General features: G+C 49.9%; 1 protein-coding gene across 1 annotated transcript; it reads right to left on the bottom strand.

Annotated features, from left to right (window-relative positions):
- Positions 1-79,281: 79,281 nt before the first annotated feature.
- LOC140428786 (complement C3-like) lies at positions 79,282-242,760 on the bottom strand. The gene is made up of 16 exons (XM_072515475.1): positions 242,705-242,760; positions 225,885-226,077; positions 199,079-199,256; positions 189,958-190,028; positions 183,502-183,590; positions 156,286-156,368; positions 135,513-135,613; positions 125,892-126,062; positions 122,350-122,547; positions 114,466-114,660; positions 111,892-112,038; positions 106,113-106,239; positions 103,604-103,654; positions 81,639-81,735; positions 80,700-80,767; positions 79,282-79,638 (listed from the first exon to the last, which is right to left on the bottom strand). Exons 1-16 carry the CDS (start codon positions 242,752-242,754, stop codon positions 79,574-79,576), a joined length of 1,884 nt encoding a protein of 627 aa, XP_072371576.1. The 5' UTR covers positions 242,755-242,760; the 3' UTR covers positions 79,282-79,573.
- Positions 242,761-288,358: the final 45,598 nt, after the last annotated feature.

Raw genomic sequence — 288,358 nt, 5'->3', positions numbered from 1 at the left:
GATCACACCACTGGATAGAAAAAAATGTTTCCACATGTCATATTTGGCGCTTTTGGCAATTTAAATTTTGAATCTGTTCCTCTGGTTGTTGTGTTCTTTGTTTTAGTTCTTTCAGGATGGTGAAGGTTGGAGTACTAACAAAGAACAGCAAACTGTGTTTAATAAACAAAGCTAATTTATGACATTGCACTGAATTAGATTTGAACCTATTACGAAGGAATTAATTAAGTATAGAATACACTATCCATCTACACTATTAACTATAGTATTAGTTCAACTAACTCACAACTACTCTGTCTTGCTCTCTTCCATTCTCCATCTATCTCCCAGATTTCAAGAGGCATGTGATATTTATATGGTTGCTCTATAGCACCATCTAGTGACTGGAGTAGTAACATTACATTAACCCTTTGTGTGCTTTACAATATCCACATATTGTGACACTGGTTACTGACCCTTCTGCCACTGGAAAGTTTCTTGTTATTTACTCGATCAAGGTCTTTCAATGTTTTGAACATCTACATCAGGGGCGGGATTCTCCGCAATCGGCGCGATGTCCGCCGACCGGCGCCAAAAATGGCGCGAATCAGTCCGGCATCACGCTGCCACAAAGGTGCTGAATCCTCCGCACCTTATGGGGCCGAGCCCTAACCTTGAGGGGCTAGGCCCGCGCCGGATTGATTTCCGCCCCGCCAGCTGGCGGGAAAGGCCTTCGGTGCCCCGCCAGCTGCGCGAAACTGACTTTGCCGTGCAGCGCATGCGCAGGAGCGTCAGCGGCCGCTCACGGCATCCCCGCGCATGCGCAGTGGAGGGGGTCTCTTCCGCCTCCGCCATAGTGGAGACCATGGCGAAGGCGGAAAGAAAAGAATGCACCCACGGCACAGGCCCGCCCGCGGATCGGTGGGCCCCGATCGCGGGCCAGGCCACCGTGGGGGCACTCTCCAGGGCCATATCGCCCCGCGTCCCCCCCAGGACCCCGGAGCCCACCCGCGCCACCTTGTCCCGCCGGTAAGAGAGGTGGTTTGATTCTCACTGGCGGAACAGGCATTCCAGCAGTGGGACTTCGGCCCATCGCGGGCCGGAGAATCGCCGGGGGGGCGGGCCGCCAACCGGCGCGGCGCGATTCCCACCCCCGCCGGAGAATTCGGCAACCGGCGGGGGCGGGATTCAAGCCGGCCCCCGGCGATTCTCCGACCCGGCGGGGGGTCGGAGAATCCCGCCCCAGATCTTTAATGTTCTCTGCTTTGTGAAGAACAATACCAGTTCCTCTCATCGCTCCATGGAACTGAAGCTTTTCATCCCTGGTACCATTTGGGGTAAATCTCCTTGGCAGGGTTGAGCAGGATAGCAAAATTTATTGTTAAAATTTGTGTAAAATGTATTATTATCATTCTGATGAGTAAAATATGAAGTTCATAAAAACTGAATGTTTAAATGTTCTGAATATATTAGAATGAGTAAAGTGTGATTGTGAAAGGATGGACACTGGAGAGTGTCTGACGGCACAAGGAAGGGTTGGGAATCAGTGGGGAGTCCTAGGGTTGGAAGTAGTGTGAGAGGGTTCTACATTCTAACAGGGATTTATTTCAGGAATATCCTGGGCACCGGATCTCTGTGCTGAACATCTCAGGAAAATCCATCAGATCAAAGATTTTATACATTTATTCTAGACGTTAAAGGCCTTGAAATTGTGCTGCCATCCACTGAGGTTACACACATCATCCACAATCTCACACACCAGTCCTGTTATCTTAGACACAATACTTTCCCTTGACAGGGGTGAAGGTAAATCAGCTTAAGATTGTTTGGAGTGTATATATGTAAATACATTGAGTATGGTAAGAAAACCTGATGAGGTGATGGCACACAGCGTCACATGGGATTATGATCGATTGGCAATAACAGGGAGGGACTTGGTTCAAAGCAGGAGAGAATTCGGAAGTTAATATTCCCAGCTACAAGATACAAATATTTCCAACTACAAGGTGCTCAGGAAAGGTATGGCAGCATAGTGGTCAGGACTGGAGACCAAATATATCTGCTTACAACATCTACTGGAAAGATAGGGAAAATGGTGGGGAGGCAGGAGAAAAGGTTATTGCTCAAATAGTGATCGATGTTTGGAACGATCCACTAGGTGAGGTTGGAGGAGTTTACCATACACTCGATAGATAGACAGGGGGAGCTGGTTTTCTAGAGATGGTCAATAGCTGAAGTGACATTTTTTTCTGTCCTTATTTCCTGTCTATAATGAGAATTGCAAGAGCTGAAGAAGCCATCGAGAGCACAAAAATGTTCCTGACACTAAGTGAAAAGATGATGACTTTCTTGATGGCTCTATTCAAGGAGACTGATGGCGATGATGACAGCACTTGATACAAAATATCCCTGACCATATATAGACTGGGCCATCAGTGACCAGAATATCTCCTCCTCACTTGCTCTTACTACCTCCAGCAACATGTCAGGCTCCCTGATGATCAGCTGACTATTGTTCTAAACACCAAGGGAGATGCTCGTCAAAGACAATCTCAGTCTCATTGGGCCGTCTGTGGAGGAGTCAGTCATCGTTTCAGCTTCCCTCAGAATGACCAAATTGATGGAACATCAACAAAGCAAGGAAGCTGCTTGTAACCTCATGGTGACCATTGTATTAAAGTTGTTTCAAAGAATTGATGGCAGTAAAGATATGAAGAAAGGATTTCTATCCTCCATTTATATGGTAAAAACATTAAGGATGCTGTCAGCAGCCAATGGCCATGGCATGGTACCTTTCATGAAGAACACCTTTAGCCGTATGATTCCTGTACTAATGGAAGTAACATCAGATAACATTAAATCTGAGTCTCCCAGAGCACTAGGGACATTTAGCAAGAACATCCGACTCTATATCGATAATGTGGAGAGCCACAGACAGCCAGTGACAAAAGAATCCTTCACCACTGAGATGAACACACCCCATGAGCTGCTCGTCAACATGTGAGGAAGAGGAGTCCCCATTAAATACCAAAGCAGTAGAAGTTCTTGGCGACACCATCGCCCTGATGACCAAAGAGGAAGATTAATTCCTGGAATGCTGCCTCTGTATAAAGTTTAATCTGAACACCTTGCTCTCACCCAGCGTCTGTGTCTTACACTTGTTACTGCCATCAATACGGGAAGTCAAAGTTTGAGAACGCAGGTGGAAGGTCTACTCAGGAACTTGCATGAACAGCTCTGTGTTCCAGTGAATTGTGACAAATGGCTTGTGGCAGGGAATCAAAATCAGATCCTTGGCTGTTTCATCGTTCCAGCCCAAGGCCATGGCAACTCCCTCATGGAATTCCTCCTTCCCCAGCTGGAGATCAATAATTCACAAACCAGACTGGGAACACTAAGTGTCCTCAAACATCTTATCAGGGTTGTCCCTCCGCAGCTGGAGAGGATCAAGGTCCAGATTGTGGCTGGTTAGAAATCATCGCTTCAGGACAACGACAATGTCAATGTCAAGAAGCTGATTATAAAGGCAAACAGTGTCATGGTCAAAGGGAGAGATCTCGATCAAGGAGGAAGATTAATGGTGGAGTTTATCATCGACCTGCGGGTTCTCTGCACAGACTCAGTGACCTCAATGTCACTGGATAACAACGTGGATCAGGTCACCATGGCGAGTTGGGAGTGCAGTATGTGACACCATGCGTGTGGAACTTGTGTTATCAACAGATGTGAATGGTGAGATACATTGATCGATTTATGGCTGCTCCTATCAGATGTGGAGTCAGTTCAGGAGTGCTGCCCTTTAACTTGGCAGGGATGTCAAAACACTAAGAGTAAATTGAGGGGTCAATGGTCAGCAGACCCGGGGGTGGCAAATGTTGGTTTAGTGTGCAGAACCAGGGGTGCCAGGCAATTGGTTTGGTGAGCAGTCCGATGTCCCAGGGTGCGGTTTGGTGAGCAGGGATGGAGGGGCTGCCGGGGTGGGGTTTGGTGAGCAGAACCAGGGGTTAACGGGATGAGGTATGGTGAGCACAGCAGGGGTTACTGGGGGGGTATGGTGAGCGGAGCAGGGGTTTCTGGGGGGGGGTATGGTGAGCGGAGCAGGGGTTACCGGGGTGAGGTATGGTGAGCACAGCAGGGGTTACTGGGGGGGGGTATGGTGAGCGGAGTAGGGGTTACTGGGGGGGTATGGTGAGCGGAGCAGGGGTTACCGGGGTGAGGTATGGTGAGCAGAACCAGGGGTTACCAGGGTGTGGTATGGTGAGCACAGCAGGGGTTACTGGGGGTGGGTATGGTGAGCAGAGCAGGGGTTACTGGGGGGGGTATGGTGAGTGGAGCAGGGGTTACTGGGGGGGGTATGGTGAGCAGAGCAGGGGTTACTGGGGGGGTATGGTGAGCAGAGCAGGGGTTACTGGGGGGGTATGGTGAGTGGAGCAGGGGTTACTGGGGGGGGTATGGTGAGCAGAGCAGGGGTTACTGGGGGGGTATGGTGAGCAGAGCAGGGGTTACTGGGGGTGGGTATGGTGAGCAGAGCAGGGGTTACTGGGGGGGTATGGTGAGCAGAGCAGGGGTTACTGGGGGGGTATGGTGAGTGGAGCAGGGGTTACTGGGGGGGGGGTATGGTGAGCGGAGAAGGGGTTACTGGGGGGGGGGGTATGGTGAGCAGAGCAAGGGTTACTGTGGTGGGGTATGGTGAGTGGAGCAGGGGTTACTGGGGGGGGGGGTATGGTGAGCGGAGAAGGGGTTACTGGGGGGGGGGGTATGGTGAGCAGAGCAGGGGTTACTGGGGGGAGGGGGGTATGGTGAACGGAGCAAGGGTTACTGGGGGGGGCTATAGTGAGCAGAGCCGGGGCTGCCGGGGTGGGATTTGGTGAGCGGAGCAGGGGGGTGCTGACTATGATGTTTTGCCCCTGAGGGGAAATACTCTGGCTATTGCTGCAATTCCTGGCCTTGTCTCAATGCACCAAATGACTAACAATCCCCTCCCAAACTCTAACCCAATTTGTAAAGAAGAAGCTGTAAGCTGGAGATGAGAATCATTTCCTCATTTATAAAAAGAATGGAAATCTTACCCACACCTCATGCATTGCTGGCACAGCTTCTGTTTGTAGCTTGTTGTCCAACTGAGGGAGAAGTACACGGTCCTGCTCGACTGAGTTTATTTCAGGTTATGAATAGAAATATCCGTACAGCAACAATAATATGCGAAGAGAAGGATGAGCCTGACCTCAATTTAAACCAGGCAAAGAGATCTGCCCTGCCTCCCCACCCCAGGCACCTCTGATTCTGCTCACAGCCCAGTCTCTGACCCTCACCTGGCACCCATGGAGCTGTTCACACACACACTGCGATGTGGGGGCACCCTTGGCTCTGTAAACTCCCCATCTGGCGCTCCCAGTCCAGTGATCCCGTGGCTCTCATGACAACTCCTCTGGTTCTGCCACCTGGTGCACGCCTGATTCTGCTCACCCACTCCGGCACTGCCACCTCAGCACCCCTGGCTCTGATCATACCCGCTCTGACTCTGCCACCCCTGGGGTCCCGCGTCTCTGCACACAGCCAGTCGGACACTGCCACCTTGGGGCACCCCTGGCTCTGCTCCCAACCAGGCCTGTGGCTCTGCCCCACCCCAGCACCTCTGAATCCACCCTCTTCCGCACGCACTGCTTGCTCTGCTCCCAAATGAACAACAGGAATTGAAATTAGACAGAACAATAGAAGCCACAGGGGTGTAGCGGTGGAAGGGGAGGAAGTGATACAACATGGAGGAAAAAAGTGATGAGGGAATGAGCATGCAGAGGAAGGTGTGACGAGGTGAGGCTTGGTGAGCAGAGCCGGGTTTGCCGGGTTGGAGTTTGTGAGCAGAGCTGAGTTTGCCGGGGTGGGGTTTGTGAGCAGAGCCGTGTTACCGGGGTGGGGTTTGTGAGCAGAGCCGGGTTACCGGGATGGGGTTTGTGAGCAGAGCCGGGTTTGCCGGGGTGGGGTTTGTGAGCAGAGCCGGGTTTGCCGGGGTGGGGTTTGTGAGCAGAGCCGGGTTACCGGGGTGGGGTTTGTGAGCAGAGCCGTGTTACCGGGGTGGGGTTTGTGAGCAGAGCCGGGTTACCGGGGTGGGGTTTGTGAGCAGAGCCGGGTTTGCGGGGTTAGAGTTTGTGAGCAGAGCCGGGTTACCGGGATGAGGTTTGTGAGCAGAGCTGAGTTTGCCGCGGTGGGGTTTGTGAGCAGAGCTGGGGTAACCGGGGTGGGGTTTGTGAGCAGAGCCGGGTTTACCGGGGTGGGGTTTGTGAGCAGAGCCGGGTTACCGGGATGAGGTTTGTGAGCAGAGCCGGGTTTGCCAGGGTGGGGTTTGTGAGCAGAGCCGGGTTACCGGGGTGGGGTTTGTGAGCAGAGCCGGGTTTGCCGGGGTGGGGTTTGGGAGCAGAGCCGGGGTTACCGGGGTGGGGTTTGTGAGCAGAGCCGGGGTTACCGGGGTGGGGTTTGTGAGCAGAGCCGGGTTTGCCGGGGTGGGGTTTGTGAGCAGAGCCGGGTTAGCGGGGTGGGGTTTGTGAGCAGAGCCGGGTTTGCCGGGGTGGGGTTTGTGAGCAGAGCCGGGTTTGCCGGGGTGGGGTTTGTGAGCAGAGCCGGGTTACCGGGGTGGGGTTTGTGAGCAGAGCCGGGTTTGCCGGGGTGGGGTTTGTGAGCAGAGCCGGGTTTGCCGGGGTGGGGTTTGTGAGCAGAGCCGGGTTTGCCGGGGTGGGGTTTGTGAGCAGAGCCGGGGTTACCGGGGTGGGGTTTGTGAGCAGAGCCGGGTTACCGGGGTGGGGTTTGTGAGCAGAGCCGGGTTTGCCGGGGTGGGGTTTGTGAGCAGAGCCGGGTTTGCCGGGGTGGGGTTTGTGAGCAGAGCCGGGGTTACCGGGGTGGGGTTTGTGAGCAGAGCCGGGTTTGCCGGGGTGGGGTTTGTGAGCAGAGCCGGGTTACCGGGGTGGGGTTTGTGAGCAGAGCCGGGTTTGCCGGGGTGGGGTTTGTGAGCAGAGCCGGGTTTGCCAGGGTGGGGTTTGTGAGCAGAGCTGGGGTAACCGGGGTGGGGTTTGTGAGCAGAGCCGGGTTTACCGGGGTGGGGTTTGTGAGCAGAGCCGGGTTTGCCGGGGTGGGGTTTGTGAGCAGAGCCGGGTTTGCCGGGGTGGGGTTTGTGAGCAGAGCCGGGTTACCGGGGTGGGGTTTGTGAGCAGAGCCGGGTTTGCCGGGGTGGGGTTTGTGAGCAGAGCCGGGTTTGCCGGGGTGGGGTTTGTGAGCAGAGCCGGGTTTGCCGGGGTGGGGTTTGTGAGCAGAGCCGGGTTTGCCGGGGTGGGGTTTGTGAGCAGAGCCGGGGTTATCGGGGTGGGGTTTCTGCGCAGAGCCGGGTTTGCCGGGGTGGGGTTTGTGAGCAGAGCCGTGTTACCGGGATGGGGTTTGTGAGCAGAGCCGGGTTTGCCGGGGTGGGGTTTGTGAGCAGAGCCGTGTTACCGGGATGGGGTTTGTGAGCAGAGCCGTGTTACCGGGGTGGGGTTTCTGCGCAGAGCCTGGGTTGCCGGGGTGGGGTTTGTGAGCAGAGCTGGGTTTGCCGGGGCGGGGTTTGTGAGCAGAGCCGTGTTACCGGGATGGGGTTTGTGAGCAGAGCCGGGTTTGCCGGGGCGGGGTTTGTGAGCAGAGCCTGGGTTGCCGGGGTGGGGTTTGTGAGCAGAGCAGGGTTTGCCGGGGCGGGGTTTGTGAGCAGAGCCGTGTTACCGGGGTGGGGTTTCTGCGCAGAGCCGGGTTTGCCGGGGTGGGGTTTGTGAGCAGAGCCGTGTTACCGGGATGGGGTTTGTGGGCAGAGCCGTGTTACCGGGGTGGGGTTTCTGCGCAGACCCGGGGTTACCGGGTTAGGTTTGTGAGCAGAGCCGGGAGGTGCTGACCGTAGTGTTTCACTCCAGACAATATGGGGGAAATACTCTGGCTATTGCTGCAATTCCTGGCCTTGTCTCAATGCACCAAATGACTAACAATCCCCTCCCAAACTCTTACCCAATTTGTAAAGAAGAAGCTGTAAGCTGGAGATGAGAATCATTTCCTCATTTATAAAAAGAATGGAAATCTTACCCACACCTCATGCATTGCTGGCACAGCTTCTGTTTGTAGCTTGTTGTCCTTATGAGGGAGAAGACCACGGTCCTGCTCCTGCTTAACTGAGGTTATTTCAGGTCATATATAGAAGACCAGAAGTTTCCTCCGTCGTCAGAAGCATGACCCTGTCCTTCCTGTAAACCAGGCAATGAGATCTGCCCTGCCTCCCCACCCCAGGCACCTCTGATTCTGCTCACAGCCCAGTCTCTGACCCCCACCATCTGGAACCTGTGGAGTTGCTCACACACACACTGCGATACTGGGGCACCCCTTCCGCTGTTAACTCCCCATCTGGCACGCGCAGTCCCTTGATCCGCTGGATCTGCTCACACTTCTCCGTCACTGCCACCCCCAGGATCCTCTGACCCTGTTCTTTATTTAAAAATATTTTTATTGGGGCATTTATGTAGACAGTTAATACAACCAAGAGGAAGAATAAACAGGAGCATCATAATAAATAACAAGCTAACCATCCCCAAACCTCCCTGCCATTCCTCTTTTCCATGCTCCCTTCCCCATTTGAACACCTTTATCTCCCCCCTCCCATGCTGACACCTCAATTCTCCTTGAAGAAGTCGATGAACGGTTTCCACCTCCAGGCAAACACATCAACTGACCTTGATGCACTATCAATTACGACGAAATGGCTGTAGCTTGGAGAGCCCACACATTTATACTCCGCCTACTGGACGGAGCCAGCAGGCAGGGATCTACCCCCGTACCTGTAGTACAGGGGCCTTACCGTAATACCCCCATATGTGGTATATACAATACAACAGTGATGACTACCACATTCACCCCCTGTTAGAAAAGAGTCCAGCGGGGCTGGTGGAAAACTATTTACATTCAGGTGTTTAACATTTTAAGCAAAAGTTTACAAATTCAGACGATCGGGCGCCTTGATCCGTCATTGCGAGCGTCGCAGTTCTGGTGGCAATTTCGGCGTCAGTGACTCCGGGAGCATGTCGACCTCATCTTCATCCCCGGGTGGGATCAAGGGGAGGACGGATTGTCCTGGAGCGGGGGCTGCGTTGGGGTGCGCTGGGGGGAAGGAGGGTGGCCCCGGGGCAGGGGGGGGGGGGACGACCCAGCTGGTGCCATGTCCCTGAGGGAGACGGTGTCTTTGCGGCCGTCGGGGTACGCTACGTAGGCGTACTGCAGGTTTGCGTGAAGTAGCTGTACCCTCTCAACCAACGGGTCCGCCTTGTGTAGCCGCACATGTTTGCGGAGGAGGACGGGCCCTGGAGCTGCCAGCCACGTTGGGAGCGAAACCCCGGAGGTGGACTTCCTGGGGAAGGCAAAGAGACGTTCATGGGGAGTTTCGTTAGTCGCAGTGCACAGGAGCGACCGAATGGAGTGAAGGGCGTCGGGGAGGACCTCCTGCCAGCGGGAGGCCGGGAGATTTCTGGACCGTAGGGCCTTCCAGACCGTCCCATTCTCCCGCTCCAGCTGCCCGTTTCCCTGGGGGTTGTAGTTGGTCGTCCTGCTCGAGGCAATGCCCCTGTTGAGCAGGTACTGGCGCAGCTCATCGCTCATAAATGAGGATCCCCGGTCGCTGTGGACGTAGGCGGGGAAACCGAACAGAGCGAAGATGGTGTTGAGGGCTTTGATGACGGTGGCAGATGTCATATCGGGGCATGGGGCGGCAAAGAGGAATCTGGAATATCCGTCTACCACATTAAGAAAGCACGTGTTTCGGTCGGTGGAGGGGAGGTCCACGCTGAGGCGTTCAAAGGGGCGGGAGGCCTTCACCAGGCGCGCACGGTCTGGCACTCCGGTAGAAGTGCGGTTTACACTCCGCGCAGACCTGGCAGTCTCTGGTGATAGCCCTGACGTCCTCGATGGAGTAGGGCAGATTGCGGGCCCTTATGAAGTGATAAAAGCGGGTGACCCCTGGGTGACAGAGATCGTCGTGCAGGGTCCAGAGTCGGTCCACTTGTGCGCTAGCGCAAGTACCTCGGGATAGGGCATCGGGGGACTCGTTGAGCTTACTGGGGCGATACAGAATCTCGTAATTGTAGGTGGAGAGCTCGATCCTCCACCTTAAGATCTTATCATTTTTGATCTTACCCGCTGTGTGTTGTTGAACATGAAGGCAACCGACCGTTGGTCAGTGAGGAGAGTGAATCTCCTGCCGGCCAGGTAATGCCTACAATGCCGCACAGCTTCAACAATGGCTTGGGCCTCCTTTTCGACGGAGGAGTGCCGAATTTCGGAGGTGTGGAGGGTGCGGGAAAAGAATGCCACGGGCCTGCCTGCCTGGTTGAGGGTGGTGGCTAGAACGACGTCTGATGCATCGCTCTCGACTTGGCGATGTCGGCCTTGATACGGTTGAAGGCCTGGTGAGCCTCGGCCGCCAGGGGGGAAACGGTGGAGTGAATGACTGGCGGGCCTTGTCCGCATAGTTAGGGACCCACTGGGCATAGTATGAGAAGAAACCCAGGCATCGTTTGAGGGCCTTGGGGCACTGGGGAAGGGCGAGTTCCATGAGGGGGCGCTTGCGATCGGGGTCGGGCCCTAGCACTCCGTTCTGGACCACATAGAGGATGGTCCCTGTTGTAGGTTAGGTTGAGGAGTTTAGCGGTGTGGAAGAATTTGGAAAGGTTAGTGCCGTGGTCCTGCTGGTCGTGGCCGCAGATGGTGACGTTATACAGGTACTGGAAGGTGGCCTGCAGTCCGTACCGGTCAACCATTCGGTCCATCTCCCGCGGGAGACCGAGACCCCGTTAGCGACGCCAAAGGGAACCCTAAGGAAGTGGTAAAGGCGGCCGTCTGCTTCAAACGCGGTGTACGGGCGGTCCGCCTTGCGAATGGGGAGCTGGTCGTCAGCAGATTTCAGGTCCACTGTCGAGAAGACCCGGTACTATCCAATCTAATTGACCATTTCAGATATGCGTGGGAGGGGGTACGCGTCGAGCTGCTTGTACCGATTGATGGTCTGACTGTAGTCAACGCCCATCCTGTTTTTCTGCCCAGTTTTCACAACTACCACTTGAGCTCTCCAGGGGCTGTTGCTGGCCTCGATAATACCTTCCCATAGCAGCAGCTGGACCTCAGACCTGATGAAGGTTCTGTCCTGGGTGCTGTACCATCTGCTCCTGGTGGGGACGGGTTTGCAATCCGGGGTGAGGTTTGCAAACAGAGAAGGCGGGTCGACCTTAAGGGTCGTGAGACCACAGACAGTAAGGGGTGGTAGGGGCCCGCCAAATTTCAGGGTTAGGTTCTGGAGGTTGCACTGGAAGTCCAGGCAGCGCAGAGGTCGTGGAGGACGTAAAGCCGGAAGCCGCTGAACTCTACGCCCTGGATGGTGAGGGGGGCGGTGCAGTACCCCCGGATCGCCACGGAGTGGGATCCGGAGGCCAGGGAGATTTTCTGGTTAATGGGGTGTACCGTGAGGGAGCAGCGCCTTACCGTATTGGGGTGGATGAAGCTCTCAATGCTCCCGGAGTCCAGAAGGCAGGATATCTCGTGTCCGTCGACCTTCACTGTCGTCGACGCGGTCGTGAGGTTGTGTGGTCGGGACTGGTCGATCGTGACGGAGGCGAGACGCGGCTGTTCGACGGCGGTTGCAGGCGATGAGCGGCCCGATGAGGTGGCCGACGAGCAGGGCTCCTGAGGCGAGCAAGATGGTGGCGCCCACGGGCCGCATGAGTTGTGAGGCGAGCAAGATGGCGGCGCCCATGGGCCTCACGTGGGGGGTGCAGGGACAATAGCGGTGATCGAACGGGCCTGGCACACAGCAGCGAAATGCCCTTTCTTCCTGCAGGCCTTGCAGAGCGCGCTCCGCGCCGGGCAGCGCTGCCGGGGTGTTTTGTCTGTCTGCAGAAGTAGCACTTGGGTCCCCCGGGGTTGGTTGGCTGCCGCGTGGCGCAGGCTTGGGGTTGGCTGGGGGCGGTCGCTGATGGGGTCCACGATGTGGTGTTTGCTGGCGGGGTCCACGATGCCCAGGAGGGGTGGGCGGTGTAGTCGGGGGCATACGCCTGTACGTTGCGTGAGGCGACTGTGAGCGAGATCGCTAGTTTCGTGGTCGCCACGAGGTCGAATGTAGCCCCTTCTAAGAGGCGCTGGCGGATGTAGGCCGACCCTATGCCCATAACGAACGTGTCTCTAACTAGCAGGTCAGAATGTTCAATGGCCGAAACGGCCTGTCAATCGCAGTCTCTCACCAGGGCGTGCAGGGCACGCCAGAAATCTTCCACAGACTCACCGGGGAGTTGATGCCGCGTGGACAGGAGCTGCCTGGCGTAGATTTTGTTGGTCTGCTGAGTGTAGTTCTCCTTCAGTAGCGCCACGGCCTCAGCGTAGGTCGGCGCATCCCAGATGAGTGGAAAGATATCGGAGCTCAACCGCGTGTAATGGATCTGGAGCTTCTGTGTCTCTGTGGGTGGTTCTGTCGCAGATCCGATGTATGCTTCAAAGCAAGCTAGTCAATGTGCAAAGGCCGACTAGGCGTTGTCTGCTTGAGGGTGCAGCTGCAGGCGATCAGGCTTGATGCGGAGATCCATCGTTGTAAAATCTCTGCGTAATAAATTGATGCACTATCAGTTATGACGAGACGAGAGTAGAGAGTAATCGAGGCTTTATTACACAGAGATGGGGAGCCTCCCGCAGCTGCTGCCGTAATGGCTGCAGCTCGGAGAGCCCACACATTTATACTCCGCCTACTGGGCGGAGCCAGCGGGCAGGGATCTACCCCCATACCTGTAGTACAGGGGCCTTACCGTAATACCCCTCATTTGCGGTATATATAATACAACAGTGGTGACTACCACAACCCTCTTAAGACGAACTTGATTTTCTCCAACCTCAGGAATTCTGCCAGATCGCTCACCCACATCTTTGGTTTTGGTGCTTTCGGGTCCTTCCACCCAAGTAAAATCTGTCTGCGGGCTATTGGAGGCGAAGGCAAGGAGATCGGCCTCTCTCGTCCCCTGGACCCACGGGTCTTCCGACACTCTGAATATCGCCACTTCTGGACTCGGGACCACCTTCACCCTCAGCACCTCCGACATTATATCCGTGAACTCCTGCCAGAACCCCTTCAGTTTCGGACATGCCCAGAACATGTGAACATGGCAACGGGCCTCCCCGAGCACCGCCCACACCTATCCTCTAATCCCTCAAAGAAACTGCTCATCCTGGCCACCATCATGTGTGCCCTATGAACTACCTTGAACTGGATAAGGCTGAGGCTTGCACACAACGAGGACACATTCACCCTCCTCAGTGCCTCCTCCCACATCCCAGCCTCCATTTCCCCCCTCCCCCCAGTTCCTCCTCCCATTTCCATTTGACTTCCCCTATTGGGGCTCCCTCTGAGGCCATTAGCTCCTTATAAATCTCAAACATCCTACCCTCACCCACTCCTTCCCTCGATAGCACCTTATCCTGCAACCCCAAGGGCGGCAAACCAGGAAAGGATGGTACCTGCTTCCCCACAAAATCTTGAATCTGTAAGTATCTGAATCCGTTCCTGTTGGGCAGCTCATATTCCTCCTCCAGGTCCTCCAAGCTCGCAAAGCTGCCTCCCACAAACAGGTCCCTAACCCGCTCGAGCCCTGCCTGTCGCCACACCCGAAACCTCGCGTCCACTCCCCCCACCCCGACAATCCTGTGATTGTCGCAAATTTGTACCGACACCGAAGCACCTTCCAACCTCAGATGCTGCCGCCACTCCCCCCATCCCCTCAGGGCTGCCACCACCACTGGGCTTGTGCAGTACCTGGCTGGCAAGAATGGCAGAAGCGCCATTAACAATGACCCGAAACCCATTCCCCTGCACCAGGACGGCTCCATCCGCCACCATGTCGACCCCACCACCCACTTCCTCACCATGTATTAGCTGCCCAGTAATGAGTCATTATATTTGGCAAGGCCAGCAACCGCACCCCCCCCCCCCCCCCCACCACCACCACCTCGCCCCACTCCAACAACGCCTTCTTAACCCATGGGGTTTCCCCCGTCCATACAAACCCCCAAATCAAAGCACCGACTTTCTTAAAAAATGATTTTGGGACCAAGATTGGGGGGGGGGGTTCTGAAAGACAAATAATAGCTTTGGCAGCACCGTCATTTACAGTCTGAACCCTCCCCGCCAATGACAGTGTGAGCACAGCCCATAATCGTTGCTGGTGCACACTAATTTTCAATGCTCCGGGGCCTCGACAGTGGCGTCAATGCGTTCTACTCTGCACATACCGTGAACACTGTATGGATATCATTAACGGGCTTGGACCCGGTATTTTCCGGTGTTTCCGCAATTCTCCGCCACTGCTGGGAAGAATTCCCGACGACGAGTGTCACTTGTGCTTTTAGAAATTGGGAAACAAGATTGTGGCTGGCGAGGCAGGGTGAGGAGGTAGGACACGCAGAGGCTGTCAGTCCTGCTGCTGCCAGGGCAGGCGGGGGGGAGTGCCTCCGGCAAGCCTGGGGGGGGAGGGGGGGCAGCGGGGTTGATGGGGGTTGCCAGAGGATGGGCTGTGGGGTCAAGGTGACCACCATGGGACCGGGTACCCCCCTACCCCCACCAGCCACTCTCCCCTCCCCCAACCGGCCGCCACCTACCAGCGGGAGAGCATGTGGCCACCCATGGGCAATGCCCACAGTAGCCGCACAGGAGAGCGCCGGACAGGTGCCACGGAGCGTACCACTGGCATGAATGTAATGCCAGCCACGGGTATCCCTGGCAGCAGTGACAGGTGCCAGGCCCAGAGGCCACCATGGTTTGGGACGCCGACTGGGCCAGGGATGCGGTGGGCACAGTGTCGGGGGGAACGGCAAGGTGAATGTGGGGATGGAGCGGGCCGGTACGGGCATATGCAAGGGCAAGGGCTTCAGTGCAAACTGGGTTCACCGTGTAGCCCGGTGGACCAGGATGGGCACGGGGATAAGCACCATGCTAACATGTCTGTCGTTCACCCACTGCAGACAATTGACTTCGAAATTCAGCCAGGAATGCTGGCCTACATCCTAGTCACCGCAGCCCTAGGGGATGCACTATGGTTGTGCGAGCTGGAGCTGCTGAGAGAGGACCCTTTAATAGAGGAGCCTTCCCCAGGGGAACAGGAGCCAGCCGGTGAAGATTGAGAGCGGCCATACAAACGGCCGAGGAGGAGGAGGTACAAAGGAGGTGCCACATGAGGCCTCGTGTGAACCAGCAGCGACTGTCATTCGTGGACCTACTGGACCGGGCATATCGTCTCAGACTCTGGCTGAGCAGATGGACAGTGCGACATATTGCTAGGTCATGGCACACCTGGCACTGCGGGGGAATGGGGACGGACACCTGCTCCCAGTGGCCGTCAAGGTGACGGTCACCCTGAGTGTTCACGCAACGGGGTCCTTCCAGGCGCCGAGTGGAGACCTGACCGGAATCTCAGAGCTCGGCGAACAGCTGCATCTGTGCCATCACGGATGCCCTATAGGCCTGGTCAGTACAATATATCAAATTCAATTTGAACCGAATTCGTCAGGATGGCCCAGGGTTCGCCGTAAACATTGAGATGCCCCAGGACCAGGGGGTTAGCGACGGGATGCATGTTGCCCCACAAGAAACGACCCATGACAGGCCGCTCTACACAAACCGAAAGGGGTTCCACTTGATGAACGTGTATTTGGTGCGTGACCGTCAGGTGCGCATCATACACGTCTGCAACCGATACCCGGGCAGTGTGCATGATGCATTCATCCTGGCACACGATGGTTCCTAGCTTATTCGAGGTGACCTACCCCGGCTTGAGTGACATGCGTTATCCACTGCGGTCGTGGCTGATGACACCTATCTGGAGGTCACAGACCGAGGCGGTGATATGCTCCAAAGACGCCCATGCAGCGACCAGGGCTGGGATTGAGCGATACTTCGGCATCCTGAAGATGCGGTTCAGGTGCTTGGAACGCTCTGGAGGGACCCTCCAGTATAACGCGAGGAGAGTCTTTCACATCGTGGTGGCCTGCTGCGTCCTCCACAACATCACACGACGTGCTGGTGGAGGGAGATGAACGTCAGTCCTCGTCATACAAGAAGGATGCGCGGGAGGGTGAGAATCGGCAGGACAGGAGGCTGCTTTTCCAGTGTCCCAGGTGGAATGGTTCTGCCTTGTTCTGCCCGCTGCCCATCAGATGTGCCAGGGACAGACATGCAGCAACATCTATAGGACAGTCAGTAGCACCTAGAGGAGAGTGTGAGAGGAGGACATAAATTTAGAGTACCCAATTCTTTTTTCCTTTCGGGAGAAACATACCGCAGCACCTAGAGGAGAGTGCGAGAGGTGGACACCAGGATAGACAGTCAGAAGCACCCAGAGGAGAGTGCGAGAGGTGGACCCCGGGAGAGACAGTCAGCAGCACCTTGAGGAGAGTGCGAGAGGTGGACATCAGGATAGACAGTCAGAAGCACCCAGAGGAGAGTGCGAGAGGTGGACCCCGGGAGAGACAGTCAGCAGCACCTAGAGGAGAGTGTGAGAGGAGGACATAAATTTAGAGTACCCAATTCTTTTTTCCAATTAAGGACAATTTAGCATTACCAATTAACCAACTCTGCACATTATTTTGGGTTGTGGGCTGAGGCCCACACAGATACGGAGAGAATGTGCAATCTCCACATGGACAGTCACCCGAGGTCCGCATGGAAGCTGGGTTGTCGGCACTGTGAAGCAGCAATGCTAACCACTGCGCCACCATGCAGGATACTGAGTGAGACAGTCAGCAGCACTTAAAGGAAAAGGTGAGAGGAGGACACAGGGACAGATAAAAGCACCAAGGGAGAGGAGAGTGTGAGATGAGGTCACCAGGGTAGACAGTCAACAGCACTTAGAAGAGAGAGTGAGAGGAGGACAGCAGGACAGACAGTCAGCAGCACCGAGAGGAGAGTGCGAGAGGAGGTCACCAGGGCGGACAGTCAGCAGCAGCTTAAGGAGAGTACGAGAGGAGGACATTGGAGCAGACAGTCAGCACCTAGAGTAGAGTGTCAGAGGTGGACATCGGGAGAGTCAGCAACAGCTAGAGGAGAGTGCAAGAGGAGGACACTGGGTTAGTCAGGAGCACCTAGAGGAGAGTGCGGGAGGAGATCATCGGGGCAGACTGTCAGCAACACCGACAGGAGAGCCCGAGGAGAGGACACTGAGACAAGCAGTCACCAGCACCAAGATGAGAGGGTGAGAGGCGGACACTGGGACCAGCAGCCACCAGCACCTATCAGCACCTAGAGTAGACTGCGAGAGGAGGATACTGGGACAAGCAGTCAACAGCACCTATCAGCACCTAGAAGAAACTGCGAGAGGAGGATATTGGGACAAACAGCCACCAGCACCTATCAGCACATGGAGGAGAATGCGAGAGGAGGAGACTGGGACAGTCAGCAGCAATTATAAGCACCTAGAGGAGACTACGAGAGGAGGAGACTGGGACAGTAAGCATCACCTAGAGGAGAGTGCGAGAGGAGGACCCCAGGACTGACAGTCAGCAGCACCTAGAGGGGAGTGTGAGACGAGGAATCCAGGATAGACAGTCAGTAGCAGCTAGAGGAAGTGCGAGAAGAGGACATAAATTTAGAGTACCCAATTTTTTTTTTCCAATTAAGGAAAATTTAGCATTACCAATTAACCTACTCTGCACATTTTTTGGGGTTGTGGGCTGAGACCCACACAGAAACGGAGAGAATGTGCAATCTCCACACGGACAGTCACCCGGGGTCAGCATCAAAGCTGGGTCCTTTGCACTGTGAGGCAGCAATGTTAACCACTGCGTCACCGTGCTGCCCTGCGAGAGGAGGACATTGAGTGAGACATGCAGCAGCACCTAAAGGAGAGGGTGAGAGGAGGACACCAGGACAGATAAAAGCACCAAGAGAGAGGAGAGCGTGAGAGAAGGTAAGCAGTAACAGTCAGCAGCACCTAGAGGAGAGCACGAGAGGAGGACAGCAGGACAGACAGTCTGCAGCAGCTTGAGGAGAGTGCGAGAGGAGGACAGCAGGACAGACAGTCAGCAGCACCTAGTGGTGAGTGCGAGAGGATGACACCGGGGTAGACAGTCAGCAGCACCTAGAGGAGAGAGTGAGAGGAGGACAGTGTAGCGCACAAAGACTCCATGAGACGAAAAGAGTGAAGTCGATGAGGCTTTATTAAGCGTGTCTGTTCCCCAGCAGCCCGATAGTAAACTGGCATGCGGGGGAAGGCACCGGCTTCTTATACTTCGCCTTCAGGGCGGAGTATGAGGTCAACGGCCAACCAGGACCCGGGATCTGTCAGCCAATGACATTAGGGCTTCCAGTCCCACATGACCCCCAATACATACTACCACATTCACCCCTTGTCAAAAATGAACCCGGCGGGGTGATGCTTCGTATGGTGGTAAGGGTTTACAGGGCTGGTCCTGGGAGGATAGAACAGTTACATGGTAGTACAGTATTGGACAGTATCGTCCTGTTACAACTATTTACAGAGGGTATAGGAAAAACAAAATGTTCATTGAACAGTCCATCTTTGTTTTACATCGACGCCACGAGTCGGTCGGGCGGTCTGGTCGTCCGTGTCGATCGCCTCGGCCCCGGCGGTGGTGGTGGTGCTTGTACCAGCGTTGTCGCCTCCGGGAGCCGCACGGTTTCAGCTGTCGGTGCAAAGGGGAGGGGGACTGATCCTCCTGGGAAGGGGGCGGTCGCGGGGTGCGGCGGCGGCAGGAAGGGGGGCGGTTGGGTTGATGGTGTCGGGGGGGTGTGCGTGGTGCCGGCGGGCGCCAGATCCCGCAGGGAGACCGTGTCCTGTCGGCCGTCGGGGTACTCCACGTAGGCGTACTGGGGGTTTGCGTGGAGGAGGTGAACCCTTTCGACCAACGGGTCCGCCTTATGTGCCCGCACATGCTTTCGGAGCAGGATGGGTCCTGGGGCCGCCAGCCAGGTTGGCAGCGACGTTCCAGAGGAGGACCTCCTAGGGAAGACAAGGAGACGCTCGTGCGGCGTTTGATTAGTGCTTGTACATAATAACGACCGGATGGAATGGAGAGCGTCCGGGAGGACCTCCTGCCACCGTGAAACTGGGAGATCCCTGGACCGTAGGGCCAGTAGGACGGCCTTCCAGACCGTGCCGTTCTCCCTTTCTACTTGCCCGTTCCCCCGGGGGTTGTAGCTGGTCGTCCTGCTTGAGGCTATGCCCTTGCTGAGCAGGAACTGGCGCAGCTCGTCACTCATGAAAGAGGACCCCCTGTCGCTGTGGACGTATGCGGGGTAACCGAACAGCGTGAAGATGCTGTTCAGGGCTTTAATGACTGTGGCCGCGGTCATGTCGGAGCAGGGAATGGCAAAAGGGAAGCGGGAGTATTCGTCCACTACATTAAGGAAATATGCGTTGCGGTCGGTGGAGGGGAGGGGCCCTTTGAAATCGAGACTGAGGCGTTCAAAGGGGCAGGAAGCCTTAATCAGGTGCGCTCCATCTGGCCTGAAAAAATGCGGCTTGCATTCCGCGCAGATGTGGCAGTCCCTTGTGACTGTACGGACCTCTTCTAAAGAGTATGGGAGATTGCGGGACTTGATGAAGTGGTAAAACCGAGTGACCCCCGGGTGGCAGAGGTCCTCGTGGAGGGTTTGGAGGCGGTTAATTTGTGCGTTGGCACATGTGCCGCGGGATAGGGCATCGGACGGCTCGTTCAGCTTTCCGGGCCGGTACAAGATCTCATAGTTAAAGGTGGAGAGCTCGATCCTCCACCTTAAGATCTTGTCAGTTTTAATCTTGCCCCGCTGTGCATTATCGAACATGAAGGCTACCGACCGTTGGTCAGTGAGGAGAGTGAATCTCCTGCCGGCCAGGTAATGCCTCCAATGTCGCACAGCTTCCACTATGGCTTGGGCTTCCTTTTCCACTGAGGAGTGGCGGATTTCTGAGGCGTGGAGGGTTCGGGAGAAAAAGGCCACGGGTCTGCCCGCTTGGTTAAGGGTAGCCGCTAGAGCTACGTCGGAGGCGTCGCTCTCGACCTGGAAGGGGAGGGACTCGTCGATGGCGCGCATCGTGGCCTTTGCGATGTCCGCTTTGATGCGGCTGAATGCCTGGCAAGCCTCTGTCGACAGAGGGAAGGTCGTGGTCTGTATTAGGGGGCGGGCCTTGTCTGCGTACTGGGGGACCCACTGGGCGTAGTACGAAAAGAACCCCAGGCAGCGTTTCAGGGCTTTTGGGCAGTGCGGGAGGGGAAATTCCATGAGTGCGCGCATACGTTCGGGGTCGGGGCCTATTATCCCATTGCGCACTATGTAGCCCAGAATGGCTAGCCGATCGGTGCTAAAAACGCACTTGTCCTCGTTGTACGTGAGGTTCAAGGCTTTGGCGGTCTGGAGGAATTTTTGGAGGTTGGCGTCGTGGTCCTGCTGATCGTGGCCGCAGATGGTTACATTGTCGAGGTACGGGAACGTGGCCCGTAACCCATGTTGATCAACCATTCGGTCCATCTCCCGTTGGAAGACCGAGACCCCGTTTGTGACGCCAAAAGGGACCCGTAGGAAATGGTATAATCGCCCGTCTGCCTCGAAGGCTGTGTACTTGCGGTCACTTGGGCGGATGGGGAGCTGATGGTAGGCGGACTTGAGGTCCACGGTGGAGAAGACTTTATACTGGGCAATCCGATTGACCATGTCGGATATGCGGGGGAGAGGGTACGCGTCTAGTTGTGTGTACCTGTTGATGGTCTGGCTATAGTCAATGACCATCCTTTGTTTCTCCCCTGTCTTCACTACTACCACCTGCACTCTCCAGGGACTATTGCTGGCCTGGATTATGCCCTCCTTTAGTAGCCGCTGGACTTCGGACCGAATGAAGGTCCGGTCCTGGACGCTGTACCGTCTGCTCCTAGTGGCGACGGGTTTGCAATCCGGGGTGAGGTTCGCAAACAAGGACGGGGGTTGCACCTTGAGGGTAGCGAGGCCGCAGATAGTGAGTGGGGGTATGAGGCCGCCGAATTTAAACGTAAGGCTCTGTAGGTTACATTGGAAGTCTAAGCCCAGCAAGGTGGGGGCACAGAGTTGGGGAAGGACGTTAAGTTTGTAGTTTTTGAATTCCCTCCCCTGTACCGTTAGGGTGACTATGCAGAATCCCTGGATCTGTACGGAGTGGGATCCTGCAGCTAGGCAAATCTTTTGTGCGCTGGGGTAGGTAGTTAAGGAACAGCGTCTTACCGTGTCGGGGTGTATAAAACTTTCCGTGCTCCCGGAGTCGACTAGGCATGGCGTCTCGTGGCCGTTAATTAGGACCGTTGTCGTCGTCGTCTGGAGAGTCCGGGGCCGAGCCTGATCGAGCGTAACCGAAGCGAGCCGTGGTTGTAGTAGTGGGGTGTGGTCCGTTGTTGCCGTCCAAGATGGCGTCGGGGATGGACAAAATGGCTGCCCCCATACATCGTACGTGGCTGAGGGGTCACAAGATGGCGTCGGGGGTGGACAAAATGGCCGCCCCATGCGTCGTACAGGTCGGGGGCGGTCCAAGATGGCGGCGCCCCTCCCCCCCTCGTGGTGGTCGGGACCCAAAATGGCGGCGTCTGCGGGTCGCACATGGTGTGCTGGGGGGTCTGGGGAGCGCTAGGACCGCGCGGAGTTCCTTCACTGCGAGCGTCAGGGCCGTGGGCGCTAGGACCGCGCGGAGCTCCCTCTCTGCGAGCGCCAGAGCCGCGGGCGCTAGGACCGCGCGGAGCTCCCTCTCTGCGAGCGCCAGGGCCGCGGGCGCTAGGACCGCGCGGAGCTCCCTCGCCGGGGACAGCGGTGGTCGGGGCCCAGGTAAGTTGCGCCGGCGGGTCAGTCGTGGGGCCGCGAGCGCAAGGAGCGCAAGGAGCGCGAGGAGCTCCCTCACCGGGGACAGCGGCGGTCGGGGCCCAGGTAAGTTGCGCCGGCGGGTCAGGCGTGGGGCGCGGGACGGGGGTGAGGGCCCAGGTCGGCGACGCCGGCGGGACAGGCGTGGGGCGCGGGGTGAGGGCCCAGGTCGGCGGCGCCGGCGGGACAGGCGTGGGGCGTGGGACGGGGGTGAGGGCCAAGGTCGGCGGGTCAGGCGTGGGGCGCGGGACGGGGGTGAGGGCCCAGGTCGGCGGCGCCGGCAGGACAGGCGTGGGGCGGCGAGCGCTAGGACCGCGCGGGGCTCCCTCACCGGGGACAGCGGTGGTCGGGGCCCAAGTCGGCGGAGGGGGCGGGTCAGGCGTGGGGCGCGGGACGGGGGTGAGGGTGGCGTTCGGGACGCGAAAGACCCATTCCTCTCCGTGGAGAGTGTTGGCCGGCACCCAAATCGGGAGCGCCGGCGGCGGGTCGTACATGGACTGCGGGGAGGGGGGTTGGGGAGCGTAGGCGGCGTGCAGGGCTCCCAGTTCTCCCGGGACCGCAGTGGTCGGGACCCAAAATGGCGGCATCTGCGGGTCGCACATGGCGTGCTGGGGGGGTTGGGAGGCATAGGCTGCCTGTAGGGCTCCCTGTGGCCCCGGGACGGCGGCGACCTCGCGGGATCGGCACACCACCGCATAGTGGCCCTTTTTCCCGCAGCTTTTGCAGATGGCTGCGCGGGCCGGACAGCGTTGTCGGGGGTGGTTCGCCTGGCCGCAGAAATAACAGCGGGCGCCCCCGGTGCGACTCGGCGTTTGGGCCGCGCAAGCCTGTGGGGTGTCCGGGGGGGGGGGTTGCCGCGACGGGTACGTACGGGGCCCAATGGCCTGCCGCGCGGTCGGGGCCGTAGGCGCGGGTAGCGCGGCGTAGAACTCGTCCATCGATTCTTCGGGAGCTTGCCGTCTCGTCGCGAGCTGGTAGCGAGCGTAGATTTGGTTAACTGGGCGGACATAGAGACTTTTCAGTGCTGTGAACGCCGTCTGGAAATCGTCAGTGTCTTCAATGAGGGTGAAAATCTCCGTGCTCACCCTCGAGTGCAGGACCTGCAGTTTTTATTCGTCTGAGACCCGGCCAGTGGTCGTTCTGAGGTAGGCCTCGAAGCAAGTCTGCCAGTGTTTGAAGGCTGCTGCCGCATTCACTGCGTGGGGGCTGATCCTCAGGCATTCTGGAATGATCCTGAGCTCCATAGTCCTTTTTAGGCACGCTTAATAAATTGTAGCGCACAAAGACTCCATGAGACGAAAAGAGTGAAGTCGATGAGGCTTTATTAAGCGTGTCTGTTCCCCAGCAGCCCGATAGTAAACTGGCCTGCGGGGGAAGGCACCGGCTTCTTATACTTCGCCTTCAGGGCGGAGTATGAGGTCAACGGCCAACCAGGACCCGGGATCTGTCAGCCAATGACATTAGGGCTTCCAGTCCCACATGACCCCCAATACATACTACCACAGACAGCAGTACAGTCAGTCAGCAGCACCTAGTGCTGAGTGTGAGAGGATGACACTGGGATAGACAGTCAGCAGCACCTAGAGGAGAGAATGAGAGGAGAACAGCAGTACAGTCAGTCAGCAGCACCTACTGCTGAGTGCGAGAGGAGGACAGCAGGTCAGACAGTCAGCAGCACCTAGTGCTGAGTGCGAGAGGATGACACCGGGTAGACAGTCAGCAGCACCTAGAGGAGAGAGTGAGAGGAGGACAGCAGTACAGACTGTCAGCAGCACCTAGAGGAGAGTGCGAGAGGAGGGCATCAGAGCAGACAGTCATCACCCAGAGGAGAGTGTCAGAGGTGTACACTGGGTCAGTCAGCAACAGCTGGAGGAGAGTGCGAGATGAGGACACCGGGGGATATAGTCAGCAGTACCTAGAGGAGAGTGTCAGAGGTGGACACCGGGATATATAGTCAGCAGCACCTAGAGGAGAGTGCGAGATGAGGACACCGGGAGATATAGTCAGCAGCACCCAGAGGAGAGTGCCGGAGGAGGAATCAGGACAGACTGTCAGCAACACCTACAGGAGAGCGCGAGAGGAGGGCACTGGGACCAGCAGTCACCAGCACCTATCAGCACCTAGAGGAGTCTGCGAGAGTAGGACACTGGGACAAGCAGTCAACAGCACCTAGAGGAGACTGCGAGAGTAGGACACTGGGACAGGCAGTAACCAGCATCTAGAGGAGACTGCGAGAGGAAGACACTGGGCCAGGCAATAACCTTCACCTAGAGGAGAGTGCGAGAGGAGGACACTGGGACAAGTAGTCATCAGCACCTATCAGCATCTAGAGGAGACTGTGAGAGGAGGACACTGGGACAAGCAGTCACCAGCACCTACAGGAGACTGCGAGAGGAGGATATTGGGATAGTCACCAGCACCTATCAGCACATGGAGGAGACTGTGAGAGGAGGATACTGGGACAAGGAGTCACCAACACCTATTAGCACCTTGAGGAGACTGCAAGAGGAGGAGACTGGGACAGTCAGCAGCAACTATCAGCACCTAGAGGAGACTACGAGAGGAGGAGACTGGAACAGACAGTCTGCAGCACCTAGAGTAGAGTGCGTGAGGAGGACAGCAGGACAGACAGTCAGCAGCATCTAGAGGAGAGTGTGAGAGGTGATGTGTTATGTACTCTGGGATAACACAGGCTGCAACTGGATGCAGCTTTAACCAAAAGATACTCCAGACCTTGAAGTTAGTTCAATCTGAATTATTGAACCAGTAACACAGTTTGCACAGTTCTCTCTGAGTTCGACTCTCTGCTAACCTAAGTGCGGTTACTCTGTCTGACTGAACCGGACTAGCTCTCAGCCACATTCTGGAGGTGTGATACTGTACATACACCCACTCTGTAGATGTTCATCAATGGAAAGAGGCGGAGTGTGAGTGCCTCATGCCTTTAGTGAGATACCACCCCTGAGTGTCCTGCCTGCTCATTGGTCATGTCCTGTTCTCTGTGTTCATTAGCTGCCTGTCTGTATATCATTATCTTCATGTCTACATATCATGACATCTCTCCTTTCTTTCATGTTTTGTTGGCATATGGGAACGTACTTACATGTGATGGAATATATTAACATATTTACAAGCGGTGGCATATGTGAACGTATTTACATGTGAAGACAGCTGTCTAATGTGAGAAAACAGAACATAGCAAACAAAACAAATGTTCGTAAGTCCAGTCTCTGGGGCTTACGTCTGATCCTTGTCGACCGCCGGAGAGGTGGGGTGGGGGACGACGACGCCTTGACAGGCGGGATGGAAGCCTGACTGGTGGCCTCGTAGTTCGAGGTATCAGGAGGTGGCAAAACAATGGACGGAAACGGAGAAGAAAGCGGTTGCGGGCAGGCAATCTTGCATAGTGCCCGTCTGTTTCGTCACACAACAGAACCATCAGCCATACATACAACATACGAGCGGGGCGCAGCCTGTCGAACAACGACAGCTGGAGCAGACCAGCGACCATCCGGTATCTTGATCCTGACAGTGTCTGCCGGGGATAACGCGGGAAAATCGGTGGCATGAGCATCATAGCCCAGCTTTTGCTGGTTTCGGAGCTGCTGCACCTTCTGCAGCACCGGGAGGTGATCCAGGTTGGGCAAGTGTATGGCTGGAAGTGTCGTCCGCAGGTCCCTGTTCATCAGGAGTTGAGCCGGCGACATGCCAGTGGACAGTGGGGTCGCCCTGTACGCAAGCAGCGCGAGGTAGATGTCAGAAGCAGAATCCGCAGCCTTGCAGATGAGCTGCATCACTATGTGCACCCTTTTTTCAACCTTCCCATTGGACTGCGGATAGTGTGGTCTGGAAGTGACATGTTTGAAATGGTATGACTTGGCAAACATAGACCACTCGTGGCTGTTGAAGCACGGGCCATTGTCACTCATGACAGTGAGTGGGATACCATGCCTGGAGAACGTCTCCTTACAGGCATTGATGACGGTCCGAGATGTGAGGTCTGAGAGCTTCACGACTTCAGGGTATTTGGAGAAATAGTCAATAATCAACACGTGGTCACGACCATTCGCACGAAAGAGGTTGATGCCAAGCTTGGACCACGGGGAGGTATGGATTTCATGGTGCTGGAGCGTCTCCTTGCTCTGCGCTGGCTGGAAGCGTTGACAGGTCACACAGTTGAGAACCATGTTCATGATGTCCTGGCTAATGCCGGGCCAGTAGACAGCCTGCTTGGCTCTGCATCTGCACTTCTCGACGCCCAGGTGTCCCTCATGGATTTGACGAGCACCAAGCTCTGGAGACTGAGTGGAATTACAATCCGGTCCAGCTTGAGGAGGATACCATCAATCACCATCAGGTCGTCCTTTACATTGTAAAATTGGGGGCACTGCCCTTTCTGCCAGCCATTGGTGAGGTGGTGCATGACACGCTGCAAGAGGGGGGCTTTGGCTGTCTCCTCACGGATACGAACCATCTTCTCATCAGACGCCGGGAGGGTGCTAGCACACAGCTGCACCTGTGATTCAATCTGCCGGATGATTTCCAGCGGTTCACTAGGCAATGTGATGGAGCAGGACAGTGCATCAGTGATGATGATGAGTTCCTTGCCAGGCGTGTACACTAAGCCATAGTCGTACCTCCTAAGTTTAAGTAGGATTCTCTGCAACCGAGGCGTCGTGTCGTTCAGGTCCTTGTGGATAATGTGGACCAGAGGCCTATGATCCGTCTCGACAGTGAATGTCGGCAGGCCGTAGACATAGTCGTGAAACTTGAGAATGCCAGTGAGAAGGCCCAGGCATTCCTTCTCTATTTGCGCATACCTTGTTTCAGTGGGCGTCAAGGCCCTCGATGCATAGGCTACCGGTGCCCAGGATGAAGTGTCATCGCGTTGAAGCAGCACCGCACCGATGCCATCCTGGCTCGCATCTGTCGATATCTTCGTCTCCCTGTCTGGGTCGAAAAATGCCAAGACGGGTGCAGTGGTGAGCTTGGCTTTCAGCTCCAACCACTCTGTCTGATGTGCTGCCTTCCACTCAAAGGCAGTGGCCTTTTTCACCAGGTTTCGTAGGGCTGTGGTGTGTGAGGCCAAGTTTGGGATGAACTTGCCCAGAAAACTGCCCATGCCCAGGAAGCGCAACACCGCCTTCTTGTCTTTAGGGACCTTCATGGCTTCGATGGCCTTGACCTTGTCTGTGTCCGGGCGCACGCCCTGCTGAGAGATCTGGTCACCCAGGAACTTTAGTGTCGACATGCCAAAGAAACATTTGGACCTGTTCAGCTTCAGGACATTGGTATGGACACGGCGGAATACCTGCTGGAGACGGGAAACATGCCCTTTAGGAGTCATGGACCATATGATGATGTCGTCCACGTGCACACGAACCCCTTCAATGCCCCCCATCATCTGCTCAATGATGCGATGGAAGATCTCCGACGCTGAGACAGTGCCAAACGGCACGCGATTCTCGCAGTATCTGCCAAACGGTGTGTTGAAGGTGCAGAGCCTTCTGCTGGACTCATCCAGCTGGATTTGCCAAAATCCATGTGACGCATCTAACTTGGTGAAAAAACGTGCGTGTGCCATCTCACTGGTGAGTTCCTCCCGCTTCAGGATGGGGTAGTGTTCACGAATTATATCCTTATTGAGATCCTTGGGATCAATGCAGATGCGCAGGTCTCCCGATGGCAGCTGACCCAGTCAGTCGGTTCGGTTACCTTGGAAATGATGCCCTGTTGCTGAAGATCCTTGAGCTGTGCCTTCAGGCGCTGCCTCAGCGGAGCCGGGACCCGGCGTGGTGCGTGGACCACTGGCTTGGCATCAGGTCGTAGCAGAATCTTGTATCGATATGGCAGCGTGCCCATCCCGTCGAACACTTCCGGATACTGAGCGAGGATGTTGTCAATGCCGGCCTAAAGATCCACATTGGAGGATGTCGTTGTGTAACCTGCTGCACGAGGTTCAGCTGCTTGCAGGCATGTGCTCCAAGTAGGGATGCCCTGTCTGGCTTGACAATTTCAAAACGTAACCGTGCATGGGTGCTGATGTACCGTCAATTACCACGAGGCGAGAATGGTGAAACAATCGAGGCTTTATTGCACAAGATGATGTGCCTCCTGCAGCTGGAACCAGAATGGGAGCAGCGCAGGAGAGCAGACACTTTTATACGCCGCCTGCTGGGAGGAGCCAGCAGGCAGGGATTTACCGTAATACCTTTAATACACAGGCAGTGCCGTAATACATACGATATGTCACCCCCTGTTTAAAAATGAGTTCGGCGGGGGTGAAAATCAAAATTACAGATTGAGTCTGTCGGGGGCTCTGACCACCCGCTGCGATCGCCTCAGTCCTGGTGGTGGTGTGGGCGCCGACGTGGTCACCTGCGACTCCGGGAGCGTGTTGTCCTCTCCTTCGTCACCCCTTACTGGATCCAGTGAGGAGACAGATCCTGCTGGGGTGGGGGCTGCGGTGAGGTTCGCTGGAGGGAGGGTGGGCGGCGCAGGGGTGAATGAGGCAACCGGGGGGTGGAGGAGCGGTGTCAGGTCAGGGGTCGTGGGTGGGGACCCAGTGGGTGCCAGGTGCCGGAGGGAGACTGTGTCCTGGCGCCCGTTGGGGTGTGTCACGTAGGCGTACTGCGGGTTGGCATGGAGGAGGTGGACTTTCTCAACCAAGGGATCCGATTTATGGCTCCGCACATGCTTCCGGAGGAGGACGGGCCCAGGAACTGTCAGCCATGTTGGGAGCGAGACCCCGGCGGTGGACCTCCTGGGAAGGCAAACACATGTTCGTGAGGGGTCTCATTAGTGGCGGTGCACAGGAGCGACCGGATGGGGTGGAGCGCGTCGGGGAGGACCTCCTGCCAGCGGGAGACCGGGAGATTTTTAGACTGTAGGGTCAGCAGGACGGCCTGGAAGACCGTCCAGTTCTCCCTCTTCACCTGCCCGTTTCCCCGGGGGTTGTAGCTGGTCGTCCTGCTCGAGGCGATGTCCTTGCTGAGCAGGAACTGACGCAGCTCATCGCTCATGAAAGAGGATCCCCGGTCGCTGTGGATGTAGGTGGGGAAACTGACCAGAGTGAAGATGCTGTGCAGGGCTTTAATGACCGTGGCAGAAGTCATGTCGGGGCATCGGATGGCGAAGGGGAACCGGGAGTACTCATCAATTACATTGAGGAAGTACACATTGCGGTCAGTGGAGTGGAGGGGCCCTTTGAAGTCCATGCTGAGGCGGGAGGCCTTCACCAGGTGCGCTCTGTCTGGCCGGTAGAAGTGCGGCTTGCACTCTGCGCAGACTTGGCAGTCTCTGGTTACGGTCCTGACCTCCCCAATGGAGTAGGGGAGGTTGCGGGCCTTGACAAAATGGAAGAACCGGGTGACCCCCGGGTGGCAGAGGTCATAGTGGAGAGCCCGGAGTCGGTCCACTTGTGCGCTGGCACATGTACCGTGGGATAGGGCATCAGGGGGCTCATAGAGCTGCCCCAGGCGAGACAAGATTTCATAGTTATAGGTGGAGAGCTCGATCCTCGACCTCAAGATCTTGTCATTTGTGATCTTGCCCCACTGCGTATTATTAAACATAAAGGCACCCGACTGTTGGTCAGTGAGGAGAGTGAACCTCCTGCCTCCAATGTCGCACAGCTTCCACACTGGCTTGGGCCTCCTTTTCGACAGAGGTGTGCTGAATTTCGGAGGCATGGAGGTGTCATAATATACATCAGTACATTATGGTGCAATCACATACACACACTGATGGACATGCAGTGGGACCAACCAGCATACATAACACCGCAGCCAATCACCAGGGAGAGCACAAGCACTATAAAGACAGGGGACAGGAGAGTTCCCGCTCATTCTAGCAGCAGCCAGCTCAGAGCACAGAGCTCACAGCCTGCAACACAGACATTCACCATGTGCTGAGTGCATCACCATAGCTAGTGATAGGAAAGGGTCCACAGTTAAGCTGGTATTGCTTATACCCACGTTTACAGTATGTTAGCATAGTTGAACAGTTAATAAAATAGCGTTACACCACTTCCAGCATTGTTGGCTTGTTTGTGAACCAGAACACCCAACACGACAGGAGGGTGCGGGAGAAGAAATCTACGGGTCTGCCCGCCTGGTTGAGGGTGGCGGCCAGAGCTACGTCTGATGCATCGCTCTCCACCTGAAAGGGGAGGGTCTTGTTGACCGCGTGCATTGTGGGCTTGGCGATGTCTGCCTTGATGTGGTTGCAGGCCTGGCGGGCCTCAGCCGTCAGGGGAAAAACTGTGGACTTGATAAGTGGACGACCTTGTTCGCATAATTTGGGACCCACTGGGCGTGAAAAATACGAGAAAAACCCCAGGCATCGTTTCAGGGCCTTAGGGCAGTGGGGGAGAGGGAGTTCGAGGAGGGGGCGCATACGGTCGGGGTCGGGCCCCAGGACTCCATTTTCCACTACGTAGCCAAGGATAGCTAAGCGGTTGGTGCGGAACAGGCATTTCTCCTTATTGTAGGTGAGGTTAAGGAGTTTAGCGGTATGGAGGAATATTTGGAGGTTGGCGTCGTGGTCCTGCTGATCGTGACCGCAGATGGTGACGTTATCCAGGTACGGGAAGGTGGCCCGCAGCCCATACTCGTCAACCATTCGGTCCATCTCACGCTGGAAGACCGAGACCCGATTGGTGACGCCAAAGGGAACTCTAAGGAAATGATAGAGGCGGCCATCTGCTTCGAACGCAATGTATTGGCGGACTTCCGGGCGGATGGGGAGCAGGTGGTAGGCGGACTTCAAGTCTACTGTGGAGAAGACTCGATACTGCGCAATCTGATTGACCATGTCAGATATGTGTGGAAGGAGGTACGCGTCGAGCTGCGTGTACCGGTTGATGGTCTGACTGTAGTCAATGACCATCCTGTGCTCCTCCCCAGTCTTCACTACTACCACGTGGGCTCTCCAGGGGCTGTTGCTGGCCTCAATGATCCCCTCCCGCAGAAGCTGTTGAACCTCTGACTTGATAAAGGTCCTGTCCTGCTCACTGTACCGCCTGCTCCTAGTGGCGACGGGCTTGCAGTCTGGGGTGAGGTTTGCAAACAGCGATGGTGGATCGACCTTAAGGGTTGTGAGGCCGCAGACGGTGAGGGTGGTGCAGGGGTCCGCCGTATTTCAAAGTAAGGCTTTGGAGGTGGCATTGGAAATCAAGGCCTAGTAACAGGGTAGTGCAGAGATGGGGGAGGACGTAGAGCCTGAAGTTGCTGAACTGTACGCCCTGAACAGTGAGGGTCGCGACGCAGTAGCCCCGGATTTCAACCGAATGGGATCTGGAGGCCAGGGAGGTTTTCTGGGTGACAGGGTGTACCGGGAGGGAGCAGCGCCTTACCGTAATAGAGTGGATGAAGCTCTCTGTGCTCCCGGAGTCAAAGAGGCAGGTCGTCTCGTGCCCATCGATCTTCACTGTCGTCGTAGCGGTTGCGAGGTTGCGGGGCCGAGACTGATCCAGGGTGATGGAGGCGAGTTGCGGAAGATGCTGGGAGGTCCCGGGCTGGTCAGCGGTGGCGGAGGTAGCAGTAGGCAGTGAATGGCCAAACGAGCAGGGGTCCTGAGGCGCACATGGCGGGCGGCATCAAAGATGGCGGCGCCCACAGGCTGCACGTGGCTTGCGGTGGAGAAGATGCCGGCGCCCCTGGATCGCACGTGGGGGGTGTACTAATGCCGGGCCTGGAAACAGCGGTGACCGACCGGGCCTGGCAAACGGAAACAAAGTGTCCCTTCTTCCCACACCCATTGCAGGTCGCACTCCGTGCTGGGCAGCGCTGCCTGGGGTGTTTACTCTGTCTACAAAAATAACACTTGGGCCCCCCGGAGTTGGCTGGCTGCCGCGCGGCGCAAGCTTGCGGTGAGCTGGAGTCGGCAGCTGGTGGGGCCCACGATGCCCACGAGGGTGCCGCGCGGTCGGGGTTGTAGGACTCAAGGTTACGGGAGGCCACTTCTCGTGAATTGGCAAGCTGCCTAGCCTCTGCAAGTTTTAGTTTACCCCCTTCCAATAGTCGCTGGCGAACGTACGTAGACTTCATGCCCATGGCATAAGCATCGCTCATTAATAGTTCGGTGTGTTGGACTGCCGAAACTGCCTGGCAGTCACAGTTCCTACCGAGAATCTGTCGGGCCCACAAGAAATCGTCCAGAGTCTCTCCCGGGAGTTGCCGTCTCGTGGCCAGGAGGTGCCTGGCGTCCACTTGATTCACCGACTTAACGTAATGTCCCTTTAGGAGCGTCATCGCTTCTGTGTAGGTGGGCGCACCCCAGATGAGGGGAAACATTCCAGGGCTCACCCGCGAGTAGAGGACTTGGAGCTTCTGTGGGTCCGAGAGTTCTTCAGTGACTGCTCTGAGGTAACCTTCAAAGCAGGCTAGCCAGTGCTCGAATGTGGACGTGGCGCTGGCTGCGTGAGGGCTCAGCTGCAGGCGATCAGGCTTGATTAAGATGTTCATCTTTTAAAATCATGTGCAATAAATTGATGTACCGTCAATTACCACAAGACGGGAATGGTGAAACAATCGAGGCTTTATTGCTGTGCCTCCTGCAGCTGGAACCAGAATGGGAGCAGCGCAGGAGAGCAGACACTTTTATACGCTGCCTACTGGGAGGAGCCAGCAGGCAGGGGTTTACTGTAATACCTTTAATACACAGGCAGTGCCGTAATACATACAATATATCACTAGTGGTGTTTACCACAGGTGCTCCGGTTGGAGATGAGTAGGTGGCAGGATCCAGTGCCATGATGGCATTTCCGTTGTAGTCCAGGAGCCTGCAGGATGCTAGAAGGACCTTAGGGGGTTTCTTGATGCGTTTGAAAACTGCCTGTGAGAGGAGGTTGGCAGAAGCACCTGTGTCCAGCTTAAACTGGATGGAGCAGTAGTTGACCTGCATCACCGCATGCCATTCGTCCGCAGAATCCACAGCGAGGATGGATTGAACTTGTGATGAGTTGGAATGTGGCATATTCACATTTAGTAATGATGCCCACAGAGTAGGCGGAGTCCAGGCATTCTTCCTCTGGGTCCGTTGTGCTGCCAGGATCAGAATCCTGTAATCGTTGTTGCACACTCTGAACGCGCCGTCGTCGGAATTGGGAGCGTTGGCCTCTGACTGGTGGTGCAGACCTGCACAAGGCTGCATAGTGTCCAGGCTTCCCGCAGTTTAAATATCGCCTGCCTCTTGCAGGGCAGTGTTTCTTTAAGTGGGCGTTGTCGCAGTTCGAGCACGTCATGACGTCGGCGTCCTGACGCTCCGCGCGTCGTCACACATGCGCAGTGCGGTCGACAGACGTCTGCACCTGCGCATGCATGGGGTCCCGGGAAAAGTGCGTGAAATGGCCGCTTTCATCAATGCTGAGGCGCTGCATCCCAGAGATGGCCTGCACACCCTCTGCCTCGTGGGAGGCAAGTTTCTAATTTTCAGCCGATTTGTACTGGGCATAGCGACTTTTGGCGTGCTCATGCACTGTGCATGTTTCAATCGCGACTGGCAGGGTCATATGCTTGATTTTCAGTAGCTGCTCTCTCAGAGGATCAGAGTGAACTCCAAAAATGATTTGGTCTCTGATCATGGAGTCAGCAATATCACCAAAGTTGCAGGACAGCGCTAGCAGGCGGAGGTTAGGTAAGAAAGAGTTGAAAGATTAATCTTTACCTTGTAGACGCTGTTTGAATATGTAGCGCTCGAAGATTTCATTGGTGTCCACTTCACAGTGACTGTCAAACTTGTCCAGGATGGTCTGAAACTTTGTCTTGTCCTGGCCTTCGATGAAGTGAAAAGAGTTGAAGAGTTCGATGGCTTGATCACCCGCTGTTGAGAGGAGAAGCGCAATCTTCCTTGCATCAGACACAGCCATGAGGTCTGAAGCTTCGATGTACAGCAGAAACTTTTGCTTGAATGTCCGCCAGTTGGCACTGAGATTGCTGGAGGTCCTGAGCTGGTGAGGAGCCTGAATCTTCTCCATGGTGCCGGGATACATTCGCTGATCATCACGGAATGGACTGAGGTAAACCACCTAGATTAAGCAGTCTCCTGGTAGCATGTTGTGTTATGTACTCTGGGATAACACAGGCTGCAACTGGATGCAGCTTTAACCAAAAGATACTCCAGACCTTGAAGTTAGTTCAATCTGATTTATTGAACCAGTAGCACAGTTAGCTCAGTTCTCTCTGAGTTCGACTCTCTGCTAACCTAAGTGCGGTTACTCTGTCTGACTGAACCAGACTAGCTCTTAGCCACGTGCTGGAGGTGTGATACTGTACATACACCCTGACTCACTCTGTAGATATTCATCAGTGGAAAGAGGCAGAGTGTGAGTGCCTCGTGCCTTTTATAGTGAGATACCAACCCTGAGTGTCCTGCCTGCCCATTGGTCATGTCCTGTTCTCTGTGATCATTAGCTGCCTGTCTGTGCCTGTCTGTATATCATTATCTGCATGTCTGCATATCGTGACAAGAGGAGGACCCCAGGACTGACAGTCAGCAACACCTGGAGGGGAGTGTGAGAGGAGGACCCCAGGATAGACAGTCAGCAGCACTTAAAGGACAGTGCGAGATGAGTACACTGGGCCAGACAGTCAGCAGCACCTAGAGGAGAGTGCGAGAGGAGGACCCCAGGATAGACAGTCAGTAGTATTAGACGAGAGTGCGAGAGGTGGACACTGGGACAGATAGTCAGCAGCACTTAGAGAGAGGAGAGTGTGAGAGGAGGACACCGGGACAGTCAGCAGCACCTAGAGCAGAGTGCAAGAGGATGACCCCGGGACGGACATATAGAAGCGCCTAAAGGACAGTGCGAGAGGAGGATACTGGGCCAGACAGTCAGTAACACCTAGAGGACAGTGCGAGAGGAGGACCCCAGGATAGACATTTTGTTTCAATTCATTTATGGGATGTAGGCGTTGCTGGTTAGGTCAACATTTATTGCCCATCCCTATTTGCCCTTCAGAAGGTGGTGGTAAGTTGCCTTCTTGAACCGCTGCAGTCCTTGAGGTGTAGGTACAATTACTGTGCTATTTGGGAGGGAGTTCCAGGATGTCGCCCCAGCGAGAATGAAGGAACGGCGATATATTTCCAAGTCAGAATGGTGAGTGACTTGTAGGGGAACCTCCAGGGACAAAAAGGGACGGCCAATCGAGAATTAAAGGTGCTATATTTAAATGCGCGCAGTGTACGGAACAAGGTAGATGAGCTTGTGGCCCAGATTGTGACTGGCAGGTATGATGTGGTAGGCATCACAGAGACGTGGTTGCAGGGGGTTCAGGACTGGCATTTAAACATCCAGGGATTCACAATCTATCGAAAAGACAGAGAGGTGGGCAGAGGGGGCGGAGTTGCCTTGTTAATTAGAAATGAAATTAAATCAATAGCACTAAATAGGGTCAGATGATGTGGAGTCTGTGTGGGTAGAGTTGAGGAACCACAAAGGCAAACAAACCATAATGGGAGTTATGTACAGGCCTCCTAACAGTGGTCATGACCAGGGGCACAAAATGCACCACGAAATAGAAAGTGCATGTCAGAAAGGCAAGGTCACAGTGATCATGGGGGACTGGGTAAATATGCAGGTGGACTGGGTAAATAATGCTGCCAGTGGACCTAAGGAAAGGGAATTCATTGAATGTTTACAGGAGGGCTTTTAGGAACAGCTTGTGATGGAGCCCACGAGGGAACAGGCCATTCTGGACTTAGTGTTATGTAATGAGCCAGACTTGATTAAAGATCTTAAAGTAAGGGAACACTTAGGAGGCAGTGATCATAATATGGTAGAATATTAAGAGTTCTTTGAAGAGATAACAAATAGGTTAGACCAAGGAGAGCCAATGGATGTTATCTATCTTGACTTCCAAAAGGCCTTTGATAAGGTGCCTCACGGGAGACTGCTGAGTAAAATAAGGGCCCATGGTATTCGAGGCAAGGTACTAACATGGATTGACGATTGGCTGTCAGGCAGAAGGCAGAGAGTTGGGATAAAAGGTTCTTTTTTGGAATGGCAACCGGTGACGAGTGGTGTCCCGCAGGGTTCAGTGTTGGGCCACATCTGTTCTCTTTATATATTAACGATCTAGATGACGGGACTGAGGGCATTCTGGCTAAGTTTGCCGATGATACAAAGATAGGTGGAGAGGCAGGTAGTATTGAGGAGGTGGAGAGGCTGCAGAAAAATTTAGACAGTTTAGGAGAGTGGTCCAAGAAATGGCTGATGAAATTCAACGTGGGCAAGTGCGAGGTCTTGCACTTTGGAAAAAAGAATAGAGGCATGGACTATTTTCTAAACGGTGACAAAACTCATAATGCTGAAGTGCAAAGGGACTTGGGAGTCCTAGTCCAGGATTCTCTAAAGGTAAACTTGCAGGTTGAGTTTGTAATTAAGAAAGCTAATGCAATGTTGTCATTTATCTCAAGAGGCTTGGAATATAAAAGCAGGAATGTACTTCTGAAGCTTTATAAAGCATTAGTTAGGCCCCATTTAGAATACTGTGAGCAATTTTGGGCCCCACACCTCAGGAAGGACATACTGGCACTGGAGCGGGTCCAGCGGAGATTCACACGGATGATCCCAGGAATGGTAGGCCTAACATACGATGAACGTCTGAGGATCCTGGGATTATATTCATTTGAGTTTAGGAGGTTGAGGGGAGATCTAATAGAAACTTACAAGATAATGAATGGCTTAGATAGGGTGGACGTAGAGAAGTTGTTTCCATTAGCAGGGGAGACTAGGACCCAGGGGCACAGCCTTAGAATAAAAGGGAGTCACTTTAGAACAGAGATGAGGAGAAATTTCTTCAGCCAGAGAGTGGTGGGTCTGTGGAATTCATTGCCACAGAGGGCGGTGGAGGCCGGGACGTTGAGTGTCTTTAAAACAGAAGTTGATAAATTTTTGATTTCTCGAGGAATTAAGGGCTATGGAGAGAGAGCGGGTAAATGGAGTTGAAATCAGCCATGATTGAATGGTGGAGTGGACTCGATGGGCCGAATGGCCTTACTTCCGCTCCTATGTCTTATGGTCTTATGGTCTTATGATGGGGTTCCCAGGTATCTGCTGCTCTTGTCCTTCTAGATGGTAGTGATTGTGGGTTGGAAGGTGTTGTCTGAGGAACCTTGGTGAGTTACTGCAATGCATCTTGTAGATGGTACACACGGCTGCCACTGTTCATCGGTGGAGGAGGTTTGAATGTTTGTGGAAGGGGGAGCAATCAAGTGGGCTGCTTTGTCCTGGATGGTGTCAAGCTTCTTGAGTGTTGTTGGGCTGCACTCATCCAAGCAAGTGGAAAGTATTCCATTTCACTCCTGATTTGTGCCTTGATGATGGTGGACAGGTTTTGGGGGTTCAGGAGGTGAGTTACTTGCCGTAGGATTCCTTGCCTTTGATCTGCCCTGATAGCCACAGTAATAATGTGGCTAGTCCAGTTCAGTTTCTGATCAATGGCAACCCCCAGGATGTTGATTGTAGTGGATTCAGCGATGGTAATGCCATTGCATGTCAAGGGGAGATGGTTAGAACTTCTCTTGCAGGAGACGGACATTGCCTGGCACTTATGTGCCATGAATGTAACTTGCCACTTGTCAGCCAAAACCTGGATATTGTCCAGGTCTTGGTGCATTTGGACTTGGACTGCTTCATTATCTGAGGAGTCGTGAATGGTGCTGAACATTGTGCAGTCATCCACAAACATCCACACTTCTGACCTTATAATAGAAGGGAGGTCATTGATGAAGCAGCTGGAGATGGTTGGGCCTAGGATACTAACCTGAGGAACTCCTGCAGTGATGTCCTGGAGTTGAGATGATTGACCTCCAATCACTACAACCATCTTCCTTTATGCCAGGTCTGACTCCAACCAGCGGTGAGTTTCCCCCCTGATTCCCATTGACTCCAGTTTAGCTAGGGCTCCTTGATGCCATACTCAATCAAATACTGCCTTCATGTCACTCTCACCTCACTTCTGACATTCAGCTCTTTTGTCCATGTTTGAACCAAGGCTGTAATGAGGTGTGGAGCTGAGTGACCCTGGCGGAACCCAAACTGAGCGCCTGTGAGCAGGTTATCGCTGAGTAAGTGCCGCTTGAAGGCTCCTTCCACCACTTTGCTGATGATGAAGAGTAGACTGTGAGGGTGGTAATTGGCTGCATTGGATTTGTCCTATTTCTTGTGTTCAGTTTACACTTGGTCAATTTTCCACATTGCCGGGTAGATGCCAGTGTTGTAGCTGTACTGGGGGTACTGTGGCTGGGGGTGCAGCAAGTTCTGGAGCACGAGTCTTCAGTACTATTGGCCAGAATATTTTCAGGCTCCATTGCCTTTGCAGTATCCAGTGCCTTCAGCCATTTCTTGATATCATGTGGAGTAAATCGTATTGGCTGAAGATTGACATCTGTGATGCTGAGGACCTCTGGAGGAGACCGAGATGGATCATCCACTCGGCACTTCTGGCTGAATATTGTTGCGACTGCCTCAGCCTTATCTTTTGCACATATGTGCTGGTCTCCTCCATTATTGAGGATGGGGATATTTGTGGAGCCTCCTCCTCCAGTAAGTTGTTTAATTGTCCACCACCATTCACGTCCGGATGTTGCAGGACCATAGAATTTAGATCTGATGTATTCATTGTGGAATCGCTTAGCTCTGTTTATTACTCTGTCTATTATTTTTCGGTATGCCTAATGTTGTTCCTGGCATGTTCTCCTGCACTCTTCATTGAACCAGGGTTGATCCCCTGGCTTGCTGGTAAGGTAGAGTGGAGGATATGCCGGGCCATGAGATAACAGATTGTGGTTGAATACAATTCTGCTGCTGCTGATGGCCCACAGTGCGGGTTTGTTAAAGTGGTAAAGGAAAGCACAAGTGAAGCGAAGAAGGTGCAAAAGATTGTACAGCCTGATCAAAAGGTGATTGATAAGAAGGTGCCAGATCTCTTTAAAGAATTTACTTGTGTGTACTGGGCTTTACTTGCAGGTGGGAGTGATGCTGACTGTGGTTGATAAGCCAGTAGAAAATCAGACAACTGAAGTATTGAATCCTGGGATTTTTCCAGGTTGTGTAATAACAAGTTTGCAAATCACAGGTTAAGACAAGAGGAGAAACCAAAGAAAGAAGATAAAGTTGAAGTTCAATTATCAGAAATGATTTTTGATCAGGCGGTTGGAAAAGAACAAGAACAGGTGGAGGATGAGGCGGATATTTTTAGTTCATGAAAATTGGCGGAGTTACAACAAAAAGATATAGAAATAAAACGGATGTATCAGAAAGCATACATGGAAGAGGAATCTGAGTGTATACCAGAATGTTATTACCATAAAAATAATGTCTTGGTGAGAAAACGGAGACTTTACATATGCAGTCGGATGAAAAGTGGCAGAAGTTCATCAAGTGGTATTGCCGGTAGGGTATAGAAAGGAGGTGTTGCGAGTAGCACATGAGGTACCAGTGGGAGGTCATTTGGGAGTAAGGAAAACTCAAGCTAAAATCCAAAAACATTTTTATTGGTCTGGACTACATAAAGATGTAGTTAAATTTTGTCGATCATGTCATACATGTCAAGTGATAGGGAAAACTCAAGCAGTGATAAAACCAGCGCCCTTAATACCCATTATAGCATTTGAGGAACCTTTTACAAGGCTCTTAGTTGATTGCATAGGACGGCTTCCTAAAATGAAAAGTGGGAATCAATATCTTTTGACCATAATGGATGTGTCTACTAGGTTTCCAGAGGCCATTCCAGTATGCAATATTACAGCTAGAAAGATTGTGGAGGAGTTACTTAAAATTCTTTAATAGATATGGACTACCCACAGAAATACAGTCTGATCAAGGATCAAATTTTACCTCAAGGTTATTCAAAGAAGTTATGGATAGTTTTGGAATAAAACAATTTAAATCAGCTGCGTACCATCCAGAATCGCAGGGAGCGTTAGAAAAGTAGCATCAGACATTAAAGACAATGTTGAGGGCTTATTGTCAAGATTATCCAGAGGATTGGGATAAAGGAATTACATTCGTACTGTTTGCAATTAGGGATACACCTAATGAGTCAATCAAATTCAGTCCTTTTGAACAAATTTTTGGTCAAGAGGTAAGAGGACCACTTAAATTGATTGAAAAATTGGTGAGTGAGCAGTCGGAACTTACACTGTTGGATTACGTGTCAAACTTTAGGGAACGATTAAATAGAGCAGGGGAATTGGCGAAACAACATTTTAAGGTTGCACTACATGTGATGTAACGGGTAGCGGACAAGAAAGCAAATATTCGTAGTTGTGCTAATGGAGATAAAGTTTTAGTATTGTTACCAGTGGTAGGTGAACCTTTCAAAGCAAGGTTTTGTGGACCTTATCAGATTGAAAGGAAATTAAGTGAGGTGAATTATGTGGTAAGAACGCCACGTAGAAGGAAAACTCATCAAGTGCGTCATGTGAATATGCTTAAAAGGTACTTTGAAAGGGAAGGAGAGCAAAAGGAGGAGGTTTTAATGATTCTAACTCAAAGTGAAGAACTGAATCCAGATGACTTTGAATTTGACATCCCTCAAATTAAATTGGAAAATGACGATGTTCTTAAAAATTGGGATAAATTGTTGAGTTACCTTCCAGAGGAAGGTAAGTTGGGAAATACTAAAATGGCTATACATGATGTAGATGTGGGAAATGCTGTTCCAATTAACCAACATCCATATCGATTAACCCTTTAAAATTGGCACAGGTTATCAAGGGAATTGAAAGTATGCTTAAAAATGGCATAATTGAAGTGGATTGCAGCCAATGGAGCTCACCCATAGTGATGGTACTGAAACCGGACAGTACCCAATGGTTGTGTATGGACTATAGAAAGGTTAATGGAGTTACAAGAATGGACTCTTATCCTATCCCACGTTTGGAGGATTGCATTGAGATGGTAGGACAATCAGCTTTTATTTCCAAACTGGATTTACTTAAAGGTTACCGCAGGTACCTTTATCCAAAAGGGAGAAGGAGATTTCAGCTTTTGTGACTCCAGATGGTATATACCAATTCAAAGTTATGCCATTTGGCATGAAAAATGCTCCAGCTACATTTCAATGGTTAATAAAATCGTTTCAGGATTACCCAATTGTGCTGTATACATCGACGATCAGGTAATTTTTAGTCAAACATGGAAAGAACAATTGAAGCATCTGATGGAGTTATTCGATCGACTTCAATAGGCGGGTTTGGTGGTAAACCTAGCCAGAAGTGAATTTGGAAAAGCCTAAGTCACTTTCCTTGGCCATACAATCGGACAGGGCGAATGATCCCATGGGATGTGAAACCAACAGTTATTGAGGAGTTTCCGATGCCCTCGACATGAAGGGAAATAATGTGATTTCTTGTCATAAGTGGATTTCACCGGAAATTTGTGCCGAATTGTAGCAGTGTGGTTGCTCCACTGACGAACTTGCTAAAGAAGCGTAGCAAATTTCAGTGGACAGCGGACTGTCAACAGGCATTTGACAGCCTGAAGGTTGTGCTAACCAATGCTCCTGTGTTGGAGAATTACAAGGCGCTCTGTGATCGGACTGAATTAAAGTATCTGACCTTAAAGAGAAATGCCGAGGTGTAGAGAAATGGATGGATTGTGCAAATACCTTCTTGTCCAAAGAGACTGTCAATCAAGAGGGATTCCAGTTGCAGGAAGAAGAACTAAAATGGACTATGTTATTATAAATGTTTCCATGTTTTGTTTGTGTCTACAAAAAGGTCTATTTATTGCCAATTTTGCTTCAAAGAAAGTGAAAAGGTGAAAAAGTGCTTAGTTTACAGGTTGAGTGGCAGTTGGAGACTTCACCTCCTGGAGCAGGCGGATTGGCTCATTGGAAATCAGGCAGGGTACAAAAGGTGTGGCAGGAGTGCCTTTAGACACGGAATGCTGATTGGAACAGAATGTATCTGAGTTTAGGTGAGTGACTTAGTGCTGATTGGAACAGAGTGCATCTGAGTTTAGGTGAGTGACTGAGTGCTGATTGGAACAGAGTGCATCTGAGTTTAGGTGAGTGACTGAGTTCGGGTGAGTGGCGAGAGAGGGCTGTGTTTTTGTTGGTGTTCGGGTTTATCCTGAGGTTCTATAAAAAAAAAATTATTTAAATTAATTAACTAGTTGAATATGGCTGGACAGGTGATGTGCTGTTGCTGTATGATGATGGAACTGGTGGATCCCATTGAGACCGTCAGTGACCACATCTGCAGCAAGTGTTGGCTGCTCGAGGAACCTCGGCTCAGAATTGATGAGCTGGAGACCGAGCTGCACACACTGCGGCACATCAGGGAGGGGGAACATTACCTGGACGCTTTGTTTCAGGAGGCAGTCACACCCAGTAGAATAAGTACTGTTAATTTGGTCAGTGGTCAGGGGCAGAGTGGTGTGACTGCAAGGGAGGCAGGTAGGGGGATCCTGAGTTTAGGAGTTGAGGAGCCTCAGCCCTTGACCTTGCCCAACAGGTATGAGGTACTTGCTCCCTGTGTGGATGAGGAAGAGGGCTGTAGGGAGGATGCGTTGACTGACCACTGCCCCGTGGTACAGGAAGCCATTCAAGAGGGGGGAGCAAAAAGACAAGTGGTAGTTGTAGGGGATTCTATAATTAGGAGGATTGATGGCATCCTTTGTAAGCCAGGTCGTGAGTCCCGCATGGTATGTTGCCTGCCCGGTGCCAGGGTGAGGGACATCTCTGATCGGCTTGAAAGGATTTTGGAGAGGGAGGGGGAGGATCCAGTTGTTGTGGTCCACGTTGGGACTAACAACATAGGTAAGACTAGGAAAGAGGACCTGTTTGGGGATTATCAAACACTAGGGACTAAATTAAAGAACAGGTCCTCCAGGGTTATAATCTCTGGATTACTACCCGAGCCACGTGCCCATTGGCATAGCGTTGAGAAAATTAGGGAAGTTAACACGTGGCTAAAGGAGTGGTGCGGGAAAGAGGGATTCCATTTCATGGGGCATTGGCATCAGTACTGGGGCAGGAGGGACCTGTACCGTTGGGACGGTCTTCACCGGAACCATTCTGGGACCAGTGTTCTAGCGAATAGGATAAATAGGTTGGTCACAAGGACTTTAAACTAGCAAGTTGGGGGGAAGGGAAGGGTAAAGCTATGGACAGTATAATGGTTAATGGAGAGCAAGGCAGCAGGTTAGGTGACAGGTTATTATGTAGAGATATGGGTTCAAAGACAAGGAAAATTAGGAGAAAGGGTAAGAGGAAAAATAATTTGCGAAAAGTTACTGATCAAGGTGTTAGGATTCACAACAAAGACATAAAAAACAGCATAAGTGTACTTTACCTGAATGCTCGTAGTATACGGAATAAGGTGAATGAGTTGATGGCGCAAATCATGGTGAATGACTATGATTTAGTGGCCATTACTGAAACATGGTTAAAAGATGGTCACGACTGGGAGTTAAATATCCAAGGGTATCAGACTATACGAAAGGATAGAATGGACGGTAAGGGCGGTGGTGTAGCTTTGTTGTTTAAGGATGGCATCCGGGCAATAGTAAGGGATGATATTGGTGCTAGGGAGGACAAGGTTGAATCAATTTGGGTGGAAATCAGGAACAGTAAGGCAAAAAGGTCACTGATAGGAGTAGTCTATAGGCCACCAAATAGTAACAGGATGGTAGGGCAGGCAATAAGCAAAGAAATAACAGATGCATGTAGAAATGGTACAGCGGTTATCATGGGAGATTTTAATCTGCATGTCGATTGGTTTAACCAGGTTGGTAAAGGCAGCCTTGAGGAGGAGATTATAGAATGTGTCCGGGATAATTTCCTGGAACAGTATGTAATGGAACCTACAAGGGAACAAGCGGTCCTAGATCTGGTCCTGTGTAATGAGGCAGGATTGATTAATGATCTCATAGTTCGGGATCCTCTTGGAAGGAGCGACCACAATATGGTGGAATTTAAAATACAGTTGGAGGATGACAAGGTAAAACCAAACACTCGTGTTTTGTGCTTAAACAAAGGCGATTACAATGGGATGAGAGAAGAACCAGCTAAGGTAGACTGGGAGCAAAGACTTCATGGTGAAGCAGTTGAGGAACAGAGGAGAACCTTCCGAGCGATCTTTCACAGTGTTCAGAAAAGGTTCATACCGACAAAAAAGAAAGACGGAAGAAAGGGGAAAAATCGACCGTGTATATCTAAGGAGGTGAGGGAGAGTATCAAATTGAAGGAAAAAACATACAAAGTGGCAAAAATTAGTGGGAGACTAGAGGACTGGGAAGTCTTTAGGGGACAACAGAAAGCTACTAAAAAAGCTATAAAGAAGAGTAAGGTAGACTATGAAAGTAAACTTGCTCAGAACATAAAAGCAGATAGTAAAAGCTTCTACAAATATATAAGACAAAAAAGAGTGGCTAAGGTAAATATTGGTCCTTTGGAAGATGAGAAGGGAGATTTAATAATAGGAGACGGGGAAATGGCTGAGGAGCTGAACAGGTTTTTTGGGTCAGTCTTCACAGTGGAAGACACAAATAACATGCCAGTGACTGATGGAAATAAAGATATGATAGGTGAGGACCTTGAGATGATTGTAATCACGAAGGAGGCAGTATTGGGCAAGCTAATGGGGCCAAAGTAGACAAGACTCCTGGCCCTGATGGGATGCATCCCAGAGTGTTAAAAGAGATGGCTAGGGAAATTGTAAACGCACTAGTGATAATTTATCAAAATTCATTAGACTCTGGGGTGGTCCCAGAGGATTGGAAAGTAGCAAACGTGACACCACTGTTTAAAAAAGGAGGTCGGCAGAAAGCGGGTAATTATAGGCCGGTAAGCTTAACTTCGGTTTTGGGAAAATGCTGGAATCTATCATTAAGGAGGAATTAACGGGGCACCTGGAAGGAAATTGTCTCATTGGGCAGACGCAGCATGGGTTCATAAAGGGTAGGTCGTGTCTGACTAATTTGGTAGAATTTTTTGAGGATGTTACCAGTGCAGTAGATAACGGGGAGCCAATGGATGTGGTATATCTGGATTTCCAGAAAGCTTTTGACAAGGTGCCACACAAAAGGTTGCTGCATAAACTAAAGATGCATGGCATTGAGGGTAAAGTGGTAGCATGGGGAGAGGATTGGTTAACTAACAGAAAGCAGTGAGTGGAGATAAATGGGTATTTCTCTGGTTGGCAACCTGTAACTAGTGGGGTCCCTCAAGGATCAGTGTTGGGCCCGCAGTTGTTCACAATTTACATAGATGATTTGGAGTTGGGGACCAAGTGCAATGTGGCAAAGTTTGCAGACGACACTAAGATGAGTGGTAAAGCAAAAAGTTCAGAGGATACCGGGGGCAAAATTCTCCCCAAACGGCACGATGTCCGCCGACTGGCGCCCAAAACGGCGCCAATCAGACAGGCATTGCGCCGCCCCAAAGGTGCGGAATGCTCCGCATCTTTGGGGGCCAAGCCCCAACATTAAGGGGCTAGCCCGGCGCCGGAGGGATTTCCGCCCCGCCAGCTGGCGGAAACGGCCTTTGTTGCCCGCAAACTGGCGCGGAAATGACATGTCGGGGCGGCGCATGCGCGGGAGCGTCAGCGGCCGCTGACAGTTTCCCTTGCATGCATAGTGGGGAGAGTCTCTTCCGTCTCCGCCATGGTGGAGACCGTTGCGGAGGCGGAAGGAAAAGAGTGCCCCCACGGCACAGGCCTGCCCGCGGATCGGTGGGCCCCGATCGCGGGCCAGGCCACCGTGGGGGCACCCCCCGGGGTCAGATCGCCCCGCGCCCCCCCCTCCAGGACCCCGGAGCCCGCCCACGCCGCCTTGTCCTGCCGGTAAATAGGTACTCTAATTTACGCCGGCGGGACAGGCAATTTATCGGCGGGACTTCGGCCCATCCGGGCCGGAGAATCGAGCGGGGGGGCCCGCCAACCGGAGCGATTCCCACCCCCACCCAATCTCCGGTGCCGGAGACTTCGGCAACCGGCGGGGGCGGCATTCACGGCAGCCCCCGGCGATTCTCCGACCCGGCGGGGGGTCGGAGAATGATGCCCCGGAAGTCTGCAGAAGGATTTGGATAGGTTAGATGAATGGGCTAGGGTCTGGCAGATGGAATTCAATGTTGCCAAGTGTGAGGCTATCCATTTTGGGAGGAATAACAGCAGAATGGATTATTATTTAAACGGTAAGATGTTAAAACATGCTGCTGTGCAGAGGGACCTGGGTGTGCTGGTGCACGAGTCGCAAAAAGTTGGTGTGCAGGTGCAACAGGTGATTAAGAAGGCTAATTGAGTTTTGTCTTTCATTGCTAGAGGGATGGAGTTCAAGACTAGGGAGGTTATGCTGCAATTGTATAAGGTGTTGGTGAGGCCACATCTGGAGTATTGTGTTGAGTTTTGGTCTTCTTACCTGAGAAAGGACATATTGGCACTGGAGGGAGTGCAGAGGAGATTCACTAGGTTGATCCCAGAGTTGAGGGGATTAGATTATGACGAGATGTTGAGTAGACTGGGACTGTACTCATTGGAGTTTAGAAGGATGCGGGGGGATCTTATTGAAACATATAAAATTATGAAGGGAATAGATAGGATAGATGCGGGCAGGTTGTTTCCACTGGTCGGGGAAAGCAGAACTAGGGGGCATAACCTCAAAATAAGGGGAAGTAGATTTAGGACCGAGTTTAGGAGGAACTTCTTCACCCAAAGGGTTGTGAATCTCTGGAATTCCTTGCCCAGTGAAGCAGTTGAGGCTCCTTCTTTAAACGTTTTTAAGAAAAAGATAGATACCTTTCTAAAGAATAAAGGGATTCAGGGATATGGTGTACGGGCCGGAGAGTGGAGCTGAGTCCACAAAGATCAGCCATGATCTCATTGAATGGCGGAGCAGGCTCGAGGGGCCAGATGGCCTACACCTGTTCCTAGTTCTTATGTTCTTATGTAAAATGAAATCATCTTAAAGTTGATGGTTTATTTTTTTTCTTGGGGGGAGGTGTCATGAAAATGTCACTTTAAGAAATGTTTGTCTTCTCAAGTGGCTGCAGTGATGTCATTATGTGGGTGGAGCTGGGCTCTGGCTCTGCTTTTTACTTTTGTTTTGAGCTGGAAGCTGTTTTTGGCTCTGAGTTTTAGTTTCGTTTTCAGTTGGAGAGCTACATTCAAACCAAGGAGGTGTATTTGGCCTCTCTCTCTGCATGCTAAGGAATGTTCTCAGATAACTTGATGATTTCAAAGTAATACCTGTTTCTGTAAGGAATGCAAATCTACTGTCTTTGTTAAAAAGGATCTTTGACTTTTGGATGTTGTTAGGAAAGTTACTAAGGGACACCTATAGAGTAATGTATTTTTTTGGGGGGGCATATCAGTATTGGTAGTTGATAAGATGTTTACTGTATGTTTATAACATGTTAACTGGATTCATAGAATAAACATTGTTTTGTTTCAAAATACTTTAGATCTCTGTTGCATCACACCTGTGAAGTGAGCCCTTGTGCTCCCCATAACCAAAATCTATTAAAAGTTGTGGGCCAGGTGAACGCCATGATATACTTTGGTGTTCTAAACCCTGGCCTACAATAATGCTAAAATTTTGACTGGGTAGCTCAGTCTCGTGCGTTGCAAGGCCTGCAGTATGTGGGAATTCCTAGATACTCCATACATGCTGGAAGTGCCACCGGTTCGACCAGATTGAGAATCGGATTTCAGAGATTGAACATTGGCTGGAGGCACCGCAATGTTTCCGTAGATATGAGGGGTTTGTGGACAGCACGTTTTTAGACGTGGCCACCCCACAGCTTAAGGAAGCACAGTCAGAGAGGGAATGCGTGACCACCAGTCAGAAGTGGGGAGGGAGACAGGTATTGAGGAAAGCCCCAGAGTGCATCTCACTCAAGAACCGTTTTTCTGTGTCGGAAAACAGTGAGAGTGATGGTTCCTCTGGGGAGCGCAGCCAGAGCAAAGTTCACAGCACTGTGGGTATCTCAGCAGCACAAGAGGGAGGAGTAAGTGTGGAAGAGCAATAGTGGTCGAAGGCTCAATAGACAGGCCTTTCTGTGGCCGCAGACGTGACTCCAGGATGATGTGTTTCCTCCCGGTGCCAGGGTCAATTATGTCACTGAATGGCAGCAGGGCATTTTGAAGGGGGAGGGTGAACAGTTAGAGGTCATGGTTCATATTGGTACCATCGACATAGGTAGAAAGAGGAATGAGGTCCTGCAGCAAGAATTTAGGGAACAGATTGAAAAGCAGGACCTCAAAGGTTGTAATTTCTGAATGTGTGGCTGAAAGGATGGTGTAGGAAAGAGGACATTAGATTCCTGAATCACTGGGTCTGTTTCTGGGGAAGGTCGGACCTCTACAATTCAGATGGGTTGCACTGAACTGGAATCGGACGAACATCCTTTTGGGGAGGTTTGCCGGTGCTGTTTGTATGTGTGTGTGTGTGTGTATGTGTGTGGGGGGGTGGGGGGGGGGGGTTAAACTAATTTGGTAGGGGGTTAGGTCACATTGTGGAGGCACAGTAGGAGGTGATGCAAAGCCAAATATAGGAGAAAAACTAAATCAGTTTGGAAGACAGTGCACAGAGAGACATGTTAAAGTACAAGGGAATATGGCAAGGATGGATGGCATTTATTTTAATGCAATGGGTCTTATAGGTAAGGCTGATGAACTGAGGGCATGGCAGTATGATACTGCTATCTCAAAGACATGGTTGAGGGAGGGGCAGGACTGGCAGCTCAATATTCTGAGGTATAGAATCTTCAGGTGAGACAGGGAGATGTGTAAAAGAAGAGGCAGTGTTGCATTATTGATCAAGGAGTCAATTACTGCAATGAGGAGGGATGATATCTCAGCAGGCTTCTCAATCGAGGACAAAACAAAAAGAGGGCAATCACGTTGCTGGGAGTGTACTATAGGTCCCCAAACAGTTAGGGAAAGATAGAAGACAGATACGCAGACAAATCTCAGAGAAGTGTAAAAACACGAGGGTAATAATAGTAGGGGAAGTTGGGTGTGAAAGGTTTAGAGGGGGTGGAATTCTTAAAGTGCATCCAGGAGAGCTTTTTGAGCCAGCACATAGTCCTACAAGAGAGAGCACGGAACTAATTTTAAGGAATGAAGCCGGGCAAATCGTAGAGTTGTCAATGGGGTAATATTTCGGTGAGAGTGACCATAACTCATTAAGATTTAAGGTAGTGACTTCCGGGTGCGGCTATGCAGAGCTAGGTCGCATATTCAGTAGCTCCCGCATGGAACGGACTTTTGGCCTCTTTTACAGGGCCCCCACGGCATTTGTTTGACATTTCCCGGTGTGGGAAGGAGACTGCAACATTCCCCTGACAGTGTCCCCCAGGAATGTTATGTCTTTTGGCTACCAGACCCGGCAGAAACAGTAAAAGATTTGGCTGCAACAGGATAAACAGGGCCTCTTCCAGCATGCAGGCGGGGGAAGGGCAAGCTTAAAGCTGCAAACTGACCTGATGGCCTTTATCAAAAGTGAATTCTAACAGCAGAGGGAACAACTGTGAAAAGATCTCACCAAGGCCACTGAAGAAGCGGGGACGAGGCTTCCGGTGGCGGCCATGGAGGAGTAGGTCGCGCATTCGACAGCTCCCATCTGGAACGGACTCTTAGACCTTTTTCAGGAGTTTCCACAGACATTTTGGGGCAGATTGGTGAAGCGAACACTGCCAAAAGGATTCCCTCTCGAGACTTTTGGACTCTTTTCAGGGTCCCCAAGGGTACTTTTTCGACGTTTCCCGGTGTGGGAAGGAGTTGATAATAGCTCCCTGTCAGTATATGGCTTTAACTAGGAGCGGGGTGACAAAAAAGGTGGTGGTGGACCAGAAGAAGGAGGGAAGAAGGACAAAATGGCGGCGGGCGGAGACCAGGCAGCGTGGTGACAGTGGGCGGAGGAGCAACAGGAGGGTATCCAGCGCTGCCTCAGAGAGATTAAAACGGACCTGCTAGAGCCGATGAAGGCTTCTATTGATCAGCTGCTGGAGACACAGACGGCCCATGGGGGTGGCGATCCGAGAGGCTCAACAAAAGATCTCTGACAATGAGGACGAGATCTTAGTCCTGGCGGTATAGGTGGAGGCGCACGAGGCGCTCCACAAGAAATGGCAGGAGCGGTTCGAGGAGATGGAGAATCGGTCGAGGCGGAAGAATCTGCGGATTCTGGGCCTCCCGGAGGGGCTGGAGGGGCCGGATGTGGGGGCCTATGTGGTCACCATGTTGAACTCGCAGATGGGAGCGGGGTCCTTCCAGGGGCCCCTGGAGCTGGAAGGGGCCCATAGAGTGTTGGCGAGGAGGCCCAAGGCTAACGAGCCTCCGCGGGCGGTGCTGGTGAGGTTCCATCGGTTCGTCGATCGGGAGTGTGTGCTCAGGTGGGCCAAGAAGGAGAGGAGCAGCAGGTGGGAGAACGCGGAGGTTCGGATATACCAGGACTGGAGTGCGGAGGTGGCGAAGAGGAGGGCCGGGTACAACCGGGCGAAGGCGGTGCTGCACAGGAAGGGGGTGAAGTTTGGCATGTTGCAGCCGGCGCGATTGTGGGTTACCTACAAGGACCGGCACCATTATTTTGAGTCTCCGGAGGAGGCGTGGGCCTTTGTTCAGGCCGAGAAGCTGGACACAGACTGAGGGTCGGGATGGGCGATTGGGGACTGCGGTGGAAATGTTATGCCTATTTTTGGTTCGGTGGGGGGGGGGCCTTTGCATTGTTTTGGGTTTCTTTCTTTCTGTGTTTTTCTCTTTCAGGTTGGGTAGGGTGGATGGGCGGGTTGGGCACTGTTTTGGTTGGTGGCGGGGCCTGGTAGGTGGAGAGCGCGGGATTTTTTCCCGCACCGAAGACTGGGGGGGCGGGGAAGTGAGGATTGTTTCCCGCGCTTAGAATGGAGGGGGGAGGGGGAGAGCCTGTGAATGTGGAGCGGGAGAGGAGGGTGTGCCACACAATGGGAGGAGTCAAAGGGGAGGCGGGAGTGGCTGGGGTCAGCAGGAGTCAGCTGACTTGCGGAAGTGCAATGGGGGGAGTCAACCAGCTAGGATGGGTCCTAGCCGTGGTGGGGGGGTGGGTGGGGGGGGGGGGGGGAAAATCGAGTTGCTGCTGCTAAGATCAAGGAGGAGCTGGAGCGAGTGGGGTGGGTCAAGACGGGGGTATGCCGCTGTGGGGAACGGGCCGGGTGTGGGGTGCGAGCGCGTGGCTGGCCGAGGAGGGGTTATGGCTAGTCGGCGGGGGAGGGGGGCGGGTAGCCCCCTGATCCGGCTGATAACCTGGAATGTAAGGGGACTGAATGGGCCGGTTAAGCGGGCCCATGTGTTCGCGCACCTGAAGGGGCTCGAGGCGGATGTGGTTATGCTCCAGGAGACACACCTGAAGGTGGCAGACCAGCTAAGACTGAGGAAAGGGTGGGTAGGTCAGGTGTTTCACTCGGGGCTAGATGCCAAAAATCGAGGGGTGGCGATCTTGGTGGGAAAGAAAGTGTTATTCGAGGCGTCGAGCATTGTGGCAGATAATGGCGGTAGGTACATAATGGTAAGTGGTAAGTTGCAGGGAGAGAGGGTGGTACTGGTCAATGTGTATGCTCCGAACTGGGACGATGCGGGTTTTATGCGGCGTATGTTGGGTCGGATCCCAGACTTGGAAGTGGGGGGTCTGATAATGGGGGGAGACTTTAACACGGTATTGGATCCTGCACTGGATCGCTCCAGGTCTAGGACGGGTAGGAAGCCGGCGGCGGCTAGAGTGTTGAGGGGATTTATGGACCAAATGGTGGACCCTTGGAGATTTGCAAGGCCGGGGCTAGGAAATTTTCATTCTTCTCACATGTCCATAAGGCTTATTCTCGAATCGACTTTTTCATTTTGAGTAGGGCGCTGATAGCGAGAATAGAGGATACCGAGGGTAGACAGGAGGTGCGGAAGAACCTGAGGAAGGATTGTTGAGGAAGAGGCGCAGCCTCCAGGCCGAATACGACCTGGTGACCACCAGGAAGGCGGAGGTGCAGTGGGGAAGGCCCAGGGGGCGGTCTACGAGTATGGGGAAAAGGCAAGCCGGATGCTGGCGCATCAGCTTCGGAAGCGGGACGCAGCTAGGGAGATCGGGGGAGTTAAGGACAGGGGCGGGAGCGTGGTGCGGAGTGGGGTTGGCATCAATGGGGTCTTCAGGGACTTCTATGAGGAATTGTACCGATCCGAGCCCCCACGGGAGGAGGGAGGGATGGGCCGTTTCCTGGACCAATTGAGATTTCCAAAGGTGGAAGAGGGACTGGTGGCGGGACTGGGGGCCCCGATTGGACTGGAGGAGCTGATCAAAGGGATAGGAAGCATGCAGGCGGGGAAGGCACCGGGGCCGGACGGTTTCCCGGTCGAGTTCTATAAAAAATATATGGACCTGTTGGGCCCGCTGTTAGTTAGGACCTTCAATGAGGCAAGGGAGGGGAGGCTTTACCCCCGACGATGTCCCGGGCACTGATCTCCTTGATCCTGAAGCGGGACAAGGATCCCCTGCAATGTGGGTCTCACAGACCGATTTCCTTGCTAAATGTAGATGCCAAGGTGCTGGCGAAGGTCTGAGCCACGAGGATTGAGGATTGTGTGCCGCAGATCATCCATGAAGACCAGACGGGGTTTGTGAAGGGGAGGCAGTTGAACGCGAATGTGCGGAGGCTTTTGAACGTTATCATGATGCAGCCGAGGGAGGGGGAGGCGGAGATAGTGGTGGCGATGGACGCTGAGAAAGCCTTCGATAGGGTAGAGTGGGGGTACCTGTGGGAGGTGCTGAAGAGGTTCGGGTTTGGGGAGGGGTTTGTCAGGTGGGTTAGGCTGTTGTATGAGGTCCCGATGGCGAGTGTGGCCACAAATAGGAGGAGGTCCGAGTACTTTTGGTTGCACCGAGGGACGAGACAGGGGTGTCCCCTGTCCCCCCTGCTCTTCACACTGGCGATTGAACCCCTGGCTATGGCACTGAGAGAGTCGAGGAACTGGAGGGGGTTGGTGCGGGGTGGGGAGGAGCATAGGGTGTCGCTTTATGCGGACGACCTGCTGCTGTATGTGGCGGACCCGGTGGGAGGAATGCCAGAGGTAATGAGGATGCTTAGGGAATTCGGGGACTTTTCGGGGTACAAGCTGAATATGGGGAAGAGCGAGCTGTTTGTAGTTCAGCTAGGGGACCAGGAGAGGGGGATTGGCGCGCTCCCACTAAAAAGGGCGGAGAGGAGTTTCAGATATTTGGGGGTCCAGGTGGCCAGGAGCTGGGGGGGCCCTGCGTAGGCTTAACTTTACAAGGCTGGTGGAGCAAATGGAGGAGGAGTTCAAGAGGTGGGACGCGTTGCCGCTCTCCCTGGCGGGTAGGGTGCAGTCAATCAAAATGACGGTGCTCCCAAGGTTTTTGTTCCTGTTGCAGTGCCTCCCTGTGTTTATCCCGAAGGCTTTTTTCAGGCGGGTTAACAGGAGTATAATGGGGTTTGTGTGGGCGCGAGGGACTCCGAGGATGAGAAGGGTGTTCCTGGAGCAGAGTAGAGATAGGGGGGGGGGGGGGCTGGCGCTGCCCAACCTCTGTGGGTACTACTGGGCCGCCAATGCGACAATGGTGCGCAAGTGGGTGATGGAGGGGGAAGGGGCTGCATGGAAGAGGCTGGAGACGGCATCCTGTGTGGGTACGAGTCTGGGGGCGCTGGCAATGGCGCCGCTGCCGCTCCCTCCAAGGAGGTATACCACGAGCCTGGTGGTGGTGGCGGCCCTCAAAATGTGGGGGCAGTGGAGGCGGCATAGGGGGGGAAGCTGGGGCCTCGGCGTGGACCCCATTACGGGGGAACCACCGGTTCGCCCCAGGGAGAACAGGTGGAGGGTTTTCGGGGTGGCACAGGGCAGGCATACGAAAGTTGGGGGACCTGTTTGTGGATGGGAAGTTCGCGAGCTTGGGTGAGCTGGAGGAGAAGTACGGGCTCCCCCCGGGGAACACCTTCAGGTACTTACAGGTAAGGGCGTTTGCCAGACGGCAGGTGGTGGAAATCCCACGGCTCCTACCACACACAGTACAGGACGGGTGCTCTCGGGGGGGTGGGTGGGAGTGGGGAAGATCTCGGAAACTTACCAGGTGATGCAGGAGGAGGAGGAGGCCTCGGTGGTGGAGTTGAAAGGTAAGTGGGAGGAGGAGTTGGGAGAGGAGATCGAAGAGGGGACGTGAGCAGATGCCCTAGGGAGGGTGAACTCTTCCTCTTCATGCGCGAGGCTCAGCCTCATACAGTTTAAGGTGCTGCACAGGGCACACATGACCAGGACAAGGATGAGCAGGTTCTTTGGGGGTGAGGACAGGTGTGTTAGGTGCTCAGGGAGCCCAGCAAATCACACCCATATGTTCTGGGAATGCCCAGCGCTGGAGGAATTTTGGAAGGGCGTAGCGAGGACAGTGTTGAGGGTGGTAGGATCCAGGGTCAAACCGGGCATGGGGCTCGCAATATTTGGGGTGGCAGAGGAGCCGGGAGTGCAGGAGGCGAAAGAGGCCGGAATTCTGGCCTTTGCGTCCCTGGTAGCCCGGCGAAGGATTCTCCTTCAGTGGAAAGATACGAGGCCCCCAAGCGTGGAATCCTGGATCAGCGATATGGCGGGGTTCATTAAATTGGAGAGGGTGAAATTTGCCTTGAGAGGGTCGGTACAAGGGTTCTTTAGGCGGTGGCAACCGTTCTTCGACTTTCTGGCAGAACGATAGACATTGGTCAATGGCAGCAGCAGCTCGGCGGGGGGGGGGGGTTACTTTATTTTTGTTTATGTTATTTACACTGGAAGGGTCTGAGGGGGTGTATACACCTGTTGTCTTCAGTCGGGGTGTTAATGTAAATTTATTATTTAGGTACAGGGGGGGAGGGGTTTGGGGGTTGCTTTTTTAGATTGTGTTTTGTACTTAACCCTGTTGGGTTCTTTTTTCTTTCTCATTTTGTTATTGATATTTTATGAAAACCTTTAATAAAAATTATTTTAAAAAAAAAAGATTTAAGGTAGTTATGGAAAAGGACAAAGGTGGACTGGACATAAAAGTTCTCAATTGAAGGAAGGCTGATTTTAATAGGATATGACAGGATCAGGCCAAAGTGGATTAGGAGCAACGACTTATAGTAAAATACACATCAGCGCAGAGGGAGTCATTCAAAAAGGAACTAGAGTACAATGCCAACATGTTGTCGTAAAGGCAAAGGGTAAGACCAACAATCCCAGAGAACCTGGATGTCAAGGGATATGTTATGTTACCCTTGGTGGTAATATGTCTGTTCTTTGTCTTTTGTTCCAGAATGGTCCGTTGAGTTGATGACAAAGAATCCACCAATCATTAGATTGAAATAGAACTAATTTATTGTATAGCGATTAATTAAATGAAGTTCGCACATGCTACTGACCTATAGTCAATAATAAAATAATACTGAATCTGTCCAACAGCAATCAATAATCTAATAGTCACTAATAATATCCTTGTGTTAACTCTCGAATCTAATCTTCTCCTTGTGCAATTCTCAGGTTTTTCCTTCACAACACTACTCAGCATTCCCTGAGGTCTGGTTTATATACAGAGAAATGGTGGTGCCCTCTAGTGTTTAAATTACACAGAGATGTAATAATTAACCCTTCACTAGCTTGCCTATATACATATCATTACATGCCCCCGTTTTTTACACATTTCTTTTCTATTTACAAAGGGAAAAATGTATAATATTAGTGCAATACCTTGGACGGGATTCTCCGACCCCACGCCGGGTCGGAAAATCGCCGGGGGCTGGCGTGAATCCCGCCCCCGCTTGTCCTGAATTCTCCGCCACCAGAGATTCGGTGGGGTCGGGAATCACGCCGCGCCGGTCGGCGGGCCCACCCCCAGCGATTCTCTGGCGCGTGACGGGCAGAAGTCCCACCGCTGTCAACCCTCTCCCGCCGGTGTGGATTAAACCACCTACCTTACCGGCGGGAGCAGGCGGCGCGGGCGGGCTCCGGGGTCCTGGGGGTGGCGCGGGGCGGTCTGGGCCCAGGGGGTGCCCCCACGGTGGCCTGGCCCGCGATCAGGGCCCACCGATCCGCGGGCGGGCCTGTGCCGTGGGGGCACTCTTTTTCTTCCGCCTCCGCCATGGCGAAGGCGGAAGAGACACCCTCCCCTGCGCATGCGCGGGGATGACGTCAGCAGCCGCTGACGCTCCCGCGCATGCGTGGACTTACGAAGACCGGCAAAGTCCTTTCGGCCCTGTCTGGCATGGCGCTGAAGGCCTTCCACGCCAGCCGGTGGAGCGGAAACCACTCCGGCGCGGGCCTAGCCCCTCAAGGTGAGGGCTTGGCCCCTAAAGGTGCGGAGACTTCCGCACCTTTGGGGCGGCCCGACGCCGGAGTGGTTCCCGCCACTCCATCACGCCGAGACCCCCTGCCCCGCTGGGTAGGGGAGAATCCCGCCCATGATATGTATATGACTTTGATGTCGTGAAAAATCAATAATGAAAAAGTTCAACAGGTACGATTCACAAATTGAGTCTGTCCGGCTCCCTTCTTTTTCTGGTTGACCTTCTTAAACCACAAAGCGTAGACTTAGAAGTTTTTACTGTCCTCTGTGAATCTTCACGAACTTTGAAAGTTGTCATCGTATCATTGAAAATACTTTCACGGAGTTGTAGATCTGGAAAGATGTTTTTGTGTTGTTTGAGTTTCAATAGTGCTCGTCGATTCCATTGAACAATTGATCCTTCATCTGATTGAATGACATAGGAGTGTGATGCAGCTTGTCTAATAACCTTTGCAGGAGCAGACCAACCTCCATCAGGCATTTTGATCCTGACTGTGTTACCTGGAAGCAGTGTGTCCGGTGTAGTAGCATGTTGATCATAATACAGTCGTTGTTTATCTCGTTGATGTTGCATCTTTTGTATTTCGGGTAGATGATCTGGATCAGGTAGTGTAATGGACGGTAGAGCAATTCTTAACTCCCTGTTTATCAACAGTTGCGCTGGTGATAAACCCATGGCAAGCGGAGATGCTCTATAGTTGAATAACGCAAGATTCATGTCTGCATGAGAATCAAAAGCTTTGCAAAGAAGTTGTTTCATGATATGAACTCCTTTCTCCACTTTACCATTTGAGTGAGGGTAGTGTGGACTTGAAGTGATGTGAACGACATTGTATTCAAGAGAATTCAGCCCATTCACGACTATCAAAGCACGGGCCGTTGTCAGACATGACAGTGTTTGGAATACCATGTCTGGCAAAAGTTTCCTTAGTCACTTTTATAACAGATCTGGATGTGAGATCTGACAACTTGATGACTTCCGGATAATTCGAAAAGTAGTCTATGATTAACACATAATCACAACCATTGCAATGAAACAAATCAATTCCTACATTCAACCATGGAGATGTTGCCAATGCATGCTGTTGAAGATTTTTCTTGCATTGTGCAGGTTGAAATTTCAGACATGTTTCACATCCAAGTATCTATCCACAACTGTTAAGTCTGCTTGTATATTCCTGATGTGGAGATACCGGCGTTGGACTGGGGTGAGCACAGTAAGAAGTCTTACAACATCAGGTTAAAGTCCAACAGGTTTGTTTCAAATCACTAGCTTTCGGAGCACTGCTCCTTCCTCAGGTGACTGAAGAGGTAGGTTCCAGAAACATATATATAAAGACAAAGTCAAAGATGCAAGACGATACTTTGAATGCGAGCATTTGCAGGTAATTAAATCTTTACAGATCCAGCGAGACGGTTAATCCCAAGTTAGAGAGGTGTGAATTGTCTCAAGCCAGGACAGTTGGTAGGATTTTGCAAGCCCAGGCCAGATGGTGGGTTGTGAATGTAATGCGACATGAATCCAAGGTCCCGGTTGAGGCCGTACTCATGTGTGCGGAACCTGGCTATAAGTTTCTGCTCGGCGATTCTGCGTTGTCGCGCATCCTGAAGGCTGCCTTACTTCGGGTAAGCGTTCTCCAAAGCAGCTTTCAGGACGCGCGACAACGTGAAAACTCAACACTTGGCTCCTCCCATTAACCACATCATCTTATTAAGCTGAACATGAGTATCCGCGGGAAGCCATGGCCTGCCGATACTGTGAGAGAAAAGTGAGCACTTACCTGAATTCAAAAATCATGGCAAACTTTCCGACTCCAGCGGCAACCTTGGGTCTCCAGTGGGACATGCTATGCAGGTCCCAGCATGGCGCAGTTTGAATGTAGCCATGCGCCCTTGTGACACAGCAGCTACGGGAATGTCCATTGAGGTCGGGCATTTAAACTGCAGGTTTATATTGAAGGCAACACACATGTTTTACAAATGGTTTAAAGGTATGTTGAAGTTTTTGAATATATTTTTTTCCTCTTTCTTTTATCTAGCATTGTTATTGGTTCTTTTAGAGTATTATTTTATGATTAAAGGTGATTATTATTTAATATTTATAAGTGAACATAGGTTTTGTTATTTGTTTTAAATCTGTAAAACTTGAAATCTGCACTATATTATTACATAACTTTACATGTGGCATGCTGAAAAGTGTTTGTATGTTTCAATTAAATTATGGCTGAAAATTTAATTGGGGAGAAGAGAAGTCAGAACTTCCCGAACCACAAACAATGGAGATCCTTGAAGCAGGGCAAAATGTAAATAACACTGCCTCATTACAGTCCTGCAGAAGGGATCATAAAATGCTGTTACAAGTGGGCCAAGTGCTGGCAAGTGGGATTAGGTGGGCAGGTCAGGGCCTTTCATGCGTTGGTGCAGACTCGATGGGCTGAAGGGCCCCTTCTGCACTGTAGTATTCGGTGATTCTGTGAACTTAATGTTTAATATTAGCAGCTGCTGTATGAAATTTTGTTTAATAACAACCTCAACTTTTCCAAATTCTTTGCAAGAAAATATAGCTTTCCACTTTAACACAACGATCAATTAAATATATTTTTTTACCTGAACACAACAGTTCTGTTGTCTTTCTGTAAATAGGGGAGGTTGGGGAGGAGGGGCGAGTGGGGAAGAAGGGAGGGTTCAATGTACAAATGAATCAGCTGCCAGGTGAACTCGAACTGCTGTAGGGGTCTGAAATCCAACTTAACTGTAATTGTAAGATTCAGAGTCCGGCTAAGTATGAGACCACACTGTGATGTTGTGTTGAAACAAGATTCACCGATTTATTGAGTTATCAAAATGACACTTCACCAGATAGTAGGCATTGCGCTTCACAGTGTGAATCTCAAGTCAGCTGGTGTGCTCTCTCTGTCAGAAATTCTTCTTTCTTCTAACTTCTATCTTCTTTCTGCTTCCGGTATTACTGAAAAGCAAGCCTCATTAATCACAGCCATAGCGGGACCAGTGGTACCCCGGAACTATGATTGGTCCATGTAGTACATGACTTGTTTCTGATTTGCTCTGTGAGGCATGTACAGTGCATGGTCATCTCCTGATGACAATTGTTCCAGGATGGGAAGCTCATTGTTACAGACTTTGCGTATTTAATGTGATTTCCAAATTAAATCAGACACTTATATTGTCTTTATGTGTTGTGGATTGGATCAGTTTTTAAGTGTCTGTTGGCTTTTTGGACGATCTCCTGCTGGGTGGTATACTTTATTGTGGCTGCTGTATTTAGAGGAGCTATTTTACTTTAGGACAGATTGCAAAATTATTTATAATTTTAAACAAAGCAATATCAACGTGATGCAGAGGATTACGCAGTGGGTAACACTTAAAAATCGACATAATGTGTGTAACGTAAGTGGAGTACATCATGGACATTTAAAAGGTGAGCTGGGTAAAATATTCGTACACTCTGTTATAGTTGTACAGTCACATTGATTAAAGTAAAATGGATTGGATATTCCAAAACTAATGATCCACGAACAGAAGTTAAACCTCATGCAAAAGTACACACAGATCCTTTGATTCTGTATTATAACTCAGTCAAACTGCTAACTCCTACATTGTCTGTGTGTCACCTGGAGCCTGGGCTTGCTCATCTGCACCAGCAGATATATCTGCATCAGGCTCCATGTTTCCCTCCTCCACTTCTGGTGGCAAGTCATCTTCCAGATGAACGCTCAGTCCATGTTGAAGGGAAAAGTTGTGCAATGCACAACTGTTGTGAGTTTCATCTTCACTGTCGGCTTTACGTCTTCCATCAACATTTCATAAAGGCGTCCCATTGCAGAAGTGCAGTCTCCGGGCACACATCTCCTCTGATATAGAATCATAGAATCCCTACAGTGCAGAGTGAGGCCATTCAGCCCATTGAGTCTGCACCAACACTTTGAAAGAGCACCCATGCCCACTCCCCCTACCTATCCCCCCTAACCTTTAGACACGAAGGGACAATTTTATCATGGCCAATCCACTCAACCTGCACATCTTTGAATTGTGGGAGAAAACTGGAGCACCCAGAGGACACTCACACAGACACGGGGAGAATGTGCAAACTCCACACAGATAGTTACCCGAGGTCAGAATTGAACCCGGGTCCCTGGCGCTGTGAGGCAGCAGTGTTAAAAATTGTGCCACCGTGCTGCCCCAGAGGGCTTTATTTTATATGATATCCTTTCCCTGTACAATCTCCGGGGTGGGTAATTGATTTGCTTCCTCACTAGTCAAACATATAGCCTGACTTCAGATTTTGAATCTGCACTGGATTTTGCAATTCCTGTCAGAGAGCTTGCATGAGGCTTGCATACGTCAACTAGAACATAGAACATAGAACAATACAGCGCAGTACAGGCCCTTTGGCCCACGATGTTGCACCGAAACAAAAGCCATCTAACCTACACTATGCCATTATCATCCATATGTTTATCCAATAAACTTTTAAATGCCCTCAATGTTGGCGAGTTCACTACTGTAGCAGGTAGGGCATTCCACGGCCTCACTACTCTTTGCGTAAAGAACCTACCTCTGACCTCTGTCCCATATCTATTACCCCTCAGTTTAAAGTTATGTCCCCTCGTGCCAGCCATTTCCATCCGCGGGAGAAGGCTCTCACTGTCCACCCTATCTAACCCCCTGATCATTTTGTATGCCTCTATTAAGTCTCCTCTTAACCTTCTTCTCTCCAACGAAAACAACCTCAAGTCCATCAGCCTTTCCTCATACGATCTTCCCTCCATACCAGGCAACATCCTGGTAAATCTCCTCTGCACCCGCTCCAAAGCCTCCACGCCCTTCCTATAATGCGGTGACCAGAACTGTACGCAATACTCCAAATGCGGCCGTACCAGAGTTCTGTACAGCTGCAACATGACCTCCCGACTCCGGAACTCAATCCCTCTACCTGTCGATTCCCAAATTTCTTTCTCTGTCAGTCTGGCCTCAATAAAAGTTGAGATGGATTCGCACGTAAAAAGAAGTTATTTATTTAGCTTGCAAGCTTGATTCATTTCATAGAAACATAAGAGACATCCAGTTTCCTATATCCCAGAAAGCGAATGAACAAAGAAACAAAGGGATCTCTGCAAATCAATTCAAATGGTATCAAGTTTCACATACTCGACGCCCATAGGTCAGCCTATATCCCTCCTGACCTGTTTGATCTATTCTGATTGGCTCACTTCCAATCCCTTTCTCTGGCCCCTATCAATGCAGCATCACTCTCATAGACACACCTCTTCCTGCTTTTTCCATGCGGTCTCAAATCCCTTTGTCCCTAACTGCCAGAATCAAAGTGGCTTATTTCTACATTACATTAACTAGTATCTCTAAAGTAACTATTTTATATCACATTCGTCATACCAATAAAGGCCAACACTCCATAGGCCTTCTTCACAACCCTAGCAACCTGGGTGGCAACTTTCAGGGATCTATGTACATGGACACCTAGATCCCTCTGCTCATCCACACTTTCAAGAACTTTACCATTAGCCAAATATTCCGCATTCCTGTTATTCCTTCCAAAGTGAACCACCTCACACTTCTCTACATTAAACTCCATTTGCCACCTCTCAGCCCAGCTCTGCAGCTTATTTATATCCCTCTGTAACCTGCTACATCCTTCCACACTATCGACAACACCACCGACTTTAGTATCGTCTGCAAATTTACTCACCCACCCTTCTGCGCCTTCCTCTAGGTCATTGATAAAAATGACAAACAGCAACGGCCCCAGAACAGATCCTTGTGGTACTCCACTTGTGACTGTACTCCATTCTGAACATTTCCCATCAACCACCACCCTCTGTCTTCTTTCAGCTAGCCAATTTCTGATCCACATCTCTAAATCACCCTCAATCCCCAGCCTCCGTATTTTCTGCAATAGCCTACCGTGGGGAACCTTATCAAACGCTTTGCTGAAATCCATATACACCACATCAACTGCTCTACCCTCATCTACCTGTTCAGTCACCTTCTCAAAGAACTCAATAATTTTTGTGAGGCATGACCTACCCTTCACAAAGCCATGCTGACTATCCCTGATCATATTATTCCTATCTAGATGATTATAAATCTTGTCTCTTATAATCCCCTCCAAGACTTTACCCACTACAGACGTGAGGCTCACCGGTCTATAGTTGCCGGGGTTGTCTCTGCTCCCCTTTTTGAACAAAGGGACCACATTTGCTGTCCTCCAGTCCTCTGGCACTATTCCTGTAGCCAATGATGACATAAAAATCAAAGCCAAAGGTCCAGCAATCTCTTCCCTGGCCTCCCAGAGAATCCTAGGATAAATCCCATCAGGTCCCGGGGACTTATCTATTTTAAGCCTGTCCAGAATTGCCAACGCCTCTTCCCGACGTACCTCAATGCCATCTATTCTATTAGCCTGGGGCTCAGCATTCTCCTCCACAACATTATCTTTTTCCTGAGTGAATACTGACGAAAAATATTCATTTAGTATCTTGCCTATCTCTTCAGACTCCACACACAATTTCCCATCCCTGTCCTTGACTGGTCCTACTCTTTCCCTAGTCATTCGCTTATTCCTGACATACCTATAGAAAGCTTTTGGGTTTTCCTTGATCCTTCCTGCCAAATACTTCTCATGTCCCCTCCTTGCTCGTCTTAGCTCTCTCTTTAGATCCTTCCTCGCTACCTTGTAACTATCCATCGCCCCAACTAAAACTTCACACCTCATCTTCACATAGGCCTCCTTCTTCCTCTTAACAAGAGATTCCACTTCCTTGGTAAACCACGGTTCCCTCGCTCGACGCCTCCCTCCCAACTAAGGCATTAAACTTTGCTAAAGCATTTGAAGTAATCACTGAGGCTTGTAAGGATCAACATTACATCAAGGAGACTCTTAACCAACAGTTTAAAATACATTGTAAAATCAAAATGTACTTCAGCTTTGCATCAGTTAGGAGGACATGCGTAGTAACATTACTGTCCTTGAAGGAGCCAGGAGCACCAGTAATGAGGCTATGATCATCCAAAACCAACTCCACTGGGCCGGCCATGGGTATCATCAGAGTTCCAACTGCCAAGCAAATGTTCTTCGCCCAGCTCAAGGAAGGAATCAGAGCAAGAGGACAAAGACACCTTGTAGGCTTACCTCAAGAAATGAAACATAGACTTAAATGCCTGGGAGATCTTTGCTCAGAAGAGACCTACTTGGAGGAACTCCCTGATTGAAGGGACACAATTCTTCAAGAACCCCAAAGGCAAGAGGAGGTCTGGAAAAGGAGCTTGAGAAAGCAATACCAGTGATTCAGAGTCCAAGGAAACATCTGTCAAGTGTGCGGTCGAAGGTACTGCTCTAGGATCAGGCTCATCAGCCGCCCAAGAACCCACAGAACCCCTGGCCAGTAACATGGAGTATCTCAGGTGGACAAGCACACTAGTCAATGAGTGGTTGCGGAACATAACATACACTCCAAACCCACTATATCGATTATAGTTCCTTTAATGGAATTAACATTCTCAGGACAAACTAAAGTTTGAAAAATATCTTTCTGTGACTCCAAACTCACTTTATACATTAAAGTACTTTTTAATGGAATTAACAGCCTCATGACAAACCAAAGCAAAGAAAAATTAAAATATATCTTTCTTTCAATTTATGTACATTTTAAACAGATTTATAAACAATAAACATTAATATTATAAATATTTAACCCATCAAGACACCTTCAATGTCTCCAATCTTTGCTCGATGATTCTGGACCAGACAAAAGTGCAAATAAAAAAGCATAAAATCTCACATAACATCAGGGCAAGCCAGCCACGATGGTAAAAAAAACTGGATCAGTCGTTTAAGAGTGGCGTGCTTTTAATGCACATGCCCGTGCTTCAGCACTTCTGCATCATCCCGCTACACATGTGCAACGGAGAATCTCCATAAACCCAAAAAATGATCAAGAGTTACCGACAAATGTCTCTAATTATCTACTCCCCAGGCCCCCAAATAGTCAGCGGGAAATTGAGGAGCAAATATGCAGGGAGATTACAGATAGCTGCAAGAAAAATAGGGTGGTCAAGTTGGGGATTTAACTTTCCCAACATTGACAGGGACAGCCATAACATTAGGGGCTTGGATAGAGTGAAATTTGATGAGTGTATTTTGGAGGAATTTCTCATTCAGTATGTGGATAGCCCAACTAGACAGAGGGCAAAACCTGACCTCCTCTTGGTAAACAAGGAAGGGCAGGTGACAGAAGTGTTAGTGAGGGATCACATTGGGACCAGTGACTATAATTCAATTAGTTTTAAGATAGCTATGGAGAATGATAGGCCTAGCCCAAAAGTTAAAGTTCTAAATTGGGGCAAGGCCAATTTTGATGGTGTTAGACAGGAACTTTCAAAAGTTGATTGGGGGGGTCTGTTGGCAGGGAAAGGGGTGGCTGGTAAGTGGGAGACTTTCCAAATGTGTTAACCAGGGTTCAGGGTAAGCACATTCCTTTTAGAGTGAAGGGCAAGGCTGGTAGAAGTAGGGAACCCTGGATGACTCGGGATATTGAGGCCCTGGTCAAAAAGAAGAAGGAGGCATATGACATACATCGGCAGCTGTGATCAGTGAATCCCTTGAAGAGTAGAGAGGTTGTCAGAGTAGAGTAGAGAGAAATCAGGAGGGCAAAAAGGGGACATGAGATTGCTTTGGCAGATAAGACAAAGGAGAATCCAATAAGCTTCCACAAAAACATAAAGGGCAAAAGAGTAACAAGGGCAAGAGTTGGGCCTCTTAAGGATCTACAAGGTCATCTGTGTACAGATCCACAAGAGATAGGTGAGATCCTAAATTAATATTTCTTATCGGTATTTACTATTGAGAAAGACATGGATGTTAGAGAACTTGGGAAATAAATAGTGATACCTTTAGGAGTGTACATATCACAGAGAAGGAGGTGCTGGAAGTCTTAAAGTGCATAGAACGTAGAACATAGAACGATACAGCGCAGTACAGGCCCTTCGGCCCACGATGTTGCACCGAAACAAAAGCCATCTAACCTACACTATGCCATTATTATCCATATGTTTATCCAATAAACTTTTAAATTCCCTCAATGTTGGCGAGTTCACTACTGTTGCAGGTAGGGCATTCCACGGCCTCACTACTCTTTGCGTAAAGAACCTGTGGTGTTGGGTGCTCTGGTGCACAGATGAGCCAACACAGTTGTATGTGGTACAACTCTATTTTATTTTAACTCTTATAATACAGTTCGTTCTGGATACTCTGCACGTGCTGTCTCCCTGAGTGTGTTTGGTAGCAGATGTGTCCTGGTCCTCCTCTGCAGCTAATACTGACCACCGGGGGTCGTGTCTGTGCTTTTATATCTTTCTGTCATTGGTTGTGGTGTTGTGTGTTCTGATTTGTCCGTTGGTGTGTCTATCATGATGTGTGTGTTTGAATATCATGACATCCCCCCTTTTTACAAAGATATGTGCCTACGTGGTTATAAATATAATTGTGTCGTGAGTGCATCTAAGAGTGTGTGTGTGTGTTGTGTACAGCGTGTGTATATGACGTAACTATTTACATGGGGCGATGTCGGGTGCGTCACACTAACAAGGTTGTACCATAACAAAACTTGGATGCGAGAGAAAAAAAAAAACTTGAACATTGGTCCGGTCAGACGATATCTGGAACAATAAACAACAACAGGTTATAATACAGAAGTGTTTGACTTTTTGAACGTATGAACAGCGTTATAAGTCCAGTCTAATGGGTGACCGCCTCAAGAATGGGCTGGTCCTCAAGCCGGTTCAGCTGTGGAGATTTGGGGTCACACTGGTTCACCTTGGACTGTTGGAGGTGATGCTGTTGCCGAAGTCTCTACTTTACCATTTGTTGTACTTCGTGCAGTGCTTGGTTTTTTCATTCGTGCAAATATAACATTCAACATCTTTGTTAGTGGTGCCTTGGCTGTGGTTTGGCTCTGGTGGCGATGGAAGGGGCATGATCCGTGGCATCTCCACGAAGTCATCCTTGGGAACCAGTGGAGGATCCGGCGTGTGCGTACGGTTCAGTTGCGAGCGTGGAAGGCGGCGCAAAGCTCGCTGATTGCGCCTACGCACCAATCCATCCGCCCTGCATGCCAGGAACAAGGTGGAGTCTTTTTTCTTTTTATGTTTGTGGTGGACGGCATCTTGTAGCCGATGGGTCGTTGCCATCGAAGTAGCACCATCACTAATATCATGCAAGGCGATGACTGTGCCAGATGTGGAAGTTGGCCGAGACCGTGCACGCTGGTTCCAGCCACCTGCTGTGCCGGAAGGGCGACTCCGCAGAGAAATGTCGAAGCATGTCGCCTTGGAGAGAGAATTGTTGCTCGCATCAACGTCTGGCGATGGCGCGAATTGGTGTGTCCATCTTGGACCGCCGGTGCTGGTTGCCACTGCCGACCCAGTGGGACTGCCACGCGATCCATTCCCTGTCGCCGTGGCATCCGCCGTCACCCTAAGCGTGCCATCACCGAGGCCGCGACACCGCCCGTCCGGAGCAAGGTCTGGCGTGCGCAAATCAGAGTCGGCGCTTGGCTGCTCCCCATTTGGAGTCCGGTCTGCCTTCCGTCGATGCCCCCCGTCTGGAGTCCCAACAGGTTCACTGGAGGCAGCCGAGATTCCCTGAAACTGCACTTCTGGAGTCGGAACATGCAGGAATGCACCAACCAGTGGAGAGGCTCGAGCCATCGAGGGTGGAAGCGGTGCGCCGCCACCGCAGTCGTCAGTGGTCCCACCGTGATCGTCGAGTGCCTCGGTACGCACTAGGCGAGGTCTGTCACCTTGCACCTTTTGCATGGGAAGTGGGATGCTGTCGTCACTCGTCTCACATCCCGTGGATAGATCCTCATTAGCAGCTTGCTGTTCACTAGGGTTGGATAAATTGTCAGAGTTTTCATCTGGTGGTGCACACCATGTCGGTGGACTGTCATTGTCTTGCCGTTGTCCTTCATTTGGGCTTTTCTTCTTTGGAATTTTAAATCTTCCCCCAGACATTGCAGAACCTTGTTTATTACCCCCAAATTCTCCCATATGTATGGTCTCGAATATAGGATCCAATGTTTCTATCGACATTGTACTATTTTCCAAAGAACATTCCATTTCACTTTTCTTCTCAGGTACCTCATATGTATCTTTGTCTAATGTACATGCCTTCATGGTCTCTGGGTCTGATTTTGCTGGGACTGGCATGGTCACAGTCTCTCTTTTACTGTTCTCAATTGCCCACATTATACTCCCCATACATAACTGCTTAATCACTGGGGTTAGTGTGGTACAATGGATAATCGGGTCGACCTTATCTGCATCTTCACCATTAGTGGAAAGCACACTTGGTTCACTTGAAACTGCTGTGGGTTTTAAATTCGTTATCTGGCTACTCGATGTCGGTGTCCTCAGGATTCTTGCTCCAATGTTCTGCTCATTTATCAGTGGAGTGTGTATAGGTTCAATGCAATTAATGTTCCCCTCAAGGTTTGAAGAGTCATTACTGACTAACTGCTGGTCTCCGAAGTTGGGATTTTGCGGCGTTGTGTTGAAGGGAGACATTTGTCCCTGCTGTAGATATGATTCAGGTTGTGTTATTTCCATTACCTGAGGATCAATGTCTTGTCCATTTTTTCGATCCGTACTAAAACACTGGCAATTCTCAGTCTGCTCCTTGCAAGTTAAACATTCAATAAATTTCTTTAGCAAATCCTCAGCATCCTTCTGTGGCCGTGCAGCATTATTAATCTCTGTTCGGCTATAATGATCCTGAAGGTCAGCGCATAAACCTTTTTTCTTCGGGCTTGGACGAGGCGATTCCTTTGGCTTGTCTTCAGTTGGGCTTGAACAGTCATCAGCGCTGTGCCCTTCATTGTAGCATGAGAGACCTTCATGGTCATGCTGCTGTGTAGTGGAGCATGGTAGGCTGTTATAGCCTTCTTGCTGTTCACGTGAGCATGGCAGACTTGCATCATCTGCCGCTGGTTGGTCAGGAGAGGTTGCTAGACCCTCATGGTCTTGTTCCTGCAAGGACTGCACATTGGAGTCTTGCGTTGCTTCTATCGTGGAGGCTGTCCACGAGCACTCTGTGGAGGCTTGTGACACTGGAGTCACTTCTTGTTCGTGCAAGGACTGCGCTCTGGAGTCTTGCGTTGCTTCTATCGTGGAGGCTGTCCACGAGCTCTCTGTGGAGGCTTGTGACACTGGAGTCACTTCTTGTTCGTGCAAGGACTGCGTTCTGGAGTCTTGCGTTGCTTCTATCGTGGAGGCTGTCCACGAGCTCTCTGTGGAGGCTTGTGACACTGGAGTCACTTCTTGTCCGTGCAAGGACTGCGCTCTGGAGTCTTGCATTTCTGCAATTGTGGAGTCTGTCCACGAGCTTGCTGTGGAGGCTTGTGACACTGGAGTCACTTCTGGTTCATGCGAGGACTGCGCTCTGGAGTCTTGCATGTCTTCTTTCATAGAGTCGGGAACGTTGAGCGGGACGTGGACCACGCTCTGTGTGGCAGCAGGGCGCTCTCCGTGTGCTTGCACCGCTCCCTGTCTGTTAATGTCAGGCTGCAGCATCATCCGGTACTGATAAGTTGGAACGTCATATCTGCTGGATTGAAGATCCTCAAATCCGAAAAATGAATCCGCATCTGCGTCGGATTCAATGTGGGGGCCGCCAATGTGCAACACGAAAGGTTCGTCCGAGTCATAGTCGTATAGGACCACGGAGCTATCATTGGGCTCGCAAGGTCCGGAAACACTGTAAAGATCGTCATCGAAGTATTCGAGGTCGGAATCATCGGCTTGTGCGTAGGTAACTGCTTGTCGGAGGGTTCTTCGGAGGTCAAATTCATCTCCTGGGTCAATTTGCGGCACTGTGCTGTCATTCCAGGTGAGGGAAGGTTGTTTTACAGCTTTAACAGATTTTTTTTTTTTTGATTTGGGACGTTTCCCTTTTAAACTGGATTTGGGACGTTTCCCCTTTAAATTGGAGCAGTCTGGGGCCTCTGACATCCTGACGCTCGGTATGTAGCACGTAGGAAGCGACTGCGCATGCTCAAATCGCTGTTCCTTTACCGATGGCCGTTTTCTTGACTGCGCATGCGCAGCATCTCGCGCATGCGCAAACGATACTTCCGGTTCTGCGCACTGCTCGCGCAACTGTGCTAGCGTGATACCTTTAGCAAGATGGCCGCCGACCTCGACCCAGCCCTCTCTCAGGCCCGGGATTTCGGCCTCTGGGAATTCGGGCTCCGGGATCCCAGCCACGAGGTGAGTACTGCAGCTTTTCTTACCTTTACTTGCCGATTGGATTGCGTTTTCTTCACAGCACTTGGAGAATTTGTCCAGGACTGCCTTGTAATCGTACCTTTGCTGCCTCCTGAAGAACCTGAACCTTGTGAATATTTCTCTTGCCCTTGCACCGGCGATGGTGAGGAGAAATTCAATTTTTTCGCTATCATCCAGGTCTTGGAGTTCAGCTGCCACCAGGAACAATTCGAACCATTGCCGGAATCGCCGCCAGTTTTCGCGGAGGTCGCCGTGGCACTGGAGCGGCTGCGGAACCGGGAGCTCTATCATTTTGCCTGGGCACTGCTGATTGTCTGTGTACACTGAGGTATGCCGGCAGGTATCGATCCACTCCTGTACCATGTGGTGTTGGGTGCTCTGGTGCACAGATGAGCCAACACAGTTGTATGTGGTACAACTCTATTTTATTTTAACTCTTATAATACAGTTCGTTCTGGATACTCTGCACGTGCTGTCTCCCTGAGTGTGTTTGGTAGCAGATGTGTCCTGGTCCTCCTCTGCAGCTAATACTGACCACCGGGGGTCGTGTCTGTGCTTTTATATCTTTCTGTCATTGGTTGTGGTGTTCTGATTTATCCGTTGGTGTGTCTATCATGATGTGTGTGTTTGAATATCATGACAGAACCTACCTCTGACCTCTGTCCTATATCTATTACCCCTCAGTTTAAAGCTATGTCCCCTCGTGCCAGCCATTTCCATCCGCGGGAGAAGGCTCTCACTGTCCACCCTATCTAACCCCCTGATCATTTTGTATGCCTCTATTAAGTCTCCTCTTAACCTTCTTCTCTCCAACGAAAACAACCTCAAGTCCATCAGCCTCATAAGATTTTCCCTCCATACCAGGCAACATCCTGGTAAATCTCCTCTGCACCCGCTCCAAAGCCTCCACGTCCTTCCTATAATGTGGTGACCAGAACTGTACGCAATACTCCAAATGCGGCCCTACCAGAGTTTTGTACAGCTGCAACATGACCTCCTGACTCCGGAACTCAATCCCTCTACCAATAAAGGCCAACACTCCATAGGCCTTCTTCACAACCCTATCAACCTGGGTGGCAACTTTCAGGGATCTATGTACATGGACACCTAGATCCCTCTGCTCATCCACACTTCCAAGAACGTTACCATTAGCCAAATATTCCGCATTCCTGTTATTCCTTCCAAAGTGAATCACCTCACACTTCTCTACATTAAACTCCATTTGACACCTCTCAGCCCAGCTCTGCAGCTTATCTATATCCCTCTGTAACCTGCTACATCCTTCCACACTGTCGACAACACCACCGACTTTAGTATCGTCTGCAAATTTACTCACCCACCCTTCTGCGCCTTCCTCTAGGTCATTGATAAAAATGACAAACAGCAACGGCCCCAGAACAGATCCTTGTGGTACTCCACTTGTAACTGAACTCCATTCTGAATATTTCCCATCAACCACCACCCTCTGTCTTCTTTCAGCTAGCCAATTTCTGATCCACATCTCTAAATCTCCCTCAATCCCCAGCCTCCGTATTTTCTGCAATAGCCTACCGTGGGGAACCTTATCAAACGCTTTACTGAAATCCATATACACCACATCAACTGCTCTACCCTCGTCTACCTGTTCAGTCACCTTATCAAAGAACTCGATAAGGTTTGTGAGGCATGACCTACCCTTCACAAAGCCATGCTGACTATCCCTGATCATATCATTCCTATCTAGATGATTATAAATCTTGTCTCTTATAATCCCCTCCAAGACTTTACCCACTACAGACGTGAGGCTCACCGGTCTATAGTTGCCGGGGTTGTCTCTGCTCCCCTTTTTGAACAAAGGGACCACATTTGCTATCCTCCAGTCCTCTGGCACTATTCCTGTAGCCAATGATGACATAAAAATCAAAGCCAAAGGTCCAGCAATCTCTTCCCTGGCCTCCCAGAGAATCCTAGGATAAATCCCATCAGGCCCCGGGGACTTATCTATTTTCAGCCTGTCCAGAATTGCCAACACCTCTTCCCTACGTACCTCAATGCCATCTATTCTAATAGCCTGGGTCTCAGCATTCTCCTCCACAACATTATCTTTTTCCTGAGTGAATACTGACGAAAAATATTCATTTAGTTTCTCTCCTATCTCTTCAGACTCCACACACAACTTCCCATCCCTGTCCTTGACTGGTCCTAGTCTTTCCCTAGTCATTCGTTTATTCCTGACATACCGATAGAAAGCTTTTGGGTTTTCCTTGATCCTACCTGCCAAATACTTCTCATGTCCCCTCCTTGCTCGTCTTAGCTCTCTCTTTAGATCCTTCCTCGCTACCTTGTAACTATCCATCACCCTAACTGAAACTTCACACCTCATCTTCACATAGGCCTCCTTCTTCCTCTTAACAAGAGATTCCACTTCTTTGGTAAACCACGGTTCCCTCGCTCTACGCCTTCCTCCCTGCCTGACCGGTACATACTGATCAAGTACACGCAGTAGCTGATCCTTGAACAAGCTCCACTTATCCAGTGTGCCCAACACTTGCAGCCTACCTCTCCACCTTATCCCCCCAAGTCACGTCTAATGGCATCATAATTACCCTTCCCCCAGCTATAACTCTTGCCCTGCGGTGTATACTCATCCCTTTCCATCATTAACGTAAACGTCACCGAATTGTGGTCACTGTCCCCAAAGTGCTCTCCTACCTCCAAATCCAACACCTGGCCTGGTTCATTACCCAAAACCAAATCCAACGTGGCCTCGCCTCTTGTTGGCCTGTCAACATATTGTGTCAGGAAACCCTCCTGCACACACTGTACAAAAAACGACCCATCTAATGTACTCGAACTATATCTTTTCCAGTCAATATTTGGAAAGTTAAAGTCTCCCATAATAACTACCCTGTTACTTTCGCTCTTATCCAGAATCATCTTCGCCATCCTTTCCTCTACATCCCTAGAACTATTAGGAGGCCTATAAAAAACTCCCAACAGGGTGACCTCTCCTTTCCTGTTTCTAACTTCAGCCCATACTACCTCGGAAGAAGAGTCCCCATCGAGCATCCTCTCCGCCACCGTAATACTGCTCTTGACTAGCAGCGCCACACCTCCCCCTCTTTTGCCTCCTTCTCTGAGCTTACTAAAACACCTAAACCCCGGAACCTGCAACATCCATTCCTGTCCCTGCTCTATCCATGTCTCCGAAATGGCCACAACATCGAAGTCCCAGGTACCAACCCATGTTGCCAGTTCCCCTACCTTATTTCGTATACTCCTGGCATTGAAATAGACACACTTCAAACCACCTACCTGAACACTGGCCCCCTCCTGCGACGTCAAATCTGTGCTCCTGACCTCTATACTCTCATTCTCCCTTACCCTAAAACTACAATCCAGGTTCCCATGCCCCTGCTGCATTAGTTTAAACCCCCCCAGAGAGCACTAACAAATCTCCCCCCCAGGATATTTGTGCCCCTCAGGTTCAGATGTAGACCATCCTGTCTGTAGCGGTCCCACCTTCCCCAGAAAGAGCCCCAGTTATCCAGAAATCTGAATCCCTCCCGCCTGCACCATCCCTGTAGCCACGTGTTTAATTGCTCTCTCTCCCTATTCCTCATCTCACTATCACGTGGCACGGGCAACAACCCAGAGATAACAACTCTGTTTGTTCTAGTTCTGAGCTTCCATCCTAGCTCCCTGAAAGACTGCCTGACATCCCTGTCCCCTTTCTTACCTATGTCGTTAGTGCCTATGTAGACCATGACTTGGGGCTGCTCCCCCTCCCCCTTAAGGACCCGGAAATCACGATCCGAGACATCACGTACCCTTGCACCTGGGAGGCAACATACCAAACGTGAGTCTCCCACGCTCCCACAAAATCTCCTATCTGTGCCCCTGACTATCGACTCCCCAATTACTAATGCTCTGCTCCTCTCCCCCCTTCCCTTCTGAGCAACAGGGGCAGACTTCGTGCCAGAGGCCCGTACCCCATGGCTTACCCCTGGTAAGTCCCCCCCCCACAAGTATCCAAAGCGGTATACTTGTTTCTCAGGGGAACGACCGCAGGGGATCCCTGCACTGACTGCTTCTTCCCAGTCCCTCTTACAGTTACCCATCTATCTCCAATCTTTGGTGTAACTAATTCCCTAAAGCTGCTATCTATGACCCCCTCTGCCTCCCGAATGATCCGAAGTTCTTCCAACTCCAGCTCCAGTTCCCTAACTCGGTCTTGGAGGAGCTGGAGATGGCAGCACTTCCTGCAGGTAAAATCAGCAGGGACACTAACGGCATCCCTCACCTCAAAGGTGCATGAAGGTAGATAAATCCCCGGGACCTGATGAAATGTATCCCAGGACGTGCGGGAAGCTAGGGAGGAAATTGTGGGTCCCCTAGCCAAGATATTTGAATCATCAACAGCCACATGTGAGGTGCCTGAAGATCGGAGGGCAGCAAATGTTGTGCCTTTGTTTAAAAAGAGCGCAGGGAAAAGCCCGGGAACTGGTCTGTGGTGGGTAAGCTGTTTGAAGGTATTCTGAGAGGCAGGATCTACAGGCATTTAGAGAGGCAAGGACTGACTAGGGACATTCAGCATGACTTTGTGAGTAGAAAATCATGACTCACAAAAGTTTTTTGAAGGGGTAAGCTAGAAGGTAGATGAGGGCAGTGCAGTCGACGTTGTCTACATGGACCTTAACAAGGCCTTTGACAAGGTACCCCATGGTAGGTTGCTGCATAAGGTAAACTCTCACGGGATCCAGGGTGAGGTAGCCAATTGGATGCAAAATTGGCCTCACGATAGAAGACAAAGGGTGGCTGTAGAGGGTTGTTTTTCAAACTGGAGGCCTGTGACCAGCGGTGTGCCTCAGGGATCAGTGTTGGGTCCACTGTTATTTGTTATTTATATCTATGATTTGGATGAGAATTTGGGAGGCATGGTTAGTAAGTTTGCAGATGACACCAAGATTGGTGGAGTAGTGGACAGTGAAGAAGGTTATCTAGGATTGCAACAATTGGGCCAGTGGGCCGATGAATGGTAGATGGAGTTTAATTTAGATAAATGTGAGGTGATGCATTTTGGTGAATCGAATCGGGGCAGGTCCTACTCAGTTAATGGCAGGGTGTTGGGCAGAGTTACAGAACAAAGAGATCTAGGAGCACAGGTTCATAGCTCCTTGAAAGTGGCGTCACAGGTGGGCAGGGTGGTGAAGAAGGTAATCGGCATGCTTGGTTTCACTGGTCAGAGCATTAAATACAAGAGTTGGCATGTCTTGCTGAAGTTGTACAAGACATTAGTAAAGCCACACTTGGAATACTGTGTACAGTTCTTTTTTAAAATAAATTTCGAGTACCCAATTCATTTTTTCCAATTAAGCAGCACTTTTAGCGTGGCCAAACGACCTATCCTGCACATCTTTGGGTTGTGGGGGCGAAACCCACGGAAACACGGAGAGAATGTACAAACTCCACACGGACGGTGAGCCACAGCCGTGATCGAACCGGGGACCTCGGCGCCCTGAGGCAGCAATGCTAACCACTATGCCACCGTGCTGCCCTTACTGTGTACAGTTCTGATCACCCTATTATAGAAAGGATATTATTAAACTAGATATAGTGCAGGAAAGAGTTACTGGAATGCTACCGGGACTTGATGGTTTGAGTTATAAGGAGAGGCTGGATAGACTGGGACATTTTTTCCTGGAGTCTAGAAGGCTTAGGGGTGATCTTGTAGAGGTTCATAAAATAATGCGGGGCATACATAAGGTAGATAGTCAACATCTTTTCCCAAAGGTAGGGGAGTCTAAAACTAGAGAGCATAGGTTTAAGGTGAGAGGGGAGAGATACAAAAGGATTCACACAGAGGGCGATGAGTGTCTGGAACGAGCTGCCATGGCAGTAGTAGAGGAGGGTACAATTTTGTCATTTAAAAAGCATTTAGACAGTTATATGGGAAAGTTGCGTATAAAGGGATATGGGCCAAATGCGGGCAATTGGGGCTAGCTTGGTGGTAAAATCTGGGCGGCATGGACAAGTTGGGCCAAAAGGTCTGTTTTCCTGCTGTAAACCTCTCTGACTCTATGACTCCATATTCCATTTGTCAGTTTCTTACCTGTCCATATCATATCACTTTGTAGCCTCTGTGTCCTCACAGCTCACCTTTGCACCTAGTTTGGCATCACCAGCAAACCTGGAGACAGTACACCCTGACACTGAGTATACTCAAGGCTGAGATTGAGATGTCTGGACACTAAATGGATCAAGGCATATTGGGACAGGATGGAAAGTGACGTTAATGATGAAGTTAATACATGAATGGTGGAGCAGACTTAATTGGGTATATGGACAATTCCTCCTGTTTCTTATGGAGCTCAGTGCCAAATCTTGTATGGCGCCATTCCTGTGAAGCACCTTGAGTACATTTTCAGACATTAAAGGTGCTGCATAAAAGGCTATGTGTTGTTAGCATTTTTCTTGCTGATCAGACTGACCCAGTCCTATGATTGGCTAACCGCCATAGAAACAGAGATCATAAGCCAGCGATCACGAGATTCCAGTAAACGTGCACCACAGAACAAAGTGTGGAATTTGCAGATGAAGGCTGAGGGTCAAACAGATTAAACTCTACTGCTGTATAATAATCCAAAACTATAATTTTGTTCTAGGAAGAAAAAAACAATGGCTTCCATTGAATGGTCAACTTATCCCTACACTAAATAGTCCTGTGTAAGAGGACCACTCGGATAATTGTGTATGCAACCCAACTTTATCTATGTACATAGGAGCAGGAAAGGCATTAACACCACAAACCTACCCTTTAGTTGGATTTTGGTTGATCTGTATCTTAATTCTGTTGGTTCACCCAGGTATTTTGTTGCTCCTTGAATGTAACTCATTGGGTAGCAAGTTCCTCATTGAAAGTCCCATTCCCCGGGGGTAAAGGGTCTCCTGAATGCCCTTACTTATTTAGTTATGTAATTCATTCATGGAATATGGGCTTCACTGGCTAGGCCAGCATTTATTTCCCATTACTAATTGCCCTTGAGAAGATGGTAGAGATCTCCCTTCTTGAACCGCTGCTTGAACCCAGGTGGTGTAGGTCCACCTACAGTGCTGTTGGGGAGGGAGTTCCAGGATTTTGATCCAGTGACAGTGAAGGAACGATGATATATTTCCAAGTGAGTGACTGGGAGGGGAATCTCCATTTGGTGGTGTTCCCATGTATCTGCTGACCTTCTCCTTATTGGTGGTAGTGAATGTAAGTTTTGGAAGGTGCTTCCTAAGGCGTCTTGGTGAGTTCCTGCAGTGCATCTTGTAGATAGTACACACTGCTGCCATTGTTTGTCAGTGGTGAAGGGTTTGAATGTTTGCGGAAGGAGTGCCAATCAAACGGACTGCTTTGCCCTGGATGGATTCATCCAAGCAAGTGGACAGCATTCCATTACATTCCTGATTTGTACCTTATTGGAGGGGGAGGGGAAACGGGGGACGGGGGAGGGGGGAGGGGGGGGGGGGAGTGGGGGGGGGGTGGGGGGAGTTATTGGCCACAGGATTCATAAACTGTGACCTGCTCTTGCAGCCACAGTATTTATATAGCTGGTCCAGTTCAGTTTCTGGTCAATGGTAACCTTCAGCATGTTGATAGTGAGGATTTAGTGATGGTAATGCCTCTGAATGTCAAAGGGTGATGGTTAGACTTTCTCTTGTAGGAGACGGTCATTGTTTGGCACTTGTGTGGCCTGCATGTTACTTGCCACTTGTCAGCCGAAGCCTGGATATTGTCCAGGGCTTGCTGTATTTGGACATGGACTGCTTCATTATCTGAAGAGTCATGAATGGCACTGATCATTAGCTAACATCCCCACTTTTGACTTAACGATGGATGGAATGTCATTGATGAAGCAGCTTAGGATGGTTGGGTCAAGGACACTACCCTGAGGAATTCCTGCAATAATATCATGAAGCTGAGATGATTGAACTCCAACCACCACAACCATCTTCCTTTTTATGATTCCAACCAGCGGAGGATTTCCCCCTGATTCCTATTGACTCCAGTTTTGCTGGGACTCCTTGAGGCCATACTCGGTCAAATGCTGCCTTGATATCAAGGGCAGTCACTCTCACCTCACTCTGGAGTTCTGATCTTTTGGCCATGTTTGAACCAAGGCTATAATGAGGTCAGGAAGCTGGGTGGCCCTGGCAGAACCCAAACTGAGTGTCGGTGAGCAGGAGTTATCGACAGTGCAATCAAGTACCATGGGCACATGTGAGCAGGTTATTGCTGAGTAAGTGCCACTTGATTGCGCTGTCGATGACTCCTTCCATCACTTTGCTGATGATCGAGGGTAGACTGATGGGGGCATGTGGTAACATGGCCCCTTTAAGAGGTGATCCTCCATGGACCACCTGACAGGCCCACAGCCTATGGAGACAGAATGCAGGAATGTTAACCAATCAGATGTTTGGGCGCAGATCTGCCTGTTGGGGTTTGGTCTGAGTTAGCCTGGGAGTCGTGGGAACAAGACCTGTGTAGTAGTTCTATTGTTCAGTGTATATAGTTCTTAATTCAATAAACCTCTGTTGTGTTTTAGCACTGTCTTGTCGATTGGCTCGCAATGTAACAAGGCGGTAATTGGTCGGGTTGGATTTGTCCTGTTTCTTGTGTACTGGACACACCTGGGCAATTTTCCACAATGCCGGGTAGATGTCAGTGTTGTAGCTGTCCTGGAACAGCTTGGCTCGGGGTAAGTTCTGGAGCACAACTCTTCAGTACTATTGGCGGAATATTATAAATCAAATTGGCTGAAGAGTGACATCTGGGCTTCCTGGTATGCCCTCCTGCACTCTTCATTGAATTAGGATTGATCTCCCGGATGGATGGTAATGAGTGAGGGATATGCAGGGTATGATTAGCCATGATCGTATTGAATGGTGGGATGGATTTGAGGGGCTGAATTACCTTCTCCTGTTCCTAGTTCTTATGTTCTTATGTGGTTACACAATATATACAATTCTGCTGCTGATCCACAGCCATTCATAATATGTTGAGTTTGTAGTTGCTAGATCTGTTTGATGTTCAGAAGGTGCCAGCCAACACCTCAATGTCAAGGTGGGACTTTATCTCCACAGTAACTGTGTGTTGGACTGTTATGGGCAGATGATTCTGTAACAGGTAGATTCGTCAGGACAACATCAAGTTGGTTCTTCCCTCTTGTTGGTTCCCTCACCACCTGCCGCAGACCAAAGACGTAATTCACCCTAAAGTGTCATTTGGCGCGGGCTTGGCAGGGTGTTTCCCACCGCAGTTTGTGAGATCCAGACCTGGATTCACACACACAGTCATTTTTTGGACCTTATGGGGAGCTGAATTCCTACCGAGACCGGCTCCTCAGAGATCAGGGAGCCATTATGAAAGGGTGCCCCAACTTCTAAGTGGACTTGAGGGTTCCCCCCACTCTCACACACAGGCAATGCCACCACCTGCAGATATGGGTATTAGCCCCCTCCCCCCCACTAAGTAAGGACATCCTGCTATGGGGTCTATGAGGACCCTCCTTTTCAGGTCCCTCCTACCCCCTTCACCCCCCAACCTTTATGAGGCCCTTTCATACCCTCCTTCAACAACCCCCCCTTTCATAGATCCCCTCACTCCCCTTTACATGGGCATGGCCCCCCCCCACAGGCCACAACCCTTGGCAGTGCCAACCTGGTAGCCGAGGACCCTGCCGCTGCCAGCCTGGCAGACCTGCACTGCCGAGTGGGCCGGATGCCGGGGCAGTGCCAAGGTAATACCCAGCCCTGTTCCCGACCACCTTTATGTATTAATTTCAGGCTACCAGAGTGACATGGCTTTTCTTTAAAACAAAGTAAATGATTCCTTGGAATTTATTGATGTCTCTGCCGATGAATTACCTCATTCAGAGGAAATAAGTCACATGGGGAGATTGCAAAGGTCACATTTACCAGTTGCCCATATATGGTCTGTTTCAATGTTAATTAGGACAATGAAATAGGAGAGTCTGTTCCATTGTGAAGATAGTGATATCATGAAGTTCTGCATTGTGATATTCGAACATTCGCACGTAAAACTTTCGCACTTTACTGGAATTCACCATCAGAGTTCTCAGTCCGCACGTAGTTGATCAACCTATTGAACTATAAATGCTGTCAACCATCTTCATCATCAGTGGTTTCGCAATACATATTTCTTGAAATATAAAAGTATGCATACATTAGTTCTCTTTGTTGAACCATACAGCCCTTCTAGATCCCACCCCCTCAGCAGGGATTTCTCACCTCCATGCTGCACCCAACTCTACCTCACCATCAAGTCTCTCAACTCCTCCAGTATCTCTGAGCTATCAGACTGCTTATCTGACACCCAGGGCTGCGTGAGCAGAATTTTCCTCCAAATAAATATTGGGAAGACCGAACCATGGCCTTTGGTCTCGCTCCAGACTCCATTCCCTAACGACCAACTCAATCCCCCTCCATGACAACAGCCTGAGACGAGATCAGTCTGTTTACCCTCTTGGTGCCATACTTGCCTCCAAAACTGAATTTGATGCCCTTCACAGTGGTGGGGTTGATAGCAGGGGTATTTCATCAGACAGGGGCATAGCAGAAGGTGTTCCTGCCACCTTCCTGCTTCTACCAGGTTAAATGTGTGGCGGGTAGGTCTGTGAGCAGCCTTTTTACACCCCCCGCCAACTGAGACCCATAATGTCTACTGTTATTGACCAGTAATGGGCAGGGGGGTGCTCACTATGTGAGGAGCATGAGAAGCAAACCATGTCCGGGTTGCTTGTGGACTCCCTGGGGCAAACTCGGCCTCAGATGGGTCTAGTTCCAGCAACAGCTACCATTGCTTTGGTGGTGCTGCCATTCAACCGATCGTCCAGCCTCTGATTGGCTGCTAGCTCTGAGTGGGCAGGACTTCTGTCCCCCTGGGTCCTTGATCCCAGGGAAGACCCACAGCTGTCTATTTCAGTGATTGAGCCTTCGTGATTGAGATTTACAACATTTTCATTGGAATGCGGGTCGCTGCTCTGCAATAGCTTTTTTAGATGTGCTGAAAGTACAGGTAGCAGATCCAAGGAATGGGATGGGGACTACTGTGGAATCTGTGCACCCAAAGAGATGAATTTGGATGAAGTTCATTGTGCATGACAATGGCTGGCTATCAATCTCAATTGACTAAACTGTGAGACTGGGCAGCATCTATTGGCTTCTCAAAAGCTGCATTTAAATTCAAGAATGCTTACTTACCGCCTTCTTTCGAGATACTAAAAGCGCTAATTGTCCAGGAATTTGGAGGATCGATATCCGATGTTAACCTGCGAGAAAATAAACATCAACGCGGAATGTTCATTCCTCATATTGCCTTTCCAAAAGGATATTTCAGTTGAAATGTTTCACTATATATTTACCCACAGTCACATAAATGATAACCTTAAATTTCCTGCCTACTTGTGGCCAGATTCATCCACATTTGGGGCCCAAATCCAATATGTGGCCAAATAGGAACTTGAATGTCAACCAGAGAGTGTAACTTATACCTGTCACATTAGCAGGAAAACCAAAGGATCAGAAGGAAGGTCAACATTACTTGCCACTGACTTCAACGCAGAATATTTGGTGGCTACAATTCAGCACTGCCCCCACTGTCCTGCATTTTCAGACTGCCAGGTTTCATTTCAAATTGATCCCTGTTGATTTGCGTATGCTCCCAAATTGCGAACAATAGTTCCCTTACAGTCACTGCAAGAATATATAAGCCAGTTCACTTTGGGTGTCTGGGAGAATCTGTGACTTTGCTTTGCTGTCTTGGAAATACAGCTGGTTTAAGGGAATGGCTAGTTTCAGATTCATTCTTCCCCAAAAGACAAGTATTGGAATGAACAATATGATAGCCGCAAACTAAGCCAAAGGGAATTCAGGAGGAATCTCTTTATCCCAAGGGTGACTGGAATGTTGCTGCCATGCAGAGTGAGAGTGGACTATTGAACTCAATGCATTTAAGGAGAAAGCGGGTAAACACACAAGTAGAGAGGAGTAGAAACATCTGGGGTCATCCCTGGTAATCTTTTTCCTTTGCATCTTCTCTATTGTCAAATAACTTCAGTATGTGTTTCGATCAATCACTTTTGTACCCAATCATTGACACCCCCTAACTAAAACATGGCATGCAGCACCAGTCTACCATACCTGTATGTTTTCTTTCCAAAGGTTTCCTGTATCTCCCACACCCAACTGTGATCATATACCGGACGTATGGTGTGATGTGTATTCATGATCCCAACAGCTGAATGAGGGGAGAGAGCAGAACATACATTCAGTAATGCAAGTTTAAAACCAATTCTTAATTGTCATTATAAACAACTTGGGAAATCCTGGGAAAGAAGTCTCCTTTGGCACAATTCATAACATTTTGTAGCCATCTAAGATGGCCACCTGCAAAGGACCATGGGAATTATGGCCAACCCAGGACTCAGACAGATACAGCTGAAATCGAAGACCGTGATCAGAGCATGTTGAACTATTGGGTCCGAGTTAAGGACCGCCCCAAAGAGCGCAAAATCCCAGAGGGATAAAAGAGGACACAGCCATGTGTTCTGTCTCTTTTGGATCCGGCCTGTGCCAACCCAATTGTAGCAGGAACAGCCAGCCAAGTTCAAGACCAACGATCGCTACCTGACGGGTGAGCCCAGCAGAGACAGAGCCGCTTTCTTCAAACCAGCCAAATGAAATCCAGGTAAAGGCCTTCTCCATTTGCACAGTGCCAGTCGCCCTGAAGTTAAGTACAGGTTATTGTAGCTGATAGGTGTAGTTTAACTCGTAGTAGATATTGTGTTTGCATGTTGAGATAACTCTTGTGTATGTAAATGAACCATCTTTTGAACTACCTAACTGGCTGTGTGGTCATTTGGTTGATATAAGGGAAGGCTTGTGGTTCACCGAGATAAATGGAAATACCCACAGTATTGGCGACGCTGTTGGGTGGGACCGAAACAGAGCAACAGTTTTAGGTAATGGATCTTCGCTAAGATTGTAAGGTTGTTATTTTGGCACCATCATCAAGCCATTCCTTAGCATACTGCAAACATAAATGGAATGATGATTATTGAAACGTTGGTAGATTATCCCACTGCTTTGATGGATTTTTTCACCACGTAGGTTGGTGTTGTCTCATTTGTGATGTTCAACCAAACCTTGATTTCCAGATCAGAGAGCAAATATTACATTTGAAGACATTGTTGGCGAGGGGGTTGAAGGCACAGGACTTGAGGATTTGACAATGTGAGTGTTGGAAGGCTTAAAAGTGGAGAAATCTCCAGGTCCGGATGAATTGTGGCCCAGGTTGCTGTGGGAGGCGAGGGAGGAGATTGCAGTGGCCTTGATCCAAATTTTTAATTCTTCTCTGGCCACGGGAGAGTGCCAGAGGGCTGGAGAATAGCTAATGTGGTCCCACTATTTAAGAAAGACTGTAGGGATAAGCCAGGGAACTACCGGCCAGTGAGTCTCATGTCAGTGGTGGGGAAACTAATGGGGAAAATTCTGAAGGACTTTATCTCCACTTGGAAAGGCAAGGTTTGATTATGAATAATCAGCATGGTTTTGTCAGAGGGCGGTCATGCCTAACAAATTTGATTGAATTTTTCGAGCACGTGGCTAAGTGTGAAGATGAGGGTAGTGCAGTTGATATAGTTTACATGGATTTCAGCAAAGCATTTGACAAGGTCCCACAAAGGAGACTGAAAAGAAGGCAAATGCGCATGGGATACAGGGGAAATTGATAAGGTGAATTCAAAGCTGGCTGAGCTGCAGGAAACAGAGGGTGATGACAGACGTCTGCCTTAGTGACTGGAAGCGAGTATACAGTGGCATACCACAGGGATCTGTGCTGAGTCCTCTATTATTCGTCATTTATATAAATAATATTAGATGACTATGTGGCGGGTAGGATCAGTAAATATGTTGATGACGCAAAAATAGGCCGGGTGGTTAACAGTGAGACTGAGAGTCTTAGGTTACAGGAAGATACAGACTAGATGGTCAAATGAGCAGAAAAGTGGCAGATGGAATTTAATCCTGAAAATGTGAGGTGATAGACTTTGGAAGGAGCAATTTGACAAGGGAATATTCAATGAATGGCACCACACTGGGAAGTCCTAAGGAACAAAGGCATGTTTATAAATAGATCTCTGAAGGCAGAACACAGAAGGGTAGGTTAATAGGGTGGTGAAAAAGGCATATGATACACTTGTCTTTATCAATCGTGGCATAGATTACAAAAGCAAGGAAGTCATGTTGGAGTTATATAGAACATTGGTGAGGCCACAGCTGGAGCACTGTGTGTAATTCTGGTCACCACATTATAGGAAGGATGTGATTGCACTGGAGCGGGTGTAGAGGCAATTCACCAGGATGTTGCCTGGAATGGAACATTTAAGTTATGAAGAGAGTTTGGACAGTCTTGGGTTGTTTTCGCTGTAACAGAGAGGATTGAAGGGTGACCTGATTGAGGTGTCATGAGGAAAACATCTTTTACCCAGAGGGGGTGGTGGTCTGGAACGCACTGCCTGGGAGGGTGGTAGAAGCTCACAGCCCTTAAAAAGTACCTGGATGAGCATGTCTTAACGTTCGAGGCTATGGGCCAAGTGCTGGCAAATGGGATTAGGATTGGCAGATCAGGTGCCTTTCATGCGCAGTGCAGACTCGGTGGTTTGAAGAGCCTTTTCTGCACTGTATTTTTCTATGTTTCTGTAATTCTGAGAGAGGGGGGTTGAAGGTACAGGATTTGAGAACCTTGGGCGGGATTCCCCGCAATCGGCGCGATGTCCGCCGACCGGCGGCAAAAACGGTGCGAATCAGTCCGGCATCACGCCGCCCCAAAGGTGTGGAATTCTCCGCATCTTGAGGGGCCGAGCCCTAACCTTGAGGGGCTAGGCCCGCGCTGGACTGATTTCCGCCCCGCCAGCTGGCGGGAAAGGACTTTGGTGCCCCGCCAGCTGGCGCGGAAATGACTTTGCCTTGCGGCGCATGTGCGGGAGCGTCAGCGGCCGCTCACGGCATCCCCGCGCATGCGCAGTGGAGGGGGTCTCTTCCGCCTTCGCCATAGTGGAGATCATGGCGAAGGCGGAAGGAAAAGAGTGCACCCACGGCGCAGGCCCGCCCGCGGATCGGTGGGCCCTGATCGCGGGCCAGGCCACCGTGGGGGCACCCCCCGGGGCCAGATCACCCCGCGCCCCCCCCAGGACCCCGGAGCCCGCCGGCGTCGCCTTGTCCCGCCGGTAAGAAAGGTGGTTTGATTCTCGCCAGCGCGACAGGCATTCTAGCAGCTGGACTTCGGGCCATCACGGGCCGGAGAATCGCCGGGGGGGCCCGCCAACTGGCGCGGCGCGATTTCCACCTCTGCCGAATATCCGGTGCCGGGGAATTCGGCAACCGGCAGGGGCGGGATTCATGCCAGCCCCCGGCGATTCTCCGACACGGCGGGGTGTCGGAGAATCCCGCCCCTGATATTGTGCGAGAGGGGTTGAAGGTATGGGATTTGAGGATGACATTGTGGGAGAAGGGGTTGAAGGTACGGGATTTGAGGATCTGACATGTGGGAGAAGGGGTTGAAGGTACGGGATTTGAGGATTTGACATGTGGGAGAAGGGGTTGAAGGTACGGGATTTCAGGATCTGACATGTGGGAGAAGGGGTTGAAGGTACGGGATTTGAGGATCTGACATGTGGGAGAAGGGGTTGAAGGTACGGGATTTGAGGATGACATTGTGGGAGAAGGGGTTGAAGGTACGGGATTTCAGGATCTGACATGTGGGAGAAGGGGTTGAAGGTATGGGATTTGAGGATGACATTGTGGGAGAAGGGGTTGAAGGTATGGGATTTGAGGATCTGGCATAGAACATAGAACAATACAGCGCAGTACAGGCCCTTTGGCCCACGATGTTGCACCGAAACAAAAGCCATCTAACCTACACTATACCATTATCATCCATATGTTTATCCAATAAACTTTTAAATGCCCTTAATGTTGGCGAGTTCACTACTGTAGCAGGTAGGGCATTCCACGGCCTCACTACTCTTTGCGTAAAGAACCTACCCCTGACCTCTGTCCTATATCTATTACCCCTCAGTTTAAGGCTATGTCCCCTCGTGCTAGCCATTTCCATCCGCGGGAGAAGGCTCTCACTGTCCACCCTATCTAACCCTCTGATCATTTTGTATGCCTCTATTAAGTCTCCTCGTAACCTTCTTTTCTCTAGCGAAAACAACCTCAAGTCCATCAGCCTTTCCTCATAAGATTTTCCCTCCATACCAGGCAACATCCTGGTAAATCTCCTCTGCACCCGCTCCAAAGCCTCCACGTCCTTCCTATAATGCGGTGACCAGAACTGTACGCAATACTCCAAATGCGGCCGTACCAGAGTTCTGTACAGCTGCAACATGACCTCCTGACTCCGGAACTCAATCCCTCTACCAATAAAGGCCAACACTCCATAGGCCTTCTTCACCACCCTATCAACCTGGGTGGCAACTTTCAGGGATCTATGTACATGGACACCTAGATCCCTCTGCTCATCCACACTTTCAAGAACTTTTCCATTAGCCACATATTCCACATTCCTGTTTTTCCTTCCAAAGTGAATCACCTCACACTTCTCTACATTAAACTCCATTTGCCACCTCTCAGCCCAGCACTGCAGCTTATCTATATCCCTCTGTAACCTGCTACTTCCTTCCTCACTATCGACAACACCACCGACTTTAGTGTCGTCTGCAAATTTACTCACCCACCCTTCTGCGCCTTCCTCTAGGTCATTGATAAAAATGACAAACAGCAACGGCCCCAGAACAGATCCTTGTGGTACTCCACTTGTGACAGAACTCCATTCTGAACATTTCCCATCAACCACCACCCTCTGTCTTCTTTCAGCTAGCCAATTTCTGATCCACATCTCTAAATCACCCTCAATCCCCAGCCTCCGTATTTTCTGCAATAGCCTACCGTGGGGAACCTTATCAAACGCTTTGCTGAAATCCATATACACCACATCAACTGCTCTACCCTCGTCTACCTGTTCAGTCACCTTCTCAAAGAACTCGATAAGGTTTGTGAGGCATGACCTACCCTTCACAAAGCCATGCTGACTATCCCTGATCATATTATTCCTATCTAGATGATTATAAATCTTGTCTCTTATAATGCCCTCCAAGACTTTACCCACTACAGACGTGAGGCTCACCGGTCTATAGTTGCCGGGGTTGTCTCTGCTCCCCTTTTTGAACAAAGGGACCACATTTGCTATCCTCCAGTCCTCTGGCACTATTCCTGTATCCAATGATGACATAAAAATCAAAGCCAATGGTCCAGCAATCTCTTCCCTGGCCTCCCAGAGAATCCTAGGATAAATCCCATCAGGCCCCGGGGACTTATCTATTTTCAGCCTGTCCAGAATTGCCAACACCTCTTCCCTACTTACCTCAATGCCATCTAATCTATTTACCTGGAGCTCAGCATTCTCCTCCACAACATTATCTTTTTCCTGAGTGAATACTGACGAAAAATATTCATTTAGTATCTCGCCTATCTCTTCAGACTCTACACACAACTTCCCATCCCTGTCCTTGACTGGTCCTACTCTTTCCCTAGTCATTCGCTTATTCCTGACATACCTATAGAAAGCTTTTGGGTTTTCCTTGATCCTTCCTGCCAAATACTTCTCATGTCCCCTCCTTGCTCGTCTTAGCTCTCTCTTTAGATCCTTCCTCGCTACCTTGTAACTATCCATCGCCCCAACTGAAACTTCACACCTCATCTTCACATAGGCCTCCTTCTTCCTCTTAACAAGAGATTCCACTTCTTTGGTAAACCACGGTTCCCTCGCTCGGCACCTTCCTCCCTGCCTGACCGGTACATACTTATCAAGAACACGCAATAGCTGATCCTTGAACAAGCTCCACTTATCCAGTGTGTCCAAAACTTGCAGCCTACTTCTCCACCTTATCCCCCCCAAGTCACGTCTAATGGCATCATAATTTCCCTTCCCCCAGCTATAACTCTTGCCCTGCGGTGTATACTTATCCCTTTCCATCCTTAACATGTGGGAGAAGGGGTTGAAGGTACGGGATTTGAGGATCTGACATTGTGGGAGAAGGGGTTGAAGGTACGGGATTTGAGGACCTGGCATGTGGGAGAAGGGGTTGAAGGTACGGGATTTGAGGATCTGACATGTGGGAGAAGGGGTTGAAGGTACGGGATTTGAGGATCTGACATGTGGGAGAAGGGGTTGAAGGTACGGGATTTGAGGATCTGGCATGTGGGAGAAGGGGTTGAAGGTACGGGATTTGAGGATTTGACATGTGGGAGAAGGGGTTGAAGGTACGGGATTTGAGGATCTGACATGTGGGAGAAGGGGTTGAAGGTACGGGATTTGAGGATCTGACATGTGGGAGAAGGGGTTGAAGGTACGGGATTTGAGGATCTGACATGTGGGAGAAGGGGTTGACTGTACGGGATTTGAGGATCTGACATGTGGGAGATGGGGTTGAAGGTACGGGATTTCAGGATCTGACATGTGGGAAAAGGGTTTGAAGGTACGGGATTTCAGGATCTGACATGTGGGAGAAGGGGTTGAAGGTACGGGATTTGAGGATTTGACATGTGGGAGAAGGGGTTGAAGGTACGGGATTTGAGGATCTGCTTTGTGGTAGAGGGGGTTGAAGGCACAGGATTTGTGGTGAAATTTGACTCTGTTCTTCTCAGATGTCAAGATGATGACAGAGACCTCTCAAATTTAGATCTGTCCGGAGATGTTTTTTTCCCTGTATTGTGCGGTCCAATTTACAGGCCCTGAGATTGGCTTTCGCAAGGGTGGGAGCCTTCGAAAACCGGCGGGGCTGGCAACTCCGGCGCGAAGGAGTGGCGTGAACCACTCCGGCGTCAGGCCGCCCGGAAGGTGCGGAATCCTCCTCACCTTCAGGGGCTAGGCTGCCGCCGGAGTGGTTTGCACCACGCTGGCCGGCGCGGAAGGGGCTTGGCGCCACACCAACCGGCGCAAGTTGCCGCATGCGCGGGAGTGCCAGCGTGTGCTGGCGTCATCCCAGCGCATGCGCAGGGGGGATCATCTCCGCGTCGGCCATCGCGGACTGTTACAACAGCCGACGCGGAGGAATAGAGTGCCCCCATGGCACAGGCCCGCCCGCGGATCGGTGAGCTCCGATCGCGGGCCAGGCCACCGTGGGGGCACCCCCCGAGATCAGATCGCCCCGCGCCCCCCCGAGGACCCCGGAGGCCGCCCACGGAGCCAGGTCCCGCCGGTATGTACCTGTCGTAATATACGGCGGCGTGACCGGCCGAAAACGAGCAGCCACTCGGCCCATCGCGGGCCGGAGAATCGCCGGGGGAGGGGGGGGGCGCTGCTAACGGCCCCTGATTGGCGTGGCGCGATTCCTGCCCCTGCCAAATTCCCAGCACCGGAGAATTCGGCAGCCGGCGGGGGCGGGATTCACACCGCCCCCCGACGATTCTCCGACCCGGCTGGGAATCGGTGTTAGAAGTGTGCAATTTATGTTATTAATCTGTTTTCAAACTAACATCGCTTGGTTTATAAAATTATCATGGTTTGGAAGTTTATGTTCAAATGTAGGTGAAATGACCCATGTTGAAGGTTGACAGTAAAGGTAGATGCTTTAGTTGTTAGAATGGAAAAGTTGCATTGTGTTATTGACAGGGAAGTATCGAATGTTAACGTCAGGGGACAATGGCAGGTTTTTCTAAATCCACAATGGACTCTGGCTGGAATTCTCCGGCCGTTCACTGTTGTCGGGATTCTCTGGTCCCGCCGGCAGAGTACACCAACCCTTGAGTCTCCTAAAACTCTGAAAGGTGTTATCAATATTAAGTCATCAATGATTGGTCTGGAAGCTATTCCTTTGATTCTAAGATGGAAAGCAGTTATAATTAGAGACAGTTGATTAATATTTTGACTTGGATACAGGGCTAGTGTGGGCAAAGGAGCCCAGATCACAGGCTTCCCTATAAACCCAGCGATATGTCAAATAGAAAGAAGCTGTATATTTGATCATTTGGGTTGATCGGCAGCCAACTGGAAGGGGGAGAGCAAGAAAATAGATGTTTTCCAAGCCTGCACTTTAAGCAAAGGAAAACTGACTCTAACATTGAAAGCTTCACTTGAGAGGAGTTAAAACATGGCTGGAGTGAACGCTGAGCTGAATCTATAGAGACAGTCCCCAGGGGAACCCCTCATGGTGGAAGGTAGGATTGGAAAAGAAAAAGAACAGAAGTAAATGTTTGGGAACTGCCAAACAATTTGGATTGGTTCCTGGAGATTGGGCGTCTACTTAAGAGACTGAGTAACAGAACAAAATTATTGTCATTTTCATGGAATTTACAGTGCAGAAGGAGGCCATTCAGCCCATCGAGTCTGCACCGGCTCTTGGAAAGAGCACCCTACCCAAGGTCAACACCTCCACCATAACCCAGTATCCCCACCCAACACTAAGGGCAATTTTGAACACTAAGGGCAATTTATCATGGCCAATCCACCTAACCTGCACATCTTTGGACTGTGGGAGGAAACCGGAGCACCCGGAGGAAACACACGCACACACGGGGAGGATGTGCAGACTCCGCACAGACAGTGACCCAAGCTGGAATCGAACCTGGGACCCTGGAGCTGTGAAGCAATTGTGCTATCCACAATGCTACCGTGCTATTAAAAGTAATAATGGCAGTCTCCCTGTGTGGGATTTCAAAATATAAGCTGCCGACACAGAAATGTGAACGTTAGTGGGTTGGATTCTCCCGTCCTCCAGCTGCGTGTTTCTCGGTGGTGCATCGTTCGCTGACGCCGGGATTCTCTCATGGCACATGTTAATTGGATTTCCCATTGAAGCCACCCCATGCCACCGGGAAACCCATGAGCAGGGGTGCACTGCCGACGAGAAAAGTGAATCACAAAGACCGAACAATTCCAGCCAGTGTTTCATCTTTCGTCATAATTCTTTTAAAGGTGAGATCTTGATGTGTCATCCTTTTAGCTAATAACTGGACATTCAAATTTTTCTTTAAATCATTGTTCTCTATAGAGATTATAACACTTGAATCTGAGTTTGGGATGTCCTATAGTGCAGGTTTCCATGCTCACTTGCTGTACAATACCACATTTGGTGCGTGGGATTCGCCATATGAACCACATGATCAACGCAGCAAAAGTTGAGCCCTGAAGACCACACTCTCGATGCCAGGTATGGGGCAACTTTCAGGAACTTTGTCATTTTGCCCTGCCACTTGATGTAACAGTGAGATCTTATGCAGTGAAGGTTGAATGCAGCGACTTTTTTTCTGACACCGATCGCTATGTGAGAACTGCTGCAGATTAGACTTTGACCTTTATTTAGACACTGTGATGATATGCATAAAGCAAATTTGTACAGCATGTTATGCACAACCTCAGACCACTAGGTGGCACTGTAAACCCACCATGTGATCCTGTGGCTGGGGAGTTGGGAGTAGGTCGGACTGGAGGATAGACGTATTTTTCAATAGCTCTACAAGAGTTAATTAGAGTTAGTAGTTTATTATTTTGTTTATCCTCGTTATCATCACGCAGTTGTTTTATAATAAATTAATGAAACTAGATATTCTGTAGTTCAGTTTTCACTTGGGCCAGTCTACAGAACATGACAGACACCAACTCCGCTTTCCCTCCAAACTCTGTGCATGAGCCTGCTGAATGCAGAGCATGCTTTTGCTGAGCGATGAGTGATTTCTTAACCTGCCATGATGTTGCTGGAGAGCGTACTCCAGGTCAGAAGGACATCTGAACAGGGATGAGGAATAGGAGCTGGGATTCTCCAGGGTTCGCTGGCGGTGAGATTCTCTGGTCCCATCGGCAGCGCACCGTCCGCCGTGGGCTTTCCTGATGGCATGGGGTGGCTTCAATGGGAATTCCCATTGACAGCGGCAGGAACAGAGAATCCCGCCGCCAGCGAATGGCATGCAACCTCCCGCTGCCGAGAAATACACGACTGTGGGTGGGAGGGTAGAGAATCCCGCACATGGTGGTGATTGTGACTGAGGCTGGGGAAAAGCTGGTACAAAATCGCTGGTGTGAATTCCCCGCTGGCAGGATTCTCCATTCCATTGGCAGCGCATCCCGTCCATAGATTCCCAGTGGTATGTGGTGGCTGCAATGGGAAATCCCATTAGCCAGCGGCGGGAACCGTGTATCCCGCACCACCAAGGAACAAGTGTCTGGGAAGGTGGCGAGTTCACCCCTCAGTTTCAGACTCATTGTAAGGCTGAAACGTCTGAGGTTCGTGCAAAGTGGTCAACAAACAGCTAGACGTCCTCCAGATTGTGTGTGCTATGAGAGTACAGTCATTGGCAAACAAGAGTTCGCTTTGTTTTGTGATCATTGCCCAAGCCTTGAGCCTTTGCAGATTGAAGAAGTTGTCCCCTCTCCTGAACTCATAATGTGTTTACTCCAATGAGTGTCAACAAGAGCATGGCTGAAAACAAGATGGGAGACAGAACTGGAGCTATTATGCAGCCTTGCTCAGTGCCATTGATTACAGGAAAGGCAACTGTTGAGGCATCATTGCGCTGGCCATCATGAAGTGAGCGGATGACTCTGATCGTCTTTTCAGGGCAGCCATATTTGCACAGTGTAGTTCTCCCGGGACAGCGGCGACCTCGCGGGACCGGCACACAGCCGCGAAATGGCCCTTTTTCCCGCAGCTCTTACAGATCGCTGCGCGGGCCGGGCAGCGCTGCCAGGGGTGTTTCGCCTGGCCGCAGAAATAGCAGCGGGCTCCCCCGGTGCGACTTGGCTTTTGGACCGCGCAAGCCTGTGGGGTGTCCGGGGGGGGGTGGGTTTGTCGCGACGGGTGTGTACGGAGCCCAATGGGCTGCCGCGCGGTCGGGGCCATAGGCGTGGGTATTTCGCGCGGCCACGTCTAGGGAGGCTGCTAGGGCCCGTGCCTCTGAGAGTCCTAGCGACTCTTTTTCTAGAAGTCTTTGGCGGATTTGGGAGGAGTTCATACCTGCCACAAAAGCATCGCGCATTAACATGTCCGTGTGTTCATTTGCGTTCACCGGCGGGCAGCTGCAGGCTCGTCCCAAAATTAGTAGCGCGGCGTAGAATTCATCTATCGATTCTCCGGGACTTTGCCGTCTCGTTGCGAGTTGATAGCGAGCGTAGATCTGGTTTACTGGGCGAACATAGAGACTTTTGAGTGCTGCGAACGCCGTCTGGAAATCCTCTGCGTCTTCGATGAGAGAGAAAATCTCCGTGCTTAACCGCGAGTGCAGGACCTGTAGTTTTTGGTCTTCTGTGACCCGGCCGGTGGCTGTTCTGAGGTAGGCCTCGAAACAAGTCTGCCAGTGCTTGAAGGCTGCTGCTGCGTTCACTGCGTGGGGGCTGATCCTCAGGCATTCCGGGATGATCCTGAGCTCCATAGTCATTTAGGCACGCTTAATAAATTGTAGCGCACAAAGACTCCGAGAGACGAATAGAGTGAAGTCGATGAGGCTTTATTAAGCGTGACTGTTCCCCCGCAGTTCAGTAGTAGACTGCCTGCGGGGGAGGACTCCAGGTACTTATACTCCGCCTTCAGGGCGGAGCTAGAGGTCAACGTCCAACCAGGACCCGGGATCTGTCAGCCAATGACATCACGGCTTCACAGTCCCACATGACCCCTAATGCATACTACCACACACAGCACCCGCCATGAGCCTCACTTTATCAGGTCAATGAACACACTGTACAGGTCCTTGTTTGGTTCATGGGACGTTTCTTGAATTTGACATGCTACAAAGGTCACATTGACCATTCCTCGTCCAACACAAAGGCCACACTGATTCTGCAAAATAAGTGGCAACCCTGTTATAGAAAGATTCTTGTAGTCTTGGGCACAATGCCCTGCTTCCAGATTAAGCAGGAGAGGCTAGTGAGTTTCCTAACCACGTCAGCAACTCTGTGTTTGAATACTTCAGGTGGAATGTCACTGGCTCCTGCAGACCTATTCACAGACAGTTGCTTTATGGTCTTGGTAATTTAGGATTGAGAAGGGTCGAGGGTAGCCTTGCCCAGAACCCAATAGTGTTGTTGCAGAATGTGGATTCTTGGTTAGGAGATTGGTAAAGTGTTCTGCCTGTTCCTTTGGCATCATTGGCATCTGCTGACAGGAGCAGTGTCATACTGACAGATTGTAGACCTTCCTGGAGAGGCATATAATCATAGAAGTCCAGAAGGAGGCCATTCAGCCCATTAATTCTGCACCGACTCTCTGAAAGAGCAACCTAACTAGGCTCATTCCCCCACCCTATCCCCATAACCCATATCTAACCTGCACAGTTTGGACACAAGGGACAATTTAGCATGGCCAATCCACCTAACCCGCACATCTTTGGAATCTGGGAAGAAACCAGAGCACCCGGAGGAAACCCACACAGACGCGGGAAGAAATGCGAACTCCACACAGGCAGTCATCAAGGCCGGAATCGAACCCGGGTCCCTGGTGCTGAGAGGCAGCAGTGCTAACCACTGGGCCACCGTACCTCCCTGATCGTCTGGTTGTGCTTACTGGCTTCTTCCTGAAGCCCTGATGTCTGTTCCCCCAGCAGGGGATCTTTATCTCACTCAGTTTGGCCAACAGTGTGTGTATTTTGCTGTGGTATCTTGCTTTTTTTGTCAGTGATTTTTAGTCAGGCAGGTAAGCTCGGTGAACATTGTTAACATCATCTAGTAGCTTGACCATATCTTGGTCATTCAGGTCAAACTAATCTTGGTTTTTCTGTTTGATGACCCCAAAGACTTCAGATGCTGTATGGGTGACATTCCTTAACTACTTCCAAGAACCTTCAGTGTCCATGTTCGTAGCTAAATTTTCTTCCAGCTCTTGTCTTTTACGATAGTATCACCAAGCTTCCTTTGTGTCTTGACTCTGCCTCAGCATGTAACAAATATTTTACTCGTAACATTGCACTAGCTTCCATTGCCTGTTAGAAACACAAGGGACCCAACTACAAAAGAAAGCTTCCAGAGTACATGAGAAATGGAGATGAGCCAGAATCTCTACAGGATGAATGATAGCAGCAGGACTCCACTGACATTGACTAATCGGAAAATCACAGGTACATTTCCAACCCATAGGTATTAGTGAACAGACAATCACAATGCAGAACATGCAATTACAGCTATGAATTGTGTGATGAAAATGTTATTATTTTAATATTTTTGAGGATATTGTGTTGGTCTGTGGAAATGCTGTGTGTGTGTGTGACTAATTCAATTAAGCTGGTCACTGAATTCGATGGAGTTGAGACCAAAGGGGCTAAGCATGAAATGTAGGCACTTGAAGGGAATAAGGCCAAATTGGATTTGCTACAGTTGAAAATGAAATGAATGAAATGAAAATCGCTTATTGTCACAAGTAGGCTTCAATGAAGTTACTGTGAAAAGCCCCTAGTCGCCACATTCCGGCGCCTGTTCTGGGAGGCTGTTACGGGAATTGAACCGTGCTGCTGGCCTGCCTTTGTCTGCTTTCAAAGCCAGCGATTTAGCCCTGTACTAAACAGCCCCTAAACAGTTAAATACAACATGAGCAGAAATTTGCATTAGGATATAAGTGATGATTTTAGATGCTGAAAGGGTGGGAAGAAAGAGTCATCTGCAAACTATATGAGGCAAAAATATCAAATGTTATTTTACTTGAACGTATTGGCCCCAAGGAGAACATAAAAGGTTTTTATATTGTGTGAAAGGTAAATTTCAAAGTAGGAAAAAGACAATGAGAAAAGATGTAAGAGAAAAAATATATTTAACTATGGGTTGGAAGCTAGATGTGGCCATGTAAAATCTCCTAATGAGAGAATGCTGTGCTGGGACAGAACTGTGCAAAAATGAAGCAGTCTTCAGCGACATAGAAGAATGTATGTTGTTTTCAGAATGAAGTGTTTTGTTCTGAAGCTTCTGGAATTCTCCACAGCAGAGTGAGAGGGAAAGAGAGGCCCTGTGACATATCTTCCCTATAACAATCATTTCCATATGTTTTGGGCTTGCCCGAAGCTTGGGGGATTCTGGCAGGGGTTTGCCGGGCAGCACGGTAGCATTGTGGATAGCACAATTGCTTCACAGCTCCAGGGCCCCATGTTCGATTCCGGCTTGGGTCACTGTCTGTGTGGAGTCTGCACATCCTCCCCGTGTGTGCGTGGGTTTACTCCGGGTGCTCCGGTTTCCTCCCACAGACCAAAGATGTGCAGGTTAGGTGGATTGGCCATGATAAATTGCCCTTAGTGTCCAAAATTGCCCTTAGTGTTGGGTGGGGTTGCTGGGTTATGGGGATAGGGTGGAGGTGTTGACCTTGGGTGGGGTGCTCTTTCCAAGAGCCGGTGCAGACTCGATGGGCCGAATGGCCTCCTTCTGCACTGTAAATTCTATGACATGTCGGAGGTCCTGAAGGTGAAGGTGATCCAGAAGTGGCGATCTTTGGAGTGTCAGAAGACCTGGGAGTCCAGGGAGCGAGAGAGGCTGACGTCTTGGCCTTTGCCTCCCTGGTAGCCCGGAGATGGATATTATTAGAATGGAGGGACCCAGTGCCCCCAAAACTGTGGGTGTGGGTGAGTGACCTGGCAGAGTTTCTCAGGTTAGAAAAGATAATGTTCGCCTTGAGAGGATCTGTAGAGGTGTTTGCCTGGAGATGGCAGCCATTCATCAACTTCTTTGAGATGCCAGCAGTGGGGGGTATAAAATGGGGAGGTAGGAGAGCTGGGGAGTGGGGGCGGGATGGTGGGGTGTTAGGTATTTTGTTGATTTTCGTTATTTGCAGCCCTGTTGGCTTATTTTGTTTTGTGCTTGTGTTTGATGTGGAATTATATAAATGCCTCAATAAAATATTTTTAAAAATAACCATCTGGAAGAAAGAACTGAGGATACTGTTGCTAAGTTTGCAGATAATACAAAGGACAGGTAGTATTGAGGAAGCAGGGGGTGCAGAAGGACTTGGACTGACTAAGAGAGTTGGCAAAGAAGTGGCAGATGGAATACAATGTGCAAACGTGTGAGGTTATGCACTTTGGAAGGAGGCATAGTCTATTTTCTAAATGGGGAAATGCTTAGGAAATCAGAAGCTCAAAGGGACTTAAGAGTCTGTGTTCAAGATTCTCTTAAGGTTAACATGGAGGTTCAGTTGGCAGTTAGGAAGGCAGATGCAATGTTAGCATTCATTTTGAGAGGGCTAGAATACAAGACCAGGGATGTACTGCTGAGACTGTATAAGGCTTTGGTCAGACCCCATTTGTAGTATTGTTTTGGGCCCTGTATCTAAGGAAGGATGTGCTGCATTGGAAAGGGTCCAGAGGAGGTTCACAAGAATGTTACCTGGAATGAAGAGCTTGTCATATGAGGAGCGGTTGAGGACTGTGGGTCTATACTCGTTGGAGTTTAGAAGGATGAGGGGAGATCTTATTGAAACTTTGTTTGAATTTTTTTTCCAATTAAGGGGCAATTTAGCGTGGCCAATCCACTTACCCTGTACATCTTTGGTTTGTGGGGGCGAAACCCACACAAACACGGGGAGAATGTGCAAACTCCACACAGACAGTGACCCAGAGCTGGGAGATTGAACATGGGACCTCGGTGCCGTGAGGCAGCAGTGCTAACCAATGCGCCACCATTACAGGATACTACGAGGCCTGGGTAGAGTGGGCGTGGAGAGGATGTTTCTACTAGTAAGTTAAGCTAGAACCAGAGGGCACAACCTCAGACTGAAGGGATAATTCTTTAAAACAGAAATGAGGAGAGATTTCTTCAGCCAGAAGGTGGTGAATCTGTAGAACTCTTTTCCGCAGAAGGCTGCGGAGGCCAAGTCACTGAATGCCTTTAAGATAGAGATAGATAGGTTCTTGATTACTAAGAGGATCAGGGGTTATAGGGAGAAGGCAGAAGAATGGGGATGAGAAAAATATCAGTCACGATTGAATGGAGGAGGAGACTCGATGGGCCGAGTGGCCTAATTCTGCTCCTATGTTTTATGGTCTTATAGAATACCTACAATGCAGAAGGAGGCCATACGGCCCACCAAGTCTGCACCGACCCTCTGAAAGAGCACCCTACCTAGGCCCAATCCCCGACCTATCCCCGTAACCTCATCTAGGAGCAATTTACCATGGCCAATCCACCTCACCTGCACATCTTTGGATTGTGGGAAGAAACCAGAGCACCTGGTGAAAACCAAATATGAGCAACATTTGAGCAGCTTCAATAAAGATCAATGTATCATTATTGTGGTACTTAAATGGATGCATATTACAGCTACCTGCTGGTGTATACCTGTTAATCAATACAAAGGGAAACACTGCATCAATTCTCCTAGGCTCCTTCGACAGCAGATTCCAAATCCATGACCTCCAGCACTTAGAACAACACTACCAAGTTCTTTCTCCAAGTCACAAAACATCCTCACTTTGAAATATATCAGTGTTATCGAGTCATAGAGTCACAGATGTTTACAGCATGGAAACATGCCCATTGGCTCAGCTGGACCATGCCGCCCAGTTTCTATCACCAAGCTAGTCCCACTTGCCTGCATTTGGCCCATATCCTTCTATACCCACTCTGCCCATGTAACTCTCTAACTGCTTTTTAAAGGACAAAATTGCACCTGCCTCTACCACTGCCTCTGGCAGCTCATTCCAGATGCTCACCACCTTCTGTGTGAATAAACTTCCCCTCTGGTCTCTTTTGTATCTCTCTCTTCTCGCCTTTAACCTACGCCCTCTAGTTCTAGGCTCCTCTACCTTTGAGATAAGATCTCGACTATCTGCCGACACAATGCTCCTCAGTATTTTAAAGAACTCTATAAGATCACCTTAAGCCTCCTACATTCCAAGGAAAAATGTTCCAGCCTATTCAGCCTCTCCTTATAACTCAGGCCATCAAGTCCTGGTAGCACCATGTAAATCTCTTCTGCACTCTTTCTAGTTAAACAATATCCTTCCTACAATAGAGTGACCAGAACTGAACACAATATGCCATGTGTGGTCTTACCAATGTCTTGGACAACTTCAGCAAGACGTCCCCACTCCTGTATTCAATATTCTGACCAATAAACCCTAGCATGCTGAATGCCTTCTTCACCAACTAGGGAAGGGGCGGTACTGGACCTGGTATTGGGGAATGAGCCCGGCCAGGTGGTAGAAGTTTCAATAGGGGAGCATTTTGGGAACAGTGACCACAATTCAGTAAGTTTTAAAGTGCTGGTGGACAAGGATAAGCGTGGTCCTAGGGTGAATGTGCTAAATTGGGGGAAGGCTAATTATAACAATATTAGGCGGGAACTGAAGAACCCAGATTGGGGCGGATGTTTGAGGGTAAATCAACATCTGACATGTGTGAGGCTTTCAAGTGTCAGTTGAAAGGAATTCAGGACCGGCATGTTCCTGTGAGGAAGAAGGATAAATACAGCAATTTACGGGAACCTTGGATAACGAGAGATATTGTAGGCCTCGTCAAAAAGAAAAAGGAGGCATTTGTCAGGGCTAAAAGGCTGGGAACAGACAAAGCCCGTGTGGGATATAAGGAAAGTAGGAAGGAACTTAAGCAAGTAGTCAGGAGGGCTAGAAGGGGTCACGAAAAGTCATTGGCAAATAGGGTTAAGGAAAATCCCAAGGCTTTTTACACGTACATAAAAAGCAAGAGGGTAGCCAGGGAAAGGGTTGGCCCACTGAAGGATAGGCAAGGGAATCTATGTGTGGAGCCAGAGGAAATGGGCGAGGTACTAAATGAATACTTTGCATCAGTATTCACCAAAGAAAAGGAATTGGTGGATGTTGAGTCTGGAGAAGGTTGTGTAGATAGCCTGGGTCACATTGAGATCCAAAAAGACGAGGTGTTGGGCGTCTTGAAAAATATTAAGGTAGATAAGTCCCCAGGGCCTGATGGGATCTACCCCAGTATACTGAAGGAGACTAGAGAGGAAATTGCTGAGGCCTTGACAGAAATCTTTGGATCCTCACTGTCTTCAGGTGATGTCCCGGAGGACTGGAGCATAGCCAATGTTGTTCCTCTGTTTAAGAAGGGTAGCAAGGATAATCCAGGGAACTACAGGCCGGTGAGCCTTACGTCAGTGGTAGGGAAATTACTGGAGAGAATTCTTCGAGACAGGATCTACTCCCATTTGGAAGCAAATGGACATATTCGTGAGAGGCAGCATGGTTTTGTGAAGGGGAGGTCGTGTCTCACTAACTTGATAGAGTTTTTCGAGGAGGTCACAAAGATGTTTGATGCAGGTAGGCCAATGGATGTTGTCTATATGGACTTCAGTAAGGCCTTTGACAAGGTCCCTCATGATAGACTAGTACAAAAGGTGAAGTCACACGGGATCAGGGGTGAGCTGGCAAGGTGGATACAGAACTGGCTAGGTCATAGAAGGCAGAGAGTAGCAATGGAAGGATGCTTTTCTAATTGGAGGGCTGTGACTAGTGGTGTTCCGCAGGGATCAGTGCTGGGACCTTTGCTGTTTGTAGTATATATAAATGATTTGGAGGAAAATGTAACTGGTCTGATTAGTAAGTTTGCAGACGACACAAAGGTTGGTGGAATTGCGGATAGAAATGAGGACTGTCAGAGGATACAGCAGGATTTAGATTGTTTGGAGACTTGAGCGGAGAGATGGCAGATGGAGTTTAGAACATAGAACATAGAAAAATACAGCACAGAACAGGCCCTTCGGCCCACGATGTTGTGCCGAACCTTTGTCCTAGATTAATCATAGATTATCATAGAATTTACAGTGCAAAAGGAGGCCATTCGGCCCATTGAGTCTGCACCGGTTCTTGGAAAGAGCACCCTACCCAAGGTCAACACCTCCACCCAAGACTAAGGGCAATTTTGGACACTAAGGGCAATTAACATGGCCAATCCACCTAACTTTAATCCGGACAAATGTGAGGTAATGCATTTTGGAAGGTCTAATGCAGGTAGGGAATATACAGTGAATGGTAGAACCCTCAAGAGTATTGAAAGTCAGAGAGATCTAGTTGTACAGGTCCACAGGTCACTGAAAGGGGCAACACAGGTGGAGAAGTTAGTCAAGAAGGCATACGGCATACTTGCCTTCATTGGCCGGGGCATTGAGTATAAGAATTGGCAAGTCATGTTGCAGCTGTATAGAATCTTAGTTAGGCCACACTTGGAGTATAGTGTTCAATTCTGGTTGCCACATTACCGGAAGGATGTGGAGGCTTTAGAGAGGGTGCAGAAGAGATTTACCAGAATGTTGCCTGGTATGGAGGGCATTAGCTATGAGGAGCAGTTGAACAAACTCGATTGTTCTCACTGGAACAACGGAGGTTGAGGGGCGACCTGATAGAGGTCTACAAAATTATGAGTGGCATAGACAGAGTGGATAGTCAGAGGCTTTTCCCCAGGGTAGAGGGGTCAATTACTAGGGGGCATAGGTTTAAGGTGCGAGGGGCAAGTTTAGAGTCGATGTACCAGGCACGTTTTTTACACCGAGGGTAGTGGGTGCCTAGAACTCGCTACTGGAGGAGGTGGTGGAAGCAGGGACGATAGTGACATTTAAGGAGCATCTTGACAAATACATGAATAGGATGGGAATAGGGGGATACGGACCCAGATTGTGGTTTAGTCGGGCAGCATGGTAGGCATGGGCTTGGAGGGCCGAAGGGCCTGTTCCTGTGCTGTACTTTTCCTTGTTCTTTGTTCACCCTGTCCATTTGTGACTCCACCTTCAAGGAGCTATGAACCTGTATTCCTAGACCTCTTTTTTCTGTAACTGTCCCCAACTCCCTACCATTAACTGAGTAGGTCCTGCCCTGATTTGACCTACCAAAATGCATTACCTCACATTTATCCAAATTAAGCTCCATCTGCCATTCATCGGCCCACTGGCCCAGTTAGTCAAGATCCTGTTGCAATCTTATACAACCTTCTTCACTATCCACTATGTCACCAATCATGGTGTCATCTGAAAACTTACTAACCATGCCTCCTACATTCTCATCCAAATCATTAATATATATATATCACAAATAACAGTGGACCCAGCACCGATCCCTGAGGCACACTGCTGGTCACAGGCCTCCAGTTTGAAAAACAACCCTCCACAACAACCATTTGTCTTCGGTCGCCAAGCCAAGTTTGTATCCAATTGGCTACCTCGTCCTGGATTCCATGAGATTTAACCTTTTGCAACAACCTACCATGTGGTACCTTGTCAAAGGCCTTGCTAAAGTCCATGTAAACAACGTCGACCACACTTCCCTCATCTACCTTCTTGGTTACCCCTTCAAAAAACTCAATCAAATTTGTGAGACATGACTTTCCCCTTAATTAGCCATGCTGACTTTCCCCAATTAGCTCTTGCCTGTCTAAATGCCTGTAGATCCTGTCCCTCAGAATACCTTCTAACAACTTACCCACTACAGAAGAAAGACTCGCCGGTCAGTAGTTCCCGTGCTTATCCCTACAGACCTTCTTAAACAAGGGCACAATATTTGCTACCCTCCAATCCTCAGGCACCTCTCCTGTGGCTGTCGATGATTTAAATATCTCAGTTAGGGGGCTGGCAATTTCCTCCCTAGCCTCCCACAATGTCCTGGGATACATTTCATCAGGTCCCGGGGATTTGTCTATCTTGATGCGCTTTAATACCTCCAGCACCTCCTTCTCTGTAATACGTACACTCCTCAAGACATCACTTTTTATTTTCCCAATTTCCCTAACATTCGTGCCTTTCTCAACCGTAAATACTGACGAGAAATATTCATTTAGGACCTCTCCCATCCCTTGTAGATCTGCACATAGATAATCCTGTTTATCCTTAAAAGGCCCTACCCTCTCCCTACTCACTCTTTTGCCCTTTATGTAACTGTGAAAGCTCTTTAGATTTTCCTTATCTGCCAAGACAATCTCATGTCCCCTTTTTGCCCTCCTGATTTCTCTCTTAACTCTACTCCAACAAGCCCTATACTCCTCAAGGGATCCCCTTGATCCCAGCTGCCTATGCTTGTCAAATGCCGCCCTCTTCCTTTTGACCAGGGCCTCAATATCCCGAGTCATCCAGGGTTCCCTACTTCTACCAGCACTACCCGTCACTCTAAAAGGAATGTGCTCACCCTGAATCCTACTTAACACACTTTTGAAAGAGTCCCACTTATCAGCTGTCCCCTTGCCTGTTAACAGGCTCTCCCAATCAACTTTTGATCGTTCCCCCCTAATACCATCAAAATTGGCCTTGTCCCAATTTAGAATTTTAGCTTTTGGGCCAGAACTATCATTCTCCATAGCTATCTTAAAACTAATGGAATCATGGTCACTGGTCCCAAAGTGATCCTTCACTAACACGTCCGTCACCTGCCCGTCCTTATTCCCTAAGAGGAGGTCAAGTTTTGCCCCCTCTCTAGTCGGGCCATCCACATATTGAATGAGGAATTTTTCCTAAATACACTCAACAAATTTCTCTCCAACCAAACCCCGAGTGCTATGGGTGTCCCAGTTAATGTTGGGAAAGTTAAAGTTCCCAACTATTACCACCCTATTTTTCCTGCAGCTATCTGTAATCTCCTTGACATGGGTCTCACCCACACAATCAAAAGATGTGCAGGTTCGGTGAATTGGCCATGCTAAAATGTTTATATTATTTTTCACCAAATGTATATTGAGAAGTCGAAATGAGTATGATGTTTGTAGACTAACATGCTCTGCAAATAGACTTTTGCACCTTACACCTTTTTCAAGATGACAGGTGACTAGTGGAAATCAAAACAAAAAAACAAATCCCACCAATGCCCCCGCTCACATTTCTTTTCTCTTTGACCTCCCACAGGTCAGACATAACATTGGCTGCATTCACAATAAACCTGTTTCTCACAAGAGTCTACAAAGTGTAACTTCACAATAGAATCATGATATTCTTAACTGTCTTCTGACTGGTTGAGTTTAGTGAGTGAAAAAGCTGTCAGCTTTTTTCCCCGAGGTGAAAGGATCTTTGTAAAACTGTGGATGAGTTTTAAATGTTTTCTTCCTCATCCGTGAATTAATGGAGAAAAATGAAGATGTCAAACAAAGAAGCTGACGTTTTGGCTCCAAGCAGCTTGTATAAAACAATTCTTACCTTCTCTGGGCAGTGCTAATGGCCCTCTTTTCCATGGAGCAGTTGTTGTTTCTGTAATGAATCAGATTATTTCAAACAATTACTTTGCTTCGTATTGTTGCTTTGGCTCTGACACTTTTCTCTGTGAACGGTATGGGTTTGTCACTGCTGAAGTGTTTGGGATGTTAGGTGTGATTTAACAAGCCCACGTTATTAACCTCTCCATCTCTCCGCACCGTATATTAGATATATTGGCGATGTTGTTCTGATCGTTATATTACATCTGGAGTACTCCAGATTTTAATCTGGTTGTCATGGATCTGACCCATACCATGGGTGTCATTCTCCGACCCCCCGCCGGGTCGGAGAATGGCCGTTGGCCGCCGTGAATCCCGCCCCCACCCCCGCCGAAGTCTCCGCTCCCGGAGATTGGGCGGGGGCGGGAATCTGGCCGCGCCGGTTGGCGGGACCCCCCACTGGATTCTCCGGCCCGGATGGGCCGAAGTCCCGCCCAGGAATTGCCTGTCCCGCCGACGTAAATCAAACCTGGTATTTACCGGCGGGACCAGGCGGCGTGGGCGGGCTCCGGGGTCCTGGGGGGGGGGGCGGGGCGATCTGACCCCGGGGGGTGCCCCCACGGTGGCCTGGCCTGCGATCGGGGCCCACCGATCCGCGGGCGGGCCTGTGCCGTGGGGGCACTCTTTCCCTTCCGCCTCCGCCACGGCCTCCACCATGGCGGAGGCGGAAGAGACTCTCCCCACTGCGCATGCGCGGGAAACTGACAGCGGCCGCTGACGCTCCCGCGCATGCGCCGCATTTCCGCGCCAGCTGGCGGGGCAACAAACGCCATTTCCGCCAGCTGGCGGGGCGGAAATCCCTCCGGCGTCGGCCTAGCCCCTCAATGTTGGGGCTAGGCCGCCAGAGATGCGGAGACTTCCGCACCTTTTTGCCGGCGCGATGCCCGTCTGATTGGCGCCGGCTTTGGTGCCAGTCGGCGGGCATCCCGCCGTTGGGGGAGAATTTCGCCCCATGATCTCTTACATTCATGAAGCTAAACATGGGTCACTTGTTTTAGACACATTAGACGTTTCTTCCAGTTTAGACGTTTCTTCCACTGACTTCAATACAGCTCTGCATATAGAGAATGAGGTATAACGTGGGAAAGCTATTTGACTCCTTTGCCAATTGGACACTTTCTGTGTCCAATTGCGCCCCTTGTGGTTACATAGTTATTGCTGCTAATCTCTTCTTATGGATATTGCAACTTTCCCACTCTGTTAGCCTTCTCTGGTAAGGCACTGTCCTGAAATAATCCTTCAAGGCCAAGGCATTTGCTGTGATCCACATCTCCTCCCTTTGCTATTTTAGCAGAAACACTAGTATTTTTGGGCTGTATTTTGTATGGAGAGTGGTTCATCCCATAAGGAGAATGCAGACACATGTGGACATTAAAGAAGTACCAACACCACAGGCCAAAAAATAGGGAACAAGTAAGTGATGGGAAATTGTTGACTTAGCAGGACTGCACTGCTGCCATTGAGCCACGGCTGATCCCTGAAGAGCAAGTTTAGTCTTGTCCTGCTCCTTTGCGTTAAGCGTCACTAAAACTATTAAATGCCATCGCCCACTGTTCATTTCTGCAGTACTCCTAGGCTCACAACCATACACAACAGAATTGAAAAGGGATATTTGTGGAGCTATGCTACATTGAAAAGCAACTACCCTTATTTATGCAAAGGCATCTTAACCATTCAGGGTCAAAAGCACACAAGTTTGGAGAAATTTGGAATTCACTCCGCCAAAAGATGGTGGGGCGGAGTTGGGGGGGGGGGGGGGGGGTTGGTGGGGGAGAAAATTGCAGCTTTCATGGTTGAACTAGATTTCCACTCGGTAAAAGGTTAGGAAGGATGTGGGGCAAAGGTAAGAAAATGGAGTTGGGGTGTGTGATGTTCTCTGCTTTCTTGATAAGGATGGTTTTGACGTGTAGTGTTCAACCAAGAACATCGAGCAATGTTGATTAACAAAGCTAAATTATTTACATGACTTGTAACTAGATTCGAGGTCTTACTAAGATACAAAGGTTTAGAAATAAACTATGCTACAACTGTATCTACAGATCTCCTGAACGCACGACTACTCTCCATCGTGCCTAATCACCTTCTCCCAGAATCAAGGGTGTCACGTGATCTACGTGACTGCTCTTGATCACGATCTGGTGGTTAAATGCATTTAAATAAAATTGTTAACCCTTTATTTACCATACAATATCCATATTGTCACAGGGTGCAGGTCAGCTATCATCTAATTGAATGTTGCAGGAGTCTCGAGTGACAGAATGTTCTTAATGTTTCAATATTCCTGAGGGAGCACAGCTGGAAAACTGTCACACCAGAGGTAACGCATGGCCTAGCAGAAACCCATAGGGACTGTGCAGCACCTTCTCTTTGGGGTGGCCTACTCATAAAAGGTGCTTCTCGGTAATGTGTTAAGTCTCCTTAAGCTTTTAAATGAACGAAAAAGCATTTTCTACCATGTAAACCGGTTGATTCCATGAGGTCAGAGATGAACCGCAGTCCAGCGCCCTCGAAGACCTCAGCAGTGTCAATCCCGCCACCGTACGAAGTTCCAAAGTCATAAAGGTCCTTTGTATAAAAAACCTATTCAGTCAGAGAAAATATGCATCAGCTTTGTTCCAAAAATATCTAATTTCATGATTCGTGTGCTTTTTAGAGTTTAACTTTTAGCTTTGGGATTGAATTTATTTAACATATAGGATAGATCAAAACTCCTGGAGGGAGGCTAGAAACAAAGTGAAAGTCATTGCGTTTCGAAGGGCTGCCTGTGTTTATTTACTCAGGTCAGAGGAAGTGGATGCCTTTTCTGAGTTCTTTGAGGATGGAGAGTCATCTTCAAAAGGAATTTAAATTATTAATATGCTTCCCCAGAAAAAAGGAAATATTTAGGAATGGGAAATAATGAGTTTGAATCTCGGTCTTGGATATCCCAGAAGATAAATTGCAGGGAGGTAGTTTACTTAGTTTTGGGTTTTATCCTTGTGATTTCTCACGGAAACAGGAAGTGGATGCCTGGAAGAAGCTTTATAATAATCTTTATTAGTGTCACAAGTAGGCTTATATTAACACTACAATGAAGTTACTGTGAAAATCCCCTAGTCGTCACACTCCGGCACCTGTTCGGGTACATTGAGGGAGAATTCAGAATGTCCAATTCACCTAACAAGCACGTCTTTCGGGACTTGTGGGAGGAAGTTGGAGCACCCGGAGGAAACCCACGCAGACACGGGGAGAATGTGTAGACTCTTCACAGACAGTGACCCAAGCCGGGAATCAAACCCTTGTCCCTGCCGCTGTGAAGCAATAGTGCTAACCACTATGCAACCGTGCCGCCCTTCAATAAGCAGAGAGAGAAATCTGCCAGCAGGTGCAAAAGGCTATCAGAAACCAAGGGTGCTATCTGATTTTGGAGTCCCTGAACAAGAAATTAATGAGGCCCTTGCTTGATCTAGTGTCTCCACATCAGTTTTTAAATGTTTTTCCAATTAAGTGGCAATTTAGCATGGCCAATCCACCTACCCTGCACATCTTTTGGGTTGTGGGGATGAGACCTATGCAGACATGGGGAGAATGTACATAGCCAGTGACCCGGGGCCGGGATCAAACCTGGGTCCTTGGTGGCGTGAGGCAGCAGTGCTAACCACTGCACCACTGTGCCTCCACAATCATGAGGTGCATCATGAGAATTGAAGGGTCACCCAGGCAAGGGCCCTAAGAAATCTCAAACATTGATGAAAAGCAGGACAATTAATGAGAATCAAAGTGAATTCTGGAGAGCTATGGCACACCATAGTTTGGTCCGGGGACAAGTGATGGACCCACCAAGCTCCTGTGAAGTTTAGGTGAACTCTTGGGTACAAATAAAAGTAGAACAGGAAGTGGTATGTTTTTAAATATAAGTGATTATGAAATATATATTGTTATCAGTAGTACTTGCTTTGTTCAACTGTTGTACAGTAGAAGTGTTTGCTTAAAATATGTGGCACAATTATTTCAGTTAAAAACTGAAATTCAAATTTATTTGTAAAAGTTACAGGTCTCCCTTGAGATCATAACATCTTTATTTTTGCATCGAACCTAATAAAGACACCATTTAGGTTTGAATGATTACACATTATTAGACTAGATCCGTAATCAAGATTGACAATTCCAGATAATAACACCTGGCTGCACAAAGTTGCTTCAATCTTACCCTAGGCTTCTTTTCTAATAATTTCAAGTCTTGCTCAGAATTCCAAACACCTCTATTAAATCTGCCTCCTTTGCTATCAGGAAATAGCTGAAAGCCCTCACCCTGGTATCATTCTAGCAAATACATCTGTCATTGGATAACTGTGTGGTGGTGTGTTGTCATTGGATGGCTGCTACTCCATTTCAACATTGTTTGTTGCATTGCCATAGGGCTGTGGATTGCAGCATCTGCCCCGACTGTCGTCCGAGCCAATGAGACTCTGTGGATTGCTAGTTTCTCTCGAGTGTCTACTAGTTTCTCTCGAGTGTCATTTACTTGAGGTAACCAGTGGTTGGCTGGCTGGTCTGGCCAGTTAGAACCTTCTAGCACCTGTAACAAAGGTGGGAGAGGGAGAGAAGACAATTCGACCAAATCCCACTCAAGATAATCTTTTCTGTTGGAGCTCTGGGTAACATGCAGTTCTGTATAATTTATAGCCGTGGTGGTCTTGACAATTATTGCTATTTTGAGGCGTCTCTGCTTCAGGGAGAGAGAGAGGTTGGTTGTGGATGACGTACACCAGCTTGAAGGTTAATTTCTTGCCATACCTTAGTGGTTCCAGAATGATACCTATAAACTGGAAGTTGGATTCCTGTGGCAGGATTGAGAGATGTGTCTGTCGTTCATAGTCAGAGATCAAAGATCAGAGCCATTGGTTCTTTGTCTGATTGGACCTTAGCACTGACCGCCGTATCTATTAACCAAGATGCCTGCATTCCAGAATTAAAATCCAGGATCTTTGACCTCACCCAGGAAGCATCTGTGTCCTCCTGGCACTTTGCTCCACAGTGCTTGCATATTTGCTCCACAGGTCACTTGGTGTGTGGCTTCCCTTGGCCTGGAGTGTCCCTGTTCCTGCTGTGTCGCTAACTGGACAGTGGGGTTTACTTTGCCATAGTTTGCTTGCTCCCCATAATATGGATTTGTACTGAAAACTGATTTCAGACTTCCTGACAATCTGGAATGGCTTTCTCAATGATTAAATCTTGCTGGCCTTGAAGCATATCTGAGTGTGTCGCCATTCCCACAATTGTTCTATCCCTGATTAGCTCAGAGCTCATTACCTTCAGCCATTCTGTGCAGCTCATTAATAAAGGAATTGCTGGGTTCCCCTGCCTGCTGGACATCTTTATTAGATTTAACCCTTTGAAGGATTTTGTTACTTCTAGGTTAAATACGTGTTGAATGATTTTAAAACTTCAAATTATTCAGATGATTTATTGATTCATGTCTATCATAGAACTCCTACAGTGCAGAAGGAGGCCATTCAGTCCATCGAGTCTACAACCACCCTCTGAAGGAGCACCCTAACCTAGACCCACTCTGCCGCCCTATTCCCATAACCCCACCATCTTTGGACACGAAGGGGCAATGTAGCACAGTGAATCCACCCAATTTGCACATCTTTCGTCTAGCTATCATATCATCGGATATCAGGCCTACTAAGTAAAGTAATGACTTAACTTGTTGATCTTCTGTCTTTTTATCCAGGCTGAAGCACTGTATCTAAGGAATCTTTCTCCAAAATCCCCTTTGATCTGTCAGGTCTCCTGACTCTGCACACTCTGGGTATTGAAGCTGGTCTTCCACGGGATTCAATGGAGTCTTCTGCTGCAGTGAGAAATTTAATTTCTGCCTTCAGCTTCCAAGCCTTTATTTGGGCCTTTTCTCTGATGGTTTCCTTCCATGCCTCCGTTTCTTGAGCTTTTTTTTCAGGTCAGAATAGTTCTTTAATTTTTTTCCCCTCACAGTTTTCCAGCATTTTAATTGTCTTCTGCCACCTGTGAGGTTTTGAGTTATGCCATTCGCTGCCACCATGTTCTAAGGTGTTGGACATAGCTTGGTAGGCCTTAAGGTATTTATAGTCTTGGGTAGTTCAACAGTAACTATTTATTAACTACTAGACACTCTATACATGGGTACATTAAAAGTCCAAGCTATGGCTGTCTCCATGCTTGCTTCTACACATGACTCAGTCCAATATTAAACTGACCCCTAAGTGCCAGCCATATGATTCCTGACATCGTACATTCCTACATTGTAGTCCATCCCCACATTAACCCTTCATGTGCCAGACCATTAAACTACACTCCTTGGATGTATGTGGGTTCCACTGTATGTTTTGGAAAAGTAAAGCCACTGCCCCTTGTTATTTTTGCTCAAAGATCTGGGATTCCTGGTGACGGGGTATAAAGGAGAGCGGGGAATCACATGGCCATCTGATTGAAGGGATATTGTGCATTCTTTTCCTATGACTTTCACCAGCAATAAAAGAATTGCTGAATCATAAAATGGTTATAGCACAGAAGGAGACCATTTGTTTCATTTTATCCATGTCAGCTCACTGCAAGAACAATTCAGCCAGTGCGCCTCTCCCACCTTTCTTCTGTAGCTGCTACTTTTTTCTCCTCATACAGTTATCCAATCAGCTTTTATAGCCTTGAGTGAATCTGCCTCCGCCACACTCTCATGTAGTGCATTCTAGATCCTAATAACTCACTGCGTAAATGAAATAACAAAATTTAAATGAAAATTGCTTATTGTCACAAGTAGGCTTCAAATGAAATTACTGTGAAAAGCCCCTAGTCGCCACATTCCAGCGCCTGTTTGGGGAGGCTGGTACGGGAATTGAACCATGCTGCTGGCCTGCCTTGGTCTGCTTTAAAAGCCAGCGATTTAGCCCTGTGCTAAACCAGCCCCTGAAAAGATTTTCCTCGTGCCGCTGTCGAGTCTTGTGCCAATCATCTTAAATCTATGTCCTGTGCTTCTCAATCTTTCCACCAATGGGGACATTTACCCTCTATCTGCTCTGTCCAGGCCCATCGTGATTTTGAACACCTCTATCAAATCTCCCCTCAACCTTCCCTTCGCCAAGGAAAACAGTCCCAGTTTCCCCTTAACTTTAACCCCGAACCAATCTATCAATGGAATAGATTCCTCTTCAATCTCGAACCATTCTCGTGAATCTTTTCTGCACTCTCTTCCTGAATTGTGGCGCTCAGAACTGGGCACAATACTCCAGTTGAGTCTGAACCAATGTTTTGTACAGATATATTATAACTTTCATGTTGCACTCCATGCCCCTATTAATGAAGTTGAGGATCTTGCATGCAGTATTGTCCTGCTACGTTCAATTATTTGTGGGCAAAAAAATCCAGATTTCTCTTCTCAGTCAATAACCACCTTTAAAATTGTAACCTTTACTTTTTAATATATCTTCTAGTACTGTCTACCAAAATACAAAAAGGAACAATTTGTGTTCATATATCGAATTGCACGACTACCGCTGCTGGACATCTCAAATCTCTTTACAGCGAATTAAGTGCTCTTTCAAAGCATAGTCACTGTTGTAATGGATGAAAGATTGCAGCCAATTTATGCACAGCAAGATCCCAGAAAACAGCAAAGTGATAATGACCAGATAATCTGTTATTTTTGTGCTGTTGATTGAGGGATAAAAATTGACCAGGACACTGGGCTAACCCGCATGCTCTTCTTAAAAATAGTGTTTCCCTACACACGTCGCGAAACCCATCCCTTCACACCATGTCCCCGTCGCACTTCTTTGCATCACATTTTTTAATGGTTTATCACTAAGCAGCCTACATGTAGGCAAGGACCTGTCAGTGACAGAAGGCCCATGACAAATCCACTTCTTCGAAGGCACAACAGAGTAACTGGATAATCGGCCTATTGGAGTTTACTCCCAGACTTTCCACAGACACTGATCATTTTGAGTTGTACGAAATCTCAGTTTAATCATGCTTCAACTATTTCATTCAATACTTACTCTTTGTTCTGGGTAATATAAATTACTGGAATAAAATAATTGAATTTATGTATTCCACAATTTCCACTTAATAGGCGCTGCTTCTATCTACCATAGAGTGAGGGGTTCAGGAAACCCCCCTGTGCATTAGGGTTGGTGCTCAGCTACTTTCTGGTTCAGGAGCTATCCAAGCAGCGGAGTGGTTAGAGCTGAACGTACCCATTGAGTCTCTCACCTTCTGAAGTGTATTCATGTCCTTATTGGGTCCATAGAGCTGACTGTCCACTGCTTGGATAAAGACATCGGCTACATTGTCAGAGAAAACTGACAACAGCAAATCGCGTTGGTCATTACCTGTATTCAAGGCAGGTTGTATCTGAAACTGTGAACGACAATTAGATCTTCAGCCTCAACATACCATATAGAATATAAGTTTAAATAAATTGCAGGATTCAGAAGTAACATTGTTTGCACACTCTGCCCGATATTAATCCCACTGAGATCAGTGGAGGTTGTGCAGGGCGTAGAGGAAGGTAAACCAGTGTTACAATTGCTCTGCCTCCAAATAATGCAGTTAGTCTTTAAAGATCATGGGATGACAGAGTTGTTTCACCTAACATCTCACTAAAGGACTGTGAGGAATGTATGAATTTCAGCACTAAAATATATCTGGGGGCCGGTTTAGCAGTTGACTGGGCAGCTAGTCTGTGATGCAGAACAAGGCCAACACCGCGGTTTCAATTCCTGTATCGGCTGAGGTTATCCATGAAGGCCTGAGGTGTGGTGATCCTCAGATTAAATCACCACCAGTCAGCTCTCTTTCCCCCCCCCCCCCCCCCCGCCACAAAGTGGTGGTGGTGGGCGTGGTCATCGGGGACTATGACAATTTTACTTTTACTGTATCTGGTGCAGTAATGGGTTAGTGCGTGTATATCTCCACTGCAGTAAGGGTTTTAGAAATCCTGGTTTAAAAGACAGGCAGACACTGGGGCTACAGAGGGAGTAATTAAAGCATTGTAAATGTAGGATCATCAGTCATTCCAACCATGTCCAGTGTTTGCCTGAATAGGGCTAATGGAATTTTGTTTACAGAAGGAAGGTTCCCTGGGGAGTAGATAATTAGAGACATTGAGCGGGATTCTCCATTGGCTGATGCCCAAATCGCGAAACGTGATTGGGTGAAGAGCAGGTTCTGACCCCATAATCGTGGTGGGTGCCGATTTGACGTCAAATTGCAATTCTCCATCACCTCGACAGTGGAATCATGCGCTACGGAATGCACGTACAGTAAACACCCTTGGCATATAATTAGTGGGCCGGACATGGTATTCTCCGGGGCTTCCGCGATGCTTCACCTCCAATGAGCCAAGTTCCCGACACGATTCACTTGAGCTTTTGAAAATGGTGAATCCGGCAACGTAGTTGCTGAGGGAGAGAGGGGGTACAGAAAGTGTCCAACATTGCCATAGTTTGCTGACAGTTGTGCCGCTGGCCTTGGGGGGGAGGGGGGGGGGGGGGGAGGAAGAGAGAGTAGCAGGGCGTGGGCTATGCGGTTGGAGTGGACGGGCATGAAACACCATTGCCGCAGCCAGCAAGGCAGCCATGCAGCTGACAGCCCACTGTGAACTTAGGACCATGGGTCATATATGCTCCCCCCCCTCCCCCCCCTCCCCCCCCCCCCTCCAGGCCACCTCCCTAGGTGACCTCTGGCCCCAGCCAACCCAACAGCTGTATGGGTGTGCTCCAGCACAACCAGTGCCATCTTCTTGGCTGGGATGAGTGTGTGTGGGGATTGTAATGTGTATATGCAGCTGTAGCCTGTCAGCTTCCCTAATGTCAATCACGGATCTGGTGAATCCCGCACCGTTTTTCATTGGAATCGATTGTGTTCCACGTGGCGTCAGTGCGAGCCCCTCCACAGTTGCTGAATTGATCCAGGTTTGGCGCCAGTTTTGCTGTTGTGAAAGTCCATGAATTCTGCATTGGCGTCAATATTTAGTTCAGAAACGGAGAATCCTGCCCATTGTGTTTAACTGTAGCAAGATGGTTGTAACCCAGTTAGTGGGATAGAGATGATACAGTTAATGGGAGGAGCCTGGGGCAGAAGCAGTCAGGTGTTGAGTTTCAGTTTGGATTTTGCTCTTCACAGAACAGGAGCTTTTTGCCAAATGCTACAAAGTTAAACAATAGTTTGACACAGGCAAGAATCTGTAAGCTGGTTCCTGAAGGATTTCTCTCTCTCTCTCTCTCTCTCAAAACGTTTTATCCAAGACATCTCTATCCAGCAAGTATTCCTGGGTTGGCCAACTGGATTTAAAAGTGGGTTTTGACCTGAGATGGGTTTTCCTTGATTGGAGTTAAAAAGATAGCAGTTGACATGTTTAATTTCATTGATTATCAGGTATTTGTAAGCTATTTCTTGTATGATAACGTTAGGTTAATCCTTTGTTAGTAATAAAGTTTGTTTTAATAAACCATATCCCTATGTGTGTGGAATCACTCTTGGATTGAAAAATCATTTCCCCACAGTCTTACAAATTAAAATAAAATATTGGCGTTTCTGTCTGGTATCTGAGCAACCTTTGGGGTCTGGTCCTAGATCGTACTAGGATAGAAATCACACAAAATGGTTGTAAGTTTACCTAACTCAGATGACTGTCGGGTTTGGACCTCAAAACAAGACCAATTGTCACTTTCTGAAAACATTGTTGATTATTGACGGAGATTACAAAGTTCAACTCTGTACACTACCCCTGATAAGAACACATGTCGGTGAAGGACTTTGCACACTCCAAAACACATCACAAACCTTCGAACTGCAAAGGTCCTCCACCTCCACACGTACCGAGTCTGAGACGATATTTTTGTTACCCTTAATATTTGTAATGTAATAAGCAACAATACGGAAATAAGGCACCATATCCTTTGTGATCAGGATTGGAAATGACGTGTTGTCAGATCTCCCAATTCTCTCAAAATGCAGCAATTTTCCTTTGTTGAGCACCTGTAATATTAAAATTTGTGATTTTGGTACATTGTCACAAACCAAATACAATTTTCAAATGGAAAAGCACATGCATATGAAATAGGAACAGTAGGCCATTCGGCCCCTCGAGCCTGCTCCGCCATTCAGTAAGATCCTGGCTGAGAGAAACATTCTCCTCATCTCTATCTTAAGAGGATGACCCCTGATTTTAAAACAGTGACCCCTAGTTCTGGGTTCACACACAAAAGAAAGCAACCTATCCAAGTCCACCTTGTCACCCCCCCACTCTTCTAAACTCCAGTGGAAATGACATTTGCCACAATATCACTTCAGGGATAGAACCGTAGAATTCCTGCAGTGCAGAAGGTTGACCCATCGAGTCTGCATCGACCCTCTGAAAGAGCACTCCACTCCCTCACCCTATCCCTGTAAGTCCACCTCACCTTTGGACACTAAGGGACAATTTAGCATGGCCAATCCACCCAACCTGCACACCTTTGGACGGTGGGAGGAAACCAGAGCACCCTGAGGAAACCCACACAGACAAGAGGAGAATATGCAAACTCCACATATATAGTCACCAGAGGCCGGAATTGAACTGTGAGGCAGCAACGATAACCACTGCACCACCCCATTTAATTTTTAAATTTGATTTAATTCAGTTCTATGTGATTTTGTTTTCCTTTTCACTTTGGGAGTTTTCATCTTAGATTGAATCAGCCAAAACTGAAGAATAAATCTAATTGAATCATCGCAAAAATAAATTCAGAGCCACTTATGAACATATGAGTTTGGAGCAGGAGTAGGCCATTCGACCCCTCGAGCCTGTTCCACCATATGATAAAATATTTGAACATGCTGCTGTGCAGAGGGACCTGGGTGTTCTCGTGCATGAGTCACAAAAAGCTGCAGGTGCAACAGGTGATTAAGAAGGCAAATGGAGTTTTGTCCTTCATTGCTAGAGGGATGGAGTTTAAGACTGGGGAGGCTATGCTGCAACTGTATAAGGTGTTAGTGAGGCCACACCTGGAGTATTGTGTTCAGTTTTGGTCTCCTTAACTGAGAAAGGACGTACTGGCACTGGAGGGTGTGCAGAGAAGATTCACTAGGTTAATCCCAGAGTTGAGGGGGTTGGATTACGAGGAGAGGTTTAGTAGACTGGAACTGTACTTGTTGGAATTTAGAAGGATGCAGGGGGATCTTATTGAAACATATAAAATTATGAAGGGAATAGGATAGATGCAGGGAGGTTATTTCCATTGGCGGGTGAAAGCAGAACTAGGGGGCATAGCCTCAAAATAAGAGGATGTAGATTTAGTGCTGAGTTTAGGAGGAACTTATGGCAGGAATTTAAATGTAGTTAAATAAATGTGGAATTAATGATGACCATGAAACTATTGGCTCATTACAAAAACCCATCTCATTCATTAATGTCCTGTAGGGATTGTAAGCTGGTGTCCTTGCCCAGAAGGGACTATATGTGACTGCAGACCTGCAGTAATGTGCTTGACTCTTAACCAGCCTCTAAAATGGCCCAGCAAACCGTTCCGATGCATCGGCCAGCTTCTCAAGGGCAATTAGGAGTGGGCAATAAATGCTGCCCACATCCTGTGACTGACTTAAAAAATCTGGGCCGGAATTTTCTGGCCATTGGGATTCTGCTTTCCTGCCAGCAATGCAACCCCACCCATGGGTTTCAACATTGGATTCCTTCACTGAGGCAGGTGTAGCAGTATTTGTGTCCTCCTGGTCCAGTGATTCGCCCCTAGAGAAAGCAAGGCTATGAAGAGCACAGCAAACAACAATAATGAGCAATACTTGCACTGGTAGATATTACAGGGCACCCTCGGAATGATCCAGGTATCAGAACATCATTTTCAGCAGGCCTATTGTCCTCTCTATCATTCCCTTGTGGAGACATGGCAGAAATTGTATCTCTGGTTTGCCAATGCTCTCGGGAGCCCGAAAGGCACATCAGTCACTTTATCAAGGGATTTCCTTTGTCGCCAAGCAACCACCCCTCAAGGTGAGCTGGAGCTTGGGTGCTTATGGGCGGTGCCGTATTTAGACATCGTGGGAGCTGCCAGGGTATCTTGCACAGATCTGTAGAATCTGAACATTCATGGAGTGAAACCCTTTCTGTTCCGATTGACAAAGGCACCCAATCAATGGCACCCTGGCTGCAGGGAAACCCTGAAATTGCAGCGTAGCCTCTGGCCCATCAGCCAGCTGACTTGGTCCACCCTGAAATATATGAATGTTCCCCTGCCTGAGCAGAGTGTCAGCCACCAGCTTGACACAGCTGTGTGCAAATGACTGGGAGACTCCACAAAGATCAGCCACTGAGCCCTGGAAAGACCTAGAGGCTTACGAGTTACGTGCAAGAGTGACCTTGTGAGCCACAGTCATTGGATGTCCACCCACACAATTAGAGGAACCTAATCATATGGCATAAGGTTGTGATGGCTTCCTTGGGAGCTGGAGCCTCCTGTGGCACTGGATCTCAGTCATGTTGAGATAGTTGGTTCGCTGCTTGTGCACTCTGGCAACTGGGTAGTGACGTCTTCTGTGGGGACATCCTCCCTGCCCTCCCTGCTGCCCTGAAGACCCCCCCCCCGTCCCACCTGCATCTCTGCTCTGAGGTGATGCCTGCGACCACCTAGCATCCTATCTCTTTGTACCCGTTCCTCCTCAGAGGAGGTGATCCCTGTTGATTAGATTACACCCATACAGAGATGCAAGTGGGCTCGACCCCATGACAAAGGGACCTAAATCTTTGATGTCCGAGGACAGAAATGTCCTGAAAGCTCCAGTCAATATCCAGGGTGGCGCTGTGACACAGTGGTTAGCACTGCTGCCTCACACCGCTAGGGACCTGTATTCGATTCTGATCTCAGGTGACTGTCTGTGAGGAGTCTGCACATTCTCCCCGTGTCTGCATGGGTTTCCTCCCGGGTGCTCCGGTTTCCTCCCACAGTCCAAAGATGTGCAGGTTAGGTGGATTTTCCATGATAAATTGTTCCTTAGAGTCCAAAGATTGGGCTAGACAGGGATTTGGCCTAGATAGGCTGTTATTTTGAGGGGTCAGTACTGACTTGATGGGCCGAATGGCCTCCTTCTGCACTGTAGGGATTCTATGATATGTTGAACCTTCCAAAGAAAGCAGTGAAAGTGCTCACAATACTCCAAACCAAACCCTCACAAAACTTCCAACCCTTCAGACTGCCTTTGCTCCAGCCCCCTTTTATCTCACCCTTCGATGAGAAAATGGTAAAAACAGATAGGCCAACCTAAAAATTGCACGAGTAACGCGAATGCGGGATACGGGCCCAAAGTCCTCCCGGGTTGGCCTCACGCCTGCCTGGGCTGTGTCACATTTGGCCCCAGGTGAAACAACGGCAAACTGAGGCAAATATTAATTAAACATAAACCAATCCCAGATCTACTGAACTAACATCATCCCCTTGAATCTCCACAGGACCATCTTAATCACTCACCACTCAGTTGAATACCTTCCATCTTTGTCAACCTCTTTCTCGCACCCCGCTCCCTCCCCTGCCTTCTGCCTTTAAAAAAAATCTATTTATTGGCATTTTCAAAATTATATACATTGCTGTTCGTTTTCATTTATTGTACAGTCACAAAGGTTCCTTCCTAGGTTTCTCTATTTACAGTCTGTTGCCGTCTGGCTGGCTCAGCCTACAATCCTCCCTATCTTCCCCCCACCACGCTCCAGCTCCTCTCTCCTTGACTCCCCCCTACCTTCCCCTCTTTTTCACTGCTGTTCCCCATTTTTTCTTGCCGGGTTTTGCTACCTCGCCTTGCTCCCCCACCCCCACCTCTCCCCGGTCCTCCCTCGCTTTCCTCATTCTATCTTGTCCCGGTTATTTCCCCCTGGCTACTGGCTATTTATTTATTTATGTGTTGGCCACAAACAGGTCTCGGAACAGTCAGGTGAATGGCTCCCATGTTTTGTGGAAGCCCCCTTCCGATCCATGGATGGTAAATTTGATTTTCTCCATTTGGAGAAATTCTGATCGGTCGGGCAGCCAGTCTGCAGCTTTAGGTGGTGCTGCTGATCGCCAACCAAGCAGGATTCAACGGCGGGCGATCAGGGAGGCAAAGGCAAGGGCGTCCGCCCTCCTCCCCATGAAGGTCTGGCTGGTCTGATGCCCTGAAGACCGCCACTTTCGGGCATGGCTCCACCCTCATCCTCACCACTTTGGACATTGCTTCAAAGAAGGCTGTCCAGTACCCAGCAAGTCTGGGGCAAGACCAGAACATGTGGGCATGGTTGGCCGGGCCTCCTTGGCACCACTCACACCTATCCTCCACCTCCGGGGATAACCTGCTCATTCGGGTTCTGGTCAAGTCGGCTCTATGTACCAATTTTAGCTGTCTTAGGTTGAGCGTCGTGCATGTGGAGGTAGAGTTCAGTGCTTCGCTCCAGAGTCCCCACCCTATTTCGAACCTCGAGTCTTCCTCCTATTTCCTCCTTGTCGTGTCCAGTTCGGTGTCGGCCCTCTCTAGCAGTCGTTCATACATGTCACTACAGATCCCTCTGCCGAGGATGTCTGTGTCCAGTAGCTCTTCTCATAGTGTCTGTCGTGGTGGTCACTGGTATGTCCTTGTCTCCTTCCATAGGAAGTTTTTAAGCTGCAGGAATCTGAGTTCGTTGCCTGTAGCTAGTTGGAATCTCTGCGTCAGTTCCTTCAGTGTTGTGACACTTCCATCAGTGTATAGGTCCCTGACTGTCGGTGTCCCCCCCATCCTGTCTCTACCTTTTGAAGGTGGCATCGGCGAGTGCTGGTGTGAATCTGTGGTTATTGCAGATGGGGGCTTTGTTGGACATTTCGGTCAGTCCGAATTGCTGCTGTAGTTGGTTCCACATCTGGAGGGTGGCTATCACCACTGGGCTGCTGGAGTATTTCTTGGGCGGGGTGTGAGTGCCACCATGGCGAGGGCCCGGAGGGTGGTCCCCTTGCAGGAGGCCTCCTCCGCACGCACCCACTCAGCCTCTGGCTCCTTTATCCATCCCATCACTCTTTCCACCATCGCTGCCCAGTGGTAGAATTGTAGGTTAGCCCTCCCCTGGATTTTGTTTTCTGTAAGACTTTCTTTGTGATCCGAGAATTCTTTCCCCCGCGTACAAAAGCCATGATTAATTTGTCCAGTGCGTTGAAATTTGTCCACTGCATTGAAAAAGGCCTTGGGGACATAGATCAGGATAGTTCTAAGTAGGAAGAGGTATCTGGGCTGTATGTTCATTTTGATTGTCTGTACTCTCCCTGCCAGGGAGAGTGGGAGTGTGTTCCACCTCTGCAGACCCTTTTTGACTTCCTCCGTCAGACTGGTCAGGTTCCATTTGTGGATCCCTGTCCAGGCGTGAGCGATTTGGATCCCCAGGTAGCGGGTTTGTTTAAACGGCAGTCCCACCAGTGTTGCCCCTCCCACTTGCGGGTTCACCAGGAAGATCTCAGTTTTGCTCATGTTGACCACGACATCACACAACCCTGCCATGGCAACCTCTACAAGACGTGCCAGTTCATCGACATGGATGCCACCATTACATGTGAGAACACCACCCACCGGGTACACGGTACATACTCGTGCGACTCGGCCAACGTTGTCTACCTCATACGCTGCAGGAAAGGATGTCCCGAAGTGTGGTACATTGGAGAGACCATGCCAATGCTGCAACAACGGATGAACGGACATCGCGCGACAATCACCAGGCAGGAATGTTCTCTTTCAGTCGGGGAACACTTCAGCAGTCGAGGGCATTCAGCCCCCGAGCTCCGGGTAAGCGTTCTCCAAGGCGGCCTTCAGGATGCGTGACAACGCAAAATCGCTGAGCAGAAACTTCTCGTCAGGTTCCGCACACATGAGTACGGCCTCAACCGGGACCTTGGGTTCATGTCACATTACATTCATCCCCCACCATCTGGCCTGGGCTTGCAAAATCCTACCAACTGTCCTGGCTTGAGACAATTCATACCTCTTTAACCTGGGGTTATCTTTATCTCTGGATCTGTAAAGACTTAATTACCTGCAAATGCTCGCATTCTAAGCATTGTCTTGCATCTTTGACTTTGTCTATATATATGTTTCTGGAACATACCTCTTCATTCACCTGAGGAAGGAGCAGTGCTCCGAAAGCTAGTGTTTGAAACAAACCTGTTGGACTTTAACCTGGTGTTGTAAGACTTCTTACTGTACTTTTCTTTGTTCTTTGCCTTCTCTGCATCCAGGGAGACGATCACCTCAGGTGCTCTGTCCACGGATGGGGTCATGATCACGTTCAGCAGGTGCCTGATGTTCGATGTTAGCTGTCTACCTTTGACAAATCCCGTTTGATCCTCTGCGACCACCTCTGGTATGCAGTCTTCTAGCCTTTTGGCTGGCATCTTGGCCAATATTTTGGCGTCTACGTTCAGTCGTGTGATGGATCTGTATGAACCACATTCAGTCGGGTCTTTCTTAGGTATTAGTGAGATTTAGGCTTGTGCTAGCGTAGGTGGCAGTGTGCCCCTAGCCAGCGATTCTGTGGACATATCCCGCGGGTACGGGGCCAGTCCTGTCGCAAATGTTTTGTAGACATTAGCTATGACATGTTCCTACACTTCCCGTGGGAAAATGTTTACAATAGCATTGGGGTGGATTCTCCATTGCCTGATGCCGGTATCGGGATTCCTAATTGGGAAGAGCGTGTTACCTGGAAAATGGGAGAGGCACAGAGCACCAGATGTGTTGTAATGCTATCCATGCCGGTGGGAAGATGCAAATTCAAGTTTAACATGCAATTAACTAGCTGGAAGTCTGATCCCCCCCCGCCCCCCGACCCTCCCGTCGCCCCATCCACCGTGATGCCCCGACCTCCACAGTGGGAAATCCACCCACTGTGGCTATTGTGGCTATGGTGCGAGGTTGACCAAGTGCAGCCCTCTGCCTGGTCTGCCCCTTCCAGCCCTCTGCCTGGTCTGCCCCTTCCAGCCCTGGGCAGCCTGAAGATCATCCTTGGCATGGTGATCTCAGGCAGCCCTCTGCTCAACAACATCCTCATGGTCTGAATTTTTTAATTCTGCAATGGTCTCCTCACCCTGAACTGCTCTGAGCAGTCCAGGCAGTTCAGTGAAGAGTCAAATCAGAAATATTTTCCTTTTCCTAACATCTGCTTACTCAGACAAATTCCTTCAAAACAGCAGCTGCTGCAAGTATCAGAGGCTTCCTCTAAGGCCCACAACACTTGAAAAAGTTTCAATTCCCCTGACATTTGAAATACTGAGCACCCATTCAATTACACAAAGCAATTACTCACTAGCCTGTGATTGATAGTTTAATAATTCAGACACAGTTGCATGGTGGATTGTTTATTTATTTTCCCTTCATGCTTGAATGCATCTCAAGTACCCAGCTATGATGCTGACCACAATATCTATAAACAGTCTTGCTATGATTGACAGCTCCTCACCACATCAAAAGCAGCTCAGTGCTTTCTGCTGTGAGAAATGAGGAAGTGAAACCACTTAGCTACTTTGATGTGGTGAAAGAAAGGCTATTGTCCTGTATAAAGTGGGCATGACCATTGAAGCAGATGTCATAATACTGCATGCACTGAGATTCCAACAAAGCAGAAAAGTCACATCCCAATGTTCTTTAATCTAGATCCATATTTGAATTGAGGAAAATTAAGCTTCATTAACTTACCATATAGTAATAGTAGTTGACATCGCTGATATTTAACAGACTGAAAGCTGATAATGTCACATATATGATATCTCCAGGGTATAGCCAAACATTTGGCAATTCTATACTTAGGTATGCCTTATCGGTCTTGTGTGCAAGGCTTTCAACTACTATTTCACTGCTTTCTTCAGTTTCACGGGCTTTATTTTCAGTGGTGACCTGGGGAGATAAAATAAGAAGGGAAATAGAACAGAATATTACACTTGTGCTAGAACAGGCTGCAAAAATATTTCCATCTGTTTTAGGTTTTCCCACAACCCTCCACCAATTGCACCCGACTCCTTTAACTCATGTTACGACTGAGATGGAAGGAGCGTCTCTAGTTCCACTCCTCCATGGGTCACAACATATATCCAAATGATTTCTAACCATAACGACCAAAATTGTGGGTTTTCTATGAATCTCAGAATGACCACCCAATGCCCAGATTTCGTCAATAAACAACATTATGAGTTTATTGTAAACCAGGCTTGTCAAGTAGAAGGCAAAGCTCATTAATATACAGAATTAAATATTGAATTATAATAATGGGCGACATTCTCCCCGACTCGGCGGGGCGGGAGGTCCCAGTGCCGAGGAGTGGCGTGAAGCATTCCGGCGTTGGGTCGCCCCAAAGGTGCAGAATCCGCCGCACCGTCAGGGGCTATGCCGGCGCCGGGGTGGTTTGCACGCGCCGGCTGGTGGGGAAGGGGCTTGGCGCCACGCCAACCGGCGCCGAAGGGCCTCCGCTGGCCAGTGCGAGTTGGCGCATGTGCGGGAGCACTAGCGTGTGCTGGCGTCATAGAGTATGCGCAGGGGAGATCACCTCCGCGTCGGCCATGGCGGAGGACCACACCAGCCGACGTGGAGGAATAGAGTGCCCCCATGGCACAGGCCCGCCCCTGAGGACCCCGGAGGCCGCCCGGCAAAAAACGGGCGGTCACTCGACCCATTGCGGGCTGGAAAACTGCCGGGGGGTCGCTGCTCGCGGCCGCTGACCGACGCGGCGCTATTCCTGCTACCACCAAATCTCCAGTGCCGGAGAATTCGGCAGCCAGCGGGGGCGGGATTCACGCCGCCCGCCGGCAATTCTCCGATTTGGCGGGGGGGGTCGGAGAATCCCGCCCAAAATGACTCTTTCAAAATACACTAAGTCACACAGACACGCAATCCAAAAAATAAATCAAAATCAAGGAATTCTCTGAAAGGTTAAAAGTCAATGGTTCAAAGGGAAATGGATAGGGTAGGATCAGTAAGTTTGCAGATGACACAAAGATAGGCTGGGTGGTTAACAGTGAGGCTGGGAGTCTTGGGTTACAGGAAGATACAGACTAGATGGTCAAATGGGCAGAAAAGTGCCAGAAGGGATTTAATCCTGAGAGGTGTGAGGTGATAGACTTTGGAAGGAGTAATCTGACAAAGAAATATTCAATGAATGGCATCACACCGGGAAGTCCTGAGGAATAAAGAGACCTTGGCGTGTTTGTAAATAGAAGTCTGAAGGCAGAAGGGCAGGTTAATGGGGTGGTGAAAAAGGCATATGGTACACTTGCCTTTATCAATTGTGGCATAGATTACAAAAGCAAGGAAGTCATGTTAGAGTTATATAGAACATTGGTGAGGCTACAGCAGGAATACTGTGTGCAATTCTGGTCACCACCCAGAGGCGTTTCACCAGGATGTTGCCTGGGATGGAACATTTAAAGTTATGAAGAGAGGTTGAACAGGCTTGGGTTGTTTTCGCTGGAACAGAGAAGACTGAGGGGCAACCTTATTGAGGTGTACAAGATTATGAGGGACATGGACAGGGTGGATAGGGAACAGCTGTTCCCCTTAGTTGAAGGGTCGGTTACGAGGGGACATAAATTCAAGGTGAGGGGCGGGAGGTTCAGTGGGATTTGAGGAAAAACGTTTTTACCTAGAGGGTGGTGATGGTCTGGAACGCACTGCCTGAGAGGGTAGTGGTGGCAGGTTGCTTCACATCCTTTAAAAAGTACCTGGATGAGCACCTATAATGTCTTAACATTTCAGGCTATGGGCCAAGTGCTGGCAAATAGGATTAGGATTGGCAGCGCAGGTGCCTTTCATGCAGCGGAACAGACTCGATGGACCGAAAGGGCCTTTTCTGCACTGTATTTTCTGTGATTCTGTAATTCTGAGACAGATGGTGGAATCACGTCCGGCTTATACGGTTGGTCTCTTCGCGCTGATCCTGCGACACAATCGATGATGTTTTTCAGATGATCACGAGGAACACTTGAGGTTACTCAATCCGAGCACACAGGGCAACACATATTCACTTCCCATCGTGGATTGCAGAAAGGCTGTTGTCTCCCTCACAAGTAGTTGTCCCTTCTCTTCCCAAAGTAAAGCCAAATCCAAACTTTCAAACACATTCTTCCCAGGCATGTTTTTTTTCAAAGCCATAAAAGACCACGTGACCGCACCCCCCTCCCGTCTTAACCCTTTAAGAAACAGTGGGCGGGATGTAGCAGCTGGCGGGATAAAGGAATTGGAAGCTGTCTGCCCCAATGGAGGCTTCCTTCGCCGTATTGTGAGGCACATTAAAAGAAATCCCAAGGGGTGAGTCCCACAATGTCGTGCCAGCAGACTCCCTCGGCACTAACTTAGGTTCTAAACGATCCGGATGTCCTTTTTAAAGGGAAGGGCGCCCCAATACAAAATATTAAAAATATAAACCCCTCCACCCCAACAACCTAGGACATGGGGCTTTTCACAGTATCTCTATTGCAGTATTAATGTAAGCCTCCTTGTGACAATAAAGATCATTAAATTAAAATCTCGAAGACCAACCCCCTCCCCCCACTGAACCCCCCCCCCCTTTCCTAGGCAGGGGGCAGTGCCTGGGCATGACCCTCTCCCCCCTGAGCCAAGCACTCACCTGTCGTGACTCATGCCGACGTGACTGGACAGTCTAATTGGGGGGGGGGGGGGGGGACTTTTAAAACACAAATTCTTCCAGATGTTCAGTCTTTGACCGGGAATCATTTTTTGTGATTGAGGTGCTGATGACACTCACCGAGATCATTATGCACTGATTAATTGTGAAAATCAACAACAATAAGTTGCATTTATGTAGGGCTCAAAATATAACAAAATGTCCCGAGGCACTTTACAGTGGTATTATACAGCAAAATACGACACCAATCCACACAAGCAGATAATAGATAGTAGATGATCAATAGTTAGATTTTAAAGTGTGTTTTATAGGAGAATACTGAGGTGGAGAGGCTGCGGGATTTAGAGAGGGAATTCCAGAGCTTGGATCCAAGGCAGCTGAAGGCACGGCGGAGTGATAAAAATTAAATATCCTGGAGCGGTTGGAACTCAAGGGGAGCAGCTATCCTGGATAGATGTGGGTGAAGATGAGGATACAGAGGGAGAGGCTACGGAGGGATTCGAAAACCCAAGGATGAGAATTTAAAAATCGAGGCTTTGCTGATGCAGGAGCCAATGCGGTGAGCACAGTGAACAATAAAGTGTCTTTGAAAATATATCCTTACCTTAATATGTAATTTACTCGCATTTTCAGGAACTTTGAAGGAGATACCCAGTTCACCAATACTGTCAGTAAATTCTTCCTTTGAAACATTTATGTATTTATCCTCTGAGGTAATTCCAACTTTGATCCGAGCTTCAGAGACAGGAGAACCATCTAGATAGGTTACGCATGCCTGTAAAACAACGTGGTAACAGTGCTGCTTTCTCCATCAATGTGATAAAGCATTCTTCCTTCATGTAGAAACAAGTTTATGAAGTAGAATTTAGTCTGGGATAATAGCATTAAACTGACGGTATTGCATCAGCCTTTATTTAATTCCATAGAATAGAATATCTACAGTGCAGAAAGAGGACTTTGGCTCATCGAGTCTGCACCAACCCACTGAAAGAACACGATACCTAGGCCCACACCCCGCCCCATCCCCATAACCCTGTAACCCCACCTAACCCGCACATCTTTGGACACAAAGGGGCAATTTACCATGGTCAATCCACCTAACATACACATCTTTGGACTGTGGGAGGAAATTGGAGCACCCGGAGGAAATCCATGCAGACACTGGGAGAACATGCAAACTCCACACAGCCAGTCACCCAAGGCTGGAATCACACCCGGGTCCCCTCTCCCCCTCAGGTGAAGGTGAAAGAGCTCCTGGCCAAGAAGTGCAGGGGGCTCTGCCCAATCTTGTGGCCAATATCTATCCTTTAACCAACAACACTGAAACAGACTACCCGGTCATTATCACAGTGCGGGTTGTGGGATCTTGCTGTGTGAAGAATTGGCTGGACACATCTTACTCTGACATATCGAGGCTCATTGATGTTGAAAAATATTCTCCGAACGAACGCTGCAGGAACTCACATACATCCTGCAGTGATCACACAAGGAGGGGAGTGAAGTGACCAGACTGGCAATGGTTAATGTTGTCGGGACAGTTCCATAATTGTGATGTTCTCTACACATCTCAGGTGAACAGCAGATCACAACCATGGTGAGTTCAACCCATTGACTCTTGATCCTATTCTCCATTTAATAAATGCACTCTTTGTGGAACAGCTTGGATTAACATAGAACATAGAAAAATACAGCACAGAACAGAACGATGTTGTGCCGAACTTTTGTCCTTGATTAAGAACAAATTAATCTACACCCCATCATTCTACCGTAATCCATGTACCTATCCAATAGCCGCTTGAAGGACCCTAATGATTCCGACTCAACCACTTCCGCAGGCAGTGCATTCCATGCCCCCACTACTCTCTGGGTAAAGAACCTACCTCTGACATCCCCCCTATATCTTCCAACATTCAACTTAAATTTATGTCCCCTTGTAATGGTTTGTTCCACCCGGGGGAAAAGTCTCTGACTGTCTACTCTATCTATTCCCCTGATCATCTTATAAATCTCTTTCAAGTCGCCCTTCATCCTTCTCCATTCTAATGAGAAAAGGCCTAGTATCCTCAACCTTTCCTCATAAGACCTACTCTCCATTCCAGGCAACATCCTGGTAAATCTCCTTTGCACCTTTTCCAAAGCTTCAACATCCTTCCTAAAATGAGGCGACCAGAACTGCACACAGTACTCCAAATGTGGCCTAACCAAGGTTTTGTACAGCTTTATCATCACGTCACGGCTCTTAAATTCAATCCCTCTGCTAATGAACACTAGCACACCATAGGCCTTCTTCACAGCTCTATCCACTTGAGTGGCAACTTTCAAAGATGTTTGAACATAGACCCCAAGATCTCTCCGCTCCTCCACATTGCCAAGATCCCTACCGTTAACCCTTTATTCCACAATCATATTTGTCCTTCCAAAATGGACAACCTCAGACTTTCCAGGGTTAAACTTCATCTGCCACTTCTCAGCCCAGCTCTGCATCCTATCTCTGTCTCTTTGCAGTCGACAACAGCCCTCCTCACTACCCACAACTCCACCAATCTTCGTATCATCTGCAAATTTACTGACCCACCCTTCAACTCCCTCATCCAAGTCATTAATGAAAATCACAAACAGCAGAGGACCCAGAACTGATCCCTGCGGTACGCCACTGGTAACTGGGCTCCAGGCTGAATATTTGCCATCCACCACCACTCTCTGACTTCTATCGGTTGTTTTGTTATGCTCTTGACGTAGCATAAGCTGCTTCCTTGATGCGCACTCTGACAAAGGAAGGTTTAGACTTGGCGATAGCTTTAACATGTTTATTAAACTATTACCAATTCTCCTACTTGGATTCGACTCTCCTGTTAATCCTTCTATACCTACTCAGACTGACGAACCAGTCTGCTACAATCCACGTGGTGGGTGTGATGTGTTTCAAATCAACCCTGTGTACTCACTGAGAGTCTCCACTGGAAAGAGGAAGATCATGTGTGCTGTGTCCTTTTATATGGGTTGGTGTAATGCACTCCTGTGGTAGTATCACCTCTGTGTGTATCGTGACTGCCCATTGGTCGTGTCCTATCAGACTGACCTATTGGTTGAATGTCTGTGTCATGTCACTGGTGCTTCCTCTAGTGTCTAGCTAGGTGTAGTGTGTTCACATTAACCCTTTGTGTACTTACAGTGATGTATATCACCACATCGGTTAGCCAGTTTGTTATCCCTGGCCTTGGCACCCGAGAGGCAACATACCTTCCGGGAGTCTCGCTCGCGACCACAGGATCTCCTATTTATTCCCCTAATCATTGAGTCTACTATCACTATTGCTTTTCTATTCTCCCCCCTTCCCTTCTGAGCCCCAGAGCCAGACTCAGTGTGAGAGACCTGGCCGCGAGGGCCTTCCCCCGACAGCATCCAAAACGGTATACTTGTTTTGAAGGGGAACGGCCACAAGGGATCCCTGCACTGTCTGCCCGTTCATTTTCTTTCCCCTGACTGTAACCCAGCTACTCTTGTCCTGTACCTTGGGGTGTGGTTACCTCCCTGTAACTCTTGTCTATCACCCCCTCTGCCTCCCGGATGATCCGAAGTTCATCCAGCTCCAGTTCCCTAACATGGTCTCAACACGGATTGTAGAGGACTGGCTGGTTTCTTACAAACCATCCATTCAATTTAAGTTGGTCTGGTGATTGTTCACCAATGCGGCTCTATCTCTTTCCATCTCTCTCGAACTACCTCTCTTTCACCCATAGAAACGCAAACACACGAACAGAAAGAACATAAGAACTAGGAACAGGAGTAGCCAATTCAGCCCCTCAAGCCTACTCCGCCATTCAATATGATCATGGCTGATCTCATCTCTGCCTCATCACTACCTTCCTGTCTGCTCCCCATAACCTTTCGTCCCACAACTCATCAAAAACATGTTCATCTCCTCCTTCCATTTGTTAGTGTTCCGGCGTTCACTGCATTCTGGGGTAGAGTATTCCACAGGCTCACAACCCTGCGAGTGAAGTAATTCCACCTAATTTCTGTTGAAAAACGCCAATTAGACCCAGGGTCTAAAATTGAGGGTTATGGAGATAAGGCAGGAAAGTGGAGTTGAGGATTATCACATCAGGTCAGTCATGATCTCATTGAACAGCGCTGCAGACATGATGGGCCGAATGGCCTACTTTTGCGCCTACATATTATGGCATCGCTTGTTGTACCACGGCCAGAATTTTACACTCGACCCCACTGAGGACTCTGAGTGGGGGGAAGAGGGGGGAGTGCGTAAAATTCCATGGATGGGATTCCACCCGCCCCAGGCAATGTTTCACGGTGAAGGGGCAGGGCTTCAAACGGGTAGCCCGCCGATGCCTTTTAAGGCCATCGAGTGGCCACTTAATGGCTATTTAAGGACCTCTTCCTGCCCTTAATTTTTAGGCTGGCAGGCATCAGTTGGAGCAGCCTGCCAAAGCGAACAAATTAGCAATCTAGGGCAGGAAGAGTGAAGTGGCAGGGGGGCAAAGATAGGTCACCTCAATCTGAAGGCCCCTTCAGATTGGGGACACCCTCCTCTCTGGGGTCTGGGGACTCCAACTCTCCCTCCATCTCCCTCCCCCCCCAATCCCCTGATACGAAGATTGCCCCCCTCCTGACCTCCAAGACACCCCCTACCCTACCGCCCCCAGGCCACCTGGTACTTACCCGAAGTGTGGGACTGGGTCTCAGGCTCAGACATGGTGCTGCAGTACCTCTTCAGGCCACTGGGGCTGTTTGTCTGGAGAGTTTTCAGATTGGCCAAGAGAAGATGGTAGTCCTGCCTGCTGCCAATCAATGCTTAATTGAGCGTAAAATGGCAGCGGGCTTGTCAGAGACGTTGGGGATGTATTTCCTGCCGACTTTCAACTAACCCCTCCCCCCCCTCCCACACACACACACATATACCCTGTCATGATATTCAGATAAACATATCATGGTGCAATCACACACACACACTGGTGGACAAATCAACGGACCAATCAACACACACGCAACATCACAGCCAATGACCAGTGAGAGCACACGCACTATAAAACGGGGAACACCACAGTTCCCGCTCATTCCAGCAGGAGACAGCTCAGAGCACAGAGCTCACAGCGTGCCACTCAGACATACGCCATGTGCTGAGTGCCTCTCTAAGATAGTGTTAGGGCTGGGTCCACAGGTTAACGGGTAAATTACAAACGACCGTCATAGGTTTACAGATGTTGTTATCAAGAGTAATAAAACAGAGTTGTACCATCTACAACCGTGTTGGTTCGTCTGTATAGCGGAACACCCAACACGACATAGTACCAGGATTGGAACCCAGCAACTGTGAGACCTACCTGCACGTCTTCAGGGATCCGCCATCTTGCGCCATGGACACCATCAGCCCGCCGCAGCCGCTCCAAATCGCTGGAAACCTCGGCGTCAACTGGAAGCTGTTTAAACAGCGCTTCCAGCTCATCCTGGAAGCCACAGAAAGGGAGAATGCATCGGACACCAGGAAAATCGCCCTCCTCCTCTCCACGGCGGGGCAACACGCCATCCACATCTACAACTCCCTGGTGTTCGCGGAAGGTGAGGACAAGATGAAGTACAAGACGGTCCTTCTAAAACTTGAGCAACACCTCAGCGTCGAGGTGAACGAGAGCTTCGAGAGGTACCTGTTCCAGCAGCGCCTGCAGGGTAAGGATGAGCCTTTCCAATCTTTCCTGACACACCTCCGTATCCTCACGCAGTCATGCGGCCATGAGTCCACCTCCGATTCCATGATTCGGGACCAGATAGTTTTTGGGTCACCTCGGGCACCCTACGCCAGCAGCTCCTTAAAGTTAAGAGCCTCACCCTAGCCACCGCCATCGAAGCCTGCGTCCTCCATGAAAACGCGACCAGCCGGTACTCCCAATTCCAGGCGGCCGAATCGGCATGGCAGGGGTCCTATGAGGCCGAACGGGTCCAGTCGATCGAGTTCCTCCCGGCCCGGACGAGGGCAGCCATTTTGCGTGCTTTCCGTGGCCTCCCGCGCTTGTACGCGCCAAAAGAGACGTCGACGCAGAGGGACATGACGCGCAGGCGCGCTCTACGCAGGACCGAACTGCGCATGCGCGGTGGCGCAACGAACGCCATGACGTCACGACATGCGGCAACTGCGGATCCGCACATTTAAAGCGGCAATATCCAGCAAAGAATCGACAATGCTCCAGCTGTGGCAAGATGGGACACTACGCTGCCTGCTGTCGAGCAGCTCAACCTGCCAACGCTCCCCAATTCCGCCAGCCTCGCAGGGACGTGTGGGCCATTCAGCCTCCATACACCGAGTCATACCCTGACGATGTACAGACCGGTGATACCGACGACCGGGAAGCCTTCCGCGTTGCGGTCATTGACAGGAATCGGATGTCCCCAAGGAGGACCCACCAGCTGATGCCAGTGAACAGCGTTAATCCGGGTGATGAATGGTGTGCCACCCTAATGGTCAACCGATCACCAATAACATTCCGTCTAGACACTGGTGCCTCCGCCAACCTTATTGCATGGTCAACCTTCTACGCCTTGAAGGTCAAACCACCGATTCGGCCATCCCGCTGTCAGATGGTCGGTTACAACGGAAATGTTATCCCGGCCATGGGACCCTGCCAGCTCGAGGTTGCACACAATGCATACACAGCCACACTGTCCTTTGAGATAGTCGGATCATCGAAGGACTCCCTGCTAGGTGCACAGGCGTTCAAGGTTCTCCACCTTGTTCAGCGGGTACACACTCTGTCTCCAGAAGGCACGGCCGATTTCCCGGATGCAGACTTTAGGGCACAGCTCCACTCGCTCCTCGCCCACGACCAGGAGGCTTTCGAGGGCATGGGCACACTGCCCTACACTTACAGAATACGGCTCAAACCGGACGCCACCCCGGTCATTCACACACCTCGTAGAGTCCCAGCACCAATCAAAGACCGCCTCAAGCAGCAGCTGCAGGATCTCCAGGACCAAGGAGTGCTTTCCCGGGTCACGGAGCCCACGCCATGGGTCAGCTCCATGGTGTGCGTAAAAAAGCTCTCTGGCGAACTCCGGATCTGTATCGACCTGAAAGACCTGAACAACAACATCATGAGGGAACAGTACCCCACACCCAAACGGGAAGAGATCACGAGCGAAATGGCCCGGGCTAAAATTTTCACAAAACTTGATGCCTCAAAGGATTTTGGGCAGATTCAACTGGATCAGTCCAGCAGGAAGCTGTGCACCTTCAACATTCCCTTTTGGCAGGTTCTGCTACAATAGGATGCCGTTTGGCATCATCTCGGCATCCAAGGTGTTTCATCGGATCATGGAACAGGTGATAGAGGCCATCGAAGGGGTGCGTGTCTATGTTGACGACGTCATCATCTGGTCCACCACACCACAGGAGCACACCAGTCGTCTCCAGGCACCTTTGCTCGGATACGAGAGCACGGTCTGCGCCTCAACAGAGCCAAGTGTTCTTTCGGCCAAACTGAGCTCAAGTTTCTGGGGGACCACATATCCCGGTCAGGAGTGCGTCCGGATGCAGACAAAGCGACAGCTATTACAGCCATGCCGCAGCCGGCAGACAAGAAGGCAGTGCTACGCTTTCTCGGGATGGTCAACTTCCTGGGGAAGTTCATCCCCAACCTTGCCTCCCACACAACGGCTCTTCGCCACCTAGCGAAGAAGACTACGGAGTTCCAGTGGCTGCCCGCACACCAGAAGGAATGGGAGGAGCTCAAGATTAAGCTGACCACAGCCCTGGTCTTGGCGTTCTTCGACACTTCTCGAGATACGAAGATCTCGACTGATGCCAGCCAGTCCGGCATTGGGGCGGTACTCCTGCAACGGGACGACACTGCATCATGGGCCCGGTCGCCTATGCCTCGCGGGCCATGACCCCTACAGAACAGCGCAATGCGCAGATTGAGAAGGAGTGCCTGGGTTTGTTAGCCAGCATAGATAAGTTCCACGACTACGTGTATGGTCTCCCTCAGTTCACCGTGGAAACCGACCATCGCCCCCTGGTCAGCATCATACAAAAGGACCTGAATGAGATGACCCCTCGCCTCCAGCGCATTCTGCTCAAGCTCTGGAGGTACGACTTCCAACTGGTCTACACCCCGGGAAAGGACCTCATCATAGCGGATGCCTTTTCCAGAGCAGTGAGCGCACCGCCCGAATCGGGGGGGTTCGTACGTCAGGTCGAAGCGCATGTGGCCTTCACATCAGCCAATCTGCCAGCTAATGATGCAAGTCTGGCCCGTATTCGCCGCGAGACTGCGGCTGACCCCCTTCTACAACGTGTGATGCGCCACATGACGGAAGGGTGGCTCAAGGACAGTGCCCACAATTCTACAATGTCCGGGACGACTTCGCCGTCACTGACGGTGTCCTCCTAAAGCTGGACCGGATTGTGATCCCACACAGCATGCGCAGGTTGGTCCTCGAACAATTACACGAAGGCCATCTCGGGGTTGAGAAGTGCAGGCGGAGGGCCCGAGAAGCTGTATACTGGCCGGGCATCAGCGACGACATCGCCAACATGGTGCTCAACTGCCCCACCTGCCAAAGGTTTCAGCTGGCGCAACCCCCTGAGACGCGTCAGCCCCATGAGTTGGTAATGTCCCCCTGGGCGAAGGTGGGTGTGGACCTTTTTCATGCGCTCGGCAGGGACTACGTCATAATAATTGATTATTTTTCAAATTATCCAGACCATCCAAATACGCTTGCACGATTTGACGTCATCAGCTGTCATCAGGGCATGCAAGGAACCCTTCGCTCGCCATGGCATTCCACTTACCGTCATGTCGGACAATGGGCCCTGTCTTGCGAGCCAAGAATGGTCTTCTTTTGCCGCTTCGTATGGCTTTACACACGTGACGTCCAGCCCTCTGCATCCCCAGTCAAATGGCAAGGCGGAAAAGGGTGTCCATATCGTCAAGCAGCTCCTCTGCAAGGCTGCTGATGCCGGATCAGATTTCTGTTTAGCCCTGCTGGCCTATCGCTCGGCCCCACTATCCACAGGCCTCTCACCAGCCCAGCTGTTGATGGGTCACGCCCTCAGGACCACTGTACCATCCATTCATGTTCCTAAACCCGGCCACGCTCCAGTACTGCAGAGGATGCGACAGCAGCGTGCTCAGCAGAAGGTGGTACATGACACTCGGGCAACTGATCTTCCTGCCCTGGCGCCTGGAGACAACGTCTGCATCCACCTACCAGAGGGTGGCTGGTTGGCAACTGCCGAGGTTCTCCGCCGCGTGGCTCCCTGCTCGTTCCTGGTCCGCATGCCTGATGGCTCCATTCGCCGGCGTAATCGCCGGGCTCTTCGGTTGCTTCCGCGCTCGCTACGTGATCATGCACCGGTGCCACGCCCCCCTGTTGTCCCTGATGTCGACTTCGTGGAGCTTCCTGCCTCTCTGCCTATTCCTCTATCGCCTGTGGCCAGGCCCATTCCTCAGCCGGTGGATCCTAACCCACCCTTGAGGTGGTCACCCCGAATTCGTCGCCCACCTACTAGGCTGGACTTATGAGCCTGTTTGCACATTGGACTCACTGAATTGTTGTGCAACAATGTTAATGTGTTTCTCTTTTTGTCGTTACAGGAGTTCGCTTTCGATGTTTGATGATTGCACTTGTTTTGTTTATGGTACAACCTCGTTGCTATGTTGCACCTGACACCTTCCGATGTATATAGTTTAGCCTCATGTACATGCTGTAGATATTGCACACACATATTCAGCTGCCTTCAGTACACACAAATATTTATTACCACATAGGCACATATTCTTGTAAAAAGTGGAGATGTCATGATATTCAGATAAACATATCATGGTGCAAACACACATACACACTGATGGACAAATCAACGGACCAATCAACACACACGCAACATCACAGCCAATCACCAGTGAGAGCACACGCAGTATAAAACAGGGAACACCACAGTTCCTGCTCATTCCAACAGGAGACAGCTCAGGGCACAGAGCTCACAGCGTGCCACTCAGACATACACCATGTGCTGAGTGCCTCTCTAAGATAGTGTTAGGGCTGGGTCCACAGGTTAACGGGTAAATTACGAACGACCATCATAAGTTTACAGATGTTGTTATCAAGAGTAATAAAACAGAGTTGTACCATCTACAACCGTGTTGGTTCGTCTGTATAGCGGAACACCCAACACGACATACCCCAGGCAGTTTTATTGCAAATTCATACATACCTGAATCTGAAAAGGAGCTCCAGGTATAAAGAAGCGTTTTGTCTTTGTCAGGTTAATAGTAATATTTAGAATAGGATCCTCCTCCTTTTCTTCCCTGTAAGCTACATAGTGGGACACAAAAAACGATTTCATTTGTCGAGTAACTATCCGAGAGCATCACATTGGGCTTTTCCTGACATCTCCTGTTATGCACAAGTATGCCTGGCATGGTCTGCAGTATGTGGGCCTCTGCCTCACGTGAGGCAAAACCAGCACCAAGCTGAAAAGTGGAACGGGTTAAAAACATTTCTCCAATTAGATCGCTTGAAAACAAACCAAGAACTTTTTTTCCTTGAGTGCAGGAGGCTTAGGGATGATCATGTAGAGGTTTATAAAATAATGAGGGGCATAGATAAGGTAGATAGTCAACATATTTTCCCAAAGGTAAGGGCGTCTAAAACTAGAGGGCATAGGTTTAAGGTGAGAGGGGAGAGATACAAAAGAGTCCAGAGGGGCAATTTTTTCACACAGAGAGTGGTGAGTGTCTGGAACGAGATGCCAGAAGCAGTAGTAGAGCCGGATACAATTTTGTCTTTCAAAAAGCATTTAGACAATTATATGGGAAAGCTGGGTATAGAGGGATATGGGCCAAATGCGGGCAATTGGGAGTAGCTTAGTGGTAAAAACTGGGTGGCATGGACAAGTTGGGCCGAAGGGCCTGTTTTCATGCTGTAAACTTCTATGACTAAGAACTGAGTTTCATTCTTCCAGGGATAGGATTGAAAAGTAGGGAGGTTATGTTCAACGTCTAACAAACCTTCAATTCTGGGGGGCATATTAGAAACAGGATATAGAGGCACTGGAGGAAATTTATAAAGATGATACCAGAAATGTACAGGAATACATATCAGGAAAGAATTAACAGACTGGGTCACTTTTCTCTTGAAAGAAGTAGGCTGAGGTTTAAAATTCTGGAAGAATAAAGAACAATACAGGACAGGAACAGGCCCTTCGGCCCTCCAAGCCTGTACTGGTCATGATACCATCCTTTGCCAAAACCCTCAGCACTTCTTTGTGCCATATCCCTCCATACCCATCCTATCCATGTATTTGTCAAGATGCCTTTTGAATGCCGTTTATGTATCTGCTTCCACAACCTCCTCTGGCAACGCGTTCCAGGCACTCACCACCCTCTGCGTAAAAAACCTGCCTCGCACATCTCCTCTAAACTTTGCCACACGGACCTTAAACCTATGCCACCTGGTGACTGACCCCTCCACCCTGGGAAAGAATGCCTGCCCATCCATTCTATCCATGCCCCTCATAATCTTGTAGACCTCTATCAGGTCACCCCTCAACCTCCGTCTTTCTAATAAAAACTGTCCAAGTCTATTCAGCCTCTCCACATAGCTAAGACCCTCCAGACCAGGCAACATCCTGGTAAACCTCCTCGGCACCCTCTCCAAAGCCTCCACATCCTTCTGGTAGTGTGGCAACCAGAATTGTGCGCAATATTCCAAGTGCGGCCTTACCAAGGTTCTATACAACTGTAGCATGACAGGTTTTGAGAGAGTGGATACAGAGGGAATGTTTCCTCTTGTGGGGAAGGATATAATTAGAGGCCGTTCATATAGGATAGTCACCGAGGAATTCAATAGGGAATTCAGAGGAAATGTCTTTACCCAGAGAGTGGTGATAATGTGGGACTCGCCACCACAGGGAGTGGTTGAAGAGAGCAGGATAGACACATTGAGCGGGTAACTAGAGAAATATATGAGGGTGAAGGGATTAGAGGGTTACCGTCATAACCCCCACAAGGACCATGGAGAAACGGTCATTGATCTGTCCCTGGAACTCGTGGAGTACGATCTCCCAAGGTAGGGAGTGGAATCCAACCACCTGGGGCTTGTTATGAACAAAGGTTAAAAGCAGGCCCAAATCAGGGCCTGGTGAGATAAGCCCTCCCAGCTCGGATTGCACTGGGGGTGAGATGCTGCACATTGCAGATCCTTGTAAATAAATCCATATTACGTTCACCGTCAGCCTCCTCTGTGTCATTCTAGTTACTGTTATACCCCAACCCAAGGCCACAGGATCTGTACCATCAGGTTCTCCGTGGCCTCATCTGAGTATGATATCCCCCCATTGAGGGGTGGGGCTACACCCTTAACCAGAGGTACCCTGGGACATAAATACCCCGGGCCGAGTGTGGACTGGGCAGAGGAGACCCTTCGGGGAGTAGAGAGTGTCTAGAGTAAGTTCATTAAATCCTTTTTGTTTTATCCATCATCATTTCCTTGTGGTCACTTGCCTGGATCCTACAGTTATGATGATAGATTTAGATGAGGAAAGATGGGAGGAGGCTCCAGTGAAGTATAAACACCGGCACGGAGTGGATGGGCTGAATGGCCTGTTTCTGTGTCTTATATTCCTATGTAATCCTTTTAAAAAAAAAAAAATTTTTATTGTGAGAGTTTAATTTACTGGTTGCTCGTTACAAACAGGTTTAGGAACAGGCTGGCTTTGGAATAGTCTCTGTGTGTTGTGGATGCTTTCCTCTGAATCCTGGATGATGTATTTTATTTTCTCCAGTTAGAGGAATTCTGCCAGTCTGAGGCCTTGGGTGGCGCTGCCAATTGCCAGCTGAGCAGCGTCTCGGGTGGGCGATCAGGGAGGCAAAGGCTAGGGCATCTGCCCCTCGCCCCATAAAGAGTTCTGGCTGTTTTGACACCCTGAAGACCACCACAAAGGGCATGGCTCCACCCTTAGCCCCACAGCCCTGGACATGGCCTCAGACAAGGTTGCCCAGTATCCAACAAGCCTGGAGCAGGACTAGAACATGTGGGTGTGGTTGGCCTGGCCTCCCTGACACCATTCACACTTGTCCTCCACCTCCAGGAGGAACCCGTTCATTCTTATTCTGGCTAGGTGCGTCATGTGAGCGCAAACTTTTGTTGCTTTCGGCTCAGCCCTGCGCATGTGGAGGTGAAGTTTGCCCTGCACAGTGCTTTGATCCAGAGCCCTCCCCCATCCCTCTACCCAGTTCTTTCTTCAATTTCTCCCCTATCTTGTCCAGGCCTGAGCGTACCTCCTCCAGTAGTCATCCGTACATGTCAGCACAGTTCCCATCTCCTAGTCTTCCCGCTGTCAGAAGTCTGTCCAGTAGGAAGTGTCCTGGTATCTGGGGAAATGTCGTTGTCTCCTTTTGGAGGAACTCTGATTTGAAAGATAGAGTAGACAGTCAGAGACTTTTTCCCCGGGTGGAACACACCATTACAAGGGGACATAAATTTAAGGTGAAAGGTGGAAGATATAGGAGGGATATCAGAGGTAGGTTCTTTACCCAGAGAGTAGTGGGGGCATGGAATGCACTGCCTGTGGAAGTAGTTGAGTCGGAAACATTAGGGACCTTCAAGCAGCTATTGGATAGGTACATGGATGACGGTAAAATGATATAGTGTAGATTTATTTGTTCTTAAGGGCAGCACGGTAGCATTGTCGATAGCACAATTGCTTCACAGCTCCATGGTCCCAGGTTCGATTCCGGCTTGGGTCATTGTCTGTGCAGAGTCTGCACGTCCTCCCCGTGTCTGCGTGGGTTTCCTCCGGGTGCTCCGGTTTCCTCCTACAGTCCAAAGATGTGCGGGTTAGGTGAATTGGCCAATGATAAATTGCCCTTAATGTCCAAATTGCCCTTGGTGTTGGGTGGAGGTGTTGAGTTTGGGTATGGTGCTCTTTCCAAGAGCCGGTGCAGACTCAAAGGGCCGAATGGCCTCCTTCTGCACTGTAAATTCAATGATAATCTATGATTAATCTAGGACAAAGGTTCGGCACAACATCGTGGGCCGAAGGGCCTGTTCTGTGCTGTATTTTCTATGTTCTATGAATGTACCTCAGCTCATTCCTTTTCGCGAGTTGGAATTTGTCTGGGAGTTCTCCCAGGGTCGCTATTCTGCCTTCTGCATACATGTCTCCCACCGTCTGTGTCCCTTCATCCTGACACCACCTTTTAAAGGAGGCACCCATTGCCGTGGGGGTGAACTTGTGGTTGTTGCAGATGGGGGCCATGATAGACATCTCAGTCAGACCAAAATGGTGTCGCAGTTGGTTCCACATTCACAGCGTGGCCAATATCACTGGGTCTCTGGCAAGTGAGATGGGAGAGCAGCCATGGCCAGCTCATGGAGGGATGTCCCTGTGCAGAAACTCTCCTTCACTCTGAACCATTCCTTCTCCAGCTCTTTGATTGAACCCCGTAACCTTTCTGCGGTAGCTGCCCAGTGGCAGAATTGGTGGTTTGGTGGTTTGGGCGGACCAGGCCCTCCCATGTTCCTCCTTCTCTGTAGTACCTTCTTCCTGATCCTTGTGTTTTGAATGGCAACTGCCCCAGCTCTGCTCCTCCCCCCTGTGCGTTCACAGGGAAGATTTCACTCAGATTGATCCACTTCCAATATGGAGTTGATCAGCTGCTGCCCAGCCGGCCTTTCCTTCCTGTCTCTAAGTGCCCTATACCCTATTATTTCCCCCCTGATCACTGCTTTCAGTGCATCCCAGAATGTGAAGGGAGAGACTTCCCCATTTTGGTTGCAGATTACATATCCATTGATGGCTTGCGACATTTTTTTGCAAACAGCCTTTTCGGCGAGGATGGCTGTGTCCAGCCTTCATGGGGACACGGGCCCCGGCCCATCTCCAATCTCGTGTCCATGTAGTGTGGAGCATGGTCTGAGATTCCTATTGCAGAGTATTCCGCCCCTCCCATAGCTGGAAGCACCAACTTCCTCACTACGAAGAGATCCACGTGGGAATAGGCTATGTGGACATGGGAGAAGAACTCCTTCTCCCCCAGGTGGTTGAACCTCCTTTGGTCAACCTCCCGCCATCTGCTACATGAAGGTGGTTAATTCTCTTGCCGTTCCTGTTCTGGGGTTGTATCTGTCCAATTTTCGGCCTTGCACACCGTTAATGTCTCCCCCCATGATGAGTTGGTCGGAGTCTAGGACAGGGATTTCTGCCATTGTGTTTTTTACAGATACTGTGTCGTCCCAGTTTGGGGAATGTATGTTTACAAGTATTACCTTCCAGGATCCTGCAAACCATCATGTATCATCCCCCTGGGTTCGTCACCGTGTTCGTCGCTGTAAATGCTACTTTTTTGCTCAACAGTATGGCCACTCGCACCCCCCTTGTGTTGATGCACGCCTGATATGTCTATCCTACCCAGCTATTCTTGAGTCTCAGTCGATCCTTCTCTCTTAAATGTATCTCCTGTAAAAAGACTACGTCGGCACTCAGGTTTTTAAAATGGGTGAAGTCTCTGGATCTTTTCACCGTCCCGTTGAGTTCCCTGAAGTTCCAGGTGATTATTCTGATGGGGGGTTATGTAACCCCATCCTGTGCGATGAACCATAATTACCTCGTGGACGTCTCCCTGTTTGCTGGGGTTCCCTTTGTTCGTGGGGCACCTAAAATGGCCGTTGCCTCCTTCCTCTTTCCAGCCATTTCCACATGAAACCTGTTGTAACCAGCATTCTACATTTCCCCCATCTCGTCCACCTCCCATCCTGCAGTCCACCCCTGAGCTCTTCTGCCCATGCGGTCTCCCCTTCCCTTTTCCCGCTCCCCCATTACTCAACCCGCTTGCCTTCTCCCTACCTTGTCTCTCACTCCCTGTTATCCCTGGTTTGTTGCTCAACCACCTCCACTCCTGCCAGGCGCTCCCTCCCTCCTGGGAGGTGCGTCGCAGCCCCCCCTCCTCGTCTTACTTCCGTGCACCAGCTTGCTCGCTAGTGTAGTGGCTCCTCCCTGGAAACTGATTCTTCTGTATCCATTCCATCTGGGCCACCCTGCGGGACTCCCTATTCTGGGGTTGGGGTTTTCCTCTCTCTGCTTTTACTATTTTTGCAGCCTGGTTGCTGGCTTGTCGGCATCCTGGTCGGCTATGTAGTAGATGGGGGATAAGCTGGGGGACATTTTGCACTTTTGGTGCTTGTTTGACGGAGTTAAAAGGTCTAAACAAAAGTTTGGTTTTTAGGAGAGAGCCACCTTTCGTGCGACTGCTCAGCTCATGGCCACCACCGGAAGTCACAAGCCTAACCTGCCCAACCTTTCCTCATAAGGCAATCCGCCCATTCCAGCTATTCATCCAGTAAACCCTCTCTGAACTGCTTCTAATGTATTCACATCTTTCCTTAAATAAAGAGACCAATACTGAACACAATACTCCAGACGTGGTCTCACTAGTGCTATGTACAATTGAAACATAACCTCACTATTTTTATAATCAATTCCCCTCACAATAAACAATAACATTCAATTAGCTTTCCTAATTACTCATTGTACCGGCATACTAGGGACGCAATCTAATGGCTACACCATGCCTGATGCGAATCCGAGCGAACCGGTTAGATCACGGGTGAGTGCAGAGTCGGAAACCTAGCCAGGTGCCGGACCGCTCCCGTTGGCGAGGTCTCGATCCCGCCGCAGCATGGCGAGAAACCAATAATCACCAATTAAGGTGAATCTCCATCCCATTAATGGGAAGGAACCCCCTGGCTAATGATCTAACCGACTCCCCAGTGAGCGGTCATGCAGGTGCCTTTGGCACATCTATTTCAAAACATGAAGTTAGTGACATATCTGCTGTGGGGATCGGAGGAGGTAAGTAGCCATCTTGGAAATTAGGCAATCAACCCAGGGGACACCGAGACTGCTGCTCCAGTGCTCGGGAGGGCCTTGTGGTGAACCACTGTAATAGGAGATGTAAGGTAGGACCTGCACTACAGGTTCGCCGGTAGCTCCTGCCGGCTGGCTCCGCCCACGGAGAACTGTGTAAATATGCATGACCTCCAGTGCCCTACCATTTCGCCAGCTGCAGCAGGAGGCCACGCATCTGACTGTAATAAAGCCACAGTTGTACCCAACTTTAGTCTTTGTGCAATTGATCGTGCATCAATTTATTACAGTCAGATTGTCCACAGAATGGATATCAGAATTAAGCCCGATCGCCTGCAGCTGGATCCGCACTCGCCCGATGCCAGAAAAGACCTTACTCACTGGCTAGAATGTTTTGAGGCCTACATCAAGGCTGCGGACCCCGAGCCAACTGAGGCTCAGAAGATAAACGTCCTGTACTCCAGACTGAGCTCCAGCGTGTTCCCATTGAACCAAGACGCCACGAATTACACAATAGCAATGGAACTCCTTAAGGAACACTCCGCGCAGAAGGCGAACACGCTCTTCGCCAGGCATGTACTCGCCACCCGCTTGCAACTACCTGGTGAGTCCATCGAAGACTTCTGGCGGGCCCTAATTCCACTCTTCTGGGACTGTGACTGTCAGGTCGTTATGGCCGCCGAACACGCAAATCTCCTCATGCGCGATGAAGTGTTGGGTACTCTGATACACAGACGAACCAACACGGTTGCGAATGGTACAATGTAGTTTTATTTCAATCAACTATTAACATAGTAAACTCTGGTACTCAGCACATGGTGAATGTCTGAGTGGCTGGCAATGAGGTCTGTGCCCTGAGCCGTCTCCTGCTCGAGTGCCCAGGAAGTGTCGTGTTCCGTTTTATACTGTGTATGCTCTTGACTGTGATTGGCTGTCATGTTGTGTGTGTTGATTGGTCCGTTGATCTGACCATCATTATGTATGTATGTGCTATGATGTTCACCTGAATATCATGACATCCCCCCTTTTTTTACAAGATTATGTGTCTACGTGGTTATAAATAGAGATGTGTACTGAGTGCAGCTAAATGTGTGTGTGTAATATTTACAGCATGTACATGGGGCTTAACTATATACAAGGGGCGATGTCGGGTGTGACATAATAACGAGGTTGTACCATAACAAAGAACGGGGAAATGTTGAACGAAAAAATGAATTCCTGTAACGATAAGAACATAAACATATTAACACAGTGGTTGCATAAGTTCAATGTATAAACAGTCTCATAAGTCCAGTCTAGTAGGTGGGCGACGAATTCGGGTTGACCGCCTCAAAGGTAGGTCTGGAACCACCGGCTGAGGAACGGGCCTGGCCACGGGCGACGACGGAAGGGGCATGGTAGCAGGCAGCTCCACGAAGTCGCTATCAGGAACCTCAGGAGGACACGGTGTCAGTGTACGTTCCCGCAGCGAGCGTGGAAGCAGGCGAAGAGCCCGGCGATTGCGCCTACAAATGGATCCATCAGGCATGTGAACCAGGAACGAGCGGGGAGCCACGCGTCAGAGAACTTCGGTAGGTGCTGACAAGCCACCTTCTGGTAGGTGGATGCGGACTTCGTCTCCAGGGGCCAGGGCGGGAAGATCAGTTGCCCGTGTGTCATATGACCTCTTCTGGCGACCGCGCTGCAGTTGCATCCTGTGCAGTACCGGAGCATGGTCGATTGTGGGCGCCAGAATGGAAGGCACAGTGGTCCTGAGGGCGCGACTCATCAGCAGCTGTGCTGGTGAGAGACCAGTGGCTAGTGGGGCCGAGCGATAGGCCAGCAGGGCAAGGCAGAAATCCGATCCGGCAGCAGCAGCCTTGCAGAGGAGCCGCTTGACAATGTGAACGCCCTTCTCCGCCTTTGCATTGGACTGGGGGTGCAGAGGGCTAGACGTCACGTGTGTGAATCCATACGAGGCAGCAAACGACGACCATTCCTGGCTGGTGAAACAGGGCCCATTGTCCGACATGACCGTCATCGGAATGCCGTGGCGAGCGAAGGTGTCTTTGCAGGCCCTTATGACAGCGGACGACGTCAAATCGTGCAGGCGTATGACTTCTGGGTAGTTGGAGAAGTAGTCAACGACAATGACATAGTCCCTGCCGAGCACGTGAAAGAGGTCCACACCCACCTTCGCCCAGGGGGACGTCACCAGCTCATGGGGCAGAAGCGTTTCAGGAGGTTGCGCCGGCTGAAACCTTTGGCAGGTGGGGCAGTTGAGCACCATATTGGCAATGTCATCACTGACGCCCGGCCAGTATACCGCCTCTCGGGCCCTCCGTCTGCACTTCTCGACCCCCAGGTGGCCTTCGTGTAGTTGGACGAGAACAAGCTTGTGCATGCTGTGCGGAATCACAATCCGGTCCAGCTTCAGAAGGACACCATCAATGACGGCCAGGTCGTCCCGGACATTGTAGAACTGCAGGCACTGCCCTTTGAGCCACCCTCCCGTCATGTGGCGCATCACACGTTGTAGAAGTGGGTCGGCCGCAGTCTCTCTGCGAATACGGGCCAGACTGGAGTCGTCAGCTGGCAGATTTGCCGATGTGAAGGCCACCTGCGCCTCGACCTGACATACGAACCCCTCCGAATCTGGCGGCGTGCTCACTGCTCTCGATAGGGCATCCGCAATGGTCCTTCCCTGGGGTGTAGACCAGTTGGAAGTCATACCTCCTGATTTTAAGTAGGATGCGCTGGAGGCGAAGCGTCATCTCGTTCAGGTCCTTGTTTATGATGCTGACCAGGGGGCGGTGGTCAGTTTCAACAGTGAACCGGGGAAGGCCATACACATAGTCATGGAACTTGTTTAAACCGGTTAGCAAGCCCAGGCACTCCTTTTCGATCTGCGCGTAGCGCTGCTCTGTGGGGGTCATGGCTCGCGATGCATAGGCGACCGGGGTCCATGACGCAGTGTTATCCCGCTGAATGAACTTCCCCAGGAAGTTGACCATGCCAAGGAAGCATAGCACTGCTTTCTTGTCTGCCGGCTGCGGCATGGCTGTGATGGCGCTCACCTTGTCTGCATCCGGACGGACCCCTGTCCGGGAAATGTGGTCCCCCAGGAACTTCAGCTCGGTTTGGCCGAAAGAACACTTGGCTCGGTTGAGGCGCAGGCCGTTTTCACGTATGCGTGCAAAGACGCGTTGGAGACGATAGATGTGCTCCTGTGGTGTGGTGGACCAGATGATGACGTCGTCCACATAGACACGCACCCCTTCGATGCCCTCCATCATCTGCTCCATGATCCTATGAAAGACCTCGGATGCCGAGATGATGCCAAATGGCATTCGGTTGTAGCAGAACCTGCCGAAAGGGGTGTTGAAGGTGCACAGCTTTCGGCTGGACGGATCGAGTTGGATCTGCCAAAAACCCTTAGAGGCATCCAGTTTCGTAAATATTTTAGCCTGGGCCATTTCACGCATGATCTCTTCCTGTTTGGGTATGGGGTAATGTTTTCTCATAATATTGTAATTGAGGTCTTTTGGGTCAATACAGATCCGGAGCTCGCCGGAGGGCTTCTTGACACACACCATGGAGCTGACCCACGGCGTGGGCTCCATGACCCTGGATAGGACCCCTTGGTCCTGGAGATCCTGCAGCTGCTGCTTGAGGCGGTCTTTGAGTGGCGCAGGGACTCTGCGAGGTGCGTGAATGACCGGGGTGGCGTCTGGTTTGAGCCGAATTCTGTAGGTGTATGGCAGTGTTCCCATGCCCTCGAATGCCTCCTGGTTGTGGGCGAGGAGCGATTGGCGCTGTGCGTTGAACTCTGCATCCGGGAAGTCAGACGTGCCGTCTGGAGAGAGAGAGTGGACTCGTTGCACGAGGTGGAGAGCCTTGCATGCTTGTGCGCCCAGCAGGGAGTCCTTCGATGAGCCGACTATCTCGAACAAGAGTGTGGCCGTGTGTGTGTTGTGTGTCACCTGGAGCTGGCAGGATCCCATAGCTGGGATAATGTTCCCGTTGTAGTTGACCATCCTGCACCGGGACGGCCGGATTGGTGGTCTGACCTTCATGGCGTAGAAGGCTGACCATGCTATGAGGTTGGCGGAGGCGCCAGTATCCAGACGGAAAGTTATCGGCGATCGGTTGACCGTCAGGGTGGCACACCATTCATCACCCGGATTGATTGTGTTGACTCGGTTCCCATCAATGACCGCATCACGGAAGGCGTCTCGGTCATCTGGCACCGGTCTGGATGTCGTCTGGGCAAGATTCGTAATGGGGAGGCTGAATGGTCCGCACGTCCCTGCGAGGTTGTCGGAGTTGTGGAAGATTGACAGGTTGAGCTGCTTGACAGTAAGCAGCGTAGTGGCCTACCTTGCCACAGCGTAGGCATTGTCGGGTTCTTGCGGGATATTGCCGCTTTAAATGTGCAGCTCCACAGTTGCCGCACGTCGTGACGTCATGGCGTTTGTTGCGCCACTACGCATGCGCAGTTCGATCTTGCGTTGGGCACGTCTGCGCATCACGTCCCTCCGTGTTGCCGTAGGTTTTGGCGCGCACAAGCGCGCGAGGCCTCGAAAAGCACACAAAATGGCCGCCCTCGTCCGGGCCACGGGCCGGGAGGAACCCGATCGCCTGGACCCATTCGGCCTCGTGGAGCACCTGGCTCGCTGATTCGGCCGCGTAGGACCCCTGCCGCGCCGATTCGGTCGCCTGAAATTGGGCATAGCGGCTAGTCGCGTTTTCGTGCAGGACACAGGCTTCGATTGCGGAGGCTAAGGTGAGGCCTTTTATTTTTAAGAGCTGCTGGCGGAGGATGCCGGAGGCAACACCAAAAATGATGTCGTAACCGCAGAACTGCGCGAGGATGCGGAGATGCGTCAGGAATGACTGAAAGAGCTCATCCTTACCTTGCAGGCGCTGCTGGAAGACATACCTCTCGAAGCTCTCGTTGACCTCGACGTTGAAGTGTTGGTCGAGCTTGAGAAGGACCGTCTTGTATTTGGATTTGTCCTCGCCTTCCGCGAACACCAGGGAGTTGTAGACATGGATGGCGTGCTGACCTGCGGTGGTGAGGAGGATGGCGATCTTTCTGGTGTCCAAGGCGCTCTCTTTTTCGTTGGCTTCCAGAAAGAGCTGGAAGCGCTGTTTGAACAGCTTCCAATTGACGCCGAGGTTCCCAGCGACTTGCAACGGTTGCGGTGTGTTAACGGTGTCCGTGGCGCAGGATGGCAGATTTGTGGGTAGGTATCAAATCACTCCTGGTATCATGAAGTGTTGGGTGCTCTGAGACACAGATGAACCAACACGGTTGCGAATGGTACAACGCAGTTTTATTTCAATCAACTGTTAACATAGTAAACTCTAGTACTCAGCACATGGTGAATGTCTGAGTGGCTGGCAATGAGGTCTGTGTCCTGAGCCGTCTCCTGCTCGAGTGCCCAGGAAGTGTTGTGTTCCCTGTTTTGTACTGTGTATGCTCTTGTCTGTGATTGGCTGTCGTGTTGTGTGTGTTGATTGGTCCGTTGATCTGTCCATCATTATGTATGTATGTATGTGCTATGATGGTCACCTGAATATCATGACACGGGATGCCTTCGTGACGGGGATTGCGTCGGACCACATCCGAGAACGATTATTGGAAGGGGCCACGCTCGAACTGGCGGAGACGAAAACATTGGTGCTCTCCATGACGGTCGCATCCCCTAACGTACAATCGTACCCCTCCCGCCGCGCTGCCCACCCTTCTACTCCTTCCTACCCCTACTGGACCCCGCCGACGACCTCCTCAGCCAGGGCCCTGGCTTCCCAATACGCCTGCGCCGCACGCCGGTCCGCGCACCCCGGGGTCCCCGCTGCTACTTCTGCGGTCAGCAGAAGCACCCCCGGCAACACTGCCATGCCCGCACTGCAGTTTGTAAAGCCTGCAGTAAAAAGGGCCACTTCACGGCTGTGTGCCAGGCCCGCGCAGTCGCTGCGATCGTGCCCGCTATCGCCCCCTCCCCCACGCCAGACGCACAATGGGAGCCGCCATCTTCTCCTCCCGGGTCCATGTGCGCCCCATTGGCGTCGCCATCTTGTCCCGACCGCGCAATGTGCGCACCATGGGCGCCGCCATCTTGTCCCGACCCCGCAATCTGCGCACCATGGGCGCCGCCCTCTTGTACCCCCGGACATCCCGACATCGGAACCACACACGCTCGCCACCCGAAGCATTCAATGGCTACCCGCAGTTCACTTCGATGACGCTGGATCAATCTCGCCCGCACAACCTGGCCACCGCGTCGACGACGGTTAAAATCAACGGCCACGCGACCTCCTGCCTGCTGGACTCAGGGAGCACCGAAAGCTTCGTTCACCCAGATACGGTAAGGCGCTGCTCCCTCGCGGTCCACCCTGCCAATCAAAGGATCTCCCTAGCCTCCGAATCCCACTCCGCCCCGATCCAAGGCTTTTGTACAGTCACCCTCACGGTCCAGGGCGTAGAATTTAGTAACTTCCGTCTCTATGTCCTTCCTAATCTCTGCGCTGCACTCCTATTGGGCCTGGACTTCCAGTGCAACCTCCAGAGCCTCACCCTCAAATTTGGCAGGCCCTTACCCCCCTTACCGTTTGCGGCCTTGCGACCCTCAAGGTCGATCCCCCCTCCCTTTTTGCCAATCTAACTGCGGATTGCAAGCCCGTTGCCAGCAGGAGCAGACGGTACAGCACCCAGGACAAGACCTTCATCAGGTCCAAAGTCCAGCGGCTGCTTAAGGAGGGTATTATCGAGGCCAGCAACAGCCCCGGAGAGCCCAAGTGGTAGTGGTTAAAACTGGGGAGAAACACAGGATGGTCGTGGACTACAGCCAGACCATCAATCGGTACACGCAGCTCGACGCGTACCCCCTCCCACACATATCTGATATGGTCAATCAGATTGTGCAGTACCGGGTCTTCTCGACCTGAAATCCGCCTACCACCGGCTCCCCATCCGGAAGTCGGACCGGCCATACACGGCCTTCGAGGCAGACGGTCGCCTCTACCACTTCCTTATGGTCCCTTTCGGTGTCACAAATGGGGTCTTGGTCTTCCAAAGAGAGATGGACCGAATGGTCGACCAGTACGGTTTGCGGGCCACCTTTCCGTACTTAGATAATGTCACCATCTGCGGCCATGACCAGCAGGAAGGACCAGGATGCCAACCTCGATATATTCCTCCGCACTGCCACTCTTCTCAACCTGACCTACAACAAAGAGAGGTGTGTGTTCAACATGACCCGGTTAGCCATCTTGGCTATATAGTCCAAAACGGACTTCTCAGGCCCGACCCCGACCGCATGCGCCCCCTCATGGAACTTCCCCTCCCCCACTGCCCCAAGGCCCTCAAACGCTGCCTGGGGTTCTTTTCCTACTACGCTCAGTGGGTCCCAAACTATGCGGACAAGGCCCGCCACTCATTCAGTCCACCCAATTCCCCCTCGCGGCTGAGGCTCAACACGCTTTTGCCCGCATCAGAGCAGACATCGCCAAGGCCGGGATGCGCGCAGTGGACGAGTCACTGCCTTTCCAAGTAGAAAGCGACGTTTCAGACGTCGCCCTTGCCGCCACTCTAAACCAGGCAGGCCGACCCGTGGCATTCTTTTCCCGCACCCTTCATGCCTCTGAAATTCGACACTCATCCGTCGAAAAGGAGGCCCAAGCTATCGTTGAAGCTGTGCGTCATTGGAGGCATTACCAGGCCGGTAAGAGATTCACTCTCCTTACGGACCAACGGTCGGTAGCCTTCATGTTCTATAACACGCAGCGGGACAAGATCAAAAATGATAAAATCTTGCGGGGGAGAATTGAGCTCTCCACCTATAATTACGAGATCTTGTATCGCCCCGGTAAACCCAACGAGCCCTCAGATGCCCTCTCCCGAGGTACATGTGCCGGTGCACAAGTGGACCAACTCCGGGCCCTACACGACAGCCTTTGTCACCCGGGGGTCACTCGATTGTACCAGCTGGTCAAAGCTCGCAATCTGTCCTTCTCCGTCGAGGAAGTAAGGACAGTCACCAGGGACTGCCAGGTCTGTGCGGAGTGCAAGCCGCACTTCTACCGGCCGGACCGTGCGCGCCTGGTGAAGCCTTCCCGCCCCTTTGAACTCCTCAGCGTGGATTTCAAAGGGCCCCTCGCCTCCACCGACCGTAACACGTACATTCTCCGTGTGGTCGATGAGTACTCCAGATTCCCCTTCGCCATCCCATGCCCCGATATGACGTCTGCCACCGTCATCAAGGCCCTCAGCACTATCTTCGCCCTGTTCAGTTTCCCCGCCTACATCCACAGTGACAGGGGATCCTCATTCATGAGCGATGAGCTGCGTCAGCTCCTGCTCAGCAGGGGTATAGCCTCCAGCAGGATGACCAGCTACAACCCCCGGGGAAACGGGCGAGTAGAATGGGCGAATGGGACGGTTTGGAGGGCCATCCAGCTGGCCCTATGGTCCAGGATCCTCCCAGCCTCTCGCTGGCAGGAAGTCCTCCCTGACGCTCTACGCTCCATCCGGTCACTCTTGTGCACCGCCACTAATAACACGCCTCATGAACGTGTTTTCACCTTCCCCAGGAAGTCCACATCCGGTGTGTCGCTCCCTACTTGGCTCGCAGCTCCAGGACCGGTCCTTCGCCGTAGGCACGTCCGACTCCACAAGGCGGACCCCTTGGTGGACAGGGTACACCTAGAATTTATCATAGAATTTACAATGCAGAAGGAGGCCATTCGGCCCATCGAGTCTGCACCTGCTCTTGGAAAGAGCACCCTACCCAAGGTCCACGCTTCCACCCTATCCCCATAACCCAGGAACCTCACCCAACACTAAGGGCAATTTTGGACACGAAGGGCAATTTATCATGGCCAATCCACCTAACCTGCACATCTTTGGACTGTGGGAGGAAACCGGAGCACCCGGAGGAAACCCACGCACACACGGGGAGGATGTGCAGACTCCGCACAGACAGTGACCCAAGCCGGAATCGAACCTGGGACCCTGGAGCTGTGAAGCAATTGTGCTAACCACTATGCTACCGTACCTGCTCCACACCAACCCTCAATATGTCTACGTTGAGTTCCCTGACGGCCACCAAGATACTGTCTCACTCAGGGACCTGGCACCGTCAGGTTCCACCCCAACACACACCCCCACCAATGCGCCCCCCCCCCACCTCCCACCGCACTGCCAATATTGACCCCACCAGAGCACCACCCCCCTCCCCTTTTCCGCACAAGAGGACGAAGAGGACTTCTGCACGCTCCCGGAGTTCCCCGATGACTGGCTAGCATCAGCACCGCCACCACCGCCATCGGTGCCACCTCCACCACCGCCAGCACCGACTTCGCCGCCACCGTTACGCCACTCCCAACAAAACACCAAAGCACCAGACCGGCTGAACATTTGACGGACTCCGGACCGTCAACATGGACTTTTCTTTCCCTACTGAAGTGTTGGGTACTCTGACACACAGACGAACCAACACGGTTGCGAATGGTCCAAGCACTTTTATTTCATTGAACTATAAACATAGTAAACTCTGGTATTCAGCACATGGTGAACCTCTGAATGGCTGGCAATGTGGTCTGTGCCCTGAGTTCTCTCCTGCTTGAGTGCCCAGGAAGTGTTGTGTTCCCTGCTTTGTACTGTGTATGCTCTTGTCTGTGATTGGCTGTCGTGTTGTGTGTGTTGATTGGTCCGTTGATCTGTCCATCATTACCTGTGTGTGTATGTGCTGTGATGTTCCCATGAATATCATGACACCTACCACTGTACATAATTGCACTAATTGTATATAGTTTCACGTCACCCCCGCCGGACTCATTTTTAACAGGGGGTGAATGTGGTGAACCACTGTAATAGGAGATGTAAGGTAGGACCTGCACTACAGGTTCACCGGTAGCCCCTGCCGGCTGGCTCCGCCCAGGGAGATCTGTATAAATATGCATGACCTCCAGTGCCCTGCCATTTCGCCAGCTGCAGCAGGAGGCCACGCATCTGACTGTAATAAAGCCACAGTTGTACCCAACTTTAGTCTTTGTGCAATTGATCATGCATCAGGCCTAAAGGAGCCCCTGGGGGGGGGGGGGGGCGGTCGGCCGTCACCGGTGGGGGGCTGTCCCTGGGCTGGGGGCTCAGTTCCCATAGTTCCAACATGTCACCCCCCAGGTCATGCATACCCATACCAGTGAAAACCTCAGCTTCTGCCCATCCCACTGAATACCCCCAGGACAGAGCCGCGTCCGTGGTAATGTGGTGAAAGTCACTTTAACCCCCACTGATCGTGCCGGTCTCTGTCCACACAACTGAAGGCTATCGCTAATAGGGAATTGGCAATTTTAGTACTTTACAGTTCTCAAGTGGATTTGCGTAGGTAGATGTGCCATATCGCAGGTGGGTGTGACTGCCTAGCATCCTAATCAGACTGTGAGGCCTGGACACTGGAGACTGCACAACCGCAGGGGCAGCAGCCAACAATCGAACACCCAAGAACTGGGCCACAGCACTCAGGATACCTCCGCGACCAGAGGGTGGGTGCGTGGATCGGGGGGGGGGGGGATACCTGAGTCTGGCCCCAGTGCTGCTCTTGACGGATGCCTTGGGTGCAGTGCCCAGCGGCCCCTGCTGTAGCCAGGGGTGCACATGCAGGATGGGATCCCTCAGCACAACCAGCTCATTGGATGGTACCCTGAGAGATGGCAGGGATTGAAAGGGTCTTCAGCGCCGTGAGGCAGCAATGCTAGCCACTGTGCCACCAAGCCGCCCGAGGCAGCAGTGTGAACCACTGTGCCACCGAGCTGCCTGAGGCAGCAATGCTAGCCACTGTGCCACCAAGCCGCCCGAGGCAGCAGTGTGAACCACTGTGCCACGGAGCCGCCCGAGGCAGCAGTGTGAACCACTGTGCCACCAAGCCGCCCGAGGCAGCAGTGTGAACCACTGTGCCACCAAGCAGCCTGGGGCAGCAATGCTAGCCACTGTGCCACCAAGCCGCCCGAGACAGCAGTGTGAACCACTGTGCCACCAAGCAGCCTGGGGCAGCAATGCTAGCCACTGTGCCACCAAGCCGCCCGAGGCAGCAGTGTTAACCACTGTGCCACCAAGCCGCCCGAGGCAGCAATGCTAGGCACTGTGCCACCAAGCCGCCCGAGGCAGCAGTGTGAACCACTGTGCCACCGAGCTGCCCGAGGCTGCAGTGTGAACCACTGTGCCACCAAGCCGCCCGAGGCTGCAGTGTGAACCACTGTGCCACCAAGCCGCCCGAGGCAGCAGTGTTAACCACTGTGCCACCAAGCCGCCCGAGGCAGCAATGCTAGGCACTGTGCCACCAAGCCGCCCGAGGCAGCAGTGTTAACCTCTGTGCCACCAAGCCGCCCGAGGCAGCAGTGTTAACCTCTGTGCCACCAAGCCGCCCGAGGCAGCAGTGTTAACCTCTGTGCCACCAAGCCGCCCGAGGCAGCAGTGTTAACCTCTGTGCCACCAAGCCGCCCGAGGCAGCAGTGTGAACCACTGTGCCACCAAGCCGCCCGAGGCAGCAGTGTTAACCTCTGTGCCACCAAGCCGCCCGAGGCAGCAGTGTTAACCTCTGTGCCACCAAGCCGCCCGAGGCAGCAGTGTTAACCACTGTGCCACCAAGCCGCTCGAGGCAGCAGTGTGAACCACTGTGCCACCAAGCTGCCTGAGGCAGCAGTGTTAACCACTGTGCCACCAAGCCGCCCGAGGCAGCAGTGTTAACCACTGTGCCACCAAGCCGCCCGAGGCAGCAGTGTTAACCACTGTGCCACCAAGCTGCCTGAGGCAGCAGTGTTAACCACTGTGCCACCAAGCCGCCCGAGGCAGCAGTGTGAACCACTGTGCCACCGAGCTGCCTGAGGCAGCAGTGTTAACCACTGTGCCACCAAGCAGCCCGAGGCAGCAGTGTGAACCACTGTGCCACCGAGCTGCCTGAGGCAGCAATGCTAGCCACTGTGCCACCGAGCCGCCCGAGGCAGCAGTGTGAACCACTGTGCCACCAAGCAGCCTGGGGCAGCAATGCTAGCCACTGTGCCACCGAGCTGCCTGAGGCAGCAGTGTGAACCACTGTGCCACCGAGCTGCCTGAGGCAGCAATGCTAGCCACTGTGCCACCGAGCCGCCCGAGGCAGCAGTGTGAACCACTGTGCCACCGAGCTGCCTGAGGCAGCAATGCTAGCCACTGTGCCACCGAGCTGCCTGAGGCAGCAATGCTAGCCACTGTGCCACCGAGCTGCCTGAGGCAGCAGTGTTAACCACTGTGCCACCGAGCCGCCCGAGGCAGCAGTGTGAACCTCTGTGCCACCGAGCTGCCTGAGGCAGCAGTGTGAACCACTGTGCCACCGAGCTGCCTGAGGCAGCAATGCTAGCCACTGTGCCACCGAGCCGCCCGAGGCAGCAGTGTGAACCACTGTGCCACCGAGCTGCCTGAGGCAGCAATGCTAGCCACTGTGCCACCGAGCTGCCTGAGGCAGCAATGCTAGCCACTGTGCCACCAAGCTGCCTGAGGCAGCAGTGTTAACCACTGTGCCACCGAGCCGCCCGAGGCAGCAGTGTGAACCTCTGTGCCACCGAGCTGCCTGAGGCAGCAATGCTAGCCACTGTGCCACCGAGCTGCCTGAGGCAGCAGTGTTAACCACTGTGCCACCGAGCCGCCCGAGGCAGCAGTGTGAACCACTGTGCCACCGAGCTGCCCTAGGCAGCAGTGTTAACCACTGTGCCACCGAGCTGCCTGAGGCAGCAGTGTGAACCACTGTGCCACCAAGCAGCCTGGGGCAGCAATGTGAACCACTGTGCCACCGAGCTGCCCGAGGCAGCAGTGTGAACCACTGTGCCACCAAGCCGCCCGAGGCAGCAGTGTGAACCACTGTGCCACCATGCTGCCCCAGTTGCTGTCACACCCTCCTATCCTTGGCCATTTCCAAGCCAAAAGACCGTATCCTAAGGGGTGCGGCCGCCTCCTGAAGCAAGGTAACTCTCGTCCTGCCTTTTGTGTTGCAGTGTCCACAGCTCAGCCTCCAGCTCATTGACTCTAAGCAGTCGCAGACATTTAATGCTTGCCCTGGCTAACACCAGTATCCACGAGCTCCTACATGCTACAGCATTGACACATCACCTGTCCTGCCATACATATGAGCTTTAATGAACTAGTTAATTATTTTATTCAATTATTTATTTTATTTTCAATTTTTATTAATTTTCTCACAAATTCCAGTACGAGGGCAGCAATGCACTGCTGTCTCACAGCTCCAGGAACCTGGGTTTGAACCTAAATTTGGCTGACTGTGTGGAGTTTGCACATTCTCCCCAAGTCTGTGTGGGTTTCCTCCAGGTGCTCCGGTTTCCTCCCACAGTCCAAAGATGTGCAGGTTGGGTGGATTGGCCATGCTAAATTGCCGCTTAGTGTCCAAAAGGTTAGGTGGGGTTACAGGGATAGGGCAGGGGAGTGGGCCAGGGTGGGGGTGTTCTTTCGGAGGGCTGGTGCAGACTTGATGGACCGACTGGCCTCCTTTTGGAGGTATTCTATTCTATTTTACACCTTAGGAAAATAGAACTTGACCACTTATTGTATAGTCACTAAATGCTCACTAATAGCTCTTTGACAATGCCAGGCAAGAAATTCACCTATTGGAATCTAAATATACCTTTCCCAAAAATCCCAGTAATAATGGGAGAAAACTGGATTGGTAAATAGTGCCAGGGATAATTTCTTTGTGGGAAGAGTTTGGATAAAGAATGAAACCAGTTCTTATCAAAACATTTAAAATCTCCTCATGCCTGCCAGAAGTAATGAAGCAAAAACAGAAAATACTGGACAATCTCAGGTCTGACTGCATCTGTGGAGAGAGAAAAGAGCTAACGTTTCGAATCAGGATGACTCTTTGTCAAAGCTCCAAGAAGCCTGGCAAACTACCCTCACACAACAGCTGACTAATCTCCTCTTCTGATTTATGTTCTGCACCTATTTTCCTCATAAATCTACGTCAAAGCTGAAATAAGATTACAACTTCAACAGAAAATGCACAATGAAATCTTAAAACTCCAGCAAAATGTCTTTTCTCTGCCGGTATACCTGGTAAAGAGTTAATCGGCGTATCAAATTAAAACTTACCTTGCTCTGTAATTTGGAACTTACTGTTGCCCTTGTACTGGTAATATGATGAAGGACCTCCCGTTATCTCAAAGTCTCCAACCCTAGAATTAAACAAATGCGATCTGTCAGTAAATTCAAAAAGCAATCCAAATACTTTTACCAAAAAATATTTGTACATATAAGTTTGTAATTCTTCAAATGGAGGCAAGTAGAATTTAGGGAACTAGGAAGTAGATTAAAAAAACAGGACCCAGAAGGTAATAATCTCTGGATTACTTCTGGTTCCACGGCAATGCTAGAAATAGGCAGCGGAATTCTCCTTTTAGGAGACTAAGTGCTGAATCTGGGACTGAATCGCGAGTGTTCCACGTGGATGAAAGAGGTGCTAGTCCCCGATGTGATTCAGGTCCCGTTAATGGGCTAGCACCGGCGCCACGTAGAACCTCCTCAATTCCAATGCATGCAAAACCTTATCCCAGCTAAGGTGATGACATTGGTTGCACTACAGCACGCAGTTGATGGGCTGGCTGGGGCCAGAAGGTACCTAGGGGGATGGCCAGGGGGGGTGGGGGGGGAAACCCATACGACCCGTGGTGCTAAGTTCCCAGTGGTGGGCAGTCAGTGGCATGTGAAGCTGCATGACTGCTTTTCAGGCTGCGGCAATGGTGGTCCATGCCCGGCCACCCTGACCCCACGGCCCATCTGCTAGCTGCACCTCGCTACTCCTTCGGCCCTGGCAGATGCCCTTCGGCCAGCAGCACAACTGTTAGCACACTACAGCAATGTTGGATACTGTTTGTACCCCCTCCCGCGCCCTCAGCAGCCACGCCACCTGTGTCCCAATTTGAAATACCACAAGCGAACCTTGCCGTCTGTACTTCCTCCTGGCAGAGGTGGAGCACCGCAGAAGACCTAGAAAATGCTGGGTTGGTCCCCTTAATGAAATGCTGATGGCCTTTACTGTACATTTGCGTGCCCACGCCAGCATGTGGTGTAGAATGCATTCACGCCGCTGTCCTGGCACCTAGCATAGCATTCAATTTGGTGCCCAGCGCCAACCTTGATATCCAGCTAATGCCGAATTCTCCACCCAACCGTGTTTCCTGATTCTGGTGTCGGCCAAAGGACAATTCCGCCCAGGTGGTTAGTCCTGATGAATGCGGGGCTAGAGAGATGGTGCAGGAAGGAGAGCTTTACATTTCTGGAACATTGGGAACGATTTTGGGGACAGTGGGACTTGTACCTGGACCGAACTGCGACCAGTATCCTTGCAGGGAGGTTTGCTGTTGAGGAGGTTTCAAACTAACTTGGCAGAGAGGGTTGGAAGGTTCAGCAGGGAGAAATGATCAGCCAAAATTAGAAGACACGGCAAATGATTCAGGAAGGCATAGAAGTTATGAGCTAACTAGTCACAAGGGAGTTTGGCAAAATTGGATGGTATTTAGCATGGTCAATCCACCTAGTCTACACATTTTTGGGTTGTGGGGGCGAGACCCACGCAAACACAGGGAGAATATGCAAAGCCCATATGGACAGTGACCCAGGGCTGGGTCGAACCCGGGGCATAGCGCCATGAGGCAGCAGTGCTAACCACTGTGCCACTGTGCTGCCCTAATGGCAGGGTCTTTTGTGGTTTATTTGGGAGGCACAACAGAAATTGATCCCAAGGAGGAGGAAACATGAATAGAGGAGGACAAGGCAACCATGCCTGCATAAAGCAAAAGAAAAAGCATACAAAGTGGCAAAGATGAGTGGGAAGCCAGGGGATTGGGAAGCCTTTAGAAGCAAGTAGAGGATAACTAAAAATGCAGTAAGGCGGGGGGGAAGAAGATGAAATACGAGTGTAAGATAGCTAGTAATGTAGAAGAAGATGGGAAGAGGTATTTTTTCGATGTATAAAATGTAAGAGTCAGGCAAGAATGGGCATTTGACCACTGGAAAATGATGCTGGAGAAGTAGTAATGGGGAATAAATAAATGGCAGAGGAACTGAATAGGTACTTTGCATCATCAGTCGAAGACACTAGTGGCACACCAGAACTTCAAGAGTGTCAAAGGTGAATGTATTGGCCATCACAAAGGTGGAGGTTCTGGGAAAGCTGAAAGGTCTGAAGCTGGATAAATCACCTGGACCAGATGGACTACAACCAGGTTCTAATAGAGATAACTGAGGAGATTGTGGAGGCATTGGTGGTGATCTTTCAGGAATCACTGGAAGCAGGGAAGGTCTGAGAGGACTGGAAAGTAGCTAATGTAACACCACTGTTTAAAAAGGGAGGGAGACAGAAGACGGTGAATTCCAGGCTGGTTAGCCTGACTTTGGTTATTGGTGAGAATTTAGAGTCCATTATTAAGGATGAGATTGCGGAGTACTTGGAAGTGCAGATAAAATAGGGCTGAGTCAACATAGATTCGTCAATGGGAGGTCATGTCTGACAAATCTGGTTAGAATTCTTTGAGGAGGCAATGAGGAAGTTGAACAAAGGAGAGCAGTGTACATGATCTATTTGGATTTCCAGAAGGCCTTTGACAATGCCATACAGGAAGCTACTAATAAAGATAAGAGCCCATGGTGTTAGGGGCAAGGTATTGGCATGGATAGAGAATTGGTTGATTGGAAGAAGGCAGGGAGTGGGGATAAAGGGGTCTTTTTCAAATTGGCAGCTGTTGACTCTTGGTATTCCATAGGGGCACAACTAGTCACGATATCCATTAACATCTCGAAGAAGGAACTGGAAGAAGGAACTGAGGGCATTGTTGTTACGTTTGCAGATGATACAAAGATATATCGAGGGACAAGTAATGCTGAGTAAGAGAGGATGCTGCAGAAGGATTTGGGACAGGCTAGGAGAGTGGGCAAATAAGTGGCAGATGGAATACAATGTGGAAAGGTGTGAGGTTATGCACTTTGGTAGGAAGAGTAGAGGCATAGACTATTTTCTAAATGAGGAAAGGCTTCAGAAATCTGAAGCACAAAGGGATTCTCTTAAGGTTAACATGGAGGTTCAGTTGGCAGTTAGGAAGGCAGATGCAATCTTACCATTCATTTTGAGAGGGCTAGAATACAAGAGCAGGGATGTACTGCTGAGGCTGTGTAAGGCTTTGGTCAGACCCCATTTAGAATATTGTGAGCAGTTTTGGGCCCCGTATCTAAGGAAGGATGTGCTGGCCTTGGAAAGGGTCCCTGGAATGAAATGTTTGTCATATGAGGAGCGGCTGAGGACCCTGGGTCTGTACTCATAGAACATAGAACATAGAACGATACAGCGCAGTACAGGCCCTTCGGCCCACGATGTTGCACCGAAACAAAAGCCATCTAACCTACACTCGGCCATTATCATCCATATGCTTATCCAATAAACTTTTAAATGCCCTCAATGTTGGCGAGTTCACTACTGTTGCAGGTAGGGCATTCCACGGCCTCACCACTCTTTGCGTAAAGAACCTATCTCTGACCTCTGTCCTATATCTATTACCCCTCAGTTTAAAGCTATGTCCCCTCGTGCCAGCCATTTCCATCCGCGGGAGAAGGCTCTCACTGTCCACCCTATCTAACCCCCTGATCATTTTGTATGCCTCTATTAAGTCTCCTCTTAACCTTCTTCTCCCCAATGAAAACAACCTCAAGTCCATCAGCCTTTCCTCATAAGATTTTCCCTCCATACCAGGCAACATCCTGGTAAATCTCTGCACCCGCTCCAAAGCCTCCACGTCCTTCCTATAATGCGGTGACGAGAACTGTACACAATACTCCAAATGCGGCCGTACCAGAGTTTTGTACAGCTGCAACATGACCTCCTGACTCCGGAACTCAATCCCTCTACCAATAAAGGCCAACACTCCATAGGCCTTCTTCACAACCCTATCAACCTGGGTGGCAACTTTCAGGGATCTATGTACATGGACACCTAGATCCCTCTGCTCAACCACACTTCCAAGAACTTTACCATTAGCCAAATATTCCGCATTCCTGTTATTCCTTCCAAAGTGAATCACCTCACACTTCTCTACATTAAACTCCATTTGTCACCTCTCAGCCCAGCTCTGCAGCTTATCTATGTCCCTCTGTAACCTGCTACATCCTTCCACACTGTCGACAACACCATCGACTTTAGTGTCGTCTGCAAATTTACTCACCCACCCTTCTGCGCCTTCCTCTAGGTCATTGATAAAAATGACAAACAGCAACGGCCCCAGAACAGATCCTTGTGGTACGCCACTTGTAACTGAACTCCATTCTGAACATTTCCCATCAACCACCACCCTCTGTCTTCTTTCAGCTAGCCAATTTCTGATCCACATCTCTAAATCACCCTCAATCCCCAGCCTCCGTATTTTCTGCAATAGCCTACCGTGGGGAACCTTATCAAATGCTTTACTGAAATCCATATACAACACATTAACTGCTCTACCCTCGTCTACCTGTTCAGTCACCTTCTCAAAGAACTCGATAAGGTTTGCGAGGCATGACCTACCCTTCACAAAGCCATGCTGACTATCCCTGATCATATTATTCCTATCTAGATGATTATAAATCTTGTCTCTTATAATCCCCTCCAAGACTTTACCCACTACAGACGTGAGGCTCACCGGTCTATAGTTGCCGGGGTTGTCTCTGCTCCCCTTTTTGAACAAAGGGACCACATTTGCTATCCTCCAGTCCTCTGGCACTATTCCTGTAGCCAATGATGACATAAAAATCAAAGCCAAAGGTCCAGCAATCTCTTCCCTGGCCTCCCAGAGAATCCTAGGATAAATCCCATCAGGCCCCGGGGACTTATCTATTTTCAGCCTGTCCAGAATTGCCAACACCTCTTCCCTACGTACCTCAATGCCATCTATTCTAATAGCCTGGGTCTCAGCATTCTCCTCCACAACATTATCTTTTTCCTGAGTGAATACTGACGAAAAATATTCATTTAATATCTCGCCTATCTCTTCAGACTCCACACACAACTTCCCATCCCTGTCCTTGACTGGTCCTACTCTTATCCTAGTCATTCGCTTATTCCTGACATACCTATAGAAAGCTTTTGGGTTTTCCTTGCTCCTACCTGCCAAATACTTCTCATGTCCCCTCCTTGCTTGTCTTAGCTCTCTCTTTAGATCCTTCCTCGCTACCTTGTAACTATCCATCGCCCCGACTGAAACTTCACACCTCATCTTCACATAGGCCTCCTTCTTCCTCGTAACAAGAGATTCCACTTCTTTGGTAAACCACGGTTCCCTCGCTCTACGCCTTCCTCCCTGCCTGACCGGTACGTACTTATCAAGAACACGCAGTAGCTGATCCTTGAACAAGCTCCACTTATCCAGTGTGCCCAACACTTGCAGCCTACTTCTCCAACCTATCCCCCCCCCAAGTCACGTCTAATGGCATCATAATTGCCCTTCCCCCAGCTATAACTCTTGTCCTGCTGTGTATACTTATCCCTTTCCATCACTAACGTAAACATCACCGAATTGTGGTCACTGTCCCCAAAGTGCTCTCCTACCTCCAAATCCAACACCTGGCCTGGTTCCTTACCCAAAACCAAATTCAACGTGGCCTCGCCCCTTGTTGGCCTGTCAACATATTGTGTCAGGAAACCCTCCTGCACACACTGTACAAAACACGACCCATCTAATGTACTCGAACTATATCTTTTCCAGTCAATATTTGGAAAGTTAAAGTCTCCCATAATAACTACCCTGTTACTTTCGCTCTTCTCCAGGATCATCCTCGCCATCCTTTCCTCTACATCCCGAGAACTATTTGGAGGCCTATAGAAAACTCCCAATAGGGTGACCTCTCCTTTCCTGTTTCTAACCTCAGCCCATACTACCTCGGAAGATGAGTCCCCATCTAGCATCCTCTCCGCCACCGTAATACTGCCCTTGACTAGCAGCGCCACACCTCCCCCTCTTTTGCCTCCTTCTCTGAGCTTACTAAAACACCTAAACCCCAGAACCTGTAACATCCATTCCTGTCCCTGCTCTATCCATGTCTCCGAAATGGCCACAACATCGAAGTCCCAGGTACCAACCCATGCTGCCAGTTCCCCTACCTTATTTCATATACTCCTGGCATTGAAGTAGACACACTTCAAACCACCTACCTGAACACTGGCCCCCTCCTGCGACGTCAAATCTGTGCTCCTGACCTCTATACTCTCATTCTCCCGTACCCTAAAACTACAATCCAGGTTCCCATGCCCCTGCTGCATTAGTTTAAACCCCCCCAAAGAGCACTAACAAATCTCCCCCCCAGGATATTTGTGCCCCTCAGGTTCAGATGTAGACCATCCTGTGTGTAGAGGTCCCACCTTCCCCAGAAAGAGCCCCAGTTATCCAGAAATCTGAATTCCTCCCGCCTGCACCATCCCTGTAGCCACGTGTTTAATTGCTCTCTCTCTCCCTATTCCTCATCTCATTATCACATGGCACAGGCAACAACCCAGAGATAACAACTCTGTTTGTTCTAGTTCTGAGCTTCCATCCTAGCTCCCTGAAAGCCTGCCTGACATCCTTGTCCCCTTTCCTACCTATGTCGTTAGTGCCAATGTGGACAACGACTTGGGGCTGCTCCCCCTCCCCCTTAAGGACCCGGAAAACTCGGTGGAGTTTAGAAGGATAAAAGGGTATCTCATTGAAACTTACAGAATACTGAGAGGCCTAGATAGAGTGGACATGGAGAGGATGTTTCCACTATGTGGAAGGGAAATTAACATAAATGAAATACTGCTGAAATATTCTGGTTTCAGTCTTATTATGAAAACACATTGTCCTCTGAAAGATAACTAAGCCAAGGGCAAGAACATATGTACTACGTATTTCATCGTACATACTTTCCAAGGTCTATTTAATATAAACATGCCTGTTTACTTCAGATTATAAAAACATGCTGTCTTCAATCGAATCTCAGAGTGCGGTGCCCTGGCTTTGCAGCTAGAACACTCTCTCTCCGCAAATATATTTGTGTAAATACATTTCCTTAAATCGAACCTCGAGGAATTTGTCTTTATTATGATTTCCACGACAGATTGGCGTAGTCGTTGCAGTTTCCCTAATTTAATGGGAAGTGAACCCCGAAACAAATCTCTAAATAGGACTCTCTCAGCTGAAAGGGAGAGAGCCATAGTGCGACCCCAGCTGAAAGAAGGGTCAGCAGCTTGGCAGCCTTAATTACTGGCCAGTGACTCATGCTAGGAGAGTTACCTTAATTAATAAATTAATGATAGCTGCATGGGAAGAAAAAGGTGCCTTAAGGACTAGAATTGAAAAAAAAGACTTCGAGGTTCGTGAAAGGATAAATACTGGTGTGCGCTCCCTGTAGTATTTGTAAATGATTTCCGTGGTCGTTGTTATATGTATGTTCTGAAGTATTTTTCAGAAGGAACGATGAGCAATAAACTCGACGTCTCCTCACAGGTCGTCCTGAAGCCTTGGTAAAGACATCCGGAACGAGGAAGAAGGTGAACTCCTTAAAGAGGACAGATAAGGGAGTCAAAATGAGTAAGAAAATGAAAAATCACAATCGTAAAGCAACGGAGTGAGATCGGAAAACCCATATGTCCCGCATAGGAATCTAATGAAGCTGACCCCCCTCTCGGGAAAAAAAACAGGGGAGTAAAGGTAAATAGAAGATTAAGGTAAAAGCGTAACAGATGAGTTCTTGTAGAGAAAGGGAATTCAGGTTTTCTGCAGCCGTGAGATAAGGCCAACAGTTAACTGTGATATTTGTGAGCTGTGAGAATCTGTGTGTTTTGTTTAACCAATTAATTTTAGTCAAAGCATGAAGTGCTAAGTGAGTTGTATTTTTTATCATCTGTCATTGTGAGTCAGAGTCAGCGATTATAACTGAAGTGATTTTTGTTGAGATTTCTCTAATGAACGAAAACATTGGAAATTACGATCAGTTTAAAAGAAAGTGCCTTTACGAATCAAAGTAATTCAATATGAATAAGTTTATAGATTACGTGAAAAGACGTAAATGGCATCATGCCAAGTTCTCCGCCCCTTAGATTCTGCAGGAAACATTAACCATTTCAGCAGAAAGTTGATCTTTTCTGAATTGACAAAGCAAAATATACGTCTCTAAGAATAGCTAATGCTATAAAATCAATCATTGGAAATTGACTTAAATATGTGCTATTTATAGCCCCCTCCCAGGGGATGTTTTGCTGCTTCTAAAATACTCTTATGGTGCATCTTGGTCAGTTTTGAAGTATGGGATTGTAGTCCCAGCCGGCACAAATGGGGGCTGGGTTCCCAATAATGATAATCATTTGAATGAAGGAAATGAGTCCCTCGAACACTGATTAGCAAATAGAGGGAAAGAGGCTATCATGCAAGGGGCCAAGAAGCATTTAACCCCCCAGGAAGGATGTACCCCACCTAGCAACACCTTCCCCTATTAGGCAGACAGATACTCTGCAAATTAGGAGCGGTAATACATTGCTTTGATAATGGAACATTTATAGAACTGTCTCAAATACGAGCTCACCAGCTGCAAAATTTAATAACTTCTGAGCCTGCGTCCGATCGCTCTGTGTCTGTGTTCTATGCTGGCAGCTGAACGTTAACCCTAACAATACCACTATTAAAAACATTTTTTTTAAACTGCAGGAAGTCTTACAAACGATTAATGATCCTTGGGCACAGCTATTAAAACACCTGATAGAGTCCAGATGAGAGAATATAGTGACCAATTGCATGGCTTGGTATGCTCGTGAGGATGAGCATGCATACAATTTATAAACTCAAAATCACTTTGGACAGCAGATGGTTTTCGGCTGTATATCTCAGAGTGCGGTGGGATTAGGAATGTTAGTACAGTTGACCCATAGTCAGAGGGACCTTTTTAGGATGGGTTTAACTTCAGAACCCCATTAACATTGGCCGTAAGACACCCCGCTAAGGCAAAGCAAATAGGAGAAGTGATCAAAGAGGCCAAAGGAAAAAAGTAATACATGGGATTTATATTGAAATGGACGGACAAAATTGCCTGATAGAATTTTATGGCAAACAGGAGGGCAAAGTGACCAGGAAAGAGGAGCAATGGCGCGCTACATTTGAAATACAACAACCTCCCCGAGAGAGCCATCATTTACTCCCTTCAGTCCTGGCCCAGGTACTGGCACATCTATGGGCCCAACATAAAAATCATGTTGGAAAAGTACATTCTGCCCCAGCGCATAGGGTGCAGTTACAGAAGAACATTGCCCTGCTCTGCTTAAAACTATACAGGTTGGCACCGGAAGCAGAAAAAGAGATAGAGGGAGTCATCAATGCACTATTACAGCAAGGGGTGCTGAAGAGAACACAAAGCCCCTGTAACACCCCTATACTCCCCATTCCAAAGGTAGGAAGACCCAACGAGTGGTGGTTTGTGCAAGATCTGAGAGCCATCAATAACATTGTTATCACTATTGCTCCATTGGTGCTGGACACAAATGTCATTTTGTCGTCTATACCACCAACAACGGATACTTTCTCAGCCTTTTTCTCCATACCATTGCACCCGGAAAGTCAATATCTATTTGCTTTACATATCGAAATTAACAGTATTAAAAGAGACTTGGACGAGTGCCAGTTGTCTGCAGGCTCAACATTCCCTCAATATGATGCATGACTGTTTACAATTGGTTGAAGCCACCACCACCCCTCGACCTGATTCACCTACGAGAAAATCCAGACATCATCTTTTTTACCGATGGGTCAGCAAACCGACCAAATGATATGACCCTCCTGGCCGGCTATGCAATAGTAACTCCATTCTAAGATAGTGGAAGCTTTTACTCTGCCTTCGGGAACGTCTGCTCAAGCGGCCAAATAGTTTGCCCTTACTAAAGCATGTATTCTAGCTGAAAATAAAACAGTCAATATTTATACTGATTCCCGATCCGCTTTTGGGGTAGTACATGATTTTGGCCAATTATGGAAAAACAGGGGATTCATTGCAGATTCCCAAATTTCTTTCTCCGTCAGTCTGGCCTCAATAAAAGTTGAGATGGATTTGCACGTAAAAAGAAGTTATTTATTTAGCTTGCAAGCTTGATTCATTTCATAGAAACATAAGAGACATCCAGTCTCCTACACTCCAGAAAGCGAATGAACAAAGAGACAAAGGGATCTCTGCAAATCAATTCAAATGGTATCAAGTTTCACATACTCGACGCCCATAGGTCAGCCTATGTCCCTCCTGACCTGTTTGATCTATTCTGATTGGCTCACTTCCAATCCCTTTCTCTGGCCCCTATCAATGCAGCATCACTCTCATAGACACACCTCTTCCTGCTTTTTCCATGCGGTCTCAAATCCCTTTCTCTATCTGCCAGAATCAAAGTGGCTTATTTCTACATTACATTAACTAGTATCTCTAAAGTAACTATTTTATATCACATTCGTCATTCCCTCCTTTTATCATTCCATGATAACCGAACTATCCAGTCCATAGCTACGGTTCCTCATCTAAAAAGATCCGTTGCTGCATTTCCAATTCCTGTCTTAGCCCCCCTTCATCTGCCTCACCCTCATGGATTTTAACAGTTAAAATTTTTTTTTCGGTGATTGGGGCGGTGATCTGATCCAGTGCACCCCGCATTTTACCCATCACACATTTAAGGATGGCCAGGCCCACAAAGATGCAGCCGATAGCTACCACTAGATACATGGCCATATTTATCAACCAGTCCTTCCATCCTCCAAATCCCCAGTTACCCAAAGAGCCAGGATCCTGCATCCCGTCCAAGTGATCCCGTATGCGATCCATAAATTTAGTAATGTTAGCGGTCAAGTCCTGAACTCCCATGATACACTTGCCCTGTACTATGGCGCATACCCCACCCTCACGGGCCAGAAGATAGTCAAGAGCATACCGGTTCTGCATTGCAAACAACCGTAGTTGAGGCAACTCCTTGGTTATTGCCCCGAGGGCTCCCAAGGTTTACTACCCGGGTTTTCCTCAGTTTGGCCTTTAACTAACTTAAGTGTATCTCCCAGTAACCTACGTTCTAGCTGTACTTCCCTTCTCATACGCCCCGTCCTCTCTCTAGTCCCTTTCTCTTTCTCATAGCCTCTTCCTACACTCTTCTGACAGCCTGATGTTACCTTTATTGTACCACTCTTAACACATCCAAAATCAAATTTACATGTATTCCAAAAACAAGGCAATGTCCATATAATGTTCCCTTCCCATCGCTGGGACCGGTGCAACTGCTTCATGACTCCTGCATTCTCCTTAACTTTGATGACCTTCCATGAGTCGATACCATGTCCTCGTATATGGGGGCAGCGAAGAACATCACCTTTGCATAGGTGATGTATCCTTGTAGATTGGTTGGGGCTACACAGATACATAATATTCCCCTTTTCCATGTCCATCGCCAATAACACGCCAAGCGAAGTGAGGCCAAATATCAGACAGACGATGCGTAGCCACTCCATCATGCTCCACACCTGTAAAATAGCACTGGAGAAGGGAGGCAGGTTAGTATCCGACCTTTTACAGTAGTGGAGATGGACTCAATTTACAGTGATGTAGGTGGACCCAAGCACTTCGCCCCTCCACTTTAACTGCTGTGGGGGTCGTAAGGAGAACTTGGAAGGGCCCGTCCCATCGCGGCTCCGACCCCTTCCTAGTCCAATTTTTGACCATGACATAACTACCGGGCTGGACTGAAAGTGAGCTAGGTACTGGGGGCAATGGCTGGTGAGCCGCGCGGACTTGGCCATGGAGTTCCTTGAGCACTTGCGTAAGGGCTAGAACATAGGTGGTCATTTCTTCAGTCATCTGATGAAACTGAACCAGTCTGGGAACCTGCAGGCTCCAGGGAGTTCTAAGAGGCCTGCTATAAAGAACCTCGGCTGGAGAGAGCCGGGCCGGTCCCGCAGGTGTAACCCGCAGCTGGAAGAGGGCAACGGGGAGCAACTTAAGCCATGTCAGTCCCGTGTCTGCTCTTAATTTAGCCAATTTAGTTTTGAGGGTCTGATTGTGTCTCTCAACCAACCCGGCCGCCTGCGGTCTGTAAGCACAATGTAACTGCTGGCGTATGCCCAACTGGGAGCAAAACTCCTTGTTAATTTGTCCAATAAAATGAGGCCCATTATCAGAACTTAACTGAGCTGGTATACCGTACCGGGGAATGATTTCCCTCATCAAGACTTTAACCACAGTAGCAGCTTTATTATCGATAGTCGGATACACCTCAACCCATCTGCTGAACACATCCACAATGACCAAAACATATTTATAACATTGACACCTTTCCAACTCAATGTAATCCATTTGTAGCGTCTCAAAGGGACCACTGGGCAATGGGGTTTGCCCCTTCCCACAAGGGATACCTTTTCCGGTGTTATATTGCTGACAAATCAAACACCGATTACTGATACTTTGGGCCAACCCCTGCATTTTAGGGTGCCACCAAGTGTCCAGCAACAAATCACTAGTCCCTCGAGCCCCACAATGAGTTGCAAAGTGTACACATTCAATGACCCATAAAGCCAGCACATCAGACATACAAGTCTGATGTGCAGGCGTGGTCCATAAAGAGGAAACAGAATCATATGTACAACCTAACCGTTTCCACATTTGTTTATCACTCTCAGGAGCGTCCTCCTGTAACCTTATGACGTCTTGGATGGTTGGCATTGACTTGTCAGAAGCAGACATATTTATAGTAGATCGTTTAGTCTGACTTAACATTTTAGGCACCATCACTTGCTGAATTTGTGCGGCTGTTCGCGCTGCACGATCTGCTCGTTCATTACCAACGTCAACTGGGGTTGTACCATTCGTGTGGGCAGCGCATTTAATAACTGAAATCTGCGCTGGCATAAGGAGGGCCTGCAGTAGGTCATTAACTAAACCCCGGTGGGATATTTGACCACACATAATCATGTCAGGTTGTTCTGACGAAATGTCACTCAAATCGCCCCTTATTGTGGTAGTTTCCTGAATCAAGGCTAAACAGTCGTGATCAGGCGCGTCTTCATGGACAGGGGGACCGCTAAGAAAACAGGCTGGATTGATAGTGGTACAGTATTTAAATGTCAGACGTGGATTGTTCAAAAGGTATATCTCATACCTATTCTGACGAGCTGCGGTAAGATGCTGAGTCTGCAGTTGCCTCAGTAGTGCGATGACCGAGTGGGAGCTATACACCGTAATATCCTGTTGGAGGGTGAGAGCATGTAATGGCTATGCGATGGCATTGATTGAACATAAATCCTGTACTAATCGGTACTGGTCTGGTTTGGCTGGTTTAGGCACAGCAAGTATGGGGGTGTTACATTCTGATTGGCAAGGGACCAAAATACCCTGTTTCAACAGCTCTTGAATTAATTTATCTATTGATGGAGCAGCTTGAGATTTCAGGGGGTATTGTCGAATGGAAGGTAGCTTTACATGATCCTTAATCATCACCTTAATAGGTGTAACATTTGTCTTTCCCACTTGTGATGGGTATTCCGCCCAGACCGCCATATTCCAACACATCATGTCCCCTGTGATGCTGCAGTCGAGTGTTAATCGTTTCAGGGACCTCAAAATATTTTATGTAAGTGCCGTCCGGCATGACTTGAAGTGCGTAGTCTGTTGGATCTGAATGATCCACTGCCCTCCTGACAATTCGCCCCATATCCCTGGCATGGTACTGGTCATGGACCTGACGTGTAATATGAGGGCTTACCGAAGCTGACTGTGGCCATAAATGTGGTGATATTGTAACAAAATCGGCTGTACCTTCTTTTCCCGTGACTGTGGCTGTAACCTTGACTGGCCATTCGGTCTCAAGTAATGGCCGGTATTTGTCCTCCAACTCCCTGTTTCGTCCAGTTCTGTCATAGGCCAGGGTAACGTGATGCAGTGACTGTTCAACGTCTAACGTCCACCACTGGGGGGGTGATAGAAATATAGCACTGCTGTCTCATCCTCCTCTTCGCTGATCCACCCACCCAAAGTCACTATATTGGGGCTCCTGCTGGTAAACTACCATTTCTGCCGCTTGTTGGGGTCGCAGATCATCCTTTTTCACTACATACTCAGTCTTAACCTTTGTAACTGAGCCTCCTTCTTGGCCTACACCCTCCTTCCAGTAAAATCTGACTGCCCTTGCCATCTGGGAAGGGTCGTTCTCTGTCCAATTCATGTTATTACATTTCACAGCAGTAACCACAGAAGGTGGTAGGCAATGCATTAACATAGCACAGTATTGAGGGGAATTCTGACCATTTTGATACAGCAAATCGCCTGACTGCCCCCGGTAGATTTCATTAAAACGCTCCAGAAATTCCTCTGGCTCCTCAGTCTTCCTAGGTTTTAGGTCTAAGATAACAGAAAGATTTATGGGCCTTTGAAATGTGCTATTCAACGCATTCAAGATCTGTGTCCTTCTTTTCTCTATTTGCTCTTTTTTTTTTAAACTTAAAAATGTTTGAAAATTCAAATTGAATTACTGCAACTTGCAAGCTTAGCTCTGATCTCAACTCAGAACTAAATTTACAATTTGCTTAACACAAACTTGTATAACATTTACAACTTAATTATTTCTTTATCTTAACAATTTTTCTTTTAACAAGTTTTTTTTCTTTTACATACACATAAGTATTAGCAAAATCAACTATCATCTCCAGATTGACACTTTTTAAAATGGTGTCCATGATCTTCTTTAAGTTTCTATTAATCTCCAGATAAAATGAGATAAACCTTATTTCAAGTAAGTAAAACTTAAGATTCTGGCAATTTCAATCAATTGCTTTCGAAAATAATAACTTTTATCAAAGAGGTGGAGAAACCCACTGGTTTCCTTTAATTAATTCAAAACGTAACTTTGCTGGAGTTCACTGACTCAAAGGAAAGGTATCCGATTACACTAGCGACTGGCTCTGTTATCTCAAGGCCTGAGTGAGAAGCACTGTCTGGCATGACTTTGCCTGCTGCTGTTAACCCTTTGAGAGACTTCTGCTTCAACCAACATGCAGCATTCCCCACAATCTCAACTAGCCCTCGGAACTGCGTTTTTCGCCAATACAGTCCAAGGAGACAATTTTAGCTTAATCAACTATATTTTTAACACACAGACATATAGAGGTGAACCATTTTCAATTTCAAATGTTACATCTACCTCTCATAATGTAACCCAACCGAATTAACTCACAAATAAAGTTGAACCATTTATATTTTAAATGTTACATCAACAATACAGCCTACCCCAGCCGAATTAACTCACAAATAAAGTTGAACCATTTATATTTTAAATGTTACATCAACAATACAGCCTACCCCAGACGAATTAACTCACAAATAAAGTCCCATCAATTAAAATGCTAATCCCCAGACTGACCTGTGATTTCGTCGAGGCGGTCTTTCTGTGCCAACCGCGAGTGACCAGACTAATCAGATGATAAGAAGAGGGGAACAATCAATGCGCGGTCGTTTTCCAGTTCTACATTGAGGGCCCTTTGTTCCCCATCCTCCTGTTCATAATCAGTCTAATTCTGATTTCGCAGTTGGATCAGGATCGCCCTGAGAAATCCCGGTTTTCGGCACCAAATGTAGATTCCCAAATTTCTTTCTCCGTCAGTCTGGCCTCAATAAAAGTTGAGATGGATTTGCACGTAAAAAGAAGTTATTTATTTAGCTTGCAAGCTTGATTCATTTCATAGAAACATAAGAGACATCCAGTCTCCTACACTCCAGAAAGCGAATGAACAAAGAGACAAAGGGATCTCTGCAAATCAATTCAAATGGTATCAAGTTTCACATACTCGACGCCCATAGGTCAGCCTATGTCCCTCCTGACCTGTTTGATCTATTCTGATTGGCTCACTTCCAATCCCTTTCTCTGGCGCCTATCAATGCAGCATCACTCTCATAGACACACCTCTTCCAGCTTTTTCCATGCGGTCTCAAATCCCTTTCTCTATCTGCCAGAATCAAAGTGGCTTATTTCTACATTACATTAACTAGTATCTCTAAAGTAACTATTTTATATCACATTCGTCACATAACTCCCTCCGTCAACCTATTAAACATGCTAAATTGGTTTTAAATTTACTAGATGCTGTTCAGCTGCCCAGCAAGATAGCTGTTTTAAAGTGTGAAGCGCATACTACCGCAGACGATGAAGTCTCATGCGGCAATCGATTTGCTGGTAAAATAGCAAAGGAATTGGCTCTCAAACAGCAGCCACAAATGCAAGCAGCTGCAGTTGAACTTCCATCCACCATAACAAAACCAAAGTTAAAACAGGCACAGGAGCAAGCCTCCGTCCAGGAACATTGCTCTTGGCTAAAAGCAGGTTGCTATCAAGACAATTTTGATAGATGGATAAGGGCTTTGAAAATAGACCAAACGTATGAAGCTCTCAGAGAAATTATACTTTTGGAGGAGTTTAAAAATTCAATTCCTGATGTAGTGAGAACTCATGTGGAAGAACAGAGGGTTAAAACTGCGAGATTAGCAGCAGAAATGGCAGATGATTATGAATTAGTTCATTATTCAAAGCTTGGTTTCCGACATCAGTTTCAGCCTGTGAGGGATAGAAACTGGGGACATGAGAAATACTCAAGTGGTAAAGGTAAAGGTGATCTGATGGGAGATAATAAAGAGAGTGTACCTCAGATTAAAAAAGAAATCCAGGAGGGTGGAAAAGTAATGAAAAGTTTCAAATGTTTTCACTGTCATAAACTAGGCCATGTAAAGTCACAGTGTTGGTGGTTGAAGAAAAGCACTGGGAAGGCTGATGTGGTAAAACAGGATAAAACAGTGGGATTTGATAAAGTGGTAAAGGAAAACCCAAGTGAAGCGAAGGAGGTGCAAAAGATTGTACAGCCTGATCAAGAGGTGATTGATAAGAAGGTGCCAGATCTCTTTAAAGAATTTACTTGTGTGGGTACATAGAACATAGAACGATACAGCGCAGTACAGGCCCTTCGGCCACGATGTTGCACCGAAACAAAAGACATCTAACCTACACTAGGCCATTATCATCCATATGCTTATCCAATAAACTTTTAAATGCCCTCAATGTTAGCGAGTTCACTACTGTTGCAGGTAGGGCATTCCACGGCCTCACCACTCTTTGCGTAAAGAACCTACCTCTGACCTCTGTCCTATATCTATTACCCCTCAGTGTAAAGCTATGTCCCCTCGTGCCAGCCATTTCCACCCACGGGAGAAGGCTCTCACTGTCCACCCTATCTAACCCCCTGATCATTTTGTATGCCTCTATTAAGTCTCCTCTTAACCTTCTTCTCTCCAACGAAAACAACCTCAAGTCCATCAGCCTTTCCTCATAACATTTTCCCTCCATACCAGGCAACATCCTGGTAAATCTCCTCTGCACCTGCTCCAAAGCCTCCACGTCCTTCCTATAATGCGGTGACCAGAACTGTACGCAATACTCCAAATGCGGCCGTACCAGAGTTTTGTACAGCTGCAACATGACCTCCTGACTCCGGAACTCAATCCCTCTACCAATAAAGGCCAACACTCCATAGGCCTTCTTCACAACCCTATCAACCTGGGTGGCAACTTTCAGGGATCTATGTACATGGACACCTAGATCCCTCTGCTCATCCACACTTCCAAGAACTTTACCATTAGCCAAATATTCCGCATTCCTGTTATTCCTTCCAAAGTGAATCACCTCATACTTCTCTACATTAAACTCCATTTGCCACCTCTCAGCCCAGCTCTGCAGCTTATCTATGTCCCTCTGTAACCTGCTACATCCTTCCACACTGTCGACAACACCACCGACTTTAGTGTCATCTGCAAATTTACTCACCCACCCTTCTGCGCCTTCCTCTAGGTCATTGATAAAAATGACAAACAGCAACGGCCCCAGAACAGATCCTTGTGGTACGCCACTTGTAACTGAACTCCATTCTGAACATTTCCCATCAACCACCACCCTCTGTCTTCTTTCAGCTAGCCAATTTCTGATCCACATCTCTAAATCACCCTCAATCCCCAGCCTCCGTATTTTCTGCAATAGCCTACCGTGGGGAACCTTATCAAACGCTTTACTGAAATCCATATACAACAGATCAACTGCTCTACCCTTGTCTACCTGTTCAGTCACCTTCTCAAATAACTCGATACGGTTTGTGAGGCATGACCTACCCTTCACAAAGCCATGCTGACTATCCCTGATCATATTATTCCTATCTAGATGATTATAAATCTTGTCTCTTATAATCCCCTCCAAGACTTTACCCACTACAGACGTGAGGCTCACCGGTCTATAGTTGCCGGGGTTGTCTCTGCTCCCCTTTTTGAACAAAGGGACCACATTTGCTATCCTCCAGTCCTCTGGCACTATTCCTGTAGCCAATGATGACATAAAAATCAAAGCCAAAGGTCCAGCAATCTCTTCCCTGGCCTCCCGGAGAATCCTAGGATAAATCCCATCAGGCCCCGGGGACTTATCTATTTTCAGCCTGTCCAGAATTGCCAACACCTCTTCCCTACGTACCTCAATGCCATCTATTCTAATAGCCTGGGTCTCAGCATTCTCCTCCACAACATTATCTTTTTCCTGAGTGAATACTGACGAAAAATATTCATTTAGCATCTCGCCTATCTCTTCAGACTCCACACACAACTTCCCATCCCTGTCCTTGACTGGTCCTACTCTTACCCTAGTCATTCGCTTATTCCTGACATACCTATATGCCTAACATACCTAACATACCAGGATGTTGCCTGGTATGGAGGGAAAATCTTATGAGGAAAGGCTGATGGACTTGAGGTTGTTTTCGTTGGAGTGAAGAAGGTTAAGAGGTAAAGTTTACTCATGTGTATCAGGAGGAGCAGGTAAAGGTCGCAATTTTAAGAGATGTGGGAGCTAGTCAATCTTTGATGGTAAGAGATGAGGAGTTATGTAGGTCGGGAAGAATGTTGCCAGAAAAGGTGGTAATATGTGGAATTCAGGGTGAGAGGAGTAGTGTTCCATTATATAAGGTAAGTTTGGAAAGTCCAGTGAAGGGTGGTGAAGTGGTAGTAGGAGTAATAGAGAAATTATCTTGTCCAGGAATACAGTTTATCTTGGGTAATGATATAGCTGGATCGCAGGTGGGAGTGATGCCTACTGTGGTTGATAAGCCAGTGGAAAATCAGACAACTGAAGTGTTGAAGGATGAATATCCTAGAATTGGTATACCAATGGGTATTAACAGTGACAGGGGAACTCATTTCACCAGCAAATTGACCAAAGCCCTAACAGAAACCATGGGATTTGATTGGAAATTGCATATACCATATCAGCCGCAATCCTCAGGAATGGTGGAAAGGGCGGATGGAATAATTAAACCTGCAGTTCCAAAAGTGTGTCAACAAAATGGGCTGCTATGGCCAGATGCCATACCCAGAGTGATGTATGCCCTGAGAAATCAGAGAAATCGAAATACGGGTTTAACCCCGTATGAGATATTAATGGAACGTTCCATGACAACTGGAACTAAACCCCCAATGCCTCCAGCGGCAGTAGCCTTAATCTGGGCAGATGAAGCATCACTAAAATATGCCCAGGCCATGTGTGAAACCGCTGAAAATTCTTTAAAAAAAAAAACATGAAAAGGTGCAACAGGCTCAGATGCATCCAAAAGAGGGAAATACACACCCTTTAAACCTGGAGATCAAGTATATGTGAAAGCACTAAACAAAGATTATTTTTCTCCGAGGTGGAATGGACCCTACCAAGTCTTCTAACAACCCGAACAGCCGTTAAAGTAAAAGAAAAGCCAGATGGGATCCACGCAACTCGTGTAAACTACATCATACGGAACTTTGAGAGTACTAGCGAAACGCTAACCTGAAGAGAATGACAGCGTTGATGTTTTTATATTATCATATTAATCCAACATCATGTAGAGGGTAAACTGCATACTAACACCTTAATATACATGTCTCACTCATACGCAGAGAGGGTAAATAAATTCAGTTGTTGGGTTTGTACACAAATTCCCAGATGCTTGGGGGAGGGCATCCCCTTGCGACCTATCCCATTCACCAGTAAAGAGATAGCAGAATGGGCTCTAAGACAAAATAGTACACGACGTGGTGAGGATACACAGAATATGTCAGATTGGAGATTAGCTGGATATGTGATGCATGATCAATGACCACTAAAACGAGGTTGTAGTCCAACTGAAGGCTTTAATAAGCTAGATGTTTCCCCCAGCAGCTCAGGTACAGAATGAGGGCTGCTGGGACGGCACGGGTTCTTATACCCCGCCTATCAGGGTGGAGCTATTATACTCTCTAGCCAATAGCAAGCATATAGGTTCTACCAATGGTACTTCAGCCTCTCAGGTACCGTAATACTTATAATACCACAATACGATATGAATACGTTTGAGGAATGGTGGGGGCCTAGGTTTAATGTAACACGTCAACTGCCCTGGTTGATCCTTCCCAATTATATTGGAGTCCCAAAGGGTGGCATTTGCATCAGGAAACATTAAACATATGGGACCCACTCAGTAGGCACGAGTCAGTGTGACCAGACCTTGAATTGGCAACCCCCTATGTTCCACCTTACAGCTAAAGGATTATTCATCTTTGATTGGTCAGGAGTTGAAAATCAAACTAGTGGAGGCTCCTGGGAAGGGGATCCGATTAGGCGAATTATGACTGATAGTAAAGGAAACCTGACCGCATATAACGGCACGTATTTTATCTGTGGCCATACCAGAAAATTGGGAAGGCTCCTGCTATTTGGGATAGGTAGTCCCTTATGTGCATCACATTCAGCAATTGCAGGACCATCCCCATCACAGGATGACACAAAGTGTTATGACATGGGCACAAATGCTGGGAATAATGATACCACCATTAGGAATAGCCACTAATGCATACGAACTACGCGAACTACAAGACATCCTTGAGCAGGTAGCTAATGACACTGCAGAAGCTGTAAACCAGATAGAAACTGAGATGGTTGCTATAAGAGCGGTTGCCCTGCAGAATAGAATGGCTCCTGATTTCTTGTTAGCTGAAAAGGGAGGTACTTGTGCCCTGATTGGCAGTGATTGTTGCACAAACATCCCTGATAACTCAGAAAAATTGATAATCTGGTGGATCACATTCGTAGAGAGGTAACAAGATTACACGAAAATGAAGGATGGGACTTTGGCTTTGGATGGTAGGATCGTCAGGACAGAGGATTGTGTTCTGGATTATAATCGCCATTGTAATCTTCATAGAATCATAGAATTCACAGTGCAGAAGGAGGCCATTCGGCCCATCGAGTCTGCACCGGCTCTTTGAAAGAGCACCCTACCCAAGACCACACCTCCGCCCTATCCCCATAACCCAGTAACCCCACCCAACGCTAAGGGCAATTTTGGACACTAAGGGCAATTTAGCATAGCCAATCCACCTAACCTGCACATCTTTGGATTGTGGGAGGAAACCGGAGCACCCGGAGAAAACCCACGCACACACGGGGAGAACATGCAGACTCCGCACAGACAGAGACCCAAGCCGGGAATCGAACCTGGGACCCTGGAGCTGTGATGTAATTGTGCTAACCACCATGCTACCGTGCTGCCCTGATTGTCGTATGGTTACTGTTTTAATGTTGCGCAAGATATTTTTATTGTACGAACACGGGAACAGCCCTAGACACCTTGCCTCCTTGCTACCAGGCTCATAACACGTAGGGAACTGTCATACGTCCACTCCCTTTACATTATAAACCACCCTTCTCTACAGAGGGCACGATAATTAACTAAAAGGTGTTGATCAAAAGATCAACAAGGAGGGAATTGTGGAAGGGAAATTAACATAAATGAAATACTGCTGAAATGTTCTGGTTTCAGCCTTATTATGAAAACACATTGTCCTCCGAAAGATAACAAAGCCAAGGGCAAGAACATACGTACTACGTATTTCATCGTACGTACTTTCCAAGGTCTATTTAATATAAACGTGCCTGTTTACTTCAGATTATAAAACCATGCTGTCTTCAATCGAATCTCAGAGTGCAGTGCCCTGGCTTTGCAGCTAGAACACTCTCTCTCCACAAATATATTTGTGTAAATACATTTCCTTAAATCGACCTCGAAGAATTTGTCTTTATTATGATTTCCACGACAAATTGGCGTAGTCGTTGCAGTTTCCCTAATTTAACGGGAAGTGAAACCCGAAACGAATCTCTAAATAGGACTCTCTTAGCTGAAAGGGAGAGAGCCATAGCGCGACCCCAGCTGAAAGGAGGGTCTGGAGGCCAAATCACTGAGTGTCTTTAAGATAGAGATAGATAGGTTCTTGATTAATAAGGGGATCAGGGGTTACCGGGAGAAGGCAGGAGAATGGGGATGAGAAACCTATCAGCCATGATTGAATGGTGGAGCAGACTCAATGGGCCGAATGGCCTAATTCTGTTCCGAAATCTTATGGTCTCATTACAGCCTTGGTTCAAAAATGGACAAAGGAGTTGAATTCCAGAGGTGAAGTGAGAGTGACTTCCTTTGACATCAGGGCAGCATTTGACTGAGTATGACATCATGGAGCCCTAGTAAAACTGGAATCAATAGGAATCAGGAGGAAAACCCACGACTGGTTGGGGTTATACCTGGCAAAAAGGAAGATGTTTGTGGTGGTCGCTGGTCCATTATCTCAGTTCCAGGGCAGCACTACAGAGTTCATCAGGGTAGTAGCCTAGGCCCAACCATCTTCAGCAACTTCGTCAATAACCTTCTTTCCATCATAAGGTCAGAAGTGGGGATGTTCACCGCTGACTGCACAATGTTCTGTAACATTTGCGACTCCTCAGATTCAGAAGCAGTTCATGTCCAAATGCATCAGGAACTGAACAATATCCAGGCTTGGGCTGACAAGCAACATTTGTGCAACACAAGTGCCAGGCAATGACCATCTCCAACATTCGAGGATTGCAGCATCACTCCTTGACATTCAATAGCATTACCATTGCTGAATCCCCCACTATCAACATCCTGGTGGTTACCATTGACCAGAAATTGAACTGTACTAGCCATATTAATACCGTGACTACCAGAGCAGATCAAAGGGAATCCTGTGGCACGTAACTTACCTCCTGAGCCACCCAAAGCCTATCCATCATCTACAAAGGCACAAGCCAGGAGTGTGATGGGATATTCTCCATTTGTCTGGATGAGTACAGCTCCAATAACATTCAAGATACTCAACACTATCCAGGACACAGCCTCCCGCTTGATTGCTCCCCCTTCCACAAATATTCGATCCTGGAAGCAGTGTGTACCATCTACAAAATTGCAGGAACTCAGCAAGGTTTCTTCAGCAGCACCTTCCAAAGCCATGACCACTCCCATCTAGAAAGACAAGATCAGCAGATGCCTGGGAACCTCACAACCTGGAGGTTCCCCTCCAAGTCACTCAACATCATGACTTGGAAATATATCACTGTTCCTTCACTGTTGCTGGGTCAAAATCTTGGAATTCCTTCCATAACTGAATAGTGGGTGTACCTACTACACCATAGGGACTGCAGAGGTTCAAGAAGGCAACTCACCACCATCTTCTGAAGGGCAAATAGGGATATTAGGGCAATAAGTACTGGCGTAGCCAGCGACACCTACATCCTGTAAATACATTTTTAAAAATAGGTTCAATGAGTGAGAAATGGCGTATAATGTGGGAAAATGTAAAATTGTCAATTTGGGCTGGAAAAATGAAAAAAAACATTTCAAAATGGTGAGAGATTTCAGAGCTTTGAGGTGCGGAGGGATCTGGGCGCCCTTGTGCATAAATCACTAAAGGACAGTATACAGGTTACAGCAATAATTAGGAAAGCTGATAGAATGTTATTGTTTACTGCAAAGAGAATTAAATACAATAGTAGCGAGGTTATGCTTCAGTTATACAGGGCATTGGTGAGACCACATCTGGAGCATTGTGTACAGTATTGGTCTCCTTATTTAAGGAAGGATGTAAATGTGTTGGAAGCAGTTCAGAGAAGGTTTACTAGACTAATACCTGGAATGGGTAGGTTGTCTTCTGAGGAAAGGTTGGACAGGCGAGGTTTGTATCCACTGGAGTTTAGAAGAGTCAGAGGCAACTTGATTGGAAGCTGTAAGATCCTGAGGGGTATTGAGAGAGGGGATGGAGAAAGGATGTTTCCTTTTGTGGAAGAATCTAGACGAAGGAGTCACTGTTTAAAAATAAGCGGTTGGCAGAGCTGGATAGATTCCTGATTAACAAGGGAGTGAAAGCTTATCAGGGGTAAGCAGGAATGTGATTCCTTATGTCAGCCATGATCTTATTGAATGGGGGAGCAGGCTCGAGGGCAGAATAGCCTACTCCTGCTCCTAATTCATAAAGTTTTATGTTCATAGATGACTCGCCGGTGACTATTTCAAGGGTAATAAATGGCAGCCTTGCCAGTGAGGCCCACACCATATGAATGAATTGTAAAAAGCATGTACGCTGGAATACAAAGTAAAATTAAAAAATTTGTTCTGGTACCAAATTTGCAGGTGTGGCAGATGGCAAGGACGATGCCAATCAATTGCAGCAGGAAATCGATAAGCTGGCAGAATGGGCCGACTCGTGGTAAATTGAAATTAGTACAGGGAAGCGTGAGGCAAAGCATTTAGGCAGAACGGATGGGGAGAGGGCACATAGGTTGAATGGCCAAGTTCTAGAGTGTACAAGGAGACAGGGACCTGGGGTCCCTGTGACGGTCGTTTAGCTCTGATGGTATCTCTGTAATACAAAATGGAAAGCAATTGTGACTTCTTCAGCTCCAATTTTATTGTGTTGAACAATCACTTCCCTCCAAGTCCATAGTGTCACCTGTATCCTCTTTATATATATATATATATATGCAGTCCATCAAACAATAGGTGTAGTCTACTGAACAATTAGAGCTCCAATTCTGATTTCAGCACTGGGGATCATTGGGTGGGATTCTCCGTCTCGCCGCACCAGGCATGGGTGCGCTGCCGGCGCAACGGCGAATCCCGCCAATGGAGAATCCAGCCCATTAACTCTTTCTGAACAATGGTGGTAGGACACATTGAGACAGTTGTCAGCTAGGCATGTGGGGGAGGCTGGACTTCATAAAGGAAGTTATTGAGTACAAAAACAGGGGAGTTATGCTGAACCTTTGGTTTGGGCACCACAGTCTGGGAAGGATGTGAGGGTTCTTGAGAGGGTACAGAGGAGAATTAACCAGAATGGTTGCAGGGATGAGAGATTTTTAGCTCCAAGGTTAGGGTTGGAGAAGCTGGAGTTGTTCTCCTGGGAGTGAAGGAGATTGAGGGGGAGATTTGACAGAGATGGACAAGATTATATAGTTTAAATGTAACCATCATCTGATTGTATAAGGAGTAGGGAATGCAGGTTTAAGGTTTTGGGCAGGGGATATAAGGGGAAATTGAGGAGGAATATTTTACACAGCGAGTGGTAATGACCAGGAATGCGCGGCACACGAGAATAGTAGAGGCAGAGACAATTTCATATTTTTGAAAGGAAATAGAATGGACGCTTAAAGGAAATAAACTTGCTGGGAAATGGGGATAGAGTGGGGAAGCTCTGCAGAGAGCATACATGGGCTCAATGGCTAACTGACCTCCTGTACCATTATGACTGTATGACAAAAGTAGGCGATGAGGAAATTGAAAAAAAATGAGCGACTTAAATTCCCAAACAGGAACGCGAAGACTTTTAAACGTAAACTGGGAGACCTGAAGCACCTTGCCATGGGGGTTGCAGTGATCCTGTTCGACAATCATACGTCTTGGATGAACGGACAAGGTTACAACTTCCTTGTCAGAGGAAATAAAATGAAAAAATGAGGAGGCATCATGTGTTATTTAATGAAGAATTTGATTATATTGCAATCCCCTCCTGCTAAGGGGGATAAGCTGTGAGATTGTCAGTTAAATGATCTTCAGCAGCCCTACATAACAGGAAAGTGATCTACAGTTGTCATTGTAGTATAAAGGGTTAATGCTAAATATGTAAATAGATGATCTACATCATTAATGATTAAGATCACATGACACCAGAGTATGCTGAGAGATAATTTTATGTTGAGTCTCGTGCTATGCCTTACAGCACAGATAGCTGGCAGAATGTTCAATAAAAAGTAAAGTTTGCCAACAGCCTTGCCTCCAGCAGTGTCTGCAAATCCACACCATGGATAACCCCATCAAAAACCCGATGATAACAGGTTTGGTGAATTGTACACTAAAACAATCAGCAGAGTGGATGGCATCAGTAAGTACAGCAGAAGGGGAGCCAGAAGGGGTGAGCCCATAGTCCAGGAGTTATGAACCTTTGTGAGACACTGTCACAACCACATATAGAGGATGGCGTACAGCTCTACTTGCTGTAGTGCAGAGAGGCCAGCCAGGCAGATAGACGTTAAAATAATATGAAACTTAATTCTAATCATCAGGTACTTGCACCATGAGGAGAGGACAACAACATTCTTGTATCATTTGATGGTTAAGGGGAGAGTCCTGGCCAAATATTTGTAGAGCTTGTGAAGAAGCGATTCATTGTACCTTGATGATGTGCATCTTTTTTCCCCACAAACTCTGGAACTAGGAGCAAGCTTCAGACCCAGAAACTGAAAGGTGCGGAGAGTTTATTTTTGATTATGCAGGCATGCAGAAGATTGGAAAGGGGCTGAGCAGATAGCCAGTTGACTCTGGAAGAATTCTGTTATCATCGTTGAGGGTCTTAGCTTCAAGGTATCCTTGGGTGCATTGATAGGGGCCACTGGAAAACGTTTAACCTTTATGCAACATTCCAATAATGATGTCCAGTGCAAGACTTAACATGAAACTCTATGTCGAACTATCTCTCAGCATATACTGTTGTCATGTGACCATACATCACTGATGATGTCAACTGTCTATTTACACATTTAACATGAACCCTTTACAATGCAAGAATGAGTATAGATCCGAGGAAAAAGACAGTGAAGGGTTCAGCATTTCTAGACCAGCCGAAAAGTATTCAAATTCAATAAACCTAATCCTCCACTGGTCTACAATATTGTAAAGAATGCCCGAGTTTCATTGATCTAAACTGTTTCCTGAATAGATTTAAGGAATTGCTCGGCTGGTTAATGGACAATAATAGCAGGTAGCCCATAGAAATGTAACCCCTTTCAAGTATTTATTGAATTCCATGCATCACTGCCTGTGCGGATGTTGGAGCTGGAGGAGATCAAGGTAATAGGTACTTTCACATTGACCAGTGTAATAAACAAAACCAGAGACTCACAGTGAGGAAGGAATATTTACTTCACCCCTGCAGACTGCCTCTGAGCCTTGGCTATGACTCCTTGGTTCCGCAACAACATTGCCTGAGTGCTAGAATGCAATAAGACAAATGCTTGGTTAATTATTATCAACAACCTGTCTGGTGAGAAATATCAACCCGTGTCAAGAAAGCCATTTTAACTTACACCACCTGGGAACTGAAAGGAAACAAGAGAGAAAGACTTGCATTTATATAGCACCTTGGTTACTTCACAGCATCAACTTAATTGTCAGTTCGAACCTGTCTCACTGTGGGCGCTGCTTGGTGTTTTCTGGGGGCATCACGATAGCTCAGTGGTTAGCACTGTTGCTTCACAACGCCAGGGTCCCAGGTTCGATTCCCGGCTTGGGTCACTGTCTGTGCGGAGTCTGCACATCCTCCCCGTGTCTGCGTGGGTTTCCTCCGGGTGCTCCAGTTTCCTCCCACTGTCCAAAGATGTGTAGGTTAGATGAATTGGCCATGCTAAATTGCCCTTCGTGTCCAAAAAAGGTTAGGTGGGCTAACTGGGTTAAGGGAATAGGGTGGAGGTTTGGGGTGCTCTTCCCAAGGGTCGGTGCAGACTTGATGGGCTGAATGGCCTCCTTCTGCACTGTAAATTCTGTGTCTGTGGGCGAAATTCTCCCCCAACGGCGGGATGTCCGCCGACTGGCGCCAAAGCCGGCGCCAATCCGACGGGCATCGCGCCGGCCCAAAGGTGCGGAATGCTCCGCATCTTTGGCGGCCTAGCCCCAACATTGAGGGGCTAGGCCGGCGCCGGAGGGATTTCCGCCCCGCCAGCTGGCGGAAATGGCGTTTGTTTCCTCGCCAGCTGGCGCGGAAATGCGGCGCATGCGCGGGAGCGTCAGCGGCCGCTGTCAGTTTCCCGCGCATGCGCAGTGGGGAGAGTATCTTCCGCCTCCGCCATGGTGGAGACCGTAGCGGAGGCGGAAGGGAAAGAGTGCCCCCATGGCACAGGCCTACCTGCGGATCGGTGGGTCCCGATAACGGGCCAGGCCACCGTGGGGGCACCCCCCGGGGTCAGATCGCCCCGCGCCCCCCCCCCCAGGACCCCGGAGCCCGCCCACGCCGCCTGGTCCCGCTGGTAAATACCAGGTTTGATTTACGCCGGCGGGACAGGCAATTTCTGGGCGGGACTTCGGCCCATTTGGGCCGGAGAATCCAGCGGGGGGTCCCGCCGACCGGCGCGGCCGGATTCCCGCCCCCGCCCAATCTCCGGGAGTGGAGACTTCGGCGTGGGCGGGGGCGGGTTTCACGGCGGCCAACGGCCATTCTCCGACCCGGCGGGGGGTCGGAGAATGACGCCCTGTGTCTTTCATGCTCACTGAATGCCCCAAAGAGCTTTACCATCTATTAAGTACTTTCTTGAGTATAGTCACTGTTGTAAAGTCAGAAATACAGCAGCCAATTTGTGCACAGCAAGCTCTCACAGAGGCAATGTAATAATGACCAGATAATGGCCCACATTGCTGCTGCCCAACAAGATTTTTTCTGACCTGACAACATGATCCTCTTACAGTCAGACCTGCTGATCCTGGCTGAAGCAGAAATTGAGCAGCATAACCACTCCCATGGAAGACGGGTGAGCATAGGAGAGTCGGGGGAAGGAGGACATGCCTTCTTCTTCCAACAATCACTGCTCTATTCGGCATGGTTTCAAAACGGTTGGGAAATTCATGGTAAGAAGTCTTACAACACCAGGTTAAAGTCCAATAAGTTTGTTTAGAATCACTTGCTTTCAGAGCACTGCTCCTTCCTCAGGTGAATTCCTCGGGGAAATTTCCTCTGGGAAATTCATGGGCACAATTCAGCAGACTTGAGTTAAAGTCCACTGAATGGCACATCTCGGCACTGCTAGTCAATGCATTTTGCCTGTTTTTTGGCCTTGGTGAGATTTTCTCCCCCGAGGCCATATTTAGAGGGATTTCCTACTAGCGAGCTTGGAAAGGTTCCTCACAGATTCTGGCTGCCTCGATCTTTCCCTCCTCCTCTTCAGGACCCTCTCCAATGTTTCTGTGACCCCTCCCAAATGCCCCCAACCTTGGAAAGGCCCTTGGGAACACCCCTCACCCCTTGACTACCTGGCAAGGCCCCCCCTGGGTCCAACCTCTTGCACTGGGCACCCTGGCAGTGCCATCCTGGTAACCTGCAATTGCCACAAGAAAAATAGCTTGATTACCCCTTAAACAATGCTAAGCAACACCAGGTTAAAGTCCAACAGGCTTGTTTCGATGTCACTAGCTTTCGGAGCGCTGCTCCTTCCTCAGGTGAATGAAGAGGTCTGATCCAGAAACACATATATAGACAAATTCAAAGATGCCAAACAATGCTAGGAATGCGAGCATTAGCAGGTGATTAAATCTTTACAGATCCAGAGATGGGGTAACCCCAGGTTAAAGAGGTGTGAATTGTATCAAGCCAGGACAGTTGGTAGGATTTTGCAGGCCAGATGGTGGGGGATGAATGTAATGTGACACGAATCCCAGGTCCCGGTTGAGGCCGCACTCATGTGTGCGGAACTCGGTGCGGAACCGAAGCGTGGTACATTGGCGAGACCATGCAGACGCTGCGACAACGAATGTTTACCGAAGCATGGTACATTGGCGAGACCATGTAGACGCTGCGACAACGAATGAACGGACATCGCTCAACAATCACCAGGCAGGAATGTTCCCTTCCAGTCAGGGAACACTTCAGCAGTCAAGGGCATTCAGCCTCTGATCTCCGGGTAAGCGTTCTCCAAGGCGGCCTTCAGGACCCGCGACAACGCAGAATCGCCGAGCAGAAACTTATAGCCAAGTTCCGCACACATGAGTGCGGCCTCAACCGGGACCTGGGATTCATGTCACATTACATTCATCCCCCACCATCTGGCCTGCAAAATCCTACCAACTGTCCTGGCTTGATACAATTCACACCTCTTTAACCTGGGGTTACCCCATCTCTGGATCTGTAAAGATTTAATCACCTGCTAATGCTCGCATTCCTAGCATTGTTTGGCATCTTTGAATTTGTCTATATATGTGCTTCTGGAACAGACCTCTTCATTCACCTGAGGAAGGAGCAGTGCTCCGAAAGCTAGTGACATCGAAACAAACCTGTTGGACTTTAACCTGGTGTTGTCAGACTTCGTACTGTGCTCACCCCAGTCCAACGCCGGCATCTCCACATCAATGCTAAGCAATACAGTGACACAAAATCCATTAACTGCTGTCCTTATAACCACTAAACAACAAAAGCAGCTCAGATCCCAAACCACTTTTAAATATCGTTATCACTCAGGAATACTTGCCGTAAAAAGATGTATTGAATACTTACCTTTGAGAAAGAGAGATCTTTTGAGACATCTTGAAAGAAAGAGACCTGCCACCCTGTCAGAATAATGCTGAACCTCTGGCTGGAGTCTTCTCAGCTGCCCTTCCAGTTAAAAACTAACTCTGAAAACCTCCACACCTGACTGCTTCAGCCCCTGGTTCCTCTCATTAACTACATCATCTTACTTAGCTGAACACAATGGGTGGGATTCTCTCCTAATCCTCCGCACCTTCAGGGGCTAGGCCGGCGGGGTTGGCGCCATGCCAACCGGCGCCGAAGGACCTCCGCCGGCCGACGCAAGTTGGAGCATACGCAGGAGCGCCAGCATGTGCTGGCGTCATCCCAGCACATGCGCAGTGGGGGTTCTTCTCCGCGCCGACCATGGCGGAGGTTGACAGCAGCTGGCGCAGAGGGAAAGACTGCCCCCCATGGCACAGGCCCGCTCGCGGATCGGTGGACCCTGATCGCAGGCCAGGCCACCTTGGGGGACCCCCCCGGGGCCAGATTCCCCCCCCCTCCGAGGACTCCGCAGGCCGCCCGTGGAGCCAGGTCCCGCTGGTACGGACCTGGTTTGATTTACGCCGGCGGGACCAGCCAAAACCGGGCGGGGCGGGATTCACGTCTCCCCCGGCGATTCTCTGACCCGGCATGGGGTCGAAGAATCCTACCCAATATCTTTAATTATCTATTCCACAGTGAACACTCTTAATATAACTAAAAGTCCTTTAGTCCAAACTTTTACAATGCTTTAATTGCACCACTGGCTCCCAAAAGCCTAGCTGTCTTTCAAACTTAGATTTTTAAAAACACCACTGCAGCAGTCACACACCCACTAACCCAGGCTTTTAACCCTCACTGCACCAAATACATATGATATAATGTACCTGAAATTCCGACATTCATCACACTCCGAGCGTAATTTTCTCCATCTGGAGAAATTTTGATAGGTCGGACAGCCAGTCTGCAGGTGGTGCTATGGACAGCCAGCCGAGCAGGATTCTCTGGCCGGTGATTAGGGAGGCCAAGGCAAGGGAGTCAACCCTCTTCCCCATGAAGAGATTGGGCTGTTCTGATACCCCGAAGACTGCCACTCTTGGGCATGGCTCCACCCTCACCCCACCACCTTGGACATTGCCTCGAAGAAGGTTGTCCAGAACCCGACGAGTCTGAGGCAAGACCAAACGTGGGTGTGGTTGGCTGGGCCTCCTCGGCACCGTTCTCATTTGTCCTCCACCTCCGGGACGAACCCGCTGATTTGAATTCTGGTTAAGTGGGCTCTGTGTACCACTTTTAGCTGCATTAGGCCTTACGCATGTGGCAGTAGAGTTGACCTTGTAGAGTGCTTCACTCCAGAGTCCCCATCTTATTTCACACTCCAGATCCTCCTCCCACTTTCCCCTCGTCTCGTCCAGTGGTGTACCTACCCTTCCTATTAGTCGCCCATACAGGTGGCAGCAGTTCCCCTCCCTAGTATGTCTGCGTTCAGTAGGTCCTCTAACAGCAATTGTTGCAACAGTCATGGGTACATTTTTGTTTCCCGACGTAGGATGTTTTTGACCTGTATGTATCTTAGCTCGTTACCAGCCCCACGCACCCCCGCACGCCGTCCCCCCACCCCACTCTCACCCCCCGTCAGCTGGAACTCCTCTGTTAGTTCCTCAAGAGTTGTCAGTCTGACATCTGTGTAGACGTCCCTAAATGTCAACGTCCCCTGTCCTGTCTCCTCCACCCTTTGAAGGTGGCATCCATTATCATAGAATTTACAGTGCAGAAGGAGGCCATTCGGCCCATCGAGTCTACACCGGCCCCCGGAAAAGTACCCTACCCAAGGTCAACACCTCCACCCTATCCCCATAACCCAGTAACCACACCCAACACTAAGGCCAATTTTGGACACTAAGGGCAATTTATCATGGCCAATCCACCTAACCTGCACATCTTTGGACTGTGGGAGGAAACCGGAGCACCCGGAGGAAACCCACGCAGACACAGGGAGGATGTGCAGACTCCGCACAGACAGTGACCCAAGCCGGAATCGAACCTGGGACCCTGGAGCTGTGAAGCAATTGTGCTATCCACAGTGCTACCATGCTGCCCTCAAGATACGGAGGATTCCGCACCTTTGGGGCGGCGCGATGCCGGACTGATTCACGCCGTTTTTGGCGCCGGTCGGCGGACATCGCGCCGATTGCGGAGAATCGAAATATGTCGAAATTGATGCTCCTCGAGTTTCTGGTTAGCTTCTCTGGAACATTGAAGCAGGTCAAGGACAGAGAGCTCAGAGTGGGATCAGGGCGGAGAATGAGAATGACAGGAGACCAGAAGTTCAGGATGATTTGTGTGGACTGAACAGTGGTGTTCAGCAAAGCAGTCAGCCAATTTGCATCTGGTCCCCCTGAGGTGGAGGAGACCATGCTGTGAGCAACAAGTACAAGATGCTAAATTAAAAGAAATGCACATAATTCATTTAGTAATGAGATCCATACAATCCTTATAGTGCAGAAGGAGACCATTTGGCCCATCGAGTCTGTACGGGCCCTCCAAAAGAGGACCCTACCTAGGCGCACTACCCCACCCTATCTCAGTAACCCATGCATTGATCATGGCCAATCCATCTAACTTGTACATCTTTGGATTGTGGGGGGAAACCGGAGCACCCGAAAGAAACCTACGCAGACAAGGGGGGAGCACGTACAAACTTCAAACAGACAGTCACCCAATGGCAGAATTGAACCCGGGTCCCTGGCACAGGGTGAGATAGCAGTGCTAACCACTGTGCCATCGTGCCACCCATGAAATTCACCAAAGTCCCAGAGGACCAGAGGCTGCTCTTCCCCTTTCGAGGGAGAGAGCTGACTGGTGGTGATTTAATCTGAGGGTCACCACTCCTCAGGTGAGGAGCAAGGTTGAGAAGGCGGCGCCTTCATGAATAACCTCAGCTGGAACGGGAATCAAACTTTGTCTGAACTGGATTGGTACCAAAATCCTTACAGTAAAGAGATCATGTATAGCACATTGGGCTGTACAATAAATGCTGGCGGGTAATAGTGTCTGTGAAAGCATGCATATGATCACCAGGAATAACATAAGAAGACAATCACTTACCCAGATTTGCATTTTGACATTGCAGCTTGAGAGCTTCATTTCGTGGTCAAGGGAAAAAGTTTGAAATCGTACTGGAAGCAGATTTAATAATTACAATGTGAGAAATGTATTTCAATTAACAATACCTACGCTTTTTGCCACTTGATTCAATAGACCCAGTGGAATCAATGTATTATCATTCATCGGGTCTAAACCAGGGGTTGACCAGCATTTTCATGTAAGGGACCACAATTCTTTTCTCACACACAAATTCTGGAAAGGGAAAGCATTTGAGATTTACCTCCATATTAATCAGAACAGAAAAACGTGTGAATTTTTAGGAACAGGCTTCATATGGGAAGACTCATTTATTAGCTTCCATCTTTATCACCATGTAATCACTGATTTCTTGAGATATCTGGCCTTGTAGGCATTACACCAAATTGGTAGTTGATTCCTAAGCACGGCTAAAAGAATTGTCCATCACATATTTCAATCACTTCTGATTTGCCTCTGCACACACAACCCAGAATGGTGGCTTTCTGGAGACAGACCAGATCACCTCCTCCTCAAAGCACATATTGAGGGTGGGATTTTCTAGTCCTTCCTGCTGCCAGGATCTTCCAGGTCTGCTGACTCCACAGCGGGTCCCGCGGAGGTGGGATGGGCGAGCCATGCAAAGCGCCACAGACATGGATGGGACCAGAAGATCCTGCCACCTGCCAATGGTGGGCCATCTCTGCCGCTGCAAATATGCAGTGGGTTGCACGGAAAATCCACCCTCTGTCTCCTGAATTTCCTGTAGATAATGTTCACCCATTCGTATCTTCTACTCCCCTTTCCTGCTGCGTCAGCGCAGCCCCTGGAGGGGCAGGAAGGTGAATGTGACAACGAGGGAGGAATTCGAGAGATTTTCCCCTTTGTCTCACGAGACAATCAAGCTGAGGAAAAGCTGGAGATGCAAAGCTCCCTTTGTGGGGCAATCATGACGTGGGAAAATAATTGAGAACGCTGCTTGTGATGAATGTTGGAAATGTTTATATATGTTGCATTATGTGTCTGTTACACTGAGATAGGTATCCAGATGTCTGCTAAAACTGTAATTAAGGGGTTAACCGCTGGGCAAGCTGTGATGTCACAGATAGGAGGGGCTGGGTCGGTTTTTATTTTTGTTTTTCAGCCCTGCCCTGTGTCTGTTTTTACTTTCATTTTCAGAGTTCTCCTCTGGGTTCTGAAAGGAGGAGTGTTTCTCAGACTGACTTCTGAAAGCTTCTCTCCCAAGGACTGTGCATGAGTCTGTAAGACACTGAGTGTTAACTGTATCAATAAATGGTATTTGACCTGTGTGCATGGATTTTGTTCAATTGAAGTTTAGAAGTAGATGGGAAAGTAAGCTTTCTTAATGTTTCTTTTAGAAATGTTTAACTGTTAACTGAAAAGCTGTTTTTTCCTTGGGTATTAAAGGGATTAATCCTTTGTTACTAATAAAGTTTGTTATAAGATAAAAGATCCCTGGTTGTCAGCGGAATCACTCCTGGAGTGAAGTATCCTTTCCTCAAGGTTCTCATCCAGTTTCCTAATATCAATTGGGGTCTGGTCCAGACACCGTGACAGTCTAGAATGCTTATAGATTCTGCAGTGGTTCGTGCAGATTGGAAGGTTGCAAAAATGTAACCACACTACTTAAGTGGTGAGGGGGCGAGGAAATGGGGAACTATAGACCTGTTAGTTTGACATCAGTAGTAGAGAAAATACTGGAATCCATCCTAATGGTTTGATAATTGAGCACTTAGAAAATAATGGTGTGATTGGGCAGTGTCAACATGGATTTGTGAAAGGAAAGTTATGTTTGACAAACCCATTGGTGTTTTATTTTGAGGATGTAACTAGCAGAATAGGTAAGGGAGAACCAGTGGATGTAGTGTATTGAGTTTTCAAAAGGCTTTTGACAAGGGATAGTGGCATTGTCAGTGAACCTGTAATTTGGCGTTCTGGGGACATGGGTTCAAATCCCACCACAGCAGGTGGTGAAATTTAAATTAGATTTTTTTAATAGGTGGCACGGTGGCACAGTGGTTAGCACTGCTTCCTCACAGCTCCAAGGTCCCGGGTTCAATCCCGGCCACGGGTGACTGTCTGTGTGGAATTTGCGCTTTCTCCCCGTGTTTGCATGGGTTTCCTCCAGGTGCTCCAGTTTCCTTGCACAGTCCAAAGATATGCAGGTTAGATAGATTGCCCAATATAAATTGTCCTTAGTGTTCAACATGGATAGGTGTGGTTATTGGGTTACGGGGATAAGATGGAGGCATGGGCTTGAGTAGGGTGCTCCTTCTAAGGGCTGGTGCAGACTCGATGGGCCGAATGGCCGCCTACTGCACTGTAAATTCTATGATTCTATGATCCCACAGAGGAGGTTTTTGATAAAGTCCCACACATGAGAGCACTTGGGATTCAGGGAAATATATTGGCATGGATTGAGGATTGGTTAACAGTCAGAAAACAGACAGTGGGAGGGATTTTCCGTACCCCCCAACGACACGATTCTCGGGAGGCGGACCGCCATTGGCTGGTGGCAGGATTTTCTGGTCCAGCCGCTGTCAATGGGATTTCCCATTAATCCAGCCCCCGCTTTGCCAGAAAACCTGTAGCGGGGGTTCACCATCAGTGTCCAGAACGCCTGGAAAATCCCCCCCGGAAGGAAAAAACTGTTTGTTCTCAGGTTGGCAGGTTGTGATTATAAGGGTACTGCAAAGATCAGAGCTTGGACCTCAACTGTTCGCAATGGCTGGAATTCTCTCGTCATCGGGATTCACTTTTCCCACTGACTGTGCACTCCTGCCAGTGGGTTTTTCGGTGGAGTGGGTGGTTTCAATGGGAAATCACATTGACAAGTGGCGGGAGGATAGAATCCTCTTGCCAACAAACGGCACATGACCAAGAAACACGCGGCTGGGGGACCGGAGAATCCTGCCCCATATTTCCCATTTTGCTGATGACCCTGAACTAGATGGGAATGTGAGTTGTGAGGAGGATCATGGAGGTTTCAAAGGGATTTAGACCGGCTAAGTAAGTGGGTAGGAGCATGTGTAAGGATCCTCCTGTTGATCCATGTCTGTCCCTTGTTTTTAAATTTTACTTTCTGTTATTCTGCTATTTCAATGTTTGTAGCTGGACAATTAATGGGACCTATGCCTTTAAAATGAATTGCACCTTTCATTTTAAAAGGAAACTCAGGAGGATGTGCTTTTTGGTCTGACATCAGTGATGATGCCTCTTGATTGGGTTGGCTGGCGGCCAATGAGCTGTTTAAAAATTGCTGGGTCTTAGCTGATACTCAATGCTTATTGGTACTGACCATTCTGGGATGTTCTGCAGGGCACGGAGGGTTTCATCTTGTTTTCAGTTTCGTTCTCTCACCTCACAGATTCTGGACCTTTCTCTCTGCACAGCCAGATTAAACTGCAGGAAAATTGAGTCCAGAGTATCTGAAGGCAGGGTCAGTTGTTTAAAAACCCTTTTAAAAAGCTCGAGTGGGAAACTCTGTTCTTATTTCATGAGGCTGTCGGTCATTCTGGTGGAGTTCGAAACAAATAAGAATTGCACAGGCCTGAGGCTGTACATTTGAAGCAAGGCCCAGGGTAATAAAAATTAAAGTGACTCCCACAGAGGAAACCCTTCAGCCTGGGGGTTCTGACAGAATGCTTCTGCCAGAGGATCCTCATTGGCAATCCAACCAGTGGTTACAATCACTCTGCGCCCTGGGAAGACAATCCAATGCAGCCACCTCGACACTGGAAGCAAGGACACTCATTTTTCTTTTCATGTTTTAATTCCTATTATTTCTACCCCTCCCCCTTCCTCTGTGTGTGTCTGTCTTGTGTGTGTTTGGGTAGAGGTGGGACGGTAAAACAAGGAGTAATAGATTAGCTGGCCATTATTCTATTATAATTATTGCATCTCTTATCTCTATTTTTGTTATAAATAAATAGTTGTTGTGTTTCACTTATAAATCTGGTGCCTGTAAGTCATTGGAGCAGTCAAGGGCCAAAGATCTCCGAAACTTTATACAAATTATTGGTTAATTCACTTGTGTTGGGGCTGCGGGACCTGTGGGACTGGAATCGACTGCCCACTAGACCAGGATAACACATCGCAGATGCAATATAATATGAAAAACTGTTAAGTTATTTACTTTGGTGGGAAAAACAGAAATGCAAAGTATTTCATAAATGGTGAGAGATTGGGAAATACTGATGTCTAAAGGGACCTGGGTGTCCATGTTCAATGAAAGCTAATATGCAGGCATATCAAGCAATTAAAAAGACAAATGGTATATTCACCTTCATGGCAAGGTTAAGTGAGTACCGGAGTAAAGATGCCTTGCTACAATTGTATAATGTCTTGGTCAGATCGTACCTGGAGTATTGTGTTGTGAACAGTTTTTAGACTCCTGAGCTAAGAAGAGATATACTTGCCATAGGAGTGCAATGAAGGTTTATCGAACTGATTCCTGGGCTGGTATGATTGTCCTCGGAGGAGAGATTGAGGAGACCGGGCCTGTATTCTCCAGAGTTCAGAAGGATGAGAGGTGATCTCATTGAAACGTACACATTTCTTACAGGGCTCAACAGGGTACATGCAGGAAGGATGTTTCCTGTGGTTTTAGGGTCTAGAACCGGGGGGGACAGTCTCAGAATTAGAGTTAGCCCATTAAAAACTGAGATGAGGAGGAATTTATTCACTTAGAGGGTGGTGAATCTTTGGACTTCTCTACCTCAGAGGGCCCAGTCATTGAGTACTTTCAATCTATTTCCAGAAACCAATGACATTAAGGCACAAAGGGGTAGTGTGGAAAGGTGGCATTGAGGGAGAAGGTCAGCCATGATCTAGTTAAATGGCAGAGCAGGGTCAAGGGGCTGAATGGCCTACTCCTGTTCCTATGTTCCTGTACAGCCACCTAATAATGGAAGCTGGTTCACCCTGGCCCCATCTCCCTCTGTCCCAAGGCACATCAACTGATCACAATCATTGATCTCTCTCAAACAGCAGCTAAAATATTTCCAGGGAGAGCAGTGATTGGATCATTAGATGAAGATCATTGTCCACAGCGTACCCTGGGCAGTGCAAAGTGGTTGAGGAAATTCCCCCAGCAAAGACTGAGGAGAAGCTAACTTCAGAATGATGGGACATGGAACTCATGGGTATCTGTCAGAATGAAGGATGTTTTGGGAACAAGGGGCGCGATTCTCCGACCCCCCGCCGGGTCGGAGAATCGCTGGGGGCTGGCGTGAATCTCGCCCCTGCCGTGTCCCGCATTCTCCGCCACCAGAGAATCGGCGGGGGCGGGAATCACGCCGCGCTGGTCGGCAGGCACCCCCCGGCGATTCTCCAGCCCGCGATGGGCCGAAGTCCTGCCGCTGTCAAGCCGGCGTGGATTGAACCACCTACCTTACCGGCGGGAGCAGACAGCGCGGGCGGGCTCCGGGGTCCTGGGGGGGGGCACGGGGCGATCTGGCCCCGGGGGGTGCCCCCAAGGTGGCCTGGCCCGCGATCGGGGCCCACCGATCGGCGGGCGGGCCAGTGCCGTGGGGGAACTCTTTTTCTTCCGCCTTCGCCATGGTCTTCACTATGGCGGAGGCGGAAGTGACCCCCTCCACTGCACATGCACGGGGAGGCCGTGAGCGGCCGCTGATGCTCCCGCGCATGCGTCGCCCAGCGAAGTCCTTTCGGCGCCGGCTGGCGTGGCGCCAAAGGCCTTTCCCGCCAACCGGCGGGGCGGAAATCACTCCGCCGCGGGCCTAGCCCCTCAAGGTGAGGGCTTGGTCCCTAAAGGTGCGCAGAATTCCGCACCTTTGGGGCGGCCCGACGCCGGAGTGGTTCCCGCCACTCCATTACGCCGGATTCCCCCGCCCCGCCGGGTAGGGGAGAATCCCGGCCAAGATACCCATGTGTAGGCTCTGAGATTTCCTTCTGAGGTGCCAGTGGTGAATCACATTTGCCATTCTCAAGTCTACAGCTTCATTTTATAGAAGCTCGCTGAAGGGGGGCTCAGGGCAAAGACAATTCAGTTAAAGTAGCTGGGACAATAAGTATGATATAAATAACAGCATTAAGCAACGTGGCATATACTTAGGTTAGTTTACTCGACAAAGATAATGAAATCAACAATAGAAAATGCATAGGCACTTGTAGCAATTATTAACAATTAAACATAGTCTTAAAGCATTGTAGTAATGAAACATATACATTTTTGTTCATAGTAAAATGCTCGGAAGGCATAAAGGGTTAGCCATATTCTTCAGAGAAGAGGAGTCACATATGATACAGTCTGGTCAGCAGAAAGCATTTCTTATCAGCAGCCCCGCTGATGAATAAACAATAGCTCCAGTCAGGGACCATGCTGAGATAGGAAGGGTTGTATATATAACGAACCAAGGACAATGGATAAGGGGTCTGGAAAAACATCAGGAAATCATGAGTAAGACCCTAAAGGTCCACGAGATTATCACCCAGTTCCAAGTTGCCTCGAGGCAGAAAGTCCATTGGTTAATGTATGTAATCTATAGCAGCAATGATAGGATTAAGTCCAGCAAAGGTGGGTTATCAACTTTTGAAAATGGTATAATTACTGAATTAAGAATGATGTAACTTTAGAGTCAATCTGGAACTGCCCCAGATGCTCTCCCATGTATGTTGGCCAAACTTGGAAAATAAAGACCATCCTTAACCAGAGTTGCTGTCTCCACAAGTCTTTGTGTTAGCAGAGCAGCAATTAAGAAGGGAAATACCTCGCGTGAAAGACAGCTTAATACTTAGTCTCTGAAAACGCTGCTACACTCGCTCTTCCACACAAGGGCCAGAAGCAGCTAATAGCAGCTTCTTAAAAATCAGCAGCAAAGTCCCAGCTAAGAAACAGCCACGAGCCAGTCTGTGCTTCAACCTCTACATAAGGAAATGCAGTCATTGTCCCAAAATGGGACTCTTTCTTTTTCATTAAATCGCCTGAGAGACTTTTGTCTCTGTGTATTAATAAGAACGTTATCCCCTTTCCTCTATTCTCTGTTGATTTTCGTCCTCTGTGATCATGGCCTAGGAGCATTATTAGGCCATTCGGCCCCTTGAGCCTGCTCTGCCATTCAATACAATCATGCCTTTTCTGAATGTGTTTCGAATTCTACATTTCCCATCTACCCCTTTGATTCCTTATCTACCTCCACCTTAAAATGTTCGGTGACCCTGCCCCCACGGTCTTCTGAGACGGAGATTTCCAAAGTCGCATGACTCTCTGAGAGAAAATAATTCTCCGCAATCCCTGTCCTAAAAGGATGATCCCTAATTTTAAAACAGTGCCTGCTAACTCTGGATTCACCCATCAGAGGTATCATCCTTTCCACGTCCACCTTGTCCAGAGCATTCAGGATCTTATATACTTTAATCGAGTCATCCTTTACCCTTCAGTGAGAATTCCAAGGGAAACCAGCCCAAACTGTCCAATCTTTCCTCATAAGACATCCCGCTCACTCCAGGTATCCTTATTTACTCCATCAAAATATCTTATCATTCAAATAAATCTTCTATTAATCTACTCTGCTCTAAGGAGAACAATCCCAGCTTCTCCGATCTCTCCACATTAACCCGAAGTCCGAGTAGTATTCTAATAAATGACCTCTTCACCTTGTCCAAAGCTTTAATGTCCTTTCTACAGTGCAGAGCTCAGAGTTGGACTGAGTACATCTGCTCAAGGCTAGTTCTGAAATTTATAAAGGTTTGGCTTAACTTTCTTACATTCAATGCCTTTATTCCTCAAACGAAGGATTCTGCATATCTTTTTAACAGTTATCTTGGCTTACCATCTTTGAAGATTTGTATATGTTGGTCCTCAGACCTCTCTGTTCATCCACCCCATTTAGACTGGACCATTTTGTTCGTTACAAGTCCTAACTGTAGTTGGGCAATCCGGACAACTGTCTGCCACGTCCATGCTCCGATGAAAAGCAGCAAGGAGAAAACCCAGGTGCGTGTCGGAGTTTAAGAAGGGCATCCCAGCTCCAGGATCCATAGATTCTTCCACATTGGAAAAGCATCATGTTTCCTGCTGTGACTACTCCTGACAGTGCCCCCACCCAAATCACTCAAAGTTGCCCAGCCTGCTTTCGCAATGCAAATCTTACACAACTGGCTGGTGTCGTATCACTGGCTCACACTCTTAACTTGAGGCAAATAGGTCAGTGGGGATTGAATGGGTGGATCACTTTAAACTGAAAAAACTTTGGGACAAGCTCTGGGGCACGGCGTCTGATCTGTACGCTGGGTTCTCTAATCTAATTCACACTTCAGACTCTCCACTGGTCACTAACCTCAGGCTGATTGGTTGGAGACACACAGTTGCTTGCTCTGTTTACACAGCTCTGAGGCGCCATGTTGGGAACACTCTACAGTTTGGATCTCAAATTTACGGTACCTCCTTGCACAAAGACTCATGGGAATTAAACCAGCAAAGGTTGCCCTTATACTTGTAACATGGTGCCAGAGAGTGGCAAGAAATACATTTTGGAACCCTGGAAATGATTCGGAGAACACAAAAAGGTTCAAAATCTGCAAAAAGAACAACAAGCACCCAGAGGCTGCAAGTAATAACCGAGAGAGTAAAAGAAAATGGCTGCAGTAAATTTTCCAATCCCATCTCCAGTAACATTGGACAGTGATGCGTGACAAACCTGGCAGTTTTCTCCATTCGCAATGGCAAAACTGAGACTTAATTACCAAGTCTGAATTGATAAGGCTAGCAACAGTGTTAACTTAACACTGCTGAGGAAGGACTGCTCTAAACTGTATACCACCCTAGATCTAACAGTCGAGCAAAGAAAAAAGACACAGAAATTTTGAAAGCCTTGAGTGCACATTTGGAACCCCGAGTGAATGTTGTATATGAACGATATGTATTCAGCACAAGAGTTCAAAGAAGGCCCTCACGGAAACACATTAAAGAAGTACTGCTGTACTTATACCTGTAACAAAGGTCATGCTAAACGGTTTATTCACCGAACACAGTAACCTCTGGACCATTACAAATTAAGTAATAGCTGCAGTTATTATTGTTTTGTGATGAAGGACAATAACACAGCACTATCCTATTGTTTACCTGTATCATTGGGTTGGTAGGTGGGTTTGTCGGTTTCAATAAAAATGAAGTATGGTTTCGGCAGCAGGTGGAGGTGAACCAATCTCCTGGTTTTAAAGAGATTGGGAATTAGTGCAGCCAGTGTAATATACAGTCTCCTGATGGTTAATCCACATTGCGCCGCCTTTTCTGGGAGTACCTGTAACAGTGGGATCACAAGGGTTAGGTGGGATAATATCTGAAACAGTATCAAATGTTTTGCCTAGAGAGTGCTGAGGTACTGGTGTAAGGGCCCTTCCTGTTTATTCCCTGTTTGTTCCTTTAATTCCCCCTTTTATTTTTGCTGTTAGATTTTTGCTCCATGGATGATTTATGGACCTGTGACTTTAAGACAAAGCAGGGGCCTGTGCCTTTAATTCAAGAAGAATATTGCAGCAGCAGGAGAGATCAATGATGATGCGGTTTGATTGATATGGCTGATGGCCAATGAATTGGCCCAAAGGTATGTGCTCTGCCCAATAACAGGTGGTGATTGGATCTGATCTCACTGAAATGGTTCAGAGAACTAAGGAGCTTTCAGTTTCATTTTAGCAGCTTCCCACTTTCTTTCCACTCCGTTTTTCTCCAGAAAGATTGTGTTTCTGAACTGGCAGAAAGCCTAGATGAATCTGGTTACAGGAGAATCATTACAGATTGTGCAGGAAAGGTTCAGAATCTGGGGCGAAATTCTCCTACCCGCCCCGCCACATTTCTGCCCCGACCGGCCGGCGGGAGTCTCCGTAACACCGGCCGGTCAATGGGGTTTCCCATTGTGGGGCAGCCCCACGCCGTCGGGAAACCCCCGGGCGCCGGCAAAACGGAGACTCCCGCCGGCGGAGAATGACGCCCCTGATATCTCTCTCTGCAGAAAAGGCTGATGTGGACCGACCAATTCTTTCTCCAGAAAAAGCAGAGGGCTGGAAGAAAAGTTTGTTGCAAAGCAAGGGGCCTCTCCAGGAGAAGCTGTGAGTAATATTGCTGCACTGCAAGGAAGATTTTCGCAGGCTCTACACCAGAGACTTTAATCCACAGGCATACTGTGACGAAAGCAGGCTGCAAACCATCATTTCAAGCAAAGACTATCTTTTGACCTTCATCTTTATTCTTTCTACCCCTTTCCATCCCTCTAAGTTTTTCTGTCTTGTGTGTGTGGGTAGAGGGTGGAGCAGATAAAAGGGGAACCAGGTATTGTCGTCAAGCAGTTGTATTTACTGTGTATTTCATATTTGTTCTTGTTATAAATAAATAGTAATTGTGTTTAAACTTACACATCTGGTGACTGTAATTATTAGACAGCCAAGGGCCAAAGACTTCAGTATTTTCATCAGAATTATTGGATAATTCATTCGTATTGTGACTCCAGGTCACTTCGGGCTGGAATTGACCGCACACTTGCCCAGGGTGGCGTAACACTGGAGTCCCTTGACAGTTCTGTGGTGGTTGAGGAGTGAGGGGGAGACTGGACAAGGGGGTCCATCTTACAGCAGGCTTTATAGGTAACACTTAATCTGCTGATTTCGATCAGACTGGGGAGGAATTCTCCAGGCTTGAATCTTGTGCTCATCGGGCCCGCACGAGCCAAGAGCCCAGAAGCGGACGTGGAATGCACTTTTATCCATGTTCGGCCCGGGAACGTGATTTCACCCTGGCCGGCCGTTAATGAGTAGCCAGCATGAAACGCGTGCCGAGAAAGGTTCTGAGTCAATTAAGTTAGGTGAAATGTATTGCAGCAGAGAGTATCCATGCAGCACACTCAAACACACAACAGCAGAACTCAATAAACCTCAGTCCCTGACATCTTTTGTGTTATTGTATGTGACCTCGGACATTCCGAGATTGTAGTGAAAATGTGAAGGCCATCTGGCTGATTGGTTCATCCGCCAAGCACAAAAGTGGATGGGGCCACACAAAATCACTTTCAATTGACTCCTTAATGGACTTAATCATCAGCTCAATTGTCAGTGGAGCTGCTTCCAACTGCCGAGTGCTCCGGCTGAGCGAAATACCGCACGAGTGCATGATAACATTGGGACACGCGCCTGACATCTTCACATAATGCTGAGTCGAGTGTGCACTCGCTCAAACAGCATAGAATTCGGGCCCAGGTTTTCCCGCATTGGCCCTGGGTTTGGTCAGCTTATTAAATCCATGTCCTCTGGTTCTCGAAACATCTGCCAATGGGAAAGGTTCCTCCCTATTTACTCTGCCCCTCATGGTTTCGAACACCTCTATCAAATCTCTTCTCAACCCCCCCCCCCCCCCCCCCCCCACCCCCCCCGCCACATCACCATGCCTAATTCTCCACAAAGCCAGCAATAAAACACGCCAGTCCCGAATATGTCTGGAACTATGTGGCGTGCAGAAGTCGGGATTCACCCAAACAATGCCTGGGACTGCCTCTGGTGTTCGGGATGGAGGTGTCAGCGACCCTGGACCCTTGAACACCTCAGCAGTGGGTGGGGAGGCGGGGCACCTATCAGGGGGATCTGCAAGATTCTGAGTCATTGAGGGGGCCATCTTCTTTTTAAAAAAAAATATTTTTATTAAAGTATTTGCAAATTTTTATAACAATAACAAAAACAATAACAATGACATTGACATGGTAAAATAAACATTTCCCCACCCGACCCAATCATCACATACCACAACCATCTAACGCCTATCCACCCGCCCCCCCCCCCCCCCCCCCACCCTTTGGAATGCTGCTTCTGCCGACATTTTAATTTTCCTCGAGAAAGTCGACGAATAGCTGCTACCTCCGAGCGAACCCTAACATTGACCCTCTTAAGGCAAACTTTATTTTCTCAAGACTGGGAAACCCAGCCATGTCACTAACCCAGGTCTCTACACTCGGGGAGCTTCGAGTCCCTCCACATAAAAAGGATCCTTCTCTGGGCTACCAGGGAGGCAAAGGGCAGGACATCGGCCTCTTTCACTCCCTGAACTCCCGGATCTTCTGACACTCAAAGATCGCTACCTCCGGACTAGGCACCACCCGTGTTTCTAGCACTGTGGACATTGCCCTCACAAACCCCTGCCAAAACCCTCTGAGCTTCGGGCATGCCCAGAACATGTGGACATGGTTTGCTGGGGTTCCGCACACCTCATACATTTATCTTCTACCCCGAAACCTTGCTCATCCTCGCCACCGTTATGTGTGCCCGGTGGACCACCTTAAATTGTATTAGGCTAAGCCTGGCACATGAAGAGGAGGAATTGACCCTGCTTTGGGCGTCCGCCCATAGACCCGCCTCTAACTCTCCACCTAGCTCGTCCTCCCACTTGCCCTTAAGCTCCTCCACCGGGGTTTCCTCCTCCTCCAACAGCTCCTGGTAGATATCCGACACCTTCCCCACCCCCATCCAGGTACCGGACACTACTCTATCCTGAATCCCCCGCGACGGCAGCAGCGGAAAGGCCGGCACCTGCTTTCTCAGGAAGTCTCGCACTTGCAAATATCTAAAATCATTCCCTGGCGGCAGTTTAAATTTATCCTCCAGCGCCTTCAAGCTGGGAAAACTCCCGTCTATAAATAGATTCCCCCATCCTTCTAATTCCTGCCCTCTGCCAGCTCTGGAACCCGCCGTCCAGCCTGCCTGGTGCAAACCTGTGGTTGTTGCAAATCGGGGTCCAGACCAACACACCTTCCACCTTCTTATGCCTCCTCCATTGCCCCCAGATCCTCAGAGCCGCCGGACTTGTGGAGTACCGGGCCGGCGAGAACGGCAGAGGTGCCGTTATCAATGCCCCAAACTGGTGCCTTTACAAGACGCCGCCTTCAACCGCTCCCATGCCAACCCCTCCCCCATTACCCACTTCCGAATCATGGTGATGTTAGCCACCCAGTAGTAGTTGCAGAAGTTCCGGCAGCGCCCATCCACCCTCCCCAGACAAAGCCCGAGATTATCTTGTTCACCCGCTTGAAAAAGGCCTTGGGGATGAAGATGGGGAGCCACTGAAAGACAAACAGAAATCTGGGGAGGACTGTCATTTTCACGGTCTGGACCCTCCCCCATTTTCACGGTCTGGACCCCCCCCCCCCCCCCACACCAGTGACAACGGGAGCATATCCCATCTCTTAAAGTCCCCTTCCATTTGCCAACCGGGATAGATTAAGCTTATGCAGTGTGGTGAACGTATTATAGTAACCATTCACCACTGTACTACATTGTACCACGTTGTTGCCCATGTGGGCTGCACCTATGGACCATTGTACTGTATTACGCCGCTTGTATCATGTTGGTGCCCTTGTGGGCTCCGCCCCCTTGAGGGGAGGTACAAAGAGCAGCTGCCCTGTAGGCGGCTCTCATTGCAGAGCAGTCGCAGGCAGGCACTGTTCTAGTTGATTAAAGCCACTGTTCACTTCAACTCTCTGTCTCGCGTAAACTGATGATCGCATCAATTTAATCAACTACAACATCGTGATGGAATCAGCCCTCAAACCTGACCGACTGGAACTCGACCCACAGGCCGCGGAAGCCAAAGGGATTTTTTCACATTGGCTCCGATGTTTCGAGACCTACCTCGCAGTCTCCTCCACGCCCTCCATCACCGACGAACAGAAGCTGGGCCTCCTCCACGCCCGGGTGAGCCATCAAATCTCCGTACAACTCGAGGAAGCGACAACATACGCAGACGCCCTCGCGATGCTGAAGCGCCTATACGTGAGGCCGGTGAAGGAAGTGTACACGCGGCATCTCCTCACCACTTGCCGCCAACGCCCCGGGCAATCGCTGGAGGAGTACCTACGCGACCTCAAGGTCCTCGCGCAAAGCTGCAACTACAAGGCCGTCATGGCCTCCCAACACATGGAACTCGCCGTCCGGGACACCTACGTGGCTGGGGTCCGGTCCAAATACGTCAGACAGCGCCTGCTCGAGAAGGGTGCCCTCGACCTAGAAGAGACGGTAAAACTAGCCACCTCCCTAGAAGTAGCATTTTAAAGCCTCAACGTTTTCCCTTCCGATCACGCGACCCCCTAGTGGCCTCCCGACCAGAGAGTACCCCAGGCCTGTGCCGCTCGGCTGCCCACTTAACCCGGGGCTCTACCCTGTTATTTCTGCGGCCAGCACCCCAGGCAGCGTTGCCCGGCTCGAAACGCGAACTGTCGCGACTGCGGCAAGAAAGGACACTATGCCAAAGTTTGCCTGGCCAGGTTCAAGTCCTCCAAACCACAGGCCCGACCCTCAGACTCACAGGCCCGCATACCCCGCAGCGTGGCTGCGTGCCCGCCGGCTCCGCACCCTTCGGGCGTGTCATCTGCCTCGTGCTGTCCGTGGGGGCAGCCATCTTTGACTCCGCACAACACGTGCGACTGATGGGGGCCGCCATCTTGGCCACCGTCTCCCACGCTGCCCGCCATGTGCGACTCATGGGGGCCGCCATCTTGGACGCCATCTTCCTCGCCGCCTGACACGTGCGACCGATGGGGGCCGCCATCTTGGCAGCCAGCTGCAACGCCGCCCGACACGTGCGACTGACGGGGGCCGCCATCTTGGGAACACACCACCACCTCTGTGTGATATGGTACGAATTAAGTAATGGCATGATGGGAAAACTGGTCAATGGGAAGACTAGTCAAAAGGTTTGAGACAATACCAGATAGACTGAAACTACTCATTCCGGCTCCCCAGGCCCAGGTAAAGAATGCTGCCCTATTTTCTGAGCTGTAGGCCATAGGCCAACTCTGCATAACTTGAAGTCTGAAAAGATCAGCGAAGGTCGAGCCATTCCAAAACACCGGAAAGACCTCGGCAACTCCTGATAAGACTAACTCGTCATAACCCAGGGCCGTAGGAATTAAAACAAAGATCGGTTCAGGAAGAAATAAATCTATTCTGACCTTTCAATTTTCCCTCCGAGGACTAAATAATGGTATGAGTGATATGAACAAACATGGTCTGGTCTTTGCTTCTGTTTGTATTTCCGATTAAACTCCTGACTATACTGTTGTCACATAATCTTGCTAAAGTTAATGTATGAATATTAACTTAATTCTCCGCAAAGCGCGGAACTTGTGAAAGACTGAGCAGTTTTGTTGAATGCTCTCTTGCTTCAAGTTTCAGCCATTACTGCAAGCAATTGTTTTCGAAAATAAAGCTTATTTATGTCTTAACGAGTGTGTTGAATTCTTCGCTCACAGAAGCGAAAATATTGACTTTCACAATTTGGCGCAAGCGAGCAGTTACCAATATCCTGAGTGAATTCCGTGGGGGGACTGAAGAAGTGATTGAGCCAGACCCGGAGGAAAGAGACAGACGCCAGCACAAGGTAAGATTAACCTTGGTCTCTCTCTCTCTCTCGGATTAGTGGTTCGACCCCTCATCCCTGACGGAAGTAACTAAACAGGTGACGGTGCTCAAATCTAAATTGTACTTATTAAATTGTTAGTAGAGTACAGCGGGTCAGGGACCCCAATTAGGTCAGGGACCTCTTGCTTGTTTTACAGGTTTAAATTTGGGTCAGGAACCCTACAATTTGATTTGGTACCTGGGATTTTTTTTGATTGCCAGGGGCACATTTTATTGACATTATGGGACAGAGTTTAGACAAAACCGGGGGCAATTCCCCTCTATTTTTCATGTGCTCTGAAAACCCTTCTCATGAACGTAATTTACGAAAATTATCTGCAGCGCTGAACAATAAATTGGGTAATGATATTTGGCCATTAGGGGGCACTTGGGACTACAATAATTGCACTTCTGCTGAGAAAACTATTTGGCAGAGAAGCGCCACGAACAATCACTATTAATGAGTTGGAGAGATAACGCCCGTAGAAAAGGGATTGATGATTGTGTGGATGGTAAAGCAAAGAATTGGGAGACTTTAAAATTGGAATGTGAACTTTGGGATAGAAAGCATAAACAACAAGGCGAAAATAAAAAATCTCCAACCAATAGGCAGAGAGGGCTAGCCCAGCAGATTAAACGAAAGGAGGATCCTCCCAGTTGCTCTGGCATGCCGATGTTTCCCTATTCAGGCGATACGGAAGAGGAGGAGGATTTAACCCCTGGACCCCACCCTCATCCTGCACACCCTGACCCTACAATTCCACTGTCCCAAGTCCAGACTCCCCCTTATGGTCCCACTGCCAATGAAACTCCTGCTAATGCATCCCCCGTAGCAACACGCACTCGGTCACATACGCAAGCCGTTAATATGGAACAACTCTTCACCTCTGTTAATCAGGCTTTTCTTGATTTATCACTCCAACCTAAGGAGGAGGAAACTTTTCCGCCACCACCTCCCCCTGCAAATTATCCCATTAGGAGTGTTATTAACCCCCACACTGGTGATAATGACGACCCATTCATTGAGGTGTGGCAGGCTTTTAAACCCCATGAGCTATGTTTGATCATGGCCCAATGTCCCTCCTACAAAGAGGACCCAGAGGGGTTCACTGAGTTTTTGAGGAGAACTGCGACCATGTACGGTGCTACCGCACGTGATCAGTATTCACTGATTTATTCATCCCTTCCCCCAGAATTAGGGGAAAGATGGAAAAATGAATTAGGACTTCACGGGGACACGTGGATGGCCTTCAGCGCCGCACGCCAAACGGAGGACGATCAGCGTACTTTAATGTTCCCTGCACTAAAACGGGCTCTCCGTAAACCCGTTGATATCGCCAAACTCCTTGAATGTACCCCCACTTCTAAGGAAGATGGTCCAGAATTTTTTGACCGCTTTTGTGTCGTGTACACTCTTTACTCCGGGGACATTGCTTTCAATGCAGGCACACAGTCTCCCCAATTTAATGCACTATTAATGCAGGTTTTGCCTGACCGTGTAGCATCCAGTATTAAAACTAATAACATGGTCTGGTCTGACAATTCTAAACCTCAAATGAAACGTGCTGTGTCTTATTATTGGAGCAATGGCCGTAATCGTGAGACCTGTTACAAAGATACTTCGCCCAAAATTAAATCCGAATTCATCCAACGTCCCTCTCAAAGAAGAGCTCCTAAAGGTCAGAACTCTCAGACAGATTCATGTTACTATCGCCCAGATTGCACGGACCCGCCTGAATTTGGTTACCGCTCACAGGCTCCTTACTCCTTCACTCCACACACGGAGGATTTCGACAGCGCTCCTCCGCGTCGTCCATCTGCCAAATATGTCACTTGCTTCAACTGTCAACATACAGGCCACTACGCTAGCGATTGTCCTGATTCAGCAAAACAATCTTTTGTTACTCTCAAAAACGCCCTGGCTACCGCCCCAGCGCTAGGACGACCTATGTATGACAGACCCTTTCAGTTGTACGTTAATGTTCTTGATGAATGTGCCACTGGTGTTCTAACACAAGAACACGGTGACCGGCGTCGCCCGGTCGCCTACTATTCTACGAAATTGGATCCTGTAGCTTGCGGTCTACCTCCCTGCACCCAAATTCTTACAGCTGTCCATTTGTTAGCGCAGGCAGCCTCTAATCTGACCCTTCACCAGCCAGTACAAGTGCATACCTCGCACTCTATTGTGGCTCTCCTAGCATCTCAGCAAACCCAGCATCTGACTCAAGCCCGCTTGAGCCGCTATGAGGTTTCACTATTGCAAAACCCCTACCTCTCTTTTCATTGCTGTTCTACCTTAAATCCTGCTGTGTTCCTCGAACAGCCCCCCGATAACCTTGCTGACCCGCCACACGATTGTTTGCTTCGGAATCACTTCCTTACCGCGCCTCGCCCGGATTTAACGGACCGGCCTATTGATAATCCAGATCTAATTTTTTATGTTGATGGCAGTTCCTCCATTTCTCTCACTGGCATCCCACAGTTGGGATATGCCGTGGTAACCAATACTGACGTGCAGGAAGCAGCAGCCTTCGAGACCCCTGTCTCCGCACAAAAAGCCGAGCTATTTGCCCTTACTCAAGCATGTATTTTGGCCACAGATAAAAGTACTAATGTTTACACTGATTCTAGGTATGCCTTTGGCGTGACCCACGATTTTGGTCGCCTCTGGCAACAGCGAGGCTTTCTCACCTCTGCGGGAGCTCCCATTCAAAATGCTCTTTGGATTAAAAATCTCCTCGATGCTATTCAGCTTCCCCATCAATTGGCAATTATTAAATGTGCTGCGCACACAAAGGGGGACACTCCTGTTCAATTAGGAAATGCCCGTGCTGATTCGGCTGCTAAGGCTGCAGCTATATCAGCCTCTCTGATTGTTCCCAGTGGGGCTACTCTGAAACCAGGTACCTGCATTAGGAACGAAGGGCATGCCAGACATAACTGAAGTTCATAATTTACAGAGGGACGCCTCTGATTCCGAGCGCACACTATGGAAGTCAATGGGGTGTTCACACTCCTTGATATGAGACCTCTGGCTTACTCCCATTGGTCAAGTTTGTATTCCGAATTCTTTATTGCCGGTACTTATTGATTATTTGCATTCTTGTACCCATCTTGGCAAGGAAGGAATGGTACAGCTACTCCTGAAAACTTGGTGGCACCCAGATTTGAATAAAGCAGCGCAAACGCGGCTGGATCGATGCGTTATTTGCATGAAACATAATAAGGGTAAAGGCATTAAATGCCCTCCAGGAACCACTCCCTTGCCAGATGGCCCTTTTGCCTGTATACAGCTTGATTTTATCGAATTGCCAAAAGCACAGTGCTATAAATATTGTTCAGTAATAATCGATGTGTTTAGTAATGGATTGAAGCCTTCCCCACCACTAATTTGTACGGCACATACGATGGTGAAGTTGTTGTTAACGGAAGTCATTCCTCGTTTTGGAGTACCCAAAATGGTGAGCTCAGTCAATGGACCACATTTTGTAGCTCGGATCAATACTGAATTGTGCGAAGCACTCGTAATTAAACAGCAACTGCACTGCGCGTATCACCTGCAGGCTGCAGGAATTGTGGAAAGAGCTAACGGGACTTTAAAAGAAAAATTATCTAAATTAACTGAAGAAACTGGGTTAAATTGGCTAAAAGTATTACCCTTGGCACTGTTTCACATGCGAGTGACTCTCCATTCGTGGACCGGACTGTCAGCTGCAGAGATAGTCTATGGTCGGCCAATGAGGACTCCCTGGGATGCCCATGAAAAACCCCTAGAGGGAGTAGACCTCCACGTGATAGGGGAACAAATGCAGAACTATTTGAAGCAATTAACACTTTCTCTGAAGTTTCTCCACTCACAGGTAAAACAGGCACATCCCCCAGTAACGGCAGGGACAGCCATCCCTCGATATCCAGTGATCAAACCCGGAGACCACGTGTTGGTGAAAAACTGGGACAGAAAGAAACTAGGACAACGCTGGAGCTGCAACTTCCTCGTACTGCTGACTACACCAACTTCCGTCAAACTTGAAGGACGGTCAAGTTGGGTACATCTATCCGATTGCAAGAAGATAGTCTCCAACCCAGACGAGAACACAGGATGAAGATCTTCATTATAATTTTTGGACTCTCTGGACTATTTAGCCTTAATGGCCACTCGGTAGTAAAAAAACGACCTAAACGAGAACTGCCTTCCAATACCTATTTATATATGTCATATCTTTATGCCGAAAAATTGAACGTAAGCAAGTTTTGGGTTTGTACCCACAACCCCGTCAATTCGAGGGAAGCAATACCTCTTCAATCCCTCCCCTTTCATATCGCAGAGACGGTTGAATGGATTTTACGACAAAATCAAACAGGGAGCAGGGGAAATAGGGCGGATATGGAAATATGGAGATCTGCTGGCTATGACATGACTACATTTTCAGCTTCGTATCAACCTACCTATAATCATGCCTTGACTCCACCCTCCCTCACTGTCCACTCGTATAATGTTCAAGGTTCCATGTGTTTTAATAAATTAGGGAAAGGAAAGTTAATGGTGCAAAGAAGGTGCTACCTTACAGTGACTGGCAAGGACCGGTACCAGGCATATCCAACAAGGGCATGTTTAACTGTGATTGGTCCAAGGTATGGAATATAACCTCTAACATTTCATGGGGACAGACATCCCCAATCCCCTGGATGACATCAGCTGATGATTTTACGGCCTATAATGGAACCTATTTCATATGCGGCACTAAAGCATATCCATGCCTCCCCATTGATTGGACAGGATCCTGCTTTTTGGGATATGTTGTACCTCAAATGCGTCACCTACCCACCCTTAAGGACTCCCCCTCGCGAGCAAAAAGGACTTTTTCTAAAACGGAACAGTTCTTTATGATGGCCTTTCCCTTGTACGGAACGGGCAAGGCATCCGACGAACTGATCCACATGGCCACAGCATTGGAACAACTGGCGAACGTAACGGCAGCAGAAGCCAGGGAAACTGGTCAGGCACTGGCTGAAGTCTCAGCTGAGCTAGTAGCTGTCCGGACCGTGGCATTACAAAATCGACTGGCTTTGGATTATCTGCTAGCCTTGCAGGGAGGAACGTGCGCTATCATAGGTCAAGAGTGCTGTACTTATATTCCAGATGGCTCTGAAAATATCACTAACTTGGCCGACCATATTAAAAGACAGGCTGCTCAAATTCAAGAAATTGGCAATGAATTTCATGACTATAACCCGCCGGGTTGGCAAGGATGGTTGGGTCATGGATTATTTGATTGGATCTTTAAGGCCTTCATTCTACTACTCCTAATTCTACTAGGGATAGGATTGCTTGGTTGCTTGTGTAAATGCATTTTCAAACGAGTCATGGATATACCTATTTAACTAGTTGTCATGATATGACAAAAGGAGGGAATGTGATTATGGTACGAATTAAGTAATGGCATGATGGGAAAACTGGTCAATGGGAAGACTGGTCAAAAGGTTTGAGACAATACCAGATAGACTGAAACTACTCATTCCAGCTCCCCAGGCCCAGGTAAAGAATGCTGCCCTAACTATTTTCTGAGCTGTATGGCCATAGGCCAACTCTGCATAACTTGAAGTCTGAAAAGATCAGCGAAGGTCGAGCCATTCCAAAACACCAGACCTCGGCAACTCCTGATAAAACTAACTCGTCATAACCCAGGGCCGTAGGAATTAAAACAAAGATCGGTTCAGGAAGAAACAAATCTATTCTGACCTTTCAATGTTCCCTCCGAGGACTAAATAATGGTATGAGTGATATGAACAAACATGGTCTGGCCTTTGCTTCTGTTTGTATTTCCGATTAAACTCCTGACCATACTGTTGTCACATAATCTTGCTAAAGTTAATGTATAAATATTAACTTAATTCTCCGCAAAGCGTGGAACTTGTGAAAGACTGAGCAGTTTTGTTGACTGCCCTCTTGCTTCAAATTTCAGCCATTACTGCAAGCAATTATTTTTGAAAATAAAGCTTGTTATTCTGTCTTAACGAGTGTGTTGAATTTTTCTCTCACAGAAGCGAAAATATTGACTTTCATATCTGACCACGCCGGCTACCCGCAACTCGGCGCGGTCACCCTTGATCAGTCACGCCCAAAGCACCTCCGGAACACCATGATGACCGTCCGGGTCAATGGACACGAAACGCCTTGCCTGTTTGACTCCGGGAGCACAGAGAGCTTCGTTCATCCAGACACGGTAAAGCGCTATTCGCTCCTAATCTCCCCCGCACTTCAAACAATCTCCCTCGCTTCCGGATCGCACCCACTGCAGATCCGGGGGTACACTGTCGCGAACCTCACTTTACAAGGTGTTGAATATGCAAACTTTAAGCTAAATGTACTCCCCGATCTCTGCGCTCCTCTTCTGTTGGGACTGGACTTCCAGTACAACCTCAGGAGCCTGACCCTGAAGTTCGGCGGGCCCCTATCCCCTCTCACCGTATGTAGCCTCGCGACCCTGAAGGTCGACCCTCCCCCGCTCTTCACAAATCTCACCGCCGACTGTAAACCCGTCGCCTTCAGGAGCAGGCGGTACAGTGCCGAGGACAGGACTTTTATCAGGTCCGAGATCCAGCGACTCTTGCAGGAAGGGATCATCGAGGCCAGCAATATCCCCTGGAGAGCTCAGGTGGTAGTCGTCAGGACCGGGGAAAAGAACCGGATGGTTGTAGACTACAGCCAAACCATAAACCGGTAAACGCACCTCGATGCGTACCCCCTTCCCCGGATAGCGGACATGGTTAATCAGATCGCACACTACCGGGTGTTCTCCATGGTGGATCTGAAGTCCTCATACCACCAGCTCCCAATCCGCCCGGAGGACCGGCACTACACGGTCTTTGAGGCAGACGGCCGCCTCTTCCACTTCCTCCGGGTCCCCTTCGCGTCACCAACGGGGTCTCGGTCTTTCAAAGAACGATGGACCGAATGGTGGACCAGTATGGGCTGCGGGCCACATTTCCGTATCTGGACAACATCATCATCTGCGGCCATGACCAGCAGGACCATGACGCCAACCTCCAGAAGATTTTCCAAAGCCCAAGCCCTCAACCTCACTTATAACAAGGAGAAATGCGTTTTCCGCACAACCAGACTAGCCATCCCTGGCTATGTCGTGGAAAATGGAGTTCTAGGGCCCGTCCGTATGCACCCCCTCCTGCAACTCCTTCTTCCCCACTGCCCCAAGGCCCTGAAAAGGTGCCTCGGGTTCTTTTCCTATTACGCCCAGTGGGTCCCCAACTATGCGTCAAAGCCCGCCCACTGATCAAAGCTACCATCTTCCCACTGGCGGCTGAGGCCCACCAGGCCTTCAGCCGCATCAAGGCAGATATTGATAATGTGCGCGGTGGACGAATCCATCCCCTTCCAGGTGGAGAGTGACGTGTCAGAGGTCGCCCTCGCCGCTACCCTTAACCAGGCGGGTAGGCCAGTAACATTTTTCTCCCGTACCCTCAACGCCTCTGAAATTCGACATTCCTCAGTCGAAAAAGAAGCTCAAGCCATCGTGGAAGCTGTACGGCACTGGAGGCCCTACCTCGCTTGTAGGATCCACATGGTCGGTAGCCTTCATGTTCGACAATACACAGCAGGGCAAAATCAAGAATGATAAGATCTTGAGATGGAGGATCGAACTCTCCACCTATAATTACGATATAGTGTATCGTCCTGGGAAGCTCAACGAGCCCTCAGATGCCCTGTCCCGCGGCATATGCGCCAGCGCGCAAGAAGACCGACTCCGGGCCATCCACGATGACCTCTGCCACCCGGGGGCCACCCGGCTTCTCCACTACATCAAGGCCCGCAACCTGCCCTACTCCACCGAGGAAGCCAGGGCCATGACCAGGGACTGCCAAGTCTGCGCGGAATGTAAGCCGCACTTCTATCGACCGGATAAGGCCCACCTGGTAAAGGCATACCTTCCCTTTGAGCGCCTCAGTATCGACTTCAAAGGGCCCCTCCCTTCTGCCAACCGCAACATGTATTTCCTCAACGTCGTTGACGAGTTCTCCCGCTTCCCATTTGCAATCCCTTGCCCCGACATGACCGCGGCCACTGTCATTAAGGCCCTGCATAGTATCTTCACCTTGTTCGGTTTCCCCACTTACATCCACAGTGACCGGGGCTCCTCGCTTATGAGCGACGAAGTGCGTCAGTACCTGCTCGGGAAGGGCATCGCCTCGAGCAGGACTACCAGTTACAACCCCCAGTGAAACGGACAGGTGGAGAGGGAGAATATGGCGATATGGAAGGCCGTCCTCCTGGCCCTACGGTCTAGGAATCTCCCAGTTTCCCACTGGCAGTTGGTCCCCCCCGACGCGCTCCACTCCATTAAGTCATTCTTTGGCACAGCCACGAACGAGACCCCTCATGACCGCCTGTTTGTTTTCCATAGGAAATCCACCTCCGGGGTCTCGCTTCCATCCTGGCTGACGACACCGGGGCTCATCCTACTCCGCAAACACGTAAGGAGCCATACGTCCGACCCCCTGGTCGAGAGGGTTCAGCTCCTTCATGCCAACCCCAGTACGCATACGTAGAGCACCCCGACGGCCGACAGGACACAGCCCCCCTCCGGGACCTGGCACCCGCAGGATCCCCTACCATCTCCCCAACCTACCCCCCCTCAACCTACACCGAACAGCGCACCCCCCAAATGGCCTCCACATCCCCTCCAATACCCCCTCCCCCCTTCGCTGACCTACAGGAATGAAGCTCCTGAAGGCACGCTCCCGGAGTCCACACCTGTGCCCGCATCGCCGAGTTCACCACCCATGCCCGCACTGATGGGTTTGACACCCATGCCCGCTGCGAAACCAGAGCTCCGGCGATCGCAGCGCACAATCAGGGCGCCAGACAGACTGAACCTGTGAGCCCTTCACCCCCGCTGGACTTCAAATTTTTAACAGGGGGTGAATGTGGTGAATGTATTATAGTAACCATTCACCACTGTACTACATTGTACCACGCTGTTGCTCATGTGGGCTCCACCTATGGACCATTGTACTGTACTACACTGATTGTATCATGGTCGTGCCCTTGAGGGGAGGTACAAAGAGCAGCTGCCCTTTAGGTGGCTCTCATTGCAGAGCAGTCGCAGGCAGGTACTGTTCTAGTTGATTAAAGCCACTGTTCACTTCAACTCTCTATCTCGTGTGAATTGATGGTCGCATCATGCAGTACCTCCCATTTCCGAGCCCCCTGGATTCCCAGATAGCGAAAGCTCTTCCCTACCATTCTAAGCGGCAGCTCCTCCAGTCTCTCCTCCTGCCCTCTAGCCTGAATCACAAACATTTCGCTCTTCCCCATGTTCAATTTATACCCCGAAAAACTGCCAAATTCCCCCAAGATCCGCATGACCTTTCCCATCCCCTCCAACGGGTGTGAAATGTACAAAAGCAAATTGTCCGCATAGAGTGAGACCCGGTGCTCCACCCCCCCCCCCCCCACCCCCTCCGAACCAGCCCCTGCCAGTTCCTCAAAGCTCTTAGCGCCATGGCCAGTGGCTCTATAGCTAGAGCAAACAATAATGGGGAGAGGGGGCACCCTTGCCTCGTCCCTCAATGTAATTTGAAATACCCCGACCCCAGCTGGTTCGTACGTACGCTGGCTACTGGTGCCTGATAGAGCAACAGCACCCAGCAAATAAAACCCTCACCAAACCCAAATCTTCCCAGCACCTGCCACAGGTACTCCCACTCCACCCGATCAAAAGCCTTCTCTGCATCCATCGCTACCACCACCTCCGCTTCTCCTCTTTCTGAGGGCATCATAATAACATTTAAAAGCCTCCGAACGTTGGCCTTGAGTTGCCTGCCCTTAACGAATCCCATCTGGTCTTCCCCAATCACCCCCGGAACGCAGTCTTCTATCCTTGTGGCCAATATCTTAGCCAACAACTTGGCATCCACATTCAAAAGCGACACCGGCCTATATGACCCACACTGCTCAGGATCCTTCTCCCATTTTAGAATAAGTGAAATCGAGGCCGGCGACATTGTCGGGGGGAAGATCCCCTTCCCTCTATCCTCGTTAAACGTCCTCACCAGCAGTGGGCTCAATATCCCTGAGAACTTCTTAGAAAATTCCACCGGGTAGCTGTCTGGCCCCGGGGTTTTGCCCGACTGCATGCCCTCCAGCCCCTTGATAACTTCCTCCATCTCAATTGGGGCTCCCAGCCCCTCCACCAGGTCCTCCTCCACCATTAGAAACTCCAACAGATCCAAAAATTGCCTCATCTCCTCCACTCCAGCCGGGGGTTCCAACTCATATAATTTACTGTAAAATTCTTTGAACACTTTGTTTACCCCCCCTGGGTCCAAGACCATGTTTCCGTCCCTATTCTTCACTTTACCAATCTCCCTGGCTGCCTCTCTCTTCCTAAGCTGTTGCGCCAACATCCTACTCGCCTTTTCTCCGTACTCATAAACCGTCCTCCCTTACCTTCCTCAACTGTTCCACTGCTTTCCCTGTGGTCAACAACTCCAACTCCGCCTGTAACTTCCGCCGCTCCCTCAGGATCCCTGCGTCCGGGGCCTCCGCGTATCTCCTGTCCACCCGGAGTATCTCCTGCACTAATCTCTCCCTCTCCGCCCATTCCCCCTTTTCCCTGTGGGACCGAATCGAAATTAGTTCCCCTCTCACAACTGCCTTCAGAGCTTGCCACACCGTCACCGCAGATACCTCTCCCGTGCCATTTGTTTCCAGGTAGTTCTGGATGGACTTATTCACCCGCCCGCAGACCGCTTCATCCACTAGCAACCCCAGATCCAATCTCCATAACGGACATTGCCCTCTCTCCTCGCCAACCCACAAATCAACCCAATGCGGGGCATGATCCGAGACTACAATTGCCGAGTATTCCGTCCCCACCACCCTCGGCATTAGCGCCCTGCTCAGAACAAAAAAGTCAGTACGAGAGTAAACCTTATGGAAGTGAGAAAAGAAAGAAAATTCCTTTGCCCTCGGCTGCATAAACCTCCATGGGTCTCTACCCCCCATTTGTACCATAAAGCCCTTCAATTTCTTTGCCACAGCGACCTCCTCCCTGACCTAGATATTGACCGGTCCAATTCCGGATCAATGACCGTGTTAAAGTCCTCCCCCATGATCAGGTTATGTGACTCTAAGTCCGGGATCTTACCTAACACCCACCTCATAAACTCCACGTCGTCTCAATTCGGAGCATATATGTTCACGAGCACCACTCGTACCCCCTCCAACCTTCCACTCACCATTATGTACCTACCCCCCTTATCTGGCACGATTATCCCAGCCTCGAATGCCACTCGCTTACTAATCAAAATTGCTACCCCCCTGGTCTTTGAGTCCAGCCTTGAGTGGAACACCTGGCTAACCCATCCCTTCCTCAATCTCGTCTGATCTGTGACCTTTAGATGTGTCTCCTGTAGCATTGCCATGTCTGCCTTCAGTTCCCTTAGATGCACGAACACGCGAGCCCTCTTGACCGGCCCATTCAGTCCTCTCACATTCCACGTAATCAGCCTGGATGAGGGTCTTCCACCGCCCTCCCCCTGCCGACTAGCCATCACCCTTTTTAGGCCCCCAAGCCTGCACCCCCCCGCTTCCCCAAGTACCCCCATGAGCAGCAGCCGTTCACGACCTCCCATTTATTCCCCGACAATAGTTCCTTCCCTGTCAGCAGAGCAGTCTCCCCCCCTCCCCTCCCCCCCCCCCCCAACAGCACCAGAAACCTCATCCCCCAGGCCAAGCACCAGTTTAACACCCGCTCACCCCACAATGCGCTTCCGAGAGTCAGCTGAACCATACTGACCCCGATAACCTCCGCCCCGGCGCCAAACAGTCTGTCTGCCTATTGTTCGAACCTCTTCCCCCACATGAATAAACCGCTCCCAGATCCTGATAAATACGCAACTCACAGTTCTCCCATTTGCTGCTCCGTTCTTTCTTGGCCCATCGCAGGACGTGTTCCTTATCTGTAAACCAGTGAAAACGTACGACCATGGTACTTGGCGGGTCGTTCGCCCTGGGCTTCCTCGCCCCCATCAACCCCATCAACTTCTCCAGCATGTCCGTCACATATGCCTTCGCATCCGATCCTTCACTGCCTTCAGGGAGGCCAACGATTCTGAGGTTCTGCCTCCTGGACCTATTCTCCAGGTCCTCCAGCTTCTCCTGCATCCTCTTCTGGTGATCATCCAGCACCTCAACCTTGTTCTCCAGCATGGTTATATAGTCCTTGTCGGATAACTTTTGTTCAATCTCCCGTATCGCTTTCCCCTGGGTCTCCTGATTCAAGACTACTTGATCAATCGAAGCCTTGATCGGGTCCAGCGGATCCTTTTTCAGCTTGGCGAAGCAATCCTCAAAACACATCACAAGCTGCTCCGTCGACCACTCGGCCCTTGCCCTCCGCCACGCTGTCCCGCGGTACCAGCTCCGCTTGCTTCTCACGACCAGGACTGAGTCGTTCCAATTCTCCACACACCAGAGAGGGATTCCTCCTTACTGTTGCACAGTTCGCCGATTTATCCCAAAAAATCCAAGAAAAATCAGGGGAAAAAGGTCCGAAAGTCCATTACAGGCAGGAGCTATCGAATGTGCGACCTCTCCTGCATGGCTGCCACCGGAAGTCAGGGGGGGCCCATCTTCTAACCTCAGAGTGTTCCTGGAGATCCATCTTGTTTCCCCAGTGGGCACCTTCTCAATATGACACCCAAATATGACGGCGGGATAAGTGTAATCTCTAGCCCATGCTGCCACGGAATATGGCACTAAGCCCCCCCCCCCCCCCCCCCCCAATGTATAACTAATGAGGTTGAGACAGGAAGATATGGCATGGTTTCTTATTGACGCCCGCAACAGGAAACAGTCCCAGTCCCATCCCCGCCACAGAACTTAGTCGCAGCTGGTAGAATTCCACTGAATACTTCAGTTGAGGCCAAAACACTGATTTAAAAAGATTCATCATAACTTCCTTGCTTTTATACGCTATGCCCCTATTAATAAAGTTGAGGGTTCTGGATACTTTAGTGACTTCTCTCTCAATAAGCTGTCCTGATACCTCCATGATCTATCCACCCGCAGATTACTCTGCTCCTGCACCCCCTTCACAATTGTACTCTGACCAAAATTAATCACTTCACACTCCTCTGTGTTAAATCTCATCTGCCACATGTTCACCCATTCCACCAGCCTCCCTGGTCCTCTTGAAGTCTATCTCTGCCCACCCCACAATTCACAATACTTCCAAGATTTGTGTCATCCACCAATTTTGAAATTGTGGCCTGTTCACCCAGATCGAGGTCATTAATATAGATCAAGAAAAGCAGGGGTCCAAACACCGACACTTGGGTTACCCGACTATCTACAAACCCAACCCCACCAGACTGAGAAACAACAGTTCACCTCTGTTTCCTGTCACTCAGCCAACTTCATATCCATGTTGCCACTTTCCCTTTTATTCCAGGGGATTTAACTTTGCTGTTGATTTAAGGTCAAAGTAAAGTCACCATAGTCCCAGTTGACCGTAGGCTGCTTTCCCCTTTGAGGGGGAGAGCTGACTGGCGTTGATTTAACCTGAGGGTCACCACAACTTAGGCGAGAGACAAGGTTGAGAAGGTCCTTCATGAATAACCTCCGCTGGTACGGGGATGGAACCCACACTGCTGGTCTCGCTCTGCATCACAAACCAGCTGTCCAGCCAACTAAGCTAGTCCTTGATTTAGGATAGCACAATAGAAAGTTGCATATCCAAGTTTACCAAAGACACAAAGATAGGGCTTTGGAAATATATAATTTAAATTGAATATGGAACAGCTTAAATTAAGGGACAAAACTGTGGCAAATAGATTTCAATGAAATGAAATGAAAATCGCTTATTGTCACAAGTAGGCTTCAAATGAAGTTACTGTGAAAAGCCCCTAGTCGCCACATTCCGGCACTTGTTACAGGGATCGAACCATGCTGCTGGCCTGCCTCAGTCTGCTTTCAAAGCCAGCGATTTAGCCCTGTGCTAAACAGCCCCTAGTAGGTAAATGTAGGAAAATGTGAGCTCATCTACTCTGAACTTAAAGGTATGGGGCAGAATTTTATCCTTCCACCATGGCAGGTTGGGTTCTGAGGAGGGTGGAGCATAAAATTGAATCGATGGGATACCCCCTGGGAACCCACCTGCTCAAAGCTATACACAATTTCACGCATGGGGGCAGGGCCTTGGGTGGGAAATCCGCCCATTCACCAATTAAAGACCCTTAAGTGGCCACTTAAGGGCTTATTCCGCCCAGCCTCAATATTTAGACTGGCGGGTGCAGCTGTGTGAGGGTGGGGATGTGACATTTTCATTTTTTCCCATATCAGGCGGGACAGTGGGGGATGTGCCCCTCACTCTGAAGGGCCCTCGGAGTAGCCCGCCTCCCCAGGATGTTGGAGCTCTGGGACTCCCTTCCTCTCTGGTCTCCGGCCCAGACTTCCACGAACATCCCACTCCCAGGACTTACCTTTTTGAACTTAGTTTGGGAACATATTCCCAGGGAGAGTGTTGTAGTACCACTTCTGGCCACTGCAATGCCTGGCTGGATTGAAGAGCAGTCGGTCAATTTGATTGGCCGCCAGCTCTCATGGGCAAAATCCGTTTGGGGTGGACAAAAATGCCACCCACTGCCATCAATGCTCATGTGAGCATTAAATGAAAGTGTGAGTTTGCGGCTGCACATTAAGCGGCACGGTAGCACAGTGGTTAACACAGTTGCTTCACAGCGCCAGGGTCCCAGGTTCGATTCCCGGCTTGGGTCGCTGCCTGTGCAGAGTCTGCACGTTCTCCTCATGTCTGCATGGGTTTCCATTGTAAGTCAAAAAACTGCCTGCATTAGAACTATTAGAACTGCCTGTACCACCCTCTCAGGACGTGAGTACCACAGACTCAGAGAAAATACATTTCTTCTTATCTCTGCCTTAGATGGGAGTCTGTGGTTGGGATTCTCTGGTCCGCCAGCCGTGTTTTCCGGTGCAGCGCACTCCCGTCGACAGCAGGAATCTCTGTTCCCGCAGTCGGCCAATGCGTTTCCCATTGTGACCAACCCACACCTTCGGGAAACCCACGGGTGTGAGTGTGCTGCCGGTGGACTGGAGAATCCCGCCGAGGGAGAATCCCGGTGAAATTGTGTCCACTAGCTCAATCTCTCTCAGAAGGGGAAACATCCTTTCAGCATTTATCCTGTCAAATCCCCTCAGAATCTTATCTATTTCAATAAGATCACCTCCCATTCTTCTAAACTCCAACAGATATAGGCCCAGCCTGGCCAACCTTACCTCTTAGGATAACCTCCTCTTCCCAGGTGTCAGTCGAATGAACTTTCTCTGAACAGCCTCTTGCTTGCACACACACACACACACACTCTTGATTTTCTATGAAGAGAAGGACTCATCCTCCATTTGAAAATAGAGGAGGCAGCTAACCCATTTTACATTTAGAAAAGTAATTTCCTTAATTTTGTAGATCATAGGAATTTATGATGTAGAATGTGGCTCCCACAGATTCATAGAATTTACAGTGCAGAAGGAGGCCATTCGGCCCATCGAGTCAGCATCAGCCCTTAGAAAGACCACACTACTTAAGCCCACGCTTCTACCCCATCCCCGTAACCCAGTACCCCTACCTAACCTTTTGGACACTAAGGGACAATTTAGCGTAGCCTGTCCACCTACCCTGCACATCTTTGGACTGTGGGAGGAAACCCACGCGGACACGGGGAGAAAGTGCAAACTCCACACAGGCAGTTACCCGAGGCCGGAATTGAACCGGGACCTTGGAGCTGTGAGGCAGCAGTGCTAACCACTGTGCCACCGTGCCATCCCGGACGTCAGCTCCAAGGTTGCTCTGTTTCTCTGCACTTCTCAGTATGCTGCCATTTATTGTGTCTTTCCTGCCCTCCTCAAATACATCACCTCACAATTCTCTGGATTGAACTCCATTTGCCCCATTCTATCCACCTGACTAACTCATCAACATCTTCCTGTAGCTGATACCTTTCTTCCTATAAACCTCATGGTTAGTTAAGTCTAAATCATTGATACATACCGTGTAGAGCAGAACAAGATAAGGCAAAAACATTACACTGTGAGCACTTCCTCCGAGGTCCGGGCACTTAACTAGGCGGAGAGGTTGATTCCCAACTCCAGGAATACACTCTGGCACCAAGTCACCAATCTGTCCCTAACTTGGGGCTGGATTCTCCAATTCTGAGGCTATGTCCTCACGCTGGCGTGGGAACGGTGACGTTTTACGACCGGAAATTCGGTGCAAAAAGGCCCGTTTGGCTGGGGGCTAGCAGCTGAGCAGTCGAGCATCCGGCTCTAGCTGCCGATATGGCCTGGAGAATTGCCGGGTCCGTGGCAGCAGCAGCATGGCGGCGGCTGCGCCCGGCCTGCAAAATAGTGTCCCCCCTTTGGCCGGCTCACGAGCCGGACCGCCCCCCCCAACTGTACCCCTGGCCCCTAACAAAGACCCCCCTGCCCGTGCATCGGCCCTCCCCCGACTGTGGCGGCGCTGAACTGAGTCCGCAGCCGCCATGCCGAGTTCCCGAAGGATGATAGCACACGCGACCGATGCTGTTGGGAACTCGGCCGGTCGGGGGCGGAGCAGGGAGGTTGGGCCTCAGGCAACTTCCTGAGACCGTCGATACAGCGCGCGGCGTACTCCTGGAATACGACACTTTGGACGGGGCAGAGCATCGCGAAAGTGGCGCCGCCCCCGATTTCTTCGGAAATGGGTATTCTCCGGCCGATCGCTGAACACGATTTTGTGCAACGCCGATCAGAGAATCTCGCCCTTGGTCTATATTTTACCTCTTAACTATTGATTTGCATTACTGCAACATCTTTAATGTAATTGAACATCTCAACATGCGTCACGGGGGCATTATCAAATAAAATGTGGCACTTTGGCTCGTAAGGAGATATTATGACAAATGGACAAAAACATGACCCAAGAGTTAACTGCTGGGATTTCTGGCCACCTGGGGCATGTTTTCCGGTGGCAGAGATGGCTCCCCATTGGCTGCCATTGGGATCTTCTGGTGCCGCCGAAGTCAATGGCCATTTTCATTGCTCGCCATGGGAACCCACTGAAGAGGGTCGCTTTCAGCGGGACTGGAAAATCCCACCAGAAGAGCCGTAAGATTCAGCCCTCCGTCATTAATGTGGGAAGAGAGATTGATGTTTGATAAAACACTGCAAAAGTGAAGCCCACAGGAACAAAGCAGAAGTGACAAAGGTGGGATCTACCGGCTGTTCATGCTGGTGGGGTCTTCCGGTCCCGCCGACAGCGCTCCCCTGCACGGGTTTTCCAGCATTGTGGGGTGGATTCAGTGGGAAATCCTGTTGACAGCGACTGGCCAATGGTGGGCCATCAGCCGCTGCTGAGAAACATGTTGCAGCGAGGCCAGGCAACCTCACCCTATGTGAAGCGAATATTGGAAAACTGACAGACAGCAGAGATTAACAAATGTAATTCAGGTGGGGGGGAGGGGTTATGGTGTTAACCAAGAGTCAATATATCAGCGACGTGAACTTGGATATGCAGGGCATATTTTAAAGTTTGCTGATTATGGGAAATTTGATGAACAATGAGGAGAATAGGAACAGACATCAGAAAGGGATGAACTGGCAAAATGGGCAGGAGCATGTCAGATACAATTTAATGCAGAGAAGTGTGAAATGATTCCTTTTGGTGGTGTCATAAATGCTTAAATCATGGAGAAGGTTAAACTTCAAGAACTGGAATGTTTTTAAAAAAACACGGGGCGAGGTTCTCCGATCCACCACCCATGTCTTTTTCAGTGGCACACCATTTGCTGGCAGCGGGATTCTGTCTTCCCGCCACTTGTCACTGGGACTTTCCATTGCAGCCACTCCATGCTGCCAGGAAATCCTTGGGCGGGGGTGCGTTGCCAGTGGGGAAAATGAATTGCAATGGCCAGAGAATTCAGGCCACTATCCCTTAAAGGGTTAATGCAAGGACTCTGGTTGCTGCTGTTCTTGGAAAAGACAACACTTTATAAGAAAAGATATTGAAGCAGTTTATGTGTGTATGTATGTGCGATGTGTATGAGTATGTGTGTGCTCATGAGTGTGTGTGTGTGTGTATGTATGTATGTATGTGTATGTATATGTGTATGTTTGTCTATGCGTGTGCATATATATGCGTGAGTGTGTGTGTATTTCTGTGTGTGCATGTGGGTCTATGTGGGTGTGGGTGTATGTGTATATCGCGTGCGTATGTATGTGCCTGACTATATGTGTGTGTTTGTATGTGTGTGTATGTGTAAGTGTATGTGCACGTGCATGTATGTGTGTCTGTCTATGTGTATGTGGCTGTTCATATGTATATGTGTCTATATGTGTGTGTGTATGTATGCATGTGTGTATGTGTGTTTATGTATTTGTGTGGGTGCATACGTATACGTGTGTGTAAGTGTATCTGTTTATGTGTATGTCTGTGCGTATATGCGTCTATGTATGTATGTGTGTATTTGTGTGTGCATGTGTGTATGTGTGTGTGGGTATATTTGTGTGTGTATCTGTATTTGTGCATGTATGTATGTGTGTATGTATGTGTGTGTGCATATGTGTGTATGTCCATGTGTGCGTGTGTATACATGTGTGTGTCTATATGTATGTGTGTGGATGTGTGTCTATGTGTATGTGTGTGTATGTACATCTGTGTGTGCCTATGTGTGTGTGTATACGTGTGTGTGTCTATATGTATGTGTGTGTATGTGTCCATGTGTATGTGTGTGTATATGCATGTGTGTGAATATGTGTGTGTGTATGTGTGTGGGTGTGTATGTGTGTGTGTGTCTGTGTGTGTATGTGTGTCTTTGCATGTCATATTTCATACTGTATATTAATGAGCTTGACCCTTCTGTTCAATAAGTCTGGTTTAATAATAAACTAATAATGTTGTTTATTGAAGAAATCTGTATTGAATGGTCATTCTGAGATTCATCGGGAAAGCACATATTTGGCCATATAGTTAGCTGGACAAATCATTTAGATATATGTAGTGGCCTGTTGAGTAGTGTAACTAGAGCTAGGCAGTGCACAGCTCCCATCTCAGTGGTGACAGTCCAAAGGAGGAGGAGAGGAAATATAAAGTACATTTTCAGGAGTAGATGGATCTGAGAGTGTCATGTTCTTGTGCTATGGCCAGGAGGAATGATGCACAATAGAACATTTAGTTCTTTACTAGTTAAAGTATTTTATTATAAAACAAATACGTGGTAAAGATAACTATAAGAAATATATTCCAAACTACTAATACTAATAAATTATCCGAGAGCTACTGCAAGTATGATTATTCACCAACACAATTATCTCCCAACTCCTCGAGGTACAGAGTCACATGGTAGATTCACACTGCCACCTGTTGGTTGGAGGTCGTGTACATCATTAATACATGATTGCTTATGCATATTATCACATCCCCTTTCCTTTGGAAATGTAATTATTTACATTCACGACTTTATTTTACAATAAAATATGATATGCATAATTCTTTAGAACATTTAACTATTTACAGCCTATCACAAATTCAGTCTCTCAGGTTTACGCCTTTGCCTTGTTGATCTTCTGAGCAGTTGGTTGAGTTTATGACCATGTTTCATCTTCATTTGTTGTTGTGGATGTTTCTTGTTGTTCCTCTTGCATTTGTGCATTTTTATTTTGTTCTGGCTCTGAATGCTGAACTGTATCTTTTTCAACTTTCTTAGGATTGCTCACAAATTCTTCTTGTGGATTACTTACAAAAGGTTGCTGAACTTTCAGCAAAGCTCTTCTGTTTCTCCTTAAGACTGTTTCGTCATCAGTGATGATTAGATATGAATGCGGACCTGCCTGTCGAAGTACCTTTGCATACTTTTACCATTCTTTCCCATTTGGATCTTCCAGCCTGACTACATCATCTGGTTGCAACAGTTGGAGCCTTCTCGTGGATTTGTCGCAAAATCTCTTTTGCCTCCTTTTTTGAAAGGTCAGTTTCCTTTCTAATCTTTCATTAACTGGTTCCTTCGGAATATAGGGCAAGGTCGTCGTAAGTTGTCTATTCATCAGCAAATGAGCTGGTGCAAGCCCATTGATTAATGGCGTTGTACAATAACTCACTGTTTGCCAGTGAACCAATCGAACCAACTCCCTCCAAGGCCGGTTCCTACTATCCACTCGGTGCCGAAGAGTCTGGCTTCGACCTTGCAAAATACAAAAGCCTGGGAACACGTCCTGGCAAACAGACTGTTTCAACTTTGAATCTTTGCTTAAAGGCACATCCTGATTATGGGTTTACAGACCAAATTAATAAAAAGTAAATAAAAGAAATGGGAACAAAGGAAATAAACAGGAAGGACTCTTACACATCTAATAATGAGAAAATATAAATAACAAGAGTAAGCTCATAATTCCAAACAGTCCTGGCGGGTGAGCAAAAAACAGTTACCTGCAGAAGGATTACGTCCGTGAAGTTATTGGTATGATTGAGGTTGATCCTGTGTATCTCCGAGCACACCATCATGTTTATTTGGTTCATTAAATAAATGATGGCGTCAACATTCTCATGGGCCTCAAATACTTGGACAGTGACCGTTTCCTTCACATCAACACGAACAATCTTTGGAGCAGTTATCAAATATCTAGGTAAATACAGATGAAACAGTTAGTCAATCAGTCATTAACGTGCCTTCCAGCTTCAGCTTTGGGGCTGATGGGGTTTAATTAAGAGGTCCATTTGCATAGACTAGCTTTGTCATCCCTCGAGTTAATATAATTGAGGTGTCTAAGACGATAAAAGGATTTGATTGTTTTGAAAAGAGAAAGACTATTTCCTCTGGTGGGGGATGTCGTGTTAAGCACAGTAAGATAACACGGGCTGCAACTGGATGCAGCTTTACCTGAGAGAAACTCCACACCTTGAAGTTAGTTCAATATGATTGATTGAACCTGTCACACAGTTAGCTCAATCCTCTGTAAGTTTGACTCTCTGCTAGTCTAGTGTGATTAATCTGTCTGACTGAACCAGACTAGCTCTTAGCCATGTGCTGTAGGAGTTATATGATATATACACCCTGACTCACACTGTAGATGTCACCAGTGGAAAGAGGCGGAGTGTGAGTGCCTCGTGCCTTTTATAGTGGGAAACCACCCCCAAGTGTTCTGCCTGTTGATTGGTTATGTCCCGTTCTCTGAATTCATTAGCTGCCTGTTTGTATCTCATTATGTGCATGTCTGCATATCATGACATCTCTCCTTTTGAAAAAATTTTCTATGTCCTATGTGAAAGTATTTACATGTGTAGGCCGAAAAACTAACTTATTTACACACAGAAGCAGATGGGAACATATGTACATGTGAAAACAGGTGTCTAAGGTGCGAAAACAGAACATAGCAAACAAAACAAGTGTTCATAAATCCAGTCTCTGGGGCTTGCGTCTGATCCTGGTCGACCGCCGGAGAGGTGGTGGTGGGGACGACGACACCTTGATGGGCGGGATTGAAGCCTGACTGGTAGCCTCATGGTTCGAGGTATCAGGGGTGGCACAATAACAGATGGAAACAACAAAGAATGTGGTTGTGGGCGGGCCGCTGTGCGTAGTGCCCGTCTGTTGTGCCGCACAACAGAACTATCAGCCATACGCACAACATACGATCGGGGAGCAGCCTGTCGAACAACAACAGCTGGAGCTGACCAGCCTCCATCAGGTAGCTTGATCCGAACAGCATCCACTAGGGATAGCACAGGCAAATCTGTGGCATGGGCATCATAGCTCTGCTTCTGCCGGTCCCTGAGCTTCTGCACCTTCTGCAGCACCGGGAGGTGATCCAGGTCAGGCAAGTGTATTGCTGGAAGAGTCGTCCGCAGGTCCCTGTTCATCAGGAGTTGAGCTGGTGACATGCCGGTACACAGAGGGGTTGCCCTGTACGCAAGCAGCGCAAGGTTGATGTCAGAAGCAGAATCCGCGGCCTTGCAGATGAGCTGCTTCACTATGTGCACCCCTTTCTCAACCGTCCCGTTGGACTGCGGGTAATGCGGGCTGGGTGACGTGTTGGAACTGATATACCTGGGCAAATCTTCACCACTCTTGGCTGCTGAAGCAAGGACTGTTGTCACTCATGACAGTGAGTGGAATAGCATGCCTGGAGAATGTCTCCTTACAGGCCTTGATGACAGTCTTGGATGTGAGGTCCGAGAGCTTCACAACTTCTGGGTAGTTAGGAAAATAATCAATGATTAACACATAATCACGACCGCTGGCATGAAAGAGGTTGATGCCCCCTTGGACCACGGGGAAGTCACGAGTTTGTGCTGCTTTGTCCTTGCCCTGTGCTGGCTGGAAGCATTGACAGGCCGGACAGTTGAGGACCATATTTGAGATATCCTGATTGATCCCGGGCCAGTAGACAGCCTGCCTGGCTCTGCGCCTGCACTTCTCGACAGCCAGATGTCCCTCATGGATTTGCCGGAGCACCAAGCTCTGGAGACTGAGTGGAATGACAATGCGGTCCAGCTTGAGGAGGATACCATCAATCACTGTCAGGTCGTCCTTCACATTGAAGAATTGAGGGCACTGCCCTTTTTGCCAGCCATCGGCGAGGTGGAGCATGACACGCTGCAGAAGAGGATCTTTGGCTGTCTCCTCGTGAATGCAAATCACCTTTTCATCCGATGCCGGGCGGTTGCTGGCCCACAGCTGCACCTGTGATTCGATCTGTTGGACGAATGCCGGCGGGTCAGCAGGCAAGGTTATGGAGCGGGACAAGGCACCCGCAATAATGAGCTCCTTGCCAGGCGTGTACACAAGTTCAATGTCATACCTCCGGAGTCTGAGGAGGATGCGCTGCAGCCGGGGTGTCATGTCGTTCAGGGCCTTGTGGATACGTGAACCAGAGGCCTCTGGTCCGTCTCGACAGTGAACGTCAGCAGGCCGTAGAAATAATCGTGGAACTTGAGAATTCCAGTAAGCAGGCCCAGGTACTCCTTTTCAATTTTGGCATACCGCTGCTCGGTGGGTGTCATTGCCCGTGATGCGTAGGCAACCGGTGCCCAGGATGAGGTGTCATCGCGCTGGACCAACACCGCGCCGATGCTGTCCTCGCTTGCCTCTGTCGAGATTTTTGTTTCCCTGTCAGGGTCAAAAAATGCCAATACAGATGCAGTGGTGAGCTTGGCTTTCAGCTCCAACCACTCTGCTTGATGAGCTGCCTGCCACTCAAAGGCAGTGGACTTTTTTACCAGGTGTCTGAGGGCCATGGTATGTGAGGCCAGGTTTGGGATAAACTTGCCCAATAAATTTACCATGCCTAAAAAGCGCAGTACCACCTTCTTGTCTTCAAAATGGCCGCTTTCATCAAGTTTCTCCTTTTCATCCGATTTATATTGGGAATACAGGTTTTTGGCGTGTATATGTTTCACTGTACATGTTTCAATCGCAACTGGCAGGGTCATATGTTGATTTTTAAAAGCTGCTCTTTCAGAGGATCAGAGTAAACTCCGAAAATGATCTGGTCTCTGATCATGGAGTCAGCAATATCACCAAAGTTGTAGGACAGCGCTAGTAGACGGAGATTAGTTGGGAAGGAGTTGAAAGATTCATCTTTACCTTGGAGGCGTTGTTTGACCATATAGCGCTCAAAGATTTCTTGGTGTCCCCTTCACAATGACTATCAAACTTGTCCAGGACGGTCTGAAACTTTGTCTTGTCCTGGCCTTCGGTGAAGTTCAGCGAGTTGAAGAGTTGGTTGGCTTGATCCCCCGCAGTTGAGAGGAGAAGCGCGATCTTCCTTGTATCAGACGCACCCTCGAGGTCTGAGGCATCGATGTACAGCATAAACCTTTGCTTGAACGTCCGCCAGTTGGCACTGAGATTGCCGGAGGTCCGCAACTGTTGAGGTGCCTGGATCTTCTCCACGGTGCCGGGATACATTTGCTGGTCGTCACGGAACAGATTGAGGTAAATCACTTAGGGATTGCAGTCTCCTGGTATCATGTTGTGTTAAGCACAGTAAGATAACATGGGCTGCAACTGGATGCAGCTTTACCTGAGAGATACTCCACACCTTGAAGTTAGTTCAATATGATTGATTGAACCTCCACACAGTTAGCTCAATCCTCTGTAAGTTCGACTCTCTGCTAACCTAGTGTGATTAATCTGCCTGACTGAACCAGACTAGCTCTTAGTCATGTGCTGTAGGAGTTATATGATACGCACACCCTGACTCACACTGTAGATGTCACCAGTGGAAAGAGGCGGAGTGTGAGTGCCTCGTGCCTTTTATATTGGGAAACCACCCCCAAGAGCTCTGCCTGCTGATTGGTTATGTCCTGTTCTCTGTATTCATTAGCTGCCTGTTTGTATCTCATTATGTGCATGTCTGCATAGCATGACAGAGGAGTCCAGAACAAGGGGCATTACATTAAAAATCGAGTGAGGTAAGATGATAGGATGCACCACATCACACAAGGAGCTTTCGGCATTCATCCTGAAAACATTGTTGAGACTGGGAGTCAATTTAAACTCTCAAAGCTGAGATTGGTAGAGTTTGTTCGGCAAAGGTATTGAGAGTTTCTGAATCATGGCAGGGTGATGGAGTTACTGATGGTCTCCCACTGAATGCTGGAAGGACAGACCTGGTGGGTTGACTGGCTCCTGTCTGTTCCTATTTGTTTCATGGTCTCAGATCCTGGGGAAGGATTCTCCGCAATCGGCGCGATGTCCGCCGACCGGCGCCAAAAACGGTGCGAATCAGTCCGGCATCGCGCCGCCCCAAAGGTGTGGAAGTCTCCGCATCTTGGGGGGCCGAGCCCTCACCTTGAGGGGTTAGGCCCGCGCCAGACTGATTTCGGCCCCGCCAGCTGGCGGGAAAGGCCTTTGGTGCCCCGCCAGCTGGCGCGGAAATGACTTTGCCATGCGGCGCATGCGCGGGAGCGTCATCAGCCGCTCACGGCATCCCCGCGCATCTGCAGTGGAGGGGGTCTCTTCCGCCTCCGCCATAGTGGAGACCATGGTGAAGGCGGAAGGAAAATAGTGCCCCCCACGGCACAGGCCCGCCTGCGGATCGGTGGGCCCCGATCGCGGGCCAGGCCACCGTGGGGGCACCCCCCCCGGGGCCAGATCGCCCCGCGCCCCCCCCCCAGGAACCCGGAGCCCGCCCGCGCCGCCTTGTCCCGTCGGTAAGAGAGGTAGTTTGATTCTCGCCGGCGGGACAGGAATTCCAGCAGTGGGACTTCGGCCCATCCGGGCCGGAGAATCGCCGGGGGGGTGCCCCCCAACCGGCGCGGCGCGATTCCCACCCCCACCGAATATCCGGCGCCAGAGAATTCAGCAACTGGCGGGGGCGGGATTCACGCCAGCCCCCGGCGATTCTCCGGCCCAGCGGGGCGTCGGAGAATCCCGCCCAGCGTTCTGATCTGATCTTCCCTGGAAGGAAAGCAATCAAGGCTTTAGGTTTGTTCATTTGACATGTTGCCAAAGCCACTGGAGATAATATTGACTGTTGTTACGGCATCCTGGGCTGGTGCCCGGTCAATTCCAGCCCCACATGACCCGGAGATACAACACCACTGAATTAACCAATAGTTCTTAGAAAAATGTCCAAAGTCTCTGGTACTTGGCTACCCAATAATTACAGTGACCTGGTTTACAAACGTAAACACAATTAGTGTTTATTTAAAGCAAGAACTATAATGAAATATGCAGCAAATACAACTGGTTAACTATTTAAAAAATATATATATTTATTAAAGTTTTTTAACACAATTTTTCTCCCTTACAAACAATAACCCCCCCCACCCCGTAACAAAAAAAAAACGAGAAATCGCGCAGAGCAAGATATATACATGGCAAAATGATGTATTTACACAGCTTTGTACACTGGCCCTCACCCGTACGTGCCAGTTTCCCCAACCCTTCATGTTATCTCTTGCTCATCCACCCTCCCAGGCAGTCCCCCCCTCCCCCCCCTCTCCCCCCCCCCCTCCCAGGACATCCCCTCCACGCCCCCCCCCCCCAAGGTTGCTGCTGCTGCTGACCGACCTTCCTCTAGCGCTCCGCGAGATAGTCTAGGAACGGTTGCCGCCGCCTGTAGAACCCCTGCGCAGACCCTCTCAAGGCGAACTTAATCCTCTCCAACTTTATGAACCCAGCCATATAATTTATCCAGGCCTCCAGGCTGGGGGGCTTCGCCTCCTTCCACATTAGCAAGATCCTTCACCGGGCTACTAGGGACGCAAAGGCCAGAATGCCGGCCTCTTTCGCCTCCTGCACTCCCGGTTCGTCCACTACTCCAAATATTGCTAGCCCCCAGCTTGGCTTGACCCGGACTTTCACCACCTGAGATATTGCTCCCGCCACTCCTCTCCAGAACCCTTCCAGTGCTGGGCATGACCAAAACATATGGACATGGTTCGCCGGGCTCCCTGAGCAACTTCCACATCTGTCCTCTACCCCAAAGAACCTACTCAACCTCGCCCCCGTCATGTACGCTCTGTGGACCACTTTAAATTGTATCAGGCTGAGCCTGGCACACGAGGAGGAGGAATTAACCCTACCAAGGGCATCAGCCCACAGACCTTCCTCGATCTCCTCCCCCAGCTCCTCCTCCCATTTACCCTTCAACTCTTCTACCAACGCTTCCCCCTCTTCTTTCAACTCCTGATGTATTTCCGACATCTTGCCCTCCCCGACCCATACACCCGAGATCACCCTATCTTGAACTTCTTGTGCCAGGATCAACGGGAATTCCCTCACCTGTCGCCTCACAAAAGCCCTCACCTGCATATATCTAAAGGCATTTCCCGGGGGTAACTCGAACTTCTCCTCCAGTGCCCCTAGGCTCGCAAACGTCCCGTCGATGAACAGGTCCCCCATTCTTCCAATCCCCGCCCGATGCCAGCTCTGGAACCCCCCCGTCCATCTTCCCCGGGACAAACCGGTGATTACCCCTGATCGGGGACCACACCGATGCTCCCATTGCACCTCGGTGCCGTCTCCACTGGCCCCAGATCCTTAGCGTTACCGCCACCACCGGGCTCGTGGTATACTTTGTCGGCGAGAGCGGCAGCGGTGCCGTCACCAACGCCCCCAGGCTCGTTCCTTTACAGGACGCCATCTCCATCCTCTTCCATGCCGCCCCCTCTCCCTCCACAACCCACTTGCGGATCATCGCCACATTTGCTGCCCAGTAGTAGCTCCCCAGGTTTGGCAGCGCCAACCCTCCTCGGTCCCTACTGCGTTCCAGGAACCCTCTCCTTACTCTCGGGATCTTATTCGCCCACACAAACCCCATAATACTCCTGCCTACTCTCTTAAAAAAGGCCTTAGTGATCACGATGGGAAGGCACTGAAACACAAACAGAAACCTCGGAAGGACCACCATTTTGACTGACTGCACTCTACCCGCCAGCGAGAGCGGTAACATGTCCCATCTTTTGAAATCCTCCTCCATTTGCTCCACCAACCTCGTCAGATTCAGTTCATGTAGGGTCTCCTACATAACTCCTGGCTATCTGGATCCCCAGATACCGAAAGCTCCCCTCCGCCCTCCTCAACAGTAGGTCCCCTATCCCTCTGTCTTGGTCCCCCGCCTGTAATACAAAGAGCTCACTCTTCCCTACATGTCTGCATGACCTTCACCATCCCCTCCATTGGATCCGCCACGTGCAGCAACAGGTCATCCGCATATAGTGACACCCGATGCTCTTCTCCCCCTCGAACCACCCCCCTCCATTTATTAGACTCCCTCAATGACATGGCCAATGGTTCGATCGCCAATGCGAACAACAGGGGGGACAGGGGGCACCCCTGCCTCGTCCCTCGGTACAGTCGAAAGTACTCCGACCTCCGCCGGTTCGTCACTCCACTCGCCATCGGGGCTCTGTAAAGGAGCTTAACCCAATTGATAAACCCTACCCCGAACCCAAACCTACGCAGCACCTCCCAGAGGTACTCCCACTCTACTCGGTCAAAGGCCTTCTCCGCGTCCATAGCTGCCACTATCTCCGCCTCTCCCTCCTCCGATGGCATCATTATCACGTTTAAGAGCCGCTGCACATTGGTGTTTAGTTGCCTGCCCTTTACAAATCCCGCCTGGTCCTCGTGGATTACCCCCGGGACACAGTCCTCGATCCTCGTGGCCAGCACTTTTGCCAGCAGCTTTGCATCCACATTGAGGAGCGAGATCGGCCTGTACGATCCACATTGCAGTGGGTCCTTGTCCCGCTTTAGGATCAAAGCTTCTGACATTGTCGGGGGCAGGGTCCCCTCCTCTCTTGCCTCGTTAAAGGTCCTCACCAGTAGCGGGGCCAACAGGTCTGCGTACTTCCTGTAGAACTCCACCGGGAATCCGTCCGGTCCCGGGGCCTTCCCCGCCTGCATGTCCCCAAACCCTTGCTCAGCTCCTCCAACCCAATTGGTGCCCCCAAACCAGCCACCTCTTGCTCCTCCACCCTCGGGAATCTCAGCTGATCTAGGAATCGTCTCATCCCCTCTTCCCCCGCTGGGGGCTGGGATCTGTACAGCTCTTCATAAAAGGCCTTGAATACCTTGTTTATTTTCGTCGCACTCCGAACCGTGGCTCCCCTTCCATCTTTGATTCCCCCTATTTCCCTCGCTGCCATCCTCTTATGGAGCTGGTGTGCCAGCATCCGACTAGCCTTTTCCCCATACTCGTAGGTCGCCCCCTGCACTTTCCTCCACTGTGCCTCCGCCTTCCCTGTGGTCAACAGGTCAAACTCCGTCTGGAGCCGTCGTCTTTCCCCAAGTAATCTTTCCTCCGGGGCCTCTGCGTATCTCCTGTCCACTCTCAAAATCTCCCCCACTAACCTCTCCCTTTCCATACCCTCTGTCTTCTCCCTATGAGCCCTCATGGAAATTAGCTCTCCCCTGATCACCGCCTTCAACGCCTCCCATACCACCCCCAACCGCACCTCCCCGTTGTCGTTGGCCTCCAAGTACCTTTCGATACACCCCCTCACCTTCCCACACACCACCTCGTCCGCCAGCAGTCCCACATCCAGCCGCCACAACGGGCGTTGGTCCCTCTCCTCTCCCAGCTCCAGTTCCACCCAGTGCGGGGCATGGTCTGAAACGGCAATAGCCGAATACTCCGTCCCCTCCACCCACGGGATGATCGCCCTACCCAGAACAAAGAAATCTATCCGGGAGTAGGCTTTGTGTACATGGGAGAAGAAAGAAAATTCCCTGGCCTGCGGCCTTGCAAACCGCCATGGGTCCACCCCCCCCCCCCATCTGATCCATAAACCCCCTAAGTACCTTGGCCACCGCCGGCCTCTTTCCAGTCCTTGATTTGGAGCGGTCCAGTGCTGGATCCAACACTGTATTGAAGTCCCCTCCCATTATCAGGCCTCCTATCTCCAGGTCCGGAATGCGCCCCAACATGCGCTTCATGAATCCTGCATCATCCCAGTTCGGGGCGTATACGTTTACCAACACCACCCACGTCCCTTGCAGCCTACCGTTCACCATTACATATCGCCCTCCATTGTCCGCTACAATAGTCTTGGCCTCAAATGACACCCGCTTTCCCACCAATATTGCCACCCCTCTATTCTTTGCGTCCAGTCCCGAGTGGAATACCTGTCCTACCCATCCCTTTCTTAGCCTGACCTGGTCCGCCACCTTCAGATGTGTCTCTTGGAGCAGGGCCACGTCCGCCTTCAGTCCCTTTAAGTGCGCGAACACTCGAGCCCTCTTCACCGGCCCATTCAGACCCCTCACATTCCACGTTATCAGCCGGATTGGAGGGGCTCTCACCCCCCCCCCCCCCCCCCCCCCCCCCCACCCACCCACCCCCACGCCCCGCCGACTAGCCATCTCCTTTTCTGGGCCAGTCCCGTGTCCACGCCTCCCTCACCCTCCAGTCCCCCAGAGGCGGGACCCCCGTCCCGACCACCTCTTCTGTGTCCCATTCCCTTTCGGCCAGTGCAGCAGCAACCCTTCCCCCCCCCCCACCCTTCCCCTCCTCCCCTGCCCCCCGCTAGACCCCTGTCTAGTTTTTTTGCTCCCCCCATGTCACTCCCGTAAGACAGCTGACGCCTGCTGACCCTGGCTTCCCCCGCCGTCCCATTGACCTCCCCGCGTGGGAATCTCCCAATCCATATGCATTGCTTCGTTCCCCTTCCCGCCTTTCCAAAGCCCGCTCCGTCCCCTCTGGCGCAGCTCCTTGTCTCTCTCCCCCAGCCCATGTAACATTTCCTGCGCGTGATTGACCCCCTATATACAACAACCATCACACATCAAACCCCAAAACATCCCCCCCACCCTCACAAACCCTCAGTTAGAGTCCAACTTTTCGGCTTGTACAAAGGTCCACAGCTCTTCAGGCGTTTCGAAGTAATAGTGTTGGCCCTTGTATGTGACCCACAGTCGCGCTGGCTGCAGCATTCCGAATTTCACTTGTTTCCGATACAACGCCGCTTTGGCCCGGTTGAAACCCGCTCTCCGCTTTGCAACCTCCGTGCTCCAGTCTGGGTATATTCGGATCTCTGCATTGTCCCACTTACTGCTCCGCTCCTTCTTGGCCCATCTCAGGACCCACTCTCTGTCCGTGAACCGGTGGAACCTCACCACCATCGCCCTTGGTGGCTTATTTGCCTGGGGCCTCTTCGCCAGCACCCAATGTGCCCCGTCCAACTCCAACGGCCTCGAAGGGGCCTTCGTGCCCATCATCGCCTCGAGCATCGTGCTCGCGTATGCCCCGGCATCAGCCCCCTCCACTCCCTCATGGAGACCCAGGATTCGCAGATTCTTTCTCCTCGACCTGTTCTCCAGGTCTTCGAGTCTTTCCGCCCACCTCTTGTGTAGCGCCTCGTTCTGCTCCACTCTCACTGCCAGGCCCACGAGCTCGTCCTCGTTCTGACTGACTCTTTTCTGTACCTCCTGGATCTTAGCTTCATGGGCCTTCTGGGTGATCCCGAGTCCTTCAATTGCCGAAAGCATAGGCGCCAACATCTCCTTGCGCATCTCCTCGCGCTGCTCCTCAAAGCAGCGCTTGATGAACTCCTGCAGCTCCACTTTGTCCCTGGCCGCCGCCATTTTGTTTTCTTTCCCTCGCTTCTCCCGTTGCTCCAGTGCCGCTCCTTTGGCCGTTACACTTCTGGTCCGTTTCATAGAAGTTGGAGGGGGACCTCTCTCTTCCCTTCCCTGCGGGCTGCCTCAAAAAAAAAAAAAGAAGTTCCGTTGGGGCTCCTCTAACGATCCCGAAAGTCCGTGGTAGCGGGAGCTGCCGAATCGTGCGGCTTAGCTCCGCATAGCCGCAACCGGAGGTCGAGAGGGAATCCTTTTGGCAGTGTTTGCTTCACCAGTCTGCCCCAAAAAGTCTATGGAAACTCCTGAAAAAGGTCTGGGAGTCCGTTCCAGACGGGAGCTGCCGAATGCGCGACCTACTCCTCCATGGCCGCCACCGGAAGCCTCGTCCCTGCTTCTTCAATGGCATTGGTAGATCTTTTCACAGTTGTTCCCTCTGCTGCTAGAATTCACCTTTGATAGAGTCAAGTCAGATTGCAGCTTTAAGCTTGCCCTTCCCCCGCCTGCAAGCTGGAAGAGGCCCTATTTATCCTGTTGCAGCCAAACCTTTTACTGTTTCGGTTCCAAGCGGGAGCTACCGAATATGCGACCTAGCTCTGCATAGCCGCACCCGGAAGTCCAACTGGTTAACTATTAATGAATCCCTAATTCCCCGCTTTAACTTACCCTCCACCCTCTATGCATAGACAAAAGACAGACAAACACATATGGGAAGAAAAGGATAAAAAAATAAGTAAAATAGAATGAGTCTTTGTTTCAAATGGGTGTTTCCAGCACCCTGCTCTTCTTCAAACCTTGCTTTCATTTTGTGTTTTTTCCTGTGGTTTCATTCAGGCCTCTGTAGTTTTAGGAATTCAACACTCACAGACTTTCTGAAGACTGAAAGAAAGTCCTGGTCTTTGGTTGCAGCCTGTAATGGTTTTCCTGTAGATTCATTCATTCAGGTTCTCTGCATCCCCAGGAATACAGCACTCACAGCCTTTCTGGAGAGGGAGAAAAAAAAGCAGTTCCTTGCCTTTCTGTGTCCAGGAGTCAAACTGAATCCTTCAGATCTCTGAGAACCATCCCACTGGGATAAGATCCAATGACCACCTGTTACCGGGAAGAGTAGAGCCTTTTGGGCCAATTCATTGGCCACCAGCCAATCAATCAAACCAAGTCCCTGCCATCTTTCTCTCTTGTGCCAACAAGTCTGAAACTCCTGTTCAAACTAGCAGAATGCTCTCTCCTCTGCTGCGTGACTTAAAGATACATGTCCATTAATCACCCATGGATCAAATAGGATAACGGAAAAATAAAAGAAAGGATAAACAGGAAGAACCGTTACACTGCGTGATAGCGGAAGATGGTTAATGGAGATCATTTGCCTCTTTTCATTATCCCCAGTCTTCCTACAGCCATTCCAGGACAGATCACTGAACATTTTCTCACTCAGTAATTGAACTTGTATAAAAATCCTTTGGTTTTTTTTAATGCTGGTCCCACTAACATGGGGAGAAGTTTCTTAATCGGTACAATCAACAATTTCAATTGATTTGCTTCACATTTCACAGTTCTCACCTCTCCCTTTGGTTTGTGTTTCACAGTAGTGTTGCAACCTTAAACACTCATTAGGGGTTATTTGAATATACCCGCCTTCCTTCTGGGGAGGCTGTCCATCTGGATGATGTGCTCATCACGGGCACCACAGAGAAGGAGCATTTGGACAACCTGCAGGAAGTGCTCCAGCGGTATCCCCAAGTGGGCGCCCGGCTAAAGAGGAATAAGCACGTGTTCCGTGCTCGAGCGATGACCTATTTAGCTTTCAGGGTGGACAGGGACGGTCTACACCTGGTGGAAGATAAGGTTCGAGCTATAAAAAGGGCCCCGACTCCAAAGAACACGACTGGGCTGCAGTTGTTCCTAGGCCTGGTTAGCTATTATGGGATGTTCATTGCAAATCTGTCCACTTTATTAGCTCTGCTCCACATATTATTGAGGAAGGACCAGAAGTGGTTCTGGGATGCTTCACAGGACAAAGCATTCGCCGGAATAAAAAAAGCATCTGTCGTCCACGCAGCTCCTCACGCACTATGATCCAGCTCAGCCACTAATTTTGACATGTGATGCCTAAGGCATTGGGACGGTGCTGGCCCAAAAATTCAGATGACGGAATCCCCCATTGCTTTCCCTTCAAGAACCCTGGGGGACGCTGAGCGACGTTACGCTCAAATTGAGAAGGGAGCTTGGTGGTAACTTTTGGTGTCAAGAAGTTGCACCAATACTTTTATGGGTGGCATTACTCCATTGTGACAGATCACAAGCCGCTGCTTGGCCTTTTTAGGGAGGATAAGGGAATTCCACCCTTCAGCTAGAATTCCATAAACTAGAGTTCAGCATTGGGGGCTTCTGGTTGCCGCGAATGAATTTTCGTTTCGTCACTGCCCGGATACACAGATTTCCCATGCTGTCAGTCGTCTGCCATTGCTCATGAGTGCCCCATCCCCACCAATGGCAGATGAGGGGGTTGCAACTCTCAACTTTATGGATATTTTGCCAGTGGGGGCTTCTCAGGTGCCCGCATGGACGCAGTGGGATCCGGGACTGGCGAAACTTCATCTCATGCTGTTGAGTGGTGGAGTAAAGGGGGCCCGTCCTGTAGCTCTCCAGCCTTTTGCATAGAGGTTTTCATCATAATGTGGTTATCCCATTGCAGGGTGAGGAGTCTCTGCTGCAGGACCTGGTCACCCAGGCACCTCTAAGATCAAGATGTTGGCCCGTAGTTATGCCTGGTGGCCCTGCATTGATGGGGACATCGAGAAGGCAGTGTGTAGCTGCCTGGCGTGCCAGGAATATCAGAAGCTCCCTCCGGGGCCTTCCCGTCAGCACTGGGAATGGACAGGACGACCATGGGTCCGTCTACATGCGGATTTCACAGGATTGTTAAAGGGGTCCACTTTTCTCGTCATTGTGGATGTCCACCCAAAGTGGCTAGAGGTGTACAGGATGGCCTCAACAATGTCCAGGGCCATGATAAAAATGATAGTTTAGCTCCCATGGGATTCATGAGGTCCTGGTAACAGATAATGGGGCGCCCTTCACTAGCAAAGAATTTGACGCGTTTACAAAGCAAAGGGGCATTCGGCATCTCCGAACCGTTTCATCCCTTCTCCTACGGCCTGGCAGAAAGGGCAGTCCAGACCTTCAAAAGGGGCATAAAAAATAACCCACGGGTTCCATCGGCACATGGCTGGCGAGAGGGATCTCGCCTCAAGAGGGGATCTGATCGAGGTATATAAAATACGAAAAGGGATTGATAGAGTAAATGTAGACCAAATGTGCCCTTGTGGGGCAATCTAGAATGAGAGGTTACACATACAGTTTGAGAGGGGCTGGTTTAGCACAGTGGGCTAAACAGCTGGCTTGTAAAGCAGAACAATGCCAGCAGCACGGGTTCAATTCCCGTACTGGCCTCCCCGAACAGTCGCGGAATGTGGCGACTAGGGGCTTTTCACAGTAACTTCATTGAAGCCTACTTGTGACAATAAGCGATTATTATTATAGGCGTTAGACCTGAACCTGAGATGAGGGGGAACTGCTCCTCGCAGAGGGTGGTGAATTTATGGATCTTGCTGCCCCATAGTGAGGTGGAGTTTGAATCATTAAATGGTATATTTCTGATTAAAAATGGGTTAAAGGGATCTGGGGAACAGGTAGGGTGGTGGACCTGAGACCAGAGATCAGCCATGATCTGGTTGAATGGCGGAGCAGGATCAAGGGGCTGAATTGCCTACTCCTGTTCCTAATTCCTACGTTTCCATGTTTCTTTTTAATTGCTGTACAATGCCACATATAATGACAGGAATCGCCTCTGCGGAACTGTTGATGGGCCAATGACTTTGAAACTGGTTGACTCTCACATTTCCGAGCCACAGCAGGAAAGTGGAGGTATAGCAGGAACTGCAGAAAAGGTACCACAACTTGAGGATGCCAGGGCGGCAATTTCACTCAGGGGATACTGTCTGTGCCTACAATTTTGATGGGGCAATACGACCAGTTGGGCATTGTGAAGTGTGGGTTCTCACTTCTTCAGGTGATCCAAGTGATTTCGCTGAACTCTCCCTGAACCTGGGTTTTTTACGAGACCGGACCCGTTCTCTCTTGGACCACCTGAAGAAGCGAGAACCCACACTTCACAATGCCCAACTGGTAGTATTGCCGTCTCCTCCATGTCAGGAACTGTTTCTCAGCCTGGGGACCCAGCCGTCTGAATCACAGTGCCTGGTCCAGGAGGAGGAGGATGACTCCGGATCAGAGATGGTATTGGAAGGGTCCGTACCTGCGGATGAAGTAGTGACCAGGACCAAGGTCCTGGCAATAACTCTTCAGAGGTTGGTCAGGAAACATAGGTCAACAAACCGTTACGCTCCACCCGACACACAGCCGTAGGTAAAGCGATGCAGAGGGCTCCCTAGAGCTTCCTAGGTAGTGGGTGGAGGCCACCCAGCTGGAACTTGTATCAAATGAAAAAAAAAACGGCCCAAAGCAGGATCTGGTGTGGTTAGCTCTCCCAGCAAAGGCTGTACTGGGAGCAAGTTGCATATAATTAGATAAACCTCTGTTCTCTTACTGTTGGCTTCCTCTCGTTACTAAATCCTCCAAGTCACTCAACATCCTGACTTGGAAATATACGGACAAATCTTCACTGTTCACTGGTCAAAATCCTGGAACCATGGAACAACCTCCGTAACAGTACTGTGGGTGTACCTACACCTCAGAGACCGCAGTGGTGTAAAAAGGCAGCTCACCACCATCTTCTCAAGGGCAATTAGGGATTGGAAATAAATGCTGACCTCAGCAGCAACGCTCACATTCTGTGAACAAATTATTTAAAAAATCACAGTTTCAGTCTCTCCATTTCCATCAATCACAACTTCTGTCACTCCATTTCATCCTATCAGAGCATGTGGCTTTCCATTTCCTCCAATCACAGTTTATTTTCCTCCATTTCCTCCAATCACAGCTTCTGGCTCCCATTTCCTCCAATCACAGCTTCTGTCTCCCATTTCCTCCAATCACAGCTTCTGTCCATTTCCTCCAATCACAGCTTCTCTCCAACTTCTCCAATCACAGCTTCTGTCTCTGCAGCTCTTGCTGCTCCTCCGGAAACAGAAGTCACAGCAATGATGAGAGGGAGGGAACCTGTAATTTGGAGCAGTGTCATGGGAGTCTGTGTTCATGTTGATGGTTTCCCAACTCACCTCAAAATAAAAAGCTCTATTTATCCTCCTAAAACTCCCTTCTGTGCCTGGCTTTCAGGGTTACAAACACAGTAATAATATAATAATCTTCATCATTGTCACAAGTAGGCTTACATTAACATTGCAATGAAGTTACTGTGAAAAATCCCCTAGTTGCCATATTCCGGCGCCTGTTTGGGTACACAGAGGGAAAATTCAGAATGTCCAATTCACCGAACAGCGCGTCTTTCGGAATTGTGGAGATGGATGATCAATGTTGGCCTAGCCAGCGACGCCCACCCCACAAAGGAATTTTTGCAACGGAGCCAGCTAAAATCAGGCAGATTAATACTTGCAACACGATGCAGATTCACGACCGATATTTGAACCCAACTTTGGAACCTAGACCTGGGACAGAAAATCCTGCCAATGGTGCTTTGCTTCAGAATACAAATAATTCATCCTTTGGCTCAGTGAGTTTAAACAAGTCTGGTGAAGGAGATCTACATAAATCACCCACTGAAACATTCACTCTCATTTTGTTTGTGTCAACTCTGAGTTGCAGAAGCACTGCTATTGTGTGAGAACAAATGACTATGGGAAAGAACATTCCGGTAAAATTTCTTTCTAGCAGAAAGCTCCATCCCTCAACCCCTTGCACCTTTTCAAAACAAAATTTTGAACAGATTTTAAGGATATAATAAAATGATTGGGTTAACGGTGAGGCTCGGATGGTATGTGTTTGGGGTTCAATAAATTGAGGCAGATTTCCCTGCTCAATGCCTGAACCTGTTGCCTTGATTGGGTGCAGTCAGCAGGACAAATCGGCTGCAGTGCATGTTAGCCTCACAAAGGAAACTATTCAAATATACCCCGTCTATCAATTGATCTGCCCCTTCAGACGTTCCCTGGCGTATTTCCAAAGATTTGCCTGGAAATGCCTAAAGCTTCAGAAGGTGTCCAGTATTAATAACAAAGTGCTAAATAAAATAGTTACTTACGAAGGAGCCCCTTCAGTAACTGATATGCACCAAGAGGCACAAAGCAACATCGCCAGTAGCTCCATAACCGAAAACAGAACACTGGTCAAAACTGCCAGGATCGAGCGATTGACTGGATACGACTTGCAGAGTTTTGAGTCAACATTGACACCAGATTAATAATTATTGATAAATGGTGAAACTGTTCCACAATTAAACAGTGCTTTTAACTGTTTAAACCCCACGCACCCTGAAGTCTTCAGAGGCAATGATGCTCAATGATTCAGAATGATCTCAATATCAGGTTTCGGTGCATATGAAAGCAAATCTTTTGCTATTTTGAATGTTTCAAAATATTCCTTTTATTTATTTCAAGACTTGTGGATGGTAGCAATAGTGGAACAAGTGTCTGGATTCACTTTGTGAGCAAGTGAATGTTTCTGATAGAAGTTAATCTCAGGGGTTAAATCATACTGTGTTTCTCTCATCCAATGGTGATGGACACCCCTGAAACTCAATTTCAGGGTTGGTCATGTGCACCTTACCCAGTTTATGGCCCATCTCAAGCCACATCCCAAATTGATTGTTCACCCCTCTAAGCTGTGCTGGCCGTTTTCTTTCTTTTCTAGGTATGGCCCTAAGAAAGGTGGTGTTGTCGTGCAGTGGACCAGAAGCTCCAGATTCAAGTCCCACTTCAGGACTTGGTAGCCACACGATGGACAGAAGGTTAGAGCCTCTACTATCACTATTGTGATGAATGTAGGAATTTCAGATGCATTGTATTGTAGGTATTTGGTACAGTAAGGGTTAAATGTCTGGGTTAGAGTGTGTTTGACTGCTGCTGTCATGTTTTAAAAGTAATCCTAGTTAGGAAGGTAGGTATATTTTAGGAGCCAGCGGTGCAATTAACCGCTCGTATAAAGCTTGGGCTAATGGAATTTTTTTTTATTAAGGGGAATTCCCTGTGGAGTTAATTAGATTTCAGCTTGGTAAGATGGTGTTGTTATTGGACGGAGCTAAGTTATCAGGCATTTTGCTGAAAAAGCAAGTCAGTAGAGTTCTAGGTGAAGCTGTGAACAGAAGTCAAGTAAGTTTGCTCTCTGCAGTTCAGTGAGAAGATATGTCTGCAGACAGAAGAGCCATGTGTTTGGAAAGATGAACAAACCATCCAAAACAGCTTCTGAAGAAATAGAGTTTCTGTTTGGGTCTGACAGGAGTTAGATCGTGTCTTTCAAGCAGTGTCAAAAGATCTCTCTTTCTCAAAGAACATCTCTGAAAAACAAGTATTCCTGGATTTAAATAGTGGATTGAGTGCTGAGATGTTTTCTTTCTTGTTGTTTAAGTAGGAATAAAAGGTATTGTATTCACTGTTTTGAGTAGTATTGTTTAAGGGGTAATTGTAAGCTATTTTCTGGTGTGATGTTAAAGACTTGTTAGTAATAAAGTCTATTTCAATATGCCATAACCCTATTTCTGCATGGATCACTCTTGGAATGAGATATCCTTTCCTCACAGTCTTACAAAATTAAAATTAAATATTTGGGTTTCTGTCCAGTATCCTAGCCATTGTTGGGGTCTGTCCTGAGATCGTAATACTATCCATAGCTCTTGACTTAAGCAAGCTGGTCGTCACAACAATCCGGACTCACTGAATCAACTGTACTGCACCACCACTATTGCCCCAACATTTTGCCCACCCTCTGGCCTGCATCACTGGGGTAACATATCCTCTCATGAGTTCAGGCAGCCAGCAATTTCTTAGCAGTGTGAGGAACCCATATCTCCAGGCAGTTTATGCCTTTTGAAAAGTTGGAAGAATATTAGATTATTTAGACACTCTCTTGAGTTTTTTTTAAAGAAAGGCTACAAGTTCACTTGATCTGTGAGCATGCTGCTTTTTCCACGAAATTGCACGACTTCAGCTAGATGACCAGCAAGCCACCTGGTGAGATAAGAGTTATTTTGTTTACTTGACTTAACATTTAAAGAAAACTGTTGTTGCCAGGCCTTGGGCTCCTGCTGATTGGCTGAAATACCTGGTGTCATGTGAGAGTGCCTTTAAGAACTGGATGTTTAAGCAATGTACCTTTAAGAAAACAGTGATGTCACAGAGTGGGTGGAGCTCAGCTCAGTTCAGCCATTTTGCAGTTTGGTTTTGCAGTTTAAAAAGTGCCTGGCTGGTTTTGCTGAGAGCAGTTTAAAAGTAGAAAGCCAGTTTGAGACGGCAGCTTGAGAAGTTCTGGTTTGCTGTGATCTGCTTAGAAGGGAGAAAGCCAGGTTTGAGAAAGCAGCGTGGGTGTGTCTGTGGGTTTCCAGAGAGCTGCATGAAGAAATCAAGGTGCTGGAGCTGAAGTCACCCAAGCTAATATATCCCTGCCATTCTACAGAAAATATATATATCCTTTAACCTGATGTGATACTGTTTAAAGGTGCTAAGTCTCTTGGAGGTTTGAAGGAACATTTTAAGGAAGTATTTACTGTTGCAATATTTTCTGAGTTATCTTTGAAGTAAGGGGTGTTAAGAGATCCAATGTTTATGTAATATGTTAAGTTGAGTTCATGGAATAAACAGTGTTTTGTGTTTAAAAACCCACGTGTCCATAATTGTAATCCCACACCTAGGGAAAAAGCCGTGTGCGAGGAAAAGCAACAAATCCATTAAAGGGAGAGGTGGGTTGAACTCCATGATACATTTGGGGGTTCTGGAAACACCTCACCCATAACACTGGCCTGAGACTTTTGTATTGACCTCAGTGGGTACCTTGGAAGCAAATTGTGAAGGAAGACTGCTTCTCTCTCTCCCTCTCTCTCTCGCTCCATCTCCACCCCATATTGCCTCCTTAATTCCAATTCCAATCACTCAAGCTTCTGATCGCAATGCACTTACCTCTCTATGATGTGGTTGATGTTTGTAAACAATGGGGTTTCAACACTGCCCCTGTTTAGACTGCTCTCTAGCTTCCAGACAGGGTTTTTTCCTGGGGAGTGTGTGGGATGGGGGGTCCCTGTAAGTTGTCCCTCGAGTTAGGGGGTCCCTGTAGGTGGGGAGGGGGGTCCTCTAATTATGGGGTCTCTGTCGGGGATTCCTTTTGAAATGAGGTCTCAGTGGAGGGTTCCTTTAGATAGGAGGTCCCTGGTGATGTCTCCCTATTAAGTGGGTCCCGGGTGTCCTGCATTGTTGGCGGGGGGGGGGGGGGGGGGGAGGAGGAGGGGGAGAGAGAGTGGCCCTCGGATGGACTTTGGGGACAACTTACTTAAGAAGTTAGCGCCTTGGACCACCGCGAGGTCCACCACATGAGGGCCATGCCATAGAGACCATTGGAGGGTCACCCCACACTGAACATCGTACTTCCTCTAGCAGACCCCACTATGATAGGGAATCCCTGGGGCCCCTGTAATAGGGAGATCCACCCAGGGACACCTGCAACAGGGGGAACTCCAGGACCCCACTAATAGGGGGATCCCCCAAGGACCCCTGAAATAAGTAGGATCTCCCAGAGACCCCAGTAATATGGCAACCCCCCAGGGACCCCTGTAGTAGGGGGCTCCCCATGGGACCCCTCTAATAGGGAGGCCCCCAGGGACCCCTGTTATAGGGGGACATCCCACAGGGACCCTTGTCTAAAGGGACCCCCTCCACAGACCCCCCCAAACACAGACCCCTCCTAACTCAGGTCCCCCCCCCCCCCCCAGAAAAGGGTCCCCTCTCTGGAAGCTAGGGAGGATACCAGACAGGGGCAGTGGAAAGCATTATAGCTGCAATACTTATCTTGCAGCTCCATGTATCCATTCCTCGAAGGAGACCAGCTTTGTCTGCATCTGGTCCCCACAGATCCACTATCTGCTAGCCATTGATAGCTTTCGAGTAGTGGTCTTTGATGGACAGCTTATAAAAAACATCTGTTGCTTTGATCCATTCACGTTCAGTGGCCTAAGTGTACTATGTGTAAGTATTTGTAAACATTGACCACATCAAAGGGATGTAAGCACTAAGTGTATTCCAATGACTCAAGTGTTTGATTTCACTGGATTGTGAGGGGATAGGGAGAGAGTGTGAGGGGGTGGAGAGAATGTGAAGGGATAGGGAGTGTGTGAGAGGGCGTAGGGAGAGAGTATGAGAGGGTCGGAAGAGAGTATGAGAGGTTAGGGAGAGTGTGTGAGGGGGTAGGGAGAGTGTGAGAGGGTGTAGTGAGATGGTATGAGGGGGTAGGGCCTTCCTCAATGATGGAGGAGCCCAGCATATCCGTACAAAAGACAAGGCTGAAGGGCTGGATTCCCCACCGTCGGGATGCTCCTTTTTGCCGGCCAGCCTGGGGGTTTCCTGAAGGAGTAGGGCTGCCCCACAATAGGAAGCCCCATTGACCAGCCGGCAAAACGGAGCATCCCACCGGCGTGCTGAAACAGAAATGTGGCGCGACGGGATGGAGAATCCACCCAAAGCATTTGCAACAATCGGCAGAAATGCAGAGTGGATGTTCCATCTCAGCCTCCTCCAGGCATCACCAGCAGCACAAATGTCAGCCTTCAGCCAATTCGATTTACTCCATGTGATATCAGGAAGCGCCTGAAGGCACGAAATACTGCAAAGGTTATGGCTCCTGACAAAATAGTGGTGCCTGGGACATTGTCTGCAAGGAATGATTCTGTGAGTGTGATTATGTCAGACTGTTCCTTGACTAGTCCGTGCGACAGCTCTCCCAATTTTGGCACATACCCCAAGATGTTAGGAAGCAAGACTTTGCAGGGTCGGCTGGACTGGGTTTGCAGTTGTAGTTTCTGCTGCTTAAGTCAATGCCTGGCGATTCATCCTGTTTCATTCCTTTGTGTTTCCTTTGTAGCGATTTGGTACAACTAATCAGCTTGCTGGCCATTTCAGATGGCATTTAAGAGTCAACCACATTGCTTTGGGTCTGGAGTCACAGGTAGGCCAGACCAGGTAAGGATGGCAGGTTTAGCGGTTCCGGGTGCGGCGATGACCAGCTAAGTCGCACGTTTCGGCACCTCACGTTTTAACGGACTTTTGGGCTCTTATCGGGAGCCCCAACGGCAATTTTCGAAGGCTAAACCCACTGTGAGGCGACATAGAAGGGAGTCCCCCCGGATGTGAATGATCAGAAGAGATAATAGTGGCCAGATTGTGGAGGATCCTCTGGAGCAGTGGCAGAGAAGGGAAGGGAGAAGCAAGATGGCGGCTGAGGGAGCCCCGTTGGTATGGGGCCTGGAACAGCAGGAGTTCCTCCGGCGATGTGTGGAGGAGCTCAAGAAGGAGGTGCTGGCGCCGATGCTGCAGGCGATTGAGGGGTTAAAGGAGGCGCAGAAGACCCAAGAGATGGAGCTCCGTGGAGTGAAGGCAAAAGCTGCCGAAAATGAGGACGAGATACAGGGCTTGGTGGTGAAGACGGAGACGCACGAGGCACTGCATAAGGGGTGTATGGAGAGACTGGAAGCCCTGGAAAATAGCTCGAGGAGGAAGAACTTAAGAATCTTGGGTCTTCCCGAAGGGGCAGAGGGAGCGGACGTTGGGGCGTATGTGAGCACGATGCTCCATACCTTAATGGGAGCTGAGTCCCCGACGGGCCCACTGGAAGTGGAGGGAGCGTATCGAGTCCTCGTGAGAAGCCCAAAGGCAGGATAAATACCTCGAGCAATAGTGGTGAGGTTCCACCGCTACAAGGACAGGGAGGTGGTCCTGAGATGGGTGAAAAAGACACGGAGCAGCAGGTGGGAGAACGTGGTGATCCGCGTGTATCAGGATTGGAGTGCGGAGGTGGCGAGAAGGAGGGCGAGTTTCAATCAGGCCAAGGCGATGCTCCACAAGAGGAAAGTGAAGTTCGGAATGTTGCAGCCGGCAAGACTGTGGGTCACACACCAGGGTAAACACCACTACTTCGAGACGGCAGAAGAGGCGTGGACATTTATTGAAGAGGAGAAGTTGGACTAGATTGGAGAAAGAGTGTTTGAAATGAAGTAGTGAGGTGGTGGCAAGGGACTGGGAATCAGATGGGGGAAAATGTTCTTTCCCCTCGAAGGGGACACACATGAAGAAATGTGGGTGCCGGTGGGGAAGGGGAGGGGGAAGTAGAGAGGGAGCTGTGCCATCAGGGGCGGGGCCGAGAGGGAAGCACGGGCTTTGTCCCCGCACTATGGAAATTGTGGCGGGAAAAGGGGGCGCAGGAAGGAGGGGGCCTCACATGATGGGAGGCTAAGGATAAACGGGGGAAGCCGAAGTCAGCCAGAGTTTGCTGACTTCCGGAAGCAATATGGGGGGAGCAACTAAGCTAGAGAGGGATCTAGCGGGGGAGGGCGGGGGGGGGGTTAACTGGGTTGCTGCTGCTAAGGGGAAGGGGGAGCTGTTACGAGATGGGATGGTCGGGACGGGAGGGAGCCGTCGGGGGGATAAGCAGGTGCGTGGGAACCGGGTGAGGAGCTGGTCTAAAAAAGGGGATGGCTAGTCGACGTGGGGGGGGGGTAAAGTGCCCCCCAACCCGGTTGATCACGTGGAACGTGAGAGGGTTGAATGGGCCGATTAAGAGGGCAAGGGTACTTGCGCACCTAAAGAAGCTAAAGGCAGACGTGGTCATGCTTCAGGAGACGCACCTGAAACTGGCGGATCAGGTCAGATTAAGGAAAGGATGGCTGGGACAGGTATTCCACTCGGGCTTGGATGCGAAAAAAAGAGGGGTGGCAATACTGGTGGGGAAACGGGTATTGTTTGAGGCGAAGAACATAGTGGCGGACGGTGGGGGTAGATACGTGATGGTGAGTGGCAGAGTGCAAGGTGAGGCGGTGGTGCTGGTGAATGTGTATGCCCCGAACTGGGATGACGCGAACTTTATGAAGCGTATGTTGGGGCCCATCCCGGACCTGGAGATGGGAAAGTTGGTAATGTGGGGGGGGACTTTAACACAGTGCTGGACCCAGGGCTGGACCGGTCCAGATCTAGGACCGGGAGGAGACCGGCAGCGGCCAAGGTGCTTAAGGGCTTTATGGAGCAGATGGGAGGAGTGGATCCCTGGAGATTTACTAGGTCAAGGAGTAAAGAGTTTTCCTTCTTCTCCCATGTCCACAAAGTGTACTCCCGGATAGACTTCTTTGTCCTGGGAAGGGCGCTGATCCCGAAGGTGGCAGGAACGGAGTATTCGGCTATAGTCATTTCAGATCATGCCCCACATTGGGTAGATTTGGAAGTAGGAGAGGAAAAGGAACAGCGCCCACTCTGGAGATTAGATATGGGACTGTTGGCGGACGAGGGGGTATGTGTAAGGGTGAGGAGATGTATTGAAAGGTACCTAGAGACTAATGATGACGGATAGGTCCAGGTGGGAGTGGTCTGGGAGGCGCTGAAGGCGGTGGTTAGAGGGGAGCTGATCTCCATAAGGGCCCATAAGGGGAAACAAGAGGGTAAAGAAAGGGAGAGATTGCTGAGGGAGATTTTGAGGGTGGATAGGCAATATGCGGAGGCTCCAGATGAAGGGCTATACAGGGAAAGACGGAGATTGCACACGGACTTTGACTTGTTGACTACGGGTAAGGGGGAGGCACAAGGGAGGAAGGCACAGGGAGTGCAGTATGAATATGGAGAGAAGGCGAGCCGGCTGCTGGCCCAACAACTTAGGAAGAGGGGGGCGGCGAGAGAGATCGGAGGGGTTAGAGACGAGGAGGGAAAGATGGAACGGGGAGCGGAGAGGGTGAACGGGGTGTTTAAGGTATTTTACGAGAGGCTATATAAGGCTCAACCCCCGGAAGGGAAAGAGGGAATGATGCGTTTCCTAGACCAGCTGGAGTTCCCGAAGGTTGAGGAACAGGAGATGACAGGACTGGGAGCGCAGATTGAGGTGGAGGAGGTGGTAAAAGGAATTGGAAACATGCAGGCAGGGAAGGCCCCGGGACCGGATGGGTTCCCGGTGGAGTTCTATAGGAAATACATGGACCTGCTGGCCCCACTTCTGACGAGAACCTTTAATGAGGCTAGGGAAAGGGTGACACTACCCCCGACGATGTCGGTGGCGACGATATCGCTGATCCTGAAAAGAGACAAAGACCCGCTGCAGTGCGGGTCATACAGGCCTATTTCCCTCTTGAACGTAGATGCCAAGCTTCTGGCCAAGGTGATGGTGACGAGGATGGAGGACTGTGTCCCTGGGGTGGTGCATGATGATCAAACGGGGTTTGTTAAAGGGAGGCAATTGAATGCTAATATACGGAGGTTGTTGGGGGTGATGATGATGCCCCCACCGGAGGGGGAGGCGGAGATAGTGGTGGCGATGGATGCAGAGAAAGCATATGATAGAGTGGAGTGGGACTACCTGTGGGAAGTACTGAGGAGATTTGGATTTGGAGAGGGGTTCATTAGATGGGTTCAACTCCTGTACAGGGCCCCGGTGGCAAGTGTGATCACAAACAGGCAACGATCTGACCACTTCCGACTATATAGGGGTACAAGACAGGGATGTCCCCTGTCCCCGTTACTGTTTGCGTTGGCAATTGAGCCATTGGCCATAGCGCTGAGGGGCTCTAGGATGTGGAGGGGGGTACTTAGAGGAGGAGAAGAGCATCGGGTGTCATTATACGCGGATGATTTGTTGTATGTCACGGACCCAGTGGAGGGGATGCCTGAGATAATGCAGACACTCAGGGAGTTTGGAGAATTTTCAGGATATAAATTGAATACGGGGAAGAGTGAACTGTTTGTGATGCACCCCGGGGAACAGGGCAGGGGAATAGACGATTTACCGTTGAGGAGGGTAACAAGGGATTTCCTGTATTTAGGGATCCAGGTGGCCAGGAACTGGGGAACCTTGCACAAGCTGGACTTGGCACGACTGGTAGAGCAGATGGAAGAGGACTTTAGGAGGTGGGACATGGCGCCCCTGTCATTGGCGGGAAGGGTGCAGGCGGTTAAAATGGTGGTCCTTCCGAGGTTTCTTTTCGTGTTCCAGTGCCTCCCTGTACTGATTACAAAGGCCTTTTTTAAGAAGGTGGACAAGAGTATTATGAGCTTTGTGTGGGCTGGAAAGACCCCAAGAGTAAAGAGGGGGTTCCTGCAGTGCAGTAGGGACAGAGGGGGACTGGCACTGCCGAGTCTAAGTGATTATTATTGGCCCGCCAACGTGTCAATGATATGTAAGTGGATGAGGGAAGGGGAAGGAGCGGCGTGGAAAAGACTGGAGATGGCGTCCTGAAGGGGAACTAGCCTAAAAGCACTGGCGACGGCGTCGTTGCCGTTCTCCCCGAAAAAATACACCACAAACCCAGTGGTGGTGGCAACTCTGAAAATTTGGGGGCAGTGGAGACGACATAAGGGAGTGACAGGTGCCTCAGTGTGGTCCCCGATAAGGAACAATCATAGGTTCGTCCCGGGAAGGATAGATGGGGGATTTAAATCTTGGCAGCGAGCAGGAATTGCGAAACTGAAGGACTTGTTCTTAGACGGGACGTTCGCGAGTCTGGGAGCACTGACAGAAAAATATGGGGTGCCACCGGGGAATGCATTTCGCTATATGCAAGTGAGGGCATTTGTGAGGCAACAGGTGAGGGAATTTCTGCAGCTCCCGGCGCAAGAGATCCAGGACAGAGTGATTTCGGGGGCATGGGTGGGTGATGGCAGGGTGTCAGATATATATAGGGAAATGAGAGACGAGGGGGAGACGATGGTAGAGGAGCTGAAGGGAAAATGGGAGGAGGAGCTGGGGGAAGAGATTGAGGAGGGGCTGTGGGCAGATGCCCTAAGTAGGGTAAACTCTTTGTTCTCGTGTGCCAGGCTCAGCCTGATACAATTTAAGGTTCTACACAGGGCGCATATGACTGGAGCAAGGCTGAGTAGATTTTTTGGAGTGGAGGATAGGTGCGGGAGATGCGCGGGAAGCCCGGCGAACCACACCCACGTTCTGGTCATGTCCGGTATTGCATGGGTTCTGGGTGGGTGTGGCAAAAGTGATTTCAAAAGTGGTGGGGGTCCGGGTCGAACCAGGCTGGGGGTTGGCTATATTTGGGGTTGCAGATGAGCCGGGAATGCAGGAGGCGAGAGAGGCCGATGTTTTGGCCTTTGCGTCCCTAGTAGCCCGGCGAAGGATTCTACTTATGTGGAAAGAAGCTAAACCCCCGGGCGTAGAGGCCTGGATAAACAACATTGCAGGGTTCATAAAATTGGAGCGGATAAAGTATGCACTAAGAGGTTCGGCTCAAGGGTTCACCAGGCGGTGGCAACCGTTCCTCGACTATCTCGCAGAGCGATAAGAGAAAATAGGAAAGACAGCAGCAGCAACCCGGGGGGGGGGGGGGGGGAGGACTCATGTGGGTCCTCAGGGGTTTTATGTGTGTGTTTATATATTAGTTATTTATATTGATTTTACGAAGCTACTATTTTTGTTACTATTTCTGTTATTTCTTATTTTGTTGTTGGCAGTTGCCGTTAGTTAGTATATTATTTATTTAAAAACGATCAATGTATATATTATTACAAAGTTGTAAAATGGGAAATTTTTGTTTTTGTTTGATCGAAAAACTTTAATAAAATATATATTTTTTAAAAAGGATGGCAGATTTACTACCCTAAAGGACATCAGTGAACGTAATAATTCCAGGAGGCGTAAATAAACCAAACTGGTTTATTTTTAACTGAAAATAAAGCCACTACCCCGGCACACAAAAACGTCCCAGTGCAGGACTATCGGGAACTGACGGTTCGGGTCTGGGAGCAACATTTGAAGGTTATGCTAATGAGCCTCAGCTGGGGTGGGCCTCCACCCACTCATCACGGGAACTCGTTTTCTATGGACCCCAAGGAGAGATCAATCAGCGATCCTCTGTGGTCCTCATGAGGTTATCACATATCTCCCCCCTCAAATCCAAATCATCCCCCTCACCCACGTAGCGACAAGGCCTCTTTTGTCGTCTGGCACAAGGCCTCGAGTCAGTGGCAGGTAGAGCCAGATCTGGGTGTGTGAAGCGGACTGGGGATTGTCACGTCCTTGTTGAGCACCGAAGGGCGACAGATGAAGGCTTGTCTTCGATGCTGTGCTCTGGCGGCAGATCAATCTCCTCAGTCTCCATTTCGGACTCCGAATCTTCATCATTGGGGGGAATGACTCTCGGCTCCCCCACAGACTGAATCCCCTTGCTGGAGGTAGTTGTAACAGGCATGAAGGACATCATTTCTGCTCAATCGTCTCCCCTGGAGTGGGTTTCCTGCTTTTCAGGTGGTCCAGATGTATTTTCATGGTCTTCTGTTGGACTTTGACTTTGCAAGAAATCGGACCAGTTATTCCTGTGGTGGGGGAGGATTCCCCTACTTGTCGGGGGGTGGGAGGGTAAGGTTTGGCATTGTGGGGGTGAGGGGGCGCACCGACGGACCTCAGTATAAGACTGCCTGCTCAAAATGGCGGCCTGATACCAGGATTCCAATGGAGAGCATCGTGGTCCACAACTCTTGGCAAATATATATTCCTTGTGAAAGTAAGACTCCATGAGATGAACCATCTGTGGCTTACTAAGGAGTTTAGGATTGCATCAAATTAAAATAAAAAAATCATACAATACTGCCAAGATCAGCAACAGGTCAGAAGATTGACAGGTTTTAGAAACTAGCAAAGAATGACCGAATGACTGAACAAGATAGGGAGGGAAAAAATAAAGTATGAGAGAAAGCTATGAGACTTCAGTATTAACGGAGAAGTGAATCTCTCACCATCGGTCTTCAGCCAGCTGCGCTCTGTGAGAAAGTTTCTCGTTGGGAGTTTGATTCCGGACTCTGGACCTCATGTGAACCAGTACTCATTTTCTCTGTGATCCTAGTACGATATAACCTCCTTTCCTCTATCCCTCCTTTTACTGCATGACTGCGGAGTGGGGAGCTGCGGTCACGCCTTTCCACAGTTTATTTTCGAATGCGTGCAATAACCTTACTTTTCTAACCCTAACTCGAGTTTGCTGTGGGGTGATTGGTAGAAATTGGGTTGCACAAAAATCAAGGGGTTGGGAAATGCCCGAGGTGTTTTGAATTGATTTTGTTAGAAAAGTTTCAAAACACCGAGGCCAGGATTTTACGGCCTCACAGCGGTGTGTTTCCCTCCAGCGGAAGTGATGGGTCGTTTAAACTGCATTTTACCTGGGCAGGAGCCGGAGAGGATGTAAAATCCCGGATCATCTATTTATGGATAGGTAATAAGATGAAGAATCACCGCTCTTTGAACTGAACTCCTGGTGTCCATAACAATATTTCCCATTCCATTATTTTCGCCCTACCTCGCCGACACTCTCAGATCTTCCTCTCATCACAGTGGGATTTAACTGAACTCGAAGCATCTGATATCACCTCTGTCCCGGTTTAAAGATGTGATGAACGGTTACTGCCTTATCATCATGTAAGGTGATGTCCCCTTTAAGACCAGGCTTGGAACCCTGGGGACTCCGCCTCTGGCTCCGCCCATCTGGGAGCCATACATAAAGGCCTGCCTCATGGTCTGTATAGCAGTCAGCTCTCGTCCAAATCTGTAGCATAGTTATTAGCCTAATAAAGCCTTCTTTACAGTTTAATCGCTAAGCATCATTATTGAGGGTACCTCAATTTATTAGGCTAAACTAGATTCAGGATGGACGCAGGCCTAAAACCAGAGAAGCTCAATCTGGAAGCACGAACGCCGGAGGCAAAGGACATTTTTTAATACTGGCTGCGGTGCTTCGAGGCCTACCTGGACTCCGCAGAGACTCCCATCCTGGGGCCACGCAAGCTGCGTCTACTCCACGCCCGGGTGAGTCACAGAATCTCCGCCACGATCGAAAAGGCGACGATTTATGAGGAAGCGATTGAGTTGCTCCGCAAGCGGTTTGTCAAACCAGTCAATGAGGTGCACGCCCGGCATCTGCTCTCTACCTGCCGGCAGCGCTCGGGGAATCGCTCGACGAGTTTGTTGAGAAACTCACCGCGCTGGCCAGGGACTGTGACCATCAGGATGTGACAGGGGAAGTCCATATGAACCTGCACATCAGAGATTCTTTCGTGTCCGGCATCCGCTCGACCTACATCCGGCAGTGACTGCTCGAAAACGGGGCAAAAGACCTCCAGGAGACGCTAACGCTCGCCTCCTCGCTGGAGGTGGCCCGACATAACTTGGGTACGTACCCCGCGGACTCTGCCAGCCCCCCCCGGACTTCCTAAGACTCGCCCGTAGTACAGGCCTGCGCCACGCGGCTCACCATGGGGGCACACCTTGCTACTTCTGCGGGCAGGGCCAGCACCCACGCCCACGCTGCCCAGCCCGCTCCACGATTTGCAGCGACTGCGGGAAGAAAGGGCACTTTGCGGGGGTCTGCCTGGCCAGACCCAGGGGCCAGAAAAACAAAGAACAGCCGGCCCAAAAATTAGGCTCTCAGGCCCGCAAGCCTCGCAATGCTGCTGCGCACCGACCCGACACGTCCCCTTCTGACGCGTCATCAGCCTCGTGCGAATCATGGGAGCGGCCATCTGGTCGGTGGCCATCTTCTCGACCCGACACGTGCGACCAACGGCAGCGGCCATTTTACGACTCCGACTACCCGCGACTGGGTGCGAACACCCTCGATCAAACTCGGCCAAAACACCTGCAGAACTCCATGATGCAGGTCCAGGTCAACGGGCACGACACTGCATGCCTCTTCGACTCCGGGAGCACGGAGAGCTTTATCCACCCTGAAACGGTAAGGCGCTGCTCCCTATGCACCCATCCCACATCCCAAACCATAGCCCTCGCATCTGGGTCCCACTCGGTACAACTCACGGGGTACTGTATTGCGGATCTCTCGATCCAGGGTGCCAAATACACCCGTTTCAAATTTTATATCCTCCCTCACCTCTGTGCCCCCCTGCTGCTCGGACTGGATTTCCAGTGCAGCCACCGAAGCCTGACACTGAAGTTCGGCGGACCCTTGCCCCCCCTCACGGTGTGCTGCCTTGCGACACTGAAAGTCGCACCCCCCTCGCTATTCGCTAACCTCACTCCCAACTGTAAGCCCGTCGCCACCAGGAGCCGGCGCTACAGTGCCCAAGATATGGCTTTTATCAAGTCAGAGGTCCAGCGTTTACTGGGAGAGGGGGTCATTGAGGCTAGCAACAGCCCTTGGAGAGCGCAAGTGGTGGTAGTCTGGTCCGGGGAGAAGAAACGGATGGTCGTGGATTATAGCCAGACCATAAACCGATTCACGCAGCTTGATGCGTACCCCCTTCCTCGCATCGCGGAAATGGTAAATCGGATCGCCCAATACCGAGTCTTTTCCACGGTCGACCTCAAATCTGCCTACCACCAGCTCCCCATCCGACCAAAAGACCGCCTCTATACTGCCTTCGAAGCAGCCGGCCGGCTCTTCCACTTCCTCAGGGTCCCCTTTGGTGTCACAAATGGGGTCTCCGTCTTTCAAAGGGCGATGGACCAAATGGTGGACCAGTACGGTTTGCGGACTACATACCCGTACTTGGACAATGTCACCATCTGCGGCCATGATCAGCAGGACCATGACGCTAACCTCAAAAAGTTCCTCCAGACCGCCCGAGCCCTTAACCTGACCTATAACGAGGGCAAATGCGTTTTCCACACCACCCGGCTGGCCATCCTCGGCTATGTCGTGGAAGACGGGGTCCTAGGTCCCGACCCCGACCGCATGCGCCCCCTTAAGGAACTCCCTCTCCCCCGCAGCCTCAAGGCCCTCAAACGGTGCTTGGGGCATTTCTCCTATTACGCCCAGTGGGTCCCCAAGTATGCGGACAAAGCCCGCCCACTCCTAAAGACCACCACTTTTCCCCTCTCGGCTGAGGCTCAATCGGCCTTCAACCGCATCAAGGCCGACATCATCAAGGCCGCCATGCACGCGGTGGACAAAACCATCCCTTTCCAGGTAGAGAGCGATGCATCAGACATCGCCCTGGCTGCTACCCTCAATCAAGGAGGCAGACCAGTAGCGTTCTTCTCCCGAACCCTCACCGCCTCCGAGATTCGACACTCTGCAGTCGAAAAGGAGGCACAAGCCATTGTGGAGGCTGTGCGGTGCTGGAGACACTACCTCGCCGGTAGGAGGTTTACCCTCATCACCGACCAACGGTCGGTCGCCTATATGTTCGATAACACGCAACGGGGCAAAATAAAAAAACGATAACATTTTGAGGTGGAGGATCGAACTCTCCACCTACTCGTACGATATCAAGTATCGTCCAGGGGAGCTCAACGAGCCCCCAGATGCCCTGTCCCGCGGCACATGCGCCAATGCGCAGGAGGACCGCCTGCAAGCCATCCACAATGACCTCTGCCACCCGGGGGTTACCCGGCTCGTCCATTTCATCAAGTCCCGCAACCTACCTTACTCAACCAAGGAGGTCAAGGCCATGGTCAGGGCCTGCCAGGTCTGTGCGGAGTGCAAACCGCACTTCTATCGGCCAGACAAGGTTCGGCTCGTGAAGGCCTCGGGCCCCTTTGAGCGACTGAGCGTGGACTTCAAGGGGCCCCTCCCGTCCACCAACCGTTATGCCTATTTCCTCACCGTGATCGATGAGTTCTCCCGTTTCCCATTCGCCATTCCCTGCACCGACATGACCTCAGCCACGGTGATTAAGGCACTGCACAGCATCTTCACCCTGTTCGGTTTCCCTGCTTATATCCACAGTGACCGGGGTACATCGTTCATGAGCGATGAACTGCGTCAGTATCTGCTCAGCAAAGGCATCGCCTCGAGCAGAACGACCAGCTATAACCCACGGGGAAACGGGCAGGTGGAGAGGGAGAACGCGACCGTGTGGAAGGCTGTCCTTCTGGCCCTGCAGTCGAGAAATGTCCCAACCACCCGCTGGCAGGAGGTCCTACCCGATGCCCTACACTCCATTAGGTCACTCCTCTGCACGGCCACAAATGAGACCCCTTATGAGCGATTGTTTCTCTTCCCCAGAAGTCTACCTCCGGGGTCTCGCTTCCACCTTGGCTGACGGCTCCGGGACCTGTTCTTCTCCGGAGGCACGCGAGGAGCCATAAAACGGACCCCCTAGTTGAAAAGGTCCGACTGCTCCACGCCAACCCCAGTTACGCCTACGTGGAGTACTCCGACGGCAGGCAAGATACGGTTTCCCTCCGGGACCTGGCGCCCGCTGGATCCTCCACCACAGACGCCCCTTTCCGCGCCGCTCCCCTGCAGGACCCCTCGCCCCCTACAACACACCCCCTTCCGGCCCTACCACCCGTTAGTGAGCTCCTACCGTGCGCCCCTCCTTGCGCCCCCCCCTTTACACACCCCGCCGGCGCCGGCTCCGCTACCCCCGGCCCTGCCTAGTTCCTCTGCCCCGACCCGGACCGAAGCTCCGACCGCTGTGCTCCCGGATGTGCCCTCAACCGGGACGTCCGTGCCCGCCGCACCACCGCCCGAACTGAGGAGATCGAGGAGGACGATCCGGCTGCCGAGACGGATGGACCTATGATGGCACTTCACCCCCGCCGGACTCCTTTTTAAACAGGGGGTGAATGTGATGAACGGTTACTGCCTTATCATCATGTAAGGTGATGTCCCCTTTAAGACCAGGCTTGGAACCCTGGGGACTCCTCCTCTGGCTCCGCCCATCTGGGAGCCATACATGAAGGCCTGCCTCATGGTCTGTATAGCAGTCAGCTCTCGTCCAAATCTGTAGCATAGTTATTAGCCTAATAAAGCCTTCTTTACAGTTTAATCTCTAAGCATCATTATTGAGGGTACCTCAAAAGAATTAACTCCACAGCCAACAATCTTTCTCCTTGGAACGCTCATGTCAGATGGGAAAGAATCTTAAACAGGCTGATAGAACAGGTAAAGGAGCCTGGAGCTGCAAGGCGTGTGTGTGGGACAGTGGGGGTCTGATTCTCAGTTTGGGGAATGAGAGCCCCGTGGAATGGTATGGATTTCAGGAAATGGTTGGATCGGAGTGGGCTGTCAGATACTCAGTCCCATGTTGGGGGTCCATAGTTAAATAGGTGGGTTGTGGTGGTGTAGGATATCTGATCCAGAGGGAGTCATTGAATGGACCAGATCCTTTAGTTCTGGTGGAATGGAAATGGTAAGTGTAGTGATATGTATATATGCTGGTATATAAAGAGTTAACAACTGCATCATAGTGTAAGGCAATCACTAGATGGCAGCACTAGATTCATGTATAAATATGGGATCTCAAAGGATCTTGGTCCTCTTCGAACCAGGAGTGACTAGATAGCAGTTAGAGAGAGAGTTATATCATAGTTTAAAAAAAAATTGTAAAATTTTTTTTAGAGTATCCAATTATTTTTTTCCAATTAAGGGGCAATTTAGCGTGGCCAATCCACCTAGCCTGCACATTTTTGGGTTGTGGGTGCGAACCCACGCAAACACGGGGAGAATGTACAAACTCCACACGGACAGTGACCCAGAGCTGGGATCGAACCTGGGACATCTGCGCCATGAGGCAGCAGGGCTAGCACACTGCGCCACCGTGCAGCCCTAGTTATAGCATAGTTAATAATTATTGTGATTTACTTTATAATCAGTGATAGTTCTGTAAAGAGAACAAACTCATTTGATTATTAATATTTAATTGGTTATTCATTCAATCTAGTTTGCTTCGAATTGAAGATTGGTAGTGTCATTGAAATCTCCACCAGACCATTCTGGACGTTAAGCAAAGAGTAACGACATATTACAAATAAGTAATATAACAGTAAGTTTCGAGGTTCTGCGGGAATTGTTCCCTTTTCCTTCTGGCCCACAAGCAGTGCTGTAAAGTGCTCTTCCCTGAAGCTGCCCTCATCTCCCTCAAGCCAGTCTGCAGAGTTAAATCTGAGAAAAGATTACACATTGTAATATTTAAATGACCATTCTGCCTCTTGGGAGTCGATTGGCTGCCTATCCCATGTCCTGCCCCCATCTAACCAGGAAATGGAGAGGTTCGAAGCAGGGTTAGATCAGGTTTGAGATTTTGGAAATATTATACCTCGCCCAACCCCAACCCATCTATATCTGGGGGTTACAATTACCCCAAGCTGACTGTCTATTCTCATCTTTTATTCTGGGAACCGCTTTGATATTAACCCGCCACCTGATGGTGCTGTGGTAATGGAGTTTCTTCACTGTTTGAACACTGATGGAGATTAAACTCTTTGGGCAAGATTGGACTCCGTAGCAGCTGGATGACCACTATGGGTGCCGCTCACATACCAAAATGGCACCCGATGCCTGCTCACACCCTTCTGCTCAGAATCGCGCCAAATGCCATTTTTGGTGGGTGCACGAAGGGTATGTTTCCAGTACTGCGTAGAACAGACGCAACACTGATTTGAAGCCACTGCTGTCATTTTGGAGATCCACGGTGTAGCAGATACACTCTCTTCGGGCGGAATCTTCCACTCCCACCAGCAGTGGGAATCGGGATGGACAGGCGGGGGAGAGCCAGATTTGGCAGGAGGCTGGAAATCAATTTCCCAATGGTGGGGAATTAGTATGGAATCGTCCTTATCCTGGCTTTCACAGTGGGTTAAAGGCAGGCCAAGTGCCCACAGATTTATATCAGCAATCCCATTTTCATCTCACGAGTTCAATAAAAAGCCGACCCACTGGAATCTTGTTCCATCCCAAATTTAGCCCACTCCACCCCACCCCACCAATGGGAATTTTGAACGCTCTCTTTCAGGACTATACATACTGGGCGTGGACCTGGCGAGGTCAACCTCTTCCTGGAGTTTCAGGTCAGTAGATGCTGCTTTCGCCTCTCTTTAACACTGTCCCTGGGAGATATTGGCTGCCTGGAGCACACACTGCACCAAGGCACAGGGGGAGGGGTGAGACTGAGGCAGGACTGGGCGGTGGAGTCAAGGAGTGAATGGCCGAGTGCCATTAAAATTTGGTGCCTGGACATCCACCCAGCATCACTTGCCGTACCTTCCAACCAGGGCTATTTAAAGGGACCATCACCTTTTTTAGGTTAGCTGGTGATTGATTCCTTTGGCACTTGCCATGATTGTAGAAATGTTTGATGCTTTCTAGAATTCACCTGAGTTGCTCACGTCTCTGGCAAGTGGTGAAGGATGTTGTTCTGACTTCAAGGTTACTGTGCAAACCAGCTGCTCCCAGACTTAGAACCACTGGTGGGCATCCCCCCTGAGAAATACAGCATGACTGGAGGACTGAGCAGAGGCCATGCAAAGCACGACAACCTGCTGGAAGAGGGAGCAAGAGGAAGGGGAAAAGGGCACAGCCCTCAATGAAATCTGCCCCCCAACTGCAGCATCAACTTGCAGCCTCAGAACAGAGCAAGGACTGCATTGTCAGTGAAATGTGAAGGGGGCTGCGAGCTTTGATGTGCCTGAGAGCTGACACCATTCCATTCTTTCCTTCCTGACAATTGGACAGCTTCAATGAGGATTGCAGGCTTCCCCATGATGCAAGGTTCTAGACTTATCAAATGTACATCCATACCAGAACGGAAGAGGATTCTATTCCCTCGGTGCTGTGCGGTCAGAAGCAGCAAATCATCACCAAACTGGCCCGATATCCTGGCAGCACTCATGGCAAATTCACTTTGCAACACACCACAGTAACCACAGAACCACCATTTATAAATTAAGCTACGCCATGCAAACATAAACTCATCACCTTTGTGTTTTGTTTTGTTATTCCTGGGATATGAGCATAACTAGCTGGGTCAGTACTGGTTCAGTACAAGTACTGAATGGCTTGTCAGGCCATTTCAGGGGGCTTTTAAGAGTCAAGCACATTGCTGTGGGGCTGGAGTCATATTTAAACCCAGACTGGGTGAGGGCAGCATTTGTGAACCAGGTGAGTTTTCAACGACATTCAACAATGGTTTCATCATCATTCAGTTTTTAATTTCAGATTTATTTTTATTGAATGCAAATTTTATCATCTTCCATGGTGAGATTTGAACTCAGGTTACTCTGGGTCTCTGGTTTGCTAGTCCAGTGACAATAGCACTTCGCCATCACCTCCCCCTTGTGGATTCCCTTAATGCCCCTCTCTTCCATATGCCTGCGTCTGACTTCGAACTCTGACACAGTATTACCACAGTGGCTGCAGTTAAGACTGGCAGGGCGACCTCAAGCAGCTCTGGCCCTTGAGGACCCAGAATCATATGGCATGGATGGCAGCGGCCTGTGCTGGCTGCCTTTAAGGCACAAGGCACTGGTGGTGTGGCAGTGGTGGGAGGATGAATACTGCGGTCCTGGAAAGGATTGTAGCTCCAAGCTCCACGTAACCATTACCACTCCCTTGGGGCCAACACCGCAGTAATCCTAGCCATATATTGGAGGACAGATTTTTGGACCAAAACAGAATGTTCTGGAAAGACGCAGCCAGTCAGGTACCATCTGTGGAGAAAGTAGTTTCCGGTTGATGATCCTTCATCAGATGATGGACTGTGAACAATAATAGTGTCTGTATTCTGAGTTTCTACTGCAGAATGATAGAGTCCTTACAGTGAAGAAGGAGGGCATTCAGCCCATCGAGGCTGTACTAACCCCCAATTCTGATAGTGCAATTGAAATGCAGCTTTGTGAAATAACTCTGTAAGAATACCGTGTTCACACATATCTGTGTTCATTTTTAGTGAACCGTACTCCCAAACAGTAAAGCTTTGATATTTGAATAGGCTTGGGAAAATGGCAGAGGTGGAGATGGTCTTAAGATCAGGCCAGGTTCAGACAGACTCTGGGAAGTTATTGAAGTGTTTCATTTGTGATAAATTCCCCCCCTGCTCGCTTCACACGGCATCATCTTCATCATCTTGTTATTGCCGTGGTTACTTGTTAACTCCAGAAAATATGTTTAGAGCTGGAACTTTTACTGACTGTTAATCAATTGCTCATTGTGGTAATAACTACATTTTCTGCATTTCAGTAGTCAAAGGTGAAAAGTGGATTCATAGGCTATCCAGTTTACTTATTAACATCGCTGTCTCTGAAAAAGTCTCTTCAGTCTGAAGTCTTTGCTGAACATCGGGCCCAGCAACAATTCTCAGCCTGAATGATCCTGGGCCCAGCAACAATTCTCTGCCTGAGTGACCCTGGGCCCATCACCAACTCTCAGCCTGAGTGACACTGGGCCCATCACCAACTCTCAGCCTGAGTGACCTTGGGCCCCGCATCAACTCTCAGCCTGAGTTGTTGGATGTGACAACTCTCAGCTTGCCTGACCTCCGACTTAAAAGCAACTGGACTGTTGTATCCTCCAAAACATCACCATGAGGCTTGAATTCCACCAGGAATTCAGAGACTACCAGGGATAGAGGAAGAAGATAAAACAAGAAGGAGACATCCAAGACTCAATCACTCGGGATGGGCTGTGAGATACCCTCAATTACAACTCGAGAGAGATGATTGGTAATACAAAGGCTTTAATTAGCAGAGAACCAGTCAGCTACCGAGAAGTGTGCTCACTGCTCACTGCCCACTGGACATTACCTTATATATGGCTCCCTGGGGGGGTGGAGCCGGAGGCGGAGTCCCCCAGGGTTCCAAACCCGGTCTTAAAGGGATCATTACATTAAAGGTGTGATGCACGATCAATGACCACTAAAGCGAGGTTGTAGTCCAACTGAAGGCTTTAATAAGCCAGATGTTTCCCCCAGCAGCTCAGGTACAGAATGAAGGCTGCTGGGGAGGCACGGGCTCTTATACCCCGCCTAGCAGGGCGGAGATACCATACATCTTAATCAATAGAAAGCATACAGTTTCCACCAATGGTGCTCCAGCCTATCAGGTACTGTAATACCTCTACTACCACATTCACCCCCTCTTAAAAAAGAGTCCGGCGGGGGTGGTGGCCTGATACTACAAACATGGCAATGTGGTAGAATTAGTTATGGAGATACTGTAATACCTCCATACAGCGTTTTGTAACTATTTACAATTCTGATAGCTATTCACAATTGATGATTTAAATTTATAGTTTACAATTTAAAATGAAGCAATTAGTCGATTAGGGACCCTGGTCGTCCTCTGTGATCGTCGGAGCTTTGGTGGTGACTCTGGTGGAGGCTCAGGCATCTGTGACTCCGGGAGCATGGCATCGATCTCCATGGCAGCTTCGGCACCCCGAGACGGCGCTGGTGGAGAAAACGCTTGACCTGGGAAGGGAGCGCCTGCGGGGTGCGTCGGTGGGTGGGGTGGCCTGGACTGGACCGACGGAAGGACCGATCCTCCTGTAAGGTGCCCCGGTGGAGGGGAGGGTGGGACTGGTGGCTGGGGTGTGCGTGGGGCTCCGGCGGGCGCCAGGTCCCATAGGGAGACCGTATCTTGTCGGCCGTCGGGGTACGCCACATCGGCGTACTGGGGGTTAGCGTGCAGCAGATGGACCCTCACGACCAACGGGTCCGATTTGTGCGCCGCACGTGTTTTCGGAGCAGGATGGGTCCGTGTGCTGCCAGCCAGGTCGGGAGCGAAGTCCCAGAGGAGGACTTCCTGGGGAAGACAAGGAGACGTTCGTGAGGTGTCTGGTTGGTGGTGGTACAAAGCAGTGACCGGATGGAGTGGAGGGCATCCGGGAGGACTTCCTGCCAGCGGAGACTGGGAGATTCCTGGACCGTAGGGCCAATAGGACAGTCTTCCAGATAGTTCCGTTCTCCCTCTCTATCTGTCCGTTACCCCGGGGGTTGTAACTGCTCGCGGCGATACCCTTGCTAAGCAGGAATTGACGCAGTTCGTTGCTCATAAAGGAGGACCTCCTATCACTATGTATGTAAGTGGGGAACCCGAACAGTGCGAAGATGCTATGGTGTGCCTTGATGACGGTGGTTGCGGTCATGTCGGGGCAGGATATGGCGAATGGGAACCGGGAGAACTCGTCAATCACGTTCAGGAAGTACGTGTTGCGGTCAGTGGAGGGAAGGGGGCCTTTGAAGTCCATGCTGAGGCGTTCAAAGGGACGGGAAGCCTTTATCAGCTGCGCTTTCTCTGGCCGGTAGAAGTGCGGTTTGCACTCCGCGCAGATTTGGCAGTCCCTGGTGGCTGTCCTGACCTCCTCGATGGAGTAGGGCAGGTTGCTGGTCTTGATTAAATGGAATAAGCGAGTGACCCCCGGGTGGCAGAGGTCCTTGTGGAGGGCTCGGAGGTGGTCCACTTGTGCGTTTGGAACATGTGCCGCTGGACAGGGCGTCAGGAGGCTCATTTAGCTTCCCGGGACGATACAGGATCTCGTAGTTGTAGGTGGAGAGTTCGATCCTCCACCACAAGATCTTGTCGTTTTTTTATCTTGCCCCGCTGTGCATTATCGAACATGAAGGCAACCGACTGTTGATCTGTGAGGAGAGTGAATCTCCTGCCGGCCAGGTAATGCCTCCAATGTCGCACAGCTTCTACTATGGCATGGGCCTCCTTTTCGACTGAGGAGTGGCGGATTTCGGAAGCATGGAGGGTACGTGAGAAGAAGGCCACGAGCCTGTCCGCTTGTTTGAGGGTGGCCGCCAGAGCTACGTCAGACGCGTCGCTCTCGACCTGGAAAGGGAGGGACTCATTGATGGCGTGCATCGTGGCCTTTGCAATGTCTGCTTTGATGCGGCTGAAGGCCTGGCAGGCCTCTATCGACAGGGGAAAAGCTGTGGATTGGATCAGGGGACGGGCCTTGTCCGCAAAGTTGGGGACCCACTGGGCGTAGTAACTGAAAAACCCTAGGCAGTGCTTCAGGGCCTTGGAGCAGTGAGGGAGGGGGAACTCCATTTGGGGGCGCATGCGTTCAGGGTCGGGGCCTACAACTCCATTTCACACTACATAGCCGAGGATGGCTAGGTGGATGCTAAACATGCATTTATCCTTGTTGTATGTAAGGTGAAGGATTTTTGCGGTTGGATTTGGAGGAATTTTCGGAGGTTGGTGTCGTGGTTCTGCTGGTCATGGCTGCAGATGGTGACATTATCAAGATACGGGAATGTTGCCCGTAAACCGTACCGGTCAACCATTCGGTCCATCTCGCGCTGGAAGACTGAGACCCCGTTGGTGACACCGAAGGGAACCCTTAAGAAGTGGTAGAGCCGCCCATCTGCCTCGAAAGCAGTGTATTTGCGGTCACTAGTGCGGATGGGGTGCTGGTGGTAGGCGGACTTAAGGTCCACCGTGGAGAAGACCTTGTAATGCGCGATCCTGTTTACCAGGTTGGATATGCGGGGGAGAGGGTACGCGTCCAGCTGCGTAAACCTGTTGATGGTCTGACTATAGTCGATGACCATCCTATGCTTCTCCACGGTCTTTACCACCACTACTTGAGCTCTCCAGGGCTGTTACTGGCTTCAATGACTCCTTCCCTCAGTAGCCTTTGGACCTCTGACCTAATAAAGATCCGGTCCTGGGCACTGTACCGTCTGCTCCTGGTGGCGACGGGTTTGCAATCCGGGGTGAGGTTCACAAACAGGGAAGGCGGGTCGACCTTAAGGGTCGGGAAGGCCGCAGACAGCGAAGGGGGGGTATAGGGCTGCTGAATTTGAAGGTTAGACTTTGGAGGTTACACTGGAAGTCTAAACCTAGGAGTGTGGCCGCGCAGAGGTGGGGAAGGACGTAGAGATGGAAATTTTTGAACTCCCTTCCCTGGACTGTGAGATTTGTGACACAAAACCCCTTTACCTCCACTGAGTGTGAACCGGAGGCCAGGGAGATTTTTTGATTAACGGGGTGGATGAGGGGAGAACAGCGCCTTACCGTATCGGGGTGCATGAAGCTCTCTGTGCTCCCAGAGTCGATTAGGCAGGATGTCTCGTGCCCGTTGATGAATACAGTCGTTGTAGCAGTTGAGAGTATTCGAGGCCGGGACTGATCCAGAGTCACCGAGGCTAATCACAGCAGTTGAGTGTTCTCTTCGGGCAGTGTGTGGTCAGCCGAGCTGGGGTCCTGGGGGTTCATCCATCGGTCGCACATGGCTGGGGGTGCACAAAATGATGGCGCCCATCCCTCTAACGTGGCGTCCGCGGGACAAGATGGTCCCGGGGTCCGCATGTGGCTCTGGAGTAGGACGATGGAGCGGCCACTGGCTGCACGGGACCGTGGAGAAGTTTGTGGTGGCGGTCCTCTTTCGCTGCCGGAGACCGCGGCAACCACACGGGCCCGACATACCCCCACGAAATGGCCCTTTTTGCCTCATCCCCTTGTAGGTGGATGGGCGGGCCGGGCAGCGCTGGTGGGGGTGCTTGGCCTGCCCACAAAACTAACAGCGGGGCCCCCCGGGGTTTCCAGGCCACCTTGCAGCGCAGGCTTGTGGGGGGATGTCTCGGGGTCGGCTGCGGAGGTGTTCCACACTGCCCAGGGGGCTGCCGCGCGGTCGGGAACATAAGCGCGGGTGTTTCTGGAGGACAAGTCAAGGGAGCCTGCAAGGGCCCGTGCCTCCTTGAGGCCTAGAGTGTCTTTTTCTAGCAGTCGCTGGCGGATTTGTGAGGATAGCATACCTGCGGACCAAGAGTTCAGTGTGTTCGCTCGCCGAAACTTGCGGGCAGCTGCAGTTTCTCCCCAACGCAAGGAGTGCGCGGTAGAATTCTTCCAGCGATTCCCCAGGGGTTTGTCGCCTCATTGCTAGCAGGTGCCGGGCGTAGACCTGGTTTACCGGGCGAATATAATGTCCTTTTAGCAGCTCCATTGCTGCATCGAAGTCTTCCGCTTCCTCGATGAGTGTGTAAATCTCCGGGCTCACCCTTGAGTGCGGGACTTGCATTTTCTGTTCTCCCGTGGGCGTGTTTTCGTCTGGCCCGAGATACCCTTTAAAGCACGCCAGCCAGTGCTTGAAGATTGCCGCTGAGTGCGCCGCATGGGGGCTGAGTTGCAGACACTCCTGCTTGATTCGGAGCTCCATCCTTTTTTAAAAAACTATCTTATTAAATTGATGCACGATCAATTACCACTAAATTGAGGTTATAGTCCAACTGAAGGCTTTAATAAGCTAGATGTTTCCCCCAGCAGCTCAGGTACAGAATGAAGGCTGCTGGGGTGGCACGGGCTCTTATACCCCGCCTAGCAGGGCGGAGCTACTATACATCTTTACTAATAGAAAACATACAGTTTCCACCAATGGTGCGCCAGCCTATCAGGTACCATAATACCTCTACTACCACAAGGTGCAGTAACCATTCATCACATTCACCCCCTGTTTTAAAAGAAAACACAGAGTCCGTTGGTGGTGAAGTGGAATTACATGTCCAGTCTTTTGGGTGGTCTGATTGTCCTTGTTGACCTTCTCAGCTACGGCGGTGGTGCAGCGGACACGGGCGTCTTCAGTGAGGGTATATCTGGGAGCACGGTGGTCTGAACCTTTGCCCGTGGTGGAGCAGGGGGGGTATCCGGGGTAACTAGGGTGATTGGTGCCAGCACCGGTGGGGGCGGAGGGGGTGCTAGAGGGGGGGTTCAGCCGGTGCGGGGAGGGGAGCGTCAGTAGAGGGGTGGGGGCGTCGGTGGGAGAGCCAGCGGGCGCCAGGCCTCGCAGGGAAACTGTGTCTTGCCTTCCGTCGAGGTGCTCGACAAAGGCTTATTGGGAGTTTGCATGTAGCAGCTGGACGCTCACGACTAGAGGGTCGGTCTTATGTCTCCTCGCGTGCCTCCGGAGTAGAACTGGTCCCGGTGTCATCAGAGGTGGACTTCCTGGGGAAGACAAATAAGCAATTGTGAGGGGTCTCATTCATGGGCGTGCAGAGGAGCGACCTAATGGAGTGTAGGGCATTGGGTAGGACCTCCTGCCAGCGGGTGGTTGGGACACCCCTTGACCGTAGGGCTAGAAGGACAGCCTTCCAAACTGTCGCGTTCTCCCTCTCCACCTGCCCGTTTCCCCGCGGGTTATAGCTGGTCATTCTACTCGAGGCGATGCCGTTGTTGAGCAGAGACTGACGTAGCTCATCGCTCATGAACGATGCGCCCCGATCGCTGTGGATATAAGCGGGGAAACCAAACAGTGAAGATGCTGTGCAGTGCCTTGATTACTGTGGCCGAGGTAATATCGGGGCAGGGGACAGCGAATGGGAAGCGGGAGAATTCGTCGATGACAGTGAGGAAGTAGATGGTGCAGTTGGTGGACGGGAGGGGCCCTTTGAAGTCCACGCTTAGTCGCTCAAAGGGCCCAGAGGCTTTCACCAGGTGAGCCTTGTCTGGTCGATAGAAGTGCGGTTTGCACTCCGCACAGATCTGGCAAGCCTTGGTCATGGCTTGACCTCCTCGGTGGAGTCGGGTAGATTGCGGGACTTGATGAAATGAGCAAGCCGGGTGACTCCTTGGTGACAGAGGTCATTGTGGATGGCCCACAGATGGTCTTTCTGCACGTTGGCGCACGTGACAGGGCATGTGACACGGGACAGGGCATCTGGGGATTCATTGAGCTTCCCCGGACGATATGTAATATCGTACGCGTAGGTGGAGAGTTTGATCCTCCACCTCAAAATTTTATCATTTTTTATTTTGCCCTGTTGTGTGTTATCAAACATGAAGGCTACCGACCGTTGGTCGGTAACGAGGTCGAACCTCCTACCAGCTAGGTAGTGCCTCCAGTGCCGCACGGCCTCCAGTCGAGAAGGAGGCTTGTGCCTCCTTCTCGACTGCAGAGTGCCGAATTTCCGAGGCGGTGAGGGTTCGGAGAAAAATGCTACTGGCCTGCCTGCCTGGTTGAGGATCGCAGCCAGGGCGACGTCTGATGCATCGCTTTCTACCTGAAAGGGGATGGTTTCGTCCAGCGCGTGCATGATATCGACCTTGATACGACGGAAGGCCGACCGGGCCTCAGCCGTCAGGGGAAAAACCGTGGTCTTAATGAGTGGTCGGGCTTTGTCCGCATATCTGGGGACCCACTGGGCGTAATAGGAAAAGAGCCCCAAGTACCGTTTGAATGCCTTGAGGCTATGGGGAAGGGGAAATTCCTTAAGGGGGGGCGCATGCAGTCGGGGTTTGAGGCCAGAACACCGTTTTCCACGACGTAGCTGAGGATGGCTAGTCGGGTTGTGTGGAAAACGCATTTCCCTTTGTTGTAGGTCAGATTCAGGGCCTGGGCGGCCTGGAAGAATTTTTTATGTTTGCGTCGTGGTCCTGCTGGTCATGGGCGCAGATAGTGACATTGTCCAAGTACGGGTAAGTAGCCCGTAAGCCGTACTGGTCCACCATTTGGTCCATCGCCCTTTGAAAAACGGAGACCCCATTTGTGACGCCAAAAGGGACCCTGAGGAAGTGAAAAAGCCGACCGGCTCCTTCGAAGGCCGTGTAGGGGCAGTCCTCCGGGCGGATAGGGAGCTGATGATAGGCGGATTTTAGGTCACCCGTGGAGAATACCCGGTACTGGGCGATCTGGTTAACCATTTTTGCTATACGGGGAAGGGGTTACGCATCGAGCTGCGTAAAACGGTTTATGGTCTGACTATAGTCCACCACCATTCGTTTCTTTTCCCCAGACCAGACTACCAATACTTGTGCTCTCCAGGGGCTGTTGCTAGCCTCTATGACCCCTTCTTTCAGCAACCGCTGAACCTCTGACTTGATAAAAGTCATATCCTGGGCACTGTACCGCCGACTCTTGGTGGCGACGGGCTTACAGTCGGGGGTGAAGCTCGCAAAGGGGGGGGTGGTGCAACTTTAAGTGTTGCCAGGCTACGACCGTGAGTGGGGGCAGGGGTCCGCCGAACTTCAGTGTCAGGCTTCGGTGGCTACACTGAAAGTCCAGACCAAGCAGCAGGGGGGCGCAGAGGTGAGGGAGGATATAAAGTTTGAAACCGGCGTATTCGGCGCCCTGGATCGCGAGGTTCGCGACACAATACCCCGTGATTTGGACCGAGTGAGACCCGGAGGCGAGGGCGATAGTTTGGGAGACGGGATAGGTGCGCAAGAAGCAGCGCCTTACCGTTTCTGGGTGGATAAAGCTCTCCGTGCTCCCGGAGTCGAAGAGGCAGGGGGTGTCGCGCCCGTTGGTTTGGACCTGCATCATGGGGTTCCGCAGGTGCTTCGGCCGTGATTGGTCGAGGGTGATCGCTCCCAGTCAGAGTCCTCGGCTGAGTCGGACTCACAAAATGGCTGCCCGGAGTCACAAAATGGCCGCCGCTGTCGGTCGCACATGTCAGATTTTGAAGATGGCCGCCCCCATGACTCGCACGAGGCCGATGATACGTCAGAAGGGGGCGTGTCCGGCCGGCGCGCAGCCGCATTACGGGGCCTGTGGGCCTGGGAGCTCGATTTTTGGGCCTGATGAGACTTTTGTTTCTGGGCCTTGGGCTCAGCCAGGCACACCTTTGCGAAATGCCCCTTCTTTCCGCAGTCGTTGTAGATAGCGGAGCGGGTTGGGCAATGCTGACATGGGTGCTGGCCTTGCCCACAGAAATAGCACGGTGTGCCCCCCGGTGTGAGCGGGTCGCCGCGCGGCGCAGGCCCTGTAGCGTGGCCAAGTCTGGAGGGGACCAAGAGGGGCTCGCAGGGTCCGTGGAGTACGTGCAAAGATTATGGTGGGCCACTTCCAGAGAGGAGGCGAGCGTTACCGTTGCCTTGAAGGTCTTTTGCTCCATCTTCGAAGAGTCGCTGCCTGATGTTTGTGGATCGTATACCGGACACGAAAGCATCTTGGATGTGCAAGTTCATATGGACTTCTGCCATCACCTCCTTGTGGTCGCAGTTCCTAGCGAGCGCGGTGAGTCTTTCCACGTACTCGCCTAACGTTTCCCCGGAGCGCTGCCGGCAGGCTGAGAGTAAATGCTGGGCGTGTACCTTGATTATTGGTACCTCGTTTATTGGCTTAACAAAGTGTTTCTGCAGGATTTTGACCGCCTTCTCGATCGCGGAGGAGAGTCTGTGGCCCACCCGGGTGTGTAGTAGGCTCAGCTTGCGAGGTCTGTCGACTGTAGCGTCCGAGGAGTTCAGGTAGGCCTCAAAACACCGAAGCCAGTATTTAACATTTTCTGCAGTCTCCGGCGACCGAGCGTCCAAATTGAGCTTCTCCGGCTTTAGACCGCTGTCCATCTTGAAGTAGTCTGCTAATTAAATTGTGATACCCTCAATTACAACTCGAGAGAGATGATTGGTAATACAAAGGCTTTAATTATCAGAGAACCAGACAGCTACCGAGAAGTGTGCTCACTGCACACTGCCCACTGGACATGAAATGAAATGAAGTTACTGTGAAAAGCCCCTAGTCGCCACATTCCGGCGCCTGTTCGGGGAGGCTGTTACAGGAATTGAACCGTGCTGCTGGCCTGCCTTGGTCTGCTTTCAAAGCCAGCGATTTAGCCCTGTGCTAAACAGCCCCATTATATTACCTTTTAGCCCCATTAACATTACCTTATAGATGGCTCCCTGGGGGGTGGAGCTGGAGGCAGAGTCCCCCAGGGTTCCAAACCTGGTCTTTAAGGGATCATTACATTAAAGCTGCAGTAACCATTCATCACAGGCTGTTCAAGAGAATCGACTCAGACTCTGCTTCTCATAGGCGAACATTCCTTCAGTACCCCGGTTCCATTATTCCCCACTTCGCCATCCATTTGGGAGGCACTACATTGATGCTACATTGTGCTCGAGCAGGCTCGGTGTGGCTGCTGAATTTCACTGGAGGAGGTTGTAGATGGTCTTCCAGGTCAATCCCAGCAGTTCTGGGTCTTAAGGACCTGAAATCAGACAACTCATCAGACAATGTCATACTAGCTGAGCAGAAACTTCCTCCAATTCATAGATTGGAATAGAATTCCTACAGTGTAGAAGGAGGCCATTCAACCCAACAGGTCTGCACCGACCCTCTTGTCAGAGCACCCTACCCAAGCCCACTGGCTCGCTCTATCCTTCTACCACCATAACCCCACCTAACTTGCACATCTTTGGACACAAAGGAGCAATTTATCATGGTCTATCCACCTAACCTGCACATCTTTGAGCTATGGGAAGAAACTGGAGCACTCGGAGGAAATACAAGCAGATACGGGGAGAACGTGCAGACTCCCCACAGACAGTGACCCAAGGCTGGAATTGAACCCGGGTCCCTGACGCCATGAGGCAGCAGTGCTAACCACTATGCCACTGTTCCGCCCTTGGGAAGACGAAAAACATTCTCTGGGACATTCTGGCAGATACGGCGATCCATTTAAATCCCCATTGACTATGGCGGGATTGGATGATCCTGCCAGCGGGAGCTACAACAAAGTCCTACCAATTGTTTTCCTTAGTCTTTGTTCTGAACGCAATTCTCCTAATTCCTGGCTCCATCTCTGTCCCAGGCAACAATCTGAGATGAGGTCAGTTTGTTCCTAAACCCGGTGTCACATTCGATCCCAAGGTGAACCTCCGACCTCATATTCATGCCATTTCCACTATTCATCTACTTCCACCTCAGTCACATTGCTCGACTTGGCTCCTGTCTCAGCTCTTCTGCTACCGAAGCCCTCATTCCTGCCTTCGTGACCTCTGGACATGACTATTCCAACCCCACCCGTCTGGCCCCCCACATTCTACCCTCTATAAACCTCAGCTCATCCAAAACCCTGCTGTCCATGCCTGAGCTCACACTGAGTCCCATTCCCCTGTCACCCAGGTGACTAGCTGACCTACCCTAACTCACAGTCAAGAGATTTTAAAATTCACTCCCTTGTTTTAAAATCCCTCCATGGCCTCACCCCCTCCCTATCTCCGTAATCTCCTCCAATCCCACAACCTTCTGAGATATCTACCTTCATCAAATCTTGCCCTCTTTTGCGCATCACCAATACTAATTGCTTGACCATTGGTGACCATTCCATCAGCTGCCTTGATCCCAAACTCTTGGAAGTCCCTCGCTAAATCTCTTTGTCTCTTTACCTCACTTTCCTTCTTTAAGACACTCTGTAACTCTACGTCTTTGGCCACGCCTTTGGTCATTTGTCCCAGTACCTCCTCATGTGGCTTGGCATCATACTTTGAATTGTAACACTCCTGTTGAGGCACCTTGGGACCTTCCAGTACATTAAGATTTATGTTGGTATTGTTGAATCACCTCGACACATGCAGCAGTTGTCTAGGCTGGCAGACTGAAAGATGACAGCAAGGACATGCCAAGTGGCCGTAATGTGAAGATGAGAGAGGAGGGCAGATATGTTCCCCATGGAGCCGCTGCCACATCTCCAGAGCGATGTAGCAGTAATCATAGTCGTCTGCTGGAGCACGAGTTCCTGGACGGCATGGTGGCACAGTGGTTAGCATTGCTTCCTCACAGCGCCAGGGAGACTGGTTCAATTCCAGCTTTGGTTGACTGTCTGTGTTGTAAGGATCTCTCTGTTTGTTCCTTGTATTTTTTTCCCTTTTAATTTCTGTTATTCTGCTCTTTCAATGTTTGTACATGGCCAATTAATGAGCCTATGCCTTTCAGTTAGATTGCATCTTAAATTCGAGTGGCTGGTAAACTGAGGGTTGACCTATGAACTAAGGCAAGGCAGATTACAAGGAGCTATTTATGTCTCGGGTGAGCAGATTCCAGGATGATCAGTGCTGATACATCATGATTGACTTGGCTGTCGGCCCATGGACTGTTTAGAATTGCCAGGCCTTATTAATGGCCCCTGCTGATTGGTCAGGGTTTTCCCTGGCATGTTCCTTCCTCTGTGTGAATGTGTTTTCTCTTTTACTTTTGTTTTGATGTCAGAAGCTGGAGGGTCACAGCCTTGATCTCTCGCTTTCTCATCTGATGGATTCTTTTTGAAGATCCAAAGTAAAGACCTTTCTCTCTCCACAGCCAGATTAAACTGCAAATAATCCAATCTAGCCACCAGTGAAGGCAAGGGTGGTTGTTTAAAAATCCCTTTGAAGAGCTTGTGTGGGAAACTTCGTTCTTATCTCAGTAAAGCTGATGGTCATACTGGTGGAGTTGGAAATAAGTAAGAATTGGACAGGCCTGAAGCTCTTCCTTTGAGTGAAGGTTGGTAAAAATTAAAGTGCCTCTCCAGAGGAAAACATATTGCCTGGGAGCACTGACCGAATGTTACTGCCGGGAGACCATCTATAAACACACACCGGTGGCTTTAATCCTTAAGCATCTTGGGAGGAGAGCCTTCTGTAACAACCTTGACATCGGAAACAGGGAAATTTAATCTTAATTCTATTATTTCACCCCTTCCCCTCCCTCTATGTGTGTGTATCTTATGTGCGTTTGGGTAAAGGGTGGAATATTTCAACTTTGTTCCTGTTATAACTAAACAGTTATTGTGTTCAACTTACAAACCAGATGGCTATAATTTATTCAGCAATCAAGGGGCGATAGAGTCTGCAAACTCCATACAAATTATTGGTTAATTCACTTATGATGGGATTCCGGGATCTCTGGGGCTGGAATCGACCGCCCACTAGCACAGAGTGTCATAACAGTTTGAGGTTTGCACATTCTCCCCGTCTGTGTGGGTTTCCTCCGGGTGCTCCGGTTTCCTCCCACAGTTCAAAGATATGCAGGTTAGGTGGCTTGGCCATGCTAAATTGCCACTTTGTGGCCAAGATATGCAGGTTAGGTGGATTGGCCATGCTAAATTGCCGCTTTGTGGCCAAAGATATGCAGGTTAGGTGGATTGGCCATGCTAAATTGCCGCTTTGTGGCCAAAGATGTGCAGGTTAGGTAGAGATGGGGTGGGTCTAGGTAGGGTGCTCTTTCAGAGAGTCAGTGCGGACATGATGGCCGAATGGCCTCCTTCTGTATAGTAGTGATTCTACGGATTCCTGTCACAGCCCTTTGAGCACTTGGGATCTGTAGCCACACCCAGCAGCTCTCTAATACTGGATAGCAGCAACAATGGAGCTCATGACTTTAGCTTGAGCTTCCACTGTAATACTCAATCATTGGTTGGCTCTGACCTGTACTCCAATTGGAGCTGAGACATCAGCCATCAGGCACTGCACCCTGGCTTGTTCTGCAGGTTTTCTCAGGGGGCACGTCCATGTTGGAAATGGTAGAGTCCAAGCTCTGTGCGATGCCCTGTGCTACATTGGAGCCTGGCTCCTCCACACTTCTTGACAGTGACAGGAGGCTCTCCACCCGACCTACTGATGCACTATTCATCTCAGTGTGTGGAACCATCAGCGTTTTCCCGTAGGTCGCCCCATCGCAGTCCACCTCCAACTCCCCTCTGGTAACCCTATGTGGCTTTGTCCTCTGGTGAGCTGACACAAGAACTGTCCTCTCCCCCGCTGACTGCAATCCAATCATATCTGGTGATGGATCTTGTGCGGATCTCAACTCTATGCTAACCATTAATGTGTGTACAGTGTCAGTATCTGAGCTGGTGGCTGTGAGTGTGAAAACAACTGATGGTGTTTCTTTGTCATTCGTGTCCTGTTGTTCTCTTTCTTCCACCTTGGATCATTGTGGATGGACAGGCAGCAGTTTCTGTGTTTCTGAAAGTGGTAAATTGGAAGGACAAGGTTGGATGATGAAAGCAGGAGGTTCATGATCACACCATCGTCAGCTTGGATATCTTCAGAGACAGCAGGGTAAAGGTGTTGTAGAGTAGACTATTATACAAAATAACCTGGAGAGACTCAGATACTAAATGGTCATTTGTTAGCCAACGTGTTGGGAGAGCGCAACCTCAGAGAAGGATCTCCGGAGCTGACTCTACACGACTGAGAAATCAGGTAATATTTATAGGTTGCAGACCACGTAGGCAAAGGCAGTCCTGGCATTTGAACATTGTCTTGTTCAAACTGTACATTAAACAAGTTACCGGCCTTCACCCAGGCAAAGTGAGTATTTTCTACTCTTATCTTTCAATGGCCTTTCCCTAATCCATTTTCTTGTTCTTATCACTTTTGGTTGTGTCTGAAATTTTAGGTCTTAGAAAACCAAGTTAGACTGTGAAACAAGGTGCTGGATTCTCAGTTTGGCAGACTAAGTCCCCACGCCGGTATGAAAATGCTGGTGTTTTATGCCAGGAAAACTGGCGCAAAATGGCCACCGCTTTGCCGTTTTGCTGGGGGCTAGCAGGGAGGCAGCGTAGAGCTCCCAGCTATAGGTGCCAAAATGGTCCTGAGCATTTCTGGGTCCATGGCCACGCCTGCAGCGGCCGCGCCGTGCTTCATTGTGGACTCAGCCTGCGGACCTGGACCACAAAAATAGTACCCCCCTTCGGCCGCTTGCGTGCCCTGGACCGCCCACCCACAGTGCCCCCAGCCCCGAATGAAGCCCCCCCCCTGCTCGTGGATCGGCCCTCCCCCGACCGTGGGTCAGTGCAGACATGATGGCCTCCTTCTGTACTGTAGTGATTCTACTGATTCTGTGGACTCCTGTCACAGCTCTTTGAGCACTTGGGATCTGTAGCCACACCCAGCAGTTCTCCAATACTGGATAGCAGCAACAATGGAGCTCATGACTTTAGCTTGAGCTTCCACTGTAATACTCAGTCATTGGCTGGCTCTGTCCTGTGCTCCCGAAAACCCCTGGACTGAGTCCGCGGCCGCCACGCTAAGTTCACGATGGGTGAGACCACACATGTCCCACACCGTCGGGAACTCGGCCGGTCGGGGATGGAGCATCTCGGGATGGCCCTCAGGCAATGGCCTGAGGCCGTGGATACGTGGCGCGGTGTATTGCTAGGGTTCACCGCTTTTCAGGGCGCGGAGCATTGCGAAAGCGCCGCCACCTCCGATTTTGATGTCATCGGGGATTCTCCGGCCCCTCGCCGAATGCGATGTTGCTGTCAGGGAGCGGAGAATCCAGCCCATGTTGTGAGAGTCTTGCAGGTAGTGTTTATCGCTACATAAGTATTCAGCTAGCATCATTTGTGTCCTTTTGCCACATCAGCGTGTTGCTGGTTGGTATCTTTATCCTGACTGTGGAATTTTCCACTGCTGTTCTAATACATTATACTGCACTGGAAAAGTTCCAAAAAGTCCCTAATAGGCCTTTAATAGACTATAATTATAAATTGTCCTGATAAATCATTGTAATTAAACCCTATTCATTAGTTCCCTTCTTACAAAAGTCAAAGTGCGAGTTAACAGGAATTTAGGGAGCTAGGGTGGAAGCTGAGAGCCAGGACAAACCATGTTGTAATCTCTGGTTTGTTGCCAGTGCCACGTGCTAGCGAGTTGAGGAACAGGAAGAGAGTGCAGATAAACACGTGGTTGCAGGGATGGTGTCGGAGGGAGGGTTTCAGGTACGTGGATAATTGGAGCACATTCTGGGGAAGGTGGGACCTGGACAGACAGGACGGTTTGCACCTGAACCAGAGGGGCACCAATATCCTGAGGGGGAAATTTGCTATGGCTCTTCGGGGGGGGGGTTTAAACTAATTTGTCAGGGGGATGGGAAAACGAGCTGTAGTCCAGAAGCCAGTGTCGAGAGTAGTGAGGTGCTGAGGAGGGTATCAAGGTCGCAGGAGTGTACCGGCAGACAAAAAGGTGGGTTGAAGTGTGCCTACTTCAATGCAAGGAGCATCCGGAATAAGGTACGTGAACTTGGAGCGTGGATTGGTACTTGGGACTACGATGTTGTGGCCATTATGAAGACATGGTTAGAACAGGGACAGGAATGGTTGTTGGAAGTTCCGGGGTATAGATGTTTCAGTAAGAGTAGGGAAGATGGTAAAAGAGGTGGAGGAGTAGCATTGTTAATCAAGGATAGTTGAACGGCTGGAGAAAGGCAGCTCGAATGGGGTCTGTCTACTGAGGTAATATGGGCCGAAGTTAGAAATAGGAAAGGAGCGGTCACATTGTTAGGAGCTTTCTATAGGCCCCCAAATAGTAATAGAGATGTGGAGGAAGAAATTGCAAAACAGATTATGGATAGATGTGGAGGTCTCAGGGTAGTTGTCATGGGTGACTTTAACTTTCCAAATATTGATTGGAACCTCTATAGGTCGAACAGTTTGGATGGGGCAGTTTTTGTACAGTGTGTGCAGGAGGGTTTCCTGACACAATATGTGGATAGGCCGACAAGAGGGGAGGCCACATTGGATTTGGTACTGGGTAATGAACCAGGCCAAGTGTTAGATTTGTTTGTGGGCGAGCACTTTGGAGATAGTGACCACAATTCGGTGTCTTTCACTATTGCAATGGAGAGTGATAGGACCATACGGCAGGGCAAGGTTTATAATTGGGGGAGGGGTAATTATGATGCGATTAGGCAAGAATTAGGGAGCATAGGATGGGAACAGAAACTGTCAGGGAAAGGCACAAATGAAAAGTAGAGCTTGTTCAAGGAACAAATACTGCGTGTCCTTGATAGGCATGTCCCTGTCAGGTAGGGAGGAAATGGCCGTGTGAAGGAACCGTGGTTCACAAGAGGTTGACTGTCTTGTCAAGAGGAAAAAGGAAGAGTATGTAAGGATGAGAAAACAAGATTCAGTAGGGTCACTTGAGGGTTACAAGGTAGCAAGGAATGAGCTGAAAAAAGGGCATAGGAGAGCTAGGAGGGGGCATGAGAAGTCCTTGGCAGGTCGGATCAAGGAAAACCCCAAGGCTTTTTACTCTTATGTGAGAAATAAAAGAATGACCAGGGTGAGGGTAGGGCTGGTCAAGGACAGTAGTGGGAACTTGTGCATGGAGTCAGAAGAAATAGGAGAGGCGTTGAATGAATACATTTCTTCAGTGTTCACAAAGGAGAGGGGCCATGTTTTTGAGGATGAGAGTGTGATTCAGGCGGGTAGGCTGGAGGAAGTAGATGTTCTGAGGAAGGATGTATTAGCAATTTTGAAAAACCTGAGGGTCAACAAGTCCCCTGGGCCAGATGGGATATACCCAAGGATTCTTTGGGCGGCGGGATGAGATTGCAGAACCTTTGGCTTTGATCTTTGGGTCCTCGCTGTCAACGGGGATAGTGCCAGAGGACTGGAGAGTGGTGTATGTTGTTCCTCTGTTCAAGAAAGGGATTAGGAATGACCCTGGTAATTATAGGCCAGTTAGTCTTACTTCGGTGGTCGGGAAGATAATGGAAAAGGTCTTGAAGGATAGGATGTATGACCATTTGGAAAGATGCAGCTTAATCCGGGATAGTCAACACGGATTCGTGGAGGGTAGATCTTGCCTCACAAATTTGATTGAATTCTTTGAGGAGGTAACTAAGTGTGTAGATGAAGGTAGAGCAGTTTATGTCGTATACATGGATTTTAGTAAGGCGTTTGATAAGGTTCTCATGGTTGGCTCATGAAGAAAGTAAGGATGTGTGGGATAGAGGGACATTTGGCCAATTGGATAAGTAACTGGCTATCACATAGAAGACAGAGAGTGGTGGTGGTTGGAAAATTTTCAGTCTGGAGACCAGTTACCAGCTGTGTACCACAGGGATCAGTTCTGGGTCCTCTGCTATTTGTGATTTTTATCAATGACTTGGAGGAGGGGGCTGAAGGGTGGGTCAGTAAATTTGCTGATGACACCAAGATTGGTGGAGTAGTGGATGAGGTGGAGGGCTGTTGTAGGCTGCAAAGAGACATTGATAGGATGCAGAGCTGGGCCGAAAAATGGCAGATGGAGTTTAACCCTGATAAGTGCGAGGTGATTCATTTTGGGAGAAAAAATTTGAATGCGGATTACAGGGTCAATGGCAGGGTTCTGAGGAATGTGGAGGAACAGAGAGATCTTGGGGTTCATGTCCACAGATCTCTGAAGGTTGCCACTCAAGTGGATAGAGTCGTAAAGAAGGCTTTTTGCGTGTTAGCGTTTATTAACAGGGGGCTTGAGTTTAAGAGCCGCGGGGTTATGCTGCAGCTAAACATGACCCTGGTGAGACCACATTTGGAGTATTGTGTGCAGTTCTGGTCACCTCATTATAGGAAGGATGTGGAAGCATTGGAAAGGGTGCAAAGGAGATTTACCAGGATGCTGCCTGGTTTGCTGGATAGGTCTTATGAGGAAAGGTTGGGGGAGCTAGGGCTTTTCTCTTTGGAGCGGAGGAGGATGAGAGGCGACTTAATCGATGTTTATAAGATAATGAGGGGGATATATAGAGTGGATGTTCAGAGACTATTTCCTCGGCTGGATGTAGCTGTGACAAGGGGGCATAACTATAAGGTTCAGGGTGGGAGATATAGGAGAGATGTCCGAGGTAGGTTCTTTACTCAGAGAGTGGTTCGGGTGTGGAATGGACTGCCTGCTGTGATAGTGGAGTCGGACACTTTAGGAACTTTCAAGCGATTATTGGATAGGTACATTGAGCAGACCAGAATGACAGGGGGTGGGATAGCTTGATCTTGGTTTCAGACAATGCTCGGCACAACATCGAGGGCCAAAGGGCCTGTTCTGTGCTGTACTGTTCTATGTTCTATGTTAAGAAGGAGCATAAGGCAGGAATATCCCATCACCCTGAGCACCCTTGGTGATGCCATTTGTCAAATGCTCTGTCAGAGCAGCCGCATAAGGCTGTGATCAATCTCCAACATTGGGCTTAAGGGATTTAGATGTGTCGATCGCCACACCTGCTAGTCACCTGTTTTACTCCCTTCCATTGTGGGTCACCTTAAGCTGCAAGCGAGAGGGCAGAATGTCAGGAGTACTGTGTTTGGACAAAGTTCCTCGACAACTGAATAGCTGGAGGTGTATGGGGGCAGCGAGAGGAAGGCGTGTGACTGGCAACAATAGAAGCTGCGAGCGTGAGGTCAAGTATTTTAAACTTGTGTCCTAATAACTGAGAGTGACTGATGAGAGAATGATGGGGCAGTGATGGGAATGTGATGGGGGTGTGATGGGGGTGTATTTGGGGTGTGATGGGGATGTGATAGAGCTGTGATGGGTGAGCGATTGGGGTGTGATGGGGGTGTGATGGGTGAGTGATGGGGGTGTGATAGGTGACTGATGGGGGGGTGATGGGTGAGTGATGGGGGTGTGATGGGTGAGTGATGGGTGAGTGATGGGGGTGTGATGGGTGAGTGATGGGTGAGTGATGGGGGTGTGATAGGTTAATGATGGGGGTGTGATGTGTGAGTGATGGGTGAGTGATGGGTGAGTGATGTGTGAGTGATGGGTGAGTGATGAGTGAGTGATGGGGGTGTGATGGGGGCGGGATGGGTGAGTGATGGGTGAGTGATGGGGGTGTGATGGGGGCGGGATGGGTGAGTGATGGGTGAGTGATAGGGGTGTGATAGGGGTGTGATGGGTGAGTGATGGGTGAGTGATGGGTGAGTGATGGGTGAGTGATGGGTGAGTGATGGGTGAGTGATGGGGGTGTGATGGGTGAGTGATGGGGGTGTGATGGGTGAGTGATGGGTGTGTGATGGGTGAGTGATAGGGGTGTGATGGGTGAGTGATGGGTGAGTGATGGGTGAGTGATGGGGGTGTGATGGGTGAGTGATGGGTGAGTGATGGGTGAGTGATGGGGGTGTGATGGGGTGTGATGGGTGAGTGATGGGTGAGTGATGGGTGAGTGATGGGGGTGTGATGGGTGAGTGATGGGTGAGTGATGGGTGAGTGATGGGTGAGTGATGGGTGAGTGATGGGTGAGTGATAGGGGTGTGATGGGTGAGTGATAGGGGTGTGATGGGTGAGTGATGGGTGAGTGATGGGTGAGTGATGGGGGTGTGATGGGTGAGTGATGGGTGAGTGATGGGTGAGTGATGGGTGAGTGATGGGTGAGTGATGGGGGTGTGATGGGTGAGTGATGGGTGAGTGATGAGTGAGTGATGGGTGAGTGATGGGGGTGTGATGGGTGAGTGATGGGTGAGTGATGGGTGAGTGATGGGTGAGTGATGGGTGAGTGATGGGTGAGTGATGGGTGAGTGATGGGGGTGTGATGGGTGAGTGATGGGTGAGTGATGGGTGAGTGATGGGTGAGTGATGGGTGAGCGATGGGGGTGTGATGGGTGAGTGATGGGGGTGTGATGGGCGAGTGATGTGTGAGTGATGGGTGAGTGATGGGGGTGTGATGGGCGAGTGATGTGTGAGTGATGGGGGTGTGATGGGGGTGCGATGGGGGTGTGATGGGTACGTGATGGGTGAGCGATGGGGGGATGTTGGGTGAGTGATGGGTGAGTGATGGGTGAGTGATGTGTGAGTGATGTGTGAGTGATGGGGGCGTGATGTGGGTGTGATGGGTGAGTGATGGGTGAGTTATGGGTGAGTGATGGGTAGGTGATGGGTGAGTGATGGGTAGGTGATGGGTGAGTGATGGGTGAGTGATGGGTGAATGTTGGGGGTGTGATGGGAGTGTGATAGGGGTGCGATGGGGGTGGGATGGGTGAGTGATGGGTGAGTGATGGGGGTGCGATAGGGTGTGATGGGTGAATGATGGGTGAGTTATGGCGGTGTGTTGGGGTGTGATGGGGGTGTGATAGGTTAATGATGGGTGAGTGATGGGTGAGTGATGGGTGAGTGATGGGTGAGTGATGGGGGCGGGATGGGTGAGTGATGGGTGAGTGATGGGTGAGTGATGGGTGAGTGATGGATGAGTGATGGGTGAGTGATGGGTGAGTGATGGGTGAGTGATGAGTGAGTGATGGGGGTGTGATGGGTGAGAGATGGGGGTGTGATGAGTGAGTGATGGGTGAGTGATGGATGAGTGATGGGTGAGTGATGGGTGAGTGATGGGGGTGTGATGGGTGAGTGATGGGTGAGTGATGGGTGAGTGATGGATGAGTGATGGGTGAGTGATGGGTGAGTGATGGGTGAGTGATGGGTGAGTGATGGGTGAGTGATGGGTGAGTGATGGGTGAGTGATGGGGGTGTGATGGGTGAGTGATGGGTGAGTGATGGGTGATTGATGGGTGAGTGATGGGTGAGTGATGGGGGTGTGATGGGTGAGTGATGGGTGAGTGATGGGTGAGTGATGGGTCAGTGATGGGGGTGTGATGGGTGAGTGATGGGTGAGTGATGGGTGATTGATGGGTGAGTGATGGGTGAGTGATGGGTGAGTGATGGGGGTGTGATGGGTGAGTGATGGGTGAGTGATGGGTGAGTGATGGGTGAGTGATGGGGGTGTGATGGGAGAGTGATGGGTGAGTGATGGGTGAGTGATGGGTGAGTGATGGGGGTGTGATGGGTGAGTGATGGGTGAGTGATGGGTGAGTGATGGGTGAGTGATGGGGGTGTGATGGGAGAGTGATGGGTGAGTGATGGGTGAGTGATGGGTGAGTGATGGGTGAGTGATGGGGGTGTGATGGGTGAGTGATGGGTGAGTGATGGGGGTGTGATGGGTGAGTGATGGGGGTGTGATGGGTGAGTGATGGGTGAGTGATGGGTGAGTGATGGGGGTGTGATGGGTGAGTAATGGGTGAGTGATGGGTGAGTGATGGGTGAGTGATGGATGGGTGATGGATGAGTGATGGGTGAGTGATGGGTGAGTGATGGGAGAGTGATGGGGGTGTGATGGGTGAGTGATGAGTGAGTGATGGCGGTGTGATGGGTGAGTGATGGGTGAGTGATGAGTGAGTGATGGATGGGCGAGTGATGGGTGAGTGATGGGGGTGTGATGGGTGAGTGATGGGGGTGTGATGGGTGAGTGATGGGTGAGTGATGGGTGAGTGATGGGGGTGTGATGGGTGAGTAATGGGTGAGTGATGGGTGAGTGATGGGTGAGTGATGGGTGAGTGATGGGTGAGTGATGGGTGAGTGATGGGTGAGTGATGGGGGTGTGATGGGTGAGTGATGGGGGTGTGATGGGTGAGTGATGGGTGAGTGATGGGTGAGTGATGGGGGTGTGATGGGTGAGTAATGGGTGAGTGATGGGTGAGTGATGGGTGAGTGATGGATGGGTGATGGATGAGTGATGGGTGAGTGATGGGTGAGTGATGGGGGTGTGATGGGTGAGTGATGAGTGAGTGATGGCGGTGTGATGGGAGAGTGATGGGGGTGTGATGGGTGAGTGATGGGTGAGTGATGAGTGAGTGATGGATGGGCGAGTGATGGGTGAGTGATGTGTGATTGATGGGTGAGTGATGGGTGAGTGATGGATGGGTGATGGATGGGTGATGGGTGAGTGATGTGTGATTGATGGGTGAGTGATGGGTGAGTGATGGGTGAGTGATGAGTGAGTGATGGGTGAGTGATGGGTGAGTGATGGGGGTGTGATGTGTGATTGATGGGTGTGTGATGGGTGAGTGGTGGGTGAGTGATGGGTGAGTGATGGGTGAGTGATGGGTGAGTGATGGGTGAGTGATGGGTGAGTGATGGGTGAGTGATGTGTGATTGATGGGTGAGTGATGGGTGAGTGATGGGGGTGTGATGGGAGAGTGATGGGTGAGTGATGGGTGAGTGATGAGTGAGTGATGAGTGAGTGATGAGTGAGTGATGGGTGAGTGATGGGTGAGTGATGGGTGAGTGATGGGGGTGTGATGGGTGAGTGATGTGTGAGTGATGGGTGAGTGATGGGGGTGTGATGGGTGAGTGATGGGTGAGTGATGGGTGAGTGATGGGTGAGTGATGGGGGTGTGATGGGTGAGTGATGGGTGAGTGATGGGTGAGTGATGGGTGAGTGATGGGTGAGCGATGGGGGTGTGATGGGTGAGTGATGGGGGTGTGATGGGCGAGTGATGTGTGAGTGATGTGTGAGTGATGGGGGTGTGATGGGGGTGCGATGGGGGTGTGATGGGTACGTGATGGGTGAGCGATGGGGGGGTGTTGGGTGAGTGATGGGTGAGTGATGGGTGAGTGATGGGTGAGTGATGTGTGAGTGATGTGTGAGTGATGGGGGCGTGATGTGGGTGTGATGGGTGAGTGATGGGTGAGTTATGGGTGAGTGATGGGTAGGTGATGGGTGAGTGATGGGTAGGTGATGGGTGAGTGATGGGTGAGTGATGGAGGTGTGATGGGTGAATGTTGGGGGTGTGATGGGAGTGTGATAGGGGTGCGATGGGGGTGGGATGGGTGAGTGATGGGTGAGTGATGGGTGAGTGATGGGGGTGCGATAGGGTGTGATGGGTGAATGATGGGTGAGTTATGGCGGTGTGTTGGGGTGTGATGGGGGTGTGATAGGTTAATGATGGGCGAGTGATGTGTGAGTGATGGGTGAGTGATGGGTGAGTGATGGGGGCGGGATGGGTGAGTGATGGGTGAGTGATGGGTGAGTGATGGGTGAGTGATGGATGAGTGATGGGTGAGTGATGGGTGAGTGATGGGTGAGTGATGAGTGAGTGATGGGGGTGTGATGGGTGAGTGATGTGTGAGTGATGGGTGAGTGATGGCGGTGTGATGGGGGTGTGTTGGGTGAGTGATGGGTGATTGATGGGTGAGTGATGGGTGAGTGATGGGTGAGTGATGGGTGAGTGATGGGGGTGTGATGGGTGAGTGATGGGTGAGTGATGGGGGTGTGATGGGTGAGTGATGGGTGAGTGATGGGTGAGTGATGGGTGAGTGATGGGTGAGTGATGGGGGTGTGATGGGAGAGTGATGGGTGAGTGATGGGTGAGTGATGGGTGAGTGATGGGGGTGTGATGGGTGAGTGATGGGTGAGTGATGGGTGAGTGATGGGTGAGTGATGGGGGTGTGATGGGAGAGTGATGGGTGAGTGATGTGTGATTGATGGGTGAGTGATGGGTTAATGATGGGTGAGTGATGGGTGAGTGATGGGTGAGTGATGGGGGTGTGATGGGTGAGTGATGGGTTAATGATGGGTGAGTGATGGGTGAGTGATGGGTGAGTGATGGGTGATTGATGGGTGAGTGATGGGTGAGTGATGGGTGAGTGATGGGTGAGTGATGGGGGTGTGATGGGTGAGTGATGGGTGAGTGATGGGTGAGTGATGGGTGAGTGATGGGTGAGTGATGGGTGAGTGATGGGGGTGTGATGGGTGAGTGATGGGTGAGTGATGGGGGTGTGATGGGTGAGTGATGGGTGAGTGATGGGTGAGTGATGGGTGAGTGATGGGTGAGTGATGGGGGTGTGATGGGAGAGTGATGGGTGAGTGATGGGTGAGTGATGGGTGAGTGATGGGGGTGTGATGGGTGAGTGATGGGTGAGTGATGGGTGAGTGATGGGTGAGTGATGGGGGTGTGATGGGAGAGTGATGGGTGAGTGATGTGTGATTGATGGGTGAGTGATGGGTTAATGATGGGTGAGTGATGGGTGAGTGATGGGTGAGTGATGGGGGTGTGATGGGTGAGTGATGGGTTAATGATGGGTGAGTGATGGGTGAGTGATGGGTGAGTGATGTGTGAGTGATGGGTGAGTGATGGGGGTGTAATGGGTGAGTGATGGGTGAGTGATGGGTGAGTGATGGGTGAGTGATGGGGGTGTGATGGGTGAGTGATGGGGGTGTGATGGGTGAGTGATGGGTGAGTGATGGGGGTGTGATGGGTGAGTAATGGGTGAGTGATGGATGGGTGATGGATGAGTGATGGGTGAGTGATGGGTGAGTGATGGGTGAGTGATGGGTGAGTGATGGGTGAGTGATGGGTGAGTGATGGATGGGTGATGGATGAGTGATGGGTGAGTGATGGGTGAGTGATGGGTGAGTGATGGGAGAGTGATGGGGGTGTGATGGGTGAGTGATGAGTGAGTGATGGCGGTGTGATGGGAGAGTGATGGGTGAGTGATGAGTGAGTGATGGCGGTGTGATGGGAGAGTGATGGGGGTGTGATGGGTGAGTGATGAGTGAGTGATGGATGGGCGAGTGAAGGGTGAGTGATGTGTGATTGATATGTGAGTGATGGGTGAGTGATGGGTGAGTGACGGGTGAGTGATGAGTGAGTGATGGGTGAGTGATGTGTGATTGATGGGTGAGTGATGGGTGAGTGATGGATGGGTGATGGATGGGTGATGGGTGAGTGATGGGTGAGTGATGGGTGAGTGACGGGTGAGTGATGAGTGAGTGATGGGTGAGTGATGGGTGAGTGATGGGGGTGTGATGTGTGATTGATGG

Source organism: Scyliorhinus torazame, chromosome 8 (assembly GCF_047496885.1).
Source record: "Scyliorhinus torazame isolate Kashiwa2021f chromosome 8, sScyTor2.1, whole genome shotgun sequence".
Classification (NCBI taxonomy): domain Eukaryota; kingdom Metazoa; phylum Chordata; class Chondrichthyes; order Carcharhiniformes; family Scyliorhinidae; genus Scyliorhinus; species Scyliorhinus torazame.
Note: the sequence above shows the minus strand (reverse complement) of the source record. Positions and strands in the feature narration are given on the sequence as shown.

Bases quoted from the DNA above. Each gene is read 5' to 3' on its own strand.
- LOC140428786 (XM_072515475.1), bottom strand. From the start codon at position 242,754: ATGTTGCTTTGTGCCTCTTGGTGCATATCAGTTACTGAAGGGGCTCCT. The intron at 199,257-225,884 runs GTAACTGTTTTT...CCACTGTTACAG, and splicing joins CGGACGTAATCCTTCTGCAG to GTACTCCCAGAAAAGGCGGC. The intron at 126,063-135,512 runs GTATGTATGAAT...GTTGTTTTACAG, and splicing joins GAGCTCCTTTTCAGATTCAG to GCATGCGTAACCTATCTAGA.